The sequence below is a fragment of the Gopherus evgoodei genome, unplaced genomic scaffold (assembly GCF_007399415.2).
Source record: "Gopherus evgoodei ecotype Sinaloan lineage unplaced genomic scaffold, rGopEvg1_v1.p scaffold_33_arrow_ctg1, whole genome shotgun sequence".
Classification (NCBI taxonomy): Eukaryota; Metazoa; Chordata; order Testudines; family Testudinidae; genus Gopherus; species Gopherus evgoodei.
The window spans coordinates 3,545,471-3,833,828 of NW_022060005.1; the positions used below are offsets into that span (position 1 = coordinate 3,545,471).

The following is a 288,358-nucleotide window of genomic DNA, read 5'->3' on the forward strand; positions in this document are numbered from 1 at the left end:
AGGACACGGGTAGTCTTGTGAGTAAGAATGTTTTAGGGAAGAGACCAGGAGAGGTGGGGGCTAGATGAGAAGCCCACCCTCCTAGCTAAACTGGTAGTGGAACAAGTTGGTGCCCATGGAAGGGACGGTTCAGCAAGAAAAGCAGGATCGGGCCCAGGCAGGCAGGAAACAGAGAGAGAGAGAGAGAGAGAGAGAGAGAGAGATTGGAAAGCAGGTTGGAAAACTTTAAGGGTGTAGTGGAAGGAAGGAGTCAGTAAGTGTAAGCATGGAGATTTCAAATACCCAGGACTTACTTGGAATGGTGATTTAAGTTGATAAAAGTGGCTGTTGGGAGACAAGCAAGTGATTTAAGGGAGAGTGAGAAGTTAACTCTATAGTTGCTGAACGAAACAGCAGTTGAACTTTGTAAAAATGCTAAAGAAAAAAAAGGTTTTGGTGTCTGTGAAATGTTTGTAAATAAATTCAGGCAAAGAAGTTATTGGATTGCAATCATTTGGTGTGGCTAAGAACAATTTAGTTGAATTAGCTGAAGAATGTATACAGTGTTATGTAATTGAAAACCTGGGCTGCCTATGAAACAAATACAAGAAACTATGGGGTAATTCCTCTGTTTTGCCTGAAGCCAACAAGAGTATTTGTATATTTCAAGCGATGATTGTCTGCCCAGAAGGGGTGGGTAGACCTCTCTTTTTTTGTCTTTCAGATAATCAGAGAAAACTGATGCCAGCTGAACAGCATTCAACGTACCATGCATTTACTGGTACAATAGAAATCATTTTTTGTGTTCTATGTTCTGTCTTGTGGTGTTTATCTTGTGGCCGGAATTTTTGTGTTTAATATCTTTATAAAATAGTCTAGTTTAAAATCAAACAAAAAGGTTAAATTAAAATGCAGATATTTGTTTTGTTCAACTTGAAATACAAAGTGTTTAGATAAATCAGGAGAATGTAATATACTAAAGTCTAATGCATTTCCTTAAGTAAGGAAAAGAAACTTTATTGGTCAAACTGTTAATTGCAAAATTGTTGTTAAAATTTGCATACCAACAGTCTTTGAAAGCAAAGACATGAAAAGTTAACCCACTCCCCATATTGTACATGGGATCTTTCTGGCTACCTCAGATTTCTAGCCAGAGGGCTGGGGATGGTGGAAGGCTATTGGACTAGAGGTTGTATTGAGTGAACTCCTCAAAGTGGGTGTGCTTGTCCTGGCTTGTTGCTCCAAAGCTCTGTAATAAGGTTATTTTAGTAAAAGGATGTGTGTGGCATATATTAAATAATAAGACTAATGTACTGTATAATGACAATGTTTATGTCTTCATTGTTGGGAAGAAGGTGTATAAGTAAAAAGTGAAAGTTTCCTTTGCAGGTTAAAAGAAGCCAAGAAGGGAAGAAGGACAAAGAACAGAATGAATTAACTGAAAAAAATAAAATAAAATAGCAAGCTCAGGCTATAGATAAGACACTGACTCCATTCAAGAACACTGCTCACAGTTAAAACTTGGCTAACAACCAGAAAAAGAAGGGCTTAAATTTGCCCACGCAACTATGAGATTTGCAAAACATTGCCAGGCACTAATGAAATGTGTTAAGTTTCTTTTCTCACAGGTAAAGAAGGGCTACCCAAAGACCCTAGCAGCCCTGCCACTCCTTGGAACCAGGAGACGGGATTGATGTAAAGGTCCACCGACAAAAGACTGCCTTGGCTCCATGCTGGAAAGGCCCTTATTAAGTCCTGCTACCTACCAACACCGCTGTGAAGTGCCAAAGACTGACTGCTTGGACCCAAGATTCTCACTGCAAAAAGACCCCTCCACCTCGGGAGAATTCTCCTACTGATGATTAGCCTATTTCACCTTCTAGCTCCACTGTGCCTTCTGGACAGTAGGGAAAAAAGTACAGGGTGATGTGCTAGTAACCTCTCCCCTATGGGATGCTGCACCACGACAGTTTTGGGAAAGAAGAAGGAACACTCGCTCCACTGAAATTGCCAAAGTCCAGGAATTCCTGACTAGAAAGGACATTAAGAACTGACCCTGGTAAAGAAACAAAGAATTATACACTGGTGGGAGGACATTTGTGGGGCTCATGTTTGGGAATGTGGTATTGAATGGATTTTGGGGTTTATTCTACAGGCTGCGCCCTGTGTTTTGGATAAATCCTTCAGCATATATATCTCTCTCTAATTGGATTTTAAATAACAAGTACCCAAAGAGTTTGTTCTGCTATTAAAAATTTTACCCGTATTGAAACCATTCCAGTGACTAATAATGTATGCTATTAATGGAAATGCCTTTTGACAGGAGCTGAGAATAGTTAAATAACAGGTGTATTATAGTACTACACCAAGAAAAGATGGTATTAAATATAACTGAGGCTGGGAAGGCATTGCAGTGGGATCTAGTACCAGACTTGGCCCACTGCCCTTACAGACGCATCAGGAATACCATCTGATCTGTGATCATGGAGACATACGTGGACACTTCCTGGGTGGAAGTGTGGCTTCCTAGGGCTGGGTGTGTGCCCTTATAGGGGATAAATGCTGTACTTATGTCCCAGAAAGCGCACAGGATATTAACAAGCACATCCTGTCAGCCAAACAGGCTTTTGAACAGTGGAAGGCCCAGGAAAGGAAACCTACTCTTTCTGATTCCCTCTGAGGCTGGTTACTCAACCTGGGAGAACTAGGGGAAGGTATTGTTCACCTCCTGCTCACTGGTGTGGTGTTGTGTATCGTTACTCTTCTCTTGCTTGCTTGCTGTAAAGCACTCCAGCTCCCTAGAGCTTAATCACATGTTATCCTTTAAATGTGAGAACACTCAGTCAAAAGTTTGTTGAGTATTCTCAAAGGAGGGAGTTGTTGGTGTCACTAAGCATAACCCTACGTAACTCGGGAGGGTGGAAGGCCACAAGAGTATGCAGCCTTCCTGGTTTTAGGCCTCAGCAGACAAGAGTCCCTCCATGTTTGAACTTTAATCGACCTAAAAGGCCAGGTGTAACAGCCGTTATCAGTTGCAACAGTTCTAACTGGTCTAAAGCAGAAATAATGAGGCCTGTGCACCTTTAGCAGAAGGACAAGATAACTTGCAGAAGGAAAACTTACTAACGAGCTGCCGCGGCCAAGATTACTTAATGCACCTGCGTTTACGTAATTGCTACAGGGGGAGGAAGGAGGAGGAGGGAGGGGAAACGGGGGATTGCTAGTCAGTGAGAAAAGTTCTCATGGATATAAAGGAACAGACTGCTTGTTTTAGGTGTGCTTGATCTGAGTCAATCTCCCTGCACCACTTTGAGATCTCAAATAAACTTGGTTTGCTTCTCCACCCTGGTGTGTTTATTGGCGTGGCACACCAGGCGACGGACCCCCCCCCCCCCCTCCGCTGTTGCTTGGCCTCAGGCAGTTATCTGCCGGCAACAATACCACACATTACGAACTGGAGGCCAGTGATACGTCACTTGTTAATCCTGAACTTGGACACTGGTTTAGAACAAGACTGGCAAATGCTCGCTATCTTCCTGAAATAACTCTCTAAAAGCGTGTGATTCCACAGTGAAAGACTCAGCACTTGAAAACGTGAAGAACTCTCTCACCGTATTCAAAATATGTGCATTCATGGCTGATGAATGCTCCAGTGCAAATAGGCATCAAGTATTAAGTATCAAGTATTAAGTCATCGCGTATGTCATTGATGTCCATGGTAGGCCAGTAGATGCATTCTAGATTTTCAGGTTATAGAAGACACATCAGCTGCATCTGTGACATCTTAGCCCTGGTCTACACTACAGGATTAGGTTGAATTTAGCTGCGTAAGGTCGATTTTATAATGAATGCAGCTACATAAGCAACTCCGTTCTGTTGACCTAAAGGGCTCTTAAAATTGATTTCTATGTTCCTCCCTGGTGAGGGGAGTAGTGCTAAAATTGACTTTGCTGGGTCAATTTTGGGGTAGTGTGGAATCAAATTGATGTTATTGGCCTCTGAGAGCTATCCCAGAGTGCTTCAATGTGACCACTCTGGACAGCACTTTCAACTTCGATGAACTAGCCAGGTACAAGGTAAAGCCCTGAGAAATTTTGAATTTCATTTCCTGTTTGGTCAGCATGGCGAGCTCAGCAGCACAGGTGACCATGCAGTCCCTCCAGAATCGCAAATGAGTTCCAGCATGGAGCAAACAGGAGACACTGGATCTGATCGCTGTATGAAGAGAAGAATCTGTGCAGGCTGAACTCCATTCAAAAAGAAGAAATGCTAATATATATGCCAAAATCGCACTGGGCATGATGGACAGAGGTTGCAACAGGGACACACAGCAGTGTTGTGTGAAAGTCAAGGAGCTCAGGCAAGCCTACCAAAATACAAAGGAGGCAAAGGGTCGCTCTGGGTCAGAGCCCCATACATGCTACTCGTATGATCAGCTGCATGACATTCTAGGGGGGAACCCTACCACTATCCCACCACTTTCCATGGACACCTGCAAGGGGGGAGTCTCATGCAACACAGAGAAGGATTTTGTGGATGAAGAAGAGGAGGAGGAGAATCCACAGCAGGCAAGTGGTGAATCCATTCTCTCTGGCAGCCAGGACTTTTTCATCACCCTGGAGCCAATACCGCCCAAGGCAGGATCCCCGACCCTGAAGGTGGAGAAGGCCCCTCTGGTGAGTGCACAGTTGTAACTATAATACAGGGTTTAAAAGAAAGTGCATTTAATGTTTGATTTGCCCTGCAGACTTGGAATGCATTCATGGCCAGTACAGCCACTGGAAAAGTCTATTAATGTGTCTGGGGATGGAGTGGGAATCCTCCAGGGACATCTCCATGAAGCTCTCCTGGAGGTACTCTGAAAGCCTTTGCAGAAGGTTTCTGAGGAGGGCTGCCTTATTTTGTCCTCCACGGTAGGACACTTTACCATGCCAAGCCAGTAGCAACTATTCTGAAATCATTGCAGCACAAAGCATGGCAGCGAATGGTCCTGGGTTTTGGTTGCATTCAAGCAACTTTCGGTCTATATCTTTCTGTGTTAGCCTCAAGAGAGTGATATCATTCATGGTTCCCTGGTTGAAATACGGGAATTTTTGTAAGGGAACATCCTAGGCTGTTTGCGCTTGGCTAAAAGGGATCACTCCAAATAGCCACACAGAGGGGTGGGGGAGGCATGTGCTGCACATCCACCCGAAAACCACAGACCCTCCTTTTAAATGGCAAACCCAACCAGCATTGCTTGCTATGGAAAAGGAGGGTGCTGCAGTTTGAAAATATTCCCACATGTTATCAAGGCATTAGAATCCAAACGCACATACTCTTTGGCTTACCATGGCTGCCTGGAAACTGAATTCTGTTGCCCAGCCATGTGTGATGTGTCACCATACCGGCAGGTGCTCAATATAAAAGGCAAAATGCAACCATGTACCTAAAGCACATGTGCTGTCTGCTGTGATTTGCTTGATTCACTATGAAAGAGTTTCCCTTTTGTTCTCAGAAATGTATCATCTTAATTTTTACTCTCCGTTTTTATACCCCCACAGGTGCAAATATTTCTATGCTCCCCCTATCATCTCCATCCCTGAGGTTATTGCAGATTAGAAGGCGAAAAAACGCACTCACGATGACGTTTTCCGAGCTCATGCAGTCCTCCCGCACTTATAGGACACAGCTGAATGCATGGAGGCATTCAGTGGCAGAGTCCAGGAAAGCATTAAGTGACCACGATGAGAAAAGGCAGGATGCAATGCTGAGGCTAATGGGAGAGCAAACGGAAATGCTCAGGCATCTGGTGACGCTGCAGGAAAGCCAACAAGAACAGAAACCACCGCTGCATCCATTGTACAACCACCTGCCCTTCTCCCTAAGTCTCATATCCTCCTTACCCAGATGCCCAAGAACGCAAGGGGGAAAGGCTCTGGGCACGCAGCCACTCCACTCCAAAGGATGGCCCAAGCAATAGAAGGCTGTCGTTCAAACAGTTTGATTTTTAGTGTGACTACAATAAGCAATGTGGTCTTTTCCTTCTCTCCTCCCCTTCTCCCCCACCCCACACTACACCACCCAGGATACCTTATCAGTTTTCTCCCTTAATTAATAAAGAAAGAATGCATGGTTTCAAAACGATAGTGACTTTATTTCCTTTGCCAGCTTTGATCGAAGAGGGGAGGGTGGTTGACTTATAGGGAGTTAAAATCAACAAAGGGGGTGGGTTTGCATCAAGGAGAAACACACACAACTGTCACACCATAGCCTGCTCAGTCATGAAACTGGTTTTCAAAGCCTCTCTGATGCACAGTGTGCCTAACTATGCTCTTCTAATCGCACTGGTGTCCGGCTGCTCAAAATTGGCAGCCAGGCAATTTGCCTCAACCTCCCACCCTGCCATAAAGGTCTTCCCCTTACTCTCACAGATATTATGGAGCACACAGCAAGCAGCAATAACAATGGGAATATTGGTTACACTGAGGTCTGACCTAGTCAGCAAACACCGCCAGTGAGCTTTTAAACATCCAAAGGCACATTCTACCACCATTCTCCACTTGCTCAGCCTATAGTTGAACTGCTCCTTACTACTGTCCAGGCTGCCTGTGTAAGGCTTCATGAGTCATAGGAGCAAGGGGTAGGCTGGGTCTCCAGTGATAACTGTTGGCATTTCAACATCCCCAACAGTAATTTTCTGGTCTGGGAAGTAAATCCCTTCTTGCAGCTGCTCAAACAGCTCTTAAAGATGCGAGCGTCATGCACCTTTCCTGGCCATCCCACGTTGATGTCAGTGAAACATCTCTTGTGATCCACCAGTACTTGCAACACCATTGAGAAGTAGCCCTTGCGGTTTATGTACTGGTTGGCAAGGTGGTCAAGTGCCAAGATAGGGATATGGGCTCCATCTATTGCCCCACCACAGATAGGGAAACCCATTGCAGCAAAGCCATCCACTATGACCTGCACATTTCCCAGAGTTACTACCCTTGATAGTAGAACGACAGTGATTGCATTGGCTGCTTGGATCACAGCAGCCCCCACAGTAGATTTGCCCACTCCAAATTGATTCCCGACTGACCAGTAGCAGTCAGGCATTGCAAGCTTCCACAATGCTGTCGCCACTCGCTTCTCAACAGTCAGGACAGCTCTCATCTTGATATTCCTGTGCTTCAGGGTGGGGGAAAGCAACTCAGAGTTCCAGGAAAGTGGCCTTATGCATGCAAAAGTTTCACAGCCACTGTGAAGCATCCCATACCTGCAACACTATGCGGTCCCACCAGTCTGTGCTTGTTTGCCAGGCCCAGAATCGGCATTCCACTGTATCAACCAGCCCCACTATCGCCATGATGTCCCAATTGCCACAGCCCATGCTTTTAGGAATGTCTGTGTTCATATTCTCGTCACAATCATCTTCGTGCTGCCATCTCTTAGCTAGGTTCTGCACATACTGCAGGATAATGTGCGAGGTGTTTACAATGCTTGCAACAGCAGCAGTGAGCTGAGCGGGCTCCGTGCTTGCCATGCTATGGCATCTGCACAGGTAACCCAGGCAAAAAGGTGTGAAATGATTGGCTGCAGTTGCTTTCATGGAGAGAGGGTGGGAGGCAGGGGAGAGTGACGACATGTACCCCAAACCACCTGCAACAATGTTTTTCCCCCATCAGGCATTGGGAGCTTAACCCATAATTCCAATGGGCAGTAGAGCCTGTGGGAACTGTGCAATAGATTCCCACAGTGCATCGCTCCATGAGTTGATGCTAGCCATGGTAGTGAGGATGCACTCCACTGATTTAATGCGCTTAGTGGGGACATACACAATCAACTGTATAAAATCAATTTCTAAAAATCAACTTGTATAAAATTGAACCAATTTCATAGTGTAGACATACCCTTAGAAGAGTTAAAAGGTTGTAAATTGAACTCCAAACAGATGGCTGCTTGTGCATTTGATGGAGCTACAAACCTCTCTGGAAGACAGAGTGGAGTACAAGCTTTGCTCAGAGAAAAGTGTAACCCTAATCTCTCTTATACACAATGCAGAGGCCATCTTCTCCAGTGAGAGCTAGTACAAGCTACAGAATCTTCAAAAGACATTAAAAAGCCATAAATGTAATGGCTTTTTATATTCTTTTTTTTTTAGCAAGAGTCCAGAAGGACTGAAAGTCTTGGAAACAAACAGAAGATACACTGGGATTGAAGTTCAAATTAGTCCAATCTGGGGAAACCTCCTGGCTTTCTCATAAGCAATCCTTGGCCGATGTCTTAAAATTACTGCAACCATTATTATTGGCTTTGGAACGTATCCATCAAGATAGGACGGATCTAAGTAGTGAGGCTGGTGGGCTACTTTTGCTACTACGTTCAGAGAAGACCATCACCATTCTCTCTCTTGTAACTCTACTGTTGAAACCACTTAGGTCATTAAACAATGTCATCCAGGCATCGGTTACAACAGTAGTAGATCTCTGTCCAACAGTAGAAGCTGCCCTTGGATCAATCAGTCATATCCATTGAAAATGTACTGGAAGAAGCAAAGATTCCAGTTCAGAAGTTGACTAATGAAGGTACTTATATTGACTCCTTAAGTGAAGAGGACAAGAAGTGTTTGCTAAGCCAGCTGAAAAAGTACACAGACTTGATTCTTACAAATCTACTATAGTGATTTCTGGATTCTATATTTTATATAGATTTTATATTTTATAGATTCCTGTCTTATAAAACATCGACAGTTGAGTGGAGTGAGGTACTACCAGCAATGGGGTTGCCATGTGATCAGGACAGAATAGAGAATTTGAACACAGAGTGGAATATCATATGACGAACGAACGAAGATTTAACTTCAACTTCTTTATCATCACTAGTGGTTTGACCCAATTTTTGTGCTATGTTTCCTGGCATGAAAGAAATAGGAATTCATCCCTTACTACTTCCAGTCACAACAGTTACAGCTGAGTGTTCTTTTTCCTCATTGAATAGAATTTTGTGTTCTGAAAGCAGTTGCCTTCTGCCTGCTCATGAGCATGTCATGAAGGACTGGAAGTAACGGACACACAAGAAGACACCAAAGTGTGCAAGAAACCAAAATGGATGTAGATGTCATGTTTCCTAATAGGCTTTAGTAGCCAATGTTAATTTTTGTGATGATTTTAAAACATGAGTTAAATCTAATAAAATGGTCATGAAACATTTTTTCATTTTACTTTGGTGCCATACAGCCCACCTTTGCCCTCACGGTCTCACCCCTTGTTGGCTCTCATCTCCCCCGAATATTCCAACCCCCCATTTCAATTCCTAGGGAAAACACTGAGCTCCACCCCTTTAAACTAGGCCAATGATTTGGTATCTAGGCTCCCTGCACTTGACCTGCGATGTCGCCCCACCAACCCATCTGTGGGACTTTTCACTCTTCCACTTCCCCTTATGCAGTTCATGTCACTACTTCTCACTATCCTCCAGCTTCTCTTGTTCTAGCAAAAGCTGATTTTTCCTCAGCTCCAATTTCTTCTGCTTCAAATCTAGCATTAGGGCATTGGGCCATCGGATCCCCTGCAAAATGGGGAATTGGGTATGGGATCCCCTGTGGCACAGGGAATTGAGTATGGGATCTCCTGAAGCATGGGGAATTGGGTATGGGATCCCCTGCAGCACAGGGAATTGGGCCGTGGGATGCCCTGTGGCACGGGGAATTGGATATGGGGTCCCCTGATGCACGGGGAATTGGGTCATGTGATCCCCTGCTGCATAGGGAATTGGGCCATGGGACACCCTGCAGCACAGGGAATTGGGCCATTGGATGCTCTGCAGCATGGAGCATTGGGCCGTGGGATGCCCTGCGGTATGGAGCATTGGGCCGTAGGATGCCCTGTAGTGTGGGGAATTGGGCATTGGGCCATGGGTCGCCCTGCTTCACAGAGAATTGGGTATGGGGTCCCCTGCTGCACAGGGAATTGGGCCATGGGACACCCTGCCACACAGGAAAATAGGTTCTGAGGATGCTCAGCTGCTGTCCCTTCTATCATCCTTGGAATCTCTTGGAACTCCGCCTGAGTCTGAGGCTGGCTGAGCAGAGACTGGTGCAAGTTAATGACCGGATGACTCCCCCTGCACCAGGGTAACTGAATTTTTGGTTCGGTTGCCATTTAGGGTTGCCAGGGTCCTGGACACACCAGACTGTCCAGGTAAAACCTGATGGGTGGCAACCCTAGGTTGGTCTTCTCTTAGTGACTCTGGAAGGCCTCGACAGGAAGCCAGGATTTTATCCTCCATAAACCAGGAGTTGGACTGCAGCTCCCAGAACCCCATAAATAGGATGGTGCCTACTGGTGGGGGTGTGTCATGAACATACAGGTAAGGATAGCATAAAATCCCTCCTTTACCTGTAAAGGGTTAAGAAGCTCAAATAACCTGGTTTGCACCTGACCAAAAGGACCAATAAGGGGAGAAGATACTTTCAAATCTGGGGGGAAGGTTTTTGCTTTGTGCTCTGAGTTGTTCTCTCTGAGACAAAGATAGAGAGTGAGCAAGTAATCCAGCTCCTACTGAAATGATACATCTAATATTACAGAAATAGTAAGTAATAGCAAGGAAATGCATTATATTATCTTTTGTTTTAGCTTGTGAATTTTCCCTATGCTAAGAGGGAGGTTTATTCCTGTGTTTTTTTTTTTTTTTGGTAACTTTAAAGTTTTGCCTAGAGGGGACTCCTCTGTTTTTAAAATTTAATTACCCTGTAAAATTCTGATTCCATCCTGATTTTACAGACGTGCTTCTTTTACTTTCTTCTTTATAATAAAGTTCTATTTTCAAGAACCTGATTGGGGTTTTAGTGTCCTAAAAACCCAAGGGTCTGGTCTGTGCTCACCTTGGTTACCTATTTGGTTGGTATATTATTCTCAAGCTGCCCCAGGAAAGGGGGTGAAGGGACTTGGGGGGATATTTGGGGGAAACAGGAACTCCAAGTGGTCCTTTTCCTGAATCTTTGTCTAACTCATTTGGTGTTGGCAGCAATACCATCCCAGGGCAAGGAACTTGTGCCTTGGGGAAGTTTTTAACCTAAGCTGGTGAAATATAAGCTTAGGGAGTCTTTCATGTGGGTCCCAACATCTGTACTGCAGAGTTCAGAGTGGGGAGGGAACCCTGACATGGTGATACAAATTGCAGGTGCCTAGGAACCAGCCCTGATATCATAGAGCTGCTATAGTTGCTGGTCTATGTCTGTGAGCTGGTCTGGTGCTAGTCGAAGTTTCTGCCCTCTTTCTCTCCCAGAATTTTAGACAGACTCTTAGAGCCATTTCCATAGGATTTTGTGACCTTCTTTACCAGACCCACTCTAGTCTCACAAGTGACTGTAGACTGTGGGTACCCAATGTTATGAGCTAGGTAAAACCTTGTCATGGGTTTGGGTTAAAACCCCATCAAGGTTGGTAGGTGTCTATTCTCCCTTGAATTAACATAACTGTGAACATAAGCCCCACCTAAAACACGAAGTGTGTGAGAACCTACCCATGAGCTATTTGGCTGCATCTTATGGTGGATTGTCTGCACTTCAAACTCTGCAGCTGTGCCTCTGTAGAGGTTCAGTGACAACGCTACCTACGCCCACAGGAGGGGTTCTTCCATCAGTGTAGACATTTCACCTCCACAAGAGGCAGGAGCTAGATAGAGGGAGAATTCTCCCATCACCTGAGCACTGTCCACACCTGGAGTTGGGTCGGTTTAATTGCATCAATCAGTGATGTAAATTTTTCACACCTCTGAGCAATGTAGTTATACAGACCTAATTTCCTAGTGCAGATCTGGCATGAGTGAGAGGCAGGCAGAGGCAAAAAGCAAGAAAGCCTAAGCATAGCCTCTAAGCAGAGTTTAACCTTGGCAAAAAAGCTACAGGGAGAGCTGTGGGGACTATTGGCTAAAGAAGCTTGGGGCTGGAAACTAAGAAATTGTTCTTTTTCTTCTTGGTTCCTTCTGTGTTCAGAGACAGGGGACTTTGCGCATCCTTTGTAAATAAGTAAAACTGAACCAGTGAAAATATCAGACACCATCAGTTTCCATTTCCAACGGGAACATCCTAGAGCCTGAACTTTGACTAGCCGCTCAGGTCAAAAGGGGCAACAGCCAAGATGAGACACTGTAGAAGGGCAGGATTTGCAGAAAGTTGTATCATCTGTCTCTGCAAATCAACCTTCTTTAGAGGGATATTTACGAAAGCACCTCAGGGGTTTAGAAACACCAGTCTCACTGAAGGTCAATGGGATCAGTACACCTGAATCTGAGTGTCTCCTGCTGTGCAACAAAAACTGAGGCATCTAAAAATACATGCCATCAGATTATTTTGTTCTGCTGCTCTTGAAAGGTATCAAATTTGTTTTGGAAATTCTCCAGCCTTTGATTGATTTTTTCCCTTCTTTAAAAAAAAATTTTTTTGCCACTGAAACAAACCAAAAATATGGTATTTTTGGTCATTTGCAACAATCCCACCAATATGATTAAGCTGACCAATCAAAAATTACAACGAGGGGGAAATAACTCCTTCTCACTCCCCCAATGGGAAATAAAATCTGAAAAACAGACAAAAAAGTAAATTAAAATGGAAAATACTTGATGCTAAATGAAAATGTTTCCATCAAAAAATTTCAAACAAATGGATAATTTTGAGAATGTCAAAATACTTATGAGAAAATTTCTGTCTTTCAAAAATGGAGAAATTTCACTGGAAGAAAATTGGAATGAAACATTTCTACTGATTCTAGTTATGATTCACCCTTCTGGAAACAGAAGAATCTCTGTGTTAATGCGAAGGGACATCACCTTCATTCAATATTCTTGATCTTTCTTGGACAAATAATTAAAGATCCAATCTGTTCCCTGAGAAGCAGTGTCTTTGAAAATTACTTTACCATGAGCTCCCAGTGTGATGTTATAGCTATAAGGGCTAGTGCCCTTATATGTATGAACAGGAATAGCAAGTAGGTGTAGGGATGTGATATTATCTGACATGCAGCATTAGCAAGATCACTGCTAGGCTGCTGTGTCCAGTTCTGGTGTCCACAGTTTGAAAGGGATGTTGAATGGTCACGGAGGATGTAGAGAAAAGCTACAAGAATGATTCAAGACCTGGAAAACAGGCCTTAAAATGGGATGCCAAAGGAGCACCATCTGTTTAGTTTATTAAGGGGAGGGTTAAAAGATACAGTGATCATGGTCTACACCGTCTCAAGGCAAATTGAAATCCAACGGCTGAAAGTTGAATTTGGCAAAGTTTAAACCAAAAATGAGGTGCACATTTTTAACCCTAATAGCAACTACCCATTGGAACAGCTTCTTGAAGGATGCGGTGGATCCTCCATCACCCAGACTAGGTGCTTTTGTAACTATCTCCCTAAAGACGGTTGATTTGCAGAGAGCAGATGATAGCAGTTTAGGAACACCAGTCTCATTGAAAGTCAATGGGATCAGTGTGCCTAAATCTCTCTGATACCTCAACCCTGCAATTGGTGGTGTAATTACAGCCTGATAAACAGACTTGGTGCTAGCTTTAATTTAGCTAGAGAGGATAACAACAGCTGTGAAGGCATGGCAACCTGGACCCTGGGGCAGACTAGCCACTTCGAAGTGGGCTTGTACTGGGGCTGCTGTGTCTTCACTGCGACTGTTAGCCATGCATGGGCCTTCCCAAACTGCAATCACACCTTAATTTACAGTGCCGACGTGCCTTGAACCATCTGTTCTAACTCTACTGCAAGTTATGGACTGGATGCAGGAATCCCCAGGTATGATGCAGGAGGTGAAACTACATGATCAGAATAACCCCCTGCTGGCCTTAAAATCTATGGCTATATAAATCAGATCCTCTTTTTGACCCTGATTCAGCAAGGTATTTAACACACCCCTAACTTAATGTGTGGGAACAGCTTCATTGAAGTCAATGGGCTTCCTCGTGTGTTGAATGAGGGACTTTCCTTGAGGTACGCTGACCTCTAGTGTTCCAAGCGAGTGAATTGCTCTATCTTGTGAATATTGGGATCAATTCAGACATCGACATCGCTGTGTCTATACCATGCATGCTGACTGCTAACATCACCACCACCTAAACATCACCCCCTTTGCTGAAACAAATCTCATGGGATTTTTATTAAATGACTAATGTTTAGACATAAGCTGCCTTTACACTGAAATAAGAGCATCCACACCGGGGTTTGCACTGGTTTAACTAAACCAGTTTATAGGCACTCCTTTTATTAAACTGGTTTAGACTAGCTCTTAGTGTAAATAAGACTCAGGCCCAAAGGAGTCCGCTTTGAAAGCTACTGTCCTGTATGTATGAAGTCACTGAGGACTTGTCTACACCAGAAAGCTGCACCAGTATAACAAGGTGTGAATTGAAACTGGTTTTGATAAATGAGGGCAAACCCTGGCAAGGGAGCTCTTATTTTGAAATAAGACTGCCTTATTCTGCTAACCATCCAACCACAGTGGGGAAATCAGGCCCCTTTGTATCAGATCCTCAGCTGGTATAAACTGGCACAGTTCCGTTAAGTAGCTATGCCCATTACACGCACTGGCCCTTGCTATAAATATGTATTTCCTGAGTAGCTCACAGACATTAAGTTCTCCACACAGCACCCCTGAGAGTCAGGGAAGTATTATTCCCATTGTGGGGAACTGAGGACCCAAGGAGTCTGTACCAGAGCCAGGATTTAAACCCAGATCTCCTTAGTTCTAAGCCAGTCATTTAACCAGTGCTGCTAGTCTGCCCTGCAAGGCACTGTTAGGAAAGTGGGGCTAATCCCTTCTCTAGCAGAGAAATAACTGAACACAGACCCAGGATATTTCCCCCCCTAGTCTATTTTATTCACAATACACACACAGTCCCAGCTCCCCTTGACCAGAGATGTACCGGACAGCAAGGATGGCAGTGGAGCTTATGTCAAGTGAACATCATTCTCAGAACTCTAGCTAACAGGCTCAGGATTCAAGCCCCCATGCTAAACTACTTCTCTGCCTGGGCTCCTTGCTCCGGAGCTGGGATTCTATGGCTGAAAGGAGACCTGCAGTGGATTGGAAAACAAAACCAGACCTGTACCTTTGGTTCCTGGTGACGTAGAGCAAAGGCTGGAAAGATTGTATTTTTCATAACTACACCTCTACCTCGATATAACCCTGTCCTCAGGAGCCAAAAATCTAACTGTGTTATAGGTGAAACCGCATTATATCGAACTTGCTTTGATCCACTGGAGTGCGCAGCCCCCTCCGCCCCCCGCGGAGCACTGCTTTACCGCTTTATATCCGACTTCGTGTTATATGAGGTTGCGTTATATCAAGGTAGAAGTATACATCTTTCTTTTTGGATGCTTGTTTTTTACCTTTGAAATATCAGGCATGTCAAGCCACATCTCCCCTGGCTAGGCTGGATGTCCTGTTGGGGCCTTAGCAATATCCACAGCGAGTCTTCATTGCAACATCTCTGAGCTGAGATGCCTAAAGCTGGGCTCCGGAATTCACATTTAAGCACCTAAAAATTACATATTAAATAATATAATTATTTAGGTGCCTAAATATGTACAGAGGAACCCATTGTTAGGCAGCCCCCTTTGAAAAGCTTGCCCATGATCGTTAACATCAATACAGGTGTTGTATGGGTACTGGAGTGAAACAGGTATTAATGAAAAAAGAAAGAGTTTTACAATAGGCTGATCAAAAAATCCCTTCTCCTTCCAATTGCTCAATTTCCATTTTCTTGGGATGTCCTCTCTTCACTGGTTCCCCAGACACTGTACAGTCTTCCAGGGTAAACTAGACCAGAATTTCTAACATAAAAAACAAGCATAAAGGAAAGCAAAATCCCTTTGCAGGTCATCTTTAACTCCAGTCAAAAGCCCTCTTCTGCTTGGGCCATCGCTCAGTAGCATGTGTTGCTTCAACCCAGCCAGGTGATCAAGTGTCCAGCCAAAGCCAATGCCCAGCTAGGGTCACCCAATCTGGGGCTTCCCAACTAGCCACGAGTGAAAGGGCTGCTGCTCCATGAAGGACGTAGGCTTTGTTGTCCAACATTTCCCACTATTGTGAGAGCCAGTTCAGCTCCACCTGTGGTAACAATGAGGTGAGTGCTACTTTAGGCAGGGCTCCAGGAACAGACCAGCATTTAAAACACTATGTTGACATGCACAGAACTGGCTTACGCGGAACAGTGCTTAATATGCTGGTAGCCACAAGCACTCTGTCTACATTAGGACTCCTGCTTCTCACACCAACAGAAAAGCAGAACCAGTAGTAGCAGCGGTGGGACATTTTCAGGCCTTGTCTACACACAGTTTTTGGACTAGATTAGCTATATGGGATAGGGGGTTGATTTTCCATCAGAATAGTACAGTGGGAACAACTCCTAGTGCGGAGGCAGTTATATCGGCATAAAGATGTCTTATGATAGTAGAGTTTATTCCCCTTCCTTTATGAAAACAGTTATACTGAGAGAGGGCACCTTTGTACCAATACAACTCATATGATCTTCGCCAACTGCTCCATCTCAAGTGTTGAGACAAGATCAGCAATGAGGATATTTGTAGCCAAACCCAGCAACTGCTTCCATCAGTCCTGGTTCAGTTTTGGTGGCTTTCTTGGAACTGATGTATTATTAGGATGAAAGACTAATGAATACTCCTGGGGGAATTCTGCACCACTGCATATGCACAGAATTTGTCCCCCACAAATTTCTTTGCTTCCCTGCAGAAAAATGATTTTCTGATGGGGAAGCAAAGGGAAGCCACAAGAAAGGTCATGAACCCTCCCAGCAGTATATTTTGGGCAGCTGGCAGAGAGGTAAATCACTGTGGGGCAGAACTGAGGAAGACCCGGCTGGTGAGTCCTACCCTGTGCCTGGCTCAGCTGCTAGTCTGGGCTGGGGAGGACGGGACTTCCCCTTCCCCTGCACAGCATACGGACCGGTTCAGACTCACCTCCAGATTTCTCCTCCAGCTGCAAGAAGCTCTGCAAACTCCCCTCTGCCCCCGACTTCCTACGCTCATTGCTCCTCAGCTGCAGGGGAAGGGATCATTGTACAGGGAGCTGCTCCCCACATTCGCCAAACCCCTCTGCATCCAGATCTTCCCAAGACTCACCCTCCCCGGTACACCTGGTAAAGAGGGGCAGGGCCATGGGGTGTTTCTGGGGCAGGCCCTGTCCTTGCACTGTGTCAGGGTTAGGTGCAGTCTGACTGCTGAGTCTGTGTCTCAGGAGGGAGCTGTGCAGTGATTTCCCACCTCTGTGCAGCCAGTGGCCAGTGCTCCACAACGCCATGCTGGAGCCTCCACATTTATTTGACAAATAAAATTTGCAGAATTTTAAAATATTGTGTGCAGAGTTTTAATTTTTCTTTGGCACAGAATGCCCTCAGGAGTAATAATGAATTACAGAGTTCAGTTACCAAGGAACACTGCTAGACAGCCAATGATCACATGGTCGTCAAAGACTTTGATAAGCTCACCAGTGTACAGACCATCCAGAGGATCTAGCTACAAATCAATTTGGGTAGCGCTCAATCTGCAGGGAGGTTACACCCCTTTGGGATTCGCTGTGATGATGATGTTAACTGTACCCATCGAGTTACAAAGCAAGTCAACTTTGATGTGCAGACAAGGCTCAAGCCTACTGTAGAGAAAGGGTTAACTTATCACCCGTGATAAATGGGAAGAAGTCTCTGGATGCCAGCTGACACCAACAAAGAATCTGACCTCTAATAACAACAGATTTCCTGGTATGTAAATACCTCCGAGATCCTTTCAACAAGTGTAGCTGATGAAGGTCATGACTTTCTGAGCCCCAGTTTGGACAGCTTATTTCAGGAGTGATTAGCTTCCTTCCTTTACAGAAACTCACCCCCTCCATATCTCTAGACCAGATGAGAGCAGGTTCTTGTCCCTCATGCTCTGAATTAGGATCGGGACTTGGGGGGCTTGTGTCTAAAGGAGATTTTCACACATGCAGGAAGTCACTTGCAAGTCAACAGCCCCAGACTGCTCCATGGAGCTGGCAGAGGGCTTTGCTGAGCTGTGTGCCCCAGTCATCTCCTGTAGCTGCGAACTCTGCAAGTTAATCACATGCTACTCTAAGGTTTTCTGTCTCACTCCTGCTGGAGTCAGGCGCGTTGATCAGGAGGCAGAGGATAGGGCATGGAAACAGAGAAAAGGAGTGGCAGTAAACTTGGTCCCATCCTCCTCAGCTTGGAGACCCCAAGCAGTGCCATGGTCTGCCCCACCAGCCCAGTCCACAGACATGCCAGTCCTCCATCAGCCACAGCGCTCTCTTGCGCCCACCATACAGCCACCCTGATCCCCAAACACTTCATTTCCCCTCCCCCTCTGGCTCCCATCTTTCTTGCCATCTCCTGCCCCACCTACCTGATCCCCAGATACTGCCTCCTGACCCAGCTCTGATCAGGCACTGAGCACCTGCAGGCTGGGGCGAATGAGTGATCTGCCTCACACTCCTGTAACTGCACTGACCCCAGTGGGGTTACTCCTGGTTTACACTGGGCTGAGCGAGGGGAATCAGCCCCAGTGACCCCAGTGGGGCTACTCCTGATTTATACTGGCGTGAATGAGAGGGGAATCAGCCCCAGTGACTCCGGTGGGGCTACTCCTGATTTACACTGGTGTGAGCAAGAGGGGAACTGGCCTCAGGGACTCCAGTGGGTCTACACCTGATTTACACAAGGGTGAGGGGAGGAGAACCAGTCCCAGTGACCCCGATGCGGTTACTCCAGATTTACACTGGGGTGAGTGAGAGGGGAATCAGCCCCAATGACTCTAGGGGGGTTACTCCTGATTTACACCAGAGTGAGCGAGAGGGTAATACACCCTCAATCCCACACCATTTCCCTCTCTTATTTCCACCCCACCCAGCCCCCTAGCACTGCCACCACTCTGCTCTACCTCCTACCTACCCAACCTACCTTATCTACCTATATCCTCAGGGCCTGATCCAGACCCCATCGACGTGGAGCCCTTCAAGGGGCTCCAGATTGGGACCTTACACTGAGCCCGTTCCTGTGGCCCCAAGGTGCCCACAACGGGGCTCCCTGCTGCTCTCCTAGAGGTCTCAGCTACCCCTGAGGGTCAGCGATCCCCATAGCCAGGTCCCTGTGAGGTAAGCCCTACTAATGCTCTGGCTGGTAGTGCACGGAGTTCACTTCCATGCCCAGAGAGGGGCGGCCAGGTCCCGGTGAGCTAAACCTCCAGCATGGGGGGATTCTTCTCCCAGGCAAAGGGGGAAGAGGAGCTGATCTCTAGTAGGACGCAATCTCCTCCAGTGGCTTCTCCTCAGCATGACTCCTCAGGTGGCGGTACAGGTGGGAGCTGACGCTGAAGCGCCGGCCACACTGGGGGCAAAGGAAGGGCCGCTCTCCAGTGTGGGTGCGCCGGTGCTTGGCCAGAGCGGAGCCGTCGGCGAAGGTCTTGCCACAGTCGGGACAGGCGTGGCAGGGGGCTTCACCAGCGTGGGCCCGCCGGTGCTTGTGGAAGTGCAGAGTGCTGTTGAAGCTCTTGCCGCAGTCAGCGCAGACATGGGGCTGGCCACCAGCATGAGTGCGCTGGTGCCGGTAGAGGTGGGAGGTGCGGCCGAAGCTCTTGCCGCAGTCACTGCACTGGTAGGGGCGCTCCCCCGTGTGGATACGCTGGTGCCGCTCCCAGTGGGAGCTCCAGGAGAAGCTCTTGCCACAGTCGCTGCAGCGATAGGGCTTCTCGCCACCAGTGCTGCCGGCGGCAGTGCCGTGCAGGCTGCGCCGGTGCCGGGCGTACTGCGCCCTTGCCCCGAAGCTCTTGCCGCACTCTTCACAGTGGAAGGGCCCGTCCCCCAGATGCAGGCGCTGGTGCTTGACCAGGGCCAGCCCATCACCAAAGCCCTTGCCACACAGGGTGCATTTGTAGGGGCGCAGGCCAGTGTGGGTGCGCTGATGCCGGTCGAAGTGCAGGGTGCTGTTGAAGCTGCGCCCACAGTAGGTGCAGATGTAGGAGCGGCCCCCGGCGTGGGTGCGCTGGTGCCGGTAGAGGTGGGAGCTGCGACTGAAGCACTTCCCGCACTCAGGGCACTGGTAGGGCTTCTCACCGGTGTGGATGCGCTGGTGCCGGTCGAAGTGGGAGCTCCAGGAGAAGCTCTTCCCGCAGTGGGAGCACTGGAAGGGCAGGCGCCCCGTGTGCAGCCGCTGGTGGGTCACCAGTTCCGTGTTGCGCCGGAAACTCTTGCCACACTCCTCGCACTTATAGGGCAGCCCCCGGGGCCGAGGAGTCGCAGGGGCAGGGGCACTCGCTGGCACCGGTGGTGGGGAGCTCTCAGGGCGTGGGCAGGCCCGTTCGGCGGCGTGGGCCCTCTGGTGGCGGTAGAGATTGGAGCTGACATTGAAGCTCTTCCCGCAGTGCAGGCAACGGAAGGGCTTCTCGCCAGTGTGGGTGCGCCGGTGCTTGCTGAAGTGTGAGCTGCAGCTGAAGGTCTTGCCGCACTCACCACACTCGTAGCTCTTCTGCAGCACGATGATGCTCTTGAAGTTCTGGAAGCCGGCACCAGCTGACTTGCCCCGCCGCTGCATCGGCTTTCCGGGAGAGTCGATCTGCTGCACCACTGTCCAGCGCAGGCTCTCGCAGGCCGGGCCCTGCTCCTCCAGGGTCCTGGCCCCAGGCCCCTCTGGCCTGCCCAGCAACGCTGGATCCAGTTCCATGATCTCAGGGCCTTCCTCCCCAGGATTCTCCTCCTTGGTCTCACTCGCTGTCCTGTCCCCGGCTGGGGTAAGGAGAGAATATGCACAGGAGTGAGGCCCTGCACCGGGGAGTGGAGGAACAAACCCAAATAACTGCTGAGGCATGCTGAAAGACCAGAAGCCAAATCCACCCTCCCTCCACCCCAAACCCTTCCCTAGAGCAGACATAGGAGTGGACACCTCCCATCTCCACTTCCCATCTGCAGCTTCAGGGAGAAGGGAGATACTGTCAGGTGTGAGGTTGGGCGGATGGGATGCCCGGAGGATACACCTGCTGGAGACATGATCCTGGGGGAGCTGAAGGGGAATCCCACATTGATTTAAGTCTTTCCTCACCTCTCGGGCTCTTCTTTTCATTGAGCCCTGGGACACATGGTTCTTCCCCTTGTTCCCTTAGAGCCACCTCAGTCAATAGCAGGACTGGATAGGCATTTGCCCTGTCTTCTCATCCTTACTCTGGCCTAGATGTCCCACAAACTCTGCTTCTCTTGTGGAAGCCTGTCCCTTTCCTCTGTCCTCAGGAGTCCATCCCTTTCACCGCACAACCATCCTCCTTCCCATTGTTCTGGGCTGAGTTCTGTGGAAGGGTGCACAGCAGAACCCTGCTCAGAAGCTGACCTGACAGCTGCAAAGACCCCACAGCCTCCATGGGATACTTACTCAGAGTCACCAGGGGATCATCGTTCTCCTGTATGCCACCCCTGCACAAAGGTTTCTGATCAGGATCCACAGCAGTCCACTGATCCATGGTCAGATACACAGACATCAAAGGCCACCAGCCCCTGAAACAAGACGCATACCCCCTCTCAGTTCCACAATCCCAGAAGGGCCTGGGATTGCTGCCCCCTGCACCAGTCTGAGGTATGCATTGACCTTCAGTGGGGCAGAAGGCCTTTCACCATGACCCAACCCCACTGAAACAGATGGTCATCCACAAAAGTGTTCGCAGATGCTGCCTGATGGAATCTGTGAACATTTAAAGGTTTATAAAAAGGTGTAAATGTTTTTGCAAAGTTTCATACAGTGAGAGTTTGGGTAGCTATAAAACATTTTGGGGACCATCTGGTGTAAATCAACTGTGGCTGCACTGAAGCCAAAGGAGGGAGATTGATTTACACCTGCTGAGGATGTGACCCGGAGGGACAAGGCAAGTGGGGAAGCTCGTGCATGCATTTTAATGGCAGCTGGCTGGAAGAGGGGAGAGGATTTGTTAAAACAAGTACCTGAAATCTTTACAGATGCAGGGAGGGCAGGTGCAGGGATTGGGGCATATGTGGCTTTAGATTCCAAAGGGGAAGAAGACACAGAGGTGTCCAACTCTCCTTGAAAGGCAGTGGGAGTCGGGCGCCGATCTCCCTAAAGTCTTCAGAAATCCCAGCCTTTCTACCGAGCTAGGCTATTCCTAACAGGGCGGCTGAAGAAGAAAAGATTAGCGCCGAAAGGAAGCCTCCGAACAAAAGCCCTAGCATGCAGGAAGGAACTTTGCCACCAGTGACAACGTGACCTCAGGAATCATTCCCCGCGGGGCAAGTTTTTGCTAGGACCAGTGGGAGTTACGAAACTTTCGGTTAATAAATCAGTGGCTAACGGCTATTGTTCCGCTGGCTGGCTCGGCTCCTGCAGGGTTTCAGAGGAGCCAGAGCCTGGGGATGTCAGGGAGGGGACTGGCAGAGAAGAGGGGTCGCGTTTGTTCCCTGCCCAGCCCTTTCCCCCCGGGGTCTCTCTCAGTTACCTGCAGGCTGCGGCGGGAGCTGGTGTCGGCAGAGCCCGGGGCAGCCCTAGGACGCCAGGGCGAACAATTGCAACAATGAGAAAGTCCCTGGCTGGCAAGATCCCACCTCCCCGGCACGGCACAGCACAGCTTCCCGGCTCACAATGGAGGCAGCTGGATTTCTTTGCAGCTGTAATGAAAGAGAGGCAGCCCCACCACGGGCTAGCGGGATCCCTCTGTTCTGTATTATCCCCCCTTCCTGTCTCTCCTCCTCCTCCCAGCCATCACCAAGCTACAGCCACTCTCAGCTGCTCCATCCCCTTCCTGTGTCCTTCCCCATACCCAGCCCGGGCTGCAACAAACGCGGGCGCGGTAGGACTTCTTCTCGCGGCGCTGAGCTGCCCGGGGAAGCCCCGGCCCCTGCCGTCCGACATCAGCTCCCTGAACCGGAAGCTCCAGGTAATTGAGAGCGAGCAAGCGAGCGAGCGAGCGAGCGAACTCGGGGAAAGTGCTGGGGATGGGCAGGACAGTGACTCGGGCAAGGGCTGCTTTCCGCCGCCCCGGAGTCCCAGCACTGCTGCTGCTGCCCGCCCGGACACACCTCGGCTCTGCCTGCTCTTAGCGCCTGCCCCGGGCAGAGCCAGCGCGCCCCCGACCAATGCAACAATAAGCCAGTCCCCCCCGCCAGAGGACGGAAGAAGGGTAAGGAGACGGGAAGGGGCAGCAGGAGCGATCAGTGGGGAGGGAGGTTCCCGGCTCCCAGCCCCATTCCCTGCAGCACCCCGGGGCACATTGACTTTCCTGGGGAGAAGGGGCGGAGCAGGGAGAGGAAAAGCCAGTTCCTGCCTTTGTCCCGTCCCCGCGCTGCTGGGGGGATGCGCTGCTCTGGGGATGGGGGGGGGGGTGTCCCTAGGGGCAGGGGTTCTCAACCTCTCTGATGCCTCCCCAACATGCTATAAAAACTCAGCTGTGCTACAACAACTGTTTTCTGTATATGAAAGTCAGGGCCAGCATTAGGGGGTAGCAGATGGGCTATTGCCCAGGGCCCCACACCACAGGGGGCCCTGCGAAGCTAAGTTGCTCAGGCTTTGATTCAGGTGGCGGAGGTTGGAACCCCAGGCTTTAGCCCCATGCGTTGGGGCTTTGGCTTTCTGTCCTGGGCCCCAGCAAGTCTAACACTAGCCCTGGTTGGCAGCCCCCCTGAAGCCTGCTTGTGGCCCCCAGGGGGCCTCAGACCCCTGGTTGAGAACCACTGCCCAGGGTTGCCAACCCTCCAGGAGTTAAAGATTCATCATTAATTAAAGATTCTATCATGTGAGGAAACCTCCAGGAGTACCTCCAACGAAAATTGGCAGCCTTAGGAATTGCCCAAAGTGGCACCTTTGATTCTGCACTTTTCTAGCATTTGTTTCAGACACTCTGTTACTGGGGGGTAGGGGTATGTGTTAATATAGGGAGAGGGGGTGGATCTGCTCTGTAATAAAAGGACTGAGCATGGTTCCAGGGTTGCAGAGTGTCTGTCTGCAGGGAAAGGATGGGGGGAACCAGGGGTGTGAAATTGACTGAAGCCCTTTCTGAAACCTCCCCGGTCACCCTTGTCCCCATGAGAGACTGCAGAATTATATCCACTTTTTGTTCCAGCTCCTCCCTGGCAGGTTGGGCTCACTTAGAGCATCGTCGCTAGGAAGTTTCAATCCAAAACTTCTCAGCTCTGCCATAGCCCAAACATGGTTCCTACTGCTACCAAGAGAAAGGAGACAAGAGAAATGGGAGTGCAGAGAGCTCAGGATGTGCCTGACTGTGCTCCATTAGAATGTAGAGCCTGCCCCGATCCTGTATCCCTGCTGTCAATGGTTTACTACGTTGATAGGGCCAGAGCAGCCATTCGGGGGAGATGACAGTCTGTTGCTCACCGGATTGGCTTGGTGGGGAGTCTAGAAAGAATCATATGGGAATGTATGACCATCACTTTAAGGGAGGGACGTGTAGGAGAGAGAGAGAGAGCAGAGGGACCGATGTAGGGTTCCTGTGGCTGAGCTGGTGGGATTGAGGCTGGGGCAGCAGGTTCTGAGTGAGGGTCTCTGGCTGTTTCAGGGACCAGTTACCGTCGAGGAGGCGGCTGTGTATTCCACCGAGGGGCAGTGAGTGAGCGAATCTGGATCCCACGGACGAGATGCAGGAGAACTATGAGAATGTGATCTCACTGGGTAAGGATCCCTCTGGTGTTAGAAGCTGGGGTGGGGTGGGGAGGAGGAGGTTTGTCTCTAAGGTGCCTGAGTCAGTTTCTCCCCTCCTCCGTAGCCTTCAGGGGGATCAGTCCAGTAGTCCCAGAAGCCATTTGAGAGAGTCTGTCCCCTCCACACTTCCCAGATTCAGGAACATAATACTGGTGGTGCTAATATATGGATTGATCCCTGGGTGAGGTTCTCTGGTCCGTGTTAGGCAGGAGGTCAGCCTATATGGTCATAATGGCCGTTTCTGGTCTTTAAATCTGTGAATCTCCTCCTCTCCAGGGTTTTCTATATGGCGGGGCAAGCGTAGCTACTTGTACACACACACGCACACACACACACACACACACACGTACGCGTACACACACACGCACACACACACACACACTGTCGCTGTGCCTCCCCTTCCCAGGACTGGTGCCACCCATGGGGGCAGGTTTAGACACAGGTAAGGGGTTAAACACCTAGTGCTGTGACTGCATCGTCATATCCCCTGGTCTACGGGGATGCTGGAGGAATAACCCTTTCCCCAGCAAAATCTGTCCCTCCCAGTCCGTGAGCAGATTCCTATCTGTTTTGATGCCAGGTCCCCCCAGCCCAGAGTTAAAATGGTGGAATGGTCATTGTAACAAATTACTATATCTTCAGCATCATTGGGATGCTTGGTACATTATAGAAATAGAAGAAAGGATGGTCTTTTGTCCCTAGAAGTTTACAATATGCAACCCAGAGAGGGGAGTAACAACAGACAAAGGGCGGAGGAGAGCTACACTAAATAAGGATTTGGAGATCTATTTAGCTTTCCTTGCCTTTGCATCATTTTAGTGCCAGATTAATTTGTCCTTCCCCTTGGTTTCTTATCCTGGGAAGATTATACAGAGTTTTGCTTTAGTATGCTAGAGATTCCCTAGGTTACTAGTTTAGCCCTCCTCACCCCCTAAACAACACCACCACCACTGTTAGGAGGAAACGGTTAAGGTTGAAGGTGTATCTCAGATGAGAGGCCCTGATTCCCAGAAAATGGATTGTAATTAATTTCCACAGGCTAATTCTTCTACCTCCAGAAGGAGCTCAGAAGAGTGAGGGTCAGATCCTATTTAAATTGGAAACTCATCAGGGTATGGGCTATATCTTATTCTGTATCTGTACAGTGCCCAGCACAGTGGTGACCCTGATCTCATTTGGGATCCCTAGATGCTACTGCAATACAATTAATAATGATTAATGAACTTAGCAAGCTAATCCTGACAGTTGCTATAAATCAGCAGGCGCTTGCCAGTTTACATTAGTTGAGGATCTAGCCTTGAAAGTCTCAAACTTACCAGTTACTACTGGCAGCACTTCACTACTGCTGTATATTTCATCTATATTAGCTATCGCCCCCTTCTTCTTGCACCTCTCTAACCAGCCTAACTTTAACCACTTTTCATTTACACAAAATGCATGTAAGTTAAAGAGCATATTAGTAATGATTGTAAAATCCCATCTCCAATAACTATTTCCTAATGTTTTTTGTTCACCAGTTTTCCACTTGTTTTAGTGTTGATTTCTTTCTTGCCATATTTCTTTATATTATTTTATTTTCATTTGCTTCCGAATCATGAATGGTGCCCAGATACTGGCTCTGAACCTCCTGAGAATGATTTAATGTTACAAACCCAAAACTACATTTGTACCAAGTGGCAGATCATAATCATCCATATATCAGCCTCTACTGAGGCCTTCTACCTCCCTTCATAGTCCAGGAGAAACAAATGCAGTATGTCTTGAAATTAGGCAAATCTGGGCCATTTTGGAGTTTGTATGTATATAATTAATGTGCGAATGAAGAGTCGCCATACAGCCTGAATGTACAGAGACAGCCTTATTTTTCCTTGATGTCCCTGTGTCTTGAGGACTTCTTTTGGAATTCTAGATGTGTGCCAGATTTTAATTTCATCAGACAAAATATTTGGGTCCATTTATAGTTAAAAAGTGTTTGTTCTAGATGCGTTGCTCTAGTGGTAGAATTGGCTCTTCATTTGCCTGGCTGGCGGAACCAGGTTTCAGGTGATGAATGGTGTTTGGAGCCAGGAGAAAAGTGGAATGAGCGTAGATAATCTCAAAGCTGTTCTTTTGCTCAGAGTGAATGCTAATGACACTTGGTCAGAATCTCATGATAAACTCATGCAGACACTGAGTTATTGAGAACAATCCTTGACTCCTACGTGGCTGTTGAGTTGGAAGCAGTCAGTAGCAAAATTAGCCCATTTAAAAAAAAATCTCTGGTTTTTGCAATAACTAATTTCTGACTCTAAAAAAATTCACCACAAAAGTGCCCTGGTTTCTGATTTTTTTTTAAATATAATCTGTTTAAGGCATGAGGTATAGAAAGTGTTGTAAAGTAAAAAATAGAAATACTTAAGACTAACAATTACTAATAAAGAAATATGAAGTAAACAAATAGACAGATCATATACACTGGAAAAGGGCAAATATAGTACCCATATATAAAAAGGGAAATAAGTACAACTCAGGGAATTACAGACCAGTCAGCTTAACTTCTGTACCCGGAAAGATAATGGAGCAAATAATTAAGCAATCAATTTGCAAACACCTAGAAGATAATAAGATGATAAATAACAGCATGGATTTGTCAAGAAGAAATCATGTCAAACCAACCTGATAGCTTTCTTTGACAGGGTAACAAGCCTTGTGGATAGGGAGGAAGTGGTAGATGTGGTATATCTTGACTTTAGTAAGGCTTTTGATATTGTCTTGTAAGACCGTCTCATAAACAAACTAGGGAAATACAACCTAGATGGAACTACTATAAGGTGGGTGCATAACTGGTTGGAAAATCGTTCCCAGAGAGTAATCATCAGTGGTTCACAGTCATGCTAGAATGGTAAAATGAATGGGGTCCCACAGGGATCAGTTCTGGGTCCGGTTCTGTTCAGTAACTTCATCAAAGATTTAGATAACAGCATAGAGAATGCACTTATAAAGTTTGCGGACAATACCAGCTGGGAGGGGTTGCAAGTGCTTTGGAGGATACGATTAAAATTCAAAATGATCTGGACAAACTGGAGAAATAGTCTGAAGTAAATAGGATGAAATTCAATAAGAACAAATGCAAAGTACTCCACTTAGGAAGGAATAATCAGCTGAATACAGACAAAATGGGAAATGGCTGCCTAGGAAGGAGTACAGTAACTTCTCACTTAACGTTGAAGTTATGTTCCTAAAAAATGCAACTTTAAGGGAAACGATGTTAAATGAATCCAATTTTCCAATAAGATTTAATGTAAATGCGAGGGGTTAAGTTCCAAGGAAATTTTTGGGGGCAGACAAAAGCCATTATATACTGTACTGTACTGTGGTGGGGAGGTGCCCCTGGCTTACCCCTGGGGCTCAGGGCTGGGGGTGCAGGGCTTGGGAGGGAGTTAGGGTGTGGGAGGAGGCTTAGGGCTGGGGCAGGCAGGAGGTGCAGAACACTTACCTGAGGCAGCTCCTGTCTGGTGCAAGGGGAGTGCAGGTGGCTCTGCGCAGTGCGGCACTGTCCCCATGGCTGTGATTCAGGGAGCTGCCCTCCTCCCCCACCCCCCCCGGCAGGTAGGGCCACCCGGAACGCAGAGGCTTTAGGGGCTGCAGGACCTTGGGCCGAGGGGCCCCTGGGCCCTGGCTGCAGCTCTAAAGCCCCTTTCGGAATGTGGCCACGCAGCCAGCAGTTGGAGGGAAGCGGCGCTTTCCCCTTCAAAGCACTGCTTCTCTCTGGCTGCTGGCTGCGCGGCTGCCCCTGCTCCTCCTGAATCCTCCGGCCTGTGCTTGCAAGGCTGCATTCCGAAAGGGGCTTTAGAGCTGCAGGCCAGGGCCCCAGGGCCCCCTCGGCCCAGGGCCCTGCAGCCCCTAAAGCCCCTGCGTTCCGGGTGGCCCTGTCTGCGGGGGAGGGCAGCTTCCCCACTTGCTCTCTCCATCTCTCGCTCCTCCCAGAAAATCCTAAGCACTGCCAAACAGCTGGGGAAAGTGCTGGGAGGGAGGAAGGGAGTGGGAGAAGGCGGAGAAGAAGAACTTGTGCAATGCTCCCTTGTAAAGTCAGCTAAACCACATTATAAGGGAGCATTGCACAACTTTAAACGAGTATGTTCCCTAATCGAGCAGCGACATAACTTTGAAACAACATTAAGCGGGAGGACGTTAAGTGAGGAGTTACTGTATTGTGGAAAGGGATCTGGGGGTCATAATGGATCACAAGCTAAATATGAGTCAACAGTGTAACACTGTTGCAAAAAAAAGCAAAGACCATTCTGGGGTGTATTAGCAGGAGTGTTGTAAGCAAGACACGAGAAGTAATTCTTCATCTCTACTCCATGCTGATTAGTCCTCAACTGGAGTATTGTGTCCAGTTCTGGGCACCACGTTTCAGGAAAGATGTGGTCAAATTGGTGAAAGTCCAGAGAGGAGCAACAAAAATGAGAAAGGTCTAGAAAACATGACCTATGAGGGAAGATTGAAAAAATTGGGTTTGTTTAGTCTGGAGAAGAGAAGACTGAGAGGGGACATAACAGTTTTCAAGTACATAAAATGCTGTTACAAGAAGGAGGGAGAGAATATTGTTCTTCTTAACCTCTGAGGATAGGACAAGAAGCAGTGGGCTTAAATTGCAGCAAGGGCGGTTTAGGCTGGACATTAGGAAAAACGTCCTAACTGTCAGAGTGGTTAAGCACTGGAATAAATTGCCTAGAGAGGTTTTTAAGAGCAGGTTGGACAAAAACCTGTCAGGGGTGGTCTAGATAATACTTAGTTCTGCCTTGAGTGCAGGGGATTAGACTAGATGATCTCTCAAGGTCCCTTGCAGTTCTATATATTTCTGAATGACCAAAATCATAGAATCATAGAAGATTAGGATTGGAAGAGACCTCAGGAGGTCATCTCGTCCAACCCCCTGCTCAAAGCAGGACCAACACCCACTAAATCATCCCAGCCAGGGCTTTATCAAGCCGGGCCTTAAAAACCTCTAAAAATAAATGTTATGGCATTAGTTCTCCAAAGATTTATGCATGTGCTTAACTTGGTTCACTGTGGGTCAGATCCTCAGCTTGTATAAATCATCACAGCTCAGTTGAAGTCTATGAAGATACAACAGTTTACTCCATCTGAAGATCTATCCCTGTGAGTTGTCCCACTGAAAGCAATAGAGGTTTTACCACTGGTTTCAGTGGGAGCAGAGTTAGGCCAATGCTGAGCCCTTTTGAAAATCTCGTCCTTAGTGTATCAAAAAAAAAGCGGGGGGGGGGGGGGGCGGAGATTTGTAAGGGAAAAGTCAAGTGCAAATGGCAAATCCTTTTCTTACTTAATGGTGAGAAACACATTCTTAAAGCTAAGGATCCAAATTAACAGATGTCCACATATATATTTAATTATGTCTCTAACTTGAAGTCACCTACATCTGCTTACTGTAGAAGGAAGATATCACATTACTCTATTCGAGCATCCCATAGTAGATGACAGTCACAAACAAATTGACTGTATATACTGAAGTACCAACACCTAGGATTTTTTGTAAAAGTGAGGAAATAGCCATGAATGTTATTGATATATCTGTATGCAAAGATATATTCACAGTATACAACTGATATGTACATACAGTACAACCTCAGAGTTCTGAACAGCAGAGTTATGTACTGACCAGTCAACAATACACCTCATTTGGAACCGAAAGTACACAATCGGGCAGCAGCAGAGACCAACCCCCCCCCCCCCCCCAAATCCGCAAACCAAAACCAACCAAATACAGTACAGTGTTAAACGTAAACTACTAAGAAAATAAAGGGAAAGCAGCATTTTTCTTCTGCAGAGTAAAGTTCCAAAGCTGTATTAAGTCAATGTCCAGCTGTAAACTTTGAAAGAACAACCATAACATTTTGTTCAGAGTTATGAACAACCTCTATTCCCAAGATGTTCATAATTCTGAAGTTCTACCGTAATACTATCAGTAAGGCTACGAGTCTATCATAGAGGTCATGGAAATCACGGATTCTGAGACTTTCCGGGACCTCCATGACTTCTGCAGTGGCTGGTTTGGGGGCCGCCTGAGCAACTTGGGCAACCCCTGGGCCAGGTGCTCTGGCCACTACCCCTCCTGCGCTCCGAGCAGCAGCGGAGGTCTCAGGCCATGTGCCGCGCTCTCCCTGCTCCCCTCTGAGCACCAGCAGCAGTCTTGGGCCACCCCCTGCCCCAGAGCACCCATGGTGCCCCTTGAGCCCCTCCTCCAGAGCACCCAAGATTTAGTCAGGGGTATATAGTACAAGCCATAGACAAGTCGCAGGCTGTGAATTTTTGTTTACTGCCCATGACCTGTCCATGACTTTTACTAAAAATACCCATGACTTAATCTTAGCCTTAACTATAATCAGCCAAGAGTCCAGGGGGCTACCTACATATCTCAATTCACTATAGCCCTGATTAACCAGTGCATTTAAGACCATGCTTCTTTCATAGATTTCATAGATTATCAGGCCAGAGGGGATTATGTAGTCTGACCTCCTGTATAACTATAAATGTATGAGTAATCCCATCCTTCAGCAAATCACATAAACATATGCTTAATTTTAAGCATGTGAGCAATCTCAATGGCCTAGATTCACAAAAGTGCTTAGGTGCCTAAACAATTTAGGCTGTGCTGAAATTCACAAAACTTCAGTGCCGTAGGTACTTACGTTTCTGCCTCTGAGTGTGAGCACTGTTGCTTCCCTCTAGGTGCCTGTCTGCTGCCTAAGCTCTGGAGAGAACCACAAACTAGGAGAAGATAGGTTTTCAGCTACCTAAATCATGTGCAAGGTCCAATCTGGTCTGAGCACGCTGACTGTATCGGGGCCCTGAAGCCGAGTTTACACAAAAGTGGGAAGGAGAAGGAGGGAGAGGAGGCACCTAATCTGCTTAGGCACTTTTGAAAATCCAACTAGATGCCTATCTGCATCTTTAGGCACCTAAATACCTTTAAAAATCTGGCCCAAAGTGAGTCCTTAAGAATGGTGACATGATCTTATTGTTTCCACTTGCTATGTTCCAAGAGCATTTTGCATCTTTCATATTGTCTGGAAGTCTGCCTTCAGTACTACAAATTGTATCCTGATACTCAGACCTTTCGTAAGACTTTCATACAGGGCCAGCTCCAGGCACCAGCTTATCAAGCAGGTGCTTGGGGTGGCAACTACGGAGCGGGGCAGCACTTTCAGGTATTCGGCTGCAATTCGGCGGAGGGTCCCTCACTCCTGCTTGGAGCGAAGGACCTCCTGCTGACTTGCTGCAGATCGTGATCACGGCTTTTTTTTTTTTTTTTTTGGCTGCTTGGGGCTGCAAAACCCCTGGAGCAGGCCCTGCTTTCATAACCCTGTTATACAATATCCCATGACTGTATTTTGGTCCTTGCAGAATACAATTCCGTCAGTGCTGAGTGTGCTTCTGCCTATGAAAACTCACCCCTCTGCAAAGGGCCACTTAAACGGTGCTTAGATCTTATGCTGCTGATGGCTAGATTTCTTAAAGGGCCCAATTATTATTAAGTATTTATGTTATGGTAGTGCTCAGAGATGGGATCAGAGCCCTGTTGTGTTGGGTGCTGTACAAACAAGCAGAGAAAATTCCAGCCCTGAAGAGCTAACGATTAAATGACACAAGCAGACAAAGGGGACAGGGATACAACCTAAGAGTGAGTGAACCTGGCAAAGAATTTGCACCGTTTAATTAGTATTAGTATTTCAATCAGAGCTGTGCAAATAACTGACTGTTTGGTTCACAGTCAGTTCCAAAAAAAGCAAAACAAATTTTATTTCTGATCCAATACAATATTTTGTTTGACCTGAAATGAAATGATTTATTTAGATTTTGAGCATTTTTTCAAGTTCTTATTTTTTCTAAAATTTAAGGAAATTTGTAAAAGAAAAGTAATTTTGCATAGAAAAATGGAAATGTTTTGATTTTTTTTTCTGGTTATTTTTTTTCATGACTTAAAGAATGTGGGGAATTTGACATGAATTTGTGAAATGTTTCAGTCAAACCAAACATGCTTGTTTCACTGAAAAATGTTTTGGTCCAAAAATTGCATCAAGCTTGGACTTCAATGGCATTTACATGCCGAAATCCTTTTGGCTGTTTTGAAAAATCCCAAGCTACTTTAGGCATCCAAGTTTGAAATCTTTGGCCAATGTACTTAACAGTATCTAAATCGACTAATACAACCTTTATGAAGGTTCTGAATATACCTCTTTTATACTCCTTCCCCAGCCCATGACCTTATTAATGTGTTAAGTATCAGAGGGGTAGCCGTGTTAGTCTGGATCTGTAAAAGCAGCAAAGAATCCTGTGGCACCTTACAGACTAACAGACGTTTTGGAGCATGAGCTTTCGTGGGTGAATACCCACTTCGTCAGTCTGAGGAAGTGGGTATTCACCCACGAAAGCTCATGCTCCAAAACGTCTGTTAGTCTGTAAGGTGCCACAGGATTCTTTGCTGCTTATTAATGTGTTGTGTCTATCCTTGGATTGTAAGATCCCTAGGGCTGGGGCTTTTCCCCTACTTGTTTCTGAAGTTCCTATCACAGTGTGGGCCCTGCAGACATAATAATAACAAAGTCTAATACAATAAGCGATAACTTGATCTGACTTGTTAGTGAATTGGCCAAATGAACATGACTGCAGGCCTCAGCTGGAGCAGCATGATTCATATGGGGTGTTTTCCTCCCTTTCCCCCAGCCCACACAAAATCATTTACCATTGACAGAAACTGATTAGGTTTGGCTGGGAGTAGGGGGCTCAATACAGGAATCACTGGATGAAACTCTGGCCTGTGTTGTATAGGAGTTCAGACTAGCTGGTCCCTTCTGGCTTAACATCTCTGAATCAATGAAGAAGCAAAGCAGCTGGACAGGTATAGAGGCACTATGGAGGAACAGGATATTAAGACCAATGGAGAGAGGGGAAAGTGTGCACGGGGAGGGACAGATGGAGTAAGGGAGAACTGGCGTGATAGAGGGTGACTACGGCTGTGGTTACAGCACTAACCGTAAGTCTTGGGGAAACCTGGGATCAATTCCCTGCTTTGCCCCAGACTTCCTATATGACAACCACATCCCTTAGCCTCTCTAGGCCTTGTCTCCCCCTTCTGAAACACAAAGACAGTGGAAGGGCCCTGCTTCCCAGGAGTGCAGTAGGGCTAAAGATTGTGCATAGTCCAGATACTATGGTGATGGGGCTGCATAAGTACCTTAGATAGCTGTGGGGCAGGATGGCTAGAGGCTGTATACAACTCTGCTTTCCCTTTAGACCCCCACATCCAGGTTCTGTGAGACTCTTGCCATTTTCCCCTTACACTCAAGCTCACTCGCTCTCCATGCCCTTAACCCCCTCCTCTCTGTCTCCATCAGACACAAAGCCTCTCTCCTCAGGGTCCATTTCTCTCTCTTATTCCCATTGGTGAAAGAAGATGGGTGAGGAGTGTGCTAGGCCCTGTCTCCATGGTTACAGTGCAGAAGGGAAGCTATAGGGCTCCATACCACGGAGAGGGCAGTGGGATAGAAGGGAGACGAGAACCAATCCATGGGGGAATTCTGGGGGCCAGCCAGAAGTGCTGGGGCAGCTATGGTGGGTAGCCAGAGAGAACAGGGAGAGAGGATGGGGGAAGTTGAGGAGGAGGGAGGGAGGCAGAGATGTAGGTACTGTGTGTATGGGGTTGGGGGACTTTTGAAAAAGGAGGGTGGTTATGCAAATAAGTGATGCATGTTTATCATTTATGCAAATATATTACCTTGTTTGCATAGACTCTCCCACTCAGTGCCCCAGAGCCAGCCTCTCCACCAGCTTGCATGGAGCTAGACCAGGGCTGAACATGGCCTGTTCATTTTGAAGCCAGGTTTGTCACCATAAGTCTGGATGGTGTCAGAAAGAACCAGGAGCAGGCTCTGAGGAGCCGAGTGAAATAGGATTGTTCTTCGAGTGATGGTTCACATTGATTCCAATCAGGTGTGTGTATACACCACTTGCACAGTCATCGGAAACTTTTCCCCTCATCAGCTCCTGTCGAGTTGGCCAGGGAGCCCCCGGAGTGGGCCCTCATGGTGCTCAATATGACCCTGCTGACCCGACCCCCCTTCAGTTCCTTCTTACCATCCGTGGTGGCATTGGAACTGCATTTTGCTTGCTTGCAAGTGTTCCCTTAGCTATTATTTAGTCCTATACAGGTTTTTGTTCTATGATTAGTTTATTGTTCAATAGTTCAGATAGTCTTAGTGAGTGGGTCATTCTCCCCTCACCCGTCCGTAGGCTTTGGGGCGCGCTCAAACCCAAGGATTTAAATCTTGCGGTGTATGCAAGAAGCCTGTGTCCAATAGCAATCCTCATGACTCGTGCCCGAAGTGTCTAGGGGAAGCGCATTAGTCCAAGCGCTGTAAGATCTGTAAGGCTTTCAAGCCCAGGACTAGAACAGAACACAACTTCCGTTTGAAGCAGCTATTAATGGAAGCCGCACTCAGTGCAGTGGTACCCACCTGCCAAGTCCTAGCCCCAGCTTGGCGTGGCGTGCCCCTGCGTCAGTCCGCAAATCAGTACAGGAAGGACTCTGGTGCTAGAGATCCTCAGTACCGGAGATTCCTGACACCACAGCATGGAGCAGCTCTCTGACACCGGTCAATATCCCCGGTGCCCCACAAGCGCCATAAGAAGGCTGACAGGACACTCTCCTCAGAGAGCAAGACCATCTGGAGAGACTTTGCTGCCTCAGAGGGAGGACTCAACTTCCAAGCAGCAAGACCTTGTGCTGTTGACTCCGGTGCCCCAGTTGGCACAGTTTGAGCCCGGCACTTAGTGACTCTCCAGCGGGCCAGTGCTTGATGGAGGAGTTGTAATCCCCCACCACCCCAGATACTTTTGAGGCTACAAAAGAGGTTATAGAAAGTACTGCACCTCAGCCTTTGGCACCACCCAGACAGGTGCCATCTAGAGACAAACCTACAATGATGAGGCCCTAAGCACAATTATTCCCTGCCTGGATCCAGGGGAATGGTACACTGCCCTCGACATGGAAGACGCGTACTTTTATATAGCCATTTGGCCAGTCCACAGATGTTTCCTGAGGTTCGTTGTCAACCGCATACATTATCAGCTCAGTGCTCCTATTCGGGTTATCAGCAGCCCCCCGGGTGTTCACCAAGTGCATGTCTGTAGTTGTGCCTTTTGTCCGCAAGAGGTGGGCATATCTCTACCTCGATGACTGGCTGCTCTGGGGGTGCTCCAGGGAGCAGGTAAAGTCCCAGGTCTGGTTGGTCAGAGAGACCTTCAATAGGCTGGGTCTTCTCCTCAATCTGGACAAGTCGACATCACTCACCCAACGAATAGAATTCCTTGGGTGGGGGTGTGTTGGACTCGGTTTGGGCAAGAACCATTCTACTAGAGCCCAGATTCCTGTAGGCTGGTGGTTGGACCCTCGCAGGATCTGTGAAGGAGTCCCATTCAGCATCTCTCAACCATCCATGACCTTAATAAGGGATGCGTCAGACCTGGGGTGGGGGGTACACCTAGGAGACCTACAGACTCAGGGAAGATGGTCGCAGTCCGAGATCCCGCTTCACATCAATATAAAGGAACTCAGAACAGTGAGACTAACCTGCCAGACCTTCCATACCATATTGCAAGGGCAGTGCGTGATGCTGCTGACTGACAACACCACTGCCATGTTTTACATAAACAAGCAGGGTAGAGCCCATTCCTCCCCTCAGTTAGGAGGCCCTCCACCTGTGGGAGTTTTGTATAGCCCACTTCATTCACCTGGAGGTGTCCTATCTCCCGGGAACATGGAACAAACTTGCGGACCACCTCAGCAGGTCATTCAGCAGTCACGAGTGGTCCATCCATCTGGACGTTATACATTCCATCTTCCAAAGGTGGGAGTTTCCCCAGGTAGACCTGTTTGCCACCAGGAGCAACCGGAAGTGTCCAATGTTTTGCTTCTTCCTAAAGCACTGTCGGGGCTCTATCTCGGACGCATTCATGATACACTGGGGGAACCATCTACTGTATGCCTTCCCTCCAATACCACTCATCCACAAGGCTCTCCTCAAGATCTGCAGGGACAAGATGGAGGTAATTCTGCTGGCTCCTGCGTGGCCACACCAACATCGGTACACCATGCTTCTGGAGCGGTCAGTGACACCCTGATCGTGCTGACGCTTCTCCCCAATCTGATTACACAGGACCACGGCCCCCAGCTTCACCCCTCCATCTCGAGATTTCCTCCATCTCATGGCCTGGAAGCTTCATGGTCCACTGACTGTATGGTACTCGGTGCATATATTTGCCACCCATGCATATGTTTGCCATCACAGCTCTCATTAGAGCAGTGCTCCAGTCAGTGATTCCTTAACTCTGACTCCACCCTCATGGGAGAGCTTGGGAGTCTCCTGACTGGAATCGACATGAACAATCATTTGAAGAAGAAAAGACAGTTACTCACCTTCTTGTAACTGTTGTTCTTCAAGATGTGTTGTTCACATCCATTCCAATACCCACCCTCCTTCCCCTCTGTTGGAGTAGCTGGCAAGAATGAACCAAAGGGCAATCGGGTCGGCAGGGTCATATATTGAGTGCCATGAGGGCACCACTCCAGGGGGCTTCCTGGCCAACCCGATGGGAACTGCTGAGAGAAGAAGTTTCCGACAACCATGCATGTGGCTCACACACACCTGATTGCAATGGATGTGAACAACACATCTCAAAGAACAACAATTACAAGAAGGTGAGTAACCATCTTTTTTCCTCAAGTATAAAGATACCACATGGGGGTGGGGGGGAGAGAGAGCTCAGTGATGTCAGGCTGTTATTAATATTAGTTAATATGAGCATTATGGTGGCATATAATGGCCCCAGGGCCCCCTTGTGCCTGGCGCTGCACAGACACACGGTGACCGAGATCGGGGGTCCCTCGTGCCTGGTGCTGCACAGACACACGGTGACCGAGATTGGAGCCCCATTGTGCCAGGCACTGTACAGACATACGGTGACTGAGATTAGGGCCCCGTTGCCCCAGGTGCTGCACACACACGATGACTGAGATCAGGGCCCTATTGTGCTGGGCACTGCACAGACACAGTGGGAGACAGTCCCTGCCCCAATAAGCTCGGTCACTGTGTGTCTGTGCAGCACCCGGCACAGCAGGGCCCTGATCTCAGTCACTGTGTGTCTGTGCAGCGCCCGGCACAGCAGGGCCCTGATCTCAGTCACCATGTGTTTGTGCAGCGCCAGACACAGGGGGCCCCGATCTCGGTCACTGTGTGTCTTTGTAGTATCCAGCACAATGTAGCTCTGGGGCCTTTATGTGCCACCTTAATGCTCACAACTAATATTAATACTTTAAGTCTCACATGACCTTCTCATATTCAAACTAGGGAAATGCAGCCTGGGTGGAGCTACCATACAGTGGGTGCAGAACTGGTTGGAGAACCGTTCTCACAGAGCAGTTATCAGTGATTCACAGTCATGCTGAAAGGGTATAACAAGTGGGGTCCTGCAGGGATCAGTTCTGGGCCCAAGGCCGCCCAGAGGGGAGGCAAGTGGGGCAATTTGCGCCAGGCCCCGGGCTCTGCAGGGACCCCCAAGAGAACAGGTGAGGCTCCCACCCTGGCCCAACCCCGCCTCCACTCCTCTCCCCGGAGCCTCAGCGCATCCAGGAGCGTCCCTGAACAGTGGTGCAGCGTGGCTCCGGCGGGGCCTGAGCTCTGCCTCGCTCAGAGCCTCATAGTAAGGAGGCGGAGCTGGGAGCTCGGGCCTCGCTGGAGCTCGCGGCCCTGCCCCCTTACCACACGGCTCTGAGCGAGGTGGAGTTCAGGAGCCTCGCCGGAGCCCTGCTGCACAGCTGTTCAGGGACACTCCTGGATACGACGCGCTGAGGCTCCAGGTGAGGGGGGAGCTGGGGTAAGGGGCCGGGGGGTGGGGTTGGATAAGGGGCATGGAGTCCTGGGGACAGTCAAGGGACAGGGAGGGGGCAGAGATGGTGGCAGTCAGGGACAGGGAACGGGAGGGGTTGGATCGTGGGCATTCTGGGAGTCTGTCAGGACTCAGTGGGAGGGGGTGGATAGGGATTGGGGCAGACAGGGAGCAGGGGCGGGTTCCCTGGGGTGGTGGTGGTGGGTCTCCGGGGAACGGTGAGGGGGTAAGGAGCAGGATGGGTCGGGGATTCTGAGGGGGGTGGGTAGTTGGGGGGCAGGAAGTGGGAGGGGGTCAGATGGGCAGGGCCAGGCTGTTTGGGAGGCACAGCCTTCCCTACCCGAAAGCTCATTCAGCAGTTTGCAGAAGAGCCAAAGTGCTAGCTTTTCCATTAGAGTTACCATCCCTTTCACTTCTCAAATGCCAAATTATAGTCTATATTTAATTTCAGTGCCATAGGGAGATTCATGTCAGGGGAAGGTAGCTTCATTTAAAATTAGCCATTGGGGGAGGGATCACATGAGAAGAGCAACATCCTACACCACCTACCTCCTTCATGACCCTACCAAGGGAGACTCACATTCCCTGAGACTTCAGAGGGGTTAATTCAGTGATTCTCAAACTTTTGTCCTGGTAACCCCTTTCACATAGCAAACCTCTGAGTGCGCACCCCACCTCTTATAAATTGAAAACACTTTTTTATATATTTAACAATATTGTAAATGCTGGAGGCAAAGCAAGGTTTGAGGTGGAGTCTGACAACTCACGACTGCCAGTAATAACCTTGTGACCCCCTGAGAGGTCCTGACCCCCAGTTTGAGAACCCCTTGGTTTATTTAATTTTTAGCACCCTGGGTCCATTCACATGCATGTGCTATTTTGAGCATGTCAGTTTTCACAACATAGGCTCATCCCAGATTCTGAAATAAGCTCAAATGCTCAGTTCGTGGAGTATGTACATAAGCTATACTAAAGACAAACCCACAGTAACCGTCTCCAGTTTGTGAGGGACCCCATGGAGCCAGTCTCTAGGAAACAGAAAAATGCGTGGAGGTTAAGTCCATTAATGGCTATTAGCCAGGATGGGTAAGGAATGGTGTCCCTAGCCTCTGTTTGTCAGAGGGTGGACATGGATGGCAGGGGAGAGATCACCTGATCAGTACCTGTTAGGTTCACTCCCTCTGGGGCACTTGGCATTGGCCATTGTTGGTAGACAGGATACTGGGCTGGATGGACCTTTGGTTTGACCCAGTATGGCTGTTCTAACCTAAATGAACCCAAAGTTATGGAGACAGATATGAGTCGAGGAAGCCAGCAGAGTATCAGAAACCTGGAAAAATCTCTGACTGGATGGGCTCAGGCGTTTGGTCACAAGCTGAGGTGATTCAAAAGTTTTGTATTTTTTTAATCAGAATTTTTTATTGTTTCTTTAAACAATCAAACAGAGCAAGCAGCAAATATTTGGCCACACATTTCTGAAACCCCAAACCATATTCAGGTTTTGGCAGACTAATTTCAGCTTTTCAATTAAAAAAACCACAACAAATTTTGAAGGAAAGGAGACGTCCGTGATTTTTTTTCTGCTTTTTAAAAACCCCTAGTTTTCGATCCAAAAAACGTTTTGACAGAAAATATTTGTCCAACTCTTTTAATGAGATTTAGTGCCTTTTAGCCCTAGCTGATGCTGAGAACCAATGATACGTTGTAAAGAAGTTTTCTCAAAACTAGGTTTGGGCCGAGAGGCAGAAGGTTTATTTTTCCCAGGGCCGCCCGTCGGGGGGAGCAAGTTGGGCAATTTGCCCGGGCCCCACAGTGGCCCCCACGAGAATATAGTATTGCAATTTTTTTTGTGGAAGGGGCCCCCAAAATTGCTTTGCCCCAGGCCCCCTGAATCCTCCGGGCAGCCCTATCTGGGTCCGGTTCTGTTCAATATCTTCATCAAAGATTTAGATAATGGCATAGAGAGTACACTTATAAAGTTTGTGGATGATTCCAAGCTGGGAGGGGTTGCAAGTTCTTTGGAGGATAGGATTAAATTTCAAAATGATCCGGACTAACGGGAGAAATAGTCTGAAGTAAATAGGATGAAATTCAATAAGGACAAATGCAAAATACTCCATTTAGGAAGGCACAATCAGTTGCACATATACAAAATGGTAAATGACTGCCTAGAAAGGAGTACTGCGGAAAGAGATCAGGGGATAATGGACCATAAGCTAAATATGAGTCAACAGTGTAACACTGTTGGGGGAAAAATGCAAACTTCATTCTGGGATGTATTATTAGGAGTATTGTAAGCAAGACACGAGAAGTAATTCTTCTGTTCTACTCCACGCTGGTTAGGCCTAAACTGAAGTATTGTGTCCAGTTCTGGGTGCCACATTTCAGGAAAGATGTGGACAAATTGGAGAAAGTCCAGAGAAGAGCAACAAAAATGATGAAAGGTCTAGAAAACATGACCTATGAGGGAAGATTGAAAAAATTGGGTTTGTTTAATCTGGAAAAGAGAAGACTGAGTGGGGACACAACAGTTTTCTGGTACATAAAAGATTGTTACAAGGAGGGAGAAAAAAATTTCTTAACCACTGAGGACAGGACAAGAAGCAATGGGCTTAAATTGCAGTAAGGAAGGTTTAGACTGGACATTAGGGAAAACTTCCTAACTGTCAGAGTGGTTAAGCACTGGAATAAAATGCCTAGGGAGGATGTGGAATCTCCATCACTGGAGATTTTTAAGAGCAGGTTAGACAAACACCTGTCAGGAATGGTCTAGATAATACTTGGTCCTGCCATTAGTGCAGGGAACTGGACTAGATGACCTCTTGAGGTCTCTTCCAATCCTATGATTCTCTGCTGTAGCAGGGCATAGTGAAATGAACAAGTTGCTCTTACCAGTTCATGTGTTTTTATTCTTTATTTTATCTTTATATTAAAAAAAAAACTAAACAAAAAGCACTCCATTTCTATTTTCTTTTTATATTTTTATTAAACCACTTTTCCATTAATTTTGTAATTTTAAAAACTTTTCTATTTTTCTTCATTTAAACCCTTGCCTCTCTCTCTCTCTATATATATATACACACACCGCTACCCCGATATAATGCAGTCGTGGAGAGCCAAAAATCCCTACTGCGTTATAAGTGAAACGCCATTATATCAGGGTAGGAGCGGCAGGGCTGCGGTGATTTAAAGGGCCCGAGGCTCCCCGCAGCAGCCAGAGCCCGGGACCCTTTGAAGTGCTGCCCGAGCCCTGCTGCTGCAGCCCCGGAGTAGTGGCAGCAGGGCTCCAGTGGTGATTAAAAGGGCCCTGAGCTCCCCGCAGGAACCGGAGCCCTAGACTCTTTAAAGCGCCGCCGGAGCCCTGCTGCTACTGCGCTATATGCGAACCCATGTTATATCAGGTTGCTTTATAGCGGGATAGCAGTGTGTGTGTGTATATATATATATGTGTGTGTGTGTATATATATGTATATATATAATATTTGCTGCTTATTTATATTTTTTTTAAATCATTTGCTTTTTCCTGAATCCCCAGGCCACTTTGTATTTTTTTCAGTTATTTATTTTACATCTCTGCCTAGCTGTATTATTTTTTTATATATTTTAAATCACGGCCTATATGGATTGAATATTGGTCATTGTTTTTGGTTTGGTTTTCTGTCCTTTTCTGGAGAATCTGAGCCAAAGTTTCGTCCACCCAGCTGCTGTTTGCATTCCAGAATTGCTAGGGGCCAATTTCCATCTCCTAGATGTACAAGGACCAGCACCTTAAGCCCCAATCCTGCAAACAGTCAGGCCGATATGGTTTTTGTACTGATAGAGCTATGTTGTTATCATTAATAATCCTCATCATCATCATGTTTATTGTGGTAGGGCCTAAGGACCAGCCAAGAATGGGGCCCTATTGTGCTAAGTGTGATGCAAACAAAGAAGTTGATAGTCTATGCCATGAAGAGTGAACGTTTGAAATAGACCAGACAGACCCAGGGTGAGGGAAGGGGTAGAACACACCGGAAGAGTGAGCAATGGGATGGGAACAAATGACACGGTAGTGCCATGTGGTATTTTTTGTTCCGGGAGGTGGGTGGGGAGGTGGTTAATTAGGAGAGGATCAGCTAGATGGAAAGAAAAGGGAAGGGAGAGGGGACATGGAAGGGAAGGGGTAGGGAAGAGGGGGGACGGTGCAGGTGTGGAGTGAAGCAGATGAAGAGACAGTGAGGAGGGGGTGGGGGGGTCAGCGTTTGGAACAGCCTCTCAGCACAGGGCAGAGGAAGTCCAGTCAAAGCTGCAGTTAGTTCCCTGAATGTCCAAAGGTCACTGCTGTGACTGGAGTCTTTGGCTGGCTTCTCTCCGCAGTTTTCCCTAAAGGCCACATGGCACGGGGAAGGAGAGGCACCACCTGGGTACTATGGCGCCCAGAGTTTGTCCGTGTGTGTAGGGGCTCCTCTGCACAGTTCTGGGTCCAGAGGGTGCTGAGCCCCATTTTATCCCCTTCCCCAATTGTAGCCCTGCTTTGGCTGCTTCACTCAGAGGCGGTATTTATTTACTGATATAATTATAGTAGTGGTTACGCAGTTATGTGGCTATAAAGGTGCCTTATACCAGGTTGGTTTTTCCCCTTCCTGTATATGAATAAACTGTACCAGTAATATGCACCTTTAGCCCCATAATACTGTATCCACAGTAAGGGGTGTTGTACTGCTTTAACCACACTGGTAAAGATACAGTGGTACAACTTTCTAGTATAGACAAGACCTTACACTGACTTGCTCCGCCAGAAGTCATCTGCTCAGGTAGGAACTTTTGGGGGATGGTCTCCTGTCTGTGTTATGCAGGAGGTCAGATGAGATGTTCAGAATGGATCAGTGCTGTAGCTAATCCTCCTCCCTGCAAGGCGGTGGCTAGGTCAACCCAGTTGCATCTATACCGAGGGTTAGGTTGACTCATAGACTCATAGGTCAGATTCCTGCACAAGGCAGGCCACAGAACCCTACCCATCCACTTTTATAACAACCCCTAACCCAGGACTGAGTTACTGAAATCCTCAAAATTGGTTTGAGGACCTCAAGCTGCAGAGAATCCACCAGCAAGCGACCCATGCCCCATGCTGCAGGGGAAGGCGAAAAACCTCCAGGGCCCCTGCCAATCCGCCCTGGAGGAAAATTCCTTCCCGACCCCAAATATGGCGATCAGCTAAACCCTGAGCACGTGGGCAAAGCTCACCAGCCAGCACCCAAGAAGGAATTATCTGCAGTAACTCAGTTCCCATCCCATCCAACATCTCCCCGCAGACCACTGAGCAGACCCATCTGGTGATAATCCAAGATCAGTTGTCCAAATTAAACTATCCTATCATAACATCCCCTCCATATATTTATCAAGCTTAGTCTTAAAGCCAGAAAAGTCTTTTGCCCCCACTACTTCCCTCGGAAGGCTGTTCCAGAACTTCACTCCCCTAATGGTTAGAAACCTTCATCTAATTTCAAGTCTGAACTTCCTTATATCCAGTTTGTACCCATTCGTCCTCGTGCCTACATTAGTACTAAACTTAAATAATTCCTCTCCCTCCCTAACGTTGACCCCCCTGATATATTTATATAGAGCAAGCATATCCCCCCGCAGCCTTCTTTTGGCCAGGCTAAACAAGCCAAGCTCTTTGAGTCTCCTTTCATAAGGCAGGTTTTCCATTCCTCGGATCATCCTAGTAGCCCATCTCTGGACCTGTTCCAGTTTGAATTCATCCTTCTTGAACATGGGACACCAGAACTGCACACAATATTCCAGATGGGGTCTCACCAGCGCCTTATATAACGGTACTAACACCTCCTTATCCTTGCTGGAAATACCTCGCCTGATGCATCCTAAAATCGCATTTGCTTTTTTAACAGCTGTATCACATTGGCGGCTCATAGTCATCCTGTTATCAACCAATACCCCAAGGTCCTTCTCCTCCTCTGTCGCTTCCAGCTGATGCGCCCCCAACGTATATCTAAAATTCTTATTATTAATCCCTAAGTGCATGACCTTGCACTTTTCACTATTGTATTTCATCCTGTTACTATTACTCCAGTTTACAAGGTGGTCCAGATCTTCCTGAATAGTATCCCTGTCTTCTCCGTGTTAGCAATACCCCCCAGCTTTGTGTCATCCGCAAACTTTATTAGCACATTTCCGCTCTTTGTGCCAAGGTCAGTAATAAAAAGGTTAAATAAGATCGGTCCCAAAACCGATCCTTGAGGGACTCCACTAGTGACCTCCTTCCAGCCTGACAGTTCACCCTTCAATACGACCCTCTGGAGTCTCCCCTTTAACCAGTTCCTTATCCACCTTACAACTTTCATATTCATCCCCATCTTTTCCAATTTAACTAACATTTCCCATGTGGAACCGTGTCAAACGCCTTATTAAAATCTAGGTAAATTATATCTACCGCATTTCCTTTATCTAAGTAATCCGTCACCTTCTCAAAGAAGGAGATCAGATTGGTTTGGCACGATCTATCTTTAGTAAATCCATGTTGCAATTTGTCCCAATTACCATTGACCTCTATGTCCTTAACTACTTTCTCCCTTAAAATTTTTTCCAAGACCTTACATACTACAGACGTCAAGCTAACAGGCCTATAATTACCCGGATCACTTTTATTCCCTTTCTTTAAAATAGGAACTACGTTAGCAATCCTCCAGTCGTATGGCACAACCCCCGAGTTTATCGATTGCTTGAAAATTCTCACTAACGGGCTTGCAATTTCACGCCCCAGTTCCTTTAATATCCTCGGATGGAGATTGTCTGGGCCCTCCGATTTTGTCCCATTAAGCTGTTCAAGTCTGGCCTCTACCTCAGTTGCGGTAATATACACCTCCATATCCACATTCCCGCTTATCATCCCTCCATCATCACTAAACTCCTCACTAGTCTTATTAAAAACCGAGGCAAAGTACTTATTTAGATATTGGGCCATGCCTAGGTTATCCTAGCGACGTTGCATAGGGCACAACATTTTTCCCAGCCTTGAGCAATCTTGATCTAATTTTGTAGGGGTAGACCAGGCCTGTGTACTTAATGTTTCTTAATGTGTGTAATGAGTAGAGTTAAACATGTGCACAAGTGTGGGCAGGACGAGGGCACTCTCCTCTAGAAGGCCCAATGGATTAGAGGATGCCTGTGCACAGGAATGACAGACCCCCTCGCACTGGTCTGTGGGTGCAGAGGAATTGATGGGCTACCTGTCCATTGATTCCCTCTCTTGAGGAGGCGATGGGCGTAGCCTTGGCTCCATCACCTGGCTGCTCGCTGAGCCAGCATGGGGTGGGGTAGTGACTGATTGCCGCTCTAGGCTACCTGTAAATTACTCCCCACTCCAGGAGGAAACGGGGGCGGAACTGTGACTCAGAAGGGTGTGTCCGAGGCTCAGTCCCAGGGCTGGCATGACACTCTGGTCAGGGCTGGGCCTAAAGTTACAATCTCGCCTGCCAAAGCCAGGAAACAAGGCTATTACTCAAGGTCTGAAATTTTCTAAGGAGGCTAAGGCCAGATTTTTAAATGGGTTTAGGCATCTAAATACCTTTTCAAATCTGCCCCTGGTGGCCTGCCTCCAGCGAGAGGGAGACTTGCTGGTACTCAGCTGGGTGTCAGCTCCCTGATGCCCCCCCCGCACCTGTTAGCCACCCAAACAATCTCCTCCAGGCTGTGCTAGCCCATACTTTGTCTGGCAGGGTAACAATCAGTGTACCCCCATCCCCAAATCCCTTTGATGCGTCCCCTTGTAGTGTCCAGCTCCTTGTCCCCTCACAGAAATCCTAGGTCGACTGTCCCCAAAAGACCAGCTTGAATGATTCAACTCAGGATCAGTTCCTTGATAATACTGTGTACTGAGATATATTTATAATGAAAACATCAGTACATTTTTTTTTATCAAAGACCAAGATTCAAGAGATAGTGAGTCAGTATAACGGAAACAGAAGGGTTACATATAAAACAAAATCTATAGGCACTTTCTAGAGACTAAACTTAAGAGGCTAACCTCCTGTCTAGGGTAGTCTTATCTCACCCAAAGCCTTCTGCAGGGTTTCCAACCAAGTCCTGTTGGCATCCTGTTTTTATGAATGTAAGGCTTGGTCTACACTACGCATTTAAACTGATTTTAGGAGCGTTAAACCAATTTAACGCTGTACCCATCCACACTACGAGGCCCTTTATATCGATATAAAGGGCTCTTTACATTGGTTTCTGTACTCCTCCCCGACGAGAGGAGTAGCGCTAAAATCGGTATTACCATATCGGATTAGGGTTAGTGTGGCCGCAAATCGACGGTATTGGCCTCTGGGTGGTATCCCACTGTGACCGCTCTGGACAGCAATCTGAACTCAGATGCAGTGGCCAGGTAAACAGGAAAAGCCCTGTGAAATTTTGATTTTCATTTCCTGTTTGCCCAGCGTGGAGCTCTGATCAGCACGGGTGGCAATGCAGTCCCAAATCCAAAAAGAGCTCCAGCATGGACCGTACGGGAGATACTGGATCTGATCACTGTATAGGGGAAACAAATCTGTTCTATCAGAGCTCCATTACAGAAGACGAAATGCCAAAGTGTTTGAAAAAAAAATCTACAGGCTACACAGTGCTGCGTGACAAGCATAACGGGAAGCCAGAGACTCAAATGGATGCTCATGGAGGGAGGGAGGGAGGGGGTACTGAGGACTCCAGCTATCCCACAGTCCCCAGCAGTCTCCGAAAAGTATTTGCATTCTTAGCTGAGCTCCCAATGCCTGTAGGTTCAAACACATTGTCCGGCGTGGTTCAGGGAACAGCTCGTCAATTTACTCCCCCTCCTCCCCCCCGGCCCTCACGTGAAAGAAAAGGGAAAGAAATCATTTCTTGACTTCTTTCAATGTCACCCTATGTCTACTGAATGCTGCTGGTAGATGCGATGCTGCAGCAGTGAAGAGCAGTATCCACTCCTGTCCCCTGCCCGGTGGCAGATGGTGCAGTAGGACTGGTAACCGTCCTTGTTATCAACCCATGAGTGCTCCTGGCTGGCTTTAGGTGAGGCTGGCCAGGGGCGCCTGGGAGAAAATAGGAATGACTCCCGGTCATTCCCAATAGATGGTACAGAACGGCTGGTAAGCGTCTTCATCATAGCAACTGGGGGCTGAGCTCCATAAGCCCCCTCCCTTTCCTGTGTAAAGAAAAGATTCTGTCCTGCCTGGACTATCATAGCAGCGGCATGCTGGGCTCCTCTCCCCCACACCGCTTAATGTCCTGCCTGGACTGTCATAGCACTGGGAGGCTGCCTCCCCCTCATTTTATCTCACTAACAAGTCATTGTTTCTTATTCCTGCATTCTTTATAACTTCATGACACAAATGGGGGGGACACTGCCACGGTAGCCCAAGAAGGTTGGGGGAGGAGGGAAGCAATGGGTGGGGTTGTTGCAGAGGCACCCTCCATGAATGGCTCATCATTTCTGCGGGACCTGACACGGAGCAGCTGTGCTCTCTGATACACTGGTTCTCTAGTACACTTGCCCCATATTCTAGGCAGGACTGACTCTATTTTTAGAAACCATAAAGGAGGTATTGACTCAGGGAGTCATTCCCAGTTTTGCCTTTGCACCCCCGGCCGATCTCAGCCAGGGGCACCCATGATAGCAGCGGACAGTACAGAAGAACAGATAACCGTCATCTCATTGCCAGTTTACACCGGTAGCAGATGGTACAGAACAACTGGTAACCGTCTCTGCTATCATGCAAAAGCAAATGAATGCTGCTGTGTAGCGCTGGAGTATCGCCTCTGTCCGTGGCATCCAGTACACATACGGTGACTGTAAAAAAATAAAATAAAAAAAAAAAAAAAAAAAAAAAGCTGAACGGGCTCCATGGTTGCCGTGCTATGGCGTCTGCCAGGGCAATCCAGGGAAAAAGGGTGCAAAATGATTGTCTGCCGTTGCTTTCCCAGAGGAAGGAATGACTGATGACATTTACCCAGAACCACCCGCGACAATGATTTTTGCCCCATCAGCCACTGGGCTCTCAACCCAGAATTCTAAGGGGCGGAGGAGACTGCAGGAACTATGGGATAGCTACGGAATAGCTACCCACAGTGCAACGCTACGGAAATCAACGCTAGCCTCGGACCATGGACGCACACCGCCGAATTAATGTGCTTAGTGTGGCTGCGTGCGCTCGACTTTATACAATCTGTTTTATAAAACCGGTTTATGTAAAATTGGAATAATCCCGTAGTGTAGACGTATCCTAAATGTGCTGCCCATTAACTTTCTAGGTGCAGGATTAAGGAGTATGTCTTCTTGCATTCCTCTTATGTTCCCCAAAATTCACTGCCTGCCCTATAGCCAGGACAACCCCTGGAGTTCATTTTCTGGTCCTGTTTTTCCTGTTGACTTTGTTTGTAAATGGCTCTTCCATTGTGATGGCTTGCCATGCTTAATTTACGCGTGAATGAGCGATACAGGTGTGAATATACGTCCTGGGTCTGGTAGAAACCTGTTTGTCGACCCAGCCTTGATACAGGTTCTAGGAATATATTTTCTTTACACATCCATAAGTCTATACATAGAGTTTGTATGCACATTTCACGATGATATTAATGACCAGAGTGATTGTGGCTTTCATTTGCAATCCTACATGACGTCCTTCAGTGAACCAGAACGTGTGTATCAGGATATTAGAATAATAGACCTATAGGGCTAGAAGGGACTGCAAGGGTCATCTAGTCTAACGTGCTGCCAAGATGCAGGATAATCTTGTAACCTCCTTGACCTGTTGGCATTGAAGGACTCTTAGGCTCATGGGGCCATATCCCAGTGGTACTGAATGGAGTTTGGGCTCCCGACTGTGAGGTTGCTTGGAAAATCCCAGGCGGGTGCAGGTGGTTCAGTTTGGTCTTTGGAGAGCAGTGGTTTTGATTTGCCAACTTCTGTGCACTGGCTTGAAAGTTGATTTTGCTGAGGAATGTTGGATATGTGTTCCAGAAGGCCAGAAGCAGCCATTAGATCATCTAGTCTCCCTTCCTGCATAATACAGGCCATTCAGTTTTGCCCAGTTACCCTAGCCTTGAGCCCAATACTATCGTGAAACCAAAGCATTTGGGTCCTCGGGAGACTACACCGTTGTGCCCCAGGCAGACACCGGGAGAGACTGAGGTGTTTTGTTGATATTGGGGCTAGAGGGGAGAGGGTGGCTGCTTTCCAGATGGCACCCGTGCATACCCTGCCACACATCTAACTCATGTCCAATCCATGTTTTGCCTAGCGGAGGAGATTGCGATCAGCTGGCCCCGGATAACTGCATTTGCCGAGTCACACAGGAGGAGAGGATTGGTCTCTGGTAAGTCGCTGTGTGTGAGGCAGTCAGAAATTGCAGTGCTTTGCTCTCCTGGACTCTGCCCACCCCTCTGGCTGAGGGCCTTGCTACTTGGGGATGAAGGGGGCAGCAGGTGAAATTCCCCACTCTGCAGAGGGCCAGCAGCACGAGGAATGGCGGTGGGGAAGCGGGGAATGGATGGACTAGCAGGAGCTCAGATCGCAGCTCACCAGGACACCTTTCTGTCGCACTAGTCTCACTCCAAGACCCTGATCCTGCAAACGGGTGAACAGGAGCACAGGCAAAAGGATCCAGCAGCATGGATCTGAGGAAGCATGTGTCAAAAATGCAAACTGCAAAGAACAAGGAAAGGCAGAAGAAAAGTGTTTTTAAATAAATCTTTAACCATACACAGACTAATATGCAAAGGTTGCTAGACAATTATTTTTCCTTTGCAATTGCCCTGTAATTGTCTGTAAATGTAGGGCTGGGATTCACCAGCAGGCTCTGGTTGCTTTGAGCTATTCTGGTGACACAAATCAGCCAGAAACAAAGGTTAGCTGGCTGGTTACGCACTGAGCAGAAGCCAGGAAGTTACTGATGAATCCGTCCAGATGCGACCTCAGCAGATGCAACCCCAACAGCATTCATGGTACACTAGAATGGGGCCCTAGTCTGAAAAGTGACCACCTTCCTCAACAGCTCTGCTCCTTGTGTGCATCAGCCAGAGCTGCTGACTTCACATAAATAAATTCTTACTGCTATTTACCCCTGCATGAATCTCACTACAGGACTGAGACCTTGTACGGTGCTATTGTTCTTTATTCCTGCCAGCCCTGAGCCAACCTAGCTCTAGCTCACCCATGATCAACAGCCTTGGGAATTAAATTCTGACTGCACATACTTCTTTGTTGGTGAGGTGAACAGCTTGGTTTTCAGACTGCAGGCTCACTTTGTCTAGCTAAGTATTAGGAAAAAATACATATGACTAGCATGGTCTAATGGTTAGAGCACACAGAAGAATTAAATGTAATCTGTGCTGTGCCACCACTGACCTTTTGGGTGACTTCGAGCAAATCCTTTCCCTCTCTATCCCCTCTCCCCCTTTGTCTTGTGCATTGCCTCGGTGAGCTCAGTGGGCCATGTCTCTTACTATGTATATGTGCAGCACTGGGCACCGTGGGGCCTTGAACTCATTTTTAATAACTTTAGCTCAACAGATTTCATCTGAGAAATCAGACACCATAAACATGAGCCCTCTTGGGGCTGTTTTCGTGGATCACTTTAATGATGTTGTGCTAAGTACTCGAAAGTCAGAAATTGCCTATGTGAAGGTTGATCATGCATCCGTCTCTCTGTCTCCTTTGTGCAAACACACTGCAATCCAGTCTTTAACCACCCGGTCACTTGCTATTTCCCATCAAATACAGTGCAACACGCCATTTTTCTGACATTCTTAGATACTTTGGGGTGAGTCGGGTATTCTATTTTGTTTTTCCTTTTTAATAGATGAGATTTTCACATATGTGCTAGGCAGAGCAAGTTGTTCTGCAGCTTCACCTGTGTGTGAAATCAGTGTTTTTCAGCAACTGGTCCGGGGACAAGCACCAGTCCCTGAGGTCTCCCTGACACAGTTTAGGAAGGCAGCAAGCCAGTCCCTAGTATCAGCGAGGTTGAGAAACACTCTGCAAAATAAAGTGTTTTTCTTTTGAGATAAGTACATTTCCATTCAACTAACACATTCTGCTCTGAAATTCTCTCTTGCAATTTTTAATTCACTGAAACACCGTGTCTTGCTTGCACAAAGGTGAACAAAGCTGGAATAGCTCTGAAAATAAGTTAGCATAGTAACGTGTCTTCACGTCCCACATAGTCTGCAGTTTCTAATAGGCCTGAACAAACTCCCTCACTGGAAAATATGTCTGCAAATGATGGCTTAGCTCTGCCAGCACCCCAGCTGGTGCACATCGGTGGAGCTCCGCTGAAGCCAAACTTTAATTTGAAGTCAGTGGCGCTTTGCCAATTTACACCAGCTGAGGATCTGGCTGAAGGTTGTTTTGTAAGCTGTCATCTCCCCTTTGTTGCAGATAGGTTCTGATTTGCTGTTTTGCAAGCATTCAGCCTTTCCTTGGCTCTTTGCCTTTCTATATCGTCACTACAATGAAATGCGTTAACCTATCTGCCCAGACTTCCCACTCCCGAGGCAATTCCATGTTCCTTGTCCATCTGAGTCCAGTGTGATTACAGAATTCTTCTTATAACTCTATTTCTACCTTTGCGCTGACTTTGTTAACCCTTTGGCTATGCCTATACTAGATGCGCTTTACCAGTTTAGGAATATGGATGTACTATATGTGCGAAGTTCTCCTAATGTGGACCCAGTAATCCTGGCTAAGATATGTGCTGTCCACCCCTCGTGAGAGAAAACAAGCTTTTGCTTGTGTAGCTGTGTCCACACGACGTACTTCTTCCAGCACAACCCTGCTGGTCAGGGATCACACCTCTTCATGCCCCTGACCGTCACAGCAATGCCCTCAGAAGTCTGTAGTATAGACGTAGCCTTTGTTAAGATGCACTGGGAAGACACTGTGGAACTTCGTTTACAGGATCTCACCCATGGCAGGGCAACACACTTTTCTCCTTTTATGGCTCCAGCTAGCTTTCTAGGGCTGTCATAAACAGATAGCTAAGGGTTAATGTCTCTTTCACCTGAAACACCTGACCAGAGAACCAATCAGGAAACCGGATTTTTTCAACCTTGGGTGGAGGGAAGTGTGTCTCTGAGTCTTTTGTCTGTCTGCCTGTTTCCTCTGAGCTTTGGAGAAGTAGTTCTATTTTCTAGTCTTCTGTTTCTAAGTGTAAGGACAAAGAGATCAGATAGTAAGTTCTATGGTTTCTTTTCTTTGGTATTTGCATGAATATCAGTGCTGGAATGCTTTGATTTATATTCTTTTTGAATAAGGCTGTTTATTCAATATTCTTTTAAGCAATTGACCCTGTGTTGTATCATCTAATACAGAGAGCGCATTTGTTTGTATTTTTCTTTCTTTTTTATATAAAGCTTTCTTTTAAGACCTGTTGGAGTTTTTCTTTACTTCAGGGAAATTGAGTCTGTACTCACCAGGGAATTGGTGGGAGGAAGAAATCAGGGGAGTTCTGTGTGTTGGATTGCTAGCCTGATTTTGCATTCCCTCTGGGGGAATAGGAAAGTACTTTTGTTCCAGGATTGGGAACGGAGAGGGGGAATCACTCTGCGTAGTTTCACAGAGCTTGTGTCTGTGTATCTCTCCAGGAGCATCTGGAGGGGGGGGGAGGGAAAAAGGATTATTTCCCTTTGTTGTGAGACTCAAGGGATTTGGGTCTTGGGGTCCCCAGGGAAGGTTTTTCAGTGGGACCAGAGTGCCCCAAAACACTCTAATTTTTTGGGTGGTGGCAGCAGTACCAGGTCCAAGCTGGTAACTAAGCTTGGAGGCTTTCATGCTAACCCCCATATTTTGGACGCTAAGGTCCAGAATCTGGGAATAAGGTTATGTCATGAGTGGCAGCGGCGGGATATAGACAGAATCCAGAAGCCAGTAGGAATATTATATTTTTCTTTTCTCTGCTAAGGGCTTTTTAGCAGAGAGAAACAGTTTGGTTTTAAAAGGGAACCAGAGAGAATTTTTTTTTTTGCTCTCTCTAGCAGTTTGTGGTTTGCATGTTAAGCGAGAAGACTGTTAAGGGTCTTTTGTCATGCAATAGCCCTCCCATTAGGAGGCAAAGTACCAGCACTTATATGCATGCAAATAAAGTGGTTTTTCTGGTTTCCCTTAATTGAACATTAGCTAGAGAGAGAAAGGGAAAAAAGCACTGTTGCTAGGCAGACTTCAGGAGGCAACAGAGCCTGCAGTTCAAAAGAGAAACACCGGAGGGCACCCCAACACAAGAAAACAGGAACCATGTCTACCAGGACAAAAATGGAGGCCGAAGAACAATTCAAAGAAGCTGAACACAGGCGACAACTGGAAATAAAACAAAAAGAGATGGAGATAAAAGAAAAGGAAGAAAGCATCAAACTGGCAGCCTTCCAAAGAGAACAGGCAGCCCAAGAGGCAGCACACAAAAGAAAACTAGAAGAAGAAGAGGTGGCCCACCGCCGAGAAATGGAAAAGCACCAAAAAGAAATGGAAAAACAACAAAAAGAAAATGAAGAGAAGGAAAAACAGAGAAAACATGAACTGGAGATGGCAAAAGCTGGGCTGCATGTGCCAGCCAACCCTAACAACCCGGCGCCAATTATTGCTCCACAGCACAGGAAATTTCCCACCTACAAGGCAGGTGATGACACCGAGGCCTTCTTGGAAAATTTTGAAAGAGCCTGTCTTGGGTACAGCATCCCCGAAGACCAGTACATGGTAGAATTAAGGCCACACCTCAGTGGACCTTTAGCAGAGGTGGCAGCTGAAATGCCCAAGCCGCAAATGAATGACTATAAACTTTTTCAAACCAAGGCCAGATACAGGATGGGGATAACCCCAGATCATGCCCGTCGGCGCTTCAGAACCCAAAAATGGAAACCAGAGGTGTCATTTCCCAAACACGCCTACTACATTGCAAAAAACTATGAGGCCTGGTTAACAGGAAACAACATTCAAACCTTGGAAGAAGTGAACCTTCTCATACAAATGGAGCAGTTCTTGGATGGTGTTCCTGAAGACATCACACGGTACATACAAGATAGAAATCCCAAAACTATCGCTGAGGCGGGGGAGATTGGAGCCAAATGGATGGAACTGGCAGAAAGCAAAAAAGCTACTGTCAAGGGGAACGATTACCCCAGGGGGCACACAGACCATAAACCCTACAACCGAGGACAGCCAAAGACCCTCCATACCACCCAAGTAAAGCCACAGATACCCTACTCTTCAACCTCACCAGTCTCCAGTAACTCACCTCGGCCCAGTGACCCATCAGATGGAAGATGCTTTAAGTGTAATGAACCGGGACATATCAAGGCCAACTGTCCCAAGAACACCATGCGAGTGCAATTCATTACACCACCATCACACCAAAGATCCCCAGGCCCGGATGCCTCTCAAATACCCTTGGAGCGAAGGGAAAATTTGAGAGTGGGCGGAAAGAAGGTTACTGCGTGGAGAGACACGGGGGCACAAGTGTCAGCTATCCACCAATCCTTCGTTGACCCCAAATTCATCAACCCAAAGGCCAAAGTTACAATTTACCCCTTCATGTCACAAGCTGTAGACTTGCCTACAGCTCAACTGCCTGTCCAGTACAAAGGCTGGTCAGGAATGTGGACTTTTGCAGTCTATGACAATTATCCTATCCCCATGCTACTGGGGGAAGACTTGGCCAACCAGGTGAGGCGGGCCAAGAGAGTGGGAATGGTTACACGTAGCCAAACCAGGCAAGCTTCCAGACCCCTTCCTGTTCCTGAGCCGTCCACAGAGGCCCCGTCTGTGTTACCAGAGACCCAGACAGAGGTAGTGGACCCGGATTCCATGCCTACCACTGAAACAGCCACAGCATCTCCAGTCCCAGGCCCGGAACTGGAACAGCAACCAGCACCAGCAAGTGCAACCACATCTTCAAACTCAACGCCAGAGGGCATCAGCGAGCCAGAACTGGCAGAAGCAACAGACAGCCATACCCAAAAGGCTCAGCCAGAGCCTGAAATACCCTCAGGTGCACCAGCGGAGAGCGGTTCACCAGCAACGAAAACAACCCCATCACCTACATCGCTTCCAGAGGGACCAAGCCCAAGTCCACAGTCTGAGGAAGAACTGGTGTCCCCAGCCTCAAGGGAACAGTTCCAGGCTGAGCAGGAAGCAGATGACAGCCTTCAGAAAGCTTGGGCGGCGGCACGGAACACCCCACCGCCTCTCAGCTCTTCTAATCGATCCCGGTTTGTTATAGACCAAGGACTTTTATACAAGGAAATTCTTTCTGGTGGACACCGGGAAGAATGGCAGCCGCAAAAACAGTTGGTGGTTCCAACTAAGTACCGGGGGAAGCTCTTAAGCTTAGCCCATGATCATCCCAGTGGCCATGCTGGGGTGAACAGAACCAAGGACCGGTTGGGGAAGTCCTTCCACTGGGAGGGGATGGGCAAGGATGTTGCCAAGTATGTCCGGTCTTGTGAGGTATGCCAAAGAGTAGGTAAGCCTCAAGACCAGGTCAAGGCCCCTCTCCAGCCACTCCCCATAATTGAGGTCCCATTTCAGCGAGTAGCTGTGGATATTCTGGGCCCTTTCCCAAAAAAGACGCCCAGAGGAAAGCAGTACGTACTGACTTTAGTGGACTTTGCTACCCGATGGCCAGAAGCAGTAGCTCTAGGCAACACCAGGGCTAACACTGTGTGCCTGGCCCTAACAGACATCTTTGCCAGGGTAGGTTGGCCCTCTGACATCCTTACAGATTCAGGGTCTAATTTCCTGGCAGGGACCATGGAAAAACTGTGGGAAACTCATGGGGTGAATCACTTGGTTGCCACCCCGTACCACCATCAAACCAATGGCCTGGTGGAAAGGTTCAATGGAACTTTGGGGGCCATGATAAGAAAATTCATCAACGAATTCTCCAATAATTGGGACCTAGTGTTGCAGCAGTTGCTGTTTGCCTACAGGGCTGTACCACATCCCAGTTTAGGGTTTTCACCATTTGAACTTGTGTATGGTCACGAGGTTAAGGGGCCATTACAGTTGGTGAAGCAGCAATGGGAGGGGTTTACGCCTTCTCCAGGAACTAACATTCTGGACTTTGTAAGCAACCTACAAAGCACCCTCCGACACTCTTTAGCCCTTGCTAGAGAGAACCTAAAGGATGCTCAAGAAGAGCAAAAGGCCTGGTATGACAGACATGCCAGAGAACGTTCCTTCAAGGTAGGAGACCAGGTTATGGTCTTGAAGGCGCAACAGGCCCATAAAATGGAAGCATCATGGGAAGGGCCATTCACGGTCCAAGAGCGCCTGGGAACTGTAAACTATCTCATAGCATTTCCCAATTCCTCACTAAAGCCTAAAGTGTACCATGTTAATTCTCTCAAGCCTTTCTATTCCAGAGACTTACAGGTTTGTCAGTTTACAGTCCAGGGAGATGATGCTGAGTGGCCTGACGGTGTCTACTACGACGGAAAAAAAGACGGTGGCGTGGAAGAGGTGAACCTCTCAACCCCCCTGGAACGTCTGCAGCGGCAACAAATCAAGGAGCTGTGCACTAGCTTCGCCCCATTGTTCTCAGCCACCCCAGGACGGACTGAACGGGCATACCACTCCATTGATACAGGTAATGCTCACCCAATCAGAACCCCACCCTACCGAGTGTCTCCTCATGCCCAAGCTGCTATAGAACGGGAGATCCAGAACATGCTACAGATGGGTATAATCCGCTCATCTACCAGTGCATGGGCATCTCCAGTGGTTCTGGTACCCAAACCAGATGGGGAAATACGCTTCTGCGTGGACTACCGTAAGCTAAATGCTGTAACTCGTCCGGACAACTATCCAATGCCACGTACTGATGAGCTATTGGAAAAGTTGGGACGTGCCCAGTTCATCTCTACCATAGACTTAACCAAGGGGTACTGGCAAGTACCGCTAGATGAACCTGCCAAGGAGAGGTCAGCATTCGTCACCCATACGGGGGTGTATGAATTCAATGTCCTTCCTTTCGGCCTTCGAAATGCACCCGCCACCTTCCAGAGGCTGGTAGACGGTCTACTAGCTGGACTGGGAGAATTTGCAGTTGCCTACCTCGATGATGTGGCCATTTTTTCAGACTCCTGGCCCGAACACCTACTCCACCTGGAAAAGGTCTTTGAGCGCATCAGGCAGGCAGGACTAACTGTTAAGGCCAAAAAGTGTCAAATAGGCCAAAACAGAGTGACTTACCTGGGGCACCAGGTGGGTCGAGGAACCATAAACCCCCTACAGGCCAAGGTGGATGCTATCCAAAAGTGGCCTGTCCCAAGGTCAAAGAAACAGGTCCAATCCTTCTTAGGCTTGGCCGGATACTACAGGCGATTTGTACCACACTACAGCCAAATCGCTGCCCCATTGACCGACCTGACCAAAAAGACCCAGCCAAATGCCGTTAAGTGGACTGATAAGTGTCAAAAAGCCTTTACCCAGCTTAAGGCAACGCTCATGTCTGACCCTGTACTCAGGGCCCCGGATTTTGACAAACCATTCCTAGTAACCACAGATGCATCTGAGCGTGGTATAGGAGCCGTGCTCATGCAGGAAGCAACAGATCACAACTTCCATCCTGTCGTGTTTCTCAGCAAGAAACTGTCTGAGAGGGAAAGTCACTGGTCAGTCAGTGAAAAGGAATGCTATGCCATTGTGTACGCCCTGGAAAAGCTACGCCCATATGTTTGGGGACGGCGGTTCCAACTACAAACTGACCATGCTGCACTAAAGTGGCTTCATACTGCCAAGGGGAACAACAAGAAACTTCTTCGTTGGAGTTTAGCTCTCCAAGATTTTGATTTTGAAATTCAACACATCACAGGAGCTTCTAACAAAGTTGCTGATGCACTCTCCCGTGAGAGTTTCCCAGAATCCAGTAGTTAAAAAGTGTTCTTAACATGTAAAAGTCTGTTAGTTATATACTTAGTAGTATATGTAAAGGTGCATGTGTTGTATTAATCTGTTTATTTTCAAGTTCTAGAAGAAAATTGCCGCCAGTGAGCTTCCCCACTGTCTGCAATTTGGGGGGCGTGTCATAAACAGATAGCTAAGGGTTAATGTCTCTTTCACCTGAAACACCTGACCAGAGAACCAATCAGGAAACCGGATTTTTTCAACCTTGGGTGGAGGGAAGTGTGTCTCTGAGTCTTTTGTCTGTCTGCCTGTTTCCTCTGAGCTTTGGAGAAGTAGTTCTATTTTCTAGTCTTCTGTTTCTAAGTGTAAGGACAAAGAGATCAGATAGTAAGTTCTATGGTTTCTTTTCTTTGGTATTTGCATGAATATCAGTGCTGGAATGCTTTGATTTATATTCTTTTTGAATAAGGCTGTTTATTCAATATTCTTTTAAGCAATTGACCCTGTGTTGTATCATCTAATACAGAGAGCGCATTTGTTTGTATTTTTCTTTCTTTTTTATATAAAGCTTTCTTTTAAGACCTGTTGGAGTTTTTCTTTACTTCAGGGAAATTGAGTCTGTACTCACCAGGGAATTGGTGGGAGGAAGAAATCAGGGGAGTTCTGTGTGTTGGATTGCTAGCCTGATTTTGCATTCCCTCTGGGGGAATAGGAAAGTACTTTTGTTCCAGGATTGGGAACGGAGAGGGGGAATCACTCTGCGTAGTTTCACAGAGCTTGTGTCTGTGTATCTCTCCAGGAGCATCTGGAGGGGGGGGGAGGGAAAAAGGATTATTTCCCTTTGTTGTGAGACTCAAGGGATTTGGGTCTTGGGGTCCCCAGGGAAGGTTTTTCAGTGGGACCAGAGTGCCCCAAAACACTCTAATTTTTTGGGTGGTGGCAGCAGTACCAGGTCCAAGCTGGTAACTAAGCTTGGAGGCTTTCATGCTAACCCCCATATTTTGGACGCTAAGGTCCAGAATCTGGGAATAAGGTTATGTCAAGGGCCTGCACATATCTGGACTTTTACTCTTGCTTTGTGGTTTAGGCTACAAACTGTCACTGTTAAAAACTATTCATATGCCTTTATTGCCTAGACATCCCATCCAATATCAGAGCTGCTTTGTGCTGGTCACTTCAGAGACACCGTTTGTATCCTAAACGTCTTAAGGTCTCAGTGAAGAAGACCTACAAAAGGGATATTGTTATAGGTGGGGAGCTGAGGGCCAGAGAGATGAAGGGCCTTGCCCAGGGGCAGTGAGCAAGTCTGTGACATGGCTGGCACTTGAATCTAGATCCCCTGAAGGCTGGGCTATGATTACAATGCCAGCCTTCCTTGTTGCCCCTTCTTTCTCTACTCCTGTTACCTGCTCTACACATGCTGGGCTTGGGCAGGGCGGAATTACCCTGGGTTAGGCTGTTGCTGGAGGTGAGCCTCATGCTCTGTCACTTCACAATCCTGCCTCTTGCACTCCATCTGCACTGCCCCCATCAGCTGGGTTTGTGAGTACTCTGTGACGGGCTCAGTTTGTGCTCTCACCGCATGGTAACCATGGTAGCTACAGCCTGTCATTATTGCCAGAGACCTCAGCTGGCACCTGACTCTCTTTCTGTAACCAGTTCATCCTGCCGCTTTGTTACAGTGCAGATGGGCCACCCTGGCAGAGCCCATGGGGCTGTGCCAGCTGCTGCTCCTTTCCCTCTCAGAGCCCTATGCATCCCTGGGTGGAGGGCCATCCCCAAGTGTAGGCACCACTCGAGGGTGGCATGACTGTGATGTGCTCTTCCTCGGCATGGGGGTGGATTTCACCCCATACGGATAAAATCCAGCAGCCACAGGCCTCAAACGGGACACGGCTCTGCTAGATCTTCTTTGAAATTGAGCTTAGTTTATCATGACAGTGATGTTGTAATCATGTGGGGCCTAGGATATTGGAGAAACAAGGTGGGGGAGGTGATATATTTTACTGGAACGACTTCTGTTGGGGAGAGAGACAAGCTGTTGGATTACACAGAGCTTGTCTCTTTCACTAACAGAAGTTGATCCAATACAAGCTATTACCTCGCCCACCTTGTCTCTCTATTATGATAAGACATGCCTGAATCTGCTGCGAGATCAGAGCCTGTTAGTGGTACATTTAAATTAGCTTCTGGGCTGCTGGTTCTCCATGCCTGGTGGAAAATAGGAACACAATCTGTTTTACCAACTGTGAAGAGGGCCGCATTGTCAGATGCTGTATACACACCCATTGCAATCAGAGTTGCAACTGCAGGACAGGTAGCATACCTGCACTAGCTTTAACCTAGCTAGTATGGCTAAAAATATGGCAATAAATCCAGGTCAGCACAGACCCCAGTGTGGATTAGCAACGCCAGTACTTTGCTTGTAAAGCCCATGCTGCTGTGTCTTCACTGTTATTTTTAGCCATGCAGGTTAGATTAAAGCCAGAGATTAAAGTATGTCTACTTGAGCTGCTGTCACCTGCCGTAGAGACATTCCATAGTGAGAGACACCTACAGTCTAAACAGACAAAGGTTGGGAGGGGAAAGAGAGGTGCAGTGACTCACCGCCAGGTCACAGAGCTAGGACTAGAACCCAGGAGAGCCCTTCCTGCCTGTCCTGTGCCTTTTGCATCACATCATGCTGCCTTTCAAGAATTGAGGGTTTCTGTTGTCAACAGTGAGAGGCTCAATCCTGCTCTCATTAACATGGGGAGGTTTTTGCCATTGACTTTGGTGAGTGAGATTAAGCGCTACGGCTGTTTCTCTGAAAACACTTAGCCTTGTGCTTTATTTCTGTGGTGGGGCCACTCAAGTGCTTAAAGTTAAGCAAGTGCATACATGTTTGCAAGATCAGGGTCTGTATTTGTGTGCCAGAATACTACCCTCTATCACCTGGTGTAAGTTGACAAAGGACACAAAGGTATTTCTGTAATGTAGCAGGATTCTTCCTTTATGCTTAACATGCCTGTGTTTGTAGAGCCTCTGGAGCTGGGGTTCTCACCCTGGTTCAGCTGGGGTGTGTTTAACTATGGAAAAGAGGACAGTCACTTCGTAGGAAAGGTTGCAACCATAGTCCCATTGCTAAGGGTGATTTTGATCCCTCTCCTAAATCAAAATTCCTTGTGTTTCCACACGATTCGAATTAATTCTCCTTGGCACTCAGTGCATTCCTGAAATATTTCATAAGTACTTTCTGACAGGAAAAGAATGAAAAATGGCTCCTTTAGAATATTTTGGAAAGGGGCTAAGGTTTGTTAGTGCCCAGTAAAATCACACAACTCCACCAGAGCTGTCCAGAAAATGGTGGGGGAGATTTCAGCAAATTGGAAGTTGTTCCTCATCCCATTCCATTCCACAATAATTTCATATTTCATTTTCACTATTTCCTGTGGAATTTCCTACTTACAATACAAGCTGGTTGCAAACTTAACAATGGAGGGAGTCTCGCCTCAGTAAAATGAGCCTTATTTTAGTCCCACTCTCCAACTTCACCAGGACTAAAACAAACCTTCTAGAATTTCATACAAGTGATTTTATGCCCAAGTAGAAAAATCTCTGGACAATCTGAGACAAAAATGGTAAATCATTGGGGCAATCTGATTCAGAAAATGAAGTGATCTCAGTCCTTAAATCAAGGGTAGAAAAATGTTAATCTCATCATACATGATTGAGCCAGACATAGCAATCACTGGGTAAAATCCTCCAGCCTGTATTACGAGAGTTTAGACTAGATGATCACAATGGTCCCTTCTGGTGTTAAGCCCTGTGAATCCAAAATCACTGGGCATAAAAACTCCAGATGTGCTTTAATCAGTGCTTTTGGTGAGGAGTGGGGCTGCCAGCTAGTTTAGGTGGCAGGAACTTGGGGACGGGGAGGAATTTAGATTACGATACACTTATATTACTCACCTTACTCCATGAGCAATCCCAGTGAAATTGTTATTGGATTCAGTAATTGGGTGGAATTATACAGAAGATCAGACTAGATGATTTAATGGGCCCTTCTGGCCTTAACATCTATGAATCTATGCACAAGCAAACTATGTATTAATATGGCTAAATGTAAGTGTATACATCTAGGAACAAAGAATGCAGGCCATGCTTACAGGATGGGGGACTCATTCTGGGAAGCAGTGACCTCGAAAAGGACTTGGGGATCATGGTGGGTAACCAGCTGAACATGAGTTCCAAGGGCGAAACGGTGGCCAAAAGGGCTAATGCATCCTTGGATGCATAAACAGGGGAATCTCGAGTAGGAGTAGAGAGGTTATTTTACCTCTGTATTTGGCACTGGTGCAAACCCTGCTGGAATATTGTGTCTAGTTCTGGTGCCCACAATTCAAGAAGTAAGTTAATAAATTGGAGAGGGTTCAGAGAAGAGCCACAAGAATGATCAAAAGATTAGAAAACCTTCCTGATAGTGATAGACTCAAGGAGCTCAATCTGTTTAGTTTAAGAAAGAGAAGGTTAAAGGGTGTCTTGATCAGACTACAAGTACCTACATGGGGAACATATTTAATAACAGGCTCTTCAGTGTAGCAGAGAAAGGTCTAACATGATCCAATGGATGGGAGATGAAGCTAGGCAGATTCAAACTGGAAATAAGGCATACATTTTTAAGTCAGAGTAATTAGCCATTGGAACAATATACCAAGGATTGCAGTGGATTCTCCATCACTGACAACTTTTGAATCAAGATTGGGTGTTTTTCTAAAAGATCTGCTCTAGGAAGTATCTCAGGGAAGTTCTCTGGCCTGTGTTCTACAGGAGGTTAACCTAGATGATCACAATGGTCCATTCTGACCTTGGAACCTATGACTTTCTGATTTAATGGGCCATACTGGTCTTGACTTCATAGCTATTAATGGACTGTTCGCAGCATACTCAGTATGCTATGAGAATCTGGCCCCTGTTTCTCAAAAGGGTTTCTCATTACATGTCGTGAAGTGGGTGGCTAGGTGAGGGGAAGCAATGGGTGGGAGCTGGGGGATGGGGATGGGGAGGGAGGCTGCCAGGGAGGGGAGGGGGCGATGGGAGCAATCTGGCAGAGCTGGCTCCTGATTTTTTCCTTTGTGTTGATGGGTATTTGAATATGTGACAGACCCTCTCTAATTCCCTTCTCCAAAGTTTCCTTTCCTAGACCCAGGGAGTTACTGGATTCTCTCGTTGTTCCAGCAGATGATGGGATGGTGAGTGAGAATGAGGAGGAAGATGCTCAGCAGGGAGGCCTTGAGAAGGTGGATGCCCAGGGCACGATGCCGGGCAAGTCCAAGGGAAGCGTTCCCCAGAGTGCTGATGTGGGGAAAGCCATCGAGGGCCCACGGAAAGTGGAAGGACAGCCAAGGAAGCCCTCAGGCAAGAGGCAGGGCAAATCCGCTCACCGTGGTTTCAAAAAGTTCCACCAGCGGAGCCTGCTGGGGCACAGCCGGTGCCATGACTGCGGCAAGAGCCTGGGCTTCGGCTCAGGCTTCAACAAGCGCCCACGTCTGCGCAGCGCTGAGAAGCCCTACAAGTGCAACGAGTGTGGCAAGTGCTTCCGGCTCAGTTCCACTCTCATCACCCACCAGCGCCGCCACGCCAGCGAGAAGCCCTACAAGTGTGCCGACTGCGGCAAGAGCTTCAGCGTGGGCTCAGCCTTCATCCAGCACCAGCGGGTCCACACTGGCGGCGTCAAGCCCTGCCAGTGCAATGTCTGCGGCAAGAGCTTCAGTGCCAGCACCAGCCTGGTCAAGCACCAGAAGCTGCACCTGGAAGAGAAGCCTTACAAGTGCGACGAGTGCGGCAAGGGCTTTAACTGGAACTCGCACCTGGAACGCCACCGACGCATCCACACCGGCGAGAAACCCTACACCTGCCCTGAATGTGGGAAGAGCTTCAGCTGGAGCTCCCACCTGGACCGCCACCGCCGCACCCACCTGGGCGGGGAGAAGGCCTGCAAGTGCACTGACTGCGGTCGTTGCGTTGGCCCTAATGGCACCAAGCCCCAGCGCGGAGGAGGAGCCGCTGCCGCCACCGAGAAGCCCTACCAGTGTCCCGAATGTGGCAAGGGCTTCAACAAGAGTGCCACGTTGGCCAAGCACCGGCGTTCCCACACAGGCGACAAGCCCTACAAGTGTGAGGAGTGTGGCAAGAGCTTCGGGCTGAGCACCTCCCTGCTGCAGCACCAGCGGAGCCACGCAGCCGGCAAGCCCTACCAGTGCGGCGACTGCGGCAAGAGCTTCGCCTGGAGTTCCCACCTGGACCGGCACCGGCGCATCCACATGGGGGAGAAGCCCTACCGCTGCGGGGACTGCGGCAAGAGCTTCTCGCAGAGCTCCCACCTGGAGCGGCACCAGCGGGTGCACCTGGGCTCAGAGCAGCCCTGCCAGTGCACCGACTGCGGGAAGAGCTTCCTGGCCAGCGCCAAGCGGCGCCGCGTGCTGAGCGGGGAGCGTCCCTGCAAGTGCACTGACTGTGGGAAGAGCTTCCTGTGGGGCTCCCGCGCCAGGCCTTCCCCTGTGGCAGAGAGGACCCACAAATGCACGGAGTGCGGGAAGAGCTTCACCTACCGGGCGGAGAACGTCAAGCACCAGGGCACGCAGACGGGCGAGAAGCCCTACACCTGCCCTGAGTGTGGCAAGAGCTTTGGGCAGAACTCGGCCCTGGTGAAGCACCGGCGCATGCACACCGGCGAAAAGCCCTACAAGTGCGAGGACTGCGGGAAGAGCTTCAGCGTCCGCTCCAACCTCATCAAGCACCAGCGCACCCACCTGGGCGAGAAGCCCTACAAGTGCCCTGACTGCGGCAAGGGCTTCATCCAGAAGTCAGACCTGACCAAGCACCGGCGCATGCACACTGGGGAGAAGCCCTACAAGTGCAACGTCTGTGGGAAGTGCTTCAGCGTCAGCTCCAACCTCATCAAGCACCAGCGCATCCACCTGGGCGAGAAGCCCTACCAGTGCTCTGAGTGTGGCAAGAGCTTCATCCAGCGCTCGGAGCTCACCATCCACCAGCGTGTGCACACTGGCGAGAAACCCTACAAGTGCCCCGAGTGTGGGAAGTGCTTCAGCCGCAGCTCCCACCTCAACCGGCACCAGCGCACCCACACCGGCGACAAGCCCTCGCTGCTCTCCGCCACCAAGAACTCCGCTGCTGCTGCCGCCAGCAACCCCCTGCAGGCCTCCTCTGCCTTCTCCTCCGCCTCCTTCTCCTCCCCGCTTGGCACCTCCTCCGCCCCCCTCCCTGCCCTACCCTCTTTCCCTTCCTCCCCCTCACCCATCTCCATCCCCGCCCTCTCCAACAACCCGCTGGATCTGCCCTGGGCCCTGTCCTTCCCTTCCCGTGCCTTCCCCCACCCTTCCTTCCCCTCGCCTGCTCCATCCGGGGCCTCGGCCTCATCACTGATAAACTAACCACCCCTGCAGCCTCTCTGTTCCCCCTCACTCCCCCTAATTCTTGCCTGCATCCCTTTTCACCTCCTCCATATCTCCCCCCTTTGCCCTGCCTTTTGCCACCCCTCTCACTCTCTCTGCTCCCAGGGCTGTGCAGTTGGCTTCCTACTTTCCTGCTCTTTCCTCCTTCCCCATTCCTTCTCCTCCTCCAAAATTCACACCATCCACCTCTTCTTCCCGTCTCCTTCCCCTGCACACATCCGGCTCACATCCGGCTCCTCCCACTTCCCCTCCCTTCTCGATGCCTCCAGCTTCCATGCTGGTGACCCATCCAACAAGACTGCAACTTGCTTCCTGTCCCCAATGTCCTCATCTGACTTGCGGCACTGTATCAGTTTCCTTGACTCTATCACCTGCTCCTTGCCATACCCAGTTCCCTTTCTGGCCCCTCTTAGGCTCTGAGTTCTTATTCCCCAGTAATCAAGTTACCTCTTTCCATACAGCCCTCTTCCCACATACTGCCTGCCCAGCTTGATGTTCCTCCCATGATCTCCTGTCTGTGCCTTCCTTGATGTTCTCAGCCCCTTCCTCATCTCACTACAAATTCACACCAAGAAGTGTGAGATTCATTATTTATGATCCATTAGCCACGGAATCCCTCGCACCTCCATCCTTTCTTGTCTATATCACCACGCCCTAGTTTATGCTTCTATTCCAACTCCCTTGCTGTAAGGAGTCTCTGGCGAATATCCTATGATGATGCATATTTCCTCCACTGAAGGTTAATACTCATTCTGTTCTATCATTTTCTTTGCCTAACTCTGCCCATCACCCATCCCTCGATCTAGGTACCAGCCAGTGCCTGCTTCTCCCTGATTATAGCCTAGAGCTAGATTAACGGAGAAAGTTATTTGTGAATATGTTCCTGTTCAAATGGGATAAGTTCTATTTTGCTCCCCTTTGTGGGATCATATTATTCTATGTTATTGTTATTCATATGTAGAGCTGTTCAGTTGGGGGTTTTTTGTTGTTTTTTTTTAAGAAAATATTTTTTGACAAAACATGTCCTTTTTTAAAAATGAACAGGTTTTTTTTGCAAAATCATTTGGAGTTGTTTTTCAAATTTTTCAGTTTTGTTTTTTACAGAAATATTGCAAATATTTTAGCCTCTTGTTCTTTGAGGTGAGTTTTTTTTCACATTTTCGTGTCATTTTTGGTTTCCATTTTGTTTTATTTCCATTGCCAGTTTTGATTGATGAGCTTAGTAAAATGCTGGTAATTATTCAAAATCAAAACAAATCTTTCATTGTCCAAAAATTTTCATTTCAGATTCAAACATTCCATTTGCTAAAATTATTATTTTAAAAAATGAAAACTAATCTATGAAAAAATTCTGAAAATTTAGAAAAAATGAAAATTCAACAACAATTTTTAAAAGCAAAGGAACATAAATACTTTTGAAATGTTCACAGTTAAAAAAGAAAAGTTTCAGCCAGTTTTATTAATTGGAGTGCCTGCAACTTATTTGTGAAAATGTTCACAAATGCAGAACTTTCCCACAAATTTTCATATTCATATGTATCAGGGGTAGCCGAGTTAGTCTGTGTCCACAAAAACAAGAAGAAGTCCGGTGGCACCTTAAAGACTAACAGATTTATTTGGGCATAAGCTTTCATGGGATGCATCTGAAGAAGTGAGGTCTTTTACTCAGGAAGCTTATGCCCATATTCATATGTGTTTGTTCAAAAATATGCACTGGAAAGTGTGATGATATCCCTATTTACAAAAGTTTCACTCACCCAATCAGGAAGCAGAAACAATACCAAATGACTTAGGTGACCAATGGTACAAAAGACAGTCCTGATCAATATTCCACCTGCCTTCTCCTCTCTCTCCCCATCCAGAACTTTGCTAAGTATTTCAGACAAGGGAAAGAAATCAATGCCATCTGGTAGGAGTCATCTGCCCCTTGACTCCCTGTCCTCCACCCATGCTGCCCCAACTCTCTTCTGAACCCCAGTTCCGTTTGCTCGTCCTTTGAGCTGTCCTCATCTCCTTTCAGCTCTTGATTTCCCTTTCTCTAGTTCTCTTCTGGACTGGTCTATACTAAAAAGTTAGATCGAACCAGCTACATTGCTCAAGAGTATGAAAAATCCACACCCCGGAGCGACGTAGTTAAGCCGACCTAACCCCCAGTGTAGACAGCACTAGGTTAATGGAAGAATTCTTCCACTGACTTAGCTACCATCTCTCAGGGAGGTGGATTACCTACACCAATGGGAGAACCTCTCCTGTCTGCAAGGTAGTATCTACACTGAAGTGCTGTAGCTGCACTGCTGTAGCATTTCAAGTGTAGAGAATCCCTCTGTATTCCTTCCATCAGCCTTCCAGCGTTCACTCCAGCACAGCAGGATCCCAGCTCCCTGACTTCCCTCCCACTCCGTCCTAACCCTGTTTTCTCTGCCTCTGTTGGCAATTCCGCTGTCCTCCTGACTGGCTAGAGTCACCCCCTCAGAATTATTGCGGACTCCAATCTCTCCATTCCCTTCTACCCCATCCTGGCTGTCCGCAGCTCCCAACAGTTCTTCCTCTTGCAGCATCCCCCTTTCTTTCCCACTGCTCCCTGGCTCATGCTTTGGCCATGTCTCAACGTGACCACTGCATCCTGCTGCCCTCCAGCCTCCTTGCTTCCCACTTCACATCCCTTCAGTCCATGCTGGCCATCTTCCTTGCTCTCTGCTCCAGCTATACCACCCACTTCCCAGATTCCCATCCCTGCTTCTTCCTGCAGCAGTATTGTACCTCTCGCATCTGATCCTGCAGTCTGTCCCATCTCAGCATTGATTTCTTTGGGACTCAAGCATGTACTCAAGTGCTTTGCTGAGCTGGGTCCCTCATCCTCCCCTCCAAGGCTGCATGAGGCTGCTCCAGCCTCCATCCCGGATCTTATCTCCTCCTGTGCCCCACCCCCTCGCTCCATCTTCCTGCCTACATCCCCCTGCCTAATCATGCCCAGCGTGGCCTTCAGCAGTTGGGCCAGAGCCTGAGTTAGTGCAAATCTGCATCACTGGGGCAAACACCCAGGTTATGCTAGCTGAAAGGCCATATCCCATCTTCTCCATTGTGTTCCTTATGGGAAGGTGTAATAAGGAGTGAATGGGGGGGCATATCCGGGCATTGGATAAAAGTTTAACAAGAAGTAGGAAAGGGTTAAAGCCCGAATCCTGAAACACATAAGCACATGCTTAATTGATACAGTCCCAGTGAAATCAGCAGGGCGACTCACAGTGCATAAGGCTAAGCATGAGCAGCGGTGTTTGCAGGCTGAGGGCCTAAATGAATAAACCTAATAATCGTAATAATTCAAGAAAAGTGCAAAGAGTTAAAAGACGTTTCTGCAAAATCCGTGGAAAAGGAGAGGGTTAAACACAACTGTGCAAAATGCTAAAGAGTTAAAAGAAAATAAAAAAAGAAGAAAACAAAAAAGAGTTAAAGGAAAAAAACCTAAAAAATAGCAAATAAGAAAGGTTCAAGATTTTAAAAAGAAAATAGGGAAGAGTTGAAAAACATAGAACTGTAAATGGTTAAAATTAAAAGAAATTAGGAAAGGATTAAATGTTTAAGAAAGGAATTGCAAGGGGTTAAAAATTAAAAGTAAATGAAAGGTTTAAAATAGAAATAAAAACCAGAATTGGACGGTATTAAAAATAAAATTTGAAATATTTAAGAGTATAAGAAAATAGATTTTAAAAAATGGAAGAAAAAACAGGAAACTGTAAAAGGTTAAAAAGTTATATGAAAATAGGAAAGCCTTGGCTGGATTTAGCATGTGGGTGCTGGTGACCCATGAAGTACAGGAGGTCAGACTAGATCATCCGATCATCCCTTCTAGCCTTAAACTCTGATTACGTACAACAAGAAGAGGAAAGTTAAAGAAAATGTGTATTAAAATAAATAGAAACAAGGCCAACGGTTAAAGATAAAAACAGAGAAAGGGGTAAAAATAATTTTTGAAACTAATAGAGAATATTTTAGGCAATGGTTCAAATCATATAAAAACAACTGAAACAAAACAATAGACATTGTGGAAAGGAGGAAACAATAAATGAGAAGAATCAGGCACGCAGCTGATGATCCGAAAGGCATCCAGGCATTGGTGTCCAGTAAAACTTATGGCAACTGCAGATGCTGATACAGCCTGAACCCTGCAAATGCTCATACATGTGGGGTGAAATTCATCCCTGATATGGAGAGCTCCCCGTGTGGAGTCACTGAGCTCAGCCACCCTGCAGGCATGCAGGTTGTAACATGAGGCCCCTAGATGAGATGTCAGCAGCTGGAACCCTGGACCTCTGGATCTCAAAGCATGAGCTGAAAGCTGTGCTGCTTGAGCTAAAAGAATTGGCTTTGATAGCTCAAAAGAACATGATAGCACTCATACATCTCTATGTGATCCACCACTAAAGAGGGACAGAAAACCACACTGAGTAAGCATGTATGTGTCCCTGATCTCTTTGTGGGAAGGTGCCCTGGGACTAATGCAAAGGGGCTGCCTGCTGCTCTAGCGTAGAGGTTGGAGTAGCAGCTCCAAGGGACCTGAGCAACAGCCAGGGGCGGAGGTAAATGGAGTCTGGATATCCGGGCAGAGACTGTAAACTTTACTCACCTGGGTCACCTGGTTAAGCTGGCTGGGACCGTGTGTGAACAGAGTCTTTGTGTCTGTGTGTGTGTGTTGGCAGGATTAGGGTGTGACTGCCAACTGCCTTTCTCCATCTGGTGGCGCTATTTACACCTGTGCAAATGTGAGTGTTAAATATTGAGAATGAATCCGCTGGAGTCCTGGGGCGGGTTCCCCTCTTGCTCACCCTGATATAAATCAGGAGTAACCCCACTGGAGTTACACTGATGTAAAACTGATGCAACAGAGCTGAGGACTCTGAGTGACTCCCATGGTACCACTCATGTAATTGTTGCTGGCAGACTAAGCCCCTGGGGGACCCGATACACAGGCAGCTGCTCTCATGCAGATCTTTACTGGCATTCATAGTCAGTGTGGGAGTAATAAAGTTTTAGGGCCAGATCCTCAGCTGCTGGAACCTGGCAGAGCTGCATTGACTTAACTGGAGCTATGCCAATTAAACCAGCTGAGGAACTGGCTGAGGTAACTGTTTGCAGGCTCATAGAAGTTCTGGGGGAAGAGACCTGGATACCTAGCTCAATTTCAGGGCACATTGGGCCAGATCTGGAGTAATCCTGAGCACCTGCAATGATACCACCACAATGGGCGCTAGAAAAAAACCTGCAGATACACTGGTGCTTGGCAGCTCCCCCTGGATTTGGCCCAGCATTCCGTCATGATGCTGAGAATGGATGCTACGTGGGGAACACCTCCCCATGCTGGTGGAGCAGGATCCTGCCCTCTCTTCAGATCCCTGCAAAGTGCAGCTGTGCTAATCCACTGCCCACAAAAGCTTGACTTATTTACTTGTTAATAACAAACACTGCCCTGCTCTGTGATGCTCCAGTGACTAGTCATCCAGGGAGGTACTGGGCCCAAGACCTGCCAGAGGTCCAAGCACCAGTTTGTTCCTGGACCTCTGGCAAGCCCTGGGCTTGGGGCCAAATTTCCCCCTTTCTCTGCTTCATGTGTCTGAGCTGCTGTGTTCTCTTTGTTTCTTAGGTTGTAAGCTCCTTAAAGCAGGGACTGTGTCTTTTTCTGTGTTCTGTGGGGCAAGAGCACATGCTAGCTGCTCAATGTAGAACAAACAGACGGTGGTAGTGGTGGAGGGGAAGTTGATGGCCTATCAGAGATTCCATGCCAGAGAGAGAACCATTATAAATGTCCGGGTGTGGCCAGAGCTCAGGTCTTGCGACACATCAGAGGACTCGCTTTGGAGAGACACCCTTATAAGTGACCTGACTGAAGGGGAACGCTTGGGTGAGAGCTCACTCCTTGTTATGCACCACAGACTCTGCACTGGAGAGAGACCCTATAGATGCCCTGGTGAGGGCTGGCTGCAGTGCATATCAGAGGCATGAGTACGCAGCTGTCTGTCCCTGGATTCAGGGGGCATCAGCAGGTGACCCCAAGCTGATAGGTGATCCTCTGACTCCACCCAGCCTAGCAGATCCCAGGTGGGTGAGGGAGAGAGAACCATCCTCCTGTAGCTTCCAGCCCCTGGATGAAGATTCCCTCCCCATGCCCTGTGGTCTGCACTACTCCCACTGCTGGGCCCAGCAGAAGAGGAACGGAGAACCCCAGTCCTCTGGATACGTCTCCCTCATCTTTGAGCCTGGGAACAGGGATGTTGGGCACATCACGCCTTCCCAAGAAGACCTGAGACCCAGTGGCCTTCTGTCTCTTAGCATGACCGTTGCCTGGATCTGTTTCTGGGGTGGCAGTGAGGAGGTGGATGTGTCCTCATAACCCCTTTTCTTCCAAATTCTTCCAGGACACCTGGTGGGTCTCCCCCTGGTGTTCTCCACTGAGCTAAAGGGTAGCCCCTGGTTCCTATGAGAGAAACGGATGGGGACCAAGGTTGAAGGGAGCTGAGTGGGGAATGGAGAGGGGAGGGTTGAGTGTTTGAGGATGGGGGAGATGAGAGCCAGAGTAAGAGGGAGCTGTGGGGTGGGTAGAAATGGGATTGAATGTTTGGTGATGCGGTAATGGGAACTAGAGAGGAAGGGAATGCTGGTTGTGAAGGATCAAATGTTGAGAGGTTGAGGAGGAAGGGGCAGGATTGGAGAAATGCTGCCCCTGTATCATTCTCCCTCTCTGCCCCCAACCCTGCCTCCCTCCACTTCCCCAGGCAGTTTCTTCACTTCTGTCCCATCTCCTGCTCAGACTTGACTTGGGGAGTTTCCCTGTAGCAGTGACTCAGACAAGATAAAGGGAGAGACTCTTAAATCAGCGGTTCATGGGACCTGCTGGACCCAACCTATCCAGCAGGAGTAATATGGGGAGTCAGAGGAGAGAAGATGTGGGGGACGAAGAGATAGGTGTGAGTAACACTCATGAGCGTGGGATGAGAGATTCTATTAATGGAAAAATCCTTATTGCAGCGTGTGATTAACCTGTGGAACCTGCAGCTGCAGGAAATTACTGGGGCACACTGCTCCACAAAGGCCTCTCCTAGCTCCAAAGTGCAAGCTGGGACTCTGCATTGTCATAACCGCATGACAGCTCAGTGCCTCCTCCCAGGTGGACCTGCCTTGGACCAGCACCAAGTAAAAGGACAATCTCCCTGAAGGACAGACACAAATGTATCTGGTCCTGATCCTACTCCAGGTGGTGGTCCCACCTCTTCCAAGTGAAGGTCTTTGTATTACTCAAGAAAGAAGCTGGGGAGATGACTCCCTTGGTCAGGCCTGAATCCTTCCTGACCCACATCACCAAAGGCAGAGGGAGAAGACAACCTTGACATTCAGCTGGGCATCTTCCACCCCATCTGCCACAGAGTGCTGGGTGGGGATGACAGAGACTGACTCTCTGCTGCACTCATCCCCAGAGGGGATAAAAGCCTCACCTAGGATCAGAGATGCTGGAACCTGCCCCTTGCCTGTGAGAGTGGGTGCCAGCCGACAAGAAGTTAATGCTAAAATATTAGATGGTAATTACTTAACTACAATTTAACTGAGATTTATATATTTTCTAGTATCTGCTTGTTTGCTTTTGTAACTGGCGCCAACTGTCTCTCTCTTCGATTTGCCTGTACTTTCTGATCGGCTTGGAAATGTTTTACTGCTTGTGAACAGCAACGTGCCCATTTGTTTTTCTGAAATGCAATGTACTGGATTGAAATTTTTGTGCATTGAGTTGTCATGATGGCTCTGTTTTTATTTTACTTTACTTCACTTCATTCTCTTTCTTTCAATGAGTAGTAATAAATTAGAATTTAGTTATCCCAACAGCATAGCATCTCAAGTCCTTTCGTGGGAAAAACCAGGAGAAACTGGCCTTTACCAAAGTGACACAGAGCTTTCCGAAAAGTCACTTGAAGATAATCATTCCATTTGAATTAAGGAAAAGAGAAGTTAATGGCTGGGATTGAGAAGCCCAACGTTCAATAGCATTTAGGCACTGAAATCCCAGCCAAAACAGAAAAATCAGAGTACTGCCAGCTGGATGTGGTCAGAAACCATCAGTCAGGCCTCAAAAAATCATGTTTTTGCAAAATACTTTTATTCCTATGAATTGTTGTGTTATGGTGGTGCATAGGAGCTGTAGTAATGGGGCTGGACTCCATTGTGCCAGGTACTGCACATATTTATTGCTATTTACTGAGTATATTATGGTAGCTTGAAGGAGCCCCAGTCATGGACCAGGATCTCATTGTGTTAGGCACTGTACAAAACCTTGGGTTCTTTCTCATTGTATCCTGGTTTCTGAGGCTTGTAGGTACCCTGGATTCGCATTTCAAGCTTTTCTTTGCAACCATGAGGGCTAGAAACTTGGCAGGGTGGGGGGAATGAAAGCTGAGATTCTCACATAATCGTGTGATTCCAGCAGCTGCTTTGTGGCCCATGTTCTGTGGGACGTGTGACTACATGATCCCTTCTGATCTTAGAATGTAAGAGTCACTAGTATCCGAGCACTACCCAAATAGTTCTGGATTTATGCTCACAGCACCCCTGGAGGGCAGGGAATCATTGTCTTCATTCTGCACAAACCCAGAGAGATTAAGGTCAAGATTTTTCAAAGTGATCTAGCGAACAGGAGCCGTTATCAGGGGAGTCTGGCGAGGGAGTTCTCCGGGTGAAGGAGCAGTGACTGTGTGACCTCCTTGGGGTGAGCATGTTGGCTGTTAGTTTGGCTGTTGTGCGCTTGCTTGCTGGCCAGCTGCTGGCTTAATTGTAGTTTATCATGTGGTGGGTTTAGAGGACTGTGTGCTGAGCTAAGTGGCCAGCTAGGCTAGGCTGAGAGTTTGCTACTGAGGATCTAGCATGGTATCCCTTAATCCCTAATCCATTTAGGATTCCTTGACAAGGGTTCAGGGATAAATTGAAGAGTTTTAAAAGCCAGCTCCTAAGTGACAGGAGGAGCTAGCAAACGGGAGTTTTGTGAGGGAGTTGGGAGAGGCAGGTACACCTAACGAACATACCCTAACCGTAGGCCAATAATGCCGCCCCACCTCCCCCAAAAAAAAACAACAAAGCAAACAAAAGCCCTTGCAAGAATAAAAGTGATGCAGGCAGAAGTCCAGCAGCAGAGCAGGGTCTATCCAATTTATTGCCCTGAATGCCACATGTAAGATGATCTGCCTTATGAGCAGATGGTGTATGTGTGCATTCAGTGCAAGCCACCTATGACCCTCAAAGACCAAGTGCGGACTCTTGAGGCCAGAGTGACTGAACTTGAGGAGCTAAGGGAAAGAAGTACATTGATGAAACTTTCTGTACTGTACAGTGGTCCCACCCCCAGTCTGACAGTCACTGTGCTGTTGAGGACGACAAAGGTCTTGGAAAAGGAGAACACCAAGCTGGAGCAGAGAAGAATGAACCCATAGTTGAGACCCCCCTTCCAGATAGTGTCATGGTATCCTCTCACAATGAGTTATTAGGAAGAGACAGGTAATAGTAATGGAGGATTAGGTTATTAAAAATGTATATAGCTGAGTTCAGGGTGAAAGTAATATTAAACACTTACCGGTATGGTGGCCCGACTCCAGGCCCCCAGAAGGGGCAGGGCAGCGGGCGGAAAGGGCGGGCCTGGAGGTCAGCCTCCCCCAGCCAGTCTGCCCGCACTGCCCGGAGCTCCAGCAGTGATTTAAAGGGGCCTGGGGCTCTGGCCGTTGCTGTGGTGGCTGGGAGCCCCGGGCCCCTTGAAGTCACCGGCCCTGGGTCAGCTGCCCCTTTTGCTCCCCCAGGGCTTTAACATTGGCTGCATTGGGGCTGTTAACTGGCTTCTTACCGGTACTCCGTACTGGCCTACTTTCACCTCTGGCTGAGTTTGTGATGACCAGGAGAACTGCATGGTGAACTGCCTGCTGGGTGCAAAGGTTGCAGGCCTCTTGAGACATATAGACAAATTTATGTGCAGTGCTGGGGAGGAGCTGGTGGTCGTGGTACATGTAGGTACCAATGACATAGGGAAAGATTGGATAGATGCCCTGGAGGCCAGATTTAGGCTGCTAGGTAAGAGATTAAAGTCTAGAACCTCCATGTAGCATTCTCATTCCAGTTCCCTGAGCAGGGCCAGTTAGAGAGCAGAACTGCTGAAACTCAATGCATGGATGAGACAATGATATTGTGAAGAGGGATTTGGCACAGGTGGTGTTCTCATTGACCCTTCCAGTCAGGGGTAGGCCCCAGGAACAGACAAACACATACTGGAGGTGAATGCATGGCTGGATGGACTGTGTTGCCAGGAGGGCTTCGGATTCCTTGACCATTGGATGCTGTTCCAAGAAGAAGGACTGCTGAGCAGTGATGGGGTTCTTCTATCAAGGAAGGGGAAGAGTATCTTCACATACAGACTGGCTAATCTAGCTGTAAACTGGGCCTGATGAGTGCAGGAGACAAAAGCCACAGGTAAGTCTAAAACATGGAGACCTAAGTGAAAATATCAAATCTGAGGGGAACATGGGCAATCACAGCAGGGATAAAGGAGAGGCAAGAGGCAATATAGAGGGGAAATCTAATGAACATCTTAGATGTCTGTTTATTAATGCAAGAAGTATGGAGAATGAATAGGAAGAATTAGAAATACTAGTGAATAATCACATTTATGACATAATTGGCATCACAGATGATAATTTCATGACTAGAATATTGGTTTAGAAGGGTACAGCTTGTTCAGGAAGTCTACTATAGACTAACTAGGAAGAGAGGTGGATGAGGCTTTTTTTAAATTAGCAACATAATCCGAAGCACAAAAATTGGTAGTGATGGGGGATTTCAACTACCCAGACGTGCTGGAAAAATAATACAGCAGAGCACAGATTATCTAACCAGTTCTGGGAATGCATTGGAGACAACTTCTTTTATTCCAGAAGGTGGAGAAAGCAACTAAGGCAGAGGCTGTTCTAGATTTGATTCTGACACAGGAGGAAATGGTTGAGAATTTAAAGGTGGAAGGCAGCTTGGGTGAAAATGATCATGAAATTATAGCGTTCATGATTTTAAGTAAGAGGAAAAACTGCAGAATAAAGACAATGGACTTCAAGAAGGCAGACTTCAGCAAACAGAATTGGCAGGTAATAGCCCATGGAAAGCAAGTCTAAGGGAAAAAAGACTTCAGGAGAATTGGCAGTTTTTAAGGGTCATCATTATGGTCACAAGAGCAAACTACCCCAATGCATAGGACAATGGTAAAAGACCACCCTGGCTTAACCAGGTGATCTTTAATGACCTGAAACTCAAAAATAAAAATAAATAAACTAAGACAAATTATGAAGACTGAATATTAAAAAACCACCGGCAACAGAAGAATGTAGGGACAAAATTAGAAAGTCCAAGGCACAAAACAACATTTAATTAACTAGGGCCACAAAGGGTAACGAGAAAACATTTCACAATTTCATTAGAAGCAGGAGGAAGACCAAGGACAGAGTAGGCCCATTACTCAATGAGAAGGGAAAAGACAAAAATGGAAAACAGCAATGGCCAAAGTGTAAAATGCCTTTTTTTTTGTTTCATTTTCACCAAAAAGGTTAGCAGTGGTCAACTAACATAGTGAATATCAGTATAAATGGGGTAAAATCTGAGGATAAAATAGGAAAAGAATAAATGAAAAATTACTTAGACAAGTTCAATGTCCTCACAGCGGCAGGGCCTGACAAAATACATCCTAGAATACTTAAAGAATCTGCTGAAGAGATCTCTGAGCCATTAGCAATTATCTTGGAGAACTCATCGAGGACAGGAGAGATCCCAGAGGACTGGAATAGGGCAAATATAGTACCTATCTATAAAAGGGGGAATAAGGACAACCCAGGGAATTATAGACCAGTTAGCTTAAATTTGGTAGCTGGAAAGGTAATGGAGCAAATAATCAATTTGTAAGCACCTGTGAGAAAATAAGGTGATAAGTAACTGTTAACATGGATTTGTGAGGAACAAATCATGTCAGACCAACCCAATATCCTTCATAGTATCATAGAAGATTAGGGTTGGAAGGGAGCTCAGAAGTTCATCTAGTCCAACCCCCTGCTCAAAGCAAGACCAACACCAAATAAATCATCCCAGCCAGAGCTTTGTTAAGCCTGACCTTAATAACCTCTAAAGAAGGAGATTCCACTACTTCCCTAGCTAACCCTTTCAGTGCTTCACCACCCTCCTAGTGAAATAGTGTTTCCTAATATCCAAGCTAGACCTCCCCCACTGCAAATTGAGACCATTACTCCTTGGTCTGTCATCTGCCATGACTGAGAACAGCCGAGCTCCATCCTCTTTGGAAACCCTCCTCCCCCTTTCAGGAGTTGAAGGCTGCTATCAAATCCCCTCTCACTCTTCTCTTCTGCAGACTAACAAGCCCAGTTCCCCCAGCCTCTCCTTGCAAGTCATGCACCCCAGCCCTCTGATAATTTTCGTTGCCCTCTGCTGGACACTCTTCAATTTGTCCACATCCTTTCTGTACTGTGGGCCCAAAACTGGATGCAGTGCTCCAGATGTGGCCTCATCAGTGCTGAATAGAGGGGAATAATCACTTCCCTCGATCTGCTGGTAATGTTCCTACTAATGCAGCCCAATATGCCTTTAGCCTTCTTGGCAACAAGGGCACACTGCTGACTTATATCCAGCTTCTCATTCACTGCAATCCCCAGGTCCTTTTCTGCAGAACTGCTGCTTGGCCAGTCGGTCCCCAGCCTGTAGCAGTTCATGGGATTCTTCCATCCTAAGTGCAGGACTCTGCACTTGTCCTTATTGAACCTCATCAGATTTCTTTTGGCCCAATCCTCCAATTTGTCTAGGTCACTCTGAACCCTATCTCTACCCTCCAGCATATCTACCTCTCTCCCCAGCTTAGTGTCATCTGAGAACTTGCTGAGGGCACAATCTACTCCATCATCCAGATCCTTAATAAAGATGTTGAACAAAACCAACCCCTGGGGCACTCCACTTGACATCGAGCTGTTGATCATTACCTGTTGAGCCCGACAATCTAGCCAGCTTTCTATCCACCTGTCATAAACAGATAAGTAAGAGTTAATAGAACAAAAGTGCTTCATATCTCTTTTGCCTGGAAAGGTTTAAGAAGAACAGTGAGCCTGGCTGTCACCTGACCAGAGGACCAATCAGAGGACAGGATACTTTCAAATCTTGAGGGAGGGAAGTTTGTGTGTGCTGTTAGTGTTTGGTTGTTGTTCACTCTGGGGGCTCAGAGGGACCAGACGTGCAACCAGGTTTCTCTCCAATCTCCCTGATACAGGTTCTTATAGATTCAAAATAGTGAGTACTAGGTAGATAAAGCGAGTTAGGCTTATGCTTGTTTTCTTTATTTGCAAATGTGTATTTGGCTGGAAGGACTTCAAATTTGTATTTTGCTGAAAGGATTTTAATTTGTACTTGTATACTTCGGCTGAGAGGGTATTCCCAGTGTCTATAGCTGAAAGACCATGTAACATATTCCATCTTAAATTTACAAAGATAATTTTTACTGTTTTTCTTTAATTAAAAGCTTTTCTTGTTTAAGAACCTGATTTTTTTTTATTCTGGTGAGACCTCAGGGGACTGAGTCTGGATTCACCAGGGAATTGGTGGGGAGAAAGTAGGGAAGGGGGAGAGAGAGGTTAATTTCTCTCTATGTTAGGATTACTGTCTCTCTCAGGGAGAATCTGGGAGGGGAAGAGAGAAGGAGGGGGGAAAGTAAATTTTCCTCTCTGTTTTAAAATTCAAGGAGTTTGAATCACAGTGATCTTCCAGGGTAACCCAGGGAGGGGAAGCCTGGGAGAGGCAACGGTGAGGGAAAGGGTTTACTTTCCTTGTGTTAAGATCCAGAGGGACTGGGTCTTGGGGGTCCCGGGCAAGGTTTTGGGGGGACCAGAGTGTACCAGGCACTAGAATTCCTGGTTGGTGGCAGCGCTACAAGTTCTAAGCTGGTAATTGAGCTTAGAGGAATTCATGCTGGTACCCCATCTTTTGGACGCTAAGGTTCAGAGTGGGGAATTATACCATGACACCACCTTATAGTCCATTCATTAAATCCATACTTTTTTAACTTGCTGACAAGAATATTGTGGGAGACCAAATCAAAAGCTTTGCTAAAGTCAAGATATATCACATCCACCGCTTTTCCCATATCCACAGAGCCAGTTATCTCATCATAGGAGGCAATCACGTTGGTCAGGCATCACTTGCCCTTGGTGAATCCTTCTGTGACAGTGTAACAAACAGGGCCGGATTAACTTTTTGTGGGCCTGGCGCCAAACATATTTGTGGGCCCCCATGGAGGGGACGATCCTCAGAGCAAGGGGCCGGTTGGGGGTAATGAGGCACAGCGCAGTGGGAGTGGCCCCACGCAGTCCAGCACAAGGGCACTGTTTACAAACCCACAACTGCTAGACACACACTGGCCCGACAGCCCTGTGCTGCCAGTGTGCCCCTGCCCCACAGCCCAGTGCCCTGCTCTTATGCCCAGTACCCCCTCACCAAGAGACCTCCCCCACAGTTCCTTATGCCCAATGCCCCCGGACCTGCTATGCTCAGCATCCCCTGCCCAGAGACTCCTCCTGCTGACCTCACACAACTGCACATCACCCTGCACACCATATCCCCGCCCAGCTCCCCTACCCACAGATCCCCTACTGACCAGCACCCCCTTCACAGTCCCACCATTGCAGCTCTACAGCGCCCCATATTCCTGAGGGAATTCTCCATCAAATTCTGTGCATAATATTTTAAAATTTTGCAATTTTTTTTTACAATAAATAAATGTGAAAGCTCCACCATGGCACTGGGGAGCACAGGCCACTGACTGCGTGGAGGTGGGAGAATACTCTGCAGCCTCCCTTGCCCCCCTGGGACAGGGAGTTGGCAGTGAGGCTGAACCTGACCCTGACACAGCACAAGGGCCATGCCTGCCACAGAAACACCCTGGGCCCCTGCCCCTTTTGCCACAGGCACGCCAGATGTGGGTAGGGAGGCTCAGCCTAGCAGCAGGATCGAAGTGCAGAGGGATTTAGTGTGTGGGGATCCAGATGGGGGTAAGAGGGTTCAGTGTGGGGCAGTCTGGGTGCAGGCAGCTCAGTGGGGGATCTGGATGCACGGGGAGGTTCCAGATGCAGGGGCAATGGGAGTCTGCAGGGGGGACCAAGTGAAAGTGGTTGGAGCTCAGCAGAAGGGTGTCTGGGTGCAGGGGAGGTGGGGTTCATTTGGGTGGGGCTCCAGGTGTAGGTGGCTGGGACTCAGTGAGGAGGGTGTCTGGGGGGCTCATCAGAGTGGTACAGCTGCAGGGGAGGTGGGGCTTGTCAGGGTGAGGGTTTGATGGGCCTGCTTAACAGGTGAGCCCCAGCTTCTGCCAAGGGGATCCACATGCTGGGCCCCCACTTCCCCTATCGCCTTCTCTTCCCAATCCCATGTCTCTTCCCCATTGTTCCATCTCCTTCCCAGCCCGCCCCCTTCCTTCCCCACTGCCTCTTTTCCCCACCCCCTTCTCTTCCCCATCCCATGCCCCCTCCCAACTGCCCCATCTCCTCCCCACCTCACCCCCTTTGTCCCCACTTCCTCTTCCCCTGCCTCTGCTTCCCCTATCCCCTTCTCTTCCCCATCCCATGCCCCTTCTCAATTGTTCATCTCCTCCTCACTCCATCCCACCCCCTTCCCTTCCCCCTGCCTCTTTCCCCCTGCCACCACTTCCCCCATCCCCTTCTCTTCCCCATCCAATTCCCCTTCCCCACCACTCCAGTGTCTCCCCATGCTTGGGGGGCAGAGGGGAAACCATCCCCCAGCATGAGCCGGTGGAGCGGCTTGGGGCCAGGTCACTCCACTTCCTGCCGCCCGGTGATTGCAGGGCAGACCCAACCCCGCACTCATGGGGAGGCGGGAAATGGAGTGACCCTGCTCCACTCTGCTCCCGTGGCTCCCAGCCTTGGGACTGGGGATAGCGGGGACCCACCCCCCAGCACTCATCAGCAGACCAGCTGCAGCTGGGTTGCTGCACTTACTGTCGCCTGGTGCATGCAAGGCAGGCCTGACTCCTGTTGCAGTCCTCAGGGGAAGGGGCAAAGTGGGGGTGGGGAGGTTGGGGAAGGAGTAGGAAGAGGCAGGGCTGGAGCAGAGTAGAGGTGAGGACAGGTTTGCTGGCCAGGGACCCTTCTGATTGTGGGCCCGGCGCCATGGTAAACCTGGTACTGAACAAGACTTGTGGATAGAGGGAAGCTGTAGATGTGATTTATTTCAACTTTAGTAAAGCTTTTGATACTGTCTCACATGACTGTCTCATAAACAAACTAGGGAAATACAGCCTAGATGAACCTACTGTAAGGCGGGTGCACAACTGGTTGGAAAACTGTAATCAGAGAGTAGTTGTCAGTGGTTCACTGTCAAGCTGAAAGGGCAGATTGAGTGGGGTCCTGCTGGGATTGGTTCTGGTTTTGTTCAATATCTTGATAAATGATTTGGATAATGGCACAGAGAGCACAGCACTCTTATAAAATTTATGGATGATATCAAGCTGGGAGGTGTAAACAGTGTTTTGGAAGACAGGATTAGAATCCAAAATGACATTGACAAACTGGATAAATGGTCTGAAATAAACAGGATGAAATTCAATAAGCACAAATGCAAAGTACTCCACTTAGGAAGGAATAATCAACTGGACAAATTCAAAATGGGAAACGACTGCCTAGGAAGGACTACTGCAGAAAAGAATCTGTGGGTTACAGTTTATCACAAACTAAATATGAGTCAACAATGTAATACTGTTGCAAAAAAACCCATCATTCTGGGATATATTAGCAGGAGTGTTGTAAATGAAACACAAAAATAATTATTCCACTTCTACTCAGGAGTAATAAGGCCTCAACTGGTGGTGTGTGTCCAGTTCTGGGCACCACACTTTGGGAAAGATGTGGACAAACTGAAGAGGGTCAAGAGGAGAGCCACAAAAATGATTAAAGGTCTAGGAAACATGACCTATGAGGAAAGATTGAAAAAACTCAGTTTATTTAGTCTGGATGAGAGAAGACAGAGGGGTGATATGATAACAATCTTCAGGTACACCAAAGGTTGTTATAAAGAGGAGGGTGATATATTTCTCTCCATATCCAGTGAGGACAGGACAAGAATTAACAGGCTTAAACTGAAGCAAGGGAGATTTAGGTTAGACTTTAGGAAAAACTTCCAAACTCTAAGGGTGCATAAGCACTGGAAAAATTACCTACAAAGGGTGTGAAATCTCCGTCATTGGAAGTTTCTAAGAACAGGTTAGATGGGCACCTGTCAGGGATGGTTTAAATAATACCGAGTCCTACCTCAGTTCAGAGGACTGGACTAGATGACCTATTGAAGTCTCTTCCTGTTCTACATTTCTATGATTCTATGCAAAAACTGAAAAAATCATAGAGGAGTTTTTAAAATATGGGCCCAGGGGAAAACTGACAGTGTAGCGGAACAAAGGTGCCAACTCTGCAGGTGCTCAGGGGCTGGTGCACCTGTGGGGGAAAAAATAGTAGGTGCTCAGCACCCACCAACCACAGTTCTTTGGTGGCGATCCTGATCAGCTGTTTGGAGGTGCTGCCAGATAGCTGTTTGGCGGCTGGGGGAGGGCGGAGACCAGCAAGTGGTGGGTGAAGAAGGGCCTTGGGAGGGGACAAAGCAGAGGAGGGAAGAGGCAGAGTGGGGGGGGTGATCTTGAGGGAGAGGGTGGAGCAGGGGTGGGGCCTCATGGCAGAGAAGGGGTGGATCAGGGGACAAGAAAAACTCAGCCCCTATGTGGAAGAGCACATGGTTCACAGATAAATCACTTAGGGGATGATTTACGAAAGGGGATACTCTATATCCTAGTAAAGAGGAGTGATAGAAGTTGATAAAAAGTACAGGTAGGAACTGAAGAGAAACAGTCAAATGAAAAAGAGTTACATTCAATTACATCACGTGAAGGCAGACAATTAAATATTGACAAATTTTATAAGTTCTTGTATGCAAATGCAAGAAGTCTAAATACTAAGATAGGTAAACTTGAGTGCCTGGTGTTAAATGAGGATATTGATATAATAGGCATCACATAATCTGGGTGGAACAATAATCAGTGGGGCATGGTACAATATAAGGGTACAAAATATATAGGAATGACAGAGTAGGTTGCGCTGGTGGAGTAGAGGCACTATATGTAAAAGAAAGCATAGAGTCAAATATAGTAACAATCTTAAATGAATTAGACTGTATGATAAAATCTCTAGGGATAAAAATTCCACACTGGAATAATAAGAGCATGGCAACAGAAATATACTACTGAACACCTGATCAGAAAGGTGATGGTGATTCTGAAATGCTCTGGGAGATAGAGAGGCTAGAAAAAAAGAAAACCAATAATAATGAGGGATTTTAACTATTTCCATATTGACTGGGAACTTGTCACCTCAGGATGGGATGCAGAGAAAGAATTTTTGGATGCCATTCACAGAGTATCAGGGTTGGAAGGGACCTCTGGAAATCATCTAATCCAACCCTCTGCTCTAAACAGGACTAATCCCCAGATAGATTTTTGTCCCAGCTCCCTAAATGGCCCCCTCAAGGATTGAGCTCACAACCCTCTATTTAGCAGGCTAATGCTCAAGCCACCAAGCTATCCCTCCCCTATAATAATGACTGCTTCTTAGAGCAGCTACTCCAGGAATCCATGGAAAGCCAGCCCCTACTGAGGAAAATAGAAGGAGCGTAAACTGGAAATTCAGATATAATTAGGCAGAATGAAAAACAATGTGAAGAACAACTAGCAAAAGACACAGAAACTAACTGCAAATGTTTTAAAGTACATCATCAGCAGGAAGCTTAACAGACAATCAGTGAGGTGCTGGACGATCAAGGTGCTAACGGAGAACTCAAGGAAGACAAGGCTGTTGCAAAGAAGCTAAATTAATTCTTTGCAGTCGTCTTTACTGCAGAGGATATGAGGGAGATTCTCACATATGAGCCATTCTTTTTAGGTGACAGATATGAGAATCTGTGTTTACTGTTGCTAAGCAATAAGTTCCACCTTGTATTTGTGACACTCAGGACATTTCCAAGAGCTGAAAAAGAGCTCTGAGCCATAGAAATTATCACCTCACTGACCTTGTCTCCCTAATGGGACCAACACATTTAAAAGAACACTGCATACATCTTAGAGCTCTTAGCCATATTGCCTTTGATGGAATTTGGATCTACAAACTTTGCAATTCATCATCATCTAGTGGATGCTGCAGGGAAAGCAGGTCTGAAATTTCAGTTGGAGGTTAATACCTGCTTACCAAGGTGTGTGGCTGGTGAGATTTGACATCTGGTTGGAAGCCAAATCTGAGTTATAGAATCATAGAATATCAGGGTTGGAAAGGACCTCAGGAGGTCATCTAGTCCAATCCCCTGCTCAAACCAGGACCAATCCTCAACTAAATCATCCCAGCCAGGGCTTTGTCAACCCTGACCTTAAAAACCTCTAAGGATGGAGATTCCACCACCTCCCTAGGTAACCCATTCCAGTGCTTCACCACTCTCTGAGTGAAAAAGTTTTTCCTAATATCTAACCTAAACCTCCCCCACTGCAATTTGAGACCATTACTCCTTGTTCTGTCATCTGCTACCACTGAGAACAGTCTAGATCCATCCTCTTTGGAACCCCCTTTCAGGTAGTTGAAAGCAGCTATCAAATCCCACCTCATTCTTCTCTTCTGCAGACTAAACAATCCCAGTTCCCTCAGCCTCTCCTCATAAGTCATGTGCTCCAGCCCCCTAATCATTTTTGTTGCCCTCCGTTGGACTCTTTCTAATTCCTCCACATCCTTCTTGTAGTGTGGGGCCCAAAACTGGACACAGTACTCCAGATGAGGCCTCATCAATGCCGAATAGAGGGGAATGATCACATCCTTTGATCTACTGGCAATGCCCCTTCTTATACAGCCCAAAATGCCATTAGCCTTCTTGGCAACAAGGGCACACTGTTGACTCATACCCAGCTTTTAATCCACTGTAACTCCTAGGTCCTTTTCTGCAGAACTACTGTCTAGCCATTCAGTCCCTGGTCTGTAGCAGTGCATGGGATTCTTCTTGGTGAACCTCATCAGATTTATTTCAGCCCAATCCTCTAATTTATCTAGGTCCCTCTGTATCCCATCCCTACCCTCCAGCGTATCTACCACTCCTCCCAGTTTAGTGTCATCTTCAAACTTTCTGAGGGTGCAGTCCACGCCATCCTCCAGGTCATTAATGAAGATATTGAACAAAACTGGCTGCAGGAACGACCCGTGAGGCACTCCACTTGATGCTGGCTGCCAACTAGACATGGAGCCATTGATCACTACCCGTTGAGCCCCACGATCTAGCCAGCTTTCTATCCACCTTATAGTCCATTTGTGGGATACTGTATCAAAAGCTTTGCTAAAGTCAAGGAATAACACATCCACGGCTTTCCCCTTATCGACAGACCCAGTTATCTCCTCATAGAAGGCAATTAGGTTAGTCAGGCATGACTTGCCCTTGGTGAATCCATGCTGACTGTTCCTGATCACTTTTCTCTCCTCGAACTGCTTCAGAATTGATTTCTTGAGGACCTGCTCTACGATTTTTTCAGGGACTGAGCTGAGGCTGACTGGCCTGTAGTTCCCCAGATCCTCCTCCTTCCCTTTTTTAAAGATGGGCACTACATTAGCCTTTTTCCCATCATCCGGGACCTTCCCTGATCACCATAAGTTTTCAAAGGTAATGGCCAATTGCTCTGCAATCACATCCGGCCCCATGGACTTGTGCTCATCCAGTTTTTCTAAATAGTCCTGAACCACTTCTTTCTCCAAGAGGGCTGGTCACCTCCTCCCCATGCTATGCTGCTCAGTGCAGCAGTCTGGCAGCTGACCTTGTTTGTGAAGACAGAGGCAAAAAAAAGTATTGAGTACATTAGCTTTTTCCACATCCTCTGTCACTAGGTTGCCTCCCTCACACTTTCCTTGACTTTTTTCTTGTTGCTAACATACCTGAAGAAACCCTTCTTGTTACCCTTAACATCTCTTGCTAGCTGCAACTCCAAGTGTGATTTGGCCTTCCTGATTTCACTCCTGCATGCCTGAGGAATATTTTTATACTCTTCCTTGGTCATTTGTCCAATCTTCCACTTCTTATAAGCTTCTTTTTTGTGTTTAAGATCAGCAAGGATTTCACTGTTAAGCCAAGCTGGTCACCTGCCATATTTACTATTCTTTCTACACATTGGGGTGGTTTGGTCCTGCAACCTCCATAAGAATTCTTTAAAATACAGCCTGCTCTCCAGGATTCCTTTCCCCCTCATGTTATTCTCCCAGGGGATCCTGCCCATCAGTTCCCTGAAGGAGTCAAAGTCTGCTTTTCTGAAGTCCAGGGTCCATATTCTGCTGCTTTCCTTTCTTCTTTGTGTCAGGATCCTGAACTCAACCATCTCATGGTCACTGCCTTCCAGGTTCCCATCCACTTTTGCTTCCCCTACTAATTCTTCCCAGTTTGTGAGCAGCAGGTCAAGAAGAGCTCTGACCCTAGATAGTTCTTCCAGCACTTGCACCAGGAAATTGTCACCTACACTTTCCAAAAACTTCCTGGATTGTCTGTGCACCGCTGTATTGCTCTCCCAGTAGATATGGGGGTGATTGAAGTCCCCCATGAGAAGCAGGACCTGTGATCTAGTAACTTGTGTTAGTTGCCAGAAGAAAGCCTCGTCCACCTCATCTCCCTGGTCTGGTGGTCTATAGCAGACTCCCGCCACGACATCACCCTTGTTGCTCACACTTCTAAACTTAATCCAGAAACACTCAGGTTTTTCTGCAGTTTCATACTGGAGCTGCAACTCCCCCACCTTTTCTGCCCTGCCTGTCCTTCCTAAACAGTTTATATCCATCCACGACAGTACTCCAGTCATGTGAGTTATCCCACCACATCTTTGTCATTCCAGTCACATCATCCTTGCCTGTGCCATGACTTCCAGTTCTCCCTGCTTGTTTCCCAGGCTTCTTGCATTTGTCCCCTGGAACTTGGTCATCAAAGCCCAACACCCATGTGATTCCTCTTTCTGCTGACTCTCATCTAGGCTTCAAAAGCATCTGGATGCCGTCTGCCCATCCCATGGGAAAGACGTTTGAGAACATCAGTTCTCTAACTTGCTGTATATGAAACCACAAAACTAAGTCACTGAACTGCCTTGTACTCCAGCTAACATCATATGAGTACTGAAGGCCTCACTCTTATACACTTTAAATAGCTGGCACTATGCAGGTACTCAAAGATCAGAAGATGCCTAAGTATTGGCAGAACAGCTGCTGAGAATGAGAAAGGAAGGAGGGTCCAGTGGTTAGAGCACTAGCTTAGGACCTGCAAAGCCCAAGTTCATCTCCCTGCTCCACTCCAGGCTGCCTGTGCAAACTTGGATAAATCACTTTGGTCCAGGTCTTCAAAGGTATATAGGTGCTTAACTCCCATTGAAATCATTGGTCTTCTGCAGATTTCAGTAGGAGTTTGATACCTAAATGCCACTGAGGATCTGGGCATTAATTTCCCAGTGTTTCAGCTCCCCATTTGTAACACAGGGATAATAATACTTCCCTACCTCATAACCTTGTGAAGACATGTGTATTGAAGACTGTGAGCTGCTCAGCTACTGCAGTACTGGAGGCGGTATAAGTACCTAGCTACCTCACTAAAAATGGTGCAGTGTGGATACAGTGGTGTGGGGTTCTGCACAAGCTTCCCCAGGTATAAATCTGCTAATGTAGCCCCTGCTGCCATGTCCTCATTGCAATCTTTAGGAAGCTAACTTGATTAAAACTAGAGCATGTCTGCACAAGCTTCAAATCTGCTGCAGCGTAGACAGACCTGAAGATTTGGAAGGTGCTAGTGTAGACAAGGCAGTGTGCTTTTAAGGCACAAAATGTAACCCTGCTGCCTGGTGATGTAAGCCAGATTCAAATATATAGTGTTTCCTCTTAAAAATAACCAACACGATGACTCAAGCCCTCACTCAGAAACTTGGGAAAACAAAATATCTCCCTGGGCACTCTTAGCAGGCAACACTTTGCTTCTGGCAAGCACCAGGTCTATGTATAAAACAAAGTATCAGAGGGTAGCCGTGTTAGTCTGGATCTGTAAAAGCAGCAAAGAATCCTGTGGCACCTTAGAGACTAAAGATGCTCCAAAACGTCTGTTAGTCTATAAGGTGCCACAGGATTCTTTGCTGCTCGTATAAAACAAAGAAAATGATATTAAGGGGAAACAGAACACAGTGTTAATTTGGGAATACACAACAATAAATCAACCATATATTTATATGAATTAATAAGTACAACAGCCACTCCTGCAGTGCCTTGGGCAGTAGTCCTTTGCCTCAGTTTCCTTACCTGCTGCGATGAATATCTAGGGGACAAATGTCCTTTTGGCACCTTGCTTTAACTTGCTAGGGGGCTTCTCTTATGGACCAACCCACACAAGGCTGGTTGTCAGCGATTAGTGAAGCACACTGCCTTGTCTGCATTACTCTGTTAACATGTGTTAGCTAACCTTCCAAACCCTCATCTAGTGTCGGAGCAGATTGTGGACCACCGGAAGCAACTCCAGCTAGGCTAAGGACTGGAATCCATCTGCCTTATGGGTGGATGGATGTTTTGTTGGCTTCCAAATTAGCTAATTAAATATAAATGAGTTTGTAAAGTGGGAAAGTATCAGAGGGGTAGCCATGTTAGTCTGGATCTGTAAAAGCAGCAAAGAGTCCTGTGGCACCTTATAGACTAACAGACGTATTGGAGCATGAGCTTTCGTGGGTGAATATCCACTTCCTCAGACTTTGTCACCCACCAATACGTTTGTTAGTCTATAAGGTGCCACAGGACCCTTTGTCACTTTTTAAAATGGGAAAGATGTTGTATGACGAGTGGGAGCAGAGAAGGAGGAGCAGGTTCCAGCAAGGTATATACTGATGATGGTCCACAGACTCGGGGATGGGAGGATGTTAGCTTAGGAGGGGGCTACCCTATATTGCTGCAGAGGAACAGACAAGGATGAGCTTGGCACACGGTCTCTCACCATAGGCTTAATAAATCCTTGTTCCGTGCAGCCCTGCCTGCTTAGTTACATTGTTCTAATGCAAGGGGATGTGGCTCGCTCTGTCTACTCAGCATACCGGAGTTGAGCTTCCTGAGTCAGACGCTGCTGCCGAGTGCCACCATTGCGACCCGGAAGGAAGCCTGGACTGATCAGCTCAGCTGCTGCCTAGCGCCCCTCTGTGCCCAGCCGGGGGGACTCTCTTTGGGGGCTGGACCCAGCCGCTGGGGCAGCCCCGGACTCTGCCGACACCAGCCCCTGAGCGGGAGCCTGCAGGTGAGGGGAGAGCCCCGGGGGAAGGGCTGGGGCCGGGCAGGAAAGTGACTCTGCAGCAACGGCCCCTCCTCGGAGGGTGGCTGCGAGTCCCGGAGCTGCTGCCCTCCCCAGGCTCTGCCCCCTGATCGCCCGCAGGAGCCAAGCCAGCTCCGGGGCAGCGAACACTCCGGGCCAGGGACCGAGTCTCCCAGCCCGAGGGGAGGGGGCGGGAGGGAGACGGGCAGAGACTGGAAGGGGCAGCAGGAGCGATCAATGGGGAGCGAGATTCCCGGCTCTCAGGGCGGATTAGCTTTTTGTGGACTCAGCACCAAACATATTTGTGGGACCCATTGGGGAAACAGGGCATGTGATGGGGGCGATCCGCAGAGTGAGGGGCCGGTTGGAGCGGTGAGGTGCAGCACAGTGGGAGTAGCCCCACTCAGCCCAGCACAAGGGCACTGTTTACAAACCCACAACTGCTAGGGCTGCCCAACCCTGCCCTGCAGTGTGCCCCTTCTACAATGCCCCCCTGACCCTATGCCCAGCGCCCCTTCACCCAGAGACCTCCCCTACAGAGCCTATGTCTGGTGCCACCTCGCCCAGAGACCTCCCCCACAGGTCTCTATGCCCAGCACCCCCTGCCTAGAGACCTCTCGCACCGACCTCCCACCAGAACTGCACAGCACACTGCCCAGCTCTCCCACCCACAGATCCCCTACTGTCCAGCGCCCCCTTCACAGTCCCACGATCACAGCTTTACAGCGCCCCATATTCCTGAGGGAATTCTGCATCAAATTCTGTGCATAATATTTTAAAATTCTGCAATTTTTTTTTTACAATAAATAAATGTAGAAGCTCCACCATGGCAGTGGGGAGCACAGGCCACTGGCTGCATGGAGGTGAGAGAATACCCTGCAGCCTCCCCTGCCCCCCAGGACAGGACTTGACAGTGAGGCTGAACCTTACTCTGAGGGTACGTCTTCACTACCCGCCGTATCGCGGGTAGCAATCGATTGCCCGGGGATCGATATATCGTGTCTCATCTAGACGCGATATATCGATCCCCGAACGCGCTTATATCGATTCCGTAACTCTACCAACCCGAACGGAGTTGCGGAATCGACAGGGGAAGCCACAGACATCGATCCCGCGCCGTGAGGACGGTGAGTAATTCAATCTTAGATACTTCGACTTCAGCTACGTTATTCACGTAGCTGAAGTTGCGTATCTAAGATCGATTTTCCCCCTTAGTGTAGACCAGCCCTGACACAGCACAAGGGCCAAGCCTGCCACAGAAACACCCTGGGGCCCTGCCCCTTTTGCCACAGGCACGCCAGATGTGGGTAGGGAGGCTCAGCCTAGCAGCAGGATCCAAGTGCAGAGGGATTTAGTGAGTGGGGATCCAGATGGGGGTAAGAGGGTTCTGTGTGGGGCAGTCTGAGTGCAGCCAGCTCAATGGGGGATCTGGATGCACGAGGAGGTTCCAGGTGCAGGGGCAATGGGAGTCTGCAGAGGGGACCAAGTGAAAGTGGTTGGAGCTCAGCAGAGGGGTGTCTGGGTGCAGGGGAGGTGGGGTTCATTTGTGTGGGGGTCCAGGTGTAGGTAGTTGGGGTTCAGTGGGGAGGGTGTCTGTGTGAGCTCGTTGGGGTGGTACAGATGCAGGGGAGGTGGGGCTTGTCAGGGTGAGGGTTTATGGGCCTGCTTAACAGGGCAGCCCCAGTTGCTGCCAATGGGATCCGCATGCTGGGCCCCCACTTCCCCTATCTCCTTCTCTTCCCAATCCCATGCCCCTTCCCTACCACTCCATCTCCTTCCCATCCCACCCGTTCCTTCCCCACTGCGTCTTTCCCCCTGCCCCCTTCTCTTCCCCATCCCATGCCCCTTCCCAACTGCTCCATCTTCTCCCCAGTCTTGGGGGGCAGAGGGGAAACCGCCCCCCAGCACAAGCCGGCAGAGCGGATTGGGGCCGGGTCGCTCCACTTCCTGCCACCCGACCCCACACTCATGGGGAGGTGGGAAATGGAGTGACCCATCCCCAGCCTGCCCCGTTCTGCTCCACTGGCTTCGAACAGGCAATCTTCAAGTGATCTATTCCCTGTCACCCATTCCCAGCTTCTGGCAAATAGAGGCTAGAGAGGGACACCATCCCTGCCCATCCTGGGTAATAGCCATTGATGGACTTAGCCTCCATGAATTTATCTAGTTCCTTTCTGAACTCCTTCAATAACCTCTGAGGTGGATGGTTTAGAGCTTGTCTGCTGAAATAAAGTGACCAACTGTTTTCTCAACCAGGCAGAACTTAAAGCATACGCAGAGAGAGAATCTGGGGGAAGCGGAGTGTGAAAAGGACCAAAGCCCTTTCTGAAACCTCCCCAATCACCCTTCTTACCCTGACAGGCTGCAGAATAACATCCATGTTTTGCTCCACATCACTTCATTCTGCCAGGGGAAGGGAAATGGCTGTAGTGAAGCTGAAACAGGTAGGAGATTTTCAGGAGTTCCTCTGATAGATGGAGGGGACACAAAATACACAGATATGATTGGGTCAAAAGCTGCTAGGCCCATTTAATAGGGGCTTGGTTTTACAAATAGGTGGATTGGGCTGGGATGGAAATTTCCCCATCTGTGGGACAGGAGTTAACCCTCTAAAGTGCCCTGGAGCTACTGCCCAAGAAGCAGCATCTTTCCTCTCTGCAGGACAGGGGCCACTGTGATAGTTTCCAGCCATGGGTGAATTTCTGGCTGAACCTCTCAGCTGTGTGGATATCTAAATGTGGGCACTGTAGCTCACAAGGGGAAGGAGAAGAGCTGGCTGGATTTTCCCATCAAACATGTACAGGTCTGTCGCATCTTACGCGCATTTAACATGCGCGATTTCAGCTTTATGCGGTCGGCAGAAACAAAAAGAGAAAAATAACAATTGAAATACTGTTTCTGTACTGCGGGCGATTCCGCCCGCCATTCAACTCAATGTAATTTTAACTATACACGGCTTTCGCTTTACGTGCTAACCGCGGAACGGAACCCCCGCGTAAGATGAGACTCACCTGTAGTTCAGTTAAAAATGAAGTTCTCTGTGAGGAAATGCTGAATTCAACATTTTTACATTTTATGTTGGGATAATCAACAGGAAGACATTTCATTTCCACATTTGCAAATAGATTTTTTTTTCTAAACTTTTCTTTGTTCCCAACCTTTGATTATTTCAAAGTTCACCCCAGTGGAAAAAAGTTTTAATTATCAGGACCTCGCACAGAATTAAAGTTCCATTTTCTGAGCAGCTCTAGCAGGGAGGTGAGAGGATGGAAAACAAAAAGCAATATTCCTGTGGTGACAGTTTCATGGCCTGATTCATGTAAAGTAGGGGAGAGCAGCAGGTCTTTGAAGGGCATAATATCATCTGTGATAAGTGGCACCACTAGGAATAAGAAACCAATTTGGAAGTACAATTGCAAATGTTGTTTAAGGACACAACATGTTGGAGACTGGAGCAAAGGGGACAGTCTGGAGCCTGTGACTGACTTGGTGGGGTTTGCATTGGAGCAGAGTACTAGTAGTTGTTGTTTCAGGCACTTGTGACCTTCGGAGAGGTGGCTGTGTATTTCTCCAAGGAGGAATGGGCTCTGATGGACCCTGGTCAGAAAGCCCTCTACAGGGACGTCATGCAGGACAATTATGAGACGCTGATCTCACTGGGTAAGGAACCATTTCCTCAGATCATGACTTGTCAGATTAAACAAGTGTTGCCAAGGAGTAAGAAAGATTCAGACTTGCTGGGGATCTGCCCATAGTGGGTGCTGTTAGGATACTTTACGGCCTACTCATTGGTGTATTAGTGTAACCCACTGGTAAAGGTGTGCTACAGTTCCTCTTCAATGCCCATCCCATAGAGGAATCAATATGCCATAGCCCCAGATAAAGAGGCTTATTTCAAACTGAAACAGCTCCTGATTTTAGCTCTGGAGATCATCATTTCAGTCCCTGGTGTTCAAGATAGTGGCTGTCAAACTAGCACTATCAGGCAAGTTCCCTGGAATAAGTCACAGGCACAACCATGTCTATACATTTGTGGGAGCAGGATCTGGGCAGCTTCCTCCCTGCTGCTGGGCAGAAACAGTAAAATCAGGCACATCCCTGAACCACCACCTGAGTAGGAGTGGGAGAAGCCACACCCTAGAGTGGCTGACTGCGTGAGCATCAAAAACCACCTCTTCACTCAGCCTGCACAATAACACTGTTCCACTATCATCCACCCAGAATAGGACCGCATGCTATGTCTGGGACTGCTACCCAGTCTCTGCTGGTCATCTCACACATACACACACACCCCTCCATCTCCATCCTCAGAGATGTAGCTGTGTATGCTTAGCAATGGGATAGTGGTCTAACATTGCTGCTGTCACAGTGTCATTAAATCCATTGATGCATGGAGATCCCTGAAATCTTACAAGGGGCCCACCACAATTCCCAAGAGACATCTTATTGTCCCCAAAGGCCTCTGCTTACATTTTCCCATCTGTTCCCATGAAATGTCACTTCTTCCCCAGGAACATTGCATAGCAGCCATGCCTTCACTTTGTTTCTTCTCAGGACACCCAGGGCTGTGAGTTACCCTGTCACTATCTGCCACCAGCGCAAAGGAAACTTGCCTGTACTAGCTGGGTGTTAGCTCCCTAATACAACCAGCTTCTCTATCATGCAAGCACAGTGCTCTTTGCACTGCAGGTTGACAACAGATGCACTCAAGCCTTTAAGTCAGCTCAAAGTGTCCCCCCTGAGGTGTCCTGTCCCTGATTACTGGATACCCATAGAAATCCCAGAGGAACGCTGCCCCAGTTCACCAGTTAAACCTTAGCTTATGGCTTCTTTATCGCACACAGACCTTGAGTTCAGTTATTGTAAAATAAAAGGAAATTTATTCAAGGAAGAACAGAGATTCAACTAGAAACAAGGGTGAGTGATGTACACAAAGGATTACATATAATACAGAATCTTGAAACATGAACTAGGGCCTATCCTTATCAATAGTTACCTTTCCTATCTAATTAAGTAGGTTCTGTCCCAAAAGTTCAGTCCTTTGCAGTGGTAGCTAGCCCCAAGGAACTCTGATCCAGTCTTTCATGAAGCAGCCCTGCCCAGCCAGGTATCTCCTCAGTGAATGGATGCAGACTATCTCCACCCTGAGATACACTGAACTAGTTTATGTCTTTATTCCCAGACAGGGCGATCCCCTCTCTGTCATATCATTCCTTTTCACTTCCAAATTACTTCGATGTTTATAGTTTTTTCCATTGACTTTTCTGGGTTGGTGCAAAGCTAGACAAATGAGTCTTGCATTATATCACCAGCTGACCCAGGATGGGCCCAACTCCCTCCTGCTTGAATGGGCTAACACAGAGGTATATTATTGCCTTTTAATTCACTCTCACTTCATAACCCTGAGACCATATTTTCAATATACCGTATATACTCATTCATTAGACTGTTCATTTATAAGCCAACCCCCCAAAATGGATAGGTAAAAATAGCAAAAATGGTATGACCCTTTCATAAGCTAACCCTATATTTCAGGGGTTGGAAAACTTTGGCTCCTGGCCCATCAAGGTAAGCCACTGGCGGGTTGGGACATTTTGTTTACTTAGAGCATCTGCAGGCATGGAGCCCCTCAGCTCCCTGTGGCCGCAGTTCGCCATTCCCAGCCAATGGGAGCTGCAGGAAGTGGCGTGAACCATGGCCACAGGTAACTGAGGGACTCCATACCTCCAGACGCTCCAGGTAAACAAAACAAAAATGTATTAGATATTCAATTCAATGATTCCATAGAGTTTAAAATCATCAAATTTTGGTGTAGACCTGTTTATAAGCCGACCCCTGCTCTTTGATGCATCACCTTTTTACCAAAAATATTTGGCTTATGAACGAGTATATACAGTAGTTACATTCTTCCTGAAATATTACATCATGTGGTGGTTGTATCTATACAAGCTTTCAGTGGAGACTTCACATGCTTCCCTTTATGGATAAATACCATGAAACTGCAGTGTATCAGGTGTAGTGAGTTTGTCTGGTCTGAGGCAGGAGTGCTTGTATAGAACAGTGAACTCTTTGCCAGTTGGCATCAGTGGTCCTTTGTGTCACACTAACCCTATATTTCTTCTGTGGGTAGGATTTGTGACTCCTAAACCTGACTTGATCTCACAGCTAGAACGAGGAGAGGTGTCATGGGTCCTGGATCTCCAGGGCTCTGAGAAAAGTGACATGCTGACAGGAACCTGCATAGGTGAGGAATCAGATAAACTGACTCAGAAATCATTAAGGCGTGAACAAAACAGTTGAGATTCCCACTGAGGCCCTGTGAGCTGCCCCAGTTCTGCCTCATTTCACCCAGGACATGACTGTCCCCAGCCCATCCATATCCTCTTGCCAGATGTCACTCTGGCTTCCCACCCACCCTAGCTGATGTCTGGCACTAGCTGTCTCCCCATGAGTGTTTGGATAGAGTGTAAAGGTAGAATTGGTACCCTCCCCTGCAGTTATTTCCGTTTGTTCTCCACATTCCCCTTTCTGAGGTTCTCTGTCTGGATTTTCTCTCTGTCCCAGCAGGTGATGGGACAATGAATGAGAACAAGGAGGAGAATTCTCAGCAGGAAGGTCCTGAGCAAGTGGAACCCCAGGGGACGTTATCAGGAAGATCGGAAGGGGATGTTTCCCAGACTTCTGAGCAAGGAGAAGCCTGTCAGACACAGCTCAGGCCTCAGAGAAACCTCTCTGGGGAGACAAGGGGTAAATCCAGTTACCGTGGGAGAAGTCTCAAAGGCATCCCAATCTGTCAGGTGACCCACTTGGGAAAGGGACCAAAGACACTTGGTGACTCAGGGGAAAGATACAATAGCATCTCACACATTATTAGTCAGCAGAGAATCTGCAGAGCAGGAAAATCCAAGAAATGCACTGACTGTGGAAAAAGTTTTGCTTATAAATCGGAACTTGATAGACACAATAGAATCCACACCGGAGATAAACCCTATAAATGCCTAAACTGTGGGAAAAGCTTCACTTTGAGCTCCACCTTGATAAAACATCAGAAAACTCACACAGGGGAGAGACCCTATAAGTGTCCTAACTGTGGGAAAAGATTCCGTCAGAGTTCACACCTTGCTAGACATGAGGGAACCCACAGGGAAGAAAAGCCCTTTAAATGCCCTGACTGTGCAAAGCATTTCAGTTGCACCACAAACCTTCTTACCCATCAGAGAATTCATACAGGAGAGAAGCCCTACAAGTGTCAACACTGCGGGAAAAGCTTCACACACCATTCATACCTTCTGGGCCATCAGAGAATCCACACAGGAGAGAAACCCTATAAGTGTCGACACTGTGGGAAAAGCTTTACACACCGCTCAAACCTTAGTACGCATCAGAGAATCCACACAGGAGAGCGACCTTGCAAACCTAAGGACTGTGGGAAAAGCTTCAGTGTGAGCTCAGATGTGATTGGCCAGTAAAAGCTGGAAGGGAAACTGGTGGGGGACAGAAACCATCTTCAACAAAGACTGTATCTTGCTAGGTTAAGTTATAGTCTTTTAGATGACTTTTCACTTTTATTTGCTTGTAACTGTTTCCGACTTTATCCCTTTTACTTGGTATCACTTAATCTATGTCCTTTTGTTAAGAAGTTTGTTTTGCTTTCATTCTAAATCATCACTGTTGTGTACGTTTTGTAAAGTGTGCGCTTCTAGAAAGCAGACAGGATGGAGTGTTTTACTAGGCCTCTGTAGGGGCAGAGAACCTAACTCTTTCTGAGAGTTCAGTGGGAGGGACTGGTCCCTGCTGTAGGATGGTTTTGGGGTGAACTCAGGTCTGGGAGGGTACTGAGGTCAGTCTGCAAGGAGTAACTGGATTGGGCAAAGCCAGGGTGAAGATTATGGGCTGCTGGCAGGCTGTTGAGAGGGGAACAGCTCTGAACCAAAGCTACAGAGCCACAAATCATCCATGGGTACAAGGGAAACACTGACTGAATCCCTCACTGGCCTGGGTGAACTCCAAATCATCACACTTGGCAACCCACTATCCTCAAAAACATCTCCATTCCCCATCAATAAGATCATTTCTCTGCTTATGCACCTAAACACCCACTCTGGCACCACACCTATGAATACCAGCTGAGTCACAAATCCTGGGGCATCTCCAAGTGCGTCTTCATTGACTTCGGTACAGTGGACATCTTTCTCAAAACTGACGCAACTTGGGCACTATAGATTACTTTGTGTCTCAAGCCTGTTCTTGATCTGGCAGAGGCAATCATGCAGGTCCTCTTTCTCTGGACCAGTTGCCATGGAAACTGTTCCAAGAGTATAGAGTGACCCATCCATTCCCCACGCTTCAGTGTGGTTCTGGGTATTTCATGGCTGGCTCTCCACAACTCCCTTATCTGCTGGCCTGAACTAACAGTTGAATTTTTCTCAGAATTCTGCCCACAGCACTGCTTGGCCCCAGGAAATGGGCAGTGGGCACTAGTTCCTCAGTGGTTGCATGCCACGGGTAGCTGGCCAGGCAGAGCTATCCACTGAGTATGGTCCTTGATTTCTGTCCAAATACAGCAACTACAGTGATGTGTTTTGGAAACAACCACAGACACTGTGCCCAGTCACGCTATGTTTGAGCCGGAACTAGCTGTACTGCGCATCTATCGTCTGGTGACCTCACATAGGCACAAAATGGAGCATATGTGCGCACACCAACAATCCCCACAATAAACCCATCAGATGCCTGCAGCCCCTCAAGACTTCACCTGGCATAGTCACCGCTTTAGATTTTGTTATAGAACTACTTGAGTCCAATGGGTTCACAATGGGTGGATGTTTTCTGGCTTCCAAATTAATTAAATATGAATGTATTTGTAAAATGGGAAAAATGTTGTATGATTTTCCTTGAAATCCTGACTGTTTGGTTATATTTAGGCTTGAAAGAATTAGATTTTTATTGATAAATGTCAATAACCATCAATTTTGCTGTACAGACAAGCCAACAATAAAACATTTCCATCAATCATCATCTAAATTTATAGACAGGCAAAGTAAGAAAAATGCTGCTTGAGAACTTGTTAGAGTTTGGCAATTAAGGCAATTTACTTTGTATATTTTGACATGATGTTGCAAAGTTGTGTTTCAATGCTTATAAAAAAATTAAATTTTTGAATCAACACATCTATTGTCATTAAGAAAAAAACTATTCTCTAATTCCCCCCAACTTCCCACAACTCTGAAAAATTAAATAAATATGTTTAAAATCAAATTATAAAAATGAAACTTGAATTATCTCAAGCATAGTTCTATTGACTGTTTACTATTGAAAGGGGAGGTGGCTGTGTTCTCTCTACTGGGGTTGAGCTTCGTGGGTCAGATGCTGCAGCTTATGCATCTATTAAGACCAGGAAGGAAACCTGGAACCTGATTTCAATTGATCAGTTCAGCTGCTTGAAAAGAGATCTGCAATAACCACCCTCTGTGCCCAACCGAGGGGGGATTTTCTGCGGTGGCTGGACCCAGTCCATGGGGCAACCCTGGGCTCTACTGACACCAGCCCCTAAGCCTGAGCCTGAAAGTGAGGAGAGACACCCGGGGGAAAGGGCTGGGGCCAGGCAGGAAAGTGACTCTGCCCCTCCTTGCCCCAGTTCTGCTCCTGGGGGGGTCTGTGAGTCCCAGAGCTGCTGCCCTCCCTGACCCCCCCAGGCCCTGCTCCCCAAGTGCCTGCAGGAGCCGAGCCAGCTCCAGGAGAGTGAACGCCCCGGGCCGGGCCAGGGACTGAGTCTCCCAGCCCGAGGGGAGGCGGCAGGAGGGACACAGGGATAGAGACTGGAAGGAGCAGCAGGAGCAATCAGTGGGGAGGGAGGTCCCAGCTCCCAGCCCCATTCCCTACAGCACCCCGGTGCAGATTGACTTTCCTAGGGAGGTGAGGAGCAGGAAGAGAAAAAGCCAGTTCCTGCCTTGTGCTGTTGGCAGAAGGTGCTGCCCTCAGGACAGTGTCAGAAGGCATCTCCTTATATTAATTGGTAGATACGGTGGAAAAGGACACTACAAGCATTTCATTAAATACCTGTTATGGTGATGTAGTAGCACCTGGAGATACTGAGAGCAGAGCCTCATTTGGCTTTCTGCTGCACACATGGTTAGAGAAAGTCACTGAAGTGTTTATAATTTATGCACAAGACAGACAAAGAGTGGGAGGGGAAACAGAAGGAAAGGAATTTGTGCAAACTTACAGTTGTGGTTAGTAGCAAAGCAGAGAAAAGATCGCAGTGATTCCTAGCCATTACACCTCACAAAGGATTTGTCTACATGGGAACACTCAGGAAATTTAATCTAAATTAACTAAATGTTATTAATTTAAAACAGAATAATTAAATAGCACTAAACCCCTGCATGGACATTTGCATTCAGATTAAAGTGATTAAAGTGACCTTAATTCAGTTTAGTTTAATTCACATTGGGTGACTTAAATTCTAAATAAAGATGTCAACATGGAGTTTAATGCATTTTAATTAATCTGTTTTAAATTCACACCCTTAGTTAATTCAGATTATTTTTCCTGAATTATTCTGTGTAGACAAACCCTGATTGCATAGGCTGCTGTGTGCAGCTTCTATCTTTGGCCATGTCTACATCTAAAATTTTGCAGCGCTGGTTGTTACAGCTGTATTAGTACAGCTGTATAGGGCCAGCGCTGCAGAGTGGCCACACTTACAGCAACCAGCACTGCAAGTGGTGTTAGATGTGGCCACACTGCAGCGCTGTTGGGCGGCTTCAAGGGGGGTTCCGGGAACGCGAGAGCAAACCGGGAAAGGCGACCAGCTTCGCCGCGGTTTGCTCTCGCGTTCCCGGAGCCACCCAGCAAACCGCAGGGAAGGAGACCTGCTTGCTCGGGGTTCCGGGAACGAGAGAGCAAACCGGGGAAGGAGACCAGCTTCGCCGCGGTTTGCTCTCGCGTTCCCGGAGCCACCCAGCAAACCGCAGTGAAGGAGACCTGCTTGCTCGGGGTTCCGGGAATGAGAGAGCAAACCGGGGAAGGAGACCAGCTTCGCCGCGGTTTGCTCTCGCGTTCCCGGAGCCACCCAGCAAACCGCAGGGAAGGAGACCTGCTTGCTCGGGGTTCCGGGAACGAGAGAGCAAACCGGGGAAGGAGACCAGCTTCGCCGCGGTTTGCTCTCGCGTTCCCGGAGCCACCCAGCAAACCGCAGGGAAGGAGACCTGCTTGCTCGGGGTTCCGGGAACGAGAGAGCAAACCGGGGAAGGCGACCAGCTTCGCCGCGGTTTGCTCTCGCGTTCCCGGAGCCACCCAGCAAACCGCAGGGAAGGAGACCTGCTTGCTCGGGGTTCCGGGAACGAGAGAGCAAACCGGGGAAGGAGACCAGCTTCACCGCGGTTTGCTCTCGCGTTCCCGGAGCCACCCAGCAAACCGCAGGGAAGGAGACCTCCTTGCTCGGGGTTCTGGGAACGAGAGAGCAAACCGGGAAAGGAGACCAGCTTGATTACCAGAGGCTTCCTCCTTCCACGAAGTCAAGAAAAGCGCTGGTAAGTGTCTACATTGGATTACCAGCGCTGGATCACCAGCGCTGGATCCTCTACACCCGAGACAAAACGGGAGTACGGCCAGCGCTGCAAACAGGGAGTTGCAGCGCTGGTGGTGCCCTGCAGATGTGTACACCTTCAAAGTTGCAGCGCTGTAACTCCCTCACCAGCGCTGCAACTTTCTGATGTAGACAAGCCCTTTGTTCCCTTTCTTTAGTTTGCCTCCTTCAGTAACTGCTGAGGAGGATGGTTTAGGGCTTGTGTGCTGAAAGGCAGAATTTAAAGCATATGCAGGGAGAGAGTCTGGGGGAAGTGGGGTATGAAAAGGCCCAAAGCCCTTTCTGAAACCACCCCAATTGCCCTTTTCATCCTGACAGGCTGCAGAATAAACATCCGTGTTCTGCTTCAAATCACTTATTTCTGCCAGGGAGGGAAATGGCTACAGTGAAGCTGGAACAGGATGGAGATTTTCAGGGATTCCTCTGATAGATCAGCGGGAGGAGACACACTAAATACACAAGTGTGACTGGGTTAAAAGATACTAGGCCCATTTAATATGGGCTTGGTTTTAAGAATAGTGCAATTGGGCTGGGATGGAAAATTACCCATCTGTGGGACAGGAGTTAACCCTCTAAAGTGCCCTGGAGCTACTGCCCAAGAAGCACAATCTTGCTTCTCTGTGCAGGGCAGAAGCTACTGTTATGGCTTCCAGCCATGGGTGAATTTCTGGCTGAACCTCTCAGCTGTGTAAAGATCTAAATGTGGGTGTTGTAGCTCACAAGGGGAAGGAGGAGAGCTGGTTGGATTTTCCTATCGAAATATATAGTTCAATCAGAAATGAAGTTCTCAGTGAGGAAATGGTGATTTCAACTCCTTTTCAAATAATCAACAGGAACACATTTCATTTTGACAGTTCCAAACAGATTTTTTTTCCTAAACTTTTCTTTGCCTGCAAACTTTGGCTATTTCATAGCTTCACCCCAGTGAAAAGAAAAGAATTTCCTGCAGGATGGAAGTTCTGTTTTCTGAGCAGCTCTAGCAGGGAGGTGAGGGGATGGGAAGCAAAGAGCAATATTGCTATGGTGACAGTTTCATGGCCTGAGTCCTGCTGTGGGTAATTTACAGTAAAGACAGGAGAGGAACAGGTCTGTGAAGGGAAGAATGGGCAATGGAATAAGTGTCACCATTGGGTATAAGGAATTAATTTATAGATGGAACTACAATTGTTATTGAAAGGCACAGCAGAGGGGACAATCTAGGGTCCCTGGGACTGACCTGCTGAGGTTTTCATTGGAGCAGAATACTAGCAGCTGTTATTTCAGGATCTGGTGACCTTCAGCCAGGTGGTTGTGTATTTCTCCAAGGAAGAATGGGCTCTGATGGACCCATGTCAGAGAGCCCTCTACAGCGATGTCATGCAGGAGAATTATGAAACGCTGATCTCACTGGGTAAGGAGCCATTTCCCCAGGTCAAGACTAGTCAGATTAGACAAGTGTTGTCAAGGGATAAGAAAGATACAGACTTTCTGGGGAATCTGCCCACGGTGGGTGCTGTTAGGATACTTTGCAGCATAGTCACTAGTGTGTTAGTATAACCCACTGGGAAATATGTGCTGAAGCTCCTCTTCAATGCCCATCCCACAGAGGATGTCAGTCTGCCTTAGCCCCAGATAAAGAGGCTTAGTTCAACTGCAGCAGCTCCTGACTTTAACTCTGGAGGTCACCATTTCAGTCTCTGGTGTGTCGCCCAAAATGGTGGTTGTCAAACTAGTACCTGCAGGAAAGTCCCTGGAATAAGCCACAGGCACAACCATTTCTGTACATTTGTGGGAGCAGGATCTGGGGCAGCTTCTTCCCTGCTGCTGGGCAGAAACAGTAAAAATCAGGCACATCCCTGAACCATCACCTGAGTCAGAGGTGAGAGGAGCCGAACCCTGGAGTGCCTGTTTGCACCAACAAGCACCTCTTCACTCAGCCTGCACGATAACACTGTTCCACTATCACCCAGCCAGAGGACGAGCACATGCTATGTCTGGGGTTTGATACCCAGTCTCTGCTGGTCATCTCTCTTTCACACACACAAAATCACTGCACACAGAGATGTAGCTGTGTATGCTTAGCAATGGGACAGTGGTCTAACATTGCTGCTGTAACAGTGTCTTTAAATCCAGTGATGCATGGAGATCCCTGAAATCTTACAAGGGGTCCACCACAACTCCCAAGAGACATCTCATTGTCCCCAAAGGCCTCTGCTTACATTTTCCCATCTGTTCCCATGAAATGTCACCTGTGCCCCAGGAACATTGCACAGCAGCCATGCCTTCACTCTCACCCTGTCACCACCTGCTTCCAGCACAAAGGGCTCTTGTTTGTATTAGCTGGTTATTAGTTACCTAATGTAATCAGCCTCTTGGTCACTCAAGCACTCTGCTCTGCCTTTGCCCTGAAGCTTAAAAGATACACCCTAGTCAGCCCAAACATCCCCCTGAGGTGTCCTGTCTCTGATTACTAGATACCCATAGAAATGCCAGAGGAACACTGAACCCTTGTTTACCAATTTACCCACCGCTCCTTTATCACACACAGCACTTGAGTTCAGTTAGCATAAAACAAAAGGAAATTTTATTTAAGAAAAGACTGCGATTCAACTAGACACAAGTGTGAGATGGACACAAATGGTTATGTATAAAACCAAATCATAAAATGCAAACTAGGGCCTAGACTTGTCAACAGTTCCTTTACCTATATAATCATAGGACTGGAAGGGTCAGAGACAGTCCAGTCCCCTGCACTCATGGCAGGACCAAGAATCCCTGACAGGTGTTTGTCTAACCTGCTCTTAAAAATCTCCAGTGATGGAGATTCCACATCCTCCCTAGGCAATTTAACAACTCTGTTTAACCACCCTGACAGGGAGTTTTTCCTAATTTCCAGCCTAAACCTCTCTTGCTGCAATTTAAGCCCAATTGCTTCATGTCCTATCCTCAGAGGTTAAAGAGAACAATTTTTCTCCCTCTTCCTTGTAACAACCTTTTTTGTACTTGAAAACTCTTATCGTGTCCCCTTTCTGTCTTCTCTTTTCCAGACTAAACTAACACAATATTTTTAATCTCTTCCCTCATACGCCATATTCTCCAGACTTTTAATCATTTTTGTTGTTTTTCTCTGGACTCTCTCCAGTTTGTCCACCTCCTTCCTGAAATGTGGTGCCAAGAACTGGACACAATACTCCAGTTGAGGCTTAATCAGCGTGGAGTAGAGCTTCTCATGTCTTGCTTACAACACTCCTGCTAATAGATCCCAGAATAATGTTTGCTTTTTTTGCCACAGTGTTACACTCTTGACTCATATTTAGCTTATGGTCCACTCTGACCCCCAGATCCCTTTCCATAGTACACCTTCCTAGGCAGTCATTTCCCATTTTGTATGTATGCAACTGATTGTTCCTTCCTAAGTGGAGTACTTTGCATTTGTCCTTATTGAATGTCATCCTATAAAGTAGATTATTTCCCCACAGTTCAAAGTCCTTTGCAGTGGTTGCTAGCCCCAAGGGGCTCAGACCTAGTCTGTCATAAAGCAGCCCCCTCGTCAAGGTATCTCCTCAGTGAATGGATGCAGATTGACTGTTTTCACCCAGTGACATCCTGAGTCAGTTTGTGTCTTTATTCCCAGACAAAGCAATCCCCTCCCTGTCATATCGTTTCTTTTCACTTCCAAGTGACTTCAATGCTTATAGTTTGTCCATTGACTTTTCTGGGCTGGTGCAAAGGTAGACAAATGAGCCTTACATTATATCAACAGCTGATCAGGGATGGGCACAACTCCCTCCCGCTTGAATGGGCCATCACAGAGGTATATTATTGCCTTCTGAGTCTCTATCATTCTTCAACCATAAGGGCATATTTTCAGTATAGTTAAAATATTCCTGAAATATGACATCTTGCAATGGTTATGAGTATCAATTATACAAACTTTCAGTAGAGGCTTCAAATGCTGCCCTTTATGGATAATTACCATGAAATAGGTATATCACGCGTAGTGAATTTGTCAGTTCTGAGGCAAGAGTTGCTTGTATAGAAAAGTGAATCCTTTGCCAGTTGGCACCAATTGTCCTTTGTGTGACACTAACCCTATTTTTCCCCCTTGAGTAGGATTTGTGACTCCTGAGCCTGACCTGCTCTCACAGCCAGAAGAAGGAGACGTGTCATGGGTCCTGGATCTCCAGGGCTCTGAGAAAAGCGACATGCTGACAGGAACTGCATAGGTGAGGAATCAGGTAAACTGACTCAGAAACCATTGAGGGATGAACAAAACAGCTGAGATTCCCACTGAGGCTCTGTGAGCTGCCCCAGTTCTGCCTCATTTCATCCAAGACATGACTGTCCCCAGCCCATCCATATCCTCAGGACAGACATTCCTCATGGCTGGTCACCCATCCTGACTGACACCTGGCACTAGCTCCCTCCCTGAGTGTTTGCATGTGGTGTACAGGCAGAATTGGTCCCCTCCCCCACAGTTATTTGGGTTTGTTCTCTACATTTCCCCTTTCTCATAGAATCATAGAATATCAGGGTTGGAAGGGACCTCAGGAGGTCATCTAGTCCAACCCCCTGCTCAAACCAGGATCAATTCCCAACTAAATCATCCCAGCCAGGGCTTTGTCAAGCCTGACCTTAAAAACCTCTAAGGATGGAGATTCCACCACCTCCCTAGGTAACCCATTCCAGTGCTTCACCACTCACCTAGTGAAAAAGTTTTTCCTAACATCCAACCTAAATCTCCCACACTGCAACTTGAGACCATTACTCCTTGTTCTGTCATCAGGTACCATTGAGAACAGTCTAGATCCATCCTCTTTGGAACCCTCTTTCAGGTAGTTGAAAGCAACTATCAAATCCCCCCTCATTCTTCTCTTCTGCAGACTAAACAATCCCAGTCCCTTCAACCTCTTCTCATAAGTCATGTGCTCCAGCCCCCTAATCATTTTTGTTGCCCTCCGTTGGACTCTTTCCAGTTTTTCCACATCCTTCTTGTAGTGTGGGGCCGAAAACTGGACACACTACTCCAGATGAGGCTTCACCAATGTTGAATAGAGGGGAATGATCACGTCCCTTGATCTGCTGGCAATGCCCCTACTTATACAGCCCAAAATGCCGTTAGCCTTCTTGGCAACAAGGGCACACTGTTGACTCATATCCAGCTTCTCATCCACTGTAACCCCTAGGTCCTTTTCTGCAGAACTGCTGCCTAGCCATTCAGTCCCTAGTCTGTAACAGTGAATGAGATTCTTCCATCCTAAGTGCAGAAGTCTGCACTTGTCCTTGTTGAACCTCATCAGGTTTCTTTTGGCCCAGTCCTCTAATTTGTCTAGGTCCCTCTGTATCCTATCCCTACCCTTCAGCGTATCTACCACTCCTCCCAGTTTAGTGTTATCTGCAAATCCATTCATCCAGCCCATACTTCTTTAACTTGCCGGCAAGAATACTGTGGGAGACCATATCAAAAGCTTTGCTAAAGTCAAGGCATAACACATCCACTGCTTTCCCCTCATCCATAGAGCCAGTTATCTACTCATAGAAGGCAATTAGGTTAGTCAGGCATGACTTGCCCTTGGTGAACCCATGCTGATGTTCCTGATCACTTTCCTCTCCTCAAAGTGCTTAAAATTTCAATGTCACATGAAAGTGAGAATAGGCATTCTCACAGCGCTGTTATAGCCAGTGTTGCAAGATATTTATGTGCTAAAAATTTGTATGTCCCTTCATGCTTCAGCCACCATTCCAGGGGACATGCATCTATGCTGATGACAGGTTCTGCTCGATAACTATGCAAAGCAGTGCAGATCGACTCATATTCATTTTCCTTATCTGAGTCAGATGCCACCAGCAGAAGTTTGGTTGTTGTGTTTTTTGTTGTTGTTTGGGTTCTGTAGTTTCTGCATCAGAGTGCTGCTCTTTTAAGACTTTTGAAAGCATGCTCCACACCTCATCCCTCTCAGATTTTGGAAGGCACTTCAGATTCTTAAACCTTGGGTCAACTGCTTTAGCTATCTTTAGAAATCTCATATTGGTACCTTCTTTGCGTTTTGTCAAATATGCTGTGAAAGTGTTCTTAAAATGAACAACATGCTGGGTCATCATCATCTGTAGGAGGAATATCTGAGCTACCTTCAGTGAAATGACTGCCCTTACTCCATCCTCAGCTCCTGCCAGGACCTGCTCCAGGAACCACGCAACAGGATTCAGAAAGTAGAAGGGAATTGTGCAAGGGAAAGAGGAGTTTCAGGGGGACTATGAAATGGTTGCAGTGGGGATCCCCCTTTGTCTCTCAGGAGATGGAGTTACTATGAAGGAAAGGGGTAAAAATATAAGGAGATGGAGGGAGGGGACAGGCAGTGTGAAATCTGGTAGATTTAACTACATCTGTGCAGTTAGGGAACTACCAGTGGGGGAGAGAAGCTCAAGATATTGTGTGTGTGTGTGTGTGTGTGTGTGTGTGTGTAGTCTTCATTTCAAAGTCTAATCTCATGACCACTCACCCTAAAATAAGCCATGGGGTTCTCTCCAATTCCACAGTGATTGTTAGAGATCTCTCCAAGGACAGGGACATGTTTTCTCCATCAGACATTGAAGGTTTAACAAGGCTTGGACTGTGTATATGTTTAAAAACTTTTCCACACTCCTGTCCCTTCCTTGTAAATCATGTGAAAATTCCTGAAGAGATCCATGTGGGTCCAGTGCTGGGTTTACAATGGCTCCAGTGGCTCCATGGAGCTGGACCCATGCTCAGAAGGGCCTGCTCTGCTTGCACTGTGCCCTGAGACCCCATGGCTCCCCCACCCACCACTTCTCCTCTCGGCCTGCCTGCTGACTGGTCGAAGACTCCTCTCCACCCCCTGGCCCCACCCCCCTGCTCCTCTGAGCCCCCTGGTCTGACCCCAGTGCACCTCTGGCTCCGAGCAGTCTCTGCTTCCTACCACCTGTGGGGCCCCATCTGTCTCCCCGAAGCTGAGCCGTCTGGGACTGGTGCAGTCTCAGCCAGAAGTGTGTGAGGAGAAGACAGTGTGGAGGGCTTGGCTGGGCCCCTTCAGGCAAGTGCATCTTGAGGGACCCCAGCCTGGGCAGGTCCTGGCCTGGCTGATCACACCACTTCCAAGGGGATGGAGTGATTCCTGGCCCTGGGACCAGCCCTGGCTGCGCTGCTGGCTCAGCCTGGCAGACACAGTCGCCTTCCAGCACAGCTGGTGAGTGCGGCCAGGAGGCAGGGCTTGCGGGAGTGGGTCTGTGAGGTGTATGGGGGTGTGCGGGGCTGTGACGGAGCAGGGAGGATCTGTGTATGTTGGGGCACTAGGGAGTGGGGGTTCTGGGCAGTTGTGGTGGGGCTGTGGGCAGGGGTGGTGTTGTGCAGGGTGCTGTGCATTTGTGGGTGGGTCTGGGAGGTTACTGGGCATAGTGGGTCCAGGGGGCCTCTGGCCATAGGAAGTCAGGGGTGTTGGGCAGAGGGAGGCACTGTGTGGTGTGGCATGGGCCTGCCCCTGAGAAAGGGCACACTGGCAGCACTGGGCCAGGCAGGCCACTGTACATCTGGCAATGGCTGGTTGTAAATAGTGCCTTCGCATTGGGTGGACCAGGGCCGCCCTTGCCATGCCATGTCCCATTGCCTCTGGCTGGTCCCTCGCTCCAGGGACCGACCTCCCTGCACCATGCTCTATTGCCTCCATGTGTTGTACTTAAAGTACTGCACAGGATCTTTTCAGGGCGAATAAGGCAAAACGTCACATTTAATAGTAACACATGTATTCATTAACACTGTATCATATGCATATGCCGATTTGGATCGATGCTCACATGTTGACAGGGCCGGCTCCAGGCCCCAGCGCGCCAAGCATATGCTTGGGGCAGCATGCTGCGGGGGGCGCTCTGCCAGTTGCTGGAAGGGCAGCAGGCGGCTCCAGTGGACCTCCCGCAGGCGTGCCTGCAGAGGGTCCACTGGTCCCGCGGCTCCGGTGAAGCATCCGCAGGCACGCCTGTGGGAGGTCCACCGGAGCCGCGAGACCAGCGGACCCTCCGCAGGGACGCCTGCGGGAGGTCCACTGGAGCTGTGGGACCGGCAAGCAGCAGAGTGCCCCCTGAGGCGTGCCGCCGTGCTTGGGGTGGCAAATGACTAGAGCGGCCCTGCATGTTGACAAGACGAGACCCAGGGTCCTCTGCAAGACACCTCACATTTATAGCAGCTTCTCTCTTATGCAAATCTGTACCAGCTTCAAAATCTGTATCTGTGTCCATTGGTCCTTTGTCCAGCTTTCTTCTGGGTGTTGTTTTAATGCTGCAAAGAGGGTGTTTCCAAAAGAAGGTGCTTGCTTCTAACCCAGAGGCCATCAGTATGTCTGCTGGTCTTTAATGAGTCCACTTGACAGGTTTTATTGTCCTCGGGTCTGGCTCCCAGCTCCTCTCCAAGGATTGAGGCTGTCTGGAGATGCTGCCTTCCATGCCTTGCTCATTCACACCTCATTCATTCAATAGGGCAATTGCTTAAGGGAGTGTGCGGGGGGGCATCTTGTTCTACTGCTAGCAAAAAGACATTTGTCTTCTATCTTATTCTATCCTTAGGGGCTATAACATTATACCAAGGGCAAAGCAAAGTTTATGCATGAGGCTCTGATACAAAGTCTCCATATACCAAGGCTCTATATGAGGCTTTGATACAAAGTCTCATGAAAACAGAGGTCACACAAATATGTTTGGCCCCTGATCCACAAATATGTTAATCCAGTCCTGTGAGAATCCACTGGCGATTGCACCCTCAAATTTTTTGCTAATCTTAGTAAACTGAATTCTTTCTCAAGGGCTCTGGGCACAGCAGAAGGAAATCCTTGTTTCAAACTTTTGTGCCGCAAAAACTGTTTATTTCTTTAAAATAGTAATCTCTCAACGCTTCCATGGATTCACGGCAGTTTAAAAAAATAGGCTCAACTGGTGAGAAAAGCCCTTTCAGGTTTCATCCTCGCACTCTCCGAAAACCATTTGAGTTCTGAGCTGAGCTCCCAAAGCCTGAAGGGTCAAAAACATTGTCATGGGTGGTTCAGGGTATATGTCGTCAGTGCCTGAACCACCCATGACAAGCAAAGGGAAAAAAATTGTTTCTTGCTGTCATGGTATAAACCCCTACTCTGAACCTTAGCGTCCAAAAGATGGGGTACCAGCATGAATTCCTCTAAGCTCAATTACCAGCTTAGTACTTGTAGCGCTGCCACCAACCAGGAATTCCAGTGCCCGGTACACTCTGGTCCCCCCAAAACCTTGCCCGTGGACCCCCAAGACCCAGTCCCTCTGGATCTTAACACAAGGAAAGTAAACCCTTTCCCTCACCGTTGCCTCTCCCAGGCTTCCCCTCCCTGGGTTACCCTGGAAGATCACTGTGATTCAAACTCCTTGAATCTTAAAACAGAGAGGAAAATCCACCTTCCCCCGCCCTTCTTTCTCCCCCTCCCAGACTCTTCCTGAGTGAGAAAGTAATCCTAACACAGAGAGAAAATTAACCTTTCTCTCCCCCTTCCCTCCTTTCTCCCCACCAATTCCCTGGTGGATCCAGACCCAGTCCCCTGGGGTCTCACTAGAATAAAAAAAAATCAGATTCTTAAACATGAAAAGCTTTTAATTAAAGAAAAAAACAGTAAAAAATTATCTTTGTAAATTTAAGATGGAATATGTTACAGGGTCTTTCAGCTATAGACACTAGGAATACCCTCCCAGCCTAAGTATACAAGTACAAAGTAAAATCCTTTCAGCAAAATACAAATTTGAACTCCTTCCAGTCAAATATACATTTGCAAATAAAGAAAACAAACATAAGCCTAACTCGCCTTATCTACCTAGTACTCACTATTTTGAACTTATAAGAGCCTGTATCGGAGAGATTGGAGAGAAACCTGGTTGCCCGTCTGGTCCCTCTGAGCCCCCAGAGTGAACAACAACCAAACACTAACAGCACACACAAAAACTTTCCTCCCTCAAGATTTGAAAGTATCCTGTCCCCTGATTGGTCCTCTGGTCAGGTGACAGCCAGGCTCACTGATCTTGTTAACCCTTTACAGGTAAAAGAGACATGAAGTACTTCTGTTCTATTAACTCTTAACTATCCGTTTATGACACTTGTCTTTTTTCAATGTCACCGTATGTCTACTGGTGCTGCTAGCAGATGTGGTGCTGCAGCGCTACACAGCAGCATCCCCTTCCCTTCCCTTCCCGATGACAGATGGTACAGTAGGACTGGTATCTGTCATTGTCATCCTGTGAGAGCTCCGGGCTGGCCTCAGTGAGGTCGGCTGGGGGCACCTGGGCAAAAATGGGAATGACTCCTGGTCATTCTCTTCTTTAAGTTTCGTCTAATGGAGATTCACTCCTGCCTGGAATATCATGGCAGCTGGAGGCTGCCCTCCCCCCCCCCTCCTTTGATCTCTGCTTGCAGAGACAATAAAGTTAGTGTTGTTTCTTATTCATGCATTCTTTATTACTTCATCACACAAATGGGGGGATAACTGCCATGGTAGCCCAGGAGAGGTGGGGGAGGAGGGAAGCAATGTGTGATGTTGTTGCAGGGGCATCCCCTAGAATGGCATGCAGCTCATCATTTCTGTGGGATGTCTGGGGCTCTGACCTGGAGTGGCTGTTTGCCTCTCTGGTTCTTTTAGTAGACTTGCCTGATATTCTAGGCAGGCCTGAGTCTCCATTAGACAAAACTTAAAGAAGAGAATGACCTGGCGAGTCATTCCCATTTTTGTCCAGGTGCCCCCGACCGACCTCACCGAGGCTGGCCAGGAGCACCCATGACAGAAGCAGATGGTACAGTATGACCGGTAACCGTCATTATCAACTTGCAAAGCAGCAGACGGTACAGTAGGGCTGGTAACTGTCTTTGCTAACTTGCAAAGGCAAGGGGATTTTGCTATGTAGTGCTGCAGTACCACGTCTGTTAGCAACATCCAGTAGACATACGGTGACAGTGAAAAAAGACTGAACAGGCTCCATGGCTGCCATCTATGGCACCTGCCCGGGCAATCCAGGGAAAAGGGTGCGAAATGATTGTCTGTCGTTGTTTTCACTGAGGGAGGATTGACTGATGACATTAACCCATTACCACCTGCGACAAATTTTTGGCCCCATCAGGCATTAGGATCTCAACCCAGAATTCCAGTGGGTGGAGGAGACTGTAGGAACTATGGGATAGCTATGGGATAGCTACCCAGAGTGCAATGCTCCGGAAGTCAACTCTAGCCTCGGTACATGGACGCACACCGCTGAATTAATGTGCTTAGTGTGGCCGTGTGCACTCGACTTTATACAATCTGTTTCCAAAAATTGGTTTCTGTAAAATCGGAATAATCCCATAGTGTAGACATACCTTAACAAAAGCCAGCATGGCAGGTGAGGAGCCACCTAAACTAGCCAATCAGAGATGCCAACAAAAGGGGTGTGTGCTAAATCATATCCCTTTCTTGGAGATAGGCGCATAAGTCCAGGAACAAGGGATGCACTTATCTCTCTTCATTTCATGAAAGGGAACCCCTCTTCTAGTCAGGCAGTTTAGTTGCCTAATCTGTTTCTTGTGGGAATGAGGCAGGTACCTGCCTTGCCCCATACAATATAGAGGAAGAATGAAGAGATAGAAATGGTGCTTCTGCTACTGTGCACCTTATAACTTTTAGCCCATTGGTTAGAAATATGGGAGGCCCAAGTTCAATTCCCCACTTCCTGCCAGCAAGAACTTGAACAGGGGTCTCCCTCCTACTAGGAGAGTGCTCTAATCACTGATCTATGGGATATTCTCACAGGGGGCTGCCTACATTCCTTCTAATTATTTTACCCATAGATTCCAAGGGCAGAAGGGATCACTGTGATAATTTAGTTTGATCTCCTTGTGATGGGCACAGACCCACTACCGTGGCACATCCTACTGGTTGCTCCAGGAGTTAGCTCTGTCCTAACTGTGGAGCGCCCTCAACGGGTGGTGTCCCACCCATTGTGAGCCCTGCTGTTCTGTCCAGGACCTGCATTGCTCCCTGACTTGCAGCATCCTCTTCTGGACACAGTCCTCTGGCTGTGCTCCACTTGATTCTCTCCCCTTTCAGGGGTAACAGCAGTCCTTTGGCTTGCAACTGTCTCAGTGCCAACCACAACCCAAAGTCTAGCCCCTCACTTCAGGGCAAGTTGCAGTCTGTAACGGCCATGCTCCTCCACAGCCAGGTGCAGTGCAAGGTGGGGACTCAGGTCCACACACTACTCTGGGTCCTGGCCGAGAGACCCTCTAACAGCAGCCTCTCTCTGCCCTCCTTCTCTCCTCTTGTCTGAATATCTTCCCTAGGCTACTTCCCCTTTAGCCCCTTGCACCTCCTCAGCCTGTCTAGTCAGTGGCTGCAGCCTAGTAGGTTATAGGCAGGAGCCCTCTCTCTACTCCCCTGAGCCTGCCCAGCACTGCTCTGACCGAGGCATTCCCTCCTTACTTCAGAAGCCAGCCCTTCTCCCTTACCAGTCAGGGAAAGACTGCCCTCTTTGTTGCTAGGCAGCCTTTATATAGGGCCCAGCCTGGCCCTGATTGGCTGACTCTTTCTTTGCCCTGATTTGCTCTCCACAGGCCTTTGCTGACTGGGTGCTGATCTGCACAGCTTCTCTGGCCTCTTGTTCTAGCCCTTTTCCTCATGGAGTGAGGCACTACATTCCTGTATAACACAGATCATACAACTTCCCCAAAATAATTCCTAGAACAGATCATTTAGAAAAACACCCACTCTTGATTTAAAGGTTATCAGTGATGGAGAATTCACCATGACCTCTTGGTAAATTGCTCCAATGTTAAAAAATTGACTCTCAAATGGGAAGAAGTAAGCTAATCTCATTTGTGAGTTTAACTCTCCACAAACACACACCCATGATTCTAGGCAACAGTTTCCTTCCAAAATGTGGGGAAGCTGCTGCAGTTCAAAATGGTGGGGAGGGGGTTTAAAATCGGAAATGTGAGATTTTATCTCAATATTTGATAATATGAGAGGAAGGGGACAAAATCTGAGGGGAAATTTAGTTAGAAGCTCCTGTGGCAATCGGGAGGCAGCAGTTGAGTGGGGCAGGCACATAATTTATGGTGGCTAGGGGGAGCTGAGGTAATGACTCAGAGCAGATCAAGTAGGAATGCTTCAGTAGCCCAAGGGCACTGACAACTGTAAACAACTGATAAACTTATATGGTCAAATGCCCACCCAATAACTCAGCTCTTAGAACAGAACAAACCCTCCCTTCACAACTCACCAGATATCTGTAAGCATTCATCCCTCCTCCCACACATACATCTCTTTTCTCTGCAAGGTAGCCATAGATACTTGATGCAATCATGATGACCTCTGTATATATGCACTGTTCATATTTTTAATCTTTATCTCTCTTGACATGTAACAATGTCTGTCTCGGTAGGTACAGATAAATGCAAATGAATAGATAAGAGAATGAATATAACTGGCCACTGTAGCACCATATTTTGGAAGCTGTTTATCAGTCTTCCCGATACCGTGAATAAACCCCCTTCAGTATTGTTTGTGCTTGCCTGATTCTTGGGGAAAAGAATCTTTTTGCCTAACAATCCCAAACAGACAAATTGCTGCAGTTAAAGAGGGTGGGAACCCCCAAATCTGAGGGTGTTTTAAGGTCAATAACAGCATTTGACAATGAAACAGAATAGAACAAAGCCTGAGGAGATCTGATATTAATATTTGATAAATAGAATGAAGGGGTGGAACCTGAGGGGATTTTAGATCAATATCCAATAACAACAGTGAGAGGGGGAAATCCAAGGGATTTGATCAGTGTGTGATAATTAGGGGGAGGAAAGGACAATAGCTGAGGGGATTTTCTGTCAATAGTCATAAACTAGAGAGAAATGGTAAAATCTGAAGAGGAAATTAAGGTTCCTATCAATATTTGATAATTAGAGGAAAATAGGATAAAATCCCAGGTGGTTTTATACCAATATTCAATCAATAACTAGAAATTGATTTCTTTCACACACCCCACCCCAGTTGCCTGAACAGGGACACAGGAAGGGCATTGGCGGCGAGTTATATTCTCTCCTGGTGCCTGGGCTTCAGGAATATTCAGGGCTGGGGGTCCCTGCTCCACCAATATTTGGAGCTGAGTCTCTCCCCTGGCCCTGCCTGAAGCGGGCCCTGGCCCTCACCTGCCACCACCCCCTGCGGGTCCACCCACCGCCTGCCTCAGAGCCCCCCAGCCTGAAGGAAAGCAGCATGCAACTCTCCCTTGCCTGCTTGCATGGCTGCCGGCTGCTGCTGCTGCCTAAGGGCTATAACACAAGAGCAAGCAGCACTGACAGGCTGAGGCCGCGGCTGCTGCAGCACCTCAGAAGGGGACGGGGAGGCACATACATGCTTGGCAGCCCCTCCCATTAATAATCAACAATGGATAAATTCTTAATAAAGTTACCCAGAGAAAAAGAAGAAAAGGGTAATTCATCAAGTGATGGCCTAAGTTCGACACCCAGCTTTCAAACTGAAGTTATACAAAAGAAAGATGTGGCATATCTACAAGATAAGAAAAGGAGTTTTCAGCAATCTTGGCTATCAAGATTTAAGTGGTTGGAGTAAATAGCAAATTAAACAGAGCTTTTTGCTCAGTCTGCAAAAACTGTTCTGAAAAGAAGATCTTAATATCTTCTATGAAGGCCAAGCCAACATTTATTTCATCTGGATTTCAAGATTGGAGACATGCATTGCGTGGTTTTACATCACACGAAAAATCCTCCTGTCACAAGGAAGCGGTAATGAAGGATGCTGCTCTGCAGTCACAGGTAAATGTTTCTGCACTAATGTCAGCCAGTTGCAGAAAAGAATCACAGTCAGCTAGGTTTGCACTGCACAACATTTTTACCAGTGTTCAGTACCTAGCTCAACAAGGAATAGCATTACGTGGACACAATGAGAGTGATTCAAATTTGATGCAGCTCTTGTTGCTATGCAGTACAGATTCTGAGGAGCTGAGACAGTGGCTTAATCGTACATAGGGCCGGTGCAACCACTTAGGCAAACTAGGTGGCTGCCTAGGGCACCTAGTGCTTGAGGGCACCTAAAAGCCCGCTCAGGCGAGGAGGTGGAGTGGAGGTGAGCTGGGGGGGGGGAAGGAGAACCGCTCCTCACCCCAGATCACCTCCACTCTTCCTCCTCTGCTGAGCACTCAGCTCCCGCTCTAAGTCTCCTCCAATCGGCGCCGCAAGCCTGGGAGGGGAGGAGAATTAGATCAGCGCCAGAGTGCTAAGCGGAGGAGAGCTGGGGTAGGCTCCCCAGGCGGGGTTAGCTGCTGCAGAGGGGGGCGGGGTTAGCTTCCGAGGCGGGGGGCTCCCCGGGCAGGGTTAGCTGCCGCGGCGGGCAGTATTAGCTGCCGTGGAGGAGGGCAGTAGCTTGCAAGAGGGGTAGCTGCTGTGAGGGGGGGCTCCCTGGGTGGGGTGGGGGGGTTAGCTGCGTGGCTGGTGGGATTAGCTCCTGCTGGGGGGGAAGGGGCCTCCTCGGGTAGGAGGGGTGGGTGGGCATGGTTAGCTGGGGGGCGGGGGTGACGCAAGGTGGATGTTTCGCCTAGGGCGAGAAACTTCCTTGCACCAGCCCTGATCGCACAAAATACAAGTGGCTGTCACGTGAGGTTATTAACAAAATAATTGAAATGATGGCAGTGATGGTACTAAGAAAAATTGTGCAAAAAATAAAAGGTTTCTAAGTTTTTTTTCCATTGTAATGGATGAGAATACCGATTTGTCAAGAAAAGAACAAGTAAGTTTTCCTTTAAGGTTCTTTTCTAGTGAAGACTGGGAGATTTATGAGGAGTTTATTGGGTTTTACCAAACTAATGCAATGGATGGTGCTTCTCTTTTCAAAATCGTGGAAGATACACTTCTCAGGTGTGATTTGCCCATTTCTGATTGCCAGGGGCAGTGTTACAATGGAGCCAGTAATGTGTCCGGTAGATTTACTGGGGTCCAAGCCAGGGTGAAGGATCGAGACCCAAAAGCAGAATATGTGCAAAGTGCTGCACATTCCCTTAACCTTGCCATGCAGGATGCCCTGCATAATATTCAAGAGTATCATTATATGTTTTCGATGGTGAAAGATCTCATCAATGCCTTCACGGAGTCACTAAAATGTATGGCAGTATTCAGAGAGTATTCAGAGGGGAACCTTCTTTACGAACATTGTGCCCAACAAGATGGACACTAAGGTTCAGTAGCACTAAAACACTGCTCCACAACTACAAGGCCATGATGAACTGCCTAGATGAAAAGTTACTCTTCCAATGAATTTTGCTTAAAATGTAGTGGATTCTCGAAGCAACTTCAATCTTTTTCAACATACTTTACACTAACAGTTCTTGTGAAAGCCATGGGTCCTGTAGAAGAAGCTAATGCAAACATTAAAGCCCAAATGTGTCATTGACAAGTGTTATGAAGAAAGTTGTAAGAGGTGTTGAGTGAGGTGCGTACCGACTCATCATACAATCACTTCTGGGAAACAACAGTAGAGAAGGCAAGAAATCTTTATTTAGATGATCCTACACTCCCGAGAAAACACAAGCCACCAAGATGGCTCAATCATGGAAGCCTTCCTCACACCGTCAGTGACCCCCAAAGAATATTTTCATCAAATATATGTTGAGATCATTGATGCTTGCAAAGTTGCCATTGAACAGAGATTTTCAACAGACAGCTTTACATTCACAGTAAAATTGGAGAAGCTTGTAACTGAGGCAGCAAATGGCTCGAAACAAGACATTGTCCCAGTAAGTGAAGCTTTCCATGGTGACATTATTTCTTCATTTAGAAATGTTAAGTGATATTTGCAGATTGAGAAATTGCCAACTTAATTCAGTGAGTGAAGAGAAGCAATTTCTAAAACAAAACAAAGGCTTGAGTAACATGTTGTCAGAAGTTACAATTCTCCTGAAATTATTCTACACAATTCCGACTAACACTTGCCCCACTTGCGCTGACTGAAAAATTATTTGCCAATTACAATAGGCCAAGAACATCTAAATCACTTGGCATTTCTGCACATTCATAAGAACTTTACCTCTGAATAGGACATTGCAAGTCTCCTGGATGATTTCATTTCAAGAACCAAACAACGACAAAAAGCGTTTGCTGCCTCCTGAAGAACATCGCAAAAGAAGGGGCTATCTTTGTTTTAATTTTAGAAAGTATTTGCTTTTGAGGGTTATTAATCAAAGAGAGTATGGTCATTTCCATATTCAAAAGACTATTAATAACGTTGATATTCTTAGTTAAATAATTTTTCTTACAATAGTGACATTGTGCAATAAAGAGAAACTTAAACGCTTACGGTTTCCAGTCCATTTTTATACTATTTAATAAAATATATATTGGCTTACAAGGCAGGAGGGCAGGAAGGGGAGTGGGGATTAGACCCATTCTGAGCACCACCAAAAATTATACAAACCTGCCGCCTATGGTGAAGCGGGGAGGGATCCGGAAGTTTCCGTGGCAGTTGACAGGGGCAGCAGTTGGGGAGGGACAGGTGACTGGCAGCTAGTGGATGGAGGGAGCTGGATTGGGCTGGGGTGGGGGGCAGTCTGGGGCAAAAATCTGTCTGTCAGCCTTTGGTTTAACTGACAACTTGGGGACACTGTTCCTCCAAACTGGAAAAGGTTCTTGGCCTTGGTGTTTACTAAATATGGGGCTAGCCACTTTTAATCAATAAAGATGATTTTTCATAGACATAACAGGGGTAGCAATTTGACTGTCAAACTTGGGGGGAAGTTAAATCTGGTGAGTTAAATTCCCATCAGGAATAGTGACTATGGGCAAGAGTTTCCCTCCAAAACTGGGAGAATGTGCTGCTCTTCAGAGGATGTGGTGAAGGGAATATAAAATCTGAGGGAATTTAATGTCGATATTTGGTAACTGGGGACAAAATAGGCAAAATACTGTGGTGATTGTTTTCTTCCTTTAATCAATATTAGGTTCCACTGTGGATAAATACTTAAACAGTCAGAGAGAGAAAGAGAGAGAATGACTCTATAGTTCAGTGGTTAGGGCATCCACCCAGAAGGTGGGAGAGCTATGGTCTAGTTCCCCTCCAGAATGACTCTTTCATTATTTATCCACAGTACAATAGCTTCAACACCGGGGAAGCTCTAAGAGAAAGCCAATATTACGCTAATATTTAAAAAGGGTAAACAGGAACATCTGGCTAATTACAGGCCTGTCAGTCTGACATCGATTCCAAATCAGATAATGGAGCACTGATATGGGACTTAATTAACAAAGAATTAAAACAGAGTAATGTAACTGATGCCAGTCAACATGGGTTTATGGAAAATAAATCCTGTCAAACTAATTTGACATTTCTTTTTATGAGATTATGTTTGGTTGATACAGGTAAGAGTGCTGAAGTAATATAATTAGACTTCTGTACAGCATTTGACTTAGTATCTCATGGTGTTTTGATTAAAAAACTAGAAAGATATAAAACTAATATGGCACACATTAAATGGATTAAGTGGCCAATCAATAGGTCTCAACATGTAATTGTAAATGTGGAACCATCAACCAGTGATTTTGTTGCTAGTGGGGTCCCACTGGCACTGGTTCTTAGCCTACACTATTTAACATTTTTATCAGTGACCTGGAAGAAAACATAAAATCATTACTGATGAAGTTTGCAGATGACACACAAATTGGATAGGTCACTGATTCATTGTGATCTGGATCGCTTCGTAAACTGGGCACAGGCAAACAATATCTGTTCTGATACAGCTAAATGTATATGTGTACATCTAGTAACAAAGAAAGTAGGCCCTACTTACCGGATCCTGGACAGGGCACTCTATCCTAGGAAGCAATGACTTTGCCAGAGATTTGGGGATTGTGGTGGATAATCAGATGAATATGCACTCCCAATGCAATGCTGTGGCCAAAAGAGCTAATGCAATCCTTGGATGCATAAATAGGGGAATCCTGAGTAGGAAGTAAGAGATTATTTTATACTATTTGGCACTGGTGCAACTGCTGCTGGAGTACTGTGTCCTGTTCTGATGTCCATAATTCAAGAAGGAAGTTGATAAAAAGGACAGAGTTCAGAGAGGAGCCATGAGAATGATTAAAGGCTTAAAAAACATGCCTTATAGTGATAGACTCCAGGGGCTCAATCCATTTAGATGAACAAAGAAAGACTAGGGGTGATTTGATAACTCTATATATGTGCCTTCATGGGGAATAAATATTTAATAATGGGCTGGTCAGTGTAGCAGGCAAAGGTATAACAACATCCAGAGGCTGGAAGTTGAAGCTATAGAGATTCAGATTGGAAATATGGTGTAAATTTTGCTCTTTGTGTTCATTAAAATCACCATGTTGGCTGAGGGGAAGGAATTGGCCCTGAATCTCCTTCTCTAATGTGGCGTTTTCCTCTCCTTTCGAACTGCACTAGCTTCCCCTTGTTTTGGAGGGAAATTTCCATCCAGGGCAGGCGCAGAGTGGGTTTAAACTCTCAAGTGATAAACTTTCCACTGCATGTTTTGGGAACCAAGTTGTTTCCCCTGTTATGTCAGTGAAAATGTATATGTTTGCTGATTAATGTGACTTGCCTCATTTAATAAACATCAAAGCCAGGAGCATCCCCCAGCTGAGGGAACAGTGTCTCCCAGAAGCTAATAAGGCAGTTGACTAAACACTGACTGATATTTAGCTCATCCCCACAGCTCAACCCAGCTCTCCCCAGCCATGAAGGAACAATCACGTGCCCTTCTCCCCTCCCAACTGTCCCAGGACCTTTTGACTCCATCCTCCACTTATGCTAATATGGCATCGACCGGGGCTCCCAGGTGCCTGTATCAATGGCAGGGCCAGGGTGTCCAGAGGAAAAGAACCATCATATCAATAAAAATATCCCCTGAGATTTGACCCCCCCCTCTTAATTTTGGAAACTTCTGGTTTTGGAGGGAAAATATTTTCTGGAGCTGTGTATATGTCTATGGCGGTGGTAAGGGGACCAGATGGGGTGAAACCCCATCCCCTATAATCAACTTTCCCCTCCCATATGGAAATCAATGCTTTCCCCCCTTACGTCAATAAAAATCAGATATTAGTTGTTCACTGACCTTCCCTACGTAGGCAGTGTAAGATGCAAGATATTCTTGATTTTCATGGCCTTGTTGGGAGTTTGTAAATGGTGGGATAGGCTATGAAAATGTTGTGACTTGGCAACTTTAAGAAAATCCATACTGGCCAGACCGAAGGTCCATCTAGCCCAGTATCCTGTGTTCCAACAGTGGCCGATATCAGGTGCCCCAGAGGGAATGAACACAATAGGTAGTCATCAAGTGATCCATCCCTTGTCGTCCATTCCCAGCTTCTGGCAAACAGAGGCTAGGGACACCATCCCTGCCCCTCCTGGTTAATAGCCATTGACGAACCTATCCTCCATGAATTTATCTAGTTCTTTTTTGAATCCCGTTATAGACTTGGCCTTCACAACACCCTCTGGCAACCAGTTCCACAAGTTGACTGTGTTTTGTGAAAAAATACTTCTTTTTGTTTGCTTAAACCTGCTGCCTATTAACTTTAACTGGTTAAACTATTTTATAATGTATTCCTTTGTCTTTTTAAAGGAATTCAGCATCTCTAGGGGGCAGCCACAAGGTAGGATAGAAACACAAGTCCAGGGAGTGGATTACTTGTTACTAGAGCAATGGTCTCAAACAGAATTTGAATAAGAGATCTCTCCTTTATTTATTAATTGATACTTGACCGGTTTGAGCCCTCAGGTCTCCCACATGCCTACTCTGATTTCCCACAAACCTGCCAGAAAGATATCTGGCTTGTGAGATTTCAGGTGGGTTGCTTTACTTTTGCAGAGTGCAGGGTTCTATATCCGGCTTACAATGGAAGGCTGTAGTTTCAACTATAGCTATGGAGAGATGAGAGACCAGCATTGTTCCACAATATACATTTGTTGACCTGATTCCTTCCTGTGCTGCCTTTCTGTCTCCATTTGGGAGGGAAGAGAAGAACGTTTTGATTAGCTGTGGCCACCAGGGGGCTCTGGTTCTTATTAAGGGAGGGAAGCTGCGGTCTCCATTGCTTTTTTTGTCCAGAGCCTGATGATCACCGGCTGAACTTCCTGGTCACAGGATGCTGTTGAATCCCTTCGTAATTGGGATACCGGGCTGGGGCGCTGCTGCTGCTCCCCAGCGGAATCTGTGAGGGGAGAGATCTGCAGTTCCCCCGCCTTCTATGCCCAGCCCGGGGGGACTTTCTGCGGCAGCTGGACCCAGCCCCTGGGGCAGCCCCGGACTCTGCCGACACCAGCCCCTGAGCCGGAGCCTGCAGGTGAGGGGAGAGACCCGGGGAAGGGCTGGGGCCGGGCAGGAAAGTGACTCTGCACCGACGGCCCCTTCTCGCCCCAGCTCTGCTCCCGGGGGCGGGGGTCTGCGAGTCCCAGAGCTGCTGCCCTCGCTGATCCCCCCGCAGGCTCTGCCCCCCTGAGCGCCTGCAGGGACCGAGTCTCCCAGCCGAGGGGAGGGGAGGGAAGAGGGGGCAGGAGGGAGACGGGGAGAGACTGGTAGGGGCAACAGGAGCAATCAGTGGGGAGGAAGGTCCCGGCTCCCAGCCCTGCCCAGCTCCATTCCCTGCAGCACCCCGAGGCACATTGACTTTCCTGGGGCGGAGCTGGGAGAAGAAAAGCCAGTTCCTGCCTCTGTCTGGTCTCCGTGCTGCTGGGGGGATGCGCTGCGCTGGGGACAGTGTCGGGGGACCCCTATAGGTATATCTCCCCTGCATTGTAAACCCAGGTCTGTGGGACCCGAGTCTGCAGACTTGGTGTTCCTAGGCCCATGCTTTTGCATCCACACTGTATGGTGTACTGAGTTTATGATTTCTGGACCTGAGCCTCACAACCTTGCTGACCCAAGTCAAAACTTCTGATTCTGGGGGCATAACCCAGCCTATGATGGTATTCCTAACAGCTTCCCTAGCTGATGCTGCTCTAGGCCTCGGCGCATTGTGGGAAAACTTGACTGTCTATTCTGTGGCACTTGACCCAAAGTTGCGTCAGCCCGCCAACACATCCAGCCGCTTGCTAAGCCGTATTCACACTGCCTGCAACCAGCGCTAGTGTAACCCACACACCACCTGGTCCCCACTAGTGGCACTGAGACCACTTAGAAATTAATGAGTCTGCTCTAGACTTAGCTAAGGGCCATGTGGCTTTTTGCTCATGCCGTAGAGGCTCATGCATTTAGCTCCAGAAGTCCCAGATTTGATGCTGCTCGCCGAGGACTGCGGTTTGTCGGTGTTACACTAGCAGCATAGATGAAGCACTGCTGGAAGTTCTGTGGCCTGTATTATACAGGAGATCAGGCTAGATGTTCACAATAGCCCTTTCAGGCCTTGGATGTAGGAATCTATTGAACTGGTGCAGCTTCCACTTTTACTCCTGTTTCAGGAAAGAGGTGGAGCATCCCTGAGATACTGTGGACGTTGCAGTGGTGTTTTCTGACTTTCTGAAGACACGTCTCAAAAGGAGGTACAGACATTCCAGACTCCAACTGGCAGAAGCGGCTTATGACTTGCTGTTGCCACAGATTCTCCATATATAGACCTGTGCTTCTGAAGCAGGGCCATAAGTACAGACTGGTGGGACCACGTTGTCTTGCGGACCTGGGAAGACCAGGAGGGGCTCCAGAACTTTCTCATGGAGAAGCAGAGATTCCTGGAGCCGTGTGATCAGCTTGCCACAACCCTCTTGGGTCAGAACACACACATGAGGGAGGTCGTGCTGGTCCAGAAGCAGGTGGCTATAGCCATCGGGATGGAAGTGGACTACTCCTGACTGCTAGAGGTCCATGGCTAACCAGTTTGGTGTGGGTAAGTCAAAGGTTGAGGTGTGTGAGGCCATCAGGACTATGATTTACCCATAAACGTCTCTGAAATAATTGCTGGTTTTGAGAGAACAGGCTTTCCAAATTGTGCAGAGGCCATCAATGCCCCCCTTGCCCCCCCGCCGTAGTTTGCCCTCTTCAAGAACCACCTGAATACATAAACCACTAAGGTTACTACTCCATCATTGTTCAGGCCTCATCGACTACGTATGCATATTGATGGACGCTAATGTTGGCTGCCCTAGCAAAGGGCATGATGCCGGGTTTTCCACAGATCAAGACTTTACCTACAGGCAGGCAGGGACAGTATTCCCACCAAATAACATTGTTGTTAATGGAGTACCTGTTCCCACTGTTGTTCTAGGGCAGGGGTTCTCAATCTTTTTCTTTCTGAGCCCCCTCCCAACTCCACAGCTCACCTGTGCCACAACAACTGTTTTTCTACTCATCCAGTAGATTAAAATTCAGGGCCGGCATTAGGGGGTAGCAAGCAGGGCAAATGCCTGGGGCCCCATGCCACAGGGGGCCTCACAAAGCTAAATTGTTGGGCTTTGGTTTCAGCCCTGGGCAGCAGGGCTCAGACTTAGGCTTCAGCCACTGACAACGGCCTTGGGCTTTCTGCCTTGGGCCCCAGCGAATTTAATGCCAGCCCTGCTCTTTGGTTTATTTTGGCAGATCCCGTGAAACCTGCTTGCGGCACTGTTCTAGGGGACCCTGCGTACCCTCTTTTGCCATGGCTGATGAAAATGTGCCCTGATCTCAGAGGGCCAGACAAATGATTTAATTATACCTTCAGTTTACTACCTTTGGGTTTACAGTCCTTTTAGGTAGTCCACTTTCTGGAGGACATAACAGTTCTGGAGATTCCTGAATGTCAAAGGGATCTTCTATTCCAAGATGCCTGAAGCAAGTCATCTAAATGCTTGCTAAAGAGCTTTTCAGGCTTATAGTGACTGACCAGCACATATACAATTGGAGGGGTCTAGTTACCTTCAAAGGAGGCCCTAGAAAGTATGCCCTGCTGCAAAATGTGACCACTCATCTGGAGTTCCTGTACTGAGAAAAGTTTGCAATCATCAGGATTGGTTGAAAATTCATGGGGAAATCAATAGGATGTTGTGTTTGCCTGCAGATGTATTGCAGCCTCCCTGAACACTCCCTGAAATAATGCAATGACCCAAGAACAGCTTGGCCTCACAACACCGGCCCATATCATACTTCAGTAACAAAGGATTACAAAGCACTCCCTCCCCGGAACATTTATAGACTCATAGTATGGGGCCTGTGGATTACATACAACCTCCTGGTTTATATCAGGCCTTTCATATGGCACCCATGGACTGCATACTCCCCTCGACCCCAGTCTTGCATAATCGTTCAGGTAGCTCAGGATGCTCTGGTATGGCCAAGTCACACGGTGCGGCATACTGTCGGGGAGGGCAATGTAAAATTCTTAATTTCAACACCCCAACAAAACAATGTGCACGTGTCTAGTACAAATTTTTACCATAGCTTTTCCCTTATCGGTATCCCTTTTGAATTTCACATGGGGGTGGGAGTGGGGCTGGGGGTAGGGCTGATGCCAAGGTACTGGTGTGCATTCTGTCAGCTTGTAGTAATAATTTAATTCGGTCATAAGCTGGGAATCCATCCCATGTGTGTTTTAATAACAACAAACTTGGAGGCAGAAACTTAACGGGTTCTGGTGCTACTTCTGCCTCTTCCACCCGTTCTCCTTCAGGCATGCTGAAACAACTCCTCCGAGTATGGATCCAGGATGCGTTGCAGCTTTTCCAGCAGCAAAGCATCCCCAGGGACCTGCATGAGCATCAGAGATACTTCCTGAGCTTGATCCAGAGTCGTCTGGCTCTCCTGGGGTGCTGCCTGAGACTCAGTAGATTGTCATGCACTGCTGTGGACTCAGGGCTTGCTGCAGTTCCCAGCACTAGGTTGAATTCCTTGTCTAAGAGACAGGTAGAGAGAATTGTGGTTGTCATCCCTGACTCCTACTAGTTGGTCTCAAGCCACCGGATTCATTCTCTGCATTGAGCAATGGTCCAGTCAATCTCCAACATTGCCAGCTTCTCTGATATGTCCTGGTACACAAGATCGTATCTGGTACTCTCGCTGAAGTCAAGCATCACACTTGCCTCACACCAGAGCATAACCAGGATCTAGCTTTGTTCCTGTGACCAGCTAGCAATGTGCTTGGTGGAGAGATGGCCTAGGATATCTTCTTACTGGCCATAGCTAATGCAGGAGATGGTAAACTGTGCTTATAGTTCAGCAGTCAGAATAAAAGGGAAGGGTTAAATGCTGAGCCGCTGGATGTGAACCAAGAGGGGTTGTTTCTGGTTCCTGGGAATCAAGTGGGTAGTGTTGGGTTAGAAGGGCTGAGAAATACTGGCCCATGAGATTTCAGGAAAGCATTGGCAGACTTTCCAGACATGAGTCTGGTGACCTGGCCTTGATCTATGTTCAGACTGCAAAATGACTGTGCTTGGACCTGAGTCCCAGTGGGACTTGGGCTCAGACCCAACATCCCTGGTGGGTCTTAGGACTCAGGTCCTGACGATTTAATGACCCAAATCAGAAAGATTTGTGTGTGAACAGTAGGAGGGGTTTGGGCTCAAACCTGTGCCTGAATCTGGGTTTACAATGCCATGTAGCTGTACTCAAAGCAGCTCCTTAGATTCCACTCTTTTCTGGCATTTGGTTCAGAGACCCTGTTACTGAGGAGTGCTTAAAAATGTTTTTGTGCATTTCGTTTTGCTGCTCTATAATAAAGTGAACAAGCATTTTCCCAGCGTGGCAAAGTCTAGAGCGTCTGTCTGCAGGAAAAGAGCGTAGGGGGAATTGAGGTGTGAAAAGGCCTAAAGTCCCTTCAGAAACAAACTTGGTCACCCTTCTCACCCAGACAGGCTGCAGAATAACATCCTTGTTTCACCCTGATGGTCCCATCATCCCAGGGGCGTGGAAGGGAAATGTCTTCAGGGGAGCCAGCTCAGGCAGGGATTGTCAGGTAGCTGTTGGGGGAGAGGGGGGCGCATTCATAGGGGGACAGGATAGTAATAAAGACTTATTATGATTATGAATTGCTTAAAACGAGGCATTTTCTTTTTAGGAACAACTGTTTGGGATGGGGTGGGAATTCCCTGATTCAGAAACCAGAGCCCTGAAGTGCCCATGGATGGATAGGCAGGTGCTTCTGGGAATAGTTTCTGGTCCCAGAGAGGCAAAAATCCAGAGCCTAAAAATACAGCAATGAGTGTATCAGAAACAGCTAGATAGGATAACTGTCCAAGTAACTCCAGGGAAGTCTCACAAACGCCTAGTCCTGCCCAAGCCCAAGCTCAGACACAGCCTCCCAGCTCCCAAGATAGACCAGACCAGAGAAACAGAAGTACCAAGACCTGAGGACGCAGCTGGATTCATTTGTCATTGCAAAGAGCATTGTAAAGGCACAGACACTGTTTCATAACTCAGCTTTTCTACTGACAGCAATTTGTGTATTATTGTTTTGGTTAATGGGCACAGAAAATTTGCCTTTGAGACAAATTAAATTAATGCCACTTAAAACCAGCGCCAGCAGCACCCAATGTCCATCCCCCATAAACGCCAGCCCCTTCCTCCTCAAAACCAGGTCAACAGCTCAACCGTGCAGAATCCTCTGAACAGATGTGGGCTGTTTTGGACCAGGTGGAATGAGGAATAGATTCCAAAGTGTAAGGGAGAACCAGTTGCCATGCTCTGTGGTATGGAAAGACATGTGTCCAAAGGACAGACTCTGGGATGGAGGGTTCCCAGCACATCTTTTTCTGTCACTGGCATAAGAGAAGGACTGTTTCTATTTATGGAATGGACAAAATTTGTTTGCAAAGTCTGTTCTTCCCAAATCCCCAAATTGCTGATTACTACTGAGGGGACTTTTCATCTTCTGGATATTTGGTGACATCATTTCCCTTGCTGTAGGTCTGGGCAGTGATTGAGTCATGTCCTGCGGTGTCTGGAGATGCCAGAATCCCCTACAGGGGGTGCAACGTGTCTCTCACTAGGAAACTTCCGCAAAGGGCCTCTGTTATTGCTGAGGGGTAATGATGCAGTAGCATGCAGACGCCATGAAAAGTGTACTTTGTGTGCTGGTGCCTGCCGGTTCTAATCTGACAGGTGAATTTTCTCTGGAGAGGAAATGTGATCTAGGAAAGCAGCCTGGCACTCTTGAGATTCAGTGTCAGTTTCCTACTCTGCTCCAGATTCTATCTGTGATGCTGGGCAAAGTGCTTCCCGGGCCCCAATTTGCCACCTGTAAAATGAGAATTTTTTTTTTTATTTGCCTAGGAGCTGCTGTTGTGGAGCAGGACCCTGCTGTGCTAGGCACTGTACAAACAACAAAAAGACAATTTCTGTCCCAAGGAGTTTGCAATCTAAGTAATAGTAATAGTTCTTCTCTATCTCACATGGGTGCTTTGAGGATAAATAGATTATGAGGTGCTGAAATACTAGGGTGCTGGTGATCAGATAAATGATGGAAATATCTAGAAAATAGCGATTAATATCAGATTGTCTACTTTTTGCAGTTGTTTTTCTTCTTTTTGACATGCCTGCAAACAGATGGCAGGATTCTCAGCTATATTCATAAGGATTACAGATTTCCTTCTTTATTCTTGGTTGGCAGGTCATTCGGATTGTGACTCTTACAACTGCATGAACCTCCAGGTTTTTTGGGGTTTTTTTTGCTGGGCCTCACTTTGAAAGTATTTCAGGCTGTGACAACACTCCCCAGAAAAAAGTGATTGCAAGTTACTGTACATACTCATAGGAGCACTAAGCGAAGCATATAATCATTATCTCTGCAGTCAAAAGCACTAAAACCTTTCAAAAAGTGAAAAGCAACAGTATGGTAGTGCCACCCTTACTTCTGCACTGCTGCTGGCAGTGGCGCTGCCTTCAGAGCTGGGTAACCAGAGAGTGGCAGCTGCTTTATTCCCCCCTCCCACTCCTATTCTCCTTTCCTCCGTCCTCTATTTGGGAACTTGAAATATGGTAACCCTAGCAAAGGATCTAAAGGTTATCACAATATTTTTTGTGATCGCAGAACTCCCCTTACAATAGCTTTGTGATCCCCTTTGGGGTCAGGACTTTAAGTTTGTGAAACACTGCTATACTCCTTTTGGAACTCAGTTGTGCAGCTAATGTGAGATGCCCCATTCTCAAAGAAACTGGGTGTAAAATCCTGGAACGTTCTTTGTTGGAAAGACACAAAGAATGTGTAACAGATCCTGATCTCACATATTTTCCTTCCCTCTGCAGGATTTCTGATTCACCCTTTGTGATCTCCTGGATGGAATGAGGCGATGAGCTGTGAGTCCCAGATCTTCAAGGATTTGAGGGACTGGAGATCCCAGGAGGCACGTGCGCCAGTGGGGAACTCATTCAAGCAACTTAGAAGCCCTCAGGTGCGTGAATTAAAAAGCTAGGATTCCTGCCTGGAGTTCCCCCAGTTCTGCCTGATATCACCCCAGGTCTCCAGCAGATATTGTATCCTCCTGGCAGATGCTGTTCATGGCTTCCTACTCACCCTTGTCAATAAGTTCCCTCCCTTCCCACTTCCTTTCTCTGGGGGTTCAGACAGGCTGAATTGGCAGGATTGGCTCCTCTTCTCTCTCCTCTGGGTGAATTGGAGGGTTTGGGGGGGATTTGACTCTTGTTTTTCATCCCTCATGATTATTTCACTCCCTTTGCAGTTTCCGTTCCTGAGACTCTTGTTCTCCCTGTCAGAGGCAAGGACTCGTGTCCGGATTCTCTCCATTTATTGCAGCTGCAGAGGGGATGGTGAATGAGGATGTGGAGGACAGTCCCCAGCAGAATGTCCCTAAGGAGCTGGGGCTGCAGGGAACTGGCCAGGGAGACAGTTGTGGGACCGACAGCAGATCAGAAAGGCAGCAGAGAAATTGCTCAGGAAAAAGAAAGGTTCAGTCCTTTTCATGTGACAAAGACTTCAAGGGTGAGAATGTCCCCCAGGGCTACCCAACTAGAGAGAACATATACTTGGATACAGAGTGTGGGGAAGGCTCTGGTCTGCACTCAGGCCTGGGACAACGTCAGACAGCCCAGTGGGGAGACAAACCCCATCAGTGTGCGGAGTGTGGGAAATGCTTTTGTGGGAGCTCGAACCTGATTACGCATCAGAGAATCCACACTGGAGAAAAACCCTATCACTGCCCCAACTGCGGGAAAAGCTTCAGTGTGAAATCAAACCTCACGACCCATCAGAGAATCCACACGGGAGAGAAACCCTATAAGTGCTCTCACTGTGATAAAAGGTTCAGCCAGAGCTCAGACCTCACTAAACACCAGCGAATCCACACAGGGGAGAGACCCTACAGATGTGATGCATGCGGCAAAAGCTTCAGTCGGAGCTCGCAGCTCCTGACGCACCAGAGAGTCCACACGGGAGTGAAACCTTATAAATGCCTTAAATGTGGGAAAAGCTTCCGCGTGAGCTCCCATCTCACTAAGCATCGACGGATCCACACGGGAGAGAGGCCTTATCTGTGCTCGGAATGCGGAAAGAGCTTTAGCCAGAGCTCAGACCTCACTGCCCACCAGAGGACCCATACGGGGCAGAGACCCTACAGATGCCCTGACTGCGGGAAAAGCTTCCGCCAGAGCTCACACCTCGTTAGACACCAGAGAACACACACGGGCAAGAGGCCTTTCAGTTGCACTGAGTGCGGGAAAAGCTTCAGCGTGAGCTCAGAGCTTCTCGCCCACCAGCGAACTCACACAGGTGAGAGGCCCTTCACCTGCCCCAGCTGTGGGGAGAGCTTCGGCCGGAGCTCCACCCTGGTCCTACACCAGAGAATCCACAGCCAGGAAAAGCCCTACAAATGCCCTGACTGTGGTAAAGGCTTTGGCCGTAGGTCACTCCTCATCCTGCACCAGAGGATCCACCTGGGGGACAGACCCTACAGCTGTGGGCACTGCGGGGAGAGCTTTATTGACGGCTCCAACTTTGTGAGACATCAGAGAGCCCATGTGGGAGAGAAGCCCTACAAATGCCCCGAGTGCAGAAAAGGGTTTGTGCGCAGCTCGGATCTCATTAAACACCAGAGGATCCACGCCGGGCACAAGCCGTTCACATGCACTGAGTGCGGGAAGAGTTTCAGCGAGAGCTCCAACCTGCACAGGCACCGGAGGGCCCACACGGGTGACCGGCCCTACAAGTGCTCCAACTGTGGGAAGAGCTTCGGCCAGAGCTCTGACCTCATCAAACACCAGCGCACGCACATGGGTGACCGGCCCTACAAATGCACTGACTGCGGGAAAAGCTTCAGGCAGAGCTCGGACCTGGTCAAACACCAGAGGATCCACAATGGAGAGAAGCCCTACAAATGCCCAGACTGTGGGAAAAGCTTTAGTGTGAGCTCAAGCCTTTCCTCACACCAGAGAATCCATGTCGCAGCGAAGCCCTACAAGTGCCCTGAGTGTGGGCAAAGCTTCAATGTGAGATCCACCCTGTCTACGCACCAGAGGATCCACAGTGGAGAGAAACCCTTCAAGTGCTCCGATTGTGGGAAAGGCTTCGGCCGCAGCTCCAACCTGGTCAGGCACCAGCGGATCCACACCGGGGACAGACCCTACCAGTGCTGGGACTGTGGGAAAAGCTTCACTCAGAGCTCGACCCTTAATAGACACCGGAGAGTCCACATGGGAGAGCGGCCTCTCCTGCCTGCTGCATCAGAGTGATGGGCAAAGCCAATGATATCTTGGCCAGCTGGCCAGAGGGTTATTGGTACACGGGGCCTGGCCATACACCCCTCATGGCTGTGCCCCTGGGCTGGCATGACTGCGAATGATTATTTTATTATCCATATAAATGTCTAGCCTTTTCCTGAATCCTAGTACACATTCCTCACCTCAGTACTTTCTTGGGTCTTTTCCTGGAGACCTGAGTTCGCTCATGCCAGCTGAGGCCTTATCTACACAGGAAAGTTAAGGTCTGAATTTAAACTGATCTAGTTATCCCTGTTTAACACCCCCAGCCTCACATGGAAGCTTTTATTCCAATATAAGGGTGGCCTTTTTCCAGTTTAGTTTACAACATTTAGCCACAGGAATTAAGCAAACTGAATACGGCACTCTTATGCTGGTATAACTGGTAAAACTTTCCCCACACAGAAAAGTCCTGGAGCTCTCTGGTTTCAAGAACTTTGTGAAGTAAGTTCCCCCCCCCACACCCCATCAAACAGTGGAAATGCACTGATGTCTTTTCAGTGATCTGACAGGCTTCTTCAGGTCAGTTCAAATCTTAACCCCTTCCTTTCTGTTTTCCCAAACATTAGCATTAGCTAGCCAGTGGTGGAAATGTCTCAGACTTGGCTGAGTTCATCACTGTACAGCAGCATCAGCCACTTTGAGTGGTGGGGATGGTTCAATGGTCCACGTTTGTTGGGGGTGGGGTGGGGTGGGGTGGGGGGGAAGTTGATAGAAAGCGAGCTGAAAGGGGTTGTTCAGATAAAATACCCACAACAAACACTGAAAAAGGATCTAGATTCTGTTCTCAGTGATGGTAGGGTGAATACTGAGTGGCCCCACCAGACTCAGGGGAGTCACTCTGGATCAACCCTGGTGTAGAATAGAGTGGAATCTGGCCAGATGGGGTTCATCAACAAAGTAGGAAAAATAAAACCCCATGGCGGTGAGTTTACGAGCCCAGGTCTATAGACCCAGGCTTGCAGGGCTCACACTAGGAAGCTGAAAATAGCTGTGTCGATGTTCTGGCTTGGGCTGGAGCTTGAGCTCTGAAACCCAGCCTGAGCTGGAAAGTCCACATGGTAGCACAAGCCCCGCAAGCCCTAGTCTGTAGACCTAGGCTCTGAGACTCACTGGGATATTTTTGCTATGTAGACATACCCATGGCATTTAATGGTTTATTATCACCTCTTAGTCTCTGCTAAGAACTCTGTTGTTACAGTGGGAGGATGTGTACTCCACAGGCGTGTGTTTCCCCACTGGTTCCTATAAGGCTTCCTGTATTAGTGGTGTTGCTTTCTGAGCAGATTCAGTGAGCCAGGAAATACAGCAGCATTTTACCAGAGGAATGATTTTTTAAAGTGGAAATTAAAACATATTTCTGTGCAGAATGTCTTCCCCCAAATCAAGCAGGCAGTCTGGGAGACATCAGCACAGCCATTGAAGAAGCCGGAGATGCATTTGCCATAATCCCCGATATCACTTATTTCATCTCAGTGCTGCTTTCACACTTGTCATTTTGTTAAACATCCTTTTTCTTTGAGTGCATTTGTCAAGAGTCCTGGTGTGGATGCTGGTTTTGCTCACTGTTCATGGAGGCCACTTTTGTTCACTGCTCATGCTATGTATCAACATAGAGCTATGCTGATTTATACCAGCTGAAGTTCTGGCCCAAAGAGAGTACAGCTGGGATGTTTTAAAGCTTAAAAAATATTTAAAAAGTTCTATGAGGTCACATCCAAGGTACCAGTGCAGCATTGTTCTCTACTGTATATTTATAAGACATCAATGCAAGAGATGTCCTCTGTGTGTCATGGATCCACAGGGTCTGGTTTATGTGTCAGCCTGTAACCCTGGGGAGTGACCTCGATAGACTGCCAGGTCCCAAGGAGCCACACAGTTCCACAGAGTGCGGCCCATGGCCTCCAAGACTAGGCTGGTGGCACCAGTGATCCCGGTCTGTCTCCATGACTCCCTGCAGCAAGTCCAGCAGAGCCAGTCTCCTGTGAGAGGCTTGTCCTGTACTCCTCCAGAGCGCAATGTTTCCTGTAAAGTATTTGCAGCGACACCAGGAAGCCTTTTCAAAACAAGGTAACAATTTATCAGTCAGCTGGCTCACAGAATCTGAAAGTCCGTAGATTAGCATAGAAAGGAAAAGAGGTGAAGACAGAATTCGGTCTGGCCCACATCAGGGGCATCCTAGCTCTTAACACAGCCACCTGGCGCTTTTCCCCTCCAAAGCTTGTCTCTCTCACCAACAGAGGTTGGTCTTTCTACTACATCTCCTTCCTCTTGTCTATTGGTTGCTAGGTGTTACTGTCCCCCCCACTGGTGTTTCCATGGTCTCTTCTGATCCACCATTCACATGTATAAACCTTATTTAGTTTGTTAGTGATTCTGGTTTCCAGGCCACCTGCTGAGTTAACAGCTCATCCCTTTGCTTTACACTCAGGGCTTGTCTACAGGTAAAACGCTGCTGTGTGGTTTGCACCACTGTAGTGCTTCAGTGAAGACACTACCTATGCTGATGAGGGGGCTTCTCCTATCAGCGTAGGTATGCTTCCTCCCTGAGAGGCAGTAGCTACAAGGATGGGAGAATTCTGTTGACCTAGAACTGTTTACACACTGGGGGTCGGGTCGGTTTAACTGCATGTTCACAGGTGTAGATTTTCACACAATCCTTAGTAATGTAGTTCTACTATGGCAATGCAAAGCCCAGAGGAAAACTGAGGCACACACAGGCATCATAAAAATACTACCAAAGCCCCCACATTCATCATATTATAGAAGTCATGTACAGACGAGTGGGCCCTTTCCCTAACCCCACAGTAAACGCTACTTAGTATATACTACAGATGGCATGTAAGAGCACAGAGTAGGAGTAAAAAATTGATGGCCTATATAGACCGCCAAAATTCACGCTTCACTGTGTTTCATAGTTGTCCTGTTCCCTGAATTACACCTAAGGAAGGCTGCACAGTTAGGTGAAAGGAAAACATACAGTGGACGGATTCTATTAAAACGAGTGAACTACACCCCAAAGGGAGTAGAGAAGTTGCATAAAAAACCAAAAGCTGACATTTTCAGACTTAGACTTAGGGTTTGTAAAGCCATTCAGGTGCTTAAACTTAAGAGGGGGGTTGCTTTTTACCCTTTTGCTGAATATATTTTGGGAGGAACTTTTCCAGGCCAGAGGCTTGCCTCCCCTGGCTCCATGCAGCCTAGTTGAGCTGTGTGCCTGGATACGGTCCTTAATTTCACCCTCTTTTTTTTCTTGCTCTTTCTCCTCTGACACCATGTTCTCTTCCAGGCTGGTACTACATTTAAAAGCTTTGTTTAATTTATTTTGCAACTTTCTACCACCTTCCTCTCCTCTCCCCTCCTCCACCTACCCTTTCAAACCAGAGTGTAGGAATCCCTTATCCAAGGCTAGGTCTCTAAAAAGGGCCTTTTGACTTCTGTGAGGATTTTTAGCAAACAACCTTGTCCTGTCCATGGACAGCTCATTCTTCTCATAAGGGGCTCCCTTTGACTCCCTACAAAGTCCCAGGAGAAAGTAATTTGAGCCAATTGGCTAAAATTAAAGTTAAAAATTAAAAATAAAGGGTTAAGGAACCATTTATTCACCCATTCTGTGCACACACTCCGACCTACAGCATCCTGCCACCAAAGCCAGGTGTTGATCACAGTAACAGGAAGTAGGAGACAGGCTGATGGCAGATTTGGATAGTACTTGAAAATGGCAAATGAAAACAAAGAACTTGAAAACAAAATTGTTTCAACTTGACAGAAACATTTTGGTTGACTCAAAACTAAATGAAAAACCAAACCAAAGATTTCTAGTCAATCAAAATGTTTTGGAAGATTTGAAACAAAATGTGTTTGAGTTTCTTACTTTGATGAAAACCAAAAAATCCATTCTGCACTCACTTCTGCTCTCTGCTACTGTTTAATTCTATTAATAAATGAAATACTGATAGGAAGGGAACAGGAGGATCTGAAGTTTATACCTTTTTGGATAAAATCTGACAGAGCTTTTCTCACCAGCTGAACCTACTTTTATAGAATACCATGAAGTCATGGGAATGTTGAGAGAGATTATTATTTCAATGAAATAATTTTTGAAGCACAAATACCTGAAAGGATTCCCCACAGCCTGTGGCTAGAGCCTTCAATAAAGAATTAAATTCACTAAGATTAGCAAAAATTTTGAGGGTGCCAATCCCTAAAAGACCTACATGGATAATTTCAGGAGGTTTCACATGACTCACAAGGAAGAGGGTTCTATAGAAAAGTTCTTACAAATATACACAGTCCACGTATTTTAAAAATCTGCCTTGTCTGATGGAGCAAACATGTCTCTATCCTTGAGCAGATCTAATCATCACTGTGGAATTTGAGGGGAGCCCAAAGGGGAGCAGTAATGAGGTTAGATTTTAAAATCAAGATTTGATGGCCTATTCCTACCCACCCCCACTTTTCACCTCTGTGTTGTCCTTAACTGCCCTGGTCTACATTTCAAAGTTAGATCAACATAACTCCAGCTCCCTCCCTGCATTTCCCTTCATTGCAATATCACCTCCAGAGAGACAAAGGGGAACCCAAAACTGTGACCATTTCATGTTTCCCCTGAAACTGCTTTTTCCTGGGCATTAAAAACAGGGGAGCAGACTCCCAGGGCCGAGCATCACTTTCCTGCCCTTCCCCAGCATTTTCTCTTTCAATCACATGGAGGCTGTGCCTCAGGAGCTGATGTCAGCTAAGCCTGGAGCTGCCCTTGCAGGCTAGTTCCAGCCACTGGAGAAAGTGCCTGACTCAGGCAGGCACAGAGGCAGGTTTAATAAAGATCCATGACCCAGATCCCACTTGGGAAGCAGCAGGTCCAACTTCTGGATGTTATTACTGTCTGCGTGTGACCCAGGAAGCTCAGCTGGCAGGGGAGTGGAGGGAACAAGACACCCTTCTTCCCCATAGCAATTACCAGAGCCACTAGTGCTTGGAGCTAATTAACCTCGCCCCCCCCCCCAACCTCTCCATTCAGATAGAGTTGTGTGATGGCCAAACTGAAAAAAATTGTTAGTTTCGGGCTGAAAGTGACTTTTCCCTCACAAAAAAAAACCAAACAAAAACACTTTGAAATAAAATGCGGATTCAAATCATTGACATTGCTGAATTTTTTTGTTTGTTTTCAGCCAAACTATTTCCAAAATCAACTTGAATTCTTAAGTAGTTTCAATACTCCCCTCCCCCCCCAACACATTTTTGGTCAATTTACTATTCACTGCAAAAAATAAAAAATTCACTCTGCTCCAACCAGCTACCTATAAAGCAAAGAAGTCCACTTTTGAAAATTTGTTTGTGCATCAGACATAAACAGATACAGACATAAAGCATCTCTAAACCCGAGATGTAACCAACTTCCAGATGAAATTTCTGTGGGGCAGCAGAAGAAAGAGAGACTTCAGCTTGGAATCACTAAAGGCCAAATCCTGAGATCAAGGGACCTTTGCTGAGAAGAGACCTCAAAATTTACATCCCCAATAGGCCATGTCAGTCTTGAGTGGTATCCCCCCCTTCCCTATGCCTAATAGTTTTTAAATTGCATATCAGGGCAGGGGACATGCTCTGGCAATGACTGGGAAACAATCTCTGCAGTGGAAAGAGTGGGAAGCCATTTGGGTTCTAGCACGGACAGTCTGTTGAAGGTTTTGGAACTAATGTGTAGTCATAAGCGACCTGATTTTTGGGGAGGGTGAGGGATGGGTGGTATTTCAAGTAGCAGTTCCCCAACCCAGCAACACTAGTACAAGGTAGTTGCCCATCCTCATACACAATATCCATAGGGGTTGATAAGCACATTTTAAATGTTTAATTGCAGTCATAAGTGTTGTACATTTTTTTCTTTAAAAAACCTGAAGATTATTTATTTGTATCACCATAATGCAGCCCTGCATTTAGGTTCTGGAACATGATTTTGCAGCAAGGGGTGGGAGTGAGGTGAATTAGGCTGTTAACGCCACAGCAACAAAATTGCAGACAACCTGCAGAAAACACTCACTTTGCTGAGGGAAACAGGATGGGAATAAATTGACATTTTCCATTTTTAACTTTGCTTATTCTATTATACGCCAATTCAAATTAAGTAAACTGGGAATTTATAATTCAGGAACTGCAATTTCAATGTGGATACCTTACCAGTACTGCTAACTCATACAAGCAGATTCACTCCTCGCTTGATTCTCTTGTTATGTAGTTTTATACTGAACCCAGGTATTTTAGACACCACCTAAATTAATAATATATTTACACATGCCTTATGCTGGGATTAACTCTTTGATACTTGCTCCTAGAAGAATAAATGAATAAATAAATCTGAAAAAAAAGTGAGTGGTGACAGGAGAAATACAGTGCATGTGATAACTCAGATTCTAACTGGGGCAGATACAAGGAATTCAGCCATGCAGCTATCTTAGTCATAGGATTTTTTAATGCGTAAATGTCAGGGGTAGCCAAACCATGGCTTGTGAGCCACATGCAGCTCTTCTACAGTTAAAGTGTGGTTCATGGAGCCCCACCCCAGCCCCCTATTCTCTGCCTACCAGACTGGAGGGGGGGAGAGCTTAGGGCTTCTGCCCTGTGGGGGGGAGGGTGTGCGGCAAGGCACTTCTGCCCTCCAGCCAGGTGGTGGGGCTAGGGGCTTCAGCCTCACAGGGGGCACAGGCTAGGGCTCAGAGCTTCAGCAGGTGCGCTGCATCTCTTGAGCTACTGAAGATTGTTGCATGCAGCTTAGAGAGTCAGTAAGTTTGGCCACCCCGGTATATGTATATGTCAGAGTTGTTATAGTGTAATGCATTAAGAATGAAACTAAAAGGGCAATAGTAATGTATTGATGGTTCTGTGGGGGTGACTGTATCAAAAAGCAGACTTCTGATGTCATTACAGTCACTAGAGCCCTGGGCAGATCCAAAATTTGTATCTGCATCCGATCTGTGGTCCGCAAGCTTGGTATGCAGATATTAAGCAAATATCCGCAGATAGCAAGTGGATATCAAGCAGATATCCGCAGATTTTTAGGGCTCTAGATATAAAATTTGTATCTGCATCCATCAACATGGCCCATACCTGCAGATTTTCAGCGCTATGACAGTATTACCGACAGGCTTTCCTACAGGCCCCAATATCACCCCATTTTCACTTGTGTTGTAAGACTCAGAGTTTTGGAAACACGGTTGCACTTTATTCCTCTGCATTTAAAGTCAGAAAAAAACACATCATCCCAGTTCTGTTTCCAGTGTCCAGTTCAGGACATTGCAAACCCAAACCAGTCCATTGGTGCTCCTGAATGGACTAGAATGCTATTAAGAATAAGTCAGAAATTGCAGAAAACAAAAGAAAGATGGTTCTAGAGAAAAAGGAAAAGCAAGATAAAAAAGGTAAATGTAAGAACTTAACAGAGAATATTCAGTTTGCTGAAAGTAATAGTCAAATCCAGTGAATTCAATATAATAATCAACCTGATCACTGTGAGAGAATCTTCTGTTCAGGGAAGCTGAGTTAGTTACTAGTTTTAATAACTCCCCCTATAGCCTAGGAGGTCAGACTTCAAAGATTGGACATCTACATAGCCAGGTTTGGAAGTTTTGCATTAATCACTCCCTACAGATTTGAAGAACATGTGAAAACACATGCTGCATCGATACAAAGGTTGATGAACATTCCACAGATTCATGTGCATGGTCTATCTCAGTATAATGGTCTTTGAAGATATGCCTGTGTTTATCATCTGTGCCACAACTCCCAAGCAACTGTGCCCTCCAGAACAATCCATTCTGGTTCCCACCCTCCCTGCTGCTATCTCCTGACCCCGGACATATACTGGAGCCAAAGCCAAGATTCTCAAAAGCTATTTATGCTCCTGACTTCTATTGATTTCAACAGAAATTAGGAGCCTCCTTTGAGTAACTGGGTCCAAACACCACCATCATTAATGGAAAAAGGCCAGTGTATTATTCACAATGGCTAGGCTGGATCCAGGCTTTTTTTATAAAGTTTTCCCCTGGTGTGAGTTCTCTGATGTCGAACGAGGTTTGAACTCCGGGTCATGCTCTTCCCACAGTGGGAGCACTGATAGAGTTTCTCTCCCGTGTGGGTTCTCTGGTGGGCAATAAGGTTTGAGCTCCGACTGAATCCTTTCCCACACTCGGAGCATTTATAGGGCTTTTCTCCCGTGTGGATTCTCTGATGCGTAATAAGGTCTGAACTCTGACAGAAGCTTTTCCCACAGTCCAGGCACTTGTAGGGTTTCTCTCCTTTGTGGAACCTCTGATGTCTAATGAGGTGCGACATCTGACTGAAGCTTTTCTCACAGTCAGGGCACTGGTAAGGCGCCTCTCCAGCATGGGATCGATGATGTGCAACAAGGTGTGAGATTCTATTGAGCTGTTTCCCACACTCAGAGCATGTGTAGGCCTGCTCCCCCGTGTGGGTTCTCTGATGCGTAATAAGGTCTGAACTCTGACAGAAGCTTTTCCCACAGTCCAGGCACTTGTAGGGTTTCTCTCCTGTGTGGAACCTTTGATGTCTAACGAGGTGTGACATCTGACTGTAGCTTTTCTTGCAGTCTGGGCATTGATAAGCCTTCTCTCCGCTGTGCGCAGTAAGGTGTGAAGTGCGCCGGAGGCTTTTCCCAGAGTCAGGACACTTATATGGCTTCTGTCCCGTGTGGGATTTCAGATGATTAATAAGCTGTGAGTTGCGACGGAAGTTTTTCTTGCAGTCAGGGCATTCATAGGGCTTCTCACCAGTGTGGATTCTCTCATGTGTAGTAAGGTGGGATCTCTGACTAAAACTTTTCCCACAGTCCAGACATTTATAGGGTTTCTCTCCTGTATGGATTCTCTCATGGGCAGTAAGGTGTGATCTCCAGCTAAAGGCTTTCCCACATTCAGCACACTCGTAGGATCTTTCCCCCATGTGGACTCTCAGCTGGATCGTGGTTTCATTAAGAACACTGAAACCTCCCTGGTGGTCATTGGATTTTTCCTCTCTCCCCCCTTTGTGATTTCTCTGATCCCTCTCTGATATGTGCTGACTCTGATCAGGACTGTGGGAAACATTTCTTTTGGCTCTTTCTGAAAACATCCTGTTTGGGTCCACTTGCTCAGGATCTTCCGCAGGAGCACCTGGAAGATAATAGGGCAATAAGTAGTAGCCAACACAGATTTGTCAAGAACTAATCATGCCAAAATAACCTAATTTCTTTTTTGGAGAGGGTGACTGATCTTGTGAATAGAGGGAAGCAGTAGACTTGATACATCTTGATTGTAGTAAGGCTTTTGACACAGTTCCACATGATATTTTCATAAGCAAACTAGGGAAATGTGGTCTAGATGAAATTACTATAAGGTGGGTGCATAATTGATTGAAAGATCATATTCAAAGAGTAGTTATCAATGACTCACTGTCAAACTGGGGGATGTATCTAGTGGAATCCTGCATGGATCTGTCCTGGGTCCAGTACTAGTCCATGTTTTCATTAATGACTTGGAGAATGGAAAGGAGAGCATGCTTATAAGCTGGCTGGGGGTGGAGCATGCACTTTGCAGGACAGGATTAGAATTCAAAATGACCTTAATGAATTGGTCTGAAATCAGCTAGATGAAATTCAGTAAAGACAGGGGTGGGGGGAGAGGGGATTAATCAAATGCACAGATACAAAACAGGGATTGTTTAGTCTGCAAAAGAGAAGAATGAGGGGGATCTGATAGCTGCTTTCAACTACCTGAAAGAGGATGGATCTAGACTGTTCTCAGTGGTATCTGATGACAGAACAAGGAGTAGTGGTCTCAAGTTGCAGTGGGGGGAGGTTTAGGTTGGATATTAGGAAAAACTTTTTCACTCGGAGAGTGGTGAAGCACTGGAATGGGTTACCTAGGGAGATGGTGGAATCTCCTTCCTTAGAGGTTTTTAAGGTCAGGCTTGACAAAGCCCTGGCTGGGATGATTTAGTTGGAAATTAATCCTGCTTTGAGCAGGGGGTTGGACTAGATGACCTCCTGAGGTCCCTTCCAACCCTGATATTCTATGATTCTATACTATGATTCTATGAAAATGGGGAATAACTGACTAGGCAGCAATACTGCTGAAGAGAATCTGGGTGTTATGGGGGAATCACAAATTAAATACGACCCAGCAATGTGATGCAGTTGCAAAAAAGGCTAAAATCATTTTGGGATATATTAACAGGAGTGTCCTAAGACCGACACAGCAAGTAACTGAGCACTGGTAAGGCCTCAGCTGGAGTATTATGTCCAGTTATTAGGTGCCTCACTTTAAAAAAGACAGCATGGACATAAAAAATGCAAATAGGGTTTGAATCAAAGTAACTGTCTAGGCACCTAAAAATTAAATGCTACGACACTGAACATCATAATGCCTGACTTACGTGCCTAAGCTCCAAAGCAATGCCTGGGAAGAGACAGGTGCCTTTACACTGCAGTTGACAAAATCCAGCATGGTAGGGAGGGAGCTAGCTAAGCCACCCAAAGTGCTAAGCCTCACCCCTCTGACTGAGATAGGCGCCTAAGTCCAGGTTGCAGAGCAGTGCCGGGAGCCGTCTTTGCAGTTGGGTTCCTATGCCATTTTTGCAAGAGGCAGGTGGAGGGGTGGGAGAAGCTCCTCCTAACTTTTAGCCCAGGGTCCCGTCCCCCTGCTCCAGTGACTTTTTAATTATTTATCCACAGTGCAACAGCTTCCACAGGAATGATGGACTATCCCATAGCTCAGTGGCTAGAGCACTCACCAGAAATCTCCTTGTAAAACCCTTCTCCCCTTCAGATGGAAGGGGCCTTGAACTGGGGCTCTCCTCCATCCCAAGTGAGTACCCTAAGGCTAAGTACACTGGGCTAAAGTTTTGAGGGAGGTTCTCCTCTCCTGCACCATTGACTGTTTTGTGTAAACTTGCCTGAGGGGCCTGATCCAGTAGGCGGCCTCTGAGCATGACAACTGGCTCAAGACGTGCACACAACTGAGGCAGCTAAATGCCTGTCTTCCCCTGGTTTGTAAGTCACTCAGGGGCTCAGGCGGGTAATAAGCATCCAGATTCTTAGAGGGAGGCAGCAGCGTGCATACCAAGAGGAAGAAACATAGGTGCCTAAGGAACTTTGCCTGCCAAACACAGGCACTGAGTTAGTCAGTGGGAGTTTGGTGCACTGCAGTGGAGCGTAATATAAGAATTTAAGTGCCTAACTCCTTTGGGGTATCCAGGCAGACATGGGCAAATTGGAGAGTCCAGAGGAGAGAAACAGAAATGATCAATGGTTTTAAAAAACCTGCCCTGCTAGGAAAGGTTGAAGAGGAAGAGAAAGAGAAAGACTTGGGGAGATGGGGCCTGTTAACAGTCTTTAAATACGTTATGGGCCGTTAGAAAGAGAAGAGTGATTGACTGTTCTCCATGTCCAATAAAGGCAGGACAAGTCATTGGCTTAATCTGCAGCACAGGAGATTAAGGTTAGATTTTAGGTGAAAAGGTTCTAATGATAAGGAACAGGTTTCCAAGGGAAGTAGCAGAATCCCCCTCACTGGAGGTTTTTAAGAACAGGTTAGACAAACACCTTTCAGAGACGGTGTAAGTGTACTTGTCCTGCCTCAGTGTGAGGGGCTGGACTAGAGGATTTCTCGAGGTCCCTTCCAGCCCTGTATTTCTATGAATTTTCCTTCTTGCCCACTATCTGATCTCCTGCTGAGACAGAGAGGATCCAGACAGGAGTCATTACCTGTGGGGAAAGGGAATGCAGAAGGGGGAAAGGCAAAGGGGGTAACGAACCCAAATAACTGCAGAGCAGATAAAAATAAACCATGAACCAATTCCTCCTCCTTCCAATCACTCCCCAAACCTTCCCAATAGGACAGAGAACTGGGGATCGATTCTAGCTCCACATCCTATCCACACACTCAGGGGAGTGGAAGTTACCACCAGGTGTGCTAGGAAGCCATGAGTGACAACTGTCACAAGGATCCTGATGGGGATGGGACAAAGGGGAACTGGGGTTTAATGGGAATCCCAGCATTTTACTTTGCCCACCAATCTTTTCTGACTCAGTTTATCTGGTTCCACACCCCTGCAGCTGTGTTTCAGAATCTCCGTCTTCTCAGTGCCCTGGAGATCCGGCACCTCCAACTCTTCCCTTCGTTCCATCTGAGAGTTCACGTTAGGTTTGGGAATTGGACACACTGGGGAAAGAAAACAGGTGACATTGGTATTTGTGGAGTATTCATTATGAGAAGTGTTCCATGATTATCAACTCAGCCCATTTTAACACATGCAAATCTCTGGGCCAGCTCTCCATGGAATCAGAGCTACAGGCCACTCTACTAATGGGAGAATTTAACTATCCACGTCTCTGCTGGCAACAAATCCTGCCACACATTCACCACCAACATGGTTTCCCAGCCCACTCAGAAGGGGGATGAGTTTGAATTCAAAGTTTGAATTGTGGGGTCTGCTGAGGAGGAGGAACTTGTCCATCTAGAGCAGTGGTTCCCAAACTGAAATTCGTGAACCCCTGGGGGTTCATGAAATGTTACAGGGGGTTCTCGGGAAAAAGTTCCCTAATGGCGGACAGAGCTGTCCCTAGGGACCCTGGGCAGCACAGGGCCAGCAGCCTAGAGCCTCTGGACTTCCATGAGCTAAGCAGATCAAAGCAAGCATCTCTATCACACTGAGGAGATTTAAACTTCAAGACTCCTTATAAGTAATGGAAAAGGAGGTGGATATTTTTTGCTGTTTTTAAAATTAAATAGGCAGCTAATATTGTTTTTAAAATTATTATGAAGAACAAGTTTAAGCTTTGTTGTAACGTGTGTTGTTTGCCTGGACTGCTCAAGACCTGAATGCTTGTGTAAGAGGAACTCTTTGAGTTGGCTTCTTAAATACCTTCATGCTGTTTCACATCTGGTGCTCCTTGATGAAACATACGAGCCTTGTTGTATAACAGGTTTATTCAAAGTGATACAAGCTACAAAAGCGAGATCTTGGAAAAGTGTTGCTGTTTTCATAATGTAATAGAAATACTGTAATGATAAATAGTAATAAAGAGTGTGTAATAAGCATGTCATAAAAACAAATATTATATTTCCAAAATCACTGCTTTTATAATTTATACTCAGGTAAAGGAGAAAATCCCTGGAAATATTCATTTTTAGGAGGGGCTTCGTGAGACTTGACATTCTAGTGAAAGGGGTTCACAGATTGTTAAAGTTTGGGAACCACTGATCTACAGTCAATGGGGCTAAGGGGAGAGATTTTACAAAGCTACCATGGCGGGGGAGGGGGGTGGAAAGTGTTCTGGAGGGAAGACAAGCCCATTAATACATTAGAAGGAAAGGACAATCCATAAATGGCCAAAACATTGACCTGCTTTATAAAGGCTCTGTCATTCACATAATTACTCCACCTCCATGAGTAATCTGTCGATGTAGTGCCGGTGTGGGCAGCAGTTAGGTTGCTGTAACTTGCATTGGCAAGGGGGTGTCTTTTTCACACCCCTGAGCGACGTTAAATGAGATCAACTTATGCGGTAGTGTAGATCTGCCCTAAGTCCTTTTAAACCCACCATGTCTGATGGAACAAACATGTCCTTGGGGACATAAAATCATCTCTGTGGATTATCTCCAGGGGAAGGGAGGGCAGTAATGAGGGTAGATTTTTAAATGAAGAAACAATACACACCCACACTTCTCTTCCCTGTATTTCCCTAACCGTACAGAGATGGTTGGATCTACTACATTTCATGATCTCTTTCCCTTCCCCTCATTTCTTTTATTATCCACCTCTGTGCAGGGCTGGAATTAGGGGCAGGCAACCCAGGCGACCACCTGGAGTGCCAGGCTTGGGGGGTGCTGGGCTCGCAGATTTACAGATCCTAACATACAACTTTATTGTCTTATATGACAAGGATAAAACTTGCATGCAAACCGTGCATCAAAGTCATGAAATGGGCTAAAAATGCAGTAAAAAATAAGGTATTCAAGTTTACCAAATGGAGAAGGGAGCGCTGAAGATGTTCCTTACCTGGGGTACCATTTGGTCTAGAGCCAGTAGTGTTAAAAATGGCTGCCTGTCTTAATTTGCTACCAGTAGCAGTTACTGATATTAAACTGCTACCAGCCCTAATCTGCTATTGGAATATGGGTAGTAAATTGTAACCAGTAGCAGTTACTAATACATATGATTGTTCTTATTTGCTATCCCTCACCTTTCCCCTCTTCTAGCACAGAAGAAAAAGTTAGAATTAAAAATTCCAAATTAGAAATCACAGTAAAAAAACATAGCAAGTGCAATACTAGCAACCCAGATGTCATTGCTAAAACTACTAGCAAGTACTAACTTATGCATATTTTCAGGGCTGGTGCAACCATTTAGGCGAACTAGGCGGTTGCCTAGGGCGCCGAGATTTGGGGGCGCCAAAAAGCGCCCCCTAATTTTTTTTTAAATGGTTGACCAGCCGCTAGTGCTGGGACATAGAAGGAGTCTGAGCTGCCGGCAGCAGCCGGCAGCCCAGGGTGTCCCCCGGGTCAGGGCGCCACCGCGGCAGGCGGCAGCCGGCAGCCCAGGGTGTCCCCCGGGTCAGGGCGCCGCCGCGGCAGCCCGCAGCCCAGGGGATCCCCTGGCCCAGGGAAACCCCGGGCTGCCGGCTGCCGCGGAGGCGCACTGACCCTGGGTCAGCGCGCACCGCCGCGGCAGCCGGCAGGCCAGGGGCCCCTTGGGTCAGGGCACCGCCGTGGCAGCCGGCAGCCCAGTGGATTCCCCGGGTCAGGGCGCCACCGCGACAGCCGGCAGCCCAGGGGATCCGCTGGCCCAGGGAAACCCTGGGCTGCCGCGGAGGCACACTGACCCTGGGTCAGCGCGCACTGCCGCGGCAGCCGGCAGGCCAGGGGCCCCCTGGGTCAGCGCGCCGCCGCGGCAGCCAGCAGCCCAGGGTTTCCCTGGGCCAGGGGATCCCCTGGGCTACCGGCTGCCGCGGCGGCGCACTGACCGGGGGGATCCGTTGGGCTCTATCCCATTTAAGTTTGTATATCACTTGGCAATTATTGTTATGAATATTATTACTTATGTATTCTGTGTCCAAAAATGTTCTAGGATCTCTGCAGACAAATAAAAGAGACTCACTAGCCCAAAGAGCCTGTGATCTAAATTAAAAATGACACCAAGTGATAGTGACAAACAATGGGAGCAAAATAAGGAAATGGGAAGAGGAGGATACAAGAATCAGGTGACACAGTTACTTGTTAGGTTCACATCATGTTCTGCAAAATCTATACAGTTTTTTATATTCCCTTTCCTGTTTGTATCTAAACGGTTCCCGCATTTTCTAAACTTGAAGTGATTTTCTGTTTCATTACTAAACAGACCCTTTACAAACAATCCATACACCCTTTTATGTTGTTTTAAACTATTGCATGTGTTACTACTAAGCCCCCACTTCTTAGCTTAAGAGCTCGTTTACACATATTTCCTATCTTACTTCACCACCAACCACCCTTAGCCCAGATCCCCAACCCAGGTGACTGTAAGCCTCTCATCCTCTGATATCTCCACATCTCTTCCATCCCCAGCAATCATGTCCTTATTTCAGTAAGTAAGTATTTTCATTGCCCAGAAATGAGAAGTTTACAAAAGTTACTCTTGTTATCAGAGGCCTTGATCCACCTTCATAGAATCATAGAATATCAGGGTTGGAAGGGACCTCAGGAAGTCATCTAGTCCAACCCCCGCTCAAAGCAGGACCAATCCCCAGACCTTGAAGTCAGTGGAAAAATTCCCACTGATTTCAATGGGTTTTAGATCAGGCCCAGAGGCTCCAAGAGCCACTTCTTCCTCTTCCTTCACAGAAGCCCTTCAACATCATATTGCCTCCTGTTCCAGCATTCAGCTCAGGCTCTCTGTTAAATAATAAAGAACTTCTGGGGCTATTACCTCAGAAAAGCAGAAAGTTTGTTACTCCTGTTTTATTGTCCCATTTGAAATAATTCTTTAAAATGTAGGTTTCTCTTGTGTAAGGTAACAAGTGACTCAGGATCACCATCTAGCCACGACATGCATGATGCTGAGAAATAAGTAGGTGTGGTGGTTGTTTGCTGACAGGTAAAGCCTTGATTTGATACTAAATACTGGAACAGACATGAACTATTAATATCTCTAGAGCTCCCAGGCCTCTCCCATTGATGGCCTCCTCTTTCGAATCAAGCAAATGGGATTTGCATGTGAATTCTTACAATGTAACATTCAAGGATTAGCTGGACAGCTCGGAGCACCTTGGAGTTGTACCTACTTTAATCTTTTATCATTCTTTCTAGCAGAGCAGCACAATAGTGGGATCCTAGGTTGTACTAGCCAGATGTTTTCCTTACTAACTTGGAAGGTTGCTCTCCTATTATTTTGTCAGATGCTTGAATTGCACCTATCTCAAGTGAGGTAAAGTAGAACAAGGCAAAACATCTTAACAGATACCTCCTGCATAAGTGATTGCAGGATAGGGGTCTATTTCTTTAAAACAAACCTGGACCACAATGCCTCTGAGAAACTTGACAACCCCTAATATGGAACAACTTTTTGATCCTATCCAGAGCAGTTGCTGTTACACCAGTAGGATAAGATCTGCCTACATCTGTGCTTTTGTTTAGTGTAATGGTTGCAACATAAACCTAACAAGGCTTGAATACTCAGGCTTAAGCTTGAAAGTCATCTTGATCTCTTAATCAATATTTAAGTCAAACAGTTGATGAAATTCAAATAGTTAATTATAGTAAGTGACATGCATTCTCTATCCTTTACTTTTAATAGTGAACAAGAAAAAGGACTGATAGGAATAAAATTTCTCTTTTTTTCGTTTATAGTTGATGCAGCCTCATGGCAGATTAAAAAAAAAAGGTCTGGGGTACAATTTTGTGACCGTGTATTGTGTATAATGTATGTGATTTTTTTGGGAGAAGGGGGGGCGCAAGATGGAAGTTTCGCCTAGGGCGCAAAATATCCTTGCACCGGCACTGCATATTTTCAATGAGTATTTGTTACTAAAATATAATTTAAATAGCACAATGACAAGCATCCCAGATAAGACAAACTGGTGAACTCCTATGAGACTCTATGCCATCAAATACACTGATAAGGGATTCTTTGTTTCTGAGGGGGTGTACATAAAATATTTCACTGAGTCTCCTGCAGCACTTCAGTAGGTTATATCAGACAAAGAGGAGCTGCAGTGATTAGGCATTCAAATACCTGCACTTTTACAAACCCAGCCCTGGGAAGCCCATGAGGAGAGGTACTGTCTTGTGGAATAAACATGCCCCTTGGCCCACCGACTCTATTTTTTGCCAAACACTGGTGTCTCAGTCCACTGGGGTAACTGTTACCCCCTCTCCTCCTGCCTGTACCTGGGTTTTGCCCTCTGTTACCCTCTGGCCCTGAGCTTAACACCATCTCCTTCTCCTCCATTCCTGATTTTGCCCTTCAGAGCCTATCCTAACCCTGCCTCCAGCGGCTTGACCCTCCTGACCAGTCAATTTCCACCCCCTGCTCAGACCCTGGCCACCTCTGATCCGCCCCCTTTGCCCCTTTTTAACCCCTGTAAAAAGTAGTCCATGGAATCTGAGGCCAAATATGGGCTTGGCGAAGGCAGATGTTACTGAGCACCATCAGTGCACCCTAAGTAGCAAATCAAGCCAGCAAGCAGTTTTCCACACTACACGAACCTTGCCCCAGAGAGACAAAAGGAGGAGCCCTCTTACACACTGCCACCGTTGCATGGTCACCCGGAAACTTCTCTCCCCTCCGCCCCGAATCCTCTGCGTTTAGCTCCCGGAGCAAAGCTCTGGCAGCAGCTGATGGCCAACCAAAGCAGGGGCTTCATTACCGTTAGCTCAGCTCTGCCCTGCAGCTACAGCCACAAGAGATCTGAGCCTCCCTTGGTGCAGAGACTCTTTCCTACCCGGTCCCGGCCCTTCCCCCGGGTCTCGCCCCTCACCTGCAGGCTCCGGCTCCGGCTCAGGCGCTAGTGTCGGCAGAGCCCGAGGCTGCCCCAGGGGCTGGTTCCAGCCCCCCGCAGAAAGTCCCCCCGGCTGGGCACAGAGGGGAGTTAATGCAGCTCTCTCCCCGCACAGACCCCCGCTGGGGAGCAACAGATCAAAAGCCAGGCGGCAACAGCAATGCTGCCGGTGCACAGCGAATGACCCAGGAAGCTCAGCTATTTACATGCTGAGCAGAGAGCGAGCGAGCGAGCTGCATCCCGTCCTCCCTTAGCAATAATCAGAGCCCTCTGGTGGCAGGAGCTAGCTCTCCTTTACCCTTCCCTACAGTAGAACCTCACAGTTACCAACACCAGGGTTAGGAACTGATCCCTAACCACACACCTCATTTGGAACTGGAAGTAGGCAATCAAGCAGCAACAGAGACAAACAAACAAATACAGGACAGTCAGGGCGGTGCAACCATTTAGGCCACGACACTAGGATTTGGGGGGTGCCATTTTCTTCGGCAGAGACCATGGCAGCCGGATCTTCAGTCATCCCAGTCGCCGCCGGCATTGAGATGGAGGGAGCTGGGAAAGGGGAGCGCGAGGAGGGCACTTGCAGCAAGTAAGGGGGCAGGCTGCATGCAGGGGAACTCCCCGCCCCAGCTCACCCCTGCCCCGCCTCCTGCCAGAGCATACCATGTCTGCTTCACTTCTCCTGCCTCCCAGGCTTGCGGTGCCTAAGCTGATTGGCACCGTAAGCCTAGGAGGCAGGAGAAGTGAAGCAGCCATGGCGTGCTCAGGAGGAGGCGGGGCAGGGGTGAGCTGCATCACTTCTCCCGTCTCCCAGGCTTGCGGTGCCAATCAGCTTAGGCGCCACAAGCCTGGGAGGCAGGAGAGATGAAGCAGCCACGGCGTACTCGGGGTGCTCGTGCTCGGGGTGCTCATGCGCAGAGCAGGGCTGATCTGAAGCGCGGGGGTGCCTTAGGGCTTAGGGTGGGGGTGGGAAGCTGCCACAAGAGGGGGCGCCTCAGGGTGGAGGGGAAGAGTTGCCGCAGGGGGGGCATCTCAGGGCGGAGCGGGGGAGCTGCCACGGGGTGGGGGCGCCTCAAGGCGGGGGAGGCACAAGGTGGAAGTTTCGCCTAGGGTGCAAAGCATCCTTGCACCGGCACTGAGGACAGTACTGTGTTAAAAGTAAACTATTAAAAGAAAGGGGAAAGCAGCACATTTCTTCTGCATTGTTATACTGCATTAAGCCAATGTTCAGTTGTAAACTTTGGAAAGAACTGCCATAACGTTTTGTTCAGAGTTAGGAACATCTCAGAGTTACCAACAAACTCCCTTCCTGAGGGGTTCCTAACTCTGAGGTTCTACTGTATTCAGCTCACCATAAAATAGAAACCACTCCTCTTGAAACCTTGTCCAGGCACGAGACACAAACAGATGCAAGCACCTCTGAATCCTGAAGTGAGACCAACTTCCAGGTGGAATTCTATGGGGCAGCAAAATGAAGAGAGGCTTCAGCTTGGCAACCCTAAAGACCAAATCCTGAGATCAAGAGATTTTTACCTAATAGAAAATTGAAGCTATAACACTGCCCCACCTCCCTGGACACTTCGTTCTTGAGGGTTCCCCATCACCACCACCACATTGGTGCCTAACAGATTTTAATCTAATGAGAGTAGTGGAAATGTTCTGTCAATAAGATCTGTGGAGCGGGGAGACAGCCTCCCCAGGGGAAAGATTGGGAAGTGATTTGGGTTTTAGTATGGACAGTCAGTGGATAATTTTGGAACTCGTAGGGAGTCTCCTCCTTCTAGAGGAAAAGGAAATGATAGCTATTTGAAGTCCTAGTTCCCTAACCCTGCAACACCAACAGGAACCAGTTGCCCCACTGACATTTCATTATTACCCATGCACAATATCCACAGACATGGTTAAGCACAATTTAAATAAAAAGAACAGGAGTACTTGTGGCACCTTAGAGACTAACAAATTTATTTATTTAAGACGAAGTGCAAATTTAAACCAATCTAGTTAGACCAGTGTAATCCGCCCCCACTCTCCAAACGTTAGTCTCTAAGGTGCCACAAGTACTCCTGTTCTTTTTGCGGATACAGACTAACACGGCTGCTACTCTGAAACCTGTCACAATTTAAATGTTCTCTTTGCAGTCAGAAAGACTGGACATTTCCTTTATTTTTTTTTATGTAGTTTGGATTCTGGACCACAATTTTCTGCTGCAAGGGATGGGATGGGGATGGACTCTGATGCTGAATCCATAACCTGAAGACTGCAGCCAGCCCATGGAACTGACAACATGGAACAAGCCTATTTTTCTAAGTCAGACAGACAGAATCGGCTTGAATAGAGTTTTTCCATCTCTAACTTCAATGATTCCTGTATAGTCCAATTCAGATGAAGTGAATTGAGTTTTAAAATCCAGGATCTTCATTTATGGGGTAGTTCTGCTATTTCCTACTTGTCATTAGAACTAACTCATGCAAGCAGAAATTAACTCTATAATTGAATCTTTTGTTATTTAGTTTCATACCAAATCCAGGTTTTTTAGACTCCAGATAAATTAATAACAATGTATATATACACCCCTAAAGCTGAAGTTAATTTTTGGATTCATAAAGGAAGAAAACCACAAATAAACCATCATCCCAACTCTGTCTCCAGAGTCCAGTTCATTTCAAACCCGAACAAGCCCATTGCGTCTCCTGAATGTACCCATTTTTGTAAGTAGAGAACTGTTAAGGATAAGTTAGAAAATACAGAAAATAAAATAAAGATAGTTCTAGGGGGAAAAAAACAAACTGCAAGATTTTAACAGACAATATTCAGAGTTTATTGAAAGTAATAATCAATCCAATTAATACAATACAATAATCAGCCTGTTCTAGATTATTTTTTTCTGGGAAAGCTGATTTCATTACCAGTTTTAGTAACTATGGATCCTTTATTTCAGGTCCTTATGAAACTGCCAATCAAGTCTGCATGTGATGGTTCAGCCACACATTCTAGTATTAGAAATGGAAACAATATCAATAATTCCTTACTTCAAAGTCAGTTTGATTTGGACTGTCTGAGGAACCAAGGGTCATTAGGATCATAAATCTAAATCTGCAATCCCAAATTGCAATGGGATTGGGGTATTTAACTTTCCCATCTAGACAAATACCAATATAAGATGAGGTGCAAAGTTAAACCAATCTAGTTAGACCAGTATAATCTGCCCCCACTCCCCAAGTGTGGCCATTCTTATCCCAGAATAAGAGTGCCCTTTTTTGATGTAGTTTGTCACTTTGGAAGGTGTTTAAGATAAAGCAAAAAAAACCACCCATTTTGATTCTGAAAGTAGAGCGTCTACACAGGGAACTATCAGTATAACTGCTATTATAATTATACTGATATAACTGGTACACTTTTCCCATGTAGACAAATACATAGGCTATCTCCAGGTCTTTCCCCCTATACACACACACGTCTGCTGTCTCTCACCATCCCCAACTATCAGACAGTGATTTAAAGCTGCTTTTTCACTTCTCCAAGTGCATTTCTAATCCAAAATATCTAGTGCCACTCATTTTAGCTAAAATATTAGACACTTTGTAGTATTCTGCCTCTTAATGTTAGTGATTCTATCCATTTCTCCATGTCAGAGATGCTGATAATTCTATGTGATGTCAGGTGTTCTTTAAGTCAGTTGTTTCCCAAACAGTGAGTCCCAATCCACGAGTGGGTCGTAGGAAGGTTCTAGGTGGGTCACCACATCCAAGACCAGATTAATTCATCAGTCGGCCCTGGTAAACATACACTCATCCGTGCATGATACAGAAGGAAGGCCCCAGGAAGTGGGGGAGGATTGAAGAGCAAGCTGTCCTTGCACTAACCTCACAGCACCAGTTCCTGTCCCACAGGGCTGGGCCTGGCTCTCCATTCTGGGCATTGCAATCCCATGCAACGCCACAAGTTCAAATTTGGCCTGGCTGCCCGTCCGTCTTTGGCCAAACCTAAGTGGCACTTGTGCGCAAGGTTGCAACACTCGTAGTGGGAGTCAGGACTCAGCCCCATGGGACAGGAGCCACTACTGTAGAATGAATGAGGGAGGGGCTTGCTCTCCAAGACCCCTGAGTCTTCCTCTCAGTCCCAGTCCAGGATTAGGGTTATGGTGCTGGAGTGAAGGGTGTATATATGTGATGGTGGGTTGCATGAAAAGAGAATGCAGTTGGTGTGTCGCCTTAGTAAAAATTCGGGAACCAGCTTTAAACAATCTTTGGGCAGTAAGGTGACTTACACTTTCACACATTCAGGCCATTATCTCTGTGCTGCACATAGACAGAGGTTGCTATCAGAAGCTGTCATGGAACTGGAAGATAAAGCAGCCCCTTCTGTGTAGCAGAACCTTAAAGGTACATCACGTGGCCTAATGCCTCCGGGACTGAGCCACCAGGCTCTAACACTCCTGCTTCACACCATGCTCTCTCCACAGTGAGTCCAACTGAGCTAAAGTTTTTTACACTCTTCAGGGACTGATGCACCTCAGCAAGTATTCGCAGTGATGCCTGGCAGCCTCTTCCAAATAGGATAGGGGTTATCAGTCACAGGGAAGTCCTTAGGTTAGCAGAGAGAGGTGAAATTTAAGCCTTAGTCCATCCCAGCCATGCCAGCTCAATCAGCCAGCCATGCTGCTGGGGAATCCATTCCTCCTCGTCCCTCTGTCTCTTTGTCAGTCCAAGGTGAGATCCCTGTGTCTCTCCAAAAGACAGCCCCTGCCACCTGGCACCTTTCTCCTTTGTTCTCATATTGTGCCTGCTTGAATTTTCCTATGCTCTTGGTATCAGTTGTCTAGTCCTTGGAGCTTTCATTGTCTCTCCAGATCCTCCAGTGATACAGGTCAGTTTCAGCCTGTTCTTTAATGACCCATTCATTCCACCCTACATGCTCACCTCCTGTCTTCTGAGCTGCCCTTTTGCATCAACTGGGTAGCAATGCAAAGCACAAAGGGAAACTGAGGCATGCATAGACATCATAAAAATATCACAGAAAACTCCTACTTTGTCACAGAAGCCCTGAGCTCTGCTCATCCATGGAAGAGAATCTGCAAGGTCTCTGCATTCCCAACCATCACTAGCATTCCAAAATTTTCCTTGACAGTTATCATAGATCTTATTGGTGAAACACCAGTCCCTTTCCATATTACCAGCAGTGGCTGCAGAGGAGCTTGGCCCAGGGCCTAGCTTTCTCCACTTTCTGTAACCTTTGGGCAGTCTACCCAACAGTAAACAGCTCTAAGTACGTAGGGGAGATCAATTCAGCTCTGAGGAAAAGTAGGGACACATCACTGGAGGGAGCATGGAATCTGGTCAAAGCATCTTTCGCTCAATCTCTATGGATGGGCAATTAGGGATGGGAAGGGAGACTTGCATTCAGGAAGAGAAAGTCACTAAGTGAATTCTCCTTTCCCAGGCTCACCTGTGGACTATGTGGTCCTTTGGAAAACAGAGTATGATGTGCATTGTGTTGTGTTGCAAAATGCACGTCTCCTCCTCCTACACTGTGTATGTGGGGCCCTCTCCTCCCATTCTTGATCTGTTCAAGGGATCACGTATTTCCTTCTTTCTGTCATTCTCCATCAGTGAAACAAAGGTTATTCAAAAAGAAAATAAATGGCAAGTGTTTGAATTTGGGGTGTTGGCTTGATAATTTTCAGTGCAATGAAGTGTACATTTGAAAAGTGATACAAAAGTTGGGCAGTAATGTTGTAATTTCTGTGTAGTCACATTATGGAGCTGTAGTACTGGGCATGTGCTCTGTGCAATGTAGACGTAAGATCTGATATTTCTTTTGGGAGGCTGTTTGCCAATGTTTTAGTAGAGTTGCGCAAACTTTTTTCAATTCCTTTTATTTTTGTTGAAAAAATACATTTTGCGGGGCCTGACACCATTTGTCAAATTAAACTTGGCTAATGGTTGCAGTTGAAAAATACATTTTTGAAAGAATCAGAATGTTTCATTTTGATTTTTTTATTCAAAATGCTGTTTTGATACCAAAGTTGGCCAATTAAAAAAACCAAACACACACAAATTGGAAAGACACCTGAAACAGCTGAATCAAAATGGAAAACTTAAAAAAAAAGTTGTTAAAAAAACAAACAATTTTTTTAAGTTGATTTGAAATATTTTGGTCGATTCAAAATGAAATATTTTTGAGTTCTTTATTTGACACATTTTTTCTTTTTCAATTTTCAGTTCATCACCCACACCAAAAAATCCATTATTCACTCAGCTCTGTGCCTTAGCTGTACATTTCCCTGGGTTTTGTTTTGTTTTGTGTTACAGAGCATATACTTACCTAGTTCACTCTGATTTTAGAGATATGGCACTAACCCTATATGTAAAATGGGGAATGTGACATGAAGTGATAACTTCTTTAGAACAGGAATGAATTTACATGTGCCTCCTGCAGAAGAGATACTTAAAGTAACTTACAATATATTTGTTTTTAAAGTGAATATGGACTGATACAACTGGCTAATCAGTGTGTGTTGTTCATGTATGAATGGTTTTGTGAGTCTTTTCCAAAAGGGATTTTAGATTGTGGAGTAGATTCCTAACAGCACTCCCTGATTCCAGTCTCTTGCATCCCAGCAGGAAGGGCCTTCCATCCAGTTTCTAACCCTTATTTGGGGCTTATCCTAACCTAAGAGTTTTCAATGTTCTTACCCTCCTTACTAGAGGGTTATGCCCCTTCTGCAATGAGGGTAGGTGGTAGCCCTCCAGGCTTGACCCAGGGCCTTACGAGAGACCACAAAGTCGAGCATTCTGGAATGCCCTGGAGGTGTTGCCCTCCTGGGTCACTTCCTACCCTCCATTTCCCCCCAAAGTCTCCAAGTCCAATATAAGGCATGGCCTATACTACAGGGTTAGGTTGACGTAAGCTGCCTGGTGTTGACCTAGGTGTGAAAGTGTCTTCACCTAAATCTGGCTCCTGCTGATGTAAGTTGAGACATGGTCGATGTAATTGAGGTTGACGCAGTGTCAGTTTTTTCACAGTGCCCAGTGTTCAGCCTTTCTGGATAATTTGCAATCAGTGCAGTTTTAGCTTCTTCTGACCTTCAATCTTATTTATTTTGCTTCCTTTTCTGTCCCTACTTCCCTTTCCCAAAATAAGCAAACAGAAAATAATAAACCAGTAACCACTTTGTCTGTTCTCCAGCCACCAAACCTAAAACTCACTTAAAATCACTACCAGTACCTCAAAGCAATCAGTTGTGCACAGACCCTGGTTGACTATGCCACTGTGATGGGTTTGTTGGGTCTAAACTTTTGGTGAACTTTGGGGAGCCAAAACACACCCAGACTGGCTGTCTCTGCATAATCCTTCCTGAACCCTTTTGAACAAAACACTGACCTGCAAACTACTCATGACACCCCCTTTCTCAAGTAGCCATTAGCCTTTATCTCTATGCATTTACTTGTTAACTTGCTTTTCCTGTAAAATCTTGATTGATTATGCATGACCATTATCTTTTGTTAATCACTTTGTTTACTTCTGTGTATAAATATTGATGCTCACCCCTAATAAAGGGGCCACACTTAATCTAAAGCTTTTAGAGCTAAGGATAGTGTGAGCCCGTTGATCAACGCATTGGTGTCTGGTCTCTGACAGAATTGTGTGCCCCATACCAACTCCGCACGAACTCGGGTGCTGGAGAGGTGAGTGAGGACTTGCTTTATTTACCTAACAATTTGGGGGCTCGTCCGGGATTCCTTCTGGTGCGGTACCTCTGTCCAGTGGTCAGACCACTCATATATGAATTGGCAAGGCGCCACAGGAGATTTCTCCCAGCCAATTCAATATTGAGGGGTCGTGTATTGGACAGCAGGGTAAACGCCAGTTGGAGGGTTCCTGTCAGACACCATGGGTCAAGGGACTAGCGTGCCTCTTGAGAGTCCGTTGGGGATTGTAAATAAGTTATGGAACGAAGGGAAACTCCCAGTACAGACAGGAATGTCTAGGAAGAAGTTGTACACACTATGTGTAAGGAATTGGACTGGGTATACCGCGGTATTGGCCGACCCGGAGATGAGGTGGCCTTCGTATGGCTCTTTCGAACAGGCTGCCTTAAGAGGAGTAAAGAGCCAGATCGAAAAAGACCATCCGGGACAGTTATGTTACTGGTTTTGTTGGGACACAGCAGCAGAGCTGTGGAAATCTTTAAAAATTATGGCAGTCAGGTACTCTCCCGAGAGTGAACCCCCTCCAGGTTATTTCGATGAAGGGTGTAGACCACGGCGTGTTTTGACTCGTCAGCTGGTCCCCTCTGCACCTGCCCCTATTCCTCCGCAGGGGGACTCTCTCCATGTAGCAGAGGGGAATCTGCAGGATCCCAGATTGGAATTTCTGCAGAAGGGGAGGAGGAAATGAAGGGGCAAACCTCGGGAGGAGTAGTTACTAGGCTAATGTCCAAGCAGATACAGCAGGGTGCATGCCCCCCCCCCCCGAGGATAGCCCAGAGGATGTCCCCGTCAAATCTCTTGCGAGTAATAAAAGTATAGTTAGAGAGATGCCTTTACAGGTGCACGATCAACCTTATATGGGCAATGATGGACGGTTACAACATGCTAATATTGTGGAATATAAAGGATGGCTAGAATGGGATTTGAAAGAGTGGAGACGGTTGTCAGGGTCTTTTGGGGAAAATCCCCGAAAGATCATAGAACTTCTAGAAAGATTGTTTTTAAGTTATAATCCTACTTATACGGATGTGGATCAGTTGTTAAGTAGAGTTTTGACCGGAGAGGAACGTAGTAGATTGTGGATGGCAGAAAGGACATGGAGAGATAGCAATGCAGTTAATCTTACTTGGATGGATAGGCGGGATCTGGCCGCTGGCTGGAATCCCCTAGACTGGACTCAGCCAAGGCTGACTCAGCTGCGAACAGATCGAGAGCGATTGTTAGAGAGACTCAAGGAAATGGCTCGCCGCTCGCCTAATCAGGCTAAGTTCATGCAGATTCGGCAGGAATCTGATGAGCCGCCCAGAAAGTTCTGGTCGAGGCTATTGGAGGGGGCCCGAATGTTCACTCAGATGGATCCTGAGAGAGAAGCAGACCACCCTACTCTTATTTCGTTTTTTATGAATCAGTCGGTGCTCCCTGTAAGGGATTACTTCTTAAAGTTTCGCCCTGGTTGGGGAGGTGAGTCAGTCACTTCAGTGTTGGACGTAGCTGATTTTGCCTGGGAGAAAGAAAGGGAAAGTAGTAAAAAGAAAGAAAAAGGAAGAATATAAGCTGATGGCTTTAGCTTTTCATGGCGGTGTTCGAGGCAAAGGCCGTGGCCGTGGCAGGGGATTCCAGGGTGCTCGGGGAAGAGGGTCCTGGCAACCCCAGCCATCAGGAAATTGTTTTCAGTGCGGACAGCCCGGTCACTTTAAACGTGAATGCCCCTGGGGATGCCCAGAGGGTCTGGTTGCATCCGCAGATGCTTACACAAGTGAGGAATACACCCCTGCACCACCAGCTCAGCCCATTCCCCAGGCCTGGATCAACTATGGGAAACAGCAGCAGCCGCAGCAAACTCAGCCTCCTCAATGACGGTACCCCGGGGGCGAAGGCAAACAATGTGATGGTCTTATTTCCTTAATGTCTTTAGCCGGCTCCTTTCTCACTTTCTCCCCTCCCAGCAAAGAGCCTCGTTTAACCCTTTCAGTCCAGGGACTGCCTGTCTCTTTCCTCATTGATACTGGGGCTACTTTCTCTCTTTTAAATCATGCCCCCTCTCCCTGGCTATCCTCTGAGGTTAAAACTGCGACTGGGGTGGAGGGCAACCCACAGTCTCTGGGACTCACTTTGCCTTTGAATGTTATTTATGCTGATAAATGTTTTCCTCACCGTTTTCTTTTTTCCCCAGCTTGTCCGATCCCTTTGATGGGCCGGGATTTACTCTGTAAGCTTGAGGCTACTTTAACCTGCACTCCTGAAGGGGTAGGATTATTGATGACAGTGTTAGGAGATTCGGCCCCTACTCAGGGTAATTGGGAAACACCCCCCTCTCTCTCCCCTGACCTCACTGACTTGCCTCCAACCCTCTGGGGAATTTCTGACACTGATGTTGGCCTGCTCCTTTCGGCAGAGCCCATAAGGATTCAGGTGAAGCCTTCCTTAACCCCCCCGTCAGTCCCTCAATACCCCCTGTCGCTGGAAGCCTGGGAGGGCATCCGCCCCATTATCGAGGGATTCATTGCACAAAAGCTAGTCCGCCCTCAGCGCACTCCCTGTAACACCCCTATACTGCCTGTCAAAAAGCCTCCTAAAAAGGACGGAGACCCTGTTCGTTGGCGCTTTGTACAGGATCTACGAGTTGTTAATCAGTATGTGGTCCCTCTTCATGCAGTAGTTCCTGACCCAGCTACTATCATCAGCCAAATCCCCTGGGATGCTGAGTGGTTCACTGTTATTGACTTAAAATCAGCTTTTTTCAGCATTCCTGTGCACCCAGACTCTCAGTATCTCTTTGGTTTCACCTGGGAGGGACAAAGTTATGTCTGGCAACGACTTCCTCAAGGCTACAGAGACAGCCCCACGATTTTCAGCCAGTGCCTCCGCCACGACTTGAAAGGTTTCACCAGTCCGCAGGGATCCACATTGGTCCTATACGTAGATGACATCCTATTAGGTAATCGCGAAGAAGCTGCCCTCCGCATCGATGGTAAGGCACTTTTATTATACCTACACACCAGAGGCCACAAGGTAGACCCTAAAAAGATTCAGTGGGTCTCACAGAAGGTCCGATATCTGGGCTTCCTGTTAACCCCAGAAGGAAGACAGATGGACCCAGCCCGCATAAAGACTATTCAAAACTGCCCTCTACCGAACACCAAGAAACAACTTCGAGGTTTCTTAGGATTAATTGGCTTCTGTCGCCCCTGGTTGCCGTCCTGCGGGGAGTTAAGCAAACCGCTCCACCGACTCACTGCTAACCTTGCTCCTGACCCTTTGCAGTGGTCCCCGGACACTATTCAAGCCTTTCAGTTACTCAAGGACAGTGTGGCCTCCTCCATGTCTCTCCGCCCCCCCAATTACAGCAAACCCTTTCACCTTTTTGTCCACGAGAGGGGCGGAATTGCTAGTGGTGTCCTTACCCAGCTGAGCGGGCCCCACCATTTCCCGCTTGCTTTTTACTCTCAGCAAATCGACCCTGTCGCTCAGGGAACCCCATCCTGCACCCGGACTCTGGCAGCAGCAGCCCTGCTGATCACAAAGGCAAAGAGCCTAACCCTGGGTCATTTTACCATGGTTTGGACCTCTCATGCCTTGTCAGCCCTTCTGCGTAGGGGCACAACCCAAGTCTTTTCAGCCCATCGTCAGCAACAGCTAGAGGCCGAACTCTTAGAAGACACTAACCTAATTTTTGAAAGGTGTGGACCCCTTAATCCAGCTACCTTGCTTCCTGACCTGCCAGTCCTCCAGGATCAGCACGACTGTGTGGAAGTAGTTTCCAGCATCTTACAGATAAGAGACAACCTGTTTGACGTGCCACTGGACAATCCCGATTGCATCCTCTTCTCGGACGGAAGCTCCTTCTATGTTGATGGCAAGCGTTTCACAGGTTATGCTGTCACCTCTGAATGGGACATTCAAGAGGCCGCCTCACTGCCAGGCAACTGGGGATCCCAAGCCGCTGAACTCTATGCCCTGGCCCGAGCTTGCCAGTTGGCCGCTGGTAAGACCGTTACCATTTTTACTGATAGCAAATATGCTTTTGGAGTTGTGCATTGTCATATCCACCTCTGGAAGTTTCGAGCTTTCCAGACAGCTGCCGGTAAACCCATTCAGCACCTCCCCCTCATCCACAAGCTTTTGGACGCCCTCCAAAAACCCTTTGTCCTGGCTGTAGTTCACTGCCGGGCCCATACTAAAGATAGTAGCCCCGTTACCCGTGGGAATGCCCTGGCTGACGCCTCCGCCAAGAAGGCTGCCACCTTACCTTTAGCCATGCCCACATTGGCTATTGCAGCCTCCTCCTTTACTCCACCGCACCCCGTACCAGTACCCGCTGCTGAACTACAATCGTGGGAGAGCCTCGGGGCCACTCTGGTCAAAGGGACCTGGCTTATGCCAGATGGCCGAGCCTGCCTCCCTCGCTCCACATACCCCGTGGCAGTTCGCTGGCACCATGATAAAGGGGGTCACTACGGCACGCATGCCCTCGTGGACACCATCGCTCGCTTTTGGTATGCTCCAGGCATTCCACCCTATTGCCTATCAATAGTGAAAGCATGCAGCACATGTCAGCGTAATGGACCTGCTCCGCCTCTTAACAAAATTAAGGGTGGAAGACCTCCGCCTGCTGCTCCATTTCAACATCTTCAAATTGACTTTGCAGATATGCCAAAGGCTTTTGGGAAAAAGCACCTCCTTGTTTTGGTTTGCCCTCTGACTTCCTGGGTCGAAGCTTTTCCTACTGCTAATTGTACTGCTGCCACAGTGGCGAAGATTCTCCTTAGAGACATTGTACCCCATTTTGGCATCCCTCTTGTGCTCGACTCAGATCGCGGACCTCACTTTACTGGTCATGTCCTTGGCCGTTTAGAACAAGGACTGGGCATTTCACACTCCTTTCATACACCCTACCACCCCCAGTCTAGCGGGAAAGTTGAGCGTATGAATAGGGAACTTAAGTTTACATTGGCTAAATACTGTCAGGAAACAGGATTAAAGTGGCCTCAGGTACTTCCTTTGGTCCTGTTTCACCTTCGTACTCGCCCAACCCGCGCATTGGGATTATCCCCCTTTGAACTGCTCTATGGACACCCCCCTTTCAAAGGCGGGGCGCTACCACGTGCTGATGTTTCACTATTGGGAGGGGATCATATGACCGCGTGTCAGTTTCTCTCCCTACAGGCTCGCCTCCGTACCCTTTGGAAAGCCTCGCAGTTTTCCCAGACCGTGCCGCTGGAGGAACAGATCCACCCGTTCCAACCAGGGGACTTCGTCTGGGCCAAAAAGTTCGTTCGTGACGACACCCTCCAGCCAAGGTTTACTGGACCCCACCAGGTTCTTTTGACAACCCAGACTGCAGTGTTCCTGGAAGGACGCAAATCTTGGATCCACCACTCCCACGTCAAGCCAGCCGTAGTGGACCACAGTGACGGACCAGCAGCTCTTGTCACCACTGAGGACACTGCCTTCGACCAGTGGACCAGCTTACCTCTCTCAGACATTAGACTTAAATTGACTCGAAAAAAATGAGAGGACCCTTTATTCTGACAACTGTATGTTTTTTTTATGCTTTTTTAGTTTATTTTCTGCTTATGAAGATAATGCTTTTATTAGATATTCCCACGAGGTTAAAACTCGTATTTTAGGAAATAGAAGTAATTGCTGGGTATGTACTCAATTTCCAGTAAATGCAGCACAGGGACTCCCCTTCACACCCATTCCCCTAACCACTGCTAATATGACTTGGATGCCACCGATTAGAATAAAAGATCCAGTCCAACCCAATCTTACATGGGACAAAACAGGAGTGCCAATTAACAAATATCTCAGGGTAACCAATCAAACAGGATCACTGTGTTTTGTTAAAGGAAAAGGGTCAACTTTTGTGGGAACAAGTAAATGCAACATATATTTTAATGGCACCGCCTTTAGTAAAAATCTTGGCTTCAAGCCTTGCGCATCCCACTTATCCCATATGTGGATCCCTCACCCCGATCCAACCTTTTCAACTTTTTCATGGAGGGGCAGGTTTTCAGAGTCAGTTTTTAAAAAGCCCTGCTCAGATCTCAAGGGTGTCCAACTCATTGTTAAAGGATACACAATTGCCTTCTACAACTGCTCAAGCAGTACTACACTGCCCTTTGAGAACAACACTACCAAATTGTGCCTCTGCAGTTCACACAACGACCCCTCTGCGTTACCAGGGGAACAGTGGTACAACGGGTGGTGGGTTACCTCCTACTTTGAGAAATGGAATACCCAAAACACATTATATGGAACATACTGGGTGTGCGGGCCCAAAGCTTATTATTTTCTTTCCCCTGATTGGGCAGGGTCATGTTATTTGGCATGGCTAGCACCGCCTTCTCGCATCTCCCTCACTCCCCCTCATTTTCCCCACGTTCGTAACATCCGTGAAACTGACAGAGATATTAATCTCCGTGATGGTTTGTCCTGGCAGCGGTGGGCTGGTCACACTAGCTTGAAGGGTGCTATCATCCGTCTACAGGGACTATTAGAATCTTTGACCAATGAAACTGCAACCCTATTTGAAAATCAGGTCGGGGAAATGTCCCAGCTGCGCCAGTTAGCTTTGCAAAACAGAATGGCTTTAGACATAATGTTAGCAGCCCAGGGAGGAACTTGCGCCCTCATAAATGAAGAATGCTGTGTTTTTGTAAATGACACCTACTCTGACACTTTTCAACGTACCAAACACCTAAGGGAAATGGCTAAAAACTACTCCTCTGGCCAGCCACCTTATGATTGGTGGGGAGCCTTATGGAATTGGCTGCCCGGATTTGGGTGGGTTAAAAAACTCTTGGTGGGTGTTGTTGGGGCCATAGTAGTCCTTATAATACTGTGTTGCTGTATTCAGTGTGTCCCCTCCCTCATAAACTCATGTAAGTCAGTTTATTCTTTTCCCAGTTCAGCTAAAAGCCTTACTCTCTTCGAATTGGCCCAGGCTGAAATTGCCAAGCGGCCCTTGAGATCTTGAAATAGGGTGTAGCTTTTTGATTAATAGTTATCCCAAAGCTACAAATGGAGGAATGTTGGGTCTAAACTTTTGGTGAACTTTGGGGAGCCAAAACACACCCAGACTGGCTGTCTCTGCATAATCCTTCCTGAACCCTTTTGAACAAAACACTGACCTGCAAACTACTCATGACACCCCCTTTCTCAAGTAGCCATTAGCCTTTATCTCTATGCATTTACTTGTTAACTTGCTTTTCCTGTAAAATCTTGATTGATTATGCATGACCATTATCTTTTGTTAATCACTTTGTTTACTTCTGTGTATAAATATTGATGCTCACCCCTAATAAAGGGGCCACACTTAATCTAAAGCTTTTAGAGCTAAGGATAGTGTGAGCCCGTTGATCAACGCATTGGTGTCTGGTCTCTGACAGAATTGTGTGCCCCATACCAACTCCGCACGAACTCGGGTGCTGGAGAGGTGAGTGAGGACTTGCTTTATTTACCTAACAGGTTGGATCACAGAAACCCCCTTGGGAGCTGCTGACCGATGTGCCAAGTCTACTTCTATCCCTGTTTCCCCTGCCAGCTCAGGACCCCAGCACCCTGTCTTGCTGAGCCAGACACTGTCTGCTCCAACAAAGACCCAGAGTCTGAATTACCTGCCCCAAAACTGCAGGTTTACCTGAAAACAGCTCACAGAAGTGTGCTTGTCTTTAGCACCCAGATGCCCAACTCCCAATGGGGTCTAAACCCAAATAAACCCATTTTACCTTGTATAAAGCTTATGCGGGGTAACTCATAAATTGTTCGCCCTCTATAATACTGATAAAGAGATATGCATAGTTATTTGCTCCCCCAGGTATTAATACATACTCTGAGTTGATTAATAAGTAAAAAAGTGATTTTATTAAATACAGAAAGTAGGATTTAAGTGGGTCCAAGTTATAACAGACAGAACAAAGTAAGTTACCAAGAAAAATAAAATAAAATGCACAAATCTATGTCTAATCAAACTGAATACAGATAAGAACCTCACCAGTGACAGAATGCTCCCTTTTAGAGGCTAATCTCCTTTTAGCCTGGGTCCAGCAATCACTCACACCCCCTGTGGTTACTGTCCTTTGTTCCAGTTTTCTTTAAGTATCCTGGTGGGATGGAGAGATTCCTTCTTTAGCCAGCTGAAGACAAAATGGAGGGGGTCTCTCACAGGTTTAAATAGACTTTCTCTTGTGGGTGGAGACCCCCTTCCTCACTCCTATGCAAAGTCCAACTCCAAGATGGAGCTCTGGAGCCACCTGGGCAAGTCACATACCCATGCATGACTCAGTCTTTACAGGCAGAAGCCAATTTCCACATGGTATCTTGTATGTCTCCAGGAAGACGTCTTATGTGGATTGGAGCCTTCCAAGCTCTTTTGTCTGTTAAGTGCTTCTGTATTGAGTACTTAATTTGCACATTCCTTTCCTAAGAAGTGACCAAATGTTTTAACTAAGGCTACTTAGAAATAAAGCAATTATACAGCCAATGTTCATAACTTTGAACACACAAATGATGCCTGCACACAACTAGGATGAGCATAACCAGTAGATTATAACCTTTACATAGATATGTTACATGGCATATGTAGCAAAACCCTATTCCAGTTATATCATACATACATTTATGAGCTCCTCCCCCCCATAAAGCCTTATGGGGTACACTGTCACAGACGCAGTGTCAGTTTAGACACTGCTTTGCTCATGTCAACTCTTATTGGCTTTCAGGAGCTGTCCCACAATGCCCCACCCTGACAACCAATACAAGCATTCCAGGTGAGGACATGTACCGCTAACACAAGTGATTTAACAAGTGGGGTGTCTGTGTGCTGGCGTATGTTAGGTCGATGTAACATGGCCCTAGGTAGCAAAAGAAAAGGAAAGACAACTAAACCTACAGCCCCAGCCGGGCTCAGCAGGCAGACTTCTTCCTCACAGTGAGGCTTCTTTGGCACCCATGTTCAGGAGCCCTCAGGATAGGTCTGTCTTCCACCCCAGCCTTCCCCTTCTGGGCTGAGTGGCACTGCCTCCCTTCCAAGCTTCCTCTCCAATTGGAGCATGCTCTGCACAGGGTTGCCAGGTGTCTGGTTTTTGACTGGAAAAATCTGGTCAAAAAGGGGACCTGGCAGTGTCCAGCCAGATGTACAGTTACCACGGGCAGGGGAAGGCACTGGGTCATCAACCTGTGCCAGCCCCTGCTCAATGAGACCACCTCCTACCGGCAGGCAGGCAGGCTCCATATCAGGCTGCAGCTCCTGTTCCTGCCCTGGAACAGAGGGAGCCCAGCTGAGTGTGTGGGAGGTGGAGAGGATCGAGGGAGGAGGAAGAGGAAAGGGGGACAGCAGTGAGTGATGAGGGAGGGGTAAGACGAGCAAGTGCGGGCAGGGCCTCAGGAAGTGGTGAGAGAGGGAGTGGGGCCTCAGGGGAAAAGGTGGGGAGGGGGTCAAGTTTTCCGAAAGTAGCAAGTTGGCAACCCTGTGCAGACCTGGAGGGGCAAGGTTACCGGGCCTAGTATTATCCTGTTACCGCTTCAGGCCCAGTGTGAGGTTTGTACACCCCATCACAGGTTGTCTTTATATTTTAAGATAAAAGAATATCATTCATTCCAGGTCAGAGTGAAGGCTGTTGGGTTGTGATGAAATCTGAAATTCGGTACACTGGTAAGAACAATAGAAATCAGAAATGGCCACTAATTTGGGGTGCCTGGATTTTTTGAGTTGTCAGCTCAGGACGCATTGGACCTGATTTCAGATGTGCTGAAATCACCTACCACTACAGTGGAAGCCAATTGAAATTCAACCCCTCTGAAAATCATTACTGCTTTAAGCTTTATGCTATTTTATATTTATATATGTTTAGATTGGCTACGTTTGTGTATAACGTTTAGAGAAGGGAAAGAGGTGGACGGAAGATTATTTTGTAGTTAGCTTGTTTAGAATTTTTAATATGCTTTTGTTTTGGGGAGGGCTGTTTTTTATATTTTGGAATTTTTTGTGGTTTTTTTTTAGAGATTTTAGTTTAGGTTGGCTGCTTGTGGTTTTTTTGGTGTTATTAAGCCACATTGGCTTTGGGGTTACAAAGGCACTTTGTTGGATTTTATTGGACAGTTAAGCTTTGCAAATGTAATTTTAGTTTTGTAACTTGTATTGCTTTTGGTTTGTTTTTGTTTATATTTTTTTTTATAGCTAGCTGGGGCCAAAAGCAGTTTTTATTTGTATTTAGTATAGTTTGCGTTGATTTTTGATTTTGAATGCAGAGCAATTTTTTTTTATTTTTAGGCTAAGCTGAATTTTAAATTAATTTGTTTTTTTTAATAGACAAATTGCTTATATTGTTAGAGGCTTTTTGGTGATCAAAAGCTTTTTTTAGATGTATGATTTTATTTAGATTGAAGGTATTTTTAATGGGCATTGTTTAGATGGATTTTTACGAGTGTAAAGATTTTAATTTTTTAAATATTTGCAGGTTGTTGGACTATAATGTATGTATATGGAATAAAATGGGGTACCCTTAGGGGGTGAGCGGGAATGCTTAAATTATTTTTTATTTATTTTTTAATTATATATACACGGGGGGATACCCTGTCCGCGCTAGCTTCACTAGGAGCTGTGCCTGCTCATCACCTCTGTCTCCCTCTTGGCATCACCTGAGACTTTTGCTTTAAACACTGAAAAAAGTTATCCACTTCGAGAGCTATATTCTCCATCAAGTTTCAATTATTTTCCATCAGTTTCAATGACAGACATATTGTCCAGCATTAAAATAGCAATTTCTTCAAGGGCACCAGAAAAGGAAACAATAATTACGCATGGGCACTTTATTGTTCTTTTAGAGAGTGCCTGAAAGATTCTTCTCTTTTCTCTCGATAAAATATCTGCATATTTTTTGTAGTTTGGTTTTGTTTGCTACATCTCTTGGATGTCCTAAACCTTGCAGTTCTCCTGTTTTCCATTTGCTTTTTTAAAAGGATTGGATCTTCTAATGTAAAAGGAAACAACATACATTTCAGGCCCTTCTTATTTATCATCAAGAAGCCAAAATGGTCACAAAAGCAATTTTTTTCTTTTTTGGATCACCTTTGAAAATTAGTGGTGCATTAGCTTGCTGGTTTGTCTGAACATGGGTTCAGAAGCTGTCTAGATTAGGGTGAAAGCATCAGGACTTGGCCAAAGGTATGTGTTTGATTAATCTCCAATTACAGCTCTACGACACTGTTTAATTATACTAATAAAATGCTGATGGGAAGGAGAAAGTGCTCTCACAAGGGACAGAGAGGTCTTCCTTTCGGAATGAAATCTGAAGGGTCTTTTCTCACCTGGCTGTCCTTTTTAAGCTAGTATGAAGTGATGGGTATGTTAGACAGAGATTTATCATTTAAAAAAACCCAGAAAATATGGAAGCAAAAATAATCCTAAAAATGCTGAATGTTGAGGATCCCCCCTCCCTGCATGTAGTTGAACCTTGATTAAAATTAGCCAAAACACTGAGAGCCCCAACACTACAAGGAGAAATGGGTGTTACAACAATGGGTGTGAAATGTTTGTGGAATACCATTGTAGGATGTAGTGTAGTAGTAGCTGTGTCAGTCCCAGGATATTAGAGAGACAAGGTGGGGGTGGTGATATCTTTTATTGGACCAACTTCTGTTGCTGAGAGAGAGACAAGTTTTCTCTCTGTGGTTCAAAAGCTCATTTTTCTCACCAACAGAAGTTGGTCCAATAAAAGATATTACCTCACCCACCTTGTCAGTGACATTCAAGTCCTGTAAGACCTGATGTTCCTGTATAGGGCAAATGCATCCATGACAATACTTAAATGCTGCTGTTGATTATTAATTATCATCATTATTATTATTACCCTAGCACAGATTTAACTGTCATTGCAGAATTGGAGGGTGCTCCATGGCTTATCTAGGCATGCCGAAGATTGGTTAGACTTTTAAACAAAGAATAAAACCTGCGCTGACTGTGCAGGAATGGTTAAATCTCACACATTTCAGGCTGTCTCTCCCATCATCTCCCTCCTTTTCCTCTCCTGTTAATTTTCACCCTTCCATTCATAAACCCCCCAACACACACACACATGCATGAGGGTGACCAGATGTCCCGATTTTACAGGGCCAGTCCCGATTTTTGGGTCTTTTTCTTCTATAAGCTCCAATTACCCCTCACCCCCGTCCTGATTTTTCATACTTGCTGTCTGGTCACCCTAACACGCACACACACACACACTCTGAGACAAAACCTTCTGAATAACCTCTGCCCCTTCTTCCCCACTTCTTCCCTTGTCTGAGCCCCCTACCCCTGGAGGTTTACTCCCCTACCAGATGCCTGCTGGATCTGAGCAAAGAGCAAGGTGTTGTGCCTTCCTGGTTGTTAGTATGCTAGTGAGAGGAACAAGAACTGTGTTACCAAGTGATCAAAGTCTGCCGGGCTGTGAGATCTGAGGCTACACAAAGTGAGTGTACAATAAAAGTGGCAGCTCTGTAACTCTCAGACACATGGGGGGTGAGGAGGGGCCACTTGTGCAGGGGAATTACTAGCCTGTCCACCTCCAGCACTTTCACTGAGTTCTCTCTCAATCAGCTGGTTTAGAAGCTGGTGTCAGCAGAGCCTGGGGCTGCCCCACGGGCTGGTTCCAGCCACTGCAGAAAGTCCTCCCTGGGCTGGGCACGTAGGGGGTTTAATTAAGGTCTCTACCCAGCACAGACCCCACTGGGGAGCAGCAGCTGCTCAGTCCTGCCTCCCGATCACCATGGAGGGAGCTGGAGGAATGATCCGGGACACTCAATCTTTGCTCCTGATCAGAGGTAAAAAGCAAGGGAAAAAAGAGAGAGCGAGAGAAATAACCCTTCTCCTTCAAGTATCCGTGCACACACACACTCTACTTTAGGTGTGCATGCACCCAATGCATTTGAGTATGAGACTTTTGTCAGCAGTAACACTGAGCAATACCTGCATCCCTCATCCCTAGCTGGGGCATAAAAGGCGCAAGTCCACCACCTCTTTCTCAGTTCCTTCTCACCGCACTTGGAGAGAGTTGGAGCTCCCTATAGTTTTGCTAATGGTTAGCCAGGCTTTCAATATTAATTCTGTAAATGGTTCTATAGTGGTGTTAGTTTAATTAGTTCTCATCATTAGTATAGTTTAGCTACAGACTTTAGTGTAAGTCCTGTGGATTTATTATGAAACATTTCTCAGGTTTTAAACACATGCAAGACTCTGTTCCCTGTCAAGAACAGGCACACAAGCTGTTTGATCTACCTAGGGGAAGGGCATGTGAGGGATCTGCACTTCTTCCCATTAGAACAAAAAATCACAGGGACTACCATTAGAAAGTCTACTTAACGAAGAAGACCATGCGTCCTTTGTCTCCAGTGTTGGAACCAGATCAGAGTTTGCTGAATCCATGAGTAGTGGGCCCCGCGGTTGCCCAATCTCTAAATGCAAGTCATGTGAAAAACAGCGTTCCTCCTCCTCTAAGCATTCAAATTAATTAATTAAAATGCTATCAGGAATAAATCAGAAGTCAAACTAATTAAGATGAAGAAGGACAACAGAAGCAGAGTATACACCCGGAAGAGAGAATGTTCTAGGCTTCCCATCGCAGCATGGGAAACTTATCTCAGCCTCTTGCTCTGCTCCATTCCAGGAAATAATTTCGTTGTCTGCTTTAATAAAGCAGTTGTGTGCCCTCATGAGAGGGCCACTCCAGCCTTGCCTGGCTGTCTGAGATCCATGGCAAATGGCAGTGGTTCTATTCCTTTTGCCAAGCCCTCATTGGCACAAGGCTCTCTCACATATGGATTCTCTGATGCCGAATAAAGGCTGAGTTGTCACTGAAGCTTTTCCCACACTTGGGGCACTTATATGGTTTCTCTCCTGTGTGGATTCGCTGATGTTTAATAAAGGTTGATCGATCTGTGAAGCTTTTTCCACAGTCACAGCATTTATAGGGCCGCTCCTCCATGTGGATTCTTTGGTGGATACTGAGGTCTGAGCTCCGACCAAAGCTTTTCCTGCAGTCGGGGCATTTGTAGGGCTTCTCTCCTGTGTGGATTCTATGGTGTTTAGTGAGCGTTGAGCTGTCACAGAAGCTTTTCCCGCATTCGGGGCATTTATATGGTTTCTGTCCTGTGTGGGTTCTCTGATGTTTAATAAGGTGCGAACTGTCACTGAAGATTTTCCCACAGTCAATGCAATTGTAGGGTTTCTCGCCAGTGTGGATTCTCTGATGTTGCATAAGGTGTGAGCTCTGAATGAAGCTTTTCCCACAGTCGGTACATTTATAACATTTCTCTCCTGTGTGGAGTTTCCAATGTTTAGTAAAGGATGAGCTCGATCTGTACGTTTTTCCACAGATGTGGCATGTGTGAGGTTTGCTCCCATGTTGATTCTCTGCTGAATTGTGGCATCAATGAATTCCGTGAAATCTTCCCCAACAGGAGTGGATTTACCTTTCATTTTCCTTGGCTGGTTTCTCTGCTGTCTCTCTGGCCTGCTCTGACTCTCACAGGTGTCTCCCCTCCCAGATCTCTGGGAAATGTTCCCCTTGGATAGTCCCGAAACTGTCCCATGTGGTTCCACCTGTTCAGGACCTTCCTGCTGAGGATTCTCCTCCTCATTCTCACTCACCGTCCCATCACCTGCTGGGACAGATAGAGAATCCAGACAGGAGTCAGTCCCTGTGCTGGGAGACAGGGGACCTCAGAAAGGGGGGAACCAAAGTAACTACTGGGGAGATTGAAATATCAGGAATTGAATCTCCCAGACCCTTCCCCAGAGGAAAGAGAAAAGGAGGCCGGTTCTGCCTCCACATCCCATCCAAACACTCAGAGGGAAAGAGCTACAGGCAGGTGTCCATAAGGGTGGTGGGAAGCAATGAGTGACATCTGCCAAGAGGATATGACACCTGCTGGGGGCCATCCTGTCTTGGGCAAGATGATCTAGAAGCTGGGGAGCTCACAAGCCCTTTGTGGGAATCCCAGCTGTTCCTTTCAGAGTCTGTTTCACTAAATTCTCACTTGTGTGAGAACCACCAATCAGGCTGTCCTTATCCTCAGGGCCTTGGAGAACTGGGACCCACACTTGCTCCATCAGAAAGATCACGTCAGGTTTGGAAATGGAAAATCCTGTGCTGGGGGAAAAATGGTGAAAATAGGTCTCCCTATTAGAGAATACTTGCTGCAAAAATATTCCATGTTTTTAAACCCAGACCATTTCTAAACCACAGTTTCTGGACACTCTCCTACTGTGGAAATTGAACTATTAACAACTCTGTTGGGAAAATAATACAGCCGAACATTCATCATTGAAGAATTATTCACAGTGACACATTGTTATACTAAAGTGAGATATTTTAAATTCAGTCGGTCCAGATAACTTGCCCCAAGTTTAACATTTTCAGAAGCACCTATGGCTAATGTCTACACTAGGAGTGCTTCACCAATGTAGAAATACTGATCTGCCAGACCAATGATTCTCAACCTTTCTGGAGTACTATACCCCTTTCAGGAGTTTGATTTGTGTTGTGTACTCCTAAGTTTCACTTCACTTAAAAACTACTTGCTTACTAAATCAGACATAAAAATACAAAAAGTGCCACAGCACACTGATACTGCAAAATTGCTGACTTTCTCATTGTTACCATATAATTATAAAATAAGTCAATTGGAATATAAATATTGTATGTACATTTCAATGTATGGTACATAGAGCAGTATAAACAAGCCATTGTCTGTATGAAATATTAGTTTGTACTGACTTTGTTAGTGCTTTTTATGTAGCCTGTTGTAAAATTAGGCAAATATCTAGATGAATTGATGTACCCCCTGGAAGACATCTAAGTACCGCAGGGGTACATGTTACCCCTGGTTAAGAACCACTGTGCTAGACCAACAAAATGCTCCTAATGTGAACACAGCTATCCTGGCAAAGTTGTGCTTTGTACCAAGATAGCAAAACCATTTAAGAAGGGGGCATTGAATGTTGAACAAATTGATCTTTTCTGCCAAGTGATTGGATTTAAATGGATATTAGGGCAACAAACCAATACAAATAGGTTTGAAGTACGTGAATAAAAAAGAACTCCCTTCTTGGCCAAGAACATAGGGCCATATTTTTAAAGATATGTAGGTGCCAAGTAAGATTTTCAAAACCCTAAGAAAGGGAAATCATTATTCATCATAATAGTAATGCGTAGCTTTTGTCTAGCACTTTTCATCAGTAGATGTCAAAGTACTTTTTAAAAGAGGGCAGGATCATTATCCCCATTTTACAGATGGGGAAACTGAGGCACAGAACAGTGAAGTGACTTGCCCAAGGTTATCTGGCAGGCAAATGGCAGAGGTCAGAGCAGAACTCAAGAGCATTAGTTCACTAATTTCAATGCTAGGTTTTTCTCAGGTTTACTTTTACCCTGGACAGTACTTGTAGTAAGATGAGGCCCTGAAACATAAACCCTTGGGATCAGAGGCCTGGTATGAGGCCTGAGGCCTGAACTAAAGTAATGGTCAAGACTTTGCTAACATAAAGCAAAGCTGTGAGCCAAAGGCAGGCCCTACTCACAGAAGTTGGCAAGAAGAAAGCTTCTAATTGTCATATACACCTATATAAAAGGTATCAAGTACAAGTAGGATGAATATGTGCCAGGATGGCACCAGAACATTCTGGTACGAACACATGCCACAGAGCTAATGAGGAACAGGCTGACCTATCCTAAAGACATGGTCAAAAGGATAATATGATGGATAGACTTGTTTGTTCGAACCAACATGTACCAGGAGAGAGGCAGCACCCTAACATGTAGAGGGGTTGTACCTCAATGCATCAGGAGTGATGTGTAACTTGTTTGTACCTGTGTATAAGAATGCATCCCGGAGTGGATGTCTTTGTCTGACCTAGGTGGTCTGATTCCTGATTGCCTGTCCCGTCCCCCCCCCGCCATAATTTCCCACAGCTAGGACAATTTAAATCAATAAAAATAAAATGCTTTAAAATAAACATAGATACTATCCGTAAAAAACTATAAAAGAATAAAAATCGACCTCTGCCAAGCCTATTTACCTGTCAGTGTGGACGTGCTCTTATAAAGACACGGGATCCAAGACCTCTTAGACTTGATGTGTCCGATGAAACAAGCACATCTCTGTTCTCACTTTAATATTGAGATCTACTTCTCACTCTGGAATCTGAGGGGGCGTCAGGGCTTGTCTCTGTGACTGTAGGAGGAAGTGGTAATGGGATCAGATTTTTAAATGAAGAATTAGCCCCCACCCCGTCCCAGTCTCCCCTCTGTCACTCATTATTCCCTCTCCCCTAACTGTGCAAATGGTTAAATCTGCTACATCTCACGCTGCCTCTCCCCACCCTTCTCCATTTCTCATTTTTCCTCTTCTTCCCCTTCCCGATGTTCCCCCACCCCCAGAGAAAAAGGAGACCCACACTGCGATCTGATCATGCCCCCCTGCAGCCTCCCCCCGCCCCCAACCTGTACAGCCTACCGCGGTTTTACCCTGAGCAGTGAGCACTTCCCGACAAGAAGCAGCTACTTCCTTGCAGCTCAGCTCCGTCCGTAGATGCATCTATAAGGCGGGAGCAGATTTCTAAAGGGAGCTGAGGTTCCCGGGGGTCCCTGTGTGCAAAGTCACTTTCCTCCCGTTCCCAGCACTTTCTCTATTACCAGAAGTTGCCAGCTGAGGGATCAATGCTCCGGTAGAGCCTAGAGTTACCTTCAAAACCTGCTTCCCTCTGAATCCCCTACTTTGCTGTTAGGCAGCAGACTCCTGTGAGCTGAGGATGCTCAGTAGCAGCTGCTGAAGCCTCTGCCCTCACTCTGCCCTTATTAAAAGCAGACTCTGCTTCCTGCAGTAAACAAGGGGCAAAGGGAGAAGAGAGGGCAAGCTGGAAGGGTTCCCAGCTCTCCAGGATTGTCCAGGAATCTCCAGGAGTTAAAGATTACTCTTTAATTAAAGAGTAGGCCATGTGATGAAACTTCTAGGAATACAGTAGAACCCCCGAGGGAATGTAGTCTGTGTGTAACTCTGAATGAGACATTATGGTTGTTCTTTCCAAAGTTTATAACGGAACATGGACTTAATACAGCTTTAAAACTTTACTCTGCAGAAGAAAAATGCTTTTAACAATCTACATTTAAATGAAACAAGCACAGAAACAGTTTCTTAACCACGTCAATTTTTTTTAAAAAAACTTTCTCTTTACTTTTTTAGTACAAAAGAACGGCCACACTGGGTCAGACCAATAGTCCATCTAGCCCAGTATCCTGTCTTCCGACAGTGGCCAATGCCAGGTGCCCCAGAGGGAATGAACAGAAAGGGTAATCATCAAGTGATCCATCCCCTGTCACCTATTCCCTGCTTCTAGCAAACAGAGGCTAGGGACACCGTCCCTGCCCATCCTGGCTAGTAGTTTATGTTCAACACTGTATTGTACTGTATTTGCTTTTGGGGAGGATTCTGCTGCTGCCTGATTGCGTAATTCCAGTTCCAAACGAGGTGTATGGTTGACCAGTAAGTTTTTCCTAATATCCAATGTAAACCTCCTCCACTGCAACTTAAGACCATTACTCCTTGTTCTGTCATCCACTACCATTGAGAACAGTCTAGAATCTGATCCATCCTCTTTGGAACCCCCTTTCAGTTAGTTGAAAGCAGCTATCAAATCCCCCCTCATTCTTCTCTTCTGGAGACTAAACAATCCCAGTTCCCTCAGCCTCTCCTCATAAGTCACGTGCTCCAGCCCCCTAATCATTATTGTTGCCCTCTGCTGGACTCTTTCCAATTTTTCCTCATCCTTCTTGTAGTGTGGGGCCCAAACCTGGACACAGTACTCCTGATGAGGCCTCACCGATGTCGAATAGAGGGGAATGATCATGTCCCTCGATCTGCTGGCAATGCCCCTACTTATACAGCCCAAAATATCGTTAGCCTTCTTGGCAACAAGGGCACACTGTCGACTCATATCCAGTTTCTGATCCACTGTAACCCCTAGGTACTTTTCTGCAGAACTGCTGCCTAGCCACTCAGTCCCTAGTCTGTAGCAGTGCATGGGATTCTTCCATCCTAAGTGCAGGACTCTGCACTTGTCCTTGTTGAACTTCATCAGATTTCTTTTGGCCCAATCCTCTGTATCCTATCCCTATCCTCCAGCATATCTACCACTTCTCCCAGTTTAGTGTCATCTGCAAACTTGCAGAGGGTGCAATCTACGCATCCTCCAGATTATTAATGAAGATATTAAACAAAACCAGCCCTGGGACTGACCCCTGGGGCACTCCACTTGATATTGGCTGCCAACTAGACATGGAGCCATTGAGCCCGACGATCTAACCAGCCAGCTTTCTATCCACCTTATGGTCCATTCGTCCAGACCATACTTCTTTAACTTGCTGGCAAGAATACTGCGGGAGACCGTATCAAAAGCTTTGCTAAACCCCAGGATAGGGAGGAACAGAGAGGATCAAAGTTACCAAAGCGAATCTCATGATTTTTTGATAAAGCAGACTCATAATTTTTGAACATTTGGCATTGGCAATATTGCCACAGATTGGGTGAGCTGTCTGGAGTGGTTGCCCAGATAGGGTGTAGGTTGGCAGAGGTGCTTGTGTTCCTCACTGGATGGTCCATCTCAGCCTCCCCCATCCCACAGGGCTGTGGTGTTAAAGGTGCAAGGTACCCCCAATGCCTAGACAAGAGAGCGCTTCTTGATCTGTAACATTGTCTTGAGCTGTCTAAGAGATTTGATTCAGAGAAATATTTGACACAGACGCCCTCCTAAATTTGTTCATATGCTACTGGAGTTTAAAATTCCTTGCCAGTTTACAAAGGTGTATGTCTGCACATGGCCTCATTGCAGCTCTTATTCTGCTATTTTGATTGCCTGAATGGCACGCCCCCTCCTGTAATCTGCAGTAAATGTAGTTTCACTCCTCCATTTATTTATTTTTAGAATGGTATTTTCATTACTCTTTTTTTTCTTGTCATGCCATCATTTACCTTGGTTAACACTGTGCCAACTATGCTACTTATATGTATGGTTTTATAGTGAATAATCACAGAAAACAATAACTGATGCTAGTAGCTAAGCAATCGCCTCACATAATGGTTTCTAGTACAACATTGCCTATGCTCTTATTGTGATTTTGTTTTAATGTACAATTTTGATTTCAAACAACTTGTTCTTCCAGTAGCAAGTTTTTTTATGACTTCAAGGCTGCCATCAAAAACTTCTTCCATTTCTTGTGACCCACCAAGGAGGACTGCCTTTCTCAGCTATTATTCTGCCTCTTTCTCTCTAGCACCTTAGGGCTTGTCTATGCTAGAAAGTTTTACCAGTTATTCGGGTGTATCTATACCAATCTAATTCCCCATGTGGGCACTCTCATTACAATATAAGAGTACCTTTCTTTGGATTCATCTGGGGCTGTCAATTAACTGCAGTTAAGTCACATGATTAACTCAAAAAAATTAATCGCAATTAATCACAGGTTTAATCACACTGTTAAACAATAGAATACCAATTCAAATTTATTAAATATTTAGGATGTTTTTCTACATTTTCAAATATTTGATTTCAATTTGCAATACAGAATACAAAGTGTATAGTGCTCACTTTATATTTTTATTACAAATATTTGCACTATAAAAATGATAAACAGAAGAAACAGTATTTTTCAATTCACCTCATACAAGTACGTAATGCAATCTGTATCGTGAAAGTGCAACTTACAAATGTAGATTATTTTTGTTACGTAACTGCACTCAAAACCAAAACAAAACAATGTAAAACTTTAGCGCCTACAAGTCCACTCAGTACTACTTCTTGTTCAGCCAATCATTAAAACAAACAAGTTTGTTTACATTTGCAGGAGATGCTGCTGCCCACTTCTTATTTACAATGTCACCTGAGAACGAGAATAGGCATTTGCATGGCACCGTTGTAGCCAATATTGCTAGGTATTTATGCGCCAGATATGCTAAACATTTGTATGCACCTTCATGCTTTAGCTATGATTCCAGAGGCCATGCTTCTATGCCGATGATGCTCGTTTAAAAAAAAAAAAAGCATTAATTAAATTTGTGACTGAACTCCTTGGGAAGAATTGTATTTCTCCTGCTCCGTTTAATCTGCATCCTACCATATATTTCGTGTTATGGCAGTCTCAGATGACAACCAAGCACATTTTTGATTTAAGAACACTTTCACTGCAGATCTGACAAAACACAAAGAAGGTACCAATGTGAGATTTCTAAAGATAGCTACAACACTTGACCCAAGGTTTAAGAATCTGAAGTACCTCCCAAAATCTGAGAGGGATGAGAGGTGGCACGTTTGCAGGAGTCTTAAAAGAGCAACATTCCAATGCAGAAACTACAGAACTCGAACCACCAAAAAAGAAAATCAACATTTTGTTGGTAGCATCTGACTCAGATGATGAAAATGAATATGCATCTGTCCACACTGCTTTGGATTGTTATTGAGCAGAACCCTTCATCAGCATAGAATGGTGGGCAAAGCATGAAGGGACATATGAATCTTTACCATATCTGGCACATAAATAGCTTGTGACGCTGGCTACAACAGTGCTATGTGAATGCCTGTTCTCACTTTGAGGTGACATTGTAAATAAGAAGTGGGCAGCATTATCTCCTGCAAATGTAAACAACTTGTTTGTCTGAATGATTGGCTGAACAAGAAGTAGGACTGAGTGGACTTGTAGGGTCTAAAGTTTTACATTGTTTTTGAGTGTAGTTATTTTTTATACATAATTCTAATTTGTAAGTTCAACTTTCATGATAGAGATTGCACTACAGTACTTAGGTGATTTTTTTTCTTTTTTACAGTGCAAATATTTGTAATAAAAATAAATATAAAGTGAGTACTGTACACTTTGTGTTCTGTGTTGTAATTGAAATAAAAATATTTGAAAATGTAGAAAACATCCAAAATATTTAAATATATGGTGTTCTATTATTGTTTAACGGAGCGATTAATCATGATTAATTTTTTTAATCATTTGACAGTCCTAGTTTAATGCCCTTTCAAAGTGACATAAAGCAAATCAAAGAAAGAAACCCTGATACCAGAATAACACACAGCAAACTATACTGGAATAAAGAATGTTGGCTTCAACCCACACCTTAACTCAGTGGTTCTCAACCAGGGTATGCAGAGATCTTCCATGGGGTACATCAACTCATCTAGATATTTGCCTAGTTTTACAGCAGGCTACATGAAAAGCACTAGCAAAGTGAGTTCAAACTAAAATTTCATACAGACAATGACTTATTTATACTGCTTTTTATACTATATGTTGAAATAAAAGTAAAATATTTATATTCCAATTGATTTATTTTATAATTATATGGTAAAAACAAGAAAGTCAGCAATTTTGCAGTATCAGTGTGCTGTGATTCTTTTGTATTTTTATGTCTGGTTTTGTAAGCAAGTAGTTTTTAAGTGAGATGAAACTTGGGGATAAGCAAGACAAATCAGACTCCTGAAAGGGGTACAGTATTCTGGAAAGGTTGAGAGCCACTGCCTTATCTTATTCAGATATAAATTTCCTTTATAGACTAGCCCTTAAGAGCTTTTTCATATAATCACTTGTGTGTAGAACTTACTTCCCAAATATTCATCAAGGGCACTATACGATCTTGTTTGAAATACTCACACTATAAAGCAGGTTTTCCACACCTTGAATCATTGTTGTAGCTCTTGTCTGAATTGTTCTGAACAATATCCTTTCGAAGTGTGAACAGAATTGGATGCACTGTTCCTGTATTGGTCTCATCTATGCCATACACACCACCTCCTTGTTCCTATTCACCATTTCCCTTCTTTATACATTCTAGGATCACATTAGACCTTTTGGCCACAGCCACATTTCATACTGGGATCTCATGTTGAGTTGCTTGACCATGACCCCTAAAGCCTTTTCAGGAGCACCTGTCTCCCATGTACAGCCCCACCCCACCCCCATTCTGTAGGTAGGGCCTGAATTCTTTGCGGCAGACTTGGGACTTTCAAATGCACCTAAGCTGGTGCAATCAGAGCTGGGGAAATAACCCACTTAGGTGCTTTTGAAAACCATAGAAATGTAAAATTGGATGAGACATTGAGAGGTCCTCTAGTCCATCCCCCCATGCTGAGGCAGGACCAAGCAAACCTAGTCCATCCCTAACAAGTGTTCTTGAAAACCTTCAGCGATGGGGTTTTCACAGCCTCCCTTAGAAGCCTCTTCCAGAGCTTAACTACCCTTTTAGTTAGAAAGTTTTTCATAATATCTAATCTCTTGGGTTGCAGATTAAGCCAATGGCTTCTTGTCCTGCCTTCAGTGGATATGGAGAACAATTGTTCACCATCCTTTTTATAACACTCTTAACATATTTGAAGATTATCAGGTCCCCACTCAATCTTCTGCTCTCAATACTAAATGTTTTGAGGGGTTGTTTTTTTAACCTTTCCTCATAGGTCAGAGAAAAAACTAAGGTTTAGAAAATATCTTCCGAACTCTCTCCAATCTGTTCACACATTTCCTAAAGTGTGGTGCCCAGCTCTGGACACAGTACTCCAGCTGAGGCCTCACCAGTGCCAAATGGAGTGGGAACATTGTCTCCCATGTCTTACATACGGCACTCCTGTTTAATGCACCCCAGAATGGTATTAGCCAGTTTTGCAACTGCACCACACTGTTGGTTCATATTGAATTTTTGATCCACTATAACTCCCAGATCCTTTTCAGGAGTATTACCACCATCCTAGCCAGTTAGTCTCCATTTAGTATTTGTGCACTTGATATTTTTTTTTCTTCCTAAGCATTGATTTCAGACCAATTCTCTAATTTGTCAAGGTCATTTTGAATCATAATCCTGTTCTCCAAAGCACTTGGGACTCTTCCCAGTTTTGTGTCATCTGCAAATTTTATAAGCACACTCACTCCATTATCCAGTCATTACATGCCACTAGGCAACTGAGTCTTGAGGCACCTAAACAGACATTTGAAAATCTGTCCCTTTGTTCTTAGGCATAGGACCTTGTATTTGACTGTATTAAAACATATTTTGGTTTGACTGAGCCCAATCTACCAAGCAATCCAGATCGCTGAGCAGGGCTGCCCTACTCCTCCAGCTTTTCTGTCACAACATTATACAATTTGTGGATATTTGCTTCCAGATTACTGATAAATATTAAATAGCATCAAGCCGAGTACCAATCTCAGTGGAATCCCATTAAAAATATGCCCATCTGATGATGATTCCTCATTAACTACTGAATTTCATAAAGCAATTGTCAACGGAGGTTGGTTTTCTGCAGCAGGCAGAGATACACTCAAGGGAGAGCATGGACAAAGGAAAGGACATCCAATAGATGATGCTGAACAGGATGCAAAGGCAAACAGCTGTGCTGGAGATCACTGTGGTATTATATTCATGGCCAGCACCCCAACCTTGCCATGTCCTGCAATCTGTGAACACAGATACTGAGAGCCCCCTAAATCACAGTCCTTGTCCATGTTATTTCACCCACCAAGACAACAACAGGGAGTGGGGAGCATTCAGATGACAATGGCCACACACTTCTCCAAGCTGATGAGAACTCTGATGTTGGTGCTGTTGCTGCAGGTCTGGGGTGAGCCCTACACATCTCTCTAAGAAAGAAACCTTCTGCATCCTGACATTCTGGCCCACCCTCTTCCACCTATAGACATAGGCGTCGACTCCGTGGGTGCTCCAAATTGGTGGGTGCTAAGCACCCACTGGTAGCTCCCCGTGGCCCCCCTACTCCCCTGCTCCAGCTCACCTCCGCCTCCTCCACGAGTGCCCCGCCGCGTCCTGCTTCTCCCCCCTCCCTCCCAGCGCTTGCTCTGTGACACAGCTGATTCGCGGGGCAGGGAGGGAGGGGGGAGGAGGGGGAACGGTGTGTGCTGGGGGAAGATGTGGGGCCGGGGTGGGGATTTGGGGAAGGGATCCAATAGGGGCAGGGAGGGGGTGGAGTTAGGGTGCGGATTTTGGGGATGGGGTTGGAATGGGGTCAGAGTCAGGGACGGGGATGGGGTGGAGTCAGGGTGGGGTCAGAGGCGGGGGTGCGCGGGCACCCACCGACGCCGGAGAAAGTTGACGCCAGTGATGAAATAAATTTGTTAGTCTCTAAGGTGCCACAAGCACTCCTGTTCTTTTTGAGGATATATACTAAGGCCTTGGCTACACTGGCACTTTACAGCGCTGCAACTTTCTCACTGAGGGGTGTGAAAAAACCACACCCCTGAGCGCTGCAAGATACAGCGCCGTAAAGCATCAGTGTAAACAGTGCCACAGCGCTGGGAGCACGGCTCCCAGCACGGCAAGCTAAACCCCATGAGGAGGTGGAGTACCTGTAGCGCTGGGAGAGCTCTCTCCCAGCGCTGGCGCTGCGACCACACTCACATTTCAAAGCGCTCCCACGGCAGCGCTCCCGTGGCAACACTTTGAAGTTTCGAGTGTAGCCAAGCCCTAACACAGCTGCTACTCTGAAACCTGCCTATGGATGTATCACCATAGCATCCCTGTGGCTATCTCTCAACTCTTTGGATCCTGGCACTTGATAGCATTTCCTCCATGTTGCTTGACAAACAATTTGAAAAATGTTTCTGACTCGCAAAAATCAGATGAATTATGGGATGTCAGAAGATGGGAGTTTGTTAGTTTGAGTAAGTCATAGAATCATAGAATATCAGAGTTAGAAGGGACCTCAGGAGGCCATCTGGTCCAAACCCCTGCTCAAAGCAGGACCAATTCCCAACTAAATCATCCCAGCCAGGGCTTTGTCAAGCCTGACCTTAAAAACCTCTAAGGAAGGAGATTCCACCACCGCCCTAGGTAACCTATTCCAGTGTTTCACCACCCTCCTAGTGAAATTTTTTCCCAATATCCAACCTAAACCTCCCCCACTGCAACTTGAGACCATTACTCCTTGTCCTTGTCCCAGAATTCCAATGGGTTCTGGTAGGCATCTCACTATGGGCCACAAGAAAAATACCTCAGTACATAAAGTCTAGTACTTTTTTCCCCTATAGTTATGCCAGTACAGTTACAGAAGAAACACATGTATCAGAAAATCTTTTCCATGTTCACAGATTCTATCCCTTTCCAATTCCAGTTACACAAACTGGATTCCCTTTGCAGCCCAGTGGCTTTACTTGCATTGTGATCTCCTTTTCACTCATCCTTACCACTGGTTTGTACAAGCTGCAGATTAACTTTATTATGGAATCTCTTGTTGCTATTGCTTTTGCTCCACACTCAGGCGAACATATATATTTAGATTCCAGGGAATTAGCTTCAGTGTATTTACACTCGTAATTCTGAAATAAACTTTTTGATAGTTTTGTGCTAAGTGCCTGTTGTCTAAAAATGAAATTTCAAACTAATTTCAATGGAACTACAGTGTATTTAATAGACCTAGATTCTAAATGTAGAAGGATTAAGCACAAGTAATTGGGTCAGGGATTTTACCGCCTTATTACAGGACTTTTGTAGTGGATACATATATCAGAAAGGACATCTGCAGACCTATAACAGTGAAAGCATGTAACTCCACTGGTAATAATCAATAGTTCAGTCATCTAGTTAGTCATTTTAGATCTATGAATTCATGGTGAATACAGGGAATAAAAAGCAGAACTCCAGTGTAATTATATGGGCTAGATTATACAATATAAAATAAACTTTTAAAGAGACTTTCCCAGAGATCCCATTTCATTACACAGAGGCCCATCTTCACATTCTTGACATCTCCTGATAAAGGTCTCAGAGTTTGAGAAACTGGGATCCACTCCTCTTCAGTCAAAGCAAGAACGTCACAAATAAACCATCATCCCAGCTCGGTGCCCAGAGCCCAAGTATCATTGCATTTCTGACCTAACTGAGTCCATCTCTGCTCCTGAATGTATCCATTAACTAAAACAGTATCAAGAATAAATCAAAGTCACAGCACACAAGATAAGGATGGTTCTAGATCTGTATCAACAAACTTCAGTGCAGGAGCTGATCAAAGGACGTTCAGAGCTTCTTGAGATGTAATAATCAAATCGCATCACAACATGGAAATCTTATCTCTGCCTCTTGCTTTGCATGACTCTGTTCTAGGAATGTGATTTCATTATCTACTTTAATAGCTACTGCATGTCCTCATTAGATGGCCAGTACTGTCTTACCTGACCCTCCGATATTCGTGGGAATCAGCCACTTTGTTGTTCACTTCACCCATCTTCTAGGGTTTCTCTTCTGTGTGGATTCTCTGATGCCTGATGAGGGATGAGCTGTCACGAAAGCTGTTCCCACAGTCCAAGCATTTAAAGGGTCTCTCTCCTGTGTGGATTGTCTGATGTCTATTAAGGTGTGAGAGACGACCGAAGCTTTTCCTGCACTCAGGGCATTTGTAGGGCTTCTCTCCTGTGTGGATCCTTTGATGAATAATAAGGTTTGAGCTGTCACTGAAGCTTTTCCCACAGCTGGGGCATATATAGGGTTTCTCTCCCTTATGGGTTTTTTGATGTGAAATAAGGTGGGAGCTCAGACTAAAGCTTTTCCCACACTCATTGCATTTGTAGGGTCTCTCCCCTGTATGTTTAGTGAGGTCTGAGCTCTGGCTAAATATTTTCTCACAGTCAAGACACTTATAGGGCTGCTCTCCAGTGTGCATTTTCTGATGTGTCATAAGGACTGAGTTGTAACCGAAGCTTTTCCCACAGTTGGGGCATTTATAGGGCCGTTCCCCTGTGTGGATTCCCTGGTATATAAGGAGATTGGACTGCTGATTGAAGTTTTTTCCACACTCAGAGCATCTATATGGTTTCTCCTCGGTGTGGGTACTCTGATGTGAAATAAGGTGTGAGCTGCGGTTGAAGCTTTTCTCACAGTCTAGACACTTATAGGGTTTCTCTCCTGTGTGCATTCTCTGGTGAGTAATAAGGGCTGATTTCCAAAGGAAGCTTCTCCCACAGTCACTGCATAAATTCAGTTCCTCTCCAAAGGCGATTCTCTGTAGTACAGGCTCTTTGGTTTCTTTGAACCCTCTGCTCCTGTGAGTGGATTCACACTGGATCTCCCCTGCTTGGTTTCCCAGCTGCCTCTCTGGCCTGCACTGACTCTGATGGGCTTCTCCCTGCTCAGTATTCTGGAAAACTTTCCCTGTGGCTCTACCTGATAATGTTACCTGTGGTCCCACCTGCTCAGAATCTTCCTTCTTTTTCTCACTCACCGTCCCATCACCTGCTGGGATAGAAAGAGAATCCAGACAGGAATCAACCACTGTGATGAGGGGGAAGGGAATAGTAAAGGGAGGGAAAAAACTAACTAATTACTGGGGACTTAAAAGAAATCAGGAAGAAAAAATCCCCACCCACCGCAACTCTGTTTCAAAGGAGGGAGAGGAAGGGACAATTCAACCTCCTATCCCATCTTAATATAGCAGAGGATTGGTGAAAACTCATCAGTGATGTCTGCCAAGGGGATATAACTAAATTGTGTTTGGGTCAGTTTCACCAGTTCCTCTCCTGTATGTGTGTCTTTTAAGATCCCCTTTTCCTTGTAGCCCTGGAGATTGGGAACCACAGGCACCAGCTTCTGATTTTCCCTGGGGGTGCTCAACCCCCACTTAGCCCTGGCCCCACCCCCACTCCACTCTTCTCCCAAGGTCCCATCCCTGACCCGCCTCTTCCTACCCCACCCCTGGCCTTGTCCCCCCCTTTACCCAAGGCTCCACCCCCACCATGCCTCTTTATGCCCCCTCCCCTGAGCCCACCTCATCCCCATGCCTCCCCCTCCCTCCCAGTGCCTCCTGTACACCGCAGAACAGCTGTTCCGCAGTGTTCAGGAGGCACTGGAAGGGAGAGAGGAGTTGATGGGCGGGGCTGCCTGTGGGCGGGAGGGGGGAGCTTGGCTGCTGGTGGGTACTAAGCATCTGCTAATTTTTCTCCATGGATGCTCCAGCCCTGAAGCACCCATGGAGTCAGCACCTATGTCGGGGACCCATGGCTCCTGCCCTCGTTCCAGCTAGGAGATCAGGTCAAGTATGAAAAATGGAAATCCTGCACAGGGGGTCAAGGGAACAAGTGTTTGATCTTGTTCATTAAGCTCCGTGCTGTTACTGCTTCCAGTGCGAGGATGAGAGTAACCTACCCTGAAAGGATCCTTCCTTTTCCCAATCCCAGCCTACAGGGACTGAGCTATAAATTATACAAGATCACATGACACACTGATCTGGAGCAAGGGTTCATCCACTCTGTCTAGGGAATGGCCCTGACTTACTCCCTGGGAAGCAGAGCAGAGTTGCTACCCTCTCTAGGTATCTGGCATAGGCACCGACTCAGTTGTTACTCCGGGGCTGGAGCACCCACAAGGAAAAATTGGTAGGTGATCTGCACCCACCGGCAGCTCCCTGCCCTACTTCCCTGGCCCCAGTTCACCTCTGCCTCCATCTCCTCCTCTGAGCCCGCCACGTGCCCGCTTTTTCCCCCTAGCACCCAGCGTTTGCTGCTCCAAAACAGCTGTTTTGCACGACAAACACTGGGAGGGAGCGGGGAGGAGGGGGAACACAGCGTGCTCAGGGGAGGAGGTGGGGCTGGGATGGCAATTTGGGGGAGGGGTCCAATAGGGGCAGGGAGGGGGTGGAGTAGGGGCAGGGACTTTGGCGAAGTGGTTGGAATGGGGCGGGGCAGGGCAGGGGTGGAGTCAGGACAGGGCCTGGGGGGGTCGAGCACCCACTGGAGCGAGGAAAAGTTGGCACCTATGATATGAGGTACAACTAAGTCTCCATCACTGCCAATTAACCCCCGTTCTGTTTCAGTGTTTTGTTGAATTGGCATGGTTTGCTGAACTTGGTTGTGAGTCCAGAGACACGATTAACTGGATATCTGGCTAATGTAGAAACCTGCAAACAAAGATTAACAGATTTCAAGGCCAAAAGGGACCATTATCATCTAGTCTGATCTCCTTCATAAGAGAACCTCACCCAAAGATTCCTGTATCAACCCGTCTCTTGTGGCTGAGTTAGACTGTAGATTTTTTTGAAAAAGGCATCCAATGTTGATTTAAAGACCTCAAATGATAGAAAGTCCACCATATTGCTGCGAAATATAATGCAGTGATTAATTACCATAATGACTGTTAAACATATTTACAACCTGAATTTATCTAGACAAATTTTCCAGCCACTGGGCTTTTGTTTATTAGATTAAAGAACCTTCTGCTCTCCGAAATCGCCTTGCTATGATCCAGTCACTTAACCTCCTCTTTGATAAGCTAAATAGATTGAGCTTCTTAAGTCTCTCATTACAAAGCAGAATTTCCATAATTCTCTTATCCAAACCCCATCAAATTTGTCAGCATTTCTTTTTTGACATAATATCCAGTAATGTATAGTGAAGTACTACCACCTCCCTATTCCTACTCGATATTCCCCTGCTTATACTGCCATGGCTCATGTTAGCTGTCATACCTACAGCATCTTAGTGGGAGATTATGTTCAGTTACTTTCCATCATGACCCCTTAAGTCAGGTTCAGAGTCACTGCAGTCCAAAGTCTCTCCAGAGTGGCAAGTACAGATGCTAATATACAATCAGAAATTTAGGGCTGGATGGGAGCTCAAGAGGTCATGAAGTCCAACCCCCTACACTGAGTCAGGACCAAGTTACCAAGACCATCCCTGAAAGGTGTTTGTCTAACCTGTTCTTAAGAATCTTAAATTACAGGGAATCCACAACCCACCATGGAACTTTTTCAATATTTTACTATTCTTTTAGTTAGAAAGTTTCTCCTAATATCTACCTTAAACATCCATTATTGCAGATTAAGCCTGTTTCTACTTGTCCTACCTTAAGTGGCTACGCAGGTGCTGTCGGAGAGAAGGCTTTGGATTCTTCGACCATGGGATGGTGTTCCAAGAAGGAGGAGTGCTAGGCAGGGATGGGCTCCACCTAACAAAGAGAGGGAAGAGCATCTTCGCAAGCAGGCTGGCTAACCTTGTGAGGAGGGCTTTAAACTAGGTTCACCGGAGGAAGGAGACCAAAGCCCTGAGGGAAGTGGGGAAATGGGATACTGGGAGGAAGCACGAGCAGGAGAGTGCAAGAGGGGAGGACTCCTGTCTCAGACTGAGAAAGTGGGACAATCAGCAAGCTGTCTTAAGAGCCTATACACAAATGCAAGAAGCATGGGAAACAAGCAGCGAGAACTGGAAGTCCTGGCACAGTCAAGGAACTATGATGTGATTGGAATAACACAGACTTGGTGGGATAACTCACATGACTGGAGTAGTGTCATGGATGGATAAAAACTGTTCAGGAAGGACAGGCAGGGCAGACAAGGTGGGGAAATTGCACTGTATGTAAGAGAGCAATATGACTGCTCAGAGCTCCGGTAGGAAACTGCAGAAAAATCTGAGAGTCTCTGGATTAAGTTTAGAAGTGTGAGCAACAAGGGTGATTTCATGGTGGGAGTCTACTATAGACCACCAGACCAGGGGGATGAGGTGGACGAAGCTTTCTTCTGGCAACTAGCAGAAGTTACTAGATCGCAGGCCCTAGTTCTCATGGGAGACTTTAATCACCCTGATATCTGCTGGGAGAGCAATACAGCGGTGCACAGATAATCCAGGAAGTTTTTGGAAAGTGTAGGGGACAATTTCCTGGTTCAAGTGCTGAAGGAACCAACTAGGGGTAGAGCTCTTCTTGACCTGCTGCTCACAAACAGAGAAGAGTTAGTAGGGGAGGCAAAAGTGGATGGGAACCTGGTAGGCAGTGACCATGAGATGGTCGAATTCAGGATCCTGACAAAGGATAAAAAAGAGCAGCAGAATACGGAGCCTGGACTTCAGAAAAGCAGACTTTGACTCCCTCAGGGAGCTCATGGGCAGGATCCCCTGGGAAAATAACATGAGGGGAAAAGGAGTCCAGGAGAGCTGGATGTATTTTAAAGAATTCTTAGTGAGGTTGCAAGAAAAAACCACCCCGATGTGTAGGAAGAATAGTAAATATGGCAGGCGACCAGCTTGGCTTAACAGTGAAATCCTTGCTGATCTTAAACGCAATAAAGAAGCTTACAAGAAGTGGAAGACTGGACAAATGACCAGGGAGGAGTATAAAAATATTGCTCAGGCATGCAGGAGTGAAATTAGGAAGGCCAAATCACACTTAGAGTTGCAGCTAGCAAGAGATGTTAAGAGTAACAAGAAGGGTTTCTTCAAGTATGTTAGCAACAAGAAGAAAGTCAATGAAAGTATGGGCCCCTTACTGAATGAGGGAGGCAACCTAGTGACAGAGGATGTGGAAAAAGCTAATGTACTCAATGATTTTTTTGCCTCTATCTTCACAAACAAGATCAGCTCCCAGACTGCTGCACTAGGCAGCACAGTATGGGGAGAAGGTGACCAGCCCTCTGTGGAGAAAGAAGTGGTTCGGGACTACTTAGAAAAACAGGACGAGCACAAGTTCATGGGGCCGGATGCGCTGCATCCGAGGGTGCTAAAGGAGTTGGCGGATGTGATTGCAGAGCCATTGGCCATTATCTTTGAAAACTCATGGTGAATGGAGGAGGTCCCAGATGACTGGAAAAAGGCTAATGCAGTGCCCACCTTTAAAAAAGGGAAGAAGGAGGATCTGGGGAACTACAGGCCAGCCATCCTCACCTCAATCCCTGAAAAAATCATGGAGCAGGTCCTCAAGGAATCAATTCTGAAGCACTTAGAGGAGAGGAAAGCGATCAGGAACAGTCAGCACGGATTCACCAAGGGCAAGTCATGCCGGACTAATCTAATTGCCTTCTATGAGGAGGTAACTGGGTCTGTGGATGAGGGGAAAGCAGTGGATGTGTTATTCCTTGACTTTAGCAAAGCTTTTGATACGGTCTCCCACAGTATTCTTGCCAGCAAGTTGAAGAAGTATGGGCTGGATGATTGGACTATAAGATGAATAGAAAGCTGGCTAGATTGTCGGGCTCAGCAGGTAGTGATCAATGGCTAAATGTCTAGTTGGCAGCCGGTTTTAAGTGGAGTGCCCCAAGGGTCGGTCCTGGGGCCGGTTTTGTTCAATATCTTCATTAATGATCTGGAGGATAGTGTGGACTGCACTCTCAGCAAGTTTGCAGATGACACTAAACTGAGAGGAGTAGTAGATACACTGGAGGGTAGGGATAGGATACAGAGGGACCTAGACAAATTAGAGGACTGGGCCAAAAGAAACCTGATGAGGTTCAACAAGGACAAGTGCAGAGTCCTGCACTTAGGACGGAAGAATCCCATTCACTATTACAGACTAAGGACCGAGTGGCTAGGCAGCAGTTCTGTAGAAAAGGACCAAGGGGTTACAGTGGATAAGAAGCTGGATAAGAGTCAACAGTGTGCCCTTGTTGCCAAAAAGGCTAACAGCATTTTGGGCTGTATAAGTAGGGGCATTGCCAGCAGATCGAGGGATGTGATCATTCCCCTCTATTTGACATTGGTAAGGCCTCATCTGGAGTACTGTATCCAGTTTTGGGCCCCACACTACAAGAAGGATGTGGAAAAATTGGAAAGAGTCCAGCGGAGGGCAACAAAAATGATTAGGGGGCTGGAGCATATGACTTATGAGGAGAGGCTGAGGGAATTGGGATTGTTTAGTCTGCGGAAGAGAAGAATGAAGGGGGATTTGATAACTGCTTTCAACTACCTGAAAGGGGGTTCCAAAGTGGATGGATCTAGACTGTTTTCAGTGGTAGCAAATGACAGAACAAGGAATAATGGTCTCAAGTTGCAGTGGGGGAGGTTTAGGCTGGATATTAGGAAAAACGTTTTCACTCAGAGAGTGGTGAAGCACTAGAATGGGTTACCTAGGGAGGTGATGGAATCTCCTCCCTTAGAGGTTTTTAAGGTCAGGCTTGACAAAGCCCTGGCTAGGATGATTTAGTTGGGAATTGGTCCTGCTCTGAGCAGGGGGTTGGACTAGATGACCTCCTGAGGTCCCTTCCAATCCTGATATTCTATGATTCTAAGTGGACATGAAGAACAACTGATCACTATCCTCTTTAAAACAACCCTTAAAATATTTGAAGACCATTATCATGTCCCCCCTCAATCTCCTTTGCTTAAGACTAAAAATACCCAGTTTTTTTAACCTTTACTCATAATTCAGGTTTTCTAAACCATTTATAATTTCTGTTGCTCTCTTCTGGACTCTCTCCAATTTGTCCACCTGGGCCTGGACACACATAAGGAGTTAGACCATTATTTATCATTCTGTTATCCTCTCAATGATTACCACGATTGTTTAATAATTTGTTCCACTATCTTTCCAGGTATCAAAGTTAGTCTGGGTGCTCTTTATTACTGTTTTAAAGATACATTTGCCTTTTTCCTGTTGTCTGGGACATCACCCTTCCTCCATCAATTCTCAAAGATCACTACCTTTTCTGAGATTGCTTCAGCTAATTTCTTATCTACCACAGGGTGAATTTCATCAGGCCTTTCCAACTTGAATACATCTAACTTATCTAAATACACCTCTACCTTAACATAATGCTGTCCTCAGGAGCCAAAAAATCTTACCGTGTTATAGGTGAAACCACATTATATTGAACTTGCTTTGATCCACTGGAGTGCACAGCCCCCCCCCCCCCCCCGGAGCGCTGCTTTACCGCGTTATATCTGAATTCGTGTTTTGTCGGGTCGCATTGTATCGGGGTAGAAGAGTATTCTTTAACCTGATCTTTACTTATTCTAGCTTGTCTTCCTTCCCCCTTCTCTTCAATATTAATTATGTTAAGCATCTGGTCACAATTAACTTTATTTTTTAGGGCAGACTGAAATAAAATAGGCATTAAACACCCTAGTCACATAGCCCTGGTCTACACTACGAGTTTAGGTCAAATTCAGCAGCGTTAGGTCGATTTAACCCTGCACCCATCCACACAACCAAGCCTGTTTTGTCGACTTAAAGGGCTCTTAAAATTGATTTCTGTACTCCTCCCTGGAAAGGAGTTTAGCACTAAAATCGACCTCGCTAGGTTGAATTTGGGGTACTGTGGATGCAATTCGACAGTATTGGTGTCTGGGAGCTATCCCAGAGTGCTCCATTGTGACCGCTCTGGACAGCACTCAACTCAGATGCACTGGACAGTAGACAGGAAATGCCCCGGGAACATTTGAATTTCATTTCCTGTTTAGCTTGCGTGGCGAGCTGATCAGCACAGGTGACCAAGCAGAGCTCATCAGCACAGGTGACCATGGAGTCCCAGAATAGCAAAAGAACTCCAGCATGGACCAAATGGGAGGCACTGGATCTGACCGCTGTATGGAGAGAAGAATCCATGCAGGCAGAACTCCGTTCCAAAAGACGAAATGCCAATATATTTGCCAAAATCTACAAGGACATGAAGGACAACAGCTACAACAGGGACACATAGCAGTGTTGCGTGAAAGTTAAGGAGCTGAGGCAAGCCTACCGAAAAACAAAGGATGCAAACAGTCGCTCCGGGTCAGAGCCCCATACATGCCGCATCTATGATGAGCTGCATGCAATTCTAGGGGGGCCCCCTACCACTACCCCACCACTGTCTGTGGACACCTGCAAGGAAGGAGTCTCATGCAACAGGGATGAGGATTTTGTGGATGAGGAAGAGGAGGAGGTTGAGGATAGCGCACAGCAGGCAGCAGAGAATCCCTGCTCCCTGGCAGCCAGGAACTGTTCATCACCCTGGAGCCAATACCCTCCTAACCTTTCCAAGGCGGGATCCCGGTCCATGAAGCCAGAGAAGGCACCTCTGGCGAGTATACCTTTGTAAATATAATACAGGTTTAAAAGCAAGCGTGTTTAATGATTAATTTGCCCTGAAGACTTGGGATGCATTTGCAGCCAGTATAGCTACTGGAAAAGTCTGTTAACGTGTCTGGGGATGGAGCAAAAATCCTCCAAGGACATCTCCATGAAGCTCTCCTGAAGATACTCTAAAAGCCTTTGCAGAAGGTTTCTGGGCAGCACAGCCTTATTCCATCCTCCATGGTAGGACACTTTACCACAGCAAGCCAGTAGCAAGTAGTCTGGAATCATTGCAGAACAAAACATTGCAGTGAATGGGCCTGGGCTTTGGTGGCATTCAAGTAACATCCGGTCTTTATCCCTCTGTGTTAGCCTCAGGAGAGCGACATCATTCATGGTCACCTGGTTGAAATACAGGAAATTTGTTTAAGGGGACATTCAGAGGTGCCCGATTCTGCTGGGCTGTTTGCCTTTGGCTGAAAAGAAATCATCCCCACTGTGCGCCACGCAGTGGGGAGAGGCCCGTTCATGCTGAGCTGTTCGCCTTTGGTTGACAGGGATCTTCCCTGATACTAGCCACGTGGCGGAGTGGGGGGGGGCTGAAGTGATCATCCCAGAGAATTGGGGGGGGTGTTGGATTGTGCTGCACATTCACCCTAAAACCACAGCCTCTCCTTTTAAATGGCCAATGCAACAGGCTTTGCTTGGTATGGGAAAGAAGGGCACTGCTGTTTGAAACCATTCCCACGTTATGAAGGTTGAAAAAGCCGAAACCCTTTGCCTTAACATGGCTGCCTGCAAGCCGAATTCTATTACCCAGCCGAGCGTGTGCGATACGACCTTGTACCAAAAGCATGTGCTATGTAATGTGAATCGCTTGACTCAGTGTGAAATAGTCTTCCCTTTGTTCTCTAAAATGTACCTTCTTAAATACTCTCCCTTTTTTCCCCCTGCAGCTGCAAATGTTTCTACGCTCCCCCGATCATCACTGTCCCAGAGGCTAGCGCAGATTAGAAGATAAATAAAAAACGCATTCACGACAAGATGTTCTCTGAGCTCAGGCAGTCCTCCCACACTGAAAGAGCTCAGCAGAATGGGTGGAGGCAAACAATGTAAGAGTCCAGGAAAGCATTAAATGAACGTGATGAGAGGAGGGAGGAAAGCAATGAGAGGAGGCAGGATGCAATGCTGACGTTAATGGGGGAGCAAACTGACACACTCAGGTGTCTGATGGAGTTGCAGGTGTTGTCAGATGCTACTGGTGTGGTGCTCTGCTCTGTTCAACGTTGGTATCACTCAGCTGCGTGCGTGTGTTCCCTCTTGTGTGCTGCCCCAGCTCTGCAGATAGCTGACACAGCAGACCCGAAGAGAACCCCCAATGATCACAAAGTCTAGTAAGAGACGAAGGCACGTCGGCCAGATTTATTGCCGTATGGACACAATGATAGTTCCCCTAGATTGTTACTCCAGTAAAAGGCATACTACTAATATGTGCCCCTTGGCAATGGACTCAGCTCAGTCAGTGGTGGGACTTTCCACTGCCCCCTCGGCTGGACAAAGACACCTCCCCAGGGATGCATTCTTATACACCAGTACAAACAAGTTACACATCACTCCTGACGTATGAGGTGCAACCCCTCTACGTAGCAAGGTACAACCCCTCTACGTAGTAAGGTGCTGCCTCTCACCTTGTACATGTTGGTTTGAACAAAACAACTCTATCCATCATATTACCCTTTGGGAGCTGTTATTGGGATGGGTCAGCCTGTTCCTTGTTATCTGTGTGGCGTGTACAAGTATGCGAATGTTCTGATATCTGGTGTCCAGTACCTTTTAGGTATGTCTCTCTTTCTGCAGCATCAGCTCTTTCCTTGCCAGCTTCTGTGAGCAGGGCCTGCCTCTGGCTCACAGCTTAACTTTGCTTTATGTTAGCAAAGTCTTGGCCATTACTGTAGTTCAGGCCTTAGGCCTCATACCAGGCCTCTGATACCAAGGTTTATCTCTCAGGGCCTCCTCTTACTACAACAGGAAAGGCAGCAGGAGCACAGACTGCCACTGCAGCCCCTGTATAACTGCCTGCCCTCTTCCCCAAGTTCCTTATCCTCCTCACCCAGATGCCCAAGAATGCAGGTGGAGGAGGCTATGGGCACTCAGCCACTCTACCCCAGAGGATTGCCAAAGCAACAGAAGGCTGGCATTCAATAAGTTTTGAACTGTAGCGTGGCCTTGTCATTCCCTCCTCCCCTCATCCACCACCCCACTCGGTGTTTCCCGCCTCACCCACCCCTCTCGGGCTATCTTGCGAGTTTTCCCCTATTTGTGTGATGAATTAATAAAGAATGCATGATTTTCAAACACTAATGACTTTATTGCCTCTAAAAGCGGTGATCAAAGGGAGAAGGTCGGTTGGCTTACAGGGAAGTAGAGTCAACCAAGGAGGCAGGTTTTCATCAAGGAGAAACAAACAGAACTTTCACACTGTAGCCTGGCGAGTCATGAAACTGGCTTTCAAAGCCTCTCTGATGCACAGTGTGCCTAACTATGCTCTTCTAATCGCCTCGGTGTCTGGCTGCACATAATCAGCCACCAGGCAATTTGCCTAAACCTCCCACCCCACCATAAACGTCTCCTTCTTACTCTGACAGATATTGTGGACCACACAGCAAGCAGCAATAACAATGGGAATATTGGTTTCGCTGAGGTCTAACCTAGTCAGTAAACTGCACCAGCGCACTTTTATATGTGCGAATGCACATTCTACCACCATTCTGCACTTGCTGACCCTATAGTTGAACTGCTCCTTACTACTGTCCAGGGTGGCTGTGTATGGCATTAAGGGGTAGGCTGGGTCCCCAAGGATAACTATAGGCATTTCAACATCCCTAACCGTAATTTTCTGGTCTGGGAAGTAAGTTCCTTCCTGCAGCTGTTCAAACAGACCAGAATTCCTGAAGATGCGAGCATTATACACCTTTCCTGGCCACCCCATGTTTATGTCGGTAAAACGTTCCTTGTGATCCACCAGTGCTTGCAGAACCATTGAAAAGTACCCCTTCTGGTTTATGTACTGGCTACCAAGGTGGTCCAGTCCCAAGATAGGGATATGAGTTCCGTCTATCGCTCCGCCATAGTTAGTGAACCCCATTGCAGAAAAGCTATGACCTGCACATTTCCCAGAGTCACTACCCTTGACAGCAGCTGCTCAGAGATTGTATTGGCTACTTGGATCACAGCAGCCCCCACAGTAGATTTACCCACTCCAAATTGATTTCCGACTGACCGGTAGTTGTCTGACGTTGCAAGCTTCAAGAGGGCTATCACTACTCACTTCTCAACTGTGAGGGTTCCTCTCATCTTGATATTCTTGCAGTTCAGGGCAGGGGAAAGCAAGTCACAAAGTACAGAGGATACAGAGGGACCTAGACAAATTAGAGAATCAGGCCCAAAGAAACCTGATGAGGTTCACCAAGGAAGAGTGCAGAGTCCTGCACTTAGGACGGAAGAATCCCATGCACTGCTATAGACTAGGGACCGAATGGCTAGGCAGAAGTTCTGCAGAAAAGACCTAGGGGCTACAGTGGATGAGAAACTGGATATGAGTCAACAGTGTGCCCTTGTTGCCAAGAAGGCTAATGGCATTTTGGGCTGTATAAGTAGGGGCATTGCAAGCAGATCAAGGGACATGATCATTCCCCTCTATTCAACATTGGTGAGCCTCATCTGGAGTACTGTGTCCAGTTTTGGGCCATATGCTACAAGAAGGATGTGGAAAAATTGGAAAGTCCAGTAGTGGGCAACAAAAATGATTAGGGGGCTGGGGCATATGACTTATGCGGACAGGCTGAGGGAACTGAGATTATTTAGTTTGCAGAAGAGAAGAATTAAGGAGGATTTGATAGCTGCTTTCAACTACCTGAAAGAGGGTTCCAAAGAGGATGGATCTAGACTGTTCTCAGTGGTAGCAGATGACAGAACAAGGAGTAATGGTCTCAAGTTGCAGTGGGGGAGGTTTAGGTTGGATATTAGGAAAAACTTTTTCACTAGGATGGTGGTGAAGCACTGGAATGGGTTACCGAGGGAGGTGGTAGAATCTCCTTTCTTAGAGGTTTTTAAGGTCAGGCTTGACAAAGCCCTGGCTGGCATGATTTAGTTGAGGATTGATCCTGCTTTGAGCAGGAGGTTGCACTCGTTGACTTCCTGAGGTCCCTTTTAACCCTGATATTCTATGAAGTTCCATGAAAGTTCCCTTACGCATGCAAAAGTTTCTCAGTCACTGGGAATCATCCCAGACCTGCAACACTATGCAGTCCCACCAGTCTGTGCTTGTTTCCTGGTCCCAGAATCAGTGTTCCATGGCATGAACCTGCCCCATTACCACCATGATGTCCAAATTGTCATGGCCCATGCTTTGAGAGAAGTCTGTGTACATGTCCTCATCGCTGTCATGATCGCGCTGTCATCGCCTCCTTGCCTGCTTTTGCAGGTTCTGCACATACTTCAGGATAATGCATGAGGTGTTTGAGGTGTTTACAATGCTTACAACAGCAGCGGTGAGCTGAGCGAGCTCCATGCTTGCCGCGGTATGGCTTCTGCAAGACAGCAGAGTTGCAGCAGAAGCAGTGGATGACGACAGATGCCACAAGAATAGATATTTATACAGAAAGATGAGAGGGCCTGCGAGGTGGATTCATGGCACCAGGAGAGCAGAGTTGCTGCGGAAGCAGTGGATGATGACGGTTAGCAGTCCTACTGCACTGTCTGCTGACAGCAGTATGACGTCTGCATGGAAAAAAGGCACAAAATGATTGTCTGCCGTTGCTTTCACGGAGGGAGGGGCGACTGACGACGTACCCCAAACCACCTGTGACAATATTTTTGCCCCATCAGGCATTGGGAGCTCAACCCAGAATTCCAGAGACTGCAGGAACTGTGGGATAGCTACCCAGAGTGCAACGCTCCAAAAGTCGATGCTAGCCACGGTACTGTGGATGCACTCCACCAACTTAATGTGCTTAGTGGGGACACACACAATCGACAGTATAAAATCGCTTCCTAAAAATCGACTTTTATAAATTCAACCTAATTTTGTAGTGTAGACATTCCTTAGTGTCCATTAATTATTAGCTCTCCTTCTCTACTCCGTAGTGGACCTACACTTCCCTTTGTTTTAATTTTGCTCTTAATGTATTTATACAAAACTCTTCTTATTGCTTTTTATGTCTCCTGCTAGATGTAACTCATGTTGTGCCTTAGTCTTTCTGATTTTGTTCCTCCATGCCTGTGCTAGTCTTTTGCATTCATGTTAGCAATTTATCCATGTTTCCACTTTTTGTAGAATTCTCTTTTGAATTTTTCTAATCATTAAAAAACTCCTGATACAGCCATATTGGCCTCCTACTTTTCTTCCTATCTTTCATGTTGAGATAGTTTGTTGTGCCTTTAATATTGTCTCCTTGAGAAACTGCCAGCTCTCCTGAACTCCTTTTATCCCTTCGATTTTCTTTCCATGGGACTCTACTTCCCAGTTCTCTGAGTTTGTTAAAGTCTGCTTTATTTTTAAGTCCATTGTCCTTCCTCTGCTGCTCACTCCTTCCCTTTCTTAGAGTCATGAAATTTATCATTTCATGATCAGATTCACAGCCAAGTTCCTCCCTGTTAAATCCTATCTCAAATGGCTGACCCCTGCTTACTTCCCCCACATTCTAAAACAAGAAGTTGTCCCCAGTGGTGATAAACAAGGCTGACTTTGTTGGGGGTCTACTTCAGGCAGAAATGAGAACTCTCCATTTTTCAAGGATCGCTCAACTCATCCTCTCATGTTACTCTGTGCAACAAAGACCCAAAAAGATAGAGTAACCATTCTTGTCCCTCTCAGTTCAAACATAGACACACAATCCTGCTAACCCATGAAGAAGGATCAGCAGCCACCATCATATTCCATCCTTGGAAACTCAGGAATGTCATTGTCACAACTACAGGTTAGCTCCATTTTTGTCCCCTTTCTGAGTTCACCCACCTCACATCTCGGGCCTCCAAGGGAAGTTAGGCACCTAAGCACTTATCCACATCTTTAAGCTCCTGAACACCTTTTAAAAATGTGACTAAGTGACTTGCACAACATCACAGAAGAAGTCTTTCGCATACCATGAATTAACAATGTGATGCAGTTGCGCCCCCAAAAAAGTGCTAATTATCATTCTGGGATGCATTAATTGGAGTGTCATATCAGAAACGGGAGATAATTGTCCCACTCTTCTCAACACTGGTGAGGCCTCAGCTGGAGTAATGTGTCCACTTCTGGGCATCTCACTTCAGGAAAGATGTGGAGGAGATGGAAAAATATCATAAATGGTTTAGAAAATCTGACAGTGAGGAAAGATTTTTAAAAAAAGTCATATTTAATCTTGAGAAAAGATACCTAATGGGAAACCTGACATCATATTAGAAGACTGTTAAGGGCTATTTACAGAACCATAGAATCATAGAATATCAGGGTTGGAAGGGACCTCAGGAGGTCATCTAGTCCAACCCCCTGCTCAAAGCAGGACCAACCCCAACTAAATCTACAAAGAGGATGACCACCAATTATTCTCCTGAAGGCAGGATGAAAAGTAATCCATCTTAATATGCAGCAAGGGACATTTTGTATTAGATATTAGGAAAACTAACTAACTATCAGGGTAATTAAGATCTGGAACAGGCTTCCAAGGGAGGCTGTGGAAGCCTCATCATTGGAGGTTTTTAAGAACAGGTTGGACAAACACCTGTCAGGGACAGTCTAGGTTTACTTGGTCCTGCCTCAGTGCAGGGGGCTGGACTTGATGACCTTGCAAGATCCTTCCAGCTTTACATTTCTATGATTCGATAGCAGGAAATTGAACTCACATCTCCCAAGTTTCATTTGAAAGCCCTATCTACTGGATCATCTTTTCTCTTCTACAAGGTACCAGATACTCCTAGTGAGAGAGAGACCCTACCCAAAAGAGCTTGGAAACTAAGCAGACAAGACAGCAAAGGGTGGATTATTCTCTCCACTTGACAGAGAGAACACTAAGGCCTAAATGGCTTAAAACAGGAACTTTTGAAGAAATCCAGACACCCAAGTCACTGCAAGATGGGTACCTCACTCATTTGGGACCCTTTGAGAACAATAAGCCTATAGTGACTTACATGAGCTCAGACTGGGAGTTCTAGACAGAAGTAGAAGTTTGAGCACTGGTCTCCCACATGACCCAGTGCAGTGCCTGAATCACAAGACCAGCTTTTCTCACTTGTTTTCCTACTGTATTAGTATATCCCACAGAATTCCTCCAGCCCATAAACTACTTCATAAACTCACCCCCAGAACTCATCCCCTTTCACTGTGAGGAACTATTTCACAGAGATAAACCACAGCCAGGAAAGGATACCAGGAACAACACCCTCCTTCCAAGAGTTCAGCATAGGGTCACCATATTTCGCAAAGGAAAAATAGGACACTATGTGAGGCTGGCCCAAGCCATTCTCCCCGCCCCCATGGGGCTGGCCTGAACCACTCGCCCGAACCCTGCCCACTCACACCCCCTGTGTGGGGTTGGTCTTGTTGCTCGCCCAAGTCCTGTCTGCCCCCTGCATGAGGCTGGGGCTGACATCGTTGCTGTCCAAGCACTGCCAGTCCGCACGTTCCTCTGGACCTCACCTTTATGACAAAAGTGGGCATTTGTCCAATTTTCTCTTATCAACTGATCAAGTTGGCAAGAGCAAACAGGGCAAATGCCATCTTCTGCCAAAAAAGTTGTGATGGATGGAACAGGGCTTAAAAAAGTGACTGTCTTGGCCAAAATGGGACATATGGTCAACCTGAGCATACGGGTAGAAGGGATAGTCCTGGAGGAGCTAATGGCAACCGGTCCCAGCCCTGTGACTTTGATCAATGCCCTTCCTGGGTGGTGGAAGAGAATCGAACATCTGGGGCCTTCCACTAATGCAGCTGGCTGAGGCAGATCACAGATAAGATGAACATGAAGAACATTTGACAATCTGGCCACTGGGGACTTAATCAGAACTTAGTCATGAGCCATTTGTCCATCTATGAGACAAAAGAGGGGTCAGATGCCCCAGAGGACCTGCGTGGGGAAGTGGTGGTGGGGAAGATGATGAGTTTGTCCTGTCTCAAAGCCTTTGCCATCAGGAAAAGCAGCACCATCATGATGTCCCTGAATTGACTGTCCCTTGAGGACAGTGTCTTGCACACAGGATCTGATGACTATAGGGGCTGATCCCCTTGACATATGAGGGATGAGTGAAGAACCCTGCACAGAAGCTGACCCAGATGCTTCAGAGACCTCCCAACTTGTAATGCCCAAGGGGACAGGAATCCTTACCCAGAGAGGTTAAAATCTCATAATTCTCCTGCATAATGATCCTGTAGCGGGCTCTCTAGCTGGGGTCCGGTGAAGTTCGCTCACTCTCTCAGTGAAATACACAGCCACCTCTTCAAAGGTCACCAGCTCCACTTCAGACTTTTCCCTTCTCCATCCCCCAGAATGATGGGACAATCCAGAATCAGGCTGCAAAATAACATTTACATTTATCCTTGAGAGCAGGGTGACCAGCGAAGTTTCAGAAAGGGCTTTAATCTATTGCACACTCTGATTCTCAATAGGTTCTTTCTCTAAAGACAAGTTCTAGACTGGGGTGGGCAAGCTACAGCCCATGGGACCATTCTACCTGGTCCCCGAGCTCCTGGCCCTGGAGGCTAGCCCCTGGCCCCTCCCCTGCTGTCCTCCCTCCCCCGCAGCGTCAGCTCTCTCACTCCGCTGCCTACGCAATGCTCTGGGCAATGGGGCTGTGAGCTCCTGGAGCAGCGCAGCTGCAGAGCCCAGCCTGACCTGGCATTCTATGCTGTGTGGTGGCAGAAGTGGCAGCAGCATAGCCCGGCTCCAGCCGGGCAATATGGCTGTAGCACTGCCAGTCACCAGTGGGGCAGGGGGAGTGGGGGTGGGATAGAGGGCAGGGGAGTTGAGCTGGTGGTCAGGGGGCAGGGGTGGTGGTCAGGAGGGGAAACGGGGTTGAATGGGGGCAGGGGTCCTGGGGGGCAGTCAGGAAGGAGGGGGTGTTGGATGGGGAGCGGGAGTTCCAGGGGCAGTCAGGGGACAGAGAGAAGGGGTGGTTGGATCAGGCAAGGGTCCCGGGGGGGCTGTCAAGAATGAGAAGAGGGGTTGGATGGGGTGGCAGGGGTCTGGGAGCAGTTAGGGGACAGGGAGTTGGGGTGTGTGGATGGGGCAGGGGTCCCAGAGGGGTCGTCTGGGAACGGGGAGGTTGGGTGGGGCAGGAGTCCTGGGGGGGGTGTCAGACAAGAGGTGGGGGCCAGGCCACGACCTCCTCCCCTAACCAACCCGCCATACAATTTATGAAACCCGATGAGTCCCTCAGGCCAAAAAGTTTGCCCACCCCTGTTCTAGATTCTGCCAGGCCAAATACTGGAGGCAAGATACTAAAAAAGAGCAACCAAAAGTTAAGCTCTTAAATCCATATTCATTCATCTCAGTAAGTTGCTTGACTTTTAAGACTGTGAGCATGTAACATTGGAGTTTAATTCTGAGTGCTCAGCAATTTTGCAATCAGGTGCCTGAATATAAAAAAAAAACACCTTAATTTTAGACTCTTCTATTTAAAGATCTTGGCCTTGGTCTCTTTATTGTGGAATCTCCATCACTGGAGATTTTTAAGAGCAGGTTAGACATACACCTGCCAGGGGTGGTCTAGATAATACTTAGTCCTGCCATGAGTGCAGGGGACTGGACTAGATGACCTCTGGAGGTCCCTTCCAGTCCTATGATTCTATTGCAGGGCAGAGCCTGACAGCCCTTCCCACGAGGATTAAGTCTACTGAGGCACTATTAAATCCTCCCAGTAACAGAAATAAATGAAGTCGGTAAGACCACTCAAATGTTCAAAGGCAAGCAGGTGTGTCAATGCTGGTAGAAGTGGATCCCTAGTAAGTAAAACAAATTGTATTGAATGAAAATAAAATCAGTGAGTATGCACAATGGAGAGTTATTCAACCCTCCTAAAATACTGATGTCATAACAGATTTTTACTAGACTAGAGATGACAGTGTCTGACCTTAGGAATTCTTTCCAACAACTGTAAAACTTCTAGAAAAAACTGTTTAAGGTTCTAAAGCTCTTCGAAAAATAATAACGCTCTCAAAAACAAACGTTTTTAATTTCCTCCCACCCCATCCAACAAAAACGGGTTAAGTGGTTCTTCTGAAAGTTCATAAAATAAATTCAGCCGTAAAGATGAAAATAAAATTTCCAAAATGGATCGGACATGAGCTCCATCTAGTAACTTTGAGCATTTTATAAGCAACCGAAAAGGTCTTTTTAGAATGAAATTGTGCAGCCAACACTGTCAGTGTCACTGTGCACTCCAGCTATACCGAAAGAGCAGAACCAAAGGAGCCGCTCTGGGGGATCCCCCTGACACTGTCCCCAGGGCAGCGCATCCCCCCAGCAGCGCGGGGACCAGGCAGAGGCAGGAACTGGCTTTTCCTCTCCCTGCTCCTCCCCTTCTCCCCAGGAAAGTCAATGTGCCCCGGGGTGCTGCAGGGAGTGGGGCTGGGCAGGGCTGGGAGCCGGGACCTCCCCCCCACTGATCGCTCCTGCTGCCCCTGCCAGGCTCTCACCGTCTCCCTCCTGCCCCCTCCCCTCGGGCTGGGACACTCGGTCCCTGGCCCGACCCGGGGCGTTCGCTCCCCGGAGCTGGCTCGGCTCCTGCAGGCGCTGAGGGGGGCATAGCCGGGGTGGGGGGTGGGATCAGGGAGGCAGCAGCTCTGGGACTCGCAGACTCCCCTTCCCCCAGGAGCAGAGCTGGGGCGAGGAGGGCTTGATACAGAATCACTTTCCTGCCCGGCCCAGCCCTTCCCCCGGGTCTCTCCCCTCACCTGCAGGCTCCGGCTCAGGGGCTGGTGGCGGCAGAGCCCGAGGCTGCCCCGCAGAAAGTCCCCCCCGGCTGGGTACAGAGGGGGACTCGCGCAGGTTTGCCCCCGGTGTAATTTAACAACCCGTCTCTTTCTGAGCATGCGCATTAAGGGAAGTAGGCATGCTCAATAACATCTATTTGAAGCCACTGCCCGCCCTTGGGATGGGAATTGTGCTCCCTGTATTTGCGTTCACAGCCGGTTAAAAGTGTGCAGGGCAGGAGGCGGGCGAATAGGAGAAGGAGGGCGGAGTCTGTGCAGTGGCTGACCTGACTGCACAGAAGGGTGAAACCGCTGGGGAGGAGGGGGGAGGCAAAGAGTAAAATCAGGGACAGGGTGCGGAAGCCAGGGTTGAGAATGGGGTAGAGGCTCTGCCAAACAGTGGGAGAGGGGAGAACCCCATGATTGGAGGGGCAGAGGCAGTAAAGGTTACCTCACATGGGCTGAGCCATCTGCAATGTATGCAAAAATAACTGAATTGCATTTGTCTTGTAATCCACTGTAACTATAGTTTTGTGGCTTTAAATTATTTTGTTAATTTTTTTTGTTACTCTTCACACTTCACCAACATTGTGCAGATGGCGGCCCCAGTGCCACTGAATATATATTTATAATAGCAAATACTCATTGAAAATATTAATAGTTTCTAGCCACTTCAGCACTCACCTCTCACAGTGTTTCTAGGACAGCACTTCCTGTTTAGAATGGGTTTTTTTAATTCAAAAGGGATGTGCTGGCTGCTGCTTCGCACAGGTCCCATTGGCCTAGAGCGGCAAACCACGGCCAGTGAGAGCCGCGATTGGCCAAACCTGCGGACGCAGCAGATAAACAAACTGGCCCAGCCCCCTGGCGTTGCTGATCCCTGCTCTAGTGCCCGGGACACCTCCACCCCACTTTATCTTGTGCCAACTCACTCCTCTCCTCCTGGGCCGTACTAACCATGGCTGGGACTGCAACCGCAGCCTGTGAATACCTGGCCAAAGTGAAAATGTGCTGCTTGAAACTTCCGTGGACTAATGAAAGTGATTTCAATATAGCAATTTTTCCATATACCTTGACTCTGCACTCACAATAGTCTTTTGCAGCTGAAAATGTGGCCTTCCCCTCTCCCTCCACACCAGTGGAGAAACTGGCCCGGATAAGGAGGGGAAGGAAAAGAATGCAATATGACATTGTTGCAGACACAGTAGTGCCAGAGGCAAGCAACAGCGGTTCGTTGCCCAGAGTGCTTAAGTGCCAATAAACACACCAGGGTGGAGAAGCAAACAACCAAATTTATTTGAGCTCAAATAAGGTGCAAGGGAGAAATAACAATCTCAGATCCTGCACCCCTAAAACAAGCAGTTTCTTCCTTTTATATCCCAGTTGTTTACTACAAAACTTTCTTGCTGACTAGCTGATTTCTCACTTCCCCCTCCTTTCCCATCCAGCTGCAGTATCTTTTCTCATTCAATCTTTTGACTTCCCCCTTCCTCCCCCCTCTCCGCTGCTGAGACATGTATACAGTATCTTAAAACGGCCTTGAGCGGGCTTCAATGTATTACAGCAGAGAACTGGCTGTTACAACCGAAAACTAACTGCTAACACTACATTTTTGCAGCTATTAGTACATTAAGTTACACTAGGTTACACAAAGTGTTTAATCATGGAGGAACATTGGTTCATTGAGGCCTACAACAGGAGGGTTTCATTGACACTTGTGGTCTACCACCTTTCCGAGTTACCTAGGGTTATGCCAGAGTGACACCAACAACTCCCTCCTTTGAGAATACTCAACAAACTTTTGGCTGAGTGTTCTCACATTTAAATGATAACATGTGATTAAGCTTTAGGGAGCTGGAGTGCTTTACAGCAAGCAAGCAAGAGAAGAGTAACCATACACAACACTACACCAGTGAGCAGGAGGTGAACAATGCCTTCCCCTAGTTCTCCCAGTTTGAGCAACCAGCCCCAGAGGGAATCAGAAATAGTAGGTTTCCTTTCCTGGGCCTTCCACTGTTCAAAAGCCTGTTTGGCTGACAGGATGTGCTTGTTAATATCCTGTGCGCTTTCTGGGACATAAGTACAGTATTCATCCCCTATAAGGGCGCACACCCCGCCCTGGGAAGCCACACTTCCACCCAGGAAGTGTCCACATATGTCTTCATGATCACAGATCAGATGGTACTCCTGATGCATCTGTAAGGGCAGTGGGCCAAGTCTGGTACTCAAGATCACTCCGAATGGCCATCAGCTGGTCATTCAGGAAATCCCGAATTCCTAAACATACTAGATCCCACTGCAATGCCTTCCCAGCCTCAGTTATATTTAATACCATCTTTTCTTGGTGTAGTACTATAATACACCTGTTATTTAACTATTCTCAGGTACTGTCAAAAGGCATTCCCATTAATAGCATACATTATTAGTCACTGGAATGGTTTCAATACGGGTACAATTTTTAGTAGCAGAACAAACTCTTTGGGTACTTGTTATGTAAAATCCAGTTAGAGAGAGCTATATATGCTGAAGGATTTATCCAAAACACAGGGCACAGCCTGTAGAATAAACCCCAAAATCCATTCAATACCACATTCCCAAACATGGGTCCCACAAATGTCCTCCCACCAGTGTATAATTCTTTGTTTCTTCACCAGGGTCGGTTCTTAATGTCCTTTCTAGTCAGGAATTCCTGGACTTTGGCAATTTCAGTGAAGTGAGTGTTCCTTCTTCTTTCCCAAAACAGTTGTGGTGCAGCATCCTACAGAGCAGAGGTTACTAGCACATAACCCTGTAATGGTTTTGATTCTTTTAGAAAAATTCAAAGGCACAGTAGATCTGTCAGTGGATAAGGGAGAGGTTACTAGCACTTCACCTTGTACTTTTTCCCTGCTGTCCAAAAGGCACAGTGGAGCTAGAAGGTGAAATAAGCTAATCATCAGTAGGAGAATTCTCCCAATGTGGAGTGGTCTTTTTGCAGTGAGAATCTTGGGTCCAAGCAGTCAGTCTTTGGCACTTCACAGCAGTGTTGGTAGTCATCAGGACTTAAGGGCCTTTCCAGCATGGAGCCAAGGCAGTCTTTCGTCGGTGGATCTTTACATCAATCCCGTTTCCTGGTTCCAAGGAGTGGCAGGGCTGCTAGGGTCTTTGGGTAGTGCTTCTTTACCTGTGAGAAAATAAACTTATCACATTTCATTAGTGCCTGGCAGTGCTTTTCAGATCTCATAGCTGTGTGGGCAAATTCAAGCCCTCATTTTCCTAGTTGTTAGCGAAGTCTTAACTGTGAGGAGAGTCCTTGAATGGAGTCAGTGTCTTATCTATAGCCTGAGCTTGCTAGCTAATTCTTTTTTCCAGTTAACTCATTCTGTTCTTTGTTCTTCTTCCTTTCTTGTCTTCTTTTAACCTGCAAAGGAAACTTCCACTTTTTACTTATACACCTTTTTCCCAACAATGAAGACATAAACATTGTCATTATACAGTACATTAGTCTTATTATTTAATATATGCCACACACATCCTTTTACTAAAATAACCTTATTACAGAGCTTTGGAGCAACAAGCCAGGACAAGCACACCCACTTTGAGGAGTTCACTCAATACAACCTCTAGTCCAATAGCCTTCCACCATCCCCAGCCCTCTGGCTAGAAATCTGAGGTAGCCAGAAAGATCCCATGTACAATATGGGGAGTGAGTTAACTTTTCATGTTCTTGCTTTCAAAGACTGTTGGTATGCAAATTTTAACAACAATTTTTGCAATTAACAATTTGACCAATGAAGTTTCTTTTCCTTACTTAAGGAAATGCATTAGACTTTAGTATATTACATTCTCCTGATTTATCCAAACACTTTGTATTCCAAGTTGAACACAACAAGTATCTGCATTTTAATTTAACCTTTTTGTTTAATTTTAAACTAGACTATTTTATAAAAATATTAAACACAAAAATTCCGGCCACAAGACAAACACCACAAGACAGAACATAGAACACAAAACATAATTTCTATTGTGCCAGTAAATGCATGGTACGTTGAATGCCTTTCAGCTGGCATCAGTTTTCTCTGATTATCTGAAAGACAAAAAAAAGAGAGGTCTACCCACCCCTTCTGGGCAGACAATCATCGCTTGAAATATACAAATACCCTTGTTGACTTCAGGCAAAACAAAGGAATTACCCCATATTTTCTTGTATTTGTTTCATAGGCAGCCCAGGTTTTCAATTACATAACACTGTAAACATTCTTCAGCTAATTTAACTAAATTGTTCATAGCCAAACCAACTGATTGCAATCCAATAATTTCTTTGCCTGAATTTATTTACAAACATTTCACAGACACCAAAAACTTTTTTCTTTAGCATTTTTACAAAGTTCAACTGCTGTTTCCTCCAGCAACTACAGAGTTAACTTCTCACTCTCCCTTAAATCACTTGCTTGTCTCCCAACAGCCACTTTTATCAACTTAAATCACCATTCATAGACTCATAGACTCATAGATTCTAGGGTCAGAAGGGACCAATGTGATCATCTAGTCCGACCCCCTGCACAAAGCAGGCCACAGACCCCTATCCATCCACTTCTATAACAAACCCCTAACCTATGCCTGAGTTATTGAAGTCTTGAAATTGTGGTTTGAAGATCTCAAGCTGCAGAGAATCCACCAGCAAGTGACCCATGCCTCACGCTGCAGAGGAAGGCGAAAAACCTCCAGGGCCTCTACCAATCTGCCCCGGAGGAAAATTCCTTCATGACCCCAAATATGGCGATCAGCTAAACCCTGAGCAAGTGGGCAAGACTCATCAGCCAGCACTCAGGAAAGAATTCTCTGCAGTAACTCAGATCCCATCCCATCCAACATCCCATCATCGACCACTGGGCATACTTATCTGCTGATAATCAAAGATCGATTGCCAAAATTAGGCTATCCCATCATACCATCCCTTCCATAAACTTATCAAGCTTAATCTTAAAGCCAGATATGTCTTTTGCCCCCGCTACTCCCCTTGGAAGGCTGTTCCAGAACTTCACTCCTCTAATGGTTAGAAACCTTCGTCTAATTTCAAGTCTAAACTTCCTAGTGTCCAGTTTATACCCATTTGTTCTTGTGTCTACATTGGTACTAAGCTTAAATAATTCCTCTCCCTCCCTAATATTAATCCCTCTGATATATTTATAAAGAGCAAGCATATCCCCTCTCAGCCTTCTTTTGGCTAGACTAAACAAGCCAAGCTCTTTGAGTCTCCTTTCATATGACAGGTTTTCCATTCCTCGGATCATCCTAGTAGCCCGTCTCTGAACCTGTTCCAGTTTGAATTCATCCTTCCTAAACATGGGAGACCAGAACTGCACACAGTATTCCAGGTGGGATCTCACCAGTGCCTTATATAACGGTACTAACACCTCCTTATCTTTGCTGGAAATACCTCCCCTGATGCATCCTAAAACCGCATCAGCTTTTTTAATGGCCATATCACATTGGCGGCTCATAGTCATCCTGTGATCTACCAATACCCCAAGGTCCTTCTCCTCCTCTGTTGCTTCCAACTGATGCGTCCCCAATCTATATCTAACCTTCTTATTATTAATCCCTAAGTGCATGACCTTGCACTTTTCACTATTAAATTTGATCCTATTACTATTACTCCAGTTTACAAGGTCATCCAGATCTTCCTGTATGATATCCTGGTCCTTCTCCATGTTAGCAGTACCCCCCAGCTTCGTGTCATCCGCAAACGTTATTAGCACATTTCCACTTCTTGTGCCAAGGTCAGTAATAAAAAGGTTAAATAAGATTGGTCCCAAAACCAATCCTTGAGGAACTCCACTAGTAACCTCCTTCCAGCTGGTAAGGGGGACACAAGGAAAATGCTCTGCGGTGTCAGAGCGGATAAGGGGGACACACCACCAAAGACCCCAGGCCCCCTGAATCCTCTGGGCAGCCCTGGGTGACAGTCATTCTCTTGTCTCCAGCGAGGTCCAAGTAAGTCCTGAGTATGTGAAATCCCCATGCTTACACTTACTGACTCCTTCCTTCCACTACACCCTTAAAGTTTTCCAACCTGTTTTCCTATCTCTCTGTCTGTTGCCTGCCCGCCTGGGCCCGATCCTGCTTTTCTTGCTGAACCATCCCTTCCACGGGCACCAACTTGTTCCACTACCAGTTTAGCTAGGAGGGTGGGCTTCTCAACTAGACCCTACCCTGCCTGGTCTCTTCCGTTAAACATTCTTACTTACAAGACTACCCGAGTCCTCCTTCATGAGGCTTGTCACCTGGACAAAAACACATGGCCCTTTGGGCAAAGGCCATTTACTTAACATACAATACAAACCCCTTTAGAGGATTTTACCTAGAGACCCATCCATCTGTCTGCTGACACTTAAACAGAAAAGTGAATTACACAGAGAGCAGAGGAAATTACAGTCTAAGCCAGACTTTCCCACTTCTATACACTGACCGCTACAGGGGACGGGATAGAAGGATCTCAATTCAACCTCAGAGCTCTCTCGCACACATGGCTTCCACTAGGAGGAATTACGAACGAGAGGTTCAGTTCCGCCCACACTCCTAACGTCCAAATGAACAGAGCAGAAAAACAACAGTAACTGGTTAAACAGAACAGGACCAGAATCAGATAGTGTTTCCTTATCCTATTAGGGCTCACTTACTCATGCAGTTCTCAACATATAACACCAACAGTACCAAGCAAAGCAAACATAAAATAACAAGAGTAAAACAAATAGATGGTGTAAATTCTGCAGGGCTCCCCCCTTCTTAATTGCTCACCAAACTGTGACAAATTTCTGTTACCAATCTATCCCTCGTGTCAGGTGATCAGGCTGACACTACAGGATCATTGGGGGAAGATAAAGAAAACTCACCATATAACTGAATTTTAAAGCTTCATTAATAAAATAATAAAACAACAATGGAGAGTGTTGGGAACACTCCCACATCACTCAGGAAAACATTAATGCCCCAAAACCCTTTCATACTCACACACGTACGTCCAGACTGGCCACTTCTGTGTATAATGTTCAGAGGAGGGGGAGAGGTGGACAGGAGATTATCCTATATACAGCTTGTCCAGAATTTCCAACATGCTTCTGCTCTTGGGAGGGCTGTTCTCTTACACCTTGGAATCTCCTGTGGCGTCTCTTTCAGAGATTCCCGTCCAGGTCGGCTGTCTGTGGTTTCTTTGGTGTCACCAAGCCACACCAACTCCAGGGTCACAAAGGCACACTTACTGGACAGTTAAGCTTTGCAAATGTAATCTCGGTTCTGTAACTTGTATTGCCTTTGGTTCGCCTCTGTCTATATATTTTTCACAGCCAGCTGGGGCTGAAAGCAGCCCCTCCCTGCACCAAACACAATCCGTGCCGATTCCTGACCCTAAACGCAGAGCAACCCCTCCCCTTCCATCCCTGGGCCAAGATGATTTTTAAATTAACCTGTTCCTTTCCTCAACAGACAAATTTGCTCACGCTGTGTCAGGGCTTTTTGGTGATTAAACGCTCCTCTTAGATGTATGATCTTATCTAGATTGAAGTACCTTCTAGTGGGCATTGTTTAGATGGATTTTCACGCATGTAAATATTCCAATTCTCTAAATACCTGCAGGTTGTTGAACCATAATGTACGTACATGTAATATGCTGGGGTACTCTTAGGGGGTGAGATGGAATGTTTAGACTGTCCCCCCCCCCATTTTCCACTTACACACACAGGAAGGGTGCCCTGTCCGCGCTAGCGGCTCATAAACTAAGGATTTTTCCCTACAGGGTACTCAAACAGGAGAGGCTAACAAGGATGGCCACGACCCTCCTACACCTCCCTTCAGCAAAGAGCGTCGGTTAGTCTCTGGGAGACGGTGGCGCTCACTCTGATTGCATCCAGCGAGATGATCAGACTGTTAGTAGCCCACACAGAAAGGAAAGGGGAAAGGAAGATGGATACACACACTCCTAGACCCAGGTAGCTTCCTCATCGGACGATGCCAGGCCGAGTCAGCCCACCATGGGTCGGACCTCCTAAAGATCCACTAGTTACTGGGCTTGAGTTAGAGTAGTCCTGGTCACGAGCTTTTGCTTCACAGGGTACTCTGAGTGTCTTCCGGTAACAGTCACTCATACTGGCCCCCCTTTTTTTTTTTTTTTTTTTTTGCAGCCACAACAGGGAGAGAGTGCACTAGGACATAGGGTCTCCCTTTCCTAGACAGGTCTCTCCTTTGTCCCTGAACTATCCCTAACCTGCTTTTGGATCTTTGCACTCCGCCAGACAGGGGGAAGAACAGGAATTATGGTTTTGTTTTGTTTTGTTTTTTTCTTTTTTTCTTTAACCAGAGCTTTTCATACAAACAGTTTCAGAACCTACCTGTTCACTGACAAAACAGGAGTAATTGTACTGTAATTTACTGATCCTTCAGGTGGCCACCTTTCCTGACCCTTTAATTTGTACTGAGGCCAGTCCACTGTACAAAACCTTTGTAACCTAGTTTTGGATAACGGATCTGATCCAAACACCTTCCAATTCTCCAGAATGCATTCTAGGGGGGAGCACCTTGCCTTCCCCACCTTGCTCTGCCCCTGCCCCGTGTTGCAGGTAGACGCTGGGCGTCCCCAGGCCCTAGCAGAGAGAGTCCGGACAACCGGACTTTTCCTACGTTATCCAAGGGACCGGTTCCTCACTGTCGCCCAGGACCGGTTCCACACCGTCGCCCACAACTGCTTCTCCACTATTTGAGCGCGTTGCACCATTGTGCCCTCTGGGGTCGCTCACACCGCGTCTCCGCCGAGGCCCCCGGTGAAGTCACCGGTGTGCACTTGGCGTCAGTCGTCACCGCGATCCGTTGACCTCCAGGAGGGATCCAGGCAAGGCTAATTTTCGCCTCAGCCCACCCAGGGATGCCAAAACTGTTGCAGACACAGCAGTGCCAGAGGCAAGCAACAGCGGTTCGTTGCCCAGAGTGCTTAAGCGCCAATAAACACACCAGGGTGGAGAAGCAAACAACCAAATTTATTTGAGCTCAAATAAGGTGCAAGGGAGAAATAACAATCTCAGATCCTGCACCCCTAAAACAAGCAGTTTCTTCCTTTTATATCCCAGTTGTTTACTACAAAACTTTCTTGCTGACTAGCTGATTTCTCACTTCCCCCTCCTTTCCCATCCAGCTGCAGTATCTTTTCTCATTCAATCTTTTGACTTCTCCCTTCCTCCCCCCTCTCCGCTGCTGAGACATGTATACAGTATCTTAAAACGGCCTTGAGCGGGCTTTAGCCGAGCTTCAATGCATTACAGCAGAGAACTGGCTGTTACAACTGAAAACTAACTGCTAACACTACATTTTTGCAGCTATTAATACATTAAGTTACACTAGGTTACACAAAGTGTTTAATCATGGAGGAACATTGGTTCATTGAGGCCTACAACAGGAGGGTTTCATTAACACTTGTGGTCTACCACCTTTCTGAGTTACCTAGGGTTATGCCAGAGTGACACCAATAACATGTTTTTCAGGAATCATGCAAGCCTCTGGAGCAGTGGACACTGAGCAGAGGGTGTGAAGGATCACGCTCTCACACAAAATGGACAGGGACATTGAGAAAGGAGTTCAAAAGGAGAGTGACGTGCAACAGGAGATGATAGCACTTCTGAAGGAGCAAACAGAAATGAAGAGGAGTCTGGTTAACCTTCAGGTGCAACACATTTGAGCTCACCTTGCTCTGCAGCCCCTCAACAACTCAATTCCAGAACCCCCCTTTCCCCCCTCACACATTCCATGTGTCATCAGGGCCAGTGCCTTAACCCTACCACTCCTCCCTGGGCAGAGTACAGAGCATCACAGCTATATACACAATACACTTACCTTGTCTGACACAGATCAGTGTATGTGTTTTTCAAAGGCAAATGCCTGTGGTTTCCCTTTCCCAAATTCAGTCCCCTGTATTGGCAAAGTTCATGTCTGTTGTAAATACAGCCTGTGTTTTCAATAAAAGTCTGTTTATGGAAACTAGGGCTCGTGATTAAGAGTAGTTAACTCATTAAAAAATTAATTGTGATAAAAAAGTGCAGTTAATTGCAGTTTTAATGCACGGTTAAACAGTAAAATACTAACTGAAATTTAGTACATATTTTGGATGTTTTTCTACATTTTTAAATATATTTATTTCAATTACAACACAGAATACAAAGTGAACAAGGCTTACTTTATAATATTTTTTATTACAAATATTTACACTGGAAAAATGATCAATAGTGTTTTTCAGTTCACCTCATACAACTACTGTAGTGCAATCTCTATCGAGAAAGTGCAACTTACAAATGTAGATTTTTTTAAAATAACTGCACTCAAACAAAACAATGTAAAACTTTAGAGCCTACAAGTTCACTCAGTCCTACTTCTTGATCAGCCAATCTCTAAAAGAAACAAGTTTGTTTACCTTTGAAGGAGATAATGCTGGCTGCTTCTTATTTACAATGTTACCTGAAAGTGAGAACAGGCTTTCATACGGTGCTGTTGTAGCTGGCATTGCAAAATATTTACATGCCAGATGCGCTTAAGATTCATATGTCCCTTCATTCTTCAGCCACCATTCCAGAGGGCATGCTGATGGATGCTTATTAAAAAATACACATTAATTAAATTTGTGACTGAACCTCTTGGGGGAGAATTGTATGTTTCCCTTTCTGTTTTACTCTGATTCTGCCATATATTTCATGGTATAGCAGTCTTGGATGATGACCCCAGTGCATGTTGTTCATTTTAAGAACAATTTCATGGCATATTTGACAAAAGGCAAAGAAGGTAACCATGTGAGATTTCTAAGAAAAGATACAGCCCTCAACCCAAGGTTTAACAATCTGAAGCACTTTCCAAAAATCTGAGCGGGAGGAGGTGAGGAGCATGCTTTCAGAAGTCATAAAGAGCAACACCTCCATGCAGAAACTACAGAACCTGAACCACCAAATAAGAAAATCCATTTTCTGCTGGTGGCATCTGAAAATGCACATGCATCGGTCCACACTACTTTGAATTATTATTGAGCAGAACCCGTCATCAGCATGGATGGATGTCCTCTGGAATGGTGGTTGAAGCATGAAGGGACATATGAAACTTTAGCGCATCTGGCACGTAAATATCTTGCAACACCAGTTACAACAGCACCGTGTGAAAGCCTGTTCTGACTTTTAGGTGACATTGTAACTAAGAAGCAGGCAGCATTATTTCCTGCAAATGTAAACAAACTTGTTTCTCTTAGTGAGTGGCTGAGCAAGAAGTAGGACGGAGTGGACTTGTAGGCTCTGAAGTTTTATATTGTTTTGTTTGAATGAAGTTATGTAACAAAAAAACCAAACAAACTATATCTGTAAGTTGCACTTTCACGATAGAAATTGCACTACAATAATTGTATGAGGTGAATTGAAAAATAAAATCATTTTTCCAGTACAAGTATTTGTTATAAATATATAAAATGTGAGCACTATGCACTTTGTATTCTGTGTTGTAATTGAAATCAATATATTTGAAAATGTAGAAAATGTACAAAATATTAAAATAAATGATGTTCTATTATTGTTTACAAAAATTAATGGTGATTAATCCTCTGTTAATCGCTTGACAACCCAATGGAAACACAATTCATCTTTATTAGTTCAAAACATCTGGGTAATGGGGGTGATATCATCCTGAGAGAATAGCAATATGTGCATTTGCAAGGTTATATTATTAAACACACACAGCACTCACAGCAAGGTTCAGACCAGGGTCCTAAAAAACACACTGGCAGACACACCACAGAAAAGCAACACACATTTCTATGGCTCATTATTAAAGTCTTTAAAAGCCTCCCTGAGCCACATGGTTTCCCATTGAGCTATAACCCTGGTATCAGACAGCCAACCCACCATCACCCTCCATGCCAGGGGAAACTTCTCCCGCTTTGCTTCACAGAGATTATGAAGCACACATCAAACAGCAATAACCAGGGGTATTATTTTTTCTACTGAGGTCTAGCCTGCTGAGTAGACAGCACCAACAGCTTTTTCAAATGGCAAAAGGCGCATTCAACGGTCATTCAGCACCTGCTGAGCCTGTTGTTGAAGCACTCCTTGCTGCTGCCCAGGTGGACAGTGTACAGCTTCATGAGCCCTGGGGGGAAAGGGGTAGGATGGGTCTTCCTGGATCATGACTGGCATTTCAATATTTCCAACTGTGATATGGTCTGGAAGGAAAGTCCCTGCTTGCAGCTGTCTGGACAGACCTATGTTATTAAAGATGTGTGTATCATGCACCTTCCCAGACCATCCTGTGTAGATGTTGGTAAAATGGCCCTAGTGATCCATCAGTGCATGCAACACCACAGAAAAATAGCCCTTTCCATTGATGTACTCTGTGGCAAGGTAGTTTGGTGCCAAGATAAGGCTACGTGTACCTTTTATCACCCCACTATAGCTCAGGAAACCCATTGCAGCAAAACCATCCACTATATCCTGCACATTGCCCAGAGTCACAGTCCTTCTTAGCAGATGGTGATTAATGGAATGGACAGCACATATTGTAGGCCAGGGGAGGCTAAGCCTCCCCAGACAGCCCCGCATGGCCCTTCCCATGCTCCATCCTGAGGGACCCTCCTGCTTGCCGCTTCCCCCTTGACCCGAGCCCAGGAAGGCTGCTCGTCTTTTAGGAAGCATGCTGGAGCTGGGGCAGCTGTCCTGTAGCCTGGACTTGGGGTGGCTGGGGCTTTCCAGCACTTGGGGACAGGAGGGCTGGAGGCACTGGGGCTGCCCGCCCTGTGCTGGGGGAGAAACAGGGGGTGATGGTGCTGCTGCCCTGTGCTCAGGGGGCTGGGGCTTCTGGGGCTGCAGTGCCTTGTGCTTGGGGAAGGGCTGCGGGTGCTCAGATGGGGTGGCCTGGGGCATCCCAGGGCTGGGGTGGCAGGACTGGTGGCCTCCCTGTTAGGGGAAGGGAGGGGCAGCAGAAGAGGCAGAGGGGCCTCAGGCAGAAGGGTCGGGGTCAGGGGCCTCACCCAATGGGCAGCTCATGTGACACCCATGATTAATGGCCCTGTGTACTTGGATCACAGCAATGCCTACAGTCTAGCATGACAAACTTCCACTCAGTGATTACCATTCACTTCTCCACCATCAGGGCACCTGTGATTTTGGTGTTGCTGCACTGGAGGGCTGGGGCGAGCTCCGCATATAATTCCAGGAAAGTGGCCTTATGCATCTGAAAGTTCTGCAGCCACTGGTGGTCATCCCATACCTGCAATCCCACCACTCAGTGCTTGTTTCTTGTGCCCAGAACTGGTGCACCACTGTGTTCAGCTGCTCCAAGACTGCCAAAAGCAACCGGGAACTGTTTCATTCCATGCCTTCCAGAAAGGCTAGCACAAAAGGAATTGTCATATTCCACAGGGCAGCTCCTCTGGCAGCTCTGAAAATAGTGCAGGATCAGGCACAAGAGTGCAGAGCTACGTGAGATCCATGCATCTCACAGAGATGGCAGGTATGCCATGTTCCCAGTCACCCCTGCACAAATGTTTTGCCCCCATGTGGCATTGTGAACCCTTCCCAAAACACCCTGCACCACTGAGTTACACAGTAGAAAGGCTACCCACAGTGCACTGCTCTCTGCATTGATGCAAGCACTGCTAGTGAGGCTGTGCACTGCTGACAGAAGGAGCGTTGTGTGGACATGCACAATATAACAGAGAGAAGAATCACTGTTGCAGCTCCTCCTGCTAGTCATCAGGGAATTTGCTCTTTTCCAGCCTCGGAGTGCCCTCTTCTGGCCAGTGGCTTGCCTGCCTCAGGCCCCCTATGTCCCTCCCAGATCCCAGTACCCTTTATCTCAGGGTTCTGCCCCAGCAGTACCCACAAACTCAGGGTCTTCCCTCCCAGGAGAACCTCTTCCCCCATGCCCACCTTGCCTCAGTGGTTACTGCCAGTCATCATCTAACCCCCTTTCTCTGCGGCAAACTGCAGTCTGTAATGGCCACTCATAATTGGCAAGGAGGTTGGACCAGCTGCTTCTGCCTATTCCCAGGCTGCATTTCCCAGCTACGGTATCTACTTAGGCCTTTACCAAGGCCTCTGCCAGAGGAGTTGCCAGGCTGGAGCTCCCCAGTTCTTTTTACCCTTCCCTAGCAGGGCTGGATCTAACTTTTTTGCCACCCCAAGCAAAAAAGAAGAGCGCCACCCCACCGCACACCGTCCCCCCGCGAGAGCCTTGCCACTGAAACCCAGCTCCGGAGTGCCACCCTGCCCAAAACCTCGCCCCCCTTAGAGCGCCGCACCAAGGCCCTGTCCCCCTGAGACCTGTGCTACACCCTCGCCCCTCTCCAAGTGCAGCACTGCCCCAAGCCCCCGCCACCACTCTGAGCGCCGTGCCAGCCCCTGCCACCCGAGCGCCATGCTGCCTGAAACCCTGCCTCCTTCAGAGCACCATGCTGCTCCAAGGCGTCGTGCCCCTGAGCACTGCGCTGCCCCAAGCCCCTGCTCCCCGAGCACCATGCCGCCTGAAGCCCCACCCCCAAGCGCCACACCACCTGAAGCCCCTCCCCTCTCAGAACACCGTGCCAAGGCCCCACCTCTCCAAGTGCCGCGCCGCGCCCCCACCTCCCTCTGAGCGCCACGCTACCCCAAGCCCCTGCCCTCCCCCCAGAGCCATGCCATGCCCCTGCCCCCCCGAGCGCCGTGCTATGCCCCCACCCCCCTGAGCGCCACACCACCAAAACAAAGGAAAACCTCTCCAGTGCTGCCCCGACAAACCAAAAAAAAACAAACTCGAGCGCCGTCCTGCCCCAAGGTGCCGCCCCAAGCACATGCTTGGTCAGCTGGTGTCTAGAGCCAGCCCTGGGCAGTTGGTGGTTCCTGAGAGGTACCACCGCAAACTGTTATACTTGGTCTACGATATCCCCCTTTCAGGGCATCAGGGCATTTGGTCCACCAGGCAAAGGCAGCTGCAGAACTTTTACTGGACTGGGGTCTTTGATGCTGTCCGACAGTATTGCAGGTCCTGTGACCCCTGCCAGAGGGTGGGGAAGACCCGGGACAAGGGTAAGCACTGCTGAGACCTTTGCGCATCATAGAGGAGCCTTTCCAGAAGGTGGCCGTGGACATAGTGGGGCCCCTCAACAGGGTGACCCAGGCAGGGAAGAAATACATTCTGGTAGTGGTAGATTTCACTACGTGTTACCCCGAGGTGGTGGCCTTATCCTCTATCGAGGCAGACACCGTGGCAGGCGCACTGCTGACCATCTTCAGCAGAGTGGGGTTCCCCAAGGAGGTCCTTACAGACCGGGGGTCTAACTTCATGTTAACCCTCCTCCAGTGCTTGTGAGACAAGTGTGGGATCCGACACACCTGGGCCTCAGCCTACCAACCTCAGTCCAACGGGCTGGTGGAGAGGTTCAATGGGACCCTAAAGAGGATGCTGAAAACCTTTATGGTCCAGCATCTGCAGGACTGGGACAAGTATTTACCCCATCTGCTGCTCACATATAGGGAAGTGCCCCAGGAATCCACAGAGTTCTCCCCTTTCGAGTTGCTGTATGAGAGGAGGGTGAGGGGACCCTTGGACTAGATGAGGGCCAAGTGGGATGGTGTCATAAACAGATAGTTAAGGGTTAATAGAACAGGAGTACTTCATGTCTCTTTTGACTGTAAAGGGTTAACAAAATCAGTGAGCCTGGCTATCACCTGACCAGAGGACCAATCAGGGGATAGGATACTTTCAAATCTTGAGGGAGGGAAGTTTTTGTGTGTGTTGTTAGTGTTCGATTGTTGTTATCTCTGGGTTCTGAGGGCGACCAGACGTGCAACCAGGTTTCTCTCCAATCTCTCTGATACAGTCTCTTAAATGGCCAGAATAGTAAGTACTAGGTAGATAAGGCGAGTTAGGCTTATGTTTGTTTTCTTTATTTGAAAATGTGTATTTGACTGGAAGGAGTTCAAATTTGTATTTTGCTGAAAGGATTTTACTTTGTACTTGTATACTTAGGCTGGGAGGGTATTCCCAGTGTCTATAGCTGAAAGACCCTGTAACATATTCCATCTTAAATTTACAAAGATAATGTTTACTGTTTTTTCTTTCTTTAATTAAAAGCTTTTCTTGTTTAAGAATCTGATTGTTTTTTTATTCTGATGTGAGATCCCAGGGGACGGGGTCCGGATTTACCAGGGAATTGGTGGAGAGAAAGGAGGGAAGGGAGAGAGAAAGGTTAATTTCATTCTTTGTTAAGATTACTTTCTCTCTCAGGGAGAGTCTGGGAGAGGGAGAGAGAAGGAGGGGGGAAGGTGAATTTTCCTCTCTGTTTTAAGATTCAAGGAGTTTGAATCACAGTGATCTTCCAGGGTAACCCAGGGAGGGGAAGCCTGGGAGAGGCAAAGGTGAGGAAAAGGGTTTGCTTTCCTTGTGTTAAGATCCAGAGGGACTGGATCTTGGGGGTCCCTGGGCAAGGTTTTGGGGGGGACCAGAGTGTACCAGGCACTGGAATTCCTGGTTGGTGGCAGCGCTAGAAGTACTAAGCTGGTAATTGAGCTTAGAGGAATTCATGGTGGTACCCCATTATTTGGACGCTAAGGTTCAGAGTGGGGAATTATACCATGACAGAGGGAAAGGTCTCTCCCAATGGGGAATCAGTGGTGAAGTATGTACTGACTTTCCGGAAAAAGCTTGTGGAGATCATGGGCTTGGCTAGGGGAAATCTAGCAAGGGCCCAGAGGAAGCAGAAGGTCTGGTATGACCACTCAGCACGTGCCCGCTCCTATGCTACCGGGGAACAGGTGATGCTCCTCATCCCTGTGAGGAAGAACAAGCTGCAAGCTGTCTGGGACGGCCCCTTCAAAGACATCAGACAGGTAAACGAGGTGAACTATGTAGTGAAACTGTCCAACCGGGCACATAGCCATCGTGTGTATCATGTCCACATGATGAAACCATACTGGGACAGGGAGGAGTTGCTGCTGGCTGTGTGTGGGCAGTGGGAGGAGAAGGGAGAGGATCCCCTGGTGGGACTCCTCCCTGAGGCTGGGACTAACCCCTCGCTGGAATCAGTTCCCTGCTCAGACCAGCTAACCCCTGCCCAGCAGGCAGAGATCAGAGAGGTGCTGCATTCATACCGGCAGCTGTTCTCCAACTGGCCTGGGCTCACTAACCTGCTGTCCAGCGGGTGGAGACGGGAACCAACCCTCCCATCAGTTGTTACCCATTCAGGGTCACTGTGAAAACAGCCCAGGACCTGGAGAGAGAGGTCGGGGATATACTGGCTTTAGGGGTGATCCAGCCATCCGCCAGCCCCTGGGCCTCGCCTGTGGTGCTGGTCCCCAAGAAGCATGAGTCAATCCAGTTCTGTGTGGACTATCGGAAGCTCAATGACATCACCATGTCTGATGTCTACCCCATGCCTAGGACTGATGAGATCCTGGACAAGTTGGGGGGTACCCGGTACCTCACTATCATGGATCTAACCAAAGGCTCCTGGCAGGTGCCTTTGAACCTGGAGGCCAGGGTGGAGTTTGCCATCACCAACCCAATAGGGCTCTTCGAGTTCCTGGTCCTGCCTTTAGGTCTCAAGGGGGCACCTGCCAACTTCCAGCGCCTGGTGGATCAGTTGCTAAAGGGGATGGAGGACTTTGCTCTGACATATATTGACAATATCTGTGTCTTTAGCCAGACCTGGGAGGAACATGTGTCCCAGGTGAAGAGGGTGCTGGGTCACCTCTAGGATGCAGGACTGACCATAAAAGGTGAAAAGTGCAAGGTGGGGATGGTGGAGGTTTCATACCTGGCCACAAGGTAGGGGGCAACCACCTGAAGCCGGAGCTGGCCAAGGTGGAGGCGATCCAGGACTGGCCAGCTCCCCAGACTAAGCAGCAGGTCCAGGCTTTCATTGGGATGGTGGGGTACTACAGGAGGTTTGTGCCCCACTTTAGCTCCCTGGTGGCTTCCCTCACTGAGCTGTGTAGGAAGGGAAAGCCAGACAAGGTAGTCTGGACCAAGCAGTGCCAGAGGGCTCTCTGTGCACTGAAGGGGGCACGCATCCAGGGCCCGGTGCTGGTAAACCCGGATTTTAACAAACCCTTCCTGGTGTTCACTAATGCCTCAGACACAGGGCTAGGAGTGGTGCTGATGCAAACTGATACTAAGGGGGAAAGACACCCCATTGTGTACCTGAGCAAGAAGCTGCTGCCCTGGGAGCAACTCTATGCAGCCGTAAAGAAGGAATGTCTGGCCATGGTGTGGGTCCTCAAAAAACTGCAGCCGTATCTATCTGGGCAGCACTTCACCGTGTACACTGACCATTCACCCCTGATGTGGCTACATCAAATGAAAGGGGCTAATGAAAAGCTGCTGAGATGGAGCCTGCTCTTCCAAGGGTATGACCTGAAGGTGGTCCATGTGAGGGGGAGTGCCAATGTTATAGCCGATGCTTTATCATGGGGCGGGGGCCCTGAACTTCCCCAGGTCACTGGCTAAGTGACCCTACTCCCTTTCATCCACAAAGTGCGGAGAGATGTGATGAAGTGGGGGATTTTCTTGGTTTTTCTGTGTTTACTAGTGGGTTGCATGCAGAGGGAGTGGGACTCAGTGTCCCCGGGTGTTACTAGTTTAACAATGTGAGGGGAGAGAGTGTTTGTTGTTACAGAGGACCGGAGAGGGAACTTGGGACCCCAGCCGAAGGCCTGGAGGATGGATACCCTAACTACTGGTGACTTGGTGACCTGGAGACGCAGCTCAGGAGTCACAGCTGGTTCTGGCCAGCGGGAGGACAATGGGCTGCACAGAGAGGACCCCGGTGACCTAACCATCTGGTTCCATCCAGAGGGAGCCAGAGGAGGACTGAGAGGAGAGGAAGCCCAAGCCACCCTGTTTACCACCCTTTTTATCTGGAAAGAAGACAATGGACAGAGGTGGCTCTTTGGGCTGGGGATATCGGATGCCCAGCTGGGAAGCAGGGGGGCTCTGGGCTGGAGAGGGGGAGCAGGCAGAGCTTACCGGGATGCAGGGCAACTAGGATGTGCTGTGCTGAGGGAGGCCAGGCTTGAGGCCCTGAGAATTTCCTGTGCTGTATTCAACCCTCAATAAACCCTCCTGTTTTACGCTGGCTGAGAGTTGCTCCTGTCTAGAGAACAGGGTTGCATCAACCCCTTCGGGGGTGGAGGCCCGGGCGGTCCAGAGTAAGTGGACTTCCTGAGGGGGCCCATGGCGAGAAACAGGTGTGCTAAGGCTCAGAGAGGTGCAGCTCCAGGAGGGGGAGGGGCCTGACCCCGAGAGTGGACCCCCAAGAAGGGCTGTCACACTGGAAAGGGCACTCCCCACGGACCGCACGGGGCCACGAGTGGGCACGATCTGTGAATCCGTGACATCTCCCTCTCTGGGTATAACAGATGCAGGTCCCCTCTTCCCTCAGGGAGGGACCTTCAGGCAGTTGCTGAGGGACAGAGCCAGCCTTCCCTCAGGACCTGCCAGATAAAGGACCTTCCACTTGCCAGGTCTGTCCACAAGGGAGCTGTTCTGTTCCCTTTTAAATCTCCCTCCAGTCTGTGCTTACCCTGCAGCTGTGTTGGGGTGGGGCTGGCTGAGGCCAGAGCAGCTCCTTAATCCCTTGTTACCCAGTGTGAGATTTGTATTCCTCATCACAAGTCCAAACAGAAGGGAAAAAACCTTGAAGATACAGCTTTCCATACTGTTAACGGCTACCAAGCCTAGCAGGTCTGAGGGTCTATTTTTGTAAGTAGAGCTTTTTGTTCTATTGGGTACTTTTATCTAATTCTTCAGATGTATTATTTGAGTAGCAAATTATTACCCCAACTAGCAGTAACAATATGAATTTTGAATCCTTGATTTTATCCTGGTTTCTCTTTAATTCCTTGTAAGGTGATTTTAGATGATGCTTCATGCGTCAAACATTCTGTTGCCCTGTGTCATCCTGGCATCTGTCTTGCCAGGTTTGGAAGGAGGGTTAGAGAGAATCCATTCTGCCGATAGGGGCTGCAACCTGGCACACTCTAGATAAACATGCGCCAGGGTTTCCCTTGTGCCACAGAAGGGGCAGGAGTCCAGGATAGGGGTAAAACATGTGAAGTACACGCCCGTGCTCACGGCCCTGTGAACGAACCACCAATTGATATCTCCGGAGGGCCTCGGAACCAGGGTGGAGTATAGGCTGGTCCACCGGGACTTCTCACCCTCGAGAGGTGGCAGGAGGTCCTGCCCCTTTGTGTTGGGGCGAGACACGAGGGTGAGTAAGTGAAGGGTGTGGAGCAAGAGCATGTACAAATGTTTCCTTGGCATCAGTGATTTCCCTACACCCCCCCAAGGGGTGTGTACACCCCCCTGAATTTTCCCAACCCCCCCCAATTTTGTGAACTAGTTACATGTCAAACCTGGTGGCTGAACTTTGCGACTTTGTCCTCACCCACAACTATTTCACATATGTAGACAAATGTCAAGTCAATGGCACTGCTATGGGTACCCGCATGGCCCCAAAGTATGCCAACATTTTTATGGCTTACTTAGAACAACATTTCCTTAGCTCTCATCCCCTAACACCCCTACATTACTTGCACAACACTGATGACATCTTAATCATCTGGATCCATGGACAAAAAGCCCTTGAGGAATTCTATTATTTCAACAATTTCCATCCCACCATCAACCTCAGCGTAGACTAGTCCGCACAAGCAGTCCATTTCCTTGACACTACCGTGCTAATAAGCGATGGTCACATAAACACCATCCTATACCTGAAACCTACTAATCGCTATACTTACCTACATGCCTCCAGCTTCCATCCAGGACACACCACAGAATCCATTATCTACAGCCAAGCTCTAAGATACAACCGCATTTGCTCCAGTCCCTCAGATAGAGATAAACACCTACAAGATCTCTATCAAGCATTCTTAAAACTACAATACCCACCTGCTGAAGTCAAAAAACAGATTGACAGAGCCAGAAGAGTACCCAGAAGTCACCAGCACAAGACAGGCCCAAAATACAAAATAACAGAACGCCACTAGCCGCTACCTTCAGCTCCCAACTAAAACCTTTCCATCACATCCTCAGAGATCTACAACCTATCCTGAAAGATGATCCCTCACTCTCCCAGATCTTGGGAGACAGGCCTATTCTTGCTTACAGACAGCCCCCTGACCTGAAGCAAATACTCACCAGCAACCACACACCACAGAACAAAAACACTAACCCAGGAACCTATCCTTGCAACAAAGCACGTTGCCAACTCTGTCCACGTATCTATTCAAGTGACACCATCATAGGATCTAATCACATCAGCCACATCATCAGGGGCTCATTCACCTGCACATCTACCGATGTGATATATGCCATCATGTGCCAGCAATGCTCCTCTGCCATGTACATTGGCCAAGCCAGACAGTCTCTACGCAAAAGAATAAATGGATACAAACCTGACATCAGGAATCATAATATTCAAAAACCAGTAGGAGAACACTTCAACTTCTCTGGCCATTCAGTAACAAATTTAAAGGTGGCAATTTTACAACAGAAATCTTCAAAAACAGACTCCAACTAGAAACTGCTGAACTTGAATTAATATGTAAACTAGATACAATCAATTTAGGCTTAAATAGAGACTGGGAATGGCTGAGCCGTTACACACATTGAATCTATTTCCCCATGTTAAGTATCCTCACACCTTCTTGTCAAACTGTCTTAAATAGGCTATCTTGATTATCACTACAAAAGTTTTTTTTCTCCTGCTGACAATAACACATCTTAATTAATTAGCCTCTTAGAGTTGGTTGGGCAACTCCCACCTTTTCATGCTCTCTGTATGTATATCTATCTCCTCACTATAAGTTCCATTCTCTGCATCCGATGAAGTGGGCCCACAAAAGCTTATGCTCAAATACATTTGTTAGTCTCTAAGGTGCCACAAGTACTCCTGTTCTTTTTGCAGATACAGACTAACACGGCTGCTACTCTGAAACATGCTAATTTAGTGACAGTTTGGAAATTTTAATTGAAATTGAAACGTTAATACACACTTTAAAAGCATGTTCGGTGTATGATAAAATACATGTATCTGAAAGTATAATAGATTTGAAAAATATGAACAGAGACTAACTTCCTTATACAGCTGTTGTTTTTTATAACAATGTCAGTGCATTCATTTCAGTGATGTTGGCCAACTTAATAATTTCAAATGATGATTTGTAAGCAAAGTCTAAATGAGGTCTCCCTGACAGCTACTGATGAGCTGGGGGTGGGGGGAAAGGCTTCAGGACCAGATTGTATTTACATTCACACCTAATCTACCTAGGTATCCAGCAAACAGAGCTTTGTTGCCCAAGTGATAGATTTTGGCTGGGATTGGGTTATAAATCAGTTGAATGCAGAGGGTGGGGGTGGGAGTGGGAATTAAATGTTGTTGTTCTTATTGTATGAGTAAAGGGAAGCAGAACTGTATTTAGCCTGTACTGATTGAGGGCATCAAAAGAGAGAGTGAGGACCTGTCCCTCTCCACTGTTTAAAGACAGAGCTGATTAGGCTCCATAGAGAGTCTTTTGTTCTGTTAAGTGACCACTGCAGCTGAAATCACTGATAATCTGGTCTAGGTGCTTAGTCCTGCTGTGCGGACAGTGCTTCTGTGGGTACAGTGTTTTTGTGTAAGAGACAGCCCAGACTGCACTAGCAGGGAGGTTCCCCCCCTGCGAGCTCAGCTGAAATCACTGAGAGCTGAGACCAACTCGCAGAAGTCACAGTGGCAGGTGGCAGCACAAGGTGATGGTGCAGGGCCATTTGCAACAGAGTGGTGGAGTAAACGGTGGTACACTGAACAGCTGTGGCCAGAGCAAACAGTGAGCAGCTGGAGAAACGAGCAAAGTGCCTTCTTGCCCCCCACCTGGGAGGTGTACTCATGTGAAAGCACCTCTGATGGCTTAAATAAGGGTCAGGTTAAATAAAGGTTTGTTGGACTATATTTTAGTGACTTTCCTCCCGAATGCTAGATTTGTGACTGGGAATGGAAACGTATATGAATATGTTTCCTAGTAGGCCACAATTTTTAAAATGCAGTATTTGCCAAGGTTGCTTGCTATTATGAGAGGTCGTTATGTTGGGGAGTTTCTGTACTAAATATTTTTATTATTATAATTAATTTTTACATAAGAATGGTCATACTGGGTCAGACCAATGGTCCATATAGCTCAGTATCCTGTCTTCCAACAGTGGTCAAGGGCAGGTGCTTCAGAGGGAATGAACAGAACAGGGAATCAAGTAATCCATCCCCTGTTGCCCATTCCCAGCTTTTGGCAAACAGGTTAGGGACACAGAGCATGGTGTTGCATCCCTCCCCATCCTGGCTAATAAACACTGATGGACTTATTCTCCAGGAATTTATCTAGTTCTTTTTTAAATCCTGTTATAGTTTTGATCTTCACAGCATCCCCTGGCAAAGAGTTCCACAGGTTGACTTTTTGTTGTGTGAAGTACTTCCTTTTGTTTTTTTAAAACCTGCTGCCTATTAATTTCATTGGGTGACTGCTAGTTCTTGTGTTATGTGAAGAATTAAATAACAATTCCTCATTCACTTTCTTCACACCAGTGAAGATTTTATGAATGTCTATCATATCCCCCCTTAGTTGTCTCTTTTCTAAGCTGAAAATTACCAGTCATTTTAATTTCTCCTCCTGTTTCATACCCCTAATCATTTTACATGTCCATCTCTGTACCTTTTCCAGTTTCAATATATCTTGAAGCAAAGGTTTCAGAGTAGCAGCCGTGTTAGTCTGTATCTGCAAAAAGAATAGGAATACTTGTGGCACCTAGAGACTAACAAATTTATTTGAGCATAAGCTTTTGTGGGCTATATCCGATGAAGTGGGCTGGAGCCCACAAAAGCTTATGCTCAAATAAATTTGTTTGTCTCTAAGGTGCTACAAGTACTCCTGTTCTTTTTGAAAAAGCAAACAGAATGTTGGGAATCATTGACTGCCACTGCACATTGAGAGGATATTTTCAGAGAACTATCCATAATAACTCCAAGATCTCTTTATTGAGTGTTAACAGCTAATTCAGACTCCTTCATTTTGTATGTGTAGTTGCGATTGTTTTCCAGTGTGCATTACTTTGCATTTATCAACATTGAGTTTCATCTGCCATTTTTGTTGCCCAGTCACTCAGTTTTGTGAGATCCCTTTGTAACATTTCACAGTCTGCCTGGGACTTAACTATCTTGAATAGTTTTGTACCATCTGCAAATTTTACCACCTCACTGTTTACCCATTTTTCCAGATCATTTATGAGTATGTTGAACAGTACTGATCCCAGTACTGACTCCTCAGGGATACCACTATTTATCTCTCTCCATTCTGAAAACTGATAATTTATTCCTACCCTTTGTTTCCCATCTTTTAACCAGTTACTAATCCATGAGAGGACATCCCTCTTATCCCATGAAGGCTTAATTTTCAAAACTCAATTTAAATTAAATACTTTTTTTTATAATATATATGTTTTTAGAAATCTCGACCTGTTATATGTTTTGGTGTAACTTGCATTATCCTTATGTTAAATTTGCATTATCCTAACAAAACATTTACTTTATTCATATCTCTTTTATATATCTCATCGGTCCTGACACCCTGCCCCCATAAATTCAAACACGCCCCCAATTTCAATTCCTGGGGAAACCACTGGGTATATGAATATCAATCGTGCATAACAATCTCCCTTCAGTGCTGCATGAAGCCTCCCTCAACTCTACCCTAAAGAACGAGTCACAGGGCTGGTCTACACTACGGGGGAAAATCGATCTTAGATACGCAACTTCAGCTACGTGAATAACGTAGCTGAAGTTGAAGTATCTAAGATTGAATTACTCACAGTCCTCACGGCGCGGGATTGATGTCCGCGGCTCCCCCTGTCAATTCTGCAACTCCGTTTGGGTTGGTGGAGTTACGGAATCGATATAAGCACGTTCGGGGATTGATATATTGCGTCTAGATGAGATGCGATATATCGATCCCCAAGCAATCTATTGCTACCTGCCGATACGGCGGGTAGTGAAGACGTACTCCCAGAGATGCCGCTCTCAGCCCACTAATGTCAGGGAGGCTCAACTGCAAAATCTGAACTCTGTCCTCAGACTTCCTCCCCCACCCCCACAGCTACTCCCACCTACATGGACAGGCGGGCCCCAGGCCTGGTCCAAAGCACGAGCCAGGCTTGCTCAGATCACATTCCTAGTGTCATGGATCAGTTCAATGTAGCCAGTCCCTGCTGGGAAGGGAAAGGGGCTTCCGTCCCAAATCCTCCGCAGCGCCATGGGAAATTTTCCCTCTCCAGTAGGTGTCCCAGAACAATCGATCCCTGGGACACGACCCCTCCCAAGACATGGACCCCACTGACTGGAGGTGACATCGCCCCTCTGCGCATGGGACAGGGCTCTACAGCTGAGTGTTGTCGTTCCTCTTCCCATCACTTTGCAATACCTTGGCCCTAAGTTACTGTGTGAGGAAACATAGTCACCGCAGGGAGTTCCCAGGGTCTGAAAGTGTCAGGTGGAGTAGCGGGGCAGCGGGACTTGCCATGTTCCAAGCTGGGTAGCGAGGCAACGGGACTTGTGTCGCTCTGGCCGGGGTAGCGGGGCCGCAGGCAGGACCGGTGCCAGTGTTTTTGGCACCCTAGGCACACGGCCATTTCACCGCCCCACACGCCGGTCCCGTGGCTCCGGTGGACCTGCCGCAGGCGTGTCTGCAGGAGGTCCACCAGAGCCGCTGGACCAGCGGACTGTGGGCAGGAATGCCTGCGGCAGGTCCACTGGAGCCGCCTGCCGCCCCCACGGCAAAATGCCACCCCCCAATAATCCTGGTGCCCTAGGCGATTGCCTAGATCACCTAAATGGAAGCGCAGGCCCTGGCCACGGGACTTGCTGGGCTCAGGACGGGGTAGCGGGGCCAGCGAGAGTTGCCGGCGCTCAGCCGGGGTAGTGGGGCCACGGGGCTTGCCCTGCTCGGGCCAGAGTAGTAAGGCCGCGGGACTTGCAACACTCTGGCCTGGGTAGCGGAGCCTCGGGGCTTGCCGTAAAGGGATCTCAGGACTTGCGGCTCTCTGGCCAGTGTTGCAAGACCACGGGACTTGCCGCACTAGGGCCAGGGTAGCGGGGCTGCGGGACTTGCCATGCTAGGGCTGAGGTAGCGGGGCTGTGGGACTTGCCGTGCTAGGGCTGGGGTAGTGGGGCCACGGGACTTGTCGCTCTGCAACCGGGGTAGCAGGTCTGCAGGGCTTGCGGTGCTCTGGCCGGGATAGCGGAGCTGCCGGACTTGCCGTGCTCCGGCCGGGGTAGCGGAGTCCCGGGGCTTGTCACGTTCCTGCCGCGGCTGCGCTCTGGCTGGACTTGGGGCCCTCTTAGGTGCAGGGCTGCTACCCCCGGCCCGAGCACGGCAAGTCCCGTGGCCCTGCTACCCCGCCTGACACTGCTTCTGCTCGCAGTGAAATCAGCGGTGAAATTGCCAAGCCTGAATATCCAAACTAATTCCACACATCTCAAGGATGTGATACTGGATTTGTACAAGTGTAAATGAGAGCAGTCTGCTTTTCATTTAATGAGCTAACAGCAGGATTGGACTAGATGGTGAATGGGTCTGATTCCAATAGAGCAGGGTGGGAAATGGGTTGTTTCACCTCCCCTGAGAATGGAGACTTTTCATCAAGAAAAAAAAGTGGGGAAAAAAATCCTGAAAAGTAAAAAAAATCAACTACGAGCAATTAAAATGATGAGTTGTTTGGCCAAAAATCAAAATATTTTTAGCCAAATGCCAAAAATAGCTATTTTTCTGGAAAAAATAGTTTAGCTGAATATCTAATTTTCCACCGCAGAAAAGCTCTGACAGGAAATTTTTTACTATCCATTTCAGTCACTGCTATGGCCTAATTACCATAGTGTCTGAGCACCTCACAATCTTTAGTGTATTTTGTGCTCATAACTCGCTTGTGAAGTAGGGCAGTGTCATTATCCCCATTACACAGATGGGAAACTGAGGCAGAGAAAACCAGATTTTCAGAGGTATTTAGGTTCCTCAACATCCAGATAGGCAGCTATTGGGATTTTCAAAAGCACACAGGTATCAAAAGCTCACCGAAATCAATGGGAGTTAGGCAACTCTCTACATCTTGAGCAGCTAAATATCTTAAAAATATCTGGCCCTGGGTGAGCTAAACTACTCAGGTGCTTGTGTAAAACTTGCTGGGCACCTATCAGCAATTTTACGTTCCTAAATTTGAAAATCTGGCCCAGAGAGACTTGTGCAAGGGAAGTCTTGTGCCTGGGAAGTTTATGGAATCTCTATAATTAGAGATTTTTAAGAGCAGGTGTCATAAATATAAAGGGAAGGGTAACAACCTTCTGTATACAGAACTATAAAATCCCTCCTGGCCAGAGGCACAAAATCCTTTAGGGTTAAGAAGCTCAAGTAACCTGGCTGACATCTGACCCAAAGGACCAATAGAGGGACAAGATACTTTTGAATCTTGGGGTGGGGGTCGTGGTTTGTTTGTGCTCTTTGTTTTGGTGGTGTTCACTCTTAGGACTAAGAGAGACTGGACATCAATCCATGTTCTCCAAATCTTTCTGAACAAGTCTCTCATATTTCAAACTTGCAAGGCATATTAGTTTATCTTTGTTTTCTCAACTTGTGAATGTTCCCTTTGCTAGGGGCAGGTTTATCCCTGTTTTGTTGTAACTTTGAACCTAAGGCTAGAGGGGGTTCCTCTGGGCTCTTTGAATCTGATTACCCTGTCAAGTGATTTTCCATCCTGATTTTACAGAGGTGATTTTTACCTTTTCTTTTTAATAAAACCCTTCTTTTAAGAACCTGACTGATTTTTCCATTGTCCAAAGACCCAGGGGTTTGGGTCTTTGATCACTTTGTAACCAATTGGTTAGGATATTATTCTCAAGCCTCCCCAGGAAAGGAGGCATAAGGGCTTGGGGGGATATTTTGAGGGAAGAGGAACTCCAAGTGGTCCTTTCCCTGATACTTGTTAAAACACTTGGCTGTGGCAGCATACCAGGTTTTAACCTAAGCTGGTAGAAATAAGCTTAGGGGGCTTTCATGCAGGTCCCCACATCTGTGCCCTAGAGTTCAGAGTGGGGAAGGAACCTTGACACAGACAAATCACTGTGGAATATCAGAGAACAAAAGACTCTGTTGATTGCTTCCCCCACATACCCACAAACAGGAGAAGTGCAGCTGGACTCTTCCCATTAGCTTGAGCTCTGGGAGAATGGAATAAAAATCCATAACAAGGAGAAACTGGATCTTCATGCTGTTTGGACTCTGAGAAGCAAGGATTACTAAGCATAAGCAAAAGATCCCTTGAGTTGAGCACAGTTAGCCCTAAAAGGCATACAGAACTTGCTTCTTATAGAAGCTTCTATAGTGTTTTAGAAGTTAAGACTGTAACTGGTTTGTGAGAGTATGTTTACTTGCTTTAACCTAGTAAATAACTCTCTTCCTTCTTTTTTCTTAGGCAATAAATTTTTAGTTAACTGATTATAGGACTGGCTACAACTCTTGTCTTTAATGTAGGATCTAAAGAGTAACGGATTTGGGGTAAGTGACTGGTCCTCAGAAAAGGGCAGAACCTGACTATTGTTTTGATCTTTGGTGTAATGGACCACCTATCACAAAGGCAAGCTTTGGTAGATTGGCCCCACTGAGCGAAACCCACTTATTTAGCCTCTTAGAGTTGGTAGGACAACTCCCACCTTTTCATGTTCTCTGTATATGTATATATATCTCCTCAATATATGTTCCGTTCTATTAATCCAACCAAGTGGGCTGTAGCCCACGAAAGCTTATGCTCAAATAAATTTGTTAGTCTCTAAGATGCCACAAGTACTCCTGTTCTTTAATTTGTCTGTGAGAGAAAAAAACTTTTGTAAATAACCCATTACAGACAGTTTGACAAGAGGTGTGAGAATACTTACATGGAGAAATAGATTTAATGTTTGTGACGGCTCAGCCATTCCCAGTCTCTATTCATGCCTAAATTGATACTATCTAATTTGCCTATTAATTCAAGTTCAAGGTTGTTTCTCTCACTTAATTAACCTCTTAGAGTTAGTAGGACAACTCCCACCTTTTCATGCTCTCTGTATTTGTATATGTATCTCCTCAATATATGTTCCATTCTATGCATCCGATGAAGTGGGCTGTAGTCCACGAAAGCTTATGCTCAAATAAATGTGTTACTCTCTAAGGTGCCACAAGTAGTCCTGTTCTTTTTGCGGATACAGATTAACACAGCTGCTACTCTGAAATTAGACAAATGAGATGTCTTCAAGTCATCAGGTCCTGATGAAACGCATCTTAGAATACTCAAGAAGCTGACCAAGGAGATATCTGAGCCATTAGCGATTATCTTTGAAAAGTCATGGAAGACAGGAGAAATTCCAGAAGACAGTTTGGTGAATTACAGACCAGTCAGCTTTACTTCTGTACCAAGAAAGATAATAGAGCAAATAATTAAGCAATCAATTTGCATACATCTAGAAGATACTAAGGTGATGAGAAATCCATGCTGATTGTTACTTAAGAACAAATCATTGTCAACTCAACCTGATAACTTTCTTTGACAGGGTAACTAGCCTTGTGGATGAGGGCAAGTGATAGAGATAGTATAGCTTGACTTTAGTAAGGCTTTTGGTACTGTCTCACATGACCTTCTCATTAACAAACTAGGGAAATGTAACCTAGATGGAGCTATTATAAGGTGGGTACAAAAGTGATTGGAAAACCGTTCCCAGAGAGCAGTTATCAGTGCTTCACAGTCATGCTGGAAGGACATAATACGTGGGTTTCCACAGGGATCAGTTCTGGGTCCGATTCTGTTGAATATCTTCATCAGTGATTTAGATCATGGCGTAGAGAGTACACTAATAAAGTTTGTGGATGATACCAAGCTGGGAGGGGTTGCAAGTGCTTTGGAGGATAGGATTAAAATTCAAAATGATCTGGATAAACCTGAGAAATGGTCTGAAGTAAATAGGATAAAATTCAATAAGGACAAAAGCAAAGTACTCCATTTAGGAAGGAATCAATCAGTTGCACACATACAAAATAGGAAATGTCTGCCTATGAAGGAGTACCGTGGAAAGGGATCTGGGGGTCATAGTGGATCACAAGCTAAATATTAGTCAACAGTGTAACACTGTTTTGAAAAAAAGCAAACAGCATTCTGGGATGTATTGTAAGCAAGACACGAGAAGTAATTCTTCTGATCTGCTTCACACTGACTAGGCCCAACTGGAGTATTGTGTCCAGTTCTGGGTGCAACATTTCAGGAAAGGGGTTGACAAATTGGAGAAACTCCAGAGAAGAGCAACAAAAATGATTAAAGGTCTAGAAAACATGACCTATGAGGGAGGATTGGAAAAAAAATGGGCTTGTTTAGTCTGGATAAGAGAAGACCGAGAAGGGACATGATAACAGTTTTCAAGTATATAAAAGGTTGTAACAAGGAGGAGGGAGAAGAATTGTTCTTCTTAACCCCAGAGGATAGGACAAGAAGCTTAAATCGGGCTTAAATTTGGCTTAAATGTGCTTAAATTGCAGCAAGGGTGGTTTAGCTTGGACATTAGGAAAAACTTCCTAACTGTCAGGGTGGTTAAGCATTGGAATAAATTGCCTAGGGACGTTGTGGAATCTCCAGCATTGGAGATTTTTAAGAGCAAGTTAGACAAACGCCTGTCAGGGATGGTCTAGATCATCATTTCTTAAACTGGGGTCCATGGACCCTGGGTGTCCCCTAGGGTACCCCAGGGAGTCCATGGGCCCCACTGATCAACTTCTTTACCTCACTCCCAGCACCTCCTTCACGCTAAAAGTCTGGCAGCACAGCTGGGCTAAGGCAGGCTTCCTACCTGCCCTGACCCCGAACTGCTCACAGACCTGGCTGGCATGTCTCTGTGGCCCCTAACGGGGAGTCAGGAAGTCTCTGCACGTGGCCCCCGCCCTGAGTGCCAGCTCTGCAGCTCCCATCGCCTCTGACGGTCAGAAGCTGGGACTAGACTACAGCGTATGGACCACTACATAAATTGCCTTGTTCTGTTCATTCCTTCTGAAGCATCTGGCACCAGCCACTGTTGTAAGATAGGATACTGGACTAGATAGTCTAATAATTTGACTCAGCATGGATGTTCCTATGTTCTAGACTAGGTTCTTGTATCAGTTCCCTTCACCATAGTTATGAGCAATTACATTTTTATTGTGGTTTTAAAGTTGTTGTGCCTTTGAGATCACATTGTGATACAAGAGAATTTAATCTTGCATCGAGGGCTCTCAAATATTTTGCTCCTGTCCTTTCAGTAAAAAATATTATTACTCTACCTGACACCCTGCAGAGCTGGAAATGGTGTGACAGAACACGAGTGAATTGGTAGAATTTCCCACACAGGTTGCTGTATAACCAACTCTCTGCTTCTTTTTCCCCTGGGACTTTCCTGGCCAGATCTTGGCAAGGGTAGAATTCCATTCCACTGGGAAGCAGCTCACCATACTGGTCACACCCAATGTTGCAGCCTCTGCTGTAAGGGAAGATCTCATTTAATGATGCCAGAATGTGGAAATGCAAAGTCTGAAGGGGAAGAGGCTGATCCTGACCCCAGGCAATGCAGGAAAAATTCTAGCTGTGATTTCCACACCCCAAAATAGCCTTTCCCCTGCTGTCCCAGTTGGTTTTTTTTTTAATGCTTTTGTTGTCGATGCTTCCTGGGACCTGGGTAATTCATCTGATTTTTCGGTGTGTGCAATTGCAGTCATGGCGGTGGGATGGAAGGCACTTGAAAGTTGCTGAGTGTCTTGAAGGACCACTTAATGATCTTTCCAAATGTTGGTTGTACTGATCGCCAACTAGTGTAAAGCGCTTTGGATAATAGCACTTTATAAAAAAAAATGTAAAACAATGTTGGGGTGCAGGGTCTGACCAGGAGTTAAAATACAGTAGAGGGCTCAGGGTTGGGAATGCACAGTCTGGAAGGAAGTTAAGATATGGGAGAGGGATCAGAATTTGACAGGAGTTGGGGTGTGGAATGCTTACCTGGGGCATGTCCCATTTGGTGCGAGGGGTGCGGGGGGGATGGGGGCTGCAGGAATCAGGGCAGGGAGTGTGTGGGGTGGGGGGTATGATGGAGCATGTTGGAGTGAGAGGACAGGGGCTGGGAGTGTGTCAGGGGATGCAGGAGTCAGGACTGGGGTCGCAGGGATGTGTGGGAGGTGCAGGAGTCAGAGCTGGGGTTGTGGGGGTGTGTGGGAGGCGCAGGAGTCAGGGAGGGGGGCTGGGGTATGGGCTGGGGTCGTGGGGATGCTCCATGCCCTGAGCGACTCAGGGCAGGGGGATGGAGGCAGGTATGTGTAGAGGGAATGGAGGGCCCTGCTTCTGCTCTGCTCTGTCCCTCTCCTACCCTCTTGCCCAAGTCCCCTTCCTCCTGGAGCACTGGCAAACAGCTGTTTGGGGATGGGGGCAGCACTGGAAGGGAGGAGGAGGGGCTGGAATGCGACACGCTTGGGGGAGGAGGTGAGGAAGGGGCAGGGAAGGGGGGAGCTTGGCTGCCAGTGGGGACAGAGCCTGTAGCAGGAGCCCCTGGAGCCCACAGGACCAAGCTTCTGCCCCTGCAGCCATGTGGCCCTGGGGCCCTTGTTGGGGGGGCCCCATGCCAGGGCACCCTGTGTTTCACTGTAAATCTACCTGTGTGCTAGAGACACGGTCTCTGCTCATCCTGACTAATAGCCATTGATGCACCTAGCCCCCATGAATTTATCTGCATTCACTTCACCACTGTGAAGTATATTTTGTGTCCAGCCAGAGTCAGAGAAAAGGCTTTCAAATGGCTCTTATTTTGTGTATGGAAACTGCTTCTTGTTTTTGTACCAGTCCCTGCTCTGCTCTGTGTCGCTGTGTGAATCTATTCTTCTGGCACAGTAATAGCTGATGGTGTCTGCAGCTGTCAGCGAGCGGAGCTGCAGGGAGACCTGGTTCTTGGCAGTGTCTGCAGAGAAGGTGGCTTGGCCTTGGATAGACGGTGGAAGATAGGAGGTTGTGCTTCCGCCATAAATCCCTCCCACCCACTTGAACCCTTTCCCGGGGGCAGGGGCGGCTCTAGGTATTTTGCCGCCCCAAGCACAGTGGCAGGCTGCCTCGGGGCATGCTTGTGGGAGGTCCTTCGGTTCCGCGGCTTCGGCGTACCCGCCACTGAATTGTCACCGAAACCACAGGACTGGTGGACCTCCTGCAGGCAAGCCACCAAAGGCAGCCTGCCTGCCCCCCTCACAGCGACGAGCAGGATGTCCCCCGTGGCTTGCCACCCAAGGCCCACATTTGGTGTGCTGGTGCCTGGAGCGGCCCCTGCTTACACTGGAGGATGTTATCCTGAGGTATGTCCCCAAGCATAACCCCCAACTCCAGGGGTGGAGCACACATGGAAAAAAAAATAGCAGGTGCTCAGCATCCACCAGCTGCCTGCTGATCAACTGCTCATTGGTAGGCCAGATGCAGTGGTGGGAGGGGGGGCGGAGCGGGGCTGGAAAGAGGTGGGGAGAGGGCGATGCCTCAGGGGAGGGCTGTATCGGGGGCAGCAAGAGGCAGAGGAAAGGTGGGGCCTTGGGGGAAGGGATGGAGTAGGGGTGGGACCTCTGGGCAGAGCACCCACCCAGAAAGGAGGAAGTCAGCACCTGTGTCCCCAACAGGCATAGAAAGGTCTTGATCAAAAAGACAGTGAACAAACTTGGAAGATACAGTACTGCTATCTATCAAGCAAATGTTCCCACACCTAGTGTAGGAGTGGAAGGGAAACACACCACCCTTATGTGTGGCCCCATGAAGGCTGTATGGTTTGGCAATGTGCATGCCAAATAAGAGCACTTGTCTCTGTGCCTTAAATGCTTTTTCTTTATCCCTGCATGTGGTATCTCATGCGGAGCGAAGAAAATTCACACAGTCAACACAGCTGCAAACAAGTCAGGAATCACCTTTATTCTTTTCCACTACCTCCTTATATAGTTAAGTCTGGTTACATAAGAACCAATCATGTGGGCTAACATCATACATGCTAGCAATCTAATTGGACAGAAAGAAAAATCACGCGCTTACCATGCCTCTAATCACGCGATTGGCCAACCGCAACAACGCAATCCCCGACCACACAAAGAAGGATCTACAGCCTCCTCCCCTCTCCTCTCCTGAACCAATCGCTCCGTGTGAAACACAGAAAACAAGCGGCTCGGACCAGCCCCCCCAGCCACAGCCACAGGACTCCAGCTGAGGAGGCAACGGACACTCACGTGTGACAGCTGCCGCCCACGTCTGCCCGCGGAGTGCCCTGCGCAGAGACCCACACATACCCGAGATCAGAGCGGGAGCGGCGCCGAGCCCGGCCGCCTGGGCTCCCCGCGCTGCCCGGCCAGGGCCCCAGCAGCGCCCGGCGTCAGAGTGCATGAGAGGGAGCGAGGAGCGGGGGCCGCGGCCCGAGCCACTTGCCTCCTCTCCCTGACGGCGGCAGCAGAGAGACCGGCCCGGGGGGAAGCAAGGAGGCAGCAAGGAGGCGGCGGCTCCACGCGAAGAGCCCGGACACAACCCCGGTCCAGCGCCGCACTCCATCAGAGTAGGGAGGATAAGTCCCCACACCTCCCCCTTTCTTTTCAAACAAGGCCGCGGCAATGCGCATAAGACTTTGTCATAATATATAAACAAAACAAGGAGCAAAACAAGAAAAGCAATACAATCATTAATAGATACAATTTAGCGTGTAATAGTGAAGTATACCAAGTTGGTTAACCAAAACTATTAAGCCAATCCCAGGGAGGATTCTATCCCTGGGTGAGGTTATACACATTATTCTATAATCAATAGTTGCTCGATTTTACAAAACTGCACAACGTATACTATCTACATCTTACAACTTAACTAATAATTACAAGTTTCTAATTAAAGTCAGGAAAGAGGAAGCGTAGATCCGGGATGGTATCGTCGTTTGCCGCTTCTATATCGGGATCGTGTGGTTGCTTATCACGTCGCTGGGTGAGCCCCGGTCGAACCCACTTCGCGGGGATCCATCTGGGACCTGTAGTAGTAGAAACACAGGCATAGCCCCTTCCCCATGTTAATAAATCCACAGGACCTTGCCACTTTTGATCTGTATAATTAAACCATCGGACCTGTGGGCGGGGCAATTGGCAATCTTGGCCCATAGCACCAGCGATATGTCACGTAACTGGTGGGACATTATGGGTTCCTACCTGTAACCAATTAAGCACATACAGAGCCTTTGAAAGGCGAGCATGGGGCGTACGGGACAATGGATCAGCATCGGGGGCAACTCTCCCTTTTTGTTTTAACAAAAGAAGCTTTAATGAGGCATGAGAGCGTTCCACAATAGCTTGGCCGGTGGAATTGCCAGGGACACCGGTAACATGAGAAATTCCCCATAAGGAAAGAAAACGAGCCGTACGACGAGAAATATATCCAGCGCCATTGTCCGTTTTTATGGAAGCAGGAATGCCCATAACAGCAAAGCAAACCTGCCAATGTTTAATAACATCCCGAGAACCAGTACTGGCTAACGCTGTAGCCCACAAAAGTCCTGAAAAGGTGTCCACCATGACGTGAATATATTTAAGGGAGCCAAACTCAGGAAAAAGGGTAATATCTGTTTGCCAAATTTGTAAGGAGGACAAACCACGAGGGTTAACACCAGAGGCAAGGGAAGGGGGTACAACATGCTGTTGACAACTAGGACATGAGGCCACAAGGGCACGAGTGGTAGCCAAAGGGAGCTTAAACTGTCGGGCTAAGGCACAGGCAGATTGGTGGAAAAAATCGTGCGAAAGGCGAGCCTGAGCAAAGGAGTCAGGGACATGAACTGAACCAACCAATTGGTCAACGATGGCGTTGCCCTGGGCAAGACCATCAACAATACCAGAATGACTGCGAATATGAGTAATAAAATAGGGGCAGGAACGGGCATCAAGTAAATGCCAAAGTCGCAAAAGGGCTTGCCACAGCACAGAATTAGACACTTGTCTCAGAAGAGAACGTTCCAAGCGACATGTCACACCCACAGCATAAAGAGAATCACTAACAATATTAAGAGGGGTGGTGGGCCACTTGACAAAGGCACGAATAATGGCTTGAAATTCCAAAACTTGGAGAGATCCCTCAGCTACGACCAGCTTGTGATGCCAAGCACCGGCCGTATGCCACAGAAGTCCGGCGCGGGCCATCTTGCCACTGGCATCAGTAAATACAGTAAGTCCTTGCACAGGGGAAGATTGTCGCATGACCACCTTTTCTAAGGGAATTGTTACTGACAAAAGGCGATGAGAGGGATAATGATTGGTAAGACGACCAGTATAACTTAACAAAGCAACAGCAAAAGAAACATCATTAGCAAGAATGTGGGAAAGTAACAAAGCATTAAAAGGCACATAAATAACATCAGGGTCAGCGCCCGTAATTGCAACAGTACGGGAACGGGCTGTCACAATAAGTGATGCAATGGCTTCCAATCGAGTGGTAACTGTTTTGGAAAATTGAGAAGATGGAAAAATCCATTCGAGTCCGACGAGAGGATCAGGTAAATCCGGGAGCCATTGAAAAAGTAGCGCCTCCAGGGAGGTATCTCTAGAAAGAATTGCTAGGGATACAGGTGAACCCGGGAGAACACGGCCGGAATACCGAAGCGTGACTTTACTGGCAATAGTGCGAAGGGCAACTTCATGTTGTGGTTGCAAGGAGCGAGGTTCAGCTGGATCACGGCCTCCTTTGAGAAGTTGAAGAAGAGGAGCAAGGTCCTCATTAGAAATGCCACAAAGCCCACGGACCCACTGTAGGTCTCCGACCAGGCGTTGGACGTCATGTAAATTGCGAACAGTAAGATTAATAGTTAATTTCTGAGGTCGCACAATAGAGTTAGTAATGCGCATGCCCAGATAAAAATAAGGCGCCTGTCGTTGAATTTTATCCGGGGCTATTGTGAGGCCAGCAGATTGTAACACAGAAGCAATTTCCAAGATGGCCGTTTCAGTATTAAGAGTTGCTCCAGCAAAAAGAATGTCATCCATGTAATGGTAGATAAGCCATTCGGGATGTGCATGACGGAGCGGCCGCAACGCCCAGGCCACATAAAGCTGGCAGATGGTGGGTGAGTTTTTCATGCCTTGGGGAAGCACTGTCCATTGATATCGTTGAGCGGGCTCAGCCTTGTTCACAGAAGGAACCGAGAAAGCAAATTTATCCTTATCATCAGGATGAAGAGGAATTGTAAAGAAACAATCCTTTAAATCAATGACAAGTAGAGGCCAATCACGTGGGAGCATCGTAGGGGTAGGCAAGCCTGGCTGAAGGGCTCCCATGTCTTTCATAACCGCATTTATTGCCCGCAGATCATGCAAGAGACGCCATTTTCCTGATTTTTTGGGAATAGTGAAAATTGGAGTGTTCCAGGGGCTTAAAGAAGGTTCGAGGTGGCCCTTTTCGAGCTGTTCTTGGACCAATTCTTGTACACGGGCGAGCTTGTGAGCTGGTAACGGCCACTGAGCGACCTACACCGGAGTAGAAGTTAACCATTCCAACTGTAGGATCAGCCGCCCCTCAATGGCCGCTAAGCAAAAGGGGAGTTTTGTAAAACAACCCCCCACTGACTTAAGCAATCACGGCCTAACAGCCAGACGGGAGCAGAAAGAACGTAAGGACGCACCTTTGCTGTTGTAGCAGGGTCCTCGTCATCACAGATTGTAATATAGTACGTACTGATGCGAGTGGGTTGGGTCCCTCCAATACCTCTAACCGAGGTCATAGCATCCTGCAGGGGCCAGGTATCAGGCCAAAATTGAATCGGAACAACAGTGACATCGGCCCCAGTGTCTAAAAGGGCTTCATGTCGGATCTGGCGGCCATCCGGGCCCTGTAGACGCACCATCCGTGAAGGTTTACGTTGGGTTACTGTCATGGCAAAGGCTACCTGTGGAGAATCTGTAGAGCCAAAACCATGGGACCCATGCTCTGTCACTTTAGTTTTTGGAACGGAGCTTTGGAATGGAATTAACTGGGCAATACGAGTGCCGGCTGCAATATTGACTGGAGGGAAGAGGGCACGGACCATTATTCCGATATTCCCGGTATAATCTGCATCGATAAGACCAGGTAGCACAAAAAGCCCTTGCTTGGACATAGAAGAGCGACCAATTAAGAGAGCACTAAGTCCGTACCCCAAGGGGCCATTTACTACCGACGGAACAATTTGTACTTTGTCATCTTCTAATGTTACATCTGCTGCGGTGGCCAAGTCCACTCCAGCACTTCCTCGGGTGGCTCCGGTAAGGTATTCCAAACAACCGGCTTGGGGTTGGGGGACTCTTGTGTCTTCGCGCCCCCCCGGCGGGCGCTTCGCATCCCGTTTCCCTGAAGCGGTGTGCCATCCTTTTTAAAACAAGATCGACATTCAGACGCACAGTGTCCAAACTTATCACAGCGGTTACAAGTTCCTGCAAAAGTCTTCGTTGCATTTTCGGTTCCTGCCCGTACATTTTTACTTGGGCAGTCCTTTTTCATATGCCCCGGCTTTCCGCACGCAAAACAAACCCCTGACGGGCGGGAAGGCTTACTGGGCCTCACCAAAGGTCGTAGGGCCACTGCCAACGCTGATGCATGAGCCTTTGCATGTATTTCCGCTTTATCAGTTTCCTCGTACACCGACGCTCTGTTACAAGCTTCCACCATTTCTGTCAGGGAAGCAGTTTTTGGCAAGGTAGCCAAGATACGACGACAAACAGCATTGGCATTTTGTGTAGCAAGATCGAGCCCAACAGCTGTCTTCGCTTCGGCCGTCAAATTAGGGGAGCGGTCTATTGCTTCTCTAAGTCGATCAAGAAATGTTGAATAAGGCTCTGAGGGATCCTGGACAATTTTTGCATACGGTGGGATCGGTTTACCCATTTGAGGTACATCCTTAAAAGCGGCCAAGGCCAATCCCTGCGACTGTTGTAAAATCCGAGGATCAAGACAAGCTTGCCGTTGCGGGTCCGCATAAACTCCAGTTCCCATAAGCATATCCTGAGTGGCATAACGCAGCGGATTGTCCTCAGACAAATCAATATTGCGTATGAGAGCCATTTCCACACGCTTTGACCAATTATCCTTCCACAATAGCCTTTGAGTGGGTGTTAGAAGCATGTCAGCAAACTTTAACGAATCATAAGGGCACATAGCTTGTCCGATGAACACCTGCTCTATGAGGGACTGTACATATGGATTATTCATGCCGTAGGACATTATTGATTTTTGTGCCTCACGGACAAGTTTCCAGTCCAATGGTGCCCACTGTCGCCTAGCAGAGTTATTCGGGTCTGGTGTAATAACCGGGAAGGCATTAGGTAAGAATTCTCCTTCTATGTGGGCTTCCTTGATAAGCCCATGCCACCGCCGCACCGGATCCGGAGACCCTGGACCCACATCATCAGAAGAATATGTTGGTGGCTTATTAATAAAGGGACGGCCAAGTTCCCGCAGTTTGCCCACAAAGGGGTTATCCCGCTCAGTACATTCCACATTACACCCCCAACGCCCGCAGCGATGACAGGGGGTGACAACATCACTCGAGGGTGGGGTTTTATTGGGCGGTTTAGTCTTATAGGCTCTCTGAAAATTAGACAAACCTGGCTCAGACATTTCGTGCAGAGTCTTTAATGTACGAGATTGCGGAGGATGGTCCTCCCCGACCATCTGGGACAATTTATTTAACATTTCTTGCAATTGATAACCCTGCCTTCTGATCTCCTCCTGGAATTCAACTGTCCCTGCATTGATGGCTTCCATTTTTTCCAAGGATTCATCTGAATCCTGAGGGAGCGGGACAGTGCTAGGATCGACTTCAGGCGCAGTGGGGGCTAGAGGAATTACAGTCTCTTCTCCCCCAAAGAACTCTCGGGCGCCAACCGGCAACACACAGGGCGGCTCCTCTTTCCGCCGAAAAATATTATTAACCGCCGCCTGCACTTCTGCCTCCGCGGCGAGTGTCTCTACAACCCTTTTTGTTTTGTGCCATGTTTGGCTCAGGGATGGGGCTTCTTTGTCGCCATGCGAGACAGACTCCCATAGTTCAGATCCCACTTGTTCCCAAACGGCTGTATCCAAAACAGTACTTGGGGTAATAAAAAACCCGCGCCTTTGTCCCCACTTCAACAACTGGGACAGCGCGTCGGAGGGAATCTTTTCTCCCTGCTTCTCAGCAGTGCATAACAAAAAGTCATGCACCGTTTTTTCCTCCGCTGACAAAGCGGAACCCATATTTCTTTTTATAATATGCGCGGCCGCTCACCTGTGAGCTCGCAACCATCTCTCTCAGACGACCAGGAGCCGATCTTCCTTCGGTACCTCCTGCCGCGGCTGCTACCTCCGCTTTTCTTCTCTCGAGTGCGCCGACCAGGTCCTGCCGGATCGGATCACGTCGGGGTCACCAATTGTGGTATCTCATGCGGAGCGAAGAAAATTCACACAGTCAACACAGCTGCAAACAAGTCAGGAATCACCTTTATTCTTTTCCACTACCTCCTTATATAGTTAAGTCTGGTTACATAAGAACCAATCATGTGGGCTAACATCATACATGCTAGCAATCTAATTGGACAGAAAGAAAAATCACGTGCTTACCATGCCTCTAATCACGCGATTGGCCAACCGCAACAATGCAATCCCCGACCACACAAAGAAGGATCTACAGCCTCCTCCCCTCTCCTCTCCTGAACCAATCGCTCCGTGTGAAACACAGAAAACAAGCGGCTCAGACCAGCCCCCCCAGCCACAGCCACAGGACTCCAGCTGAGGAGGCAACGGACACTCACGTGTGACAGCTGCCGCCCACATCTGCCCGCGGAGCGCCCTGCGCAGAGACCCACACATACCCGAGATCAGAGCGGGAGTGGCGCCGAGCCCGGCCGCCTGGGCTCCCCGCGCTGCCCGGCCGGGGCCCCAGCAGCGCCCGGCGTCAGAGTGCATGAGAGGGAGCGAGGAGCGGGGGCCGCGGCCCGAGCCGCTCGCCTCCTCTCCCGGACGGCGGCAGCAGAGAGACCGGCCCGGGGGGAAGCAAGGAGGCAGCGAGGAGGCGGCGGCTCCACGCGAAGAGCCCGGACACAACCCCGGTCCAGCGCCGCACTCCATCAGAGTAGGGAGGATAAGTCCCCACACCTGCAGATCAGCAGTAAGAGCAATACACAATGAATGGACTTTTGCAGCCAAGAGTTTAACAGTGTAGCCACAGATGCCTTATTATCTGTATGCAATATGAAATGGCTCTGTAGCCTCATTTGGGCAACTACCTTCTCTGACAGTCAGGGGTGCTGGAACTGGGGATGCTGCTGCACCCCCTGGTTTGAAGTAGTAATAACAAACACCAAATCCACTGTTTCCCTCAGCAGCACCCTCACTACAGAAATTGTTCCAGCACCCCTGCTGACAGTGAGCATTTGGAAACGTAAAGAGAGCTAAAAGCCCTGATCACACTGTGAGCCAAAGGACTTTCTCTGTTGCATTTCCTCTTTTTGTAGTTCTCAGTGCAATAAACAGACCTGCCCTGCAACCTGCTGGAATTTAACTTCAGTGTCTCCATCTTAACTGGGGGGAACGGGAGCTGCAGGCAAGGGGGACCGAGGAAGGGAATATCATCTGACACATAAGAGGGGTAAAAAGAGCAGGAGTACTTGTGGCACGTTAGAGACTAACAAATTTATTTGAACATAAGCTTTTGTGGGCTACAGCCCACTTCATCAGATGCATAGAATGGAACATATAGTAAGAAGATATATATATACATGTAGAGAACATGAAAAGATGAGAATTGCGCTACCAACTCTAAGAGGCTAATTGATTAAGATGAGCTATTATCAGCAGGAGAAAAAAAAAACTTTTGTAGTGATAATCAAGATGGCCCATTTTGGACAGTTGACAAGAAGGTGTGAAGATATTTAACATGGAGAAATAGATTCAATTTGTGTAATGACCCAGCCATTCCCAGTCTCTATTCAAGCCCAAGTTAATGGTATCTAGTTTGCAAATTAATTCCAGTTAGCAGCAAGATATTTATGTGCCAGATGTGCTAAAAATTCATATGTCCCTTCATGCTTCAACCACAATTCCAGGGGACATGCGCCCATGCTGATGACAAATTCTGCTCAATAACAATCCAAAGCAGTACGGACTCATGCATGTTCATTTTCATTATCTGAGCCAGATGCCACCAGCAAAAGGTTGATTTTCTTTTTTGGTGTTTCAGGTTCTGTAGTGTGGCAAGGCACCGTCTCATTCTCACCAGCCTCTGCTGCTTTTAGCTTTGGTGAGACAGGCTTTGGTAAAACAGTCCCTCTTGGTTTCAAAGGGGAAGTCCATTCCTTCTCTCCACCCGTCTTTCGGGCTTGTTTTTCTCCTCTATGGGAGGGAATGCAGCCTCTCCTCCTGGTGTTGGCTACAAAAATGCCATGCGATTGCCTGTTCTCACTTTCTGGTGACATTGTAAATAAGAAACAGGCACCATTATTTCCAGCAAATGTAAACAAACGTGCAGTTATGTAACAAAAAAAGTCTACATTTGTAAATTGCACTTTCATGACAAAGAGATTGCACTACAGTACTTGCATCAGATGAACTGAAAAATACTATTTCTTTTGTTTATTTTTACAGTGCAAATATTTATAATATACACTCCAATGTCAATTACAATATCTATGAAAATGTAGAAAAACATCCAACATATTTAACAAATTTCAATTGGTATTCTATTGTTTACCAGTGCAATTAAAACTGTGATTATCACCATTCGTTTTTTTAATTGTGATTAATTTTTGAGTTAATCATGTGCATTACCTGGATTAATTGACAGCCCTAGTTCAGAGGTCTCATCCGCTCAACATGGTGGAGCCTGACAAGTACCTGGAACAAAATTATTTAAATCCCTCTATGCAGTTGCATTGTCACGTGTTGACGCATGGGGTCACTTAAATGTCTGTTGGGGTCTACTTGAAACTGTCCATAACCGTATGCCAGGTTTTAGTGGTAGTGTTCATGGCAAAAATTCCAGCCAGCTTCTCATAGGACAGGCACTGGGAGCATGGCCAGAGGTCCTGCTCTCATATATGCTTATAGTTCTGCCAGAGCTGCTTTGCAGTCGTGCCAATGTCAAGAGATCAAAAATCATGAGATTGTTTTTATAGATTATATTGTGTTTTTTAGGTCAGTGTCTTGATTTTTGAACTCCCCTTGCCCATCACTAGGGCGTGTGCATGTGATGATTAGTGTTGCCCACTCTCTCACATATACTGGGTAAGGTGATTTTGCCCCCGGCTGCAGGAGCTGTCACCCCCACATCTGCCTGATTCCTGCCCAGCAATTAATCCTGTCCCCCATCAGTTCAGCCCCCTACCCCCATTGATCCCCACTGCCCTCAGTGCACCCTCTCAGCACTCACCCCATCTGTTCAGAACCCACCATCAATACAGTCCCTGCCACTCCATCAGCCCCCATTCTCCTCACTTCAGCCCCTCAGCAGCTCCCAGGCCATTGTTCAGCCCTGCCACCCTCACTTCTACTTCTCTTAGGGTTTTTCACCCAGTGGAGTCCCCCTGCCACTTCCGAAGCTGACAGTGGGAGCCCTGGCAATCCCAGGGCTGGGGCTAACAACCAGAGCCCTGGGCATGGTGGAGACTCCCACTTTCAGCTGCCCCAGGGCAAAGCAGTCACCCACATTTTCCTGTGTGATTTCGTTTGAGAACATGTTTGTCTGGGTTCACCCATATAGCTGTTATCAGGGCATTTAGTGCACAGGGTGAGGTATACCCCATGTTGTGATAGGCATGCGTAGGATCCATGGATCTTGAATGCTGTCTTGTGTGGGGGGTGTTGATTATGGTAGCAGTGGAGCTACATCTGCAGGTTTTCCAGGGTTCTGGCAGGGTGTACACTTGTCACAAAGCAATCACTCTATAGCTGACCTCTCAGTCCTCCTCCTCAAAGGAAACCTGCACAACACTTTCAAAAGACAAGCCTGAGAGCTTAAATTCTACCAAGACACTATCCAGCCTTCATTCTCCTGCTCATGAATAATGTTCTGAGCAGCACAGGCCAGAGAGGAGCAAGATCATCATAATTTTTAACCTTAAACCATTTAATGAAATTTTATCAGACCAAAATCGATACCTGTGATTTATTGCAATGCCTTTTCTACCTACGGCACTGCTCAGTCCACTGCTTCCCACCTTCTCTTTGGTCTTAAGAAATCAAACGTGGGATCTACCTAAACTCTACAAATCTTCAAGATAGGTCAAAGGCCCAATGATTGATTGTGTTTTGCAATTGTCAGGGACTCTAACCACGACGGCAAAGTTCGTTGTCTGACCGCAAGAGAGACAGGCAACACCAGCAAGGTCCGATCAAAAGCTCTTTATTGACAAGTGCACGCATCAATAGAGAGCAGCTCGTCTCCAGAGAGAACCAGCCCCCTCTTTACATCTTAGTATAAGCCTATATAGACAGTTCCGTCGCGTCATAAATTATTCACTGGAGCAACCCACCCCCTTCTTCTAACAACTAGAAACTAGACACCTTTAGTATACATGCATGCCTAAAGTTAGAGATGTAGGGGAGTTAAAAACAAACAAAGAACAAAACCAGGGAGTGAAAACAAGGAGGCTGGGAAACTAGGGCTCTTATCAGTTCTTCGAAGGAGCTGTCCGAACACAGCACATCTGGTACTATGCCAGGAATGCAGCTTCTCTTTTATCTCACTTTTTCCCAGCGCTTGTGAGACATGCTGCTGCTTCTCAGTGTTTTCCACTCAGGGATTACCCACAAACCTCTGTTAGCCTGACTTTGGTCAGGTTGGCATACCTGGTTTTGTCTGCTATATCTTTATTCAGGCCTAACAATCCCCCCTTTGTCCCTAGAGGACCATAATGGGACTCTTGGGACACATATTCATTTAACAATTGTACGCGGGAGGCTAGTAAACCATGACCCAAGGTCTGAGTGGAGGTCCTTAAAACTAAAAGTGTGATCAAGAAATATAGCATGGAAAACAACAGAACATTCTTAATAGCTTGTAAATCCTTGTCAATTAAGCCAGAGTGATTAACAGAAAAGCAACATTTTTCCTCGATGCGAGCACAAGCTTCTCCCTAATTTAGCATTCATGGCATTTAGCACACGTTTATTTTGCAAAGTTACTTTTGCTACTTCATCAGTCTTTCGTTGCAACTTTTGGAAAGCATCTATTAATGCATTAGCTGTTTTTTTAAGCTCTGCAGAAATATTTACAACTGCTCTCTTGAGCTTAGCCACCCACAATCCAGGAATGAGTGCACGGACAAAAGAGCGGAATTCTGTTTGTCTGACAACTAAGGGATTGGGGCACTGACTATAAATTAGTTAGGTATACCAAGTGGTCTAATTTCCCAGATGTTTCGGTGAATAATCCAGTTTCATGTGCATCCTCCCCATGGACCCGTCAGGATTCGGTATGTGGAAGCCCACACCCCCCGGTCCAAATGCTTGGAAGGAGCACTGTAAATGTTTACACTTCCACCCAGAAAGTCTTTAGTATATCTTCATGACCACAGATCAGATGGTACTTCTGATGTTTCTGTAAGGGCAGTGGGCCAAGTCTGGTACTCAAGATCACTCCGAATGGCCATTAGCTGGTCATTCAGGAAATTCTGAATCTTCAAACATACTAGATCCCACTGCAATGCCTTCCCAGCCTCAGTGATATTTAATACCATCTTTGCTTGGTGTAGTACTATATTACATTTGTTATTTAACTATTTTAGGTACTTTTAAAAGGCATTGACATTAATAGCATAGGAGGGGGTTACATTATTAGTCACTGGAATGGTTTCAATACAGGTAAAATTTCCAGTGGCAGAACAAACTCTTCGGGTACTTGTTATTTAAAATCCAATACATGCTGAAGAATTTATCCAGAACACAGGGCACAGCCTGTAGAATAAACCCCAAAATCCAATCAATACCACATTTCCAAGCATGGGTCCCACAAATTTTTTCTGCCAGTGTACAATTCTTTGTTTCTTCACCAGGGTCAGTTCTTAATGTCCTTTCTAGTCAGGAATTCCTGGACTTTGGCAATTTTAGTGGAGTGAGTGTTTCTTTTTCTTTCCCAAATCAGTCGTGGTGCAGCATCATATAGGGCAGAGGTTACTAGCACATAACCCTGTAATGGCTTTGCTTTTTGTAGAAAAATTCAAAGGCACAATAGATCTGTCAGTGGACAAGGGAGAGGTTACTAGCACGTCACTTTGTACTTTTTCCCTACTGTCCAGAAGATACAGTGGAGCTAGAAGGAGAAATAGGCTAATCATCAGTAGGAGAATTTTCCCGAGTTGGAGGGGTCTTTTTGCAGTGAGAATCATGGGTCCAAACAGTCAGTCTTTGGCACTTCACAGCGGTGTTGGTAGTCATCAGGACTTAAGGGCCTTTCCAGCATGGAGCCAAGGCAGTCTGTTCGTTGGTGGACCTTTACATCAATCCCGTCTCCTGGTTGTAAGGAGTGGCAGGGCTGCTAGGGTCTTTGGGTAGTGATTACTTACCTGTGAGAAAAGAAACTTAACACATTTCATTAGTGCCTGGCAGTGTTTTTCAGATCTCATAGCTGCATGGGCAAATTCAAGCTCTCCTTTTCCTGGTTGTTAACCAAGTCTTAACTGTGAGCAGTGTCCTTGAATGGAGTCAGTGTCTTATCTATAGCCTGAGCTTGCTATTTTATTTTATTTTATTTTATTTTATTTTTTTAGTTAATTCATTCTGTTCTTTGTCCTTCTTTTCTTTTTGGCTTCTTTTAACCTGCAAAGGAAACTTTCACTTTTTACTTATACACCTTTTTCCCAACAATGAACACCTACGCATTGTCATTATACAGTACATTAGTCTTATTATTTAATGTATGCCACATATACCCTTTCACTAAAATAACTTTATTACAGAACTTTGGAGCAACAGGCCAGGACAAGCACACCCACTTTGAGGAGCTCACTTAATACAACCTGTAGTCCAATAGCTTCCCACCATCCCCAGCCCTCTGGCTAGAAATCTGAGGTAGCCAGAAGGATCCCATGTTCAATATGGGGAGTGGGTTAACTTTTCATGTCTTTGCTTTCAAAGACTGTTGGTATGCAAATTTTAACAACAATTTTTGCAATTAACAATTTGGCCAATGAAGTTTCTTTTTCTTACTTAAGGAAATGCATTAGACTTTAATATATCACATTGTCCTGATTTATTTAAACACTTTGTATTTCAAGTTGAACAAAACAAGTATGTGCATTTTAATTTAACCTTTTTTTGCCTCATTCCAAACCAGACCATCCCATGAAAACACTAAACACAACAATTCCGGCCACAAGACAAACACCACAAGACAGAACATAGAACACAAAATATAATTCCTATTGTGCCAGTAAATGCATGGTACGTTGAATGCTGTTCAGCTGGCATCAGTTTTCTCTGATTATCTGAAAGACAAAAAAAACAGAGGTCTACCCCTTCTGGGCAGTCAATCATTGCTTAAAATAGACAAATACCCTTGTTGATTTCAGGAAAAACAGAGGATTTATCCCATATTTTATGTGTTTCATAGGCAGCCCAGGTTTCAGTGGCTCCTACCTTATCAGTTAGATAATTTGCATTAATACAGATGCTTTCTGGCTTGCTTTTTACTTTTAACTGTTGCTTTCAAACACTGAAAGAAAACATCACTACTTATAGTGCCCTTACAGCCTAATAAAATTTCAATTACATAGCACTATATACATTCTTCAGCTAATTTAACTAAATTTTAAATGATTGCAATTAACAATTTCTTTGCCTCAATTTATTTACAAACATTTCAAAGACACCAAGAACTTTCCTCTTTAGCATTTTTACAAAGTTCAACTGCTGTTTTTTTCAGCAACTACAGAGTTAACTTCTTACTCTTCCTTAAATCACTTGCTTGTCTCCCAACAGCCACTTTTATTAACTCAAATCACCATTCCAAGTAAGTCCTGGGTATTTGAAATCCCCATGCTTACACTTACTTACTCCTTCCTTCCACTACACCCTTAAAGTTTTCCAACCTGTTTTCCAATCTCTCTGTCTGTTGCCTGCCCGCCTGGGCCCGATCTTGCTTTTCTCACTGAACTGTCCCTTCCATAGGCACCAACTTGTTCCACTACCAGTTTAGCTAGGAGGATGGGCTTCTCAACTAGCCCCCACCCCTCCTGGTCTCTTGCCTTAGACATTCTTACTTACAAAACTACCCAAGTCCTCCTTCATGAGGCTTGCCACCTGGACGAAGACACATGGCCCATTGGGCAAAGGCCATTTACTTAACATATAAGTTAAAGGACTATTCGTAGAGGGTTTACCCAGAGACTCATTCATCTGTTTGACACTTAAATAGAAAAGAGAATTACACAGAGAGCAGAGGGAATTACAGTCTAAGCCAGACTTTCCCACTTCTATACACTGACCGCTACAGGGGACGGGACAGAAGGATCTCAATTCCACCTCAGAGCTCTCTCGCACACATGGCTTCCACTCCGAGGAATTATGAACGAGAGGTTCAGTTCCGCCCACACTCCTAACACCCAAATGAAAAGAGCAAAAAAAACCAACAGTAACTGGTTAAATAGAACAGAACCAGAACCAGATAGTGTTTCCTTATCCTATTAGGACTCACTTTTACTCATGCAGTTCTCAGCATATAACACCAACAGTACCAAGCAAAGCAAACACAAAATAACAAGGGTAAAACAAATAGATGGTATAAATTGTGCAGGGCTCCCCTCTTCTTAATTGCTTACCAAACTGTGACAAATTTCTGTTACCAATCTATCCCTCGTGTCAGGTGATCAGGCTGACACTACAGGATCGTTGGGGGAAGATAAAGAAAACACACCATATAACTGAATTTTAAAGCTTCATTAATAAAATAATAAAACAACAACGGAGAGTGTTGGGAACGCTCCCACATCACTCAGGAAAATATTAATGCCTCAAGCCCGAAGCTCCTTTCATACTCACACACGTACGTTCAGACTGGCCACTTCTGTGTATAATGTTCAGAGGAGGGGGAGAGGTGGAAGGGAGATTATCCTGTTTACAGCTCGTCCAGAATTTTCAACATGCTTCTGCTCTTGGGAGGGCTGTTCTCTTACACCCTGGAATCTCCTGCGGCGTCTCTTTCAGAGATTCCAGTCCAGGTCGGCTGCCTGTGGCTTCTTTGGTGTCACCAAGCCACACCGACTCCAGGGTCACAAAGGCACTCTGTTGGATCTTACTGGACAGTTAAGCTTTGCAAATGTAATTTCAGTTCTGTAACTTGTATTTCCTTTGCTTCGCCTCTGTCTATATTTTTTCCTTCACAGCCAGCTGGGGCCGAAAGCAGCCCCTCCCTGCACCAAGCACAGTCCGCGCCGATTCCTGACCCTGAACGCAGAGCAACCCCCTCCTTCCATCCCGGGACCAAGATGATTTTTAAATTAACCCATTCCTTATGTCTTTTTCTTTCTTTTTCTCTTTCCCATTAAACATTCTAGTAGCAATGCTAACTACTTTAGACAAACTTTTCCCTTGCGTACCATCTGGATGCTCTCTAAATCTCTTTGCAATATCCTTTGCACATTGTGACATGAAAACCATTTTAACCATCTCCTTTCCATGATCAGTTTCAGGATTTAAATTCCCATGCTTTTTAACTTCACAAATCAGTCGAGCACAAAAGTCAGAGAGGTGCTTATCTGGATGCTGAACACAAGCAGTCACCTTGCTCCAATTTGGAGTAGCCTCCCCTGCAGTCACCTTGCTCCAATTTGGAGTAGCCTCCCCTGCATCTCTAATACCATTCAAAACAGCTTTTAAAAATCCATCCAACTTTGTCTTTTGAGCTGGATTATTGGGATTCCAGTTAGGGTCAGTAATTAGCCAAGGTGCATTCAAATGAGCTGCAGATTTTTCTTTTACTTTTTGTCTTTCATCTTTTGTCATGAGAGTATCTAATAACTGATTTACATTTGCCCAAGTGGGCACATGAGTGAAAAAGATTGTGCAGAACATTCTTTCCACTGCCTCAGGATTGTCTCATAAGTGAGGCATAGTGCACTGCCAGTTAAACAAATTTGAAGTTGCAAACAGGATATGGGTAAAACCATCTCATGTTTCCCAGCAACCAGTAGAACCAGATAAGTTCTCAGCGAGGCTTGTCATATCAGGGGTGTCTCAGAAACATTCTCCCTCATGGAGTTAAGTAACCTAGTGGGGGTCCACAAGGGCAAGGACGAGGGCTGCTGTAATATTGGGGGTGTTTGAAAAGCAGTCCCTGACCAAGTTTGCAAAAGGCTGGCTGGAGGCTGCACAGAGGGGGTGAGGCTGCCTGATTCTTCTGAAGATGAGGGACCATCACTCTGAGCTCCCCCTTGATTCTCCTCTGTCCCTGAACTGTCCCTAACCTGCTTTTGAATCTTTGCACTCCATCAGGCGGGGAAAAACAGGAACAAAATTGTCCTCCTCCCGGTGCAGCTCTGGGGCATATGGTGGGGGATTTTTTTTACAAGAGCTCTCCATACAAACAGCTTCAAAAGCTATCCATCCCTCCATGGGTTCATAATTATACCATACAAACAAGTAATCCATTTGTCCCGGCCTAAGATCAACCAAAATATCCCTTAAGGAGTTCATCCTATCTGTGGAAAAGGTTTCACCCTCCGGCCAGTCTCTAGTCGGGGACAAATAAAAGGTAAATGATGGCCATTGGATCCAACACAGATTTCTCATCTTAAATTTAATTAGACCAGCTGTCTTAGAAATCTCTTTCCAATCTCTAAGTATCAGAGACAACGGGGCGTCCCCCGGGCACTTATTGCCAACTTGTCCCATTTTAATGAAGGGACTCTAACCCCTCTTTCCCGGGTCGAGGTAAAGGGACTCTAACCCCCACCTCCCCGCGTCGAGCGCTTGCTTACCTCTCCGGGGACTCAAACACCTGGACTGGGACTCAAACCCAGGCTGGGACTCTAACCCAGACAACTTGGATCCTGTGCAACCCTGGACTGGGACTCTAACCCAGACCTGGACTGGGACTCTAACCCAGACCTAAGTTGTCAGGGACTCTAACCCCGACAACCTGGACCCTACTCAAAGGGTAGGTGGACGTTGCTGGATTTCTACGAGCTTCAGCTGGTTCACAGAACACGCCTTATCGCCAACGCAGAGATCAGATCACCAGGCAAGGCTCCTCTAAACTGGAGGATGCGCGCTGCGTTGCCTCAGGGTCCGATCCCCCGCCGGAGAGTCAGACGGGTCCCGGCGGAGTCGCCAAAGATGTCAGGGACTCTAACCCCGACGGCAAAGTTCGTTGTCTGACCGCAAGAGAGACAGGCAACACCAGCAAGGTCCGATCAAAAGCTCTTTATTGACAAGTGCACGCATCAATAGAGAGCAGCTCGTCTCCAGAGAGAACCAGCCCCCTCTTTACATCTTAGTATAAGCCTATATAGACAGTTCCGTCGCGTCATAAATTATTCACTGGAGCAACCCACCCCCTTCTTCTAACAACTAGAAACTAGACACCTTTAGTATACATGCATGCCTAAAGTTAGAGATGTAGGGGAGTTAAAAACAAACAAAGAACAAAACCAGGGAGTGAAAACAAGGAGGCTGGGAAACTAGGGCTCTTATCAGTTCTTCGAAGGAGCTGCCCGAACACAGCACATCTGGTACTATGCCAGGAATGCAGCTTCTCTTTTATCTCACTTTTTCCCAGCGCTTGTGAGACATGCTGCTGCTTCTCAGTGTTTTCCACTCAGGGATTACCCACAAACCTCTGTTAGCCTGACTTTGGTCAGGTTGGCATACCTGGTTTTGTCTGCTATATCTTTATTCAGGCCTAACACAATCTTGCGTGGATGTCCTGACTATCACTGTCAAAAGTAAAGTCACTTTACTTCTAAATGAGAGTGTCCACACATGGTTTAAGATTCTGTAACTTATGTGCATTAATTTCACACCTTTAGTGGCACACCTTGTAGACAAGCCCTCCATATGGGACGGAAATAGGGAAATTGAGAGGAGAAGCCCCTGTTAAGTCCTCTAGTTTAAAATGTTTTTATTGATTTTCCTTGACACACACACAAATGGGGGGCTGCAGCCATTCAAATGCAAATACCTCTGCTGGCAAAGGAGGAATGATAGTCACTCAATCAGTATCAGATTCTCAAGCCATAATAAGGGTTCATTTAATATTTTGAACCAGTTTTATAATCTGTGTTCATAGTGATAACAAAATGTGTGTTTTTACCATAGGATAATTAAGATGCATTAGCTATCCCCATTGCAAAAACAGTGTGAAGACACAATACCGAAAATATTTTTTTTTAAATTAAGGATCCTGCTACTCCTTTGCTTTGATTGGGCAGGGGACATAATGCTGCTGACCTCACCTAGGCCTGGTCTACACTACGCGTTTATACCAAATTTAGCAGCGTTAAACCGAATTAACCCTGCACCCATCCACACAATGAGGCCCTTTATATTGATATAAAGGGCTCTTTAAACCGGTTTCTGTGCTCCTCCCCAACGAGAGGAGTAGCGCTGAAATCGGTATTGCCATGTCGGATTAGGGTTAGTGTGGCCGCAAATCAACAGTATTGGCCTCCGGGCGGTATCCCACTGTGCACCATTGTGATCGCTCTGGAAAGCAATCTGAACTTGGATGCACTGGCCAGACAGACAGGAAAAGCCCCATGAACTTTTGAATTTCATTTCCTGTTTGCCCAGCGTGGTGCTCTGATCAGCACGGGTGGCCATGCAGTCCCAAATCCAAAAAGAGCTCCAACATGGACCATATGGGAGATACTGGATCTGATCGCTGTATGGGGAGACAAATCTGTTCTATCAGAGCTCCGTTACAGAAGGCGAAATGACAAAGCATTTGAAAAAATCTCCAGGCTATGATAGACAGAGGCCACAGCAGGCACTCAGCACAGTGCTGTGTGACAAGTGTTAACGAAAAACCAAAGAATCAAATGAACTCTCATGGAGGGAGGGAGGGGGGACTGAGGACTCCAGCTATCCCACAGTCCCCGCAGTCTCTGAAAAGTATTTTCATTCTTGGCTGAGCTCCCAATGCCTATAGGGTCAAAAACATTGTCCCGGGTGGTTCAGGGTATATCTCACCAATTTACCACCCCTCCCCCCCATGAAAGAAAAGTGAAAGAAATCGTTTCTTGCCATTTTTCAATGTCACCGTATGTCTACTGCATGCTCCTGGTAGACACGGTGCTGCGGTGCTGAACAGCAGTATCCCCTTCCCTTCCTTTCCTGATGGCAGATGGTACAAAATGGTGGAAAACTGTCATCATACCATGAGTGCTCCTTGCTGGCCTCGGTGAGGTTGGCTGGGGGTGCCTGGGTAAATGACTCCCTGTCATTCCTGGCAGATGGTGCAAAATGCTGGGTAAACATCCTCATCATAGCAGCTGGAGTTTGAGCTCCATCAACGTCCCCCTCCCTTCATGTCTAAAGAAAAGATTCTATACTCCCTGGACTATCATAGCAGCTGGAGGCTGCCTCCCCTTCATTTTATCTTGCTAAAAAGTCAGTGTTTCTTATTCCTGCATTCTTTATTACTTCATCACACAAATGGAGGGACACTGCCATGGTAGCCCAGGAGGGGTGTGGGAGGAGGGAAGCAATGGGTGGGCTTGTTGCAGGGGCACCCCCTAGAATGGCATGCAGCTCATCATTTCTGCGGGATCTCTGGGGCTCTGACCCAGAGCGGCTGTGCTCTCTGATAGACTTGCCCTATATTCTAGGCAGGACTGACTCTATTTTTAGACAAAACATAAAGAAGGGAATGACCTGGGGAGTCATTCCCATTTTTGCCCATGCACCCCCAGCCAACCTCAGTGAGGCCAGCCAGGAGCACCCATGACAGCAGCAGACGGTACAAAATGATTGATAACCATCACCACTTTCCAATTGCAAATGGTACAAAATGATTGATAACCATCATCTGATCGCCAATTTACAATAGCAGACAGTGCAATAGGGATAGTAACCATCTCTGCTACCTTGCAAAGGAAATGAATGCTGCTGTGTAGCACTGCAGTACCTCCTCTGTCAGCAGCATCCAGTACACATACAGTGATAGTGACAAAAGGCAAAACGGGCTCCATGGAGCCCATGCTATGGTGTCTGCCAGGGCAATCCAGGGAAAAAGAGCACAAAATGATTGTCTGCCATTGCTTTCACGGAGGAAGGATTGAGTGACGACATTTACCCAGAATCACCCGTGACACTGTTTTTGCACCATCATGCATTGGGATCTCAACCCAGAATTCCAATGGGCTGGGGAGACTGCAGGAACTATGGGATAGCTACAGGATAGCTACCCACAGTGCAATGCTTCAGAAATCGACGCTAGCCTTGGTACATGGACGCACACCACTGAATCAATGTGCTTTGTGTGGCTGCATGCACTCGACTTTATACAATCTGTTTTACAAAACCGGTTTATGTAAAATCGGAATAATCCTGTAGTGTAGACATACCCAAAGTTTGCCTTTTGGTGAAATTAAGGGCAAGTCTAAGCTACAAAATTAAATCAATCTAAATTACATCAGGATACGGCCGCTGCTGTAAATAAATTGTTGTGTGTAGTGGGGCAGTTACCCTGCTCTGGTGAAAAAAGGTTAGGCTGATTGGGGAAGTGGCCACAGCTAGGGCCATGTCCAATCAGGCCACAGCTGGCCCTATAAAAGGGCTGTGGGCCAGGAGCTTAGTTAGTCTCACTCTAGTCTTGAAGTAGGAAGGACCTAGCTGCCTGGGAGTAAGGGTATCTGAAGCTGAGCAGTGCTAAGGAACAGGGGTGGCTCCAGGCACCAGCATGCAAAGCGTGTGCCTGAGGAGGCAAGCCGTGTGGGGGGGGTACCTTACCGGTTGCTGTGAGGGGGGCAGGCAGGCTGCCTTTGGGGGCTTGTCTGCAGGAGGTCCACTGGTCCTGCGGTTTCGGCAGCAATTCAGTGGCGAGTATACCGAAGCTGCAGAACCGGATGACCTCCCGCAGGCATGCCCCCCAAAAGGCAGCCTGCTTGCCTTGTGTGTGGTGGCAAAATACCTAGAGCCATCCCTGAGTGTAAGAACAGCCTTCAGAGATCCAGATGCAATTAATACCTGCTCTCTGTTGCCTCCCCCAGCCCCAGTATTTGTATTTGGGTCCTGCACAAGGGGGAGGTAAGGTGGAAAACGTGGCATCTCCAAGCTCAGCCCAGACTGGGAAGAGTGGATGGGAGTGGCATTCCAAATTTAAGAAAAAAAGTAATATTTGATCATTGTTGGCATGGAGTCTAGTATTGAGATAACTGTTTGTGCTGTTTCTTTTTCACCATAGAACCTGCAACATCAGGGTCCTTATCTGTTACTAATGAGTGGCAAACCTCCCCGGGAAGTGAGAGAGGACAAGGGAGGACATGCTCGTTGACCCTGTAACTGCATCCCACCAGAGGGTCATGGCAAAAAGCATGGAGGGCAGTTTCCTCCAGCAAGCTCTCAAGGTAGTGCATGGACAAAGGACAGGACATGCAGGAAAAGACACTGGACATGAGGCAAAGGAAAACAGCTCTGCTTCTCCTCTGGCTGTATCACTATGGCATCAATGCCAGCTAGCTGCATGACTGCCATTACATACGGAGCAGCCTTTTCCTCTGAATGACTGCCAGAAGAGTAATCACGGGCATTTGTTTGTTCAACTCCATGCCCCAAAATTCCAAGAGGGAACCCACACTAAGAGCAAAATCCAGGCAGGCAGAGAACTCAGCAGCAGAACACCTCCCTGTGGGTGATCCAACCAGAATGCTGTGCGATTATTTTGAAAAATAGCAGAGCTCTTTCTCTGTGGTAATACCATTCTAGTTACAGCAGGAAATGTACACCAGAAAAACTTACCCATGTAGACCAGGCTTGACTTCAAGGATTCTATCAGACTCCAATTTGAGTTACATAAACTGGATTCTCTCTCTAGCCCAGTAACTGTAGTTACATTGTGATCTTCTTGTTTTCTGGCCTTGCCACCAGTACATACAAGCAGCAGATTAACTTTAAATAGAATATTTTATTATTGTTGCTTTTGTTCCATAGTCAGTTGATCAGGTATATTTATATTCCAGGGAATTAGCTTCAATGTATTTAAATAGGTAGCTAATTATATATCTCAGCAATACAGTTTAATATCACGGCATTCACTCGAACTTTTGGTAGTATTATCACCAGCTGCTGAAAAAGACTTCAGTAGGGTTGCCTGGGATTATATCTTTATGTTCCTTGAGAGAATGGGATTTGGTGTCCACTTTGTCAATTGAATTAAATTGTTCTACACTAATCCCTCCTCCTGGGTGATCACCACTAACTATATTTCAGAACCATTCTCATTACAGGAACAAATTCAGGCTGCCTGCTATCCCTGCTGCAACACATTCAAATTATTCACTTCCTCACCTCAGAATTCAGCCCGGATGCACCTGCTCTGTCCAAAGCTCCAGAACTTCTTATATTTTGTAGAGAGTTGTACCACTTCACCAGATCAGCAGCAACAATGTTTGAGTTCCTAACAACCCACCGTATTTAATATAGATGCAATGAGGCAAAAATGGAATGACAAATTGCCAGTAGATATCTCTCCCCTATAGTGGAATTGAGCAATATGAGAAATGAAAGAAATGATCCTGGATCTCCAATTATATGTCATTCAACACAAAAAAAAATCATCTTTAGGGTCAATCGGCCACCCCAAAGAATTTATAAAATTAAAGCTACTCTGATGATCCATGTTGGAAGTGTGGTGTGAGGAAGCCATGTGTGCATATATTTTGAAGTGTAGTGTGAGGAAACCATGTGTCACATCCTGTTGTTTCAAGTTTTGGGGATGGTATTAAAACCCAAATTAGCAAGATTCTAGCGGCTTCACTCAGCCTTAAAGCAGACACCTGCATAGGGGATCTTAGACCCAGCAAACAAAGACTATCGACCTTGTACTCAAATCACATGTGCTATGTAATGTGAATAGTGTTGTTCACCATGAAAGAGTATAAGCATTGTTCTGTACAATGTATCTTTTAAAATACTTCTCTCCCTTTTTTCCCCTCCCTCCCGCAGCTGCAAATTTTTCAAGCCTCCCTCCTCCGCCCTAAAGGCTATCTCAGATAAGCCGGTAGAAAAAACGGGCATGAGACGAAATGTTCACTGAAATCATGGAATCGATCCGCAATGAAAGAGCTCATCTGACTGAGTGGAAGGACGCAATATCAAGGTACAGGAAAGATGCCAGCGAATGTGAGGACAGGATGGACCAATGTGAAAACAGGAGGGAAGAACGTGAAGAGAGGAGGGACGCTCTAGATGAGAGGTGTTGGCAGGAAGATCAGTGGTGGCGGGATGCAACGCTGGGGCTGCTGCGTGATCAAACTGACATGCTCCGGCATCTGGTGGAGCTTCAGGAATGGCAGCAGGATCACAGAATGCCACTGCAGCCCCTGTATAACTGCCCTCCCACCTCCCCAAGTTCCATAGCCTCCTCACCCAGATGTGTAAGAACGCGTGGGGGGAGGCTCCATGCACCCGCTCACTCCACTCCAGTGGACAGCCCAAGCAAAAGGCTGTCATTATTTTGAACTTTTTTAGTGGCCTTTTCCTTCCCTCCTATCCCCCTTCCAAACCCCACCTGGGCTACCTTTTCAGTTCTCTCCCTCTTTTTATAATAAGTTAATAAATAATACATGATTAAATGATAGTGACTTTATTTCCTCAGAAAGCAAGCTGTGATGGAAGCGGGAGGGTGGATTGCTTACAGGGAATGAGTTGATCAAGGTGAGGGAGTTTCATCAAGGAGAAACAAACACAACAGTTACACCATAAGCTGGCCAGTGATGAAACTGGTTTTCAAAGCTTCTTTGATGTGCACCGCTTCTCTGATGTGCACCACTTCCTGGTGTGCTCTTCTAAGAGCCCTGGTGTCTGGCTGCGCGTAATCAGCGGCCAGGTGATTTGCCTCAGCCTCCCACCCCACCATAAAGGTCTCCCCTTTATTCTCACAGAGATTGTGGAACACACAGCAAGCAGCAATAACAATGGGGATATTGGTTTGGCTGAGATCTGAGCGAGTCAGTAATGTGCACCAGCGTCCCTTTAAATGTCCAAATGCACATTCTACCACCATCCTGCACTTGCTCAGCCTATAGTTGAACAGCTCCTGATTACTGTCCAGGCTGCCTGTGTATGGCTTCATGAGCCATGGCATCAAGGGGTAGGCTGGGTCCCCCGGGATATCGACAGGCATTTCAACATGCCCAACTGTTATTTTCTGGTCTGGGAAGTAATTCCCTTGCTGCAGCCATTTAAACAGAGTAGTGTTCCTGAAGACGCGAGCGTCATAAACCCTTCCTGGCCATCCCACGTTGATGGTGGTGAAACGTCCCTTGTGATCCACCAGTGCTTGGAGCACCATTGAAAAGTTCCCCTTGAGGTTTACATACTGGGTGCTTTGGTGCTCCAGTGTCAAGCTAGGGATATAGGTTTCATCTATTGCCCTACCACAGTTACGGAGTCCCATTGCAGCAAAGCCATCCACTATGACCTGCACATTTCCCAGAGTCACTACCTTTCATAGTAGTAGCTTAGTGACTGCTTTGGCTACTTGCATCACAGCAGCCCCCACAGTAGATTTGCCTACTCCAAATTGATTCCTGACTGACCGGTAGCTGTCTGGCATTGCAAGCTTCCAGAGGGCTATCGTCACTCACTTCTCAACTGTGAGGGCTGCTCTCATCTTAGTATTCTGGCGTTTCAGGGCAGCGGAAAGCAAGTCACAAAATTCCATGAAAGTGCCCTTACGCATGCGAAAGTTTCACAGCCACTGGGAATCGTCCCACACCTGCAACACTATGTGGTCCCACCAGTCTGTGCTTGTTTCCCGGGCCCAAAATTTGTGTTCAATGGCTAGAACCTGCCCCATTACCAGCATAATCTCCAAAGCTCCGGGGCCCGCGGTTTGAGAGAATTCTGTGTTCATGTCCTCATCACTCTTGTTGCCGCGCTGCCATAGCCTCCTCCTCCTCCTCTCCTGGTTTTTCAGGTCCTGGTTGAGCATAGACTGCATGAGAATGTGCAAGGTGTTTACAATGTCCACGACTGCTGTCTTAAGCTGAGCAGGCTCCATGCTTGCTGTGGTATGGCGTCTGCACAGTTCACCGAGGAAAAAAGGCATGAAACGGTTGTCTGCCACTGCTTTCACGGAGGGAGGGGTGAGGCTGTACCCAGAACCACCAGCTACAATGTTTTTTGCCCCATCAGGCACTGGGATCGCAACCCAGAATTCCAGCGGGAGGGGGAGACTGCAGGAACTGTGGGATAGCTATGGGATAGCTACCCACAGTACAACGTTCTGGAAATCTACTCTAGCCTTGGTACGTGGATGCACACCACCGAATTAATTTGCTTAGTGTGGCCGTATGCACTCGACTTTATACAATCTGTTTCCAAATACCGGTTTCTGTAAAATCGGAATAATCCCGTAGTGTAGACATACCCTAGGTGTAATAAAAAAAATTGTAGGCACATGGAGGGCTGTTCTTTGACATTCACATTGCAAGGAAATGCAGCCTTCCCAGAGTTACAGTATAACTGGGGTTTCCCTTCCACTCTTGCACCAGCCAGGCGGGTTGGGGGTGAGGGTGATGGTACCATCTTGGTGAAGAGCAGCGCTGTGTATCTTCCTGGTTTACCCTGGTCTGAATAAGACTGTACTCTGTCTCTTGGGGCCTCATTTGGGGGGAAAACTTTTTCACTAGGATAGTGGTGAAGCACTGGAATGGGTTACCTAGGGCAGTGGTAGAGGTTTTTAAGGTCAGGCTTGACAAAGCTCTGGCTGGGATGATTTAATTGGGGATTGGTCCTGCTAAGACCTACTGAGGTCCCTCCCAACCCTGATAGTCTATGATTCTATGACTTCAGGGTAACATGCTCCAATGCAAGGACAGCCTGTAGAGGAGCAAATGCAGTTACTTTCCTGTGTTGCCTGATCCATCGATTGTGTATTAATTATACTGATTGCTTAAGAATTCCTGACTAACATTTGGAGGTTTGGTAGGGTCTAGTCCTGAGAAAGGTCCAGTATTATTAGAATTACTGTTTAGTTGCAGTACTCACACTCAGGAAAAGCCTTTGGAATTTGCAATAGTTTGAATAATACAGTTATCAAAGTTACAAACACTCCAACCCAGCAAGGTAGACAGGGATAATACAGAATGTACATCTGAGCATCCATACATCCAGACCATTCCTTTCAGAAAACCCCCAAGGATTAGTCCTTTTTCTTATCATCTTCCTTTTCACCATCCTCAGTAGTTGTCATGCTGGCATCTCCCAAGAGCTAGATCTCCCAAAGCACACAGTCCAGGATACAACCTTTATAATGTGTTATGCTGATGCTACTACACCTAATGCATATCTAGTAGAGGCTTTATCCCCTTTTCCTGATCTGTATTTCCTCATTCCACTAATGTAGGGGTGCCTTCTCTCATAGGTCACTAATCCGGTTACCTCCAGTTCATTAGCATATTCATCCATTAGTTACCATGGCAGTTTTGTGGTTGGATATTGGTTTATGTTGCTAACTTAAAATATCCCAGACATGTTGTCATGGTACAGGGTACAATCCCTCACTCTGAACCTTAGAGTCCAAAAGATGGGGTACCAGCATGAATTCCTCTAAACTCAATTACCAGCTTAGAACCTGTAGCGCTGCCACCAACCAGGAATTCCAGTGCCTGGTACACTCTGGTCCCCCCAAAACCTTGCCCGGGGACCCCCATGACCCAGACCCTCTGGATCTTAACACAAGGAAAGTAAACCCTTTCCCTCACCTTTGCCTCTCCCAGGCTTCCCCTTCCTGGGTTACCCTGGAAGATCACTGTGATTCAAACTCCTTGAATCACAAAACAGAGAGGACAATTCACCTTCCTCCCTCCTTCCCTTTCCCCCTCCCAGACTCTTCCTGAGAGAGAAAGTAATCCTAACACAGAGAGAAAATTAACCTTTCTCTCCCCCTTCCCTCCTTTCTCCCCACCAATTCCCTGGTGAATCCAGACCCAGTCCCCTGGGGTCTCACCAGAATAAAAAAACAATCAGGTTCTTAAACAAGAAAAGCTTTTAATTAAAGAGAGAAAAACAGTAAAAATTATCTTTGTAAATTTAAAATGGAATAGGTACAGGGTCTTTCAGCTATAGACACTGGGAATACCCTCCCAGCCTAAGTATACAAGTACAAATTACAATCTTTTCAGCAAAATACCAATTTGAACTCCTTCCAACCAAATACACATTTGCAAATAAAGAAAACAAACATAAGCCTAACTCGCTTTATCTTCCTTGTACTCACTATTCTGAATCTATAAGAGCCTGTATCTGAGAGATTGGAGAGAAACCTGGTTGCACGTCTGGTCCCTCTGAGCCCCCAGAGTGAACAACAACCAAAACTAACAGCACAGCACAAAAATTTCCCTCTCTCAAGATTTGAAAGTATCCTGTCCTCTGATTGGTCCTCTGGTCAGGTGACAGCCAGGCTTACTGAACTTGTTAACCCTTTACAGTCAAAGAGATAATGTACTTCTGTGCTATTAACTTTTCTTATCTGTTTATGACACATGTATAAACCAGTAGCATAGCTAGGGGGAGAGCAGGGCAGCGGTCACTCCCCCATTGAGCACAAGTGGCACCTTGTCAATTTCTTGGCAACTTGTTACTCACCAGGAGGAGCGATCAATAAAAAGGCGCCACCCGCTGTGGTGCTTTTATTTTATTCACCTGGTGGCAGCACTTCGGCAGCGGGACCTTCACTCGCTCTGCAGGTCTTCGGCAGTGGGTCCTTCAGTGTCACCGAAAACACCCGGAGTGAGTGAAGGGCCTGCCGCAGAAGATCCGGAGTGCCGCCAGGTAAGTAAAAGCGTCACAGAGGGTGGCGCCTTTTTTTTTGATTGCTCCCCCTGTTCCCTCCACCTGGCTATGCCACTTGTATAAACTAGCACCTTGTGTCACCTCTCGGGAGTTTGGGCATCACAGCAGTCTATCTTGTGCTATCTTATGATCTAGGGTTACTCCTGGTCACCTACTTATGCTCAGGCTTTTGGGGCTAATACCTCAATTAGTTTTCTATGCTACTGTTTTACAGGCTTTGCAGCTTTTTAGGCTCCATGCCTCACTGACTTAACTTATATCTATTCCTGACCTATAGACTAGACCTACCCCCCTGCTTTCAAAGGAGCTCATGGACAAAGGATAGAAGGAAAGGATTCTGGACGTCATGCAGAAACAAACAGCTCTGCTGGAGAACACTGTGGAGATAAGTTCACAGCCAGCACCTCAACCCAGGCGTCTTCTGCAGCCTGTGGAGAACACAGGGTACAGGGAGTCCCCTTTTGCTCCCCCAAAGCCAGGCCCTGCCTGCACCATTCCACCCACCAAGACAAAGATAACAATTTCCAACCACACATTTTTGTGAGCCCATAAGCACAGCCATGTGGACACTCAGCACTTTGGGCATGTTTCTCCATAGGTCCATGGGTCTGAAGTGTCATCATGTACAATACAGCTTAAAAAAATAGCTGAGGTACAACTCCACCACAAAACACTAATTATTAATTAAATCTTTACTCAAACGCACTGCATCCATTTCATTTGTTACAGGACATTCATTTTCTACCACTACTCTCTGACATCAGTTTAGAAGCATATCACATCCCTCTTCACATGTCCTCTCTATGGCTCTTCATAACATGGAAATTCTCTCCCACTCTCCCTGCCAGGCATCGGTGAGGCTCTCCCCCTGGCTTTCACAGATGTTCAAGTGCAAAGCCCCAAGACAAAGATTCCTAAGGCAAGGATGCAGATGGTTTCCCAGAATGACAGGAGTGTGGAATAAAAAAGGGTTGAACACCAGATAATACTTCAAGTAAAATTATCAACAGACTGAAACAATTATAGAAACTGATAACGAGGAGAAACAATAATTAGATGCAATTAAGTAATTACTTCTCATCTGAGTGGTTCAGGCAAAGGAAATGAAAACATGGAATTACTGATTAAGGTTATTAATGCATTCAGGAAGTAATCACATAAAATTTATCAAGGATTCTTTTTCCTGTACACTAAGGGATGTCCCAAAACAAACAGTTGAACTTGGATTTGAAATTGAGAAAGGGTTACTTAAGTAATCAGTACTTAACCAATGAGAAAGAAACCAGTAAACCATTAAATCAACAAAGCTTACGCAAATGAGATACACCAGGTAAAAAAGGTAAATAAAAAGAATACAAAGTAGCAACGCTTAAAACAACCTCTTAACTAAACATGATGTTCTAAAATATAAAGTAAATTAAAACAAAGTAGGTTAACTATATTGTATGGACTAATGGTATAAAACTGGGTACAACATTTTAAAACATGAGCATTATTTACAATTATATTCACTTAAGTATTCAACAGTAGAATCAACAGGTTGTGCTAAGTAAGATGAACTAGTAGCTAAGTATTACTAAAATAGTTAAACAGATGAATTTATAAAGAAATAGTATTAGGTAACCAAGAATAAATTCAGTGAAGTAACTAGATTAGAAGCATTTGATATTAAAATTTTGAAACTAAAAATGAATTTGGATGAAACTAGGTAGGTTGGCTAAGGCAATAGAACTGAAAGGATGTCAACTACAGAAAAGCTAGCAAAGCCATTATTACATCTTTTTTTAAAAAAAATTAAAGCTAATACCCTACATCTATGGGTAAATACTGTAATGTTCAAACATAGAAAGAGAACTACCACAAAGTACAGTACCCTGCTTTTGTTATTTAAAATAGGCAAAGGTAAAATAGGAACTAATGAAGTTCTCACCACAAGACTGGAAAGAGGCTAGTCTGGAGTGTACGGTAGGAACACATTAGCCAACTCTGTAGTTAGACACACACAACATAATTAATGATAACGTAAAAGTATTCTAAAGTTTACAGCACACACAAATAACAGTTGAAGTGAGAATCTGAAGTTAGAAGGTGGCTTTTCTTACTCACACACAGAGTGTAATATCCCAAAGGGAGAGAGATCTAAGAATGTTTCTCTCCTTGGCAGGTAATTCTCACTCACACATGCAAAGGCAGCAAAGCTGGGAGGTTGAGTGTAAGATATCTGCTGGGAGAGCAATACAGCGGGGCAAAGACAATCCAGGAAGTTTTTGGAAAGTGTAGGGGACATTTTCCTGGTGCAAGTGCCTCCCTCCTAGGCTATTAATGTTAACATCTTTTAAAAATATCAAAAATAAATAAATAACAAGTGTAATATAATACTACACCAAAAAAATGGTATTAAATATCACTAAGGCTAAAAAAGCATTGCAATGAAATCTAGTATGTTTAAAAATTCAAAATTTCCTAAATGACCAGCTAATGGCCATTCAAAGTGATCTTGAGCACCAAACTTGGCCCACTGCCCTTACAGACACATTAGGAGTACTATCTGATCTGTGATCATAAAAACATATTTAAACACTTTCTGAGTGAAAATGTGGACATTCACAGTGCTCCTTCCAAGCATTTAAACCAGTTGGGCGGGGGTGCGCTTCCACATACCGAATCCTGACGTGTCCATGGAAAGAATGCATGTGGGACTGAATTATTCACTGAAACATCTGGGAAATTAGACCACTTGGTATACCTAACTGATTTATAGTCAGTGCCCCAATCCCTTAGTTGTCAGACAAACAAGATTCCATTCTTTTGTCCGTGCACTCATTCCTGAGTTGGAGGTAGCTAAGCTCAAAAAAGCAATTGTAAATATTTCTGCAAAGCTTAAAAAAGCAGCAAATGCATTAATAAACGCTTTCCAAAAATTGCAACAAAAAATTAATAAAATAGCAAAAATAGCTATGCAACATAAAAGTATGCTAGATGCTATAAATGCTAAAAAAGGGGGGGGCTTATGCTCACATCGGAAAAAAATGCTGTTTTTATATTAATCATTCTGGCTTAATTAAACAAAATTTACAGGCTATTAAGAATGCTGCTTTTGTTTTTCATGCTGTATCTCTTAATCACACCTTTAATTTTAAGAACTTTCTCCCAGACCTTGAGTCATGGTTTACTGGTCTTTTCCGTACAATTGTTAAATAAATTATTTTCTGTCTGTTCTTCCTATATATTGTTTAAATAGTAATACAATGCGCAAAATGTCTGTATAATGCTGTAACCAAAGGTTCTGCTGTCCGTAAGACAACTCAGTACCTGTGTCTTCAGCTTAATCATAAATTATGTAATGGGCCTGGCAATCTGGGCTTGCCAGGCCCGAAGGGGGGATTGTGAAAGCTGGATGACCCTCCTTAATAGATTACAAGCTGCCAGTGGGACAGGGGGGTACGTACTGCTCATGGACACAGTAGCCTGAACTTTTGCACTATCTCTTTTCCTCTGCCTCAAAGCAGAAAAATCCTGCTCCAAACCAGTCAGTACTACCCAGATAACGGGAGCATAAAATTTTACACTTACCAATCAAGTATTAACACACAAGGGTCTTTGTCTGAATATGTATAAAAGGTTTGTAAAATTTGTTTAAGACAGAGTCTTTTGTACCAAAGTACAGGCTCTCCTTTTTCTACAAAATAAAGCATTTTTCCTTATCCCTGACAGGCTGTTAATTGGCTCTCAGCTAGCCAAACCCGATATTTCGGTAACAAGGGGAACTTCAAGTGGGGTCCCTAACCCTAGATCCAGGGGCCGTACCCCTGAGACCTCTAACCCTAACTACAGAGGCCAAACCCGTGTGGCCCATAACTCTAGCTCCAGGTTCCCTACCTGTGGGTCCCCTAACCATAGCTCCAGGGGCTCTACCTGTAGGACCCCTAAACCTAGTTCTAGGAGCCCTACCCGTGGGGCCCCCATCCAAAGCTGCAGGGGCCCTCCCCCTGGGGCCCCTAACCCCAGCTTCAGTGGCCCTAACCGTGGGGCTCTTAACCCTAGCTCAAGGGGCTCCAACCATTGGAACTGGAACCCTAGCTCCAGGGGTCCCAACCCTGGGACCTCTAACCTTAGCTCCAGGAGCCCTACCCTTGCACCCTCTAACCCTAGCTCCAGGGTCCCTACCCCTGGGACCCCTATTCCAAGCTCCAGGGGTCCTACCCCTGGGGCACTTAACCCAAGCTCCAGTGGCCCTACTTGTGGGACCCCAAACCCTAGCTATAGGGGCTCTACTCATGCGGCCCATAACCCAAGCTCCAGGGGCTCTACCCGTGGAGCTTCTAATCCTAGCTCTAGGGGTCCTTCCTGTGGGATCCCTAATTCTATCTCCAGGGGCCTTTCCCCTGACGACCCAACCCTATCTCCAGGAGCCTAACCAGTGGGACCCTTTACCCTAGCTCCAGGGGCCCTAACTGTGGGGCCCCTAACCCTAGCACCAGATGCTCTACTCGTGGGGCCCCTAACCCTAGCTCCAGGGTCACTACCCGTGAGGCCCATAACCTTAACTCCAGGAGCCCTACCCCTGGGGCCCCTAACCCTAGCTATAGGAGTCCTACCCCCAGGATCCCTATCCCTAGGTCCAGAGGCCCTACCCCTGGAGGCACTAGCTCAAGCTATAGGGGCCCTACCCCTGGGAACCCTAAACCTAGATCCAAGGTCCCCACCACTGGGAACCCTTACCCTAGCTCCAGGGGACTAAGCCCTAGGACCCTTAACCCAAGCACCAGGGGCACTACCTATGGGACCCCAAACCCTAGCTAGAGGGTTCCTACCCGTGGGGCCTGTAATCCTAGATCCAGTGGTCCTACCCCTGGACTCCTAACCCAAGCTACAGGGGCCTTTCCCGTAGGACCCCTAAACCTACCTAAAGGGGCCCTTCCCCTGGGACCCCTAACCCTAACTCCAGGGGCCCTTCCCTTCAGGCCCATAACCCTAGCTCCAGGGGCCCTAACCTTTTAGCTCCTAATTCTAGCTCCAGGGACCCTAACGTGGAACCCCTAACCCTAGCTCAAGGGGCCCCATTCCTGGGCCCTCTATCCGAAGCTCCAGGGTCTCTACCCATGGTTTCCCTAACCTTAGCTCCATAGGCTCTAAACGTGGTGTCCCTAACCCTAGCTCCAGGGGCCCTACCGTTTGTGCACCTATCCTTCCATAAATGGGTCCCTACCACTGGGGCCCCTAACCCAAGCTCCAGAGGCCCTACCTGTGGGGCCCCTAACCCTAGCTCTGGGTGCCCTATCCCTGGGGCACGTAACCATAACTCCAGGGGCCCTACCCCTGGGGCCTCTAACCATAGCTCCAGGGGCCATACCCATGGGGCCTCTAACCATAGCTCCAGGGGCCGTACCAGTGGTGACCCAAACCCTAGGTCCAGGGGCCCTACCCTTAGAGCACCTAACCGTAGCTCCAGGTGCCCTACATCTAGGGCCCCGAACCCTAGTTTCAGGTGCCCTACCACTGGGGACCCTAACTATAGCTCCAGAGGCCCTACTGGTGGGACTCAGAATCCTAGGTCAAAGGGCGCTACTCGTGGGGCCTCTTATTCTTGCTCCTTTGGCCCTACCCTTGGGGCTCCAAACCCTAGCTCCAGGGGATCTTCCTGTGGGACCACAAACCCTAGCTCCAGAGTCCCTTCCCCTGGGACCCTAATCCCTAACTCCAGATGCCCTACCCGTGGGGTCATTAACCCTAGCTCCAGTGGCCCTTCCCATGGGATCCCAAAACCTAGCACCAGGGGCTCTACTCCTTGATCCCCTAACCCTGGCTCTAGAGGCTCTACCCGTGGGCTCCTAACCCTAGCTTAAGGAGCCCCACCTCTGGGACCCCTAACCCTAGCTCCACGGGCCCCATCCCAGGGGTCCCTAACCCTAGTTCCAGGGGCCCTGCACGTGGACCCTCTAAACTAGCTCCAGGAGCCCTACCCGTGGGACCCCTAACGCTAGCCGAAGGGGCCCTGCTCATGGGGTCACTATCCCTAGCCCAATGGGAGCTACCCCTGGGGCTCGTAAACCTAGCTCCAGGGACCCTATCCGTGGGACCCGTGTCCGTAGCTCCAGGGACCTTACCCGTGGGGCCCATAACCCTAGCTCCAGGTGCCCTACCCGTGGGAACCCTAACCCTAGCTCCAGAGGCCCTACCCGTGGGGGCCCTAACCCTAGATACAGGGCCCCTACCTGTGGGACCCATAATCCAAGCTCCAGGGGCCGTATCCTTGGTACCCCTAGTCCTAGAACCAGAGTCCCTTCCCCGTGTTGTCCATAGCCCAAGCTCCAGGTGCCCTATCTGTGGGGCCCCTATTCTAGCTCCAGGGGCCCCACCTAGGGTCCCCTAACCCTAGCTCCAGGGGCCCTACATGTGTGGTCACTAACCCAAGCTCAAGGGGCCCTTCCCCTGGGACCTCTAACCCGACACCAGGGTCCTTACCCGTGGGAACCCTAACCCTAGCTCCAGAGGCCTAACCCACTGGGCCACTAACCCTGAATGAAGGGCCCCTACCCATGGGGCCCTTAAACCTAGTTCCAGGGGTCCTACCTGTGGGACTCCTAACCCTAGAAACATGTGCCTTATCCGTGGTGCCCCTAACTTTGGTTCCAGGGGCCTGACCTCTAACCCTAACTCCAGGGCCCCATCCCTGCGGACCCAATCCATAGCTCCAGGAGCCCTACACGTGAGGCAACTAACCCTGGCTCCAGAGGCCCTACACTTTGGGCCCATAACCCTATCTCCAGGGGCCCTACCACTAGGAGACCTAACACTAGCACCAGGTTCCCTACCCGTGGTGCCTTTGTCCCTAACTCCAGGGGCCCCATTCCTGGGGCCCCTATTCCTAGCTCCAGAGGCCATATCTGTGGGGCCCCTAACCCTGGCTCCAGGAGCCCTACACGTGGGGCCCTTAACCTTAGCTCAAAGGGCCCTAGCCCTGGGACCCCTAACCCTAGCTCCATGTGCCCTACCCGTGGGACCCCTATCCCTAGCTCCAGGGTCCTTCCTGTTTGGCCCCTAACCCTAGCTCCAGAAGCCCCATTTCTGGGGCCTCTAACCCTAGCTCCTGGGGCGGTACACGTGGGGCTCCTAACCTTTGCTCCAGGGTGTGATGAACTGGGAATGTTCTTAATTTTGCTCTGAATACTGTGTTCGTTCCTCAGTGTCCCCTATGCAGTTCTTAATATTTAGGTGGTGGGATAAGGGTGTGTGATTGCTGCAGAGCAAAGGGCCAGTGCACCTATATGCCTGGCACTCTGTCTCCTAGCAACTGATGGCCTGGGCCCCTCCTCTGCAAAAGTGCCAATTGAAGGTGTTGGAGACAAAGGGATCAGGTGGCCTCCTGTCCCGAGAAAGGAGCTGAGCAAAGAGGAGGGCCTGGAGTGGGTTGTTAGTCTGGAGCTGGCTGAGGGCAGGCATGGGGATCTGGCTCACTGGCCCCCAGAATGGACCCGGCCGAGGGGTCCGGTTCGCTGTATCTGCAAGTTCTGTTTTAGACCTTGTTCCTGTCATCGAATAAACCTCTGTTTTCCTGGCTGGCTGAGAGTCACGTCTGACTGCAAAGTGGGGTTGCAGGACCCTGTGGTTTCCCCAGGACCCCGCCTGGGTGGGCTAGCTGTGGGAAGTGCACACAGGGGCAGAGGATGCTGAATGCTCCAAGGAGAAACCCAGGAGGTGAAGACGTGTGAGCTTCTTGCTCTGAACAAGTCTGCTCCAAGGGAGAGGAGGCTCCTGAAAGTCCTGACTGGCTTTGTGGGGAGCTGTTCCAGAGCAACGCTCGGTGATTCCGTGACACAGGGGCCCTACCCCTGGGAACTAAACCTTAGCTGCAGGGGCCCTACCCATGGGGCCCCTAACCCTAGCTCCAGGGACCCTACGTGTGGGGCACCTAACCATATATCCAGGGGTTCTACTCGTGGGACCTCTAACACTAGTTCAAGTGCCCTATCCATGGGGCCCCTAACCCTAGCTCTAGAGGCCCTACTCGTAGGACCACTAAGCCTAGCTCCAGGTGTCCTACCCCTGGGGCCCCTAACCCTAGCTCCAGGGGCCATATCCATGGGTCCCCTAACCCTAATTCAAGGGGGCCCACTGCTGGGACCCCTAACCTAAACTCTAGGGACCCCATCAATGCGGCCCCTAACCTTAGCTACAGGGGCCTTACCCGTGGGGCCCCTAACCCTAACTCAAGGGGCCCTACCCATGAGACCCCTAACCCCAGCTCTAGGAGCTCCATTTCTGGGGTCCCTATCCCTAGCTGCAAGGGCCCTACCCATGGGGCCTTTAACCCTAGCTCCAGGAGCCCCACCCCTGTGACAACTAACCTTAGCTCCAGGGGCCCATCCTGGGTCCCCTAAGCCTAGCTTCAGGGGCCCCATCCTTGAAACCCCTAAGCCTAGCTCCAGGGGCCCCATCCCTTTGGCATCTAAGCCTAGCTTCATGGACCCTACCCATGGGAAGCCTTACCCTGCCACCAGGGGCCCACAGGTGGGGCCCTTAACCCTAGCTCCAGGGACAATACCCGTGGGGCCTCTAACCCTAGCTCCAGGGGCCCCACCCCTGGGACCCCTAACCCTATCTCCAGGGGCCATATCCCTGGGGCCCCTAACCCAGCTCCAGGGTTCCTACCAGTGGGCGCCTAACCCTAGCTCAAGGGCCCCTACCCATACGACCCCTAACCCCAGCTCTAGGAGCTCCATTCCTGGGGTCCCTATCTAACCTTCAAGGGCTCTACCCCTCTGGTCGCTAACCCTAGCAGCAGGGGCCTTACCCATGGGGCCCTTAACCCTAGCTACAGGAGCCTTACACGTGGGGGCCCTAACCCTTGCTCCAGGAGTCCTACCCCTGGGAACCAAAAGCTAGTTGCAGGGGCCCTACACATGGGGCCCCTAATCCAAGCTCCAGGGCCTTTACTCTAGGACCCCTATCCCTAGGTGCAGGGACACTTCCCCTGGGGCCCCTAACCCTAGCTCCAGGGGCCATATCTTTGGGTCCCCTCACCCTAATTTCAGGGGTTGCACTGCTGGGACCCCTAACCTTAACTCCAGGGGCCACAACAATGTAGTCCCTAACCCTAGCTCCAGAGGCCTTACGCGTAGGGCAACTAACTCTAGCTCCAGGGGCCCTACCCATGGGGCCTTTGATGCTAGTTCCAGAGGTTCTACCCATGGGACCCCTATCCCTAGCTGTAGGGACCCTACCCCTAGGGACCCTAAAGCTAGCTCCAAAGGCCATGCCTATGGGAGATCTAACCCTAGCTTCAAGGGCCCTACCCCTCGGGCTGCTAACCCTTACTGCAGGGGCCATACCTGTGGGGCCCCTAACACTAGCTCCAGGGGCCCCACCACTGTGAAAACTAACATTAGCTCCAGGGGCCCCATCCCTGGGTCTTCTAAAACTATGTTCAGGGGCCTTACCCGTGGGATCCCTAACCCTAGCTCCAGGATCCCTATCCGTGAGGCCCCTAACCATAGCTCCAGAGGCACTACTCGTGGGACACCTAACCCTAGCTCCCGGGGCCCTATTCCTGGGGCCCCTAACCCTAGCTCCAGGGGCCCTGCATGTGGGGCCCCCAACCCTAGCTCTAGGGGCCCTACCGTGGGACCCCTAACCCTTGCTCCAGGGGCCCTACCTGTGGAAAGACAAACCTTAGCTTCAGGGGCTCCATCCCTGGGACCCCTAACCCTAGCTCCAGGGGCCCTACACATGGGGCCCCAAAATCTAGCTCCAAGGTCCCCCCTCCTTGAACCCCTAACCCTAGCTCCTGGGGACTACCCCGGGGACCCTAACCAAAGCTGCATGGGCCCAACCCATATGCAACTAACCCTATCTCCAGGCGACCCACCCCTGGGATCCCTTAGCTTAGCTCCAGGGGCCTCATCCCAGGGGCCCCTAACCCTTGCTCCAGAGGCCCTACCCCTGGGATCCTTAAACCTAGCACCAGGAGACCCCTCCCTCGGGGCCCTAACCCTAGCTCCATGGGCCCAAACTGTAGGACCCCTTACCCTGGTGCCACAGGTCCTACACATGGGGCCCCTCACCCTATCTCCAGGGGCCAAACCCATGGGGCCATTAACCCTAGCCCCGGTTTCCCCACCCCTGGAACCCCTAACCCTAGCTCCAGTTCCTATACCTGTGGGGAGCCTAACTGTAGCTCCAGGGGCCCTACCTGTGCGATCCCTAACCCTAACTCCAGGAGCCCCTTTCCTGGGGCCCCAACCCGAATTCCAGGGGCACAACCCATTGGGCCCTTAAACCTAGCTCCAGGGCCTCTACGCGTGGAGCCTCTAACTATTGCTCCAGGGCCCTACTCTGGGAACCAAACCCTAGCTACATGGGCCCTACACATGGGGCCCCTAACATTGGCTCCAGGGGCCCTATCTGTGGGGCCCCTAATCCTGGATCAAGAGGCCCCACACCTGGGACCCCTAAACACAGCTCCAGGAGCCCCATTCCTGGGACCACAAACCCTGTCTCCAGGGGCCCTACAAATGGGGCCCATAACTCTAGCTCCAGGGACCCTTCATGTGGCCCCCCAACCCTTCCTCCAGGGGCCACTAACCCTAGTTCTGAACGCCCAAACCGTGGGGCCCCTAACTCTATCTCCAGGGGCCGCACGCATGGGACCCATTACTCTAGCTCAAGGGGCCCGATGCCTAGGGCTCCGAACCCAAGCTCAAGAGGCCCTAACCGTGGGGCCCCTAACCCTTGCTCCAGGGGCCCCATTCCTAGGGCCCCTAACCGTAGCTCCAAGGATCCTACCCATGGGGCCCCTAACCCTAGCTCCAGGATCCCTACATGTGGGTCCCCTAACCCTTGCTCCAGGGCCCTACCCGTAGGACACAAACCCTAGCTCCAGGGACTCTACCCGTGGGGCCCCTAACCCTTCCTCAAGAGGCTCTACCCGCGGGAAACCTAACCTTAGTCCCAGGGGCACCAACTGTGGGGCCCCTAACCCTAGCTCCAGGGGCATTACCCGTGGGACCCCTAATCCTAGGTCCAGGGTTCCTATCCCTGGGGAACCTAAGCCTAATTCCAGGGTACATAAACGATGGCAGCTTAACCCTAGCTCCAGGAGTCCAACCGCTGGGAACACTAAGCCTAGCTCCAGCGGACCCATCCCTGGGGCCCCAAACCCTAGCTCAAGAGAGCCTACCCATGGGGCCCATAACCCTGGCTCCAGGGGCCCAACATGTGGGGGCCCTAACCCTAACTCCAGGGGACCTACCTGTGGGACCCCTAACTCTAGTTCCAGACCAATTCCTGGGGCTCCTAACTATAGCTTCATGGGCCATACCCATAGAGACCCTAACCCTAGACTGAGGGGCCCCACCGCTGGGACCCCTAACCCTACCTCCAGGGGCCCGATCCCTAGGGCCCCTAACCCTTGCTCCAGGGACCCTACCCAAACGGCCTCTAACCCTTGGTCCAGGGACCCTACACGTGGGGCCCATAACCGTAGCTCCAGAGGTCCTACCCATGGGACACCTGACCCTAGCTCCAGGTGCTCAACCCCTGGGCTCCTAACCCTAGCTACAGGGGACATACCCTTGGGGATCAAACCCTAGCTCCAGGGGCAGCACCCGTGGGAACCCTAACCCTAGATCCAGAGGCCCCATCCCTGAGGCCCCTAATCCCTAGCTCCAGGGGCCCTACCTGTGGGGCCCCTATCCCTAACTCCAGAGGCCCTAGCCGTGGACCCCTAACCCTAGCTGCAGGGGCCAAACCCGTGGGGACCCTAACCCTAGCTCCAGGGGCCCTAAACGTTGGAACCCTAAGCCTAGCTCCAGGGGTCGTACCGCTGGGTTTCCAAACCCTAGCTCCAGGGGCCATACCCATTGGGCCCCTGTCATGGTACAATTCCCCACTCTGAACCTTAGCGTCCAAAAGATGGGGTACCAGCATGAATTCCTCTAAGCTCAATTAGCAGCTTAGTACCTGTAGCGCTGCCACCAACCAGGAATTCCAGTGCCTGGTACACTCTGGTCCCCACAAAACCTTGCCCGTGGAACCCCAAGACCCAGTCCCTCTGGATCTTAACACAAGGAAAGTAAACCCTTTCCTTCACTGTTGCCTCTCCCAGCCTTCCCCTCCCTGGGTTACCCTGGAAGATCACTGTGATTCAAACTCCTTGAATCCGGAAACAGAGAGGAAAATGCACCTTCCCCCCTCCTTCTCCCTTCCCCTCCCAGATTCTCTCTGAGAGAGAAAGTAATCCTAACACAGAGAGAATTTAGCTTCTCTCTCCCCCTTCCCTCTTTTCTCCCCACCAATTCCCTGGTGAATCCAGACCCAGTCCCCTGGGGTCTCACCAGAATAAAAAAAACAATCAGGTTGTTAAACAAGAAAAGCTTTTAATTAAAGAGAGAAAAACAGTAAAAATGATCTTGTAAATTTAAGATGGAATAGGTACAGGGTCTTTCAGCTATAGACACTGGGAACACACTCCCAGCCTAAGTATACAAGTACAAATTAAAATCTTTTCAGCAAAATACCAATTTGAACTCCTTCCAACCAAATACACATTTGCAAATAAAGAAAACAAACAAAAGCCTAACTCGCTTTATCTATCTAGTACTCAGTATTCTGAATCTATAAGAACCTGTATCAGGGAGTTTGGAGAGAAACCTGGTTGCACGTTCGATCCCTCTGAGCCCCCAGAGTGAACAACAACCAAAACTAACAGCACAGCACAAAAACTTCCCTCCCTCAAGATTTGAAAGTATCCTGTTCTCTAATTGGTCCTCGGGTCAGGTGACAGCCAGGCTCACTGATTTTGTTAACCCTTTCCAGGCAAAAGAGATAGGAAGCACTTCTGTTCTATTAACTCTTACTTATCTGTTTATGACAGATAACCGTAGCTCCAGGGGACATACCCGTGGGGCCCCTAACCCTAATGCGAGGGGCCCTACCCATGGGGCCCATAACGGTAGTTTCAGTGGCCCTACCCGTGGGACACCTCACCTTAGCTCCATGGGCTCTACCCCTGGTGTCCCTAACTGTAGCTCCAGGGGCCATACCCGAGGGACCTGTAACCCTAGCTCCAGGTGCCCAACCCCTGGGGACACTAACCATAGCTCCAGGGGCTTTTCCCCTGAGGCCCCAAACCCTAGCTCCAGGTCCCCCACCTCTGGGACCCCTAACCCTAGTTCCAGCAGCCCCATCCCTGGAGCCTCTATATCTAGCTCCAGAGGCCTTACCCTTGGAACCCCTAACTCTAGCTCCAGGATGCCTACTCCTGGGGCCCCTAACCCTAGCTCCAGGGGCTATACCCGTGGGTCCCCTAACCCAAACTCCAGGGGCACCACAGCAGGGACCCCTAACCCTAGCTCCAGTGGCCTGATCCCTGGGGCCCCTAACCCTAGCTCCAGGGTACTTAATCGTGGGCCCCCTAACTCTAGCTCCAGGGTCCCTACCCATGGATCCTGTAACCCTAGCTACAGGGGCCCTACCCCTGGGGACCATAACCCAGGCTACAGGGGTCATACCCCTGGAAACCCTAACTCATACTTCAGGGGCTGCATCCCTGGGCACCTAACCCTAACTCCATGGTCCCTAGCCATTGGGCCCCTAACTCTAGCTCCAGGGTTTCTACCATTCTGGATCCTATGCCAAGCCCCAGGGGCCCTACCCATGGGGCTCCTTTCCCTAGCTCGAGGGGCCCCACCACTTGCACCCCTAACCCTACCTCCAGGGATCCCATCCCTGGGGCCCATAACCCTATCTCCAGGGGCCCTACCCGTGGGAAACCTAAACCTAGCTGAAGGGGCCCTACCAATGGGACGCCTTACCGTGGCTCCAGGGGCCCTGCACTTGGGGCCCCTAACACTAGCTTCAGGGGCCATACCCGTGGGGCCCCTAAGGCTAGCTCCAGGGGCCCCACCCCTGGCAGCCCTAACCCTAGCTCCAGGGGCCCTAACCGTGGGATCCCTAACCCTAGCTCCAGGGGCCATCCTCCTCTGGCCCCTAATCCCAGCTCCAGGAGCCCTACCCATTGGACCTCTAACCCTAGCTCCAGAGGCCCTATCCGTGAGACCCCTAACCCTTGGTCCAGGAGCTCTACCCCTGGTGCCCCAATCCCTTGCTCCTGGTGCTCTACCCGTGGAACCCCTTACCCTAGCTCCAGGGGTCCCACTCCTGAGACCCCTAAACCTAGCTCCAGGGACCCAATCCCTTGGACCCCTATCCCTAGCTCCAGGGGCCATGAACCTGGGGCCCCTAACCCAAGCTCCAGGGGACTTATCCATGGAGCCCCTAACCCTAGCTCCAGGGGCTCTAACCGTGAGCCCTCTAACGCTAGTTACAGGGGCCCTACCCGTTGGGCCCCTATCCCAAGCTCTAGGGAAGCTACCAATGGGGCCCCTAACTCTACCTCCAGGTGCTCTACCCATGGGACCCCAAACTGTGGCCACAGGGGCCCTACCAATAGGGCCCCTAACCCTAGCTCCACAGACCCTACCGGTGGGACCATAACTCTAGATTCAGGGTCTCTTCCTCTGGGAGCCCTAACCCTAGCTCCACAGGGCCTACCCGTGAGACACCTAACTCTAGCTCCAGGGTCCCTACCCATGGATCCCGTAACCCCAGCTACAGGGGCCCTACCCCTGGGGACCATAACCCAGGCTAAAGGGGTCATACTCGTGGGGCCCTAGTCCCTAGCTCCAGGCGCCCTACCCCTGGGACCCCTAACCCTAGATCCATGGCCCTCATCCCTGGGGCCCCTAACCATAGCCCTTGGGGCCTTAACAATGGGGCCCCTAACCCAAGCCCCAAGGGTCCCACCCCTGCGACCATTCACCCTAGATCCAGGGGCTCTACCCATGGGGCCCCTAAACCTAGTTCCAGATTCCCTACCTGTGCGACCCATAGCCCTTGTTCCAAGGCCCTACTCCTAGAAATTCTTACCCTAGCTCTAGGGGCCCCACCCCTGGAACCCCTTACCCTAGCTCCAGGGGACCCATCCCAGGGGCCTCTAACTTTGGAACCAAGGGCCCTACTTGTGTATCCCCTAAACCTAGCTCCAGGAGCCCTACCTGTGGGACCCCTAACCCTAGTTCCAGGAGCCTTATCAGTGGGGCACCTAACCCTTAGCTCCAGGGGTCCCACCCCTGGGACTCCTAACCCTAGCCCCAGGGGCCCTACCCGTGGGGCCCCTAATCCTCGTTCCAAGGGCACTACCCTTGGGGCCCCTAAGGTTAGCTCCAGAGGCCCTACCTGTGGGACCCCTAACCCTAGCTTCAGGGGCCCTACCCCTAGGGACCCTAACCCTAACTCCAGAGTTCATACCCGTGGGATCCTAACCCTAGCTCCAGGGGCCCCACCGCTGAGACCCGTAACCCTAGCTCCAGGGGCCCTACACCTAGGGAACCTAACCCTAGCTCCAGGGGCTCTACCCGTGGGCCCCCAATCCCTGGTTACAGGGGCTTTACCCATGGGGCCCCTCATCCTAGCTCCAGGGGCTCTACCCGTGGGACCACTAACCCTAGTTTCAGGGTCTCTATCCATGGGCTCCCTAACACTAGCAAAGGGACCCTTCCCGTGGATCCCCTTACACTGGCTCCAGTGGCCCTTCACATGGGGCCCCTAACCCTAGCTACAGGGGCCCTACCCATGGGGCTCCTTGCCCTACCTCCAGAGGCTCTACCCATGGGACCACTAGCCCTAGTTTCAGGGTCTCTATCCATGGGCCCCCTAACCCTAGCTCAAGGGACCTTCCACGTGGGGCCCCTAACCCTTGTTCCAGGGGTCCCATTCTTGGTGCCACTTACCCTAGCTCCAGGGGCTCAACCCCTTGGGCCCCTAATCCTAGCTCCAAGTGCCCTACCCCTGGGACCAAAACCCAAGCTGCAGGGGCCCTACCCATGGGGCTTCAAACCATATCTCTAGGGGCCCTACACTTGGGGTCCCTAACCATGTCACCAATGGCTATACCCGTGGGACCCCTAACCCTAGTTCCAGGGTCCCTAACCTTTTGGCCCCAAACCTTAACTCCAGGGGTCTTACTCGTGGGGACTTTCCATAGTTGCAGGGGTTCTTCCTCTCGGGCACCTATCCTTAACTCCAGGGGTCCTACCCATAGGACCCCTAACCCTAGTTACAGGGGTCCTATCACTGGGGACCCTAACCCTAGCTCCAGGGGAATACCCATGGGGCCCCTAAATCTAGCTCGAGGGGCCCTATCCCTGGGGCCCCTAAATCTAGCTCCAGGGGCCCTACCTGTGGGGCCCCTAACCCTAGCTACAGGGGGCCTTCCTGTGGGGAACCTAAACCTAGCTCCAGGGGCCCTACCCATGGGGCCCCTAACCATAGTTCAGATGCCCTACCAATGGGACTCCTAACTCTAGCTCCAGGAGCCCTACAACTGCTGCCTCTAACCCTAGCTCCAGGGGCCCTACTACTGGAGCCCCTAACCCTAGATCCTGGGGCAATAGCCTTGAGGCCCCTAAACCTAGCTCCAGGGGACCCACCCCAGGACTCCTAACTCTATTCCAAGGGCCCCACACCTGGGACCCCTTAACCTAGCTCCAGGGCCCCATCCCTCGTGCCTCTAACCCTACCTCCAGGGGCCCTTACCCTTGGGCCCCCTAACTCTGGCTCCAGGGGCCCTACCCATGGGACCCCTAACTCTAGCTACAGGGGACTTACCTGTGGGACCCTTAACCCTAGCTCCAGGGCTCCTACACTTGTTGACCCTTACCCTGACTCCAGGGGCCCTACCCCGGGACCCGAAGCCTAGCAGCAGGGACTCAACCTTTGGGGCCCCTAATCCTATCTCCAGGTGCCCTAGGCATGGGGCCCCTAACCATATCTCCAGGGGCTCTAACCATGGGACCCCTAACCCTAGCTCCAGGAGCCCCATTCCTGGGGCCCCTAAACCTAGCTCCAGGTGCCCTACAGGTGGGGCCCCTAACCCTTGCTCCAGGGGCCCTACCCCTAGGACCCAATCCCTAGCTGCAGGGACTCTAATCATGGGGCCCTTATCCCTAGCTCCAGGGGCCTTTTTCATGGGGCCCCTATCACTAAGTGCAGGGTCCCTTCCTCTTGGGCCCCTAACTCTACTTGAAGAGGCCCTATCGTGGGGCCCCTAATCCTAGCTCTAGGGGTCCTACATTTGGGGACCCAGTCCCTAGCTCCAGGGGTCCACCCGTGGGGCCCCTAACCCTAGCTCCATGGGCCTCATCCCTGGGGCACCTAACCCTAGCTCCATGGGCCCTGCAGTGAGGTTCCTAACATTCGCTCCATGGGCCCTACACATGGGGACTGTAAATCTAGCTCCAGGGACCCTACCCGTAGGACCCCTAATGCTAGTTTCAGGAGCCCCATTCTTGGATCCCCTAACCCTAGCTCCAGGGACCCTACCTATGGGGCCCCTAATCCTAGCTCGAGAGACCCTACAGGTGGGTTCCCTAACCCTTACTCCAGGGGCCCTACTCCTGAGACCAAAACCCTAGCTACAGTGGCCCTACACATGGGTCCCCAGACCCTAGCTCCAGGGACCTAACCGGTGGGGCCACTTACCGTATCTCCTGGGGCCCCATCCCTGTGTAACCTCACCCAAGCTCCAGGGGCCTTACCCTTTGATCCCCTAACCCTAGCTCCAGGAGCCCTACTCTTGGGGCCCCTAACCCTGGTTCCAGCGGCCCTACTCGTGGGGCCCCTCATCCTAGCTCCATGGGCACTACCCGTGGGACCTCTAACTCTAGCTCCAGGAGCCCCATACTTAGAGCCCCTAAACCTAGATCCAGGGGCCTTACACATGGTGCCCCTAACTCTTATTCCATGGGCCCTTTCCCTGGGACCCAAACCCTAGATACAGGGTCCCTACCCGTGGGACCCCTCACTCTATCCCAAACAGCCCTAAGCGTGGGGCCCCAACCATATCTCCAGGGGCTCTACCGGTGGGAAACCTAACCCTAGTTTCAGGGGCCCTAGCCTTGGACCCCTAATGCTAACTCCAGAGGCCCTACCCGTGGGACCCCTAACCCTAGCTCCAGGGGCCCTACCTGTGTGACCGCTAACGCTAGCTCGAGAGGCCCTACCCATGAGACTCCTAAACCTAGCTCCAGGGGCCATACCCCTGGGGACCCTAACCCTAACTCCAGAGTCCATACCCGTGGGACCCTAACCCTAGCTCCAGGGGCCCTACACATGGGGAACCGAACCCTAGCTCCAGGGGCTCTACCCGTGGGTCCCCAATCCCTGGCTACAGGGGCCTTACCTGTGGGGCTCCTCATCCTAGCTCCAGGGGTTCTACCCGTGGGACCATTAACCCTAGTTCTAGGGTCTCTACCCATGGGACCCCAAACCCTAGCTCCAGGGACCCTTCCCATGGGGCCCCTTACACTGGCTCCAGGGGCTCTTCACATGGAGTTCCTAACCCTAGCTCCAGGGGCCCCACCTCTAAGACACCTAACCCTAGCTCCAGGGCCCCATTACTCTACTAGCTCTACGGGCCCTGACTATAGGGCCCCAAACCATAGCTCCAGGGGCCCTACCTGTGGGCCCCTAACCTTGGCTCCAGGGGCCCTACTCATGGGGCCCCTAACCACAGTTCCAGAGGCCCTACCAGTGGGACCCATAACCCTAGCTCCAGGAGACCTACAACTGCTGCTCCTAACCCTAGCTCCAGGGGCCACACCCGGGGGTCCAATAACCCTGGCACCAGGGGTCATTCCCGTGGGACCACTAACCCTAGCTCCAGGGCCCCTACCCCTGGAGTCCCTAACCCTAGCTCCTGGGACAATTGGCATGAGGCCCCTAAACCTAGCTCCAGGGGCACCACCCCGAGACCCATAACCCTAGCTCCAGGGGCCCCATCCCTGGGGCTCCTTACCCTAGCTCTAGGGGCCCTACCCATAGGGCCCCAAGACATAGCTCCAGGGGCCTTTCCATGGGGCCCCTAACCCTAGTTCCAGGGGCCCTTCCTGTCTGACCTCTAACCCAAGCTCCAGGTGCTCTACCCCTGGGGCCCATCATCCTAGCTCCAGGGACCCGACCCTTGGGGGCCCTATCCCTAGCTCCAGGGGCCCCACCTCTGTGATTCGTAATCCTAACTCCATGGGCTTCATCCCTGGGGCCCTTAATCCAAGCTGCAGAGGCCATGCCATGGGGCTCCTAACACTGGCTCCATTGGCCCTAAACGTGGGGATCATAAACCTAGCTGCAGGAGTCCTACCAGTGGGACTCCTTACGCTAGCTCCAGAAGCCCCATTCATGGATCCCTTAACCCTAGCTCCAGGGGCCCTAACCATGGGACGCCTAACCCTAGCTCGAGGGACCCTACATGTAGGTCCCCTAACGTTTACTTCAAGGGCCCTTTCCCTGGGACCCAAACCCTAGCTCCAGGGGCCCTACCCATGGGGCCCCTAAACCTAGCTCCACGGGCCCGATCCCTGGGACCTCTAACCCTAGCTCCAGGGGCCCTACCCGTGGGGCTTCTAACCCTAGATACAGGACCACAACCGGTGGAACCCCTAACCCTAGCTCCAGGGTCCTTACCTCTCGAGCCCCTAACCCTAGCTCCAGGATCCCTACCCATGGGGACAATAACCTTTGCTTGAGGAACCCTATACATGGGGCACCTAACCCTTACTAAACGCCCTACCCCTGTGACCCAAACCCTAGCTATAGGGTCCCTACCTGTGGGGCCCCTCACCCTCGATCCAGAGGCCATACCTGTTGGACCCCTAACCCTAGCTCCAGTGGCCCTTCCCGTGGGACAAGTAAATCAGCTTCAGGGGGCCTACCCCTGGGGCTCCTAACCCTAGATCCAGGGTCCCTATCTGTGGGTCCTGTAAGCCTAACTCCAGGGGCCCCACACCTGGGACCACTAACCCTAGTTCCAGGGGCCCTGCTCGTGGGTGCCTCTAACCTTAGCACCAAGGGCCCCACCCATGGAAACACTAACACTACCTCCAGGGGCCCCACCTCTGGGACTTCTAACCCTAGCTACAGGGGCCCTACCCTTGGGACCCCTAACCCTAGCTCCACAAGCCTCATCCCTGGGGCCTCTAACCTTAGCTACAGGGGCCCTAACCTTGGTGCTCCTAACCCTATCTCCATGGGCTCCATCCCTGGGTCCTCTAACCATAGCTACAGGGGCCCTACCCGTAGGGCCCCTAACCCTAGCTCTATGGACCCCTCCCCAGGGACCCCTAACATTAGCTCCAGGGGCCCCATCCCTGGGGCCACAAACTCTAGCTCCAGGGGCCCTACCCTTTGGGCTCCTAAGCCTGGCTCCAGGGACCCTTCACCTGGGGTCCTTAACCCTAGCTCCAGAGGCCATACCCGTGGGACAACTAATCCAAACTCCAGGGGTCCTACCCCTGGGGCCCCTAGCCCTTGCTATAGAGGTCATACCCATGGGGCCTCTAGCCCTAGTTCCAGGGACATCACCCCTTTGAACCAAAACCCTAGCTCCAGGTGCCCTACCCTTGGGACCCCTAACCCTAGTTCCAGGGGCTCTAACAGTGGGGCCTCTAACCCTAGGTACAGGGGCCTTACCCGTGGGGTATCTATCCCTAGGTTCAAGGGCCCTTCCCCTGGGGCCCCAAACTCTAGTTCCAGGGGCCCCACCCCTGGGACCCGTAACCCTAGCTCTAGGTGCTCTACCCCTGGGGCTGTCTACATGGGGCCCCTAACCCTAGCTCCAGGGGCCACTAGAAATAGCTCCAGGGAACTCTCGCCTAGGTCCGCTAAACCCTAGCTCCAGGGACCCCATCCCTGCTGCCCCTAACCCTAGCTTCAGGGGCCCTGCACCTGGGGACCCTATCCCTGACTCCAGAGGCCCTACCAGTTTGACCTCTAACTGTAACTCCAGGGATCCTACCCCTGGGGGCCCCAACCTTCGTTCCAGGGGCCATAATCGTGGGGCTCCTAACACTTCCTGCAGCGGCCACACCCCTGGAACCCCTAACCCCAGCTCCAGGGGCACCATCCATGGGGCCCCTCCCTAGCTCCAGAGGCCCTAACAGTGGGATCCCTAACCTTAGTTCCAGGGTCCCTACCCGTGGGGCCTCAATCCTAACTCCAGAGGCCTTACCCATGGAACCTCTAACACTAGCTCTGGGTGCCCCACCCCTGTGACCCCTAACTCTAGCTCCAGGGAACCCTTCCCAGGGACCTCTAATCCTAGCTTCAGGGGCTTTACCCGTCGGGCCCCTAACTCTAGTTCCAGGGGCCCTACCCGTGA

At 47.6% G+C, this 288,358-nt stretch overlaps 4 protein-coding genes and 2 long non-coding RNA genes across 10 annotated transcripts; 3 read left to right on the plus strand and 3 right to left on the minus strand.

Annotated features, from left to right (window-relative positions):
- Positions 1-17,310: 17,310 nt before the first annotated feature.
- On the minus strand, positions 17,311-22,743 carry LOC115641019 (zinc finger protein 436-like). 2 transcript variants are annotated; one of them, XM_030544104.1, is made up of 3 exons: positions 22,440-22,743; positions 21,368-21,489; positions 17,311-20,766 (listed from the first exon to the last, which is right to left on the minus strand). In XM_030544104.1, the coding sequence occupies exons 2-3, from the start codon at positions 21,471-21,473 to the stop codon at positions 19,244-19,246; spliced, it is 1,629 nt and encodes a 542-aa protein (XP_030399964.1). In that variant the 5' UTR covers positions 21,474-21,489; positions 22,440-22,743; the 3' UTR covers positions 17,311-19,243. The 2 variants fall into 2 exon arrangements, with proteins under 2 accessions (XP_030399964.1, XP_030399965.1); XM_030544105.1 differs by having other exon boundaries at positions 17,311-20,730; positions 22,440-22,742.
- A 140-nt stretch (positions 22,744-22,883) lies between these two features.
- Positions 22,884-133,240, plus strand: LOC115641038 (zinc finger protein 850-like). The gene is made up of 6 exons (XM_030544153.1): positions 22,884-23,120; positions 24,513-24,625; positions 49,873-49,947; positions 63,636-65,577; positions 97,311-97,762; positions 130,945-133,240. The coding sequence occupies exons 2-6, from the start codon at positions 24,592-24,594 to the stop codon at positions 132,570-132,572; spliced, it is 4,131 nt and encodes a 1,376-aa protein (XP_030400013.1). The 5' UTR covers positions 22,884-23,120; positions 24,513-24,591; the 3' UTR covers positions 132,573-133,240.
- LOC115641044 lies at positions 69,612-73,791 on the plus strand. The gene is made up of 2 exons (XR_003998007.1): positions 69,612-72,338; positions 72,941-73,791. It is a non-coding gene; the product is annotated as an uncharacterized LOC115641044 (long non-coding RNA).
- Positions 123,041-130,539, plus strand: LOC115641043. The gene is made up of 3 exons (XR_003998006.1): positions 123,041-123,273; positions 124,388-124,809; positions 130,134-130,539. It is a non-coding gene; the product is annotated as an uncharacterized LOC115641043 (long non-coding RNA).
- Positions 133,241-139,704: 6,464 nt separating the features above from the next.
- Positions 139,705-145,617, minus strand: LOC115641025 (zinc finger protein 239-like). 2 transcript variants are annotated; one of them, XM_030544129.1, is made up of 3 exons: positions 145,512-145,617; positions 144,695-144,808; positions 139,705-141,760 (listed from the first exon to the last, which is right to left on the minus strand). In XM_030544129.1, exons 1-3 carry the CDS (start codon positions 145,549-145,551, stop codon positions 140,598-140,600), a joined length of 1,317 nt encoding a protein of 438 aa, XP_030399989.1. In that variant the 5' UTR covers positions 145,552-145,617; the 3' UTR covers positions 139,705-140,597. The 2 variants fall into 2 exon arrangements, with proteins under 2 accessions (XP_030399989.1, XP_030399990.1); XM_030544130.1 differs by lacking the exon at positions 145,512-145,617 and having other exon boundaries at positions 139,710-141,760; positions 144,660-144,784.
- A 26,354-nt stretch (positions 145,618-171,971) lies between these two features.
- Positions 171,972-205,164, minus strand: LOC115641040 (zinc finger protein OZF-like). Of its 3 annotated transcripts, XM_030544155.1 has the most exons (5): positions 205,048-205,164; positions 202,481-202,666; positions 185,658-186,605; positions 181,212-181,218; positions 171,972-172,670 (listed from the first exon to the last, which is right to left on the minus strand). In XM_030544155.1, the coding sequence occupies exons 2-5, from the start codon at positions 202,512-202,514 to the stop codon at positions 172,130-172,132; spliced, it is 1,530 nt and encodes a 509-aa protein (XP_030400015.1). In that variant the 5' UTR covers positions 202,515-202,666; positions 205,048-205,164; the 3' UTR covers positions 171,972-172,129. The 3 variants fall into 3 exon arrangements, 1 of the variants encoding a protein (XP_030400015.1); XR_003998004.1 differs by lacking the exons at positions 171,972-172,670; positions 181,212-181,218 and adding an exon at positions 188,097-188,262 and having other exon boundaries at positions 186,528-186,602; XR_003998003.1 differs by lacking the exons at positions 171,972-172,670; positions 181,212-181,218; positions 185,658-186,605 and adding an exon at positions 198,480-198,896.
- Between the last annotated feature and the right edge of the window lie 83,194 nt (positions 205,165-288,358).

What these genes read in the sequence shown, in the direction of transcription:
- LOC115641019 (XM_030544104.1), bottom strand. Translation starts at nt 21,473, where the DNA reads ATGTCTGTGTATCTGACCATGGATCAGTGGACTGCTGTGGATCCTGAT. An exon ending in TGATCCCCTGGTGACTCTGA is followed by an intron (nt 20,767 to 21,367) that starts GTAAGTATCCCA and finishes TCCCCGGTGCAG; the next exon opens with GGCCTCACTCCTGTGCATAT.
- LOC115641038 (XM_030544153.1), top strand. Translation starts at nt 24,592, where the DNA reads ATGCAGGAGAACTATGAGAATGTGATCTCACTGG. An exon ending in TGAGAATGTGATCTCACTGG is followed by an intron (nt 24,626 to 49,872) that starts GTAAGGATCCCT and finishes TGTTTTGCCTAG; the next exon opens with CGGAGGAGATTGCGATCAGC. An exon ending in GAGGAGAGGATTGGTCTCTG is followed by an intron (nt 49,948 to 63,635) that starts GTAAGTCGCTGT and finishes CCTTCTCCAAAG; the next exon opens with TTTCCTTTCCTAGACCCAGG.
- LOC115641025 (XM_030544129.1), bottom strand. Translation starts at nt 145,551, where the DNA reads ATGTTTCATCAAGGAGCACCAGATGTGAAACAGCATGAAG. An exon ending in AGATGTGAAACAGCATGAAG is followed by an intron (nt 144,809 to 145,511) that starts GTATTTAAGAAG and finishes TTCTTTCCCCAG; the next exon opens with TGTGTCCAATTCCCAAACCT. An exon ending in TCTGAAACACAGCTGCAGGG is followed by an intron (nt 141,761 to 144,694) that starts GTGTGGAACCAG and finishes ATTATCTTCCAG; the next exon opens with GTGCTCCTGCGGAAGATCCT.
- LOC115641040 (XM_030544155.1), bottom strand. Translation starts at nt 202,514, where the DNA reads ATGCAGGAGAATTATGAGATTTTAACCTCTCTGG. An exon ending in TGAGATTTTAACCTCTCTGG is followed by an intron (nt 186,606 to 202,480) that starts GTAAGGATTCCT and finishes TTTCTATCCCAG; the next exon opens with CAGGTGATGGGACGGTGAGT.